Below are 275,419 nucleotides of genomic sequence, written 5' to 3'. Positions count from 1 at the left end.
CATTGCAAAAATTATAGAGTATCACTTCCAAAGGAAGATCATAAAAAGCATCTTGGAAATAAACTCTCTAGACTCAGTCAAGCTTTAGATGACTGCAGTCCTGGTCAACAACATCTTTTCTGCAACATCATGACTCCCTGATCCAGAAGAAATTAAGCTGCTCCCAGATTTTGGACTTACAAAAGTTGTTTTAAGCTTCTAAATTTTGGGCTATTTAACAGAGTAACAGCTAATGTACCAAGTACCTAGAACTATATATGTGGCACATAGTAAGCATTTAATAAATATTAGAGGAGGGAAGCAATAAAACTGCCAGACATAATCCAACTTTCATCAATAATAGCTAGGATTATTGTCACTTAGCAGAAAGTGACATAGGCTTTGAGACAAGCAGATATGCAGTATGTAAATTTTAGGAAGAGAATCTGAGTTTGAGATGGGGCATGAAGTACCATTTGGTGAGAGGAATGTTATTCTTCCCCCAAATTCCCGCCCGTCTTTTATTGCCAATCATGTCTTACACCTAAGAGTTCATTCATTTTGAGCATGAATAAAGTTAATTTTAAAAGTTAATTAAAGTTAATAAAGTCAGAGTCACCATCTCTGCCACTTTGCCTGTGTAAATTATAAATAAAATATGGTGGGACTCCCTTGGTGGTCCAGTTGCTAAGACTCTGTGCTCCCAATGCTGGGGCCCCAGGTTTGATCCCTGTCAGAGAACTAGATCCCACATGCCACAACTGAGACCAGCCAATAAAATAAATAAGTATTTTTTAAAAATGAATAATGTATGGTATTATAAGCACATAACATTATTTCTTAAGAAGTTAGAGATAAATGTATGCTTCTAACCAAGATAGAATCTAATAGCTAAGTGTTTCATGCCCTGGAAGGAAATTTGATCAGATTGTTTCTTATTAAATTATCAGGTCTTAACACTGTGGATTCTCCTTTTAAAAACACTACAAGGGGTCTAATTGCTTCTAAGTAACTGCATCTCAGAACAAAACTCAAAACATGCTGTCATCCAGCACAACATTACCAGGCATGCAAAGAAGAAGGAAAATACAACCATGCTGAGGAGAAAAATCTATCAAAATGAACCCAGAAGTAATTCACATGATGGAATTTTGAAGACATAGCAATAGAAACTATCCAAAATGAAACACAACCAAAAAAGACTAGGAAAAAAGAGATAGCCTCAGTGATCCACAGGACAACTTTCAAGAGGTCAAATGTACATGTATTTGGAGTTCCTGAAGGGCAAAGATATTTGAAGGGAGATGGGCTGTAACTAAAATCTCATAGTTCCAAGAATTTTAATAATCCCAAACACAGGAAACATGAAGAAACAATAAATTGCATAGAATCTGATTTTTAAAAAAGGAACTTAAAAACAGCCAAGGGGAGAAAAAAGAGATACATGGCCTACAGAGGAACAAAGATAAAGATAAAGATAGGAGCAGATATGTTGTCAGTGCAAGCTGGAAGATGGTGGAGCAACGTTTCCGAAAGATTGAAAGGAAAAATTCTAAACTGAAAATTCTCCACACAGAGAAAATATCTTTCAAAAACCAAATAAAATAAAGACCCTTTCCAGACATACAGCATTATTAATCATTAGGAAAATGCAAACTAAAAATCACAATGAGTTATCAGTTGCTGCTGTGGTTCAGTTGGTAAGTCGTGTCTGACTCTTTGCAACACCATGGACTGCAGCATGCCAGGCTCCCCTGTCCTTCACTATCTCTCAGAGTTTGCTCAAACTCATGTCCACTGAGTTGGTGATGCTGTCAGTACACACCCATAAGAATGGCCTCAATTTAAAAGGCTAAAATTCACCCCAACATCCATAAACTGAAGAGTGGGTTTGTAGTATAACCATACCATGGAATAAACAGGAATGAATTATAGACACATGCTGCAAAATGGATGTACCTTGAAAACACTGTAATATGTGTAAGATGCCCATCACAAAAGTCCACATATTGTACGATTCCATATGTAAAATGTCCAGAATAGGCAAATCCACAGAGACAGAAAGTAGATTACCTGTTGCATAGGACTGGTGTAGAGGGTTGGGGAGAGTATTCATTGGAAGGACTGATGCTGAAGCTGAAACTCCAATACTTTGGTCACCTGACACAAAGAACTGACTCATTTGAAAAAAACCCTGGGAAAGATTGAAGGCGGGAGGAGAGGGGATGACAGAGGATGAGATGGTTGGATGGCATCAGTGACTCAATGGACATGAGTTTGAGTAAACTCCAGAGGTTGGTGATGGACAGGGAGGCCTAGCATGCTGCAGTCCAAGGGGTCACAAAGAGTCAGACACGACTGAGCAACTGAACTGAACTGAAGGAGTGACCTCATTGTGATACAGAGGTTTCTTTTGGGGGTGATGAAAATGTTCTAAAATTGACTATGTTGTTAGATGCACATCTCTGTAAATACAGTAAAGACAATGTAATTGTATACTTTAAATAAATGAGTGAATTATATGGTATGTAAATTAGTATCTCCAAACTGATTTTTATAAAAGGCTGGAGTGTTGGAAAGAATGTGTAGCCACTAGAACTCCCATACATTGCTAGTGGATACAACTACTTTGGAAAAGTTTGTCAGTTACTTAAAAAGTTGAGAATATATCGACCATATGAATCAGCCATTCCATTCTTATATATTTACACAAGAGAAGTGAAAGGATATGTTCATACAAAGACTTGTACATGAATGTTTATAGTAGCTTTATTCATAATAGTCAAAATTTGGAAACAACCCAAACGTCCAGCAATAGGTAAATGAACAAATTCAAAAAATGGAATACTACTCAGCAATGAAAAAAACCGACATAAAGGTCATGGGTGGGAAGTTGGTTAGGTTATAGGAAGGCAAAATGAGAACCTTGTAATGATGAAACCACTCTGTATTTTAAGGTGGGTGGTGGCTACATGAACCCACTTGTGATAAAACTGTATAGAACTGGGGGGATTGGAGTGTGGGATTAACATATACACACTACTACATATAAAATAGATAATCAGCAGGGACAAACTGTATAACACAGGGACTCTACTCAGTATTCTGTAATAACCTATAAGGGAAAATAATTTGAAAAAAAGAATGTATATATGTATAACTAAATCACTTTGCTGTGCATCTGAAACTAACACAACATTGTGAATTCTCCAGGCAAGAATACTGGAGTGGGTAGCCATTCCTTTCTCTGTAGGAGATTCCCAACCCCGGGATCGAACCCAGATCTCCTGCATTGCAGGCGGATTCTTTACCGTCTGAGCCACCAGAGAAGCCCAAGAATACTAGGGTGGGTAGCCTATCCCTTCTCCAGGGGATCTTCCAGGAATTGAACTGGGGTCTCCTGCATTGCAGGTGGATTCTTTACCACCTACTGAACAACTAGGGAAGCCCAATCTAATCATGACTTCACCAAATTAGGCCATCCTACTTCTGTGAAAGACAAAAGGGTTTCATGATCCAAACTGTTTGGGACTGAGTAGATCAATCCAGATTTAAAGCCTAGTCCTGTCATGTCAGGGTTAGTTCTACAAGAAAGCACAAACCCCCTGAAGCCTATGGGTGGAGGCTAGCCACCAGTTGAACCTGTTTCAACAGTGTGTTTGTTGTATCAAGTGAAACTGCCTCAGGCGTTTTTTTAAAACTTATCAAGAGAATTTTGATAGCTGAGAAGTTTTTTGCACATTAGCCAAAGGCCCAAATATTTCAGTTCCCTTATTTTCACAAATGCCAATGTTTTTGCTGGTTCACCTGCACCCAATGTGCACACACACACTTTTTCTTTGAATGCTAAGTTTGGTAAAGTTACAACTTGGAGAAAGCACAATAGTATAGAAAACATGTTTAAAATTTGTGTGACCTTTGTGTATAAAACCTCTCTTCCTAGGTTTCTGCTTACCATTTTTTAAAACTCAATTTTTAAACTAATACTTGTATATGCATAATATATTCAATATCTGAATCATAAAAATGCAAATGATACCAAAGTGTAGAGTGAAAAGCCACCCTAACTACTGTTCCCCACCTGCCCAATTCCCCTCCCCAGGAGCATCCAGTTTAGCTAGTTCTTCCTATGAAATGCCAGAAAGTATATGCACACACGGGCGAATACACAAACACAGACACACACATACACATATATGTCTTATTCCAGTTTTTAAAAAATAATCACAACTTTTGAGTCAGTAACACGTGATGTGTTGTAAAAATCCAGTAAGTATAACACTGGTGTCTCTTCTACTCAGGCCCCTGCATCCATTTTGTTCCTCTCCTGAAAACCAGTGTCATCAGTTCATTGTGATCCTTCTAGTCTATACATACATAGCTGTTTTATATATATATTATTTACTAATAACACAGTCTTGCTTCATAAATGCAGGGACTTCAAGTATTTGAGTCATTCTTCCCGCGCCAGCATGTAAGTTTCTGGCACGTAGTAAGTGCTCAAGAAATACTTTTGGATTGAAATCATACAGATAGACAACAAACATCTTTACCGTCCTAATAGCTCTCTTCTGCATATTCAAGTATATCTACCAAGTCTGATTGGATCTCTCTTTTAAAAAAATTTTTAACTTTATTTTTTTGGTCACACCACACAACATATGGATTCTTAGTTTCCTAACCAGGGATGGAACCCACATACCTTACATTGGAAGTGCTGAGTCTTAACCACTAGATCGGCAGGAAAGTTCCCCTGATTGATTCTCCAATGGGAATTTTTCTCAGTTTCATCCCTTTCTCACTTTTTCTGTGATCATAGCCCACACTCAGTCTAGTCACTATATGCCTCGGACCATTACAACCTCCTTAGGAGTCTCCAACTCTCTGTCAAGTATGTAAAGAGCTCTATGGAAAGAGAGGCCACATCACATAGTGGATGGCAACACCACTTTTACAGTTAGACAGCCCAAGTTCATATTCTAAATCTGCTACTCAGGAGCACTTTCACAGATCTTTGCCTCAGTTTCCTTGTCTGTACAATAGAAATGTCAGTGTCTCCTTCATAGGGATGCTGTAAGATAAAACGGGCAAGTATATAAAGTGCTTACACATATGCATCTGGCATATAAGCGTTCAATAAACGTTAGCTATTATTATAACACAATTCACCTTCCTCAAGCACTGCTTTGAATACATCATAAATCTGCAAATCATAGACACATAGACACCATAAATCATAGGCACTGTCCACTATTTACACTGAGCCTCCGCCCCTTTTCAGTTGACCTCTTCTCTTGCTACCAGTCTTTTAACCTGCTTTGGAGTGGGAAAGCCACTCCAGTGACCTGGTCAGCTAAATAGACTACACAGACGTCATCCCACTTACCCAAAAGCCTCACATAGCACCATCCCTCATTCCTGGGACCTGTTCTCATGTCGCCTTTTCTTCCTTCCTTCCGTCCTCCCTTCCTGCCTCCCTCCCTTCCTTCCTCTGCCCTCTTTCTGCCTCTCTCCTTCCATCAGACCTTCTTCTTATTTTGGCTGCGTTGGGTCATCGTTGTGGTGCACAGGCTCTCTAGATGTGGCATGGGGGCTTGGTTGCCCAGCAATATATGGGATCTTAGTTCCCTGACCAGGTATCAAACTTGCGTCCCCCACATTGGGAGGTGGATTCAGGGAAGTCCCCATCAGGCCTTCTTTGACTACTTTTGGCTCTGAGTATAGAGATACAATTGTTCATACATGATGCATTATATTTGCATTTATATATTATACATTCTTACATATTTTCAACTGTGTGTATCCAGAGCACCCTATTAGATAATAACAACCTGCAGTGTCTATAATGTCTATTCTTTTGTTACCCTTTGTACAGTATGTTCAAAATTAACTCATGGAAATATATTTTGACTTTCATTTTTTTTTCAAACATTTGATCTTCCTTCAAATCCCTTGGCTTCCAGAAAAACTAAGACAATAAGATCTAGAGGAGGCTACTGTTGGGTGCAAGCTGAGCCAGGCTGCAGAGGTCTGGAAAGAAGGCCTGTATGGAGCAACACAGAAGCAAAGTTTTCACTCTCAAAGCACTGGCCTCCTAGAAAACATGTAAGTGAAGTATTTGGAGTTTGCTATAAGACACTGATCTGAACCCTTAAGAGTAAACTACTTATTATTGATCATTATGTTCACCAAGATCATCATCAAATGTTTATTTAGTATCTACTGTGAAGGCACCAAGTTTATAGGATACAAGGAAACACTGAACTCTTGTTCCCTGTGATAAACTCAAAATTTAATGTGATAGAGACCTAATATGTTTGGCCACCTGAGAGGGACAAAAAAATAAAGCTCACATGCAACTTACGAAGCCCATGTGCCTAAAGCCTGTGCTGTGCAACAAGAGAAGCCAGCGCAATGAGAAGCCCGTGCACCACAGCAAAGAGTAGTTCCCACTCGCCGCAACTAGACAAAGCCTGTGAACAGCAATGAAGGCCCAGCATAGACAAAGATAAATAAAATTCTATATATATAAAAGAAGCCATCGTCAAAGGCTGTAACAACCAGTTAGTGGCTTCATGGAGAAAGCTGAACCTGATCTGACTCCGAAGAAAGGGTCACATGTTTCATGAACGCAAGAAAAAGCAAATATTTTAGGTGGTAGATACCATATGAATATTCTTTAATGTGAACTGTCATTTAAGAGTTCAGTTTCATTATTATTCCCTAGACAAAGAGATCATTCCAATGGCATTTACTGAGTAGCTACTATCTGCAAAGCACTGGGCAAGGTAGAATGGGATACAGACTTGCATGGGCTGTGGCCCCTGCCCTGCGAGAGGTTACAGTATAATGGATGGCACCAACACAGAAACGCTGGACAAACAGCTTGCAGAACAGAGGAAGCTCAGAAGGCTGGAACTCCACACTGAAGCAAAAAGCTCCCAACTGCCACATTGCTGGACAGTCCATTTCCAGAACATAGTAAACCCCTGTAAGGGCAAACTCTCGCAGAAATGCTCTATTGTGGCTGACAGCAGGTGAGTCACAGTGTCTGGTACAGAGCTTTAGGAGCCCACGCATTTGCATCACTGAATGGTGACACTATGTATTTTTCTATCTCACCATTATTTTCATAGGAACTGATTTTTGTCCATTCCTTGTCTCAGTCAAGAGGCCTTTCTATTGCTGAAAAAGCATTAAGCAAGCTGTGTGGAAAGGATCTTAGTATTATCTGATGCATTTTTCTCATTTTATAAATAAGACAGCTGATGTCTGCTACAGAACTTCCTTAAAAGTCATGGCTTTTCCTTTCATTCATTTCTTTAATGATAATGGCACTTATAGTTAAGTGTTGTTATAATTTGCCATTTTTAGACATTTCTTAAACTCTCTGTCTCATGACTAACCCAGGATGTGACACTGGTGACAGAAAGTTAGACTACTATAATTAAGTGCTCTGGGAAGTTTTGCTTGCCCATCCCCATATCCCCATTAGTGGTGTGCCATTTCTTTCACTGACAGTTAAAAAAGAACTTTTGTTACTTCTCCAAAGTAACACAATAGTAATACATAAGAAATTTAAAATTATTTTTTATTAGTACATATTTTTCCAAACTTCAACTTTAAACAACACCCCCAAAATAAAAAAGAGTGGAGATACATATGTATATGTATAACGGATTCACTTTGCTGTACACAGGAATCTAACACAACTTTGCAAATCGGCTATACTCCAATAAAAATTTTTTTAATAAATAAATGAATTTGGTCATATACTTTTGAATAGATATATGTGTTCATATATATATATTAATTTTCTACAGTGTGTACTGTTTTTTGCTTGACACCGAAGGACACAGTAATAAGTAACACATAGTCCTCTACTATCCAATTGCTTATCAGATACTGGGCAATGTTTCATGGAACACAAGTTCATGAGAGATAAATAGATGCTGTTAATTTTAAGCATAATGTGAGTAAAATATTATCTGAAGTTACCAGAGGTTTATGAAAAGCCCTCAGTGATGCCCATTTGTGTTCTCAACCTACTAGACTTCCATACAGAAAACTATGCAATGAATTGTGAGAGAAGTTCTGTGAGGCTGAAGCAAGCACCTCTCTCCTTAAAATAAAATTAAAACCTCTCCCTGAAAAAAAGCAGGTGTTTGAATTAATACCTGAGAAAATAAATATAAACTAAAAAACAAAACATGGGAGCATCCAGTCTAGATGATACTTAGTAGTGTTCATTGCTTACAGTCAACATGTCATTTTAAACAAAGAATGAGGCGAAATAAAATAAGAGGAAGATCCCAATGACAACTACTTAGTCATGTTCCTTTTTTAAAACACTGGAAAATTTTTGTTTAATGTTGGAAGCTCTTATCCTTAACTAGTTGCTATCCTGTATCATTCAAAGTATGAAAAGAAACATTATCTTTGTAGAAAAATCACAGCCTCATAAGTCACAGTGCAGACTAATCAAATTGCATCAACTTTTAAACTTATTTCCACATTCATGAATATGTAAAAGAGTATCACATAGCAAAGGAGCTTGATAAATATTCACTGACACTACATTTCTACAAAAGGCAGTAAGTTTACCTGGGATTTTTCTTTTTTAGTAATAGTCTTTGGACTATCAACACAATAAAAATAAAGTACATTTTACTTGTGTTTGTATTATATTTTTCTTCAGTTCAGTCGCTCAGTCGTGTCCGACTCTTTGCGACCCATGAATCGCAGCACACCAGGCCTCCCTGTCCATCACCAACTCCCGGAGTTCACCCAGACTCGCGCCCATCGAGTCAGTAATGCCATCCAGCCATCTCATCCTCTGTCATCCCCTTCTCCTCCTGCCCCCAATCCCTCCCAGCATCAGAGTCTTTTCCAATGACTCAACTCTTCACATGAGGTGGCCAAAGTACTGGAGTTTCAGCTTCAGCATCATTCCTTCCAAAGAACACCCAGGACTGATCTCCTTCAGAATGGACTGGTTGGATCTCCTTGCAGTCCAGGGACTCTCAAGAGTCTTCTCCAACACCACAGTTCAAAAGCATCAATTCTTCGGCGCTCAGCCTTCTTCACAGTCCAACTCTCACATCCATACATGACCACAGGAAAAACCATAGCCTTGACTAGACGAACCTTTGTTGGCAAAGTAATGTCTCTGCTTTTCAATGTGCTCTCTAGGTTGGTCATAACTTTCCTTCCAAGGAGTAAGCATCTTTTAATTTCATTGCTGCAGTCACCATCTGCAGATATTTTGGAGCCCAGAAAAATAAAGTCTGACACTGTTTCCACTGTTTCCCCATCTATTTCCCATGAAGTGATGGGACCATATGCCATGATCTTTGTTTTCTGAATGTTGAGCTTTAAGCCAACTTTTTCACTCTCCACCTTCACTTTCATCAAGAGGCTTTTGAGTTCCTCTTCACTTTCTGCCATAAGGGTGGTGTCATCTGCATAGCTGAGGTTATTGATATTTCTCCCGGAAATCTTGATTCCAGCTTGTGTTTCTTCCAGTCCAGCTTTTCTCATGATGTACTCTACATAGAAGTTAAATAAGCAGGGTGACAATATACAGCCTTGACGTACTCCTTTTCCTATTTGGAACCAGTCTGTTGTTCCATGTCCAGTTCTAACTGTTGCTTCCTGACCTGCATACAAATTTCTCAAGAGGCAGATCATGTGGTCTGGTATTCCCATCTCTTTCAGAATTTTCCACAGTTTATTGTGATCCACACAGTCAAAGGCTTTGGCATAGTCAATAACACAGAAATAGATGTTTTTCTGGAAACATCTCTTGCTTTTTCCATGATCCAGCGGATGTTGGCAATTTGATCTCTAGTTCCTCTGCCTTTTCTAAAACCAGCTTGAACATCAGGAAGTTCACGGTTCACATATTGCTGGAGCCTGGCTTGGAGAATTTTGAGCATTACTTTACTAGCGTGTGAGATGAGTGCAATCGTGTGGTAGTTTGAGCATTCTTTTGCATTGCCTTTCTTTGGGATTGGAATGAAAATGGACCTTTTCCAGTCCTGTGGCCACTGCTGAGTTTTCCAAATTTGCTGGCATATTGAGTGCAGCACTTTCACAGCATCATCTTTCAGGATTTGAAAGAGCTCAACTGGAATGCCATCACCTCCACTAGCTTTGTTCGTAGTGATGCTTTCTAAGGCCCACTTGACTTCACATTCCAGGATGTCTGGCTCTAGGTCAGTGATCACACCATCGTGATTATCTGGGTCGTGAAGATCTTTTTTGTACAGTTCTTCTGTGTATTCTTGCCATCTCTTCTTAACATCTTCTGCTTCTGTTAGGTCCATACCATTTCTGTCCTTTATCGAGCCCATCTTTGCATGAAATGTTCCCTTGGTATCTCTAATTTTCTTGAAGAGATCTCTAGTCTTTCCCATTCTGTTGTTTTCTTCTATTTCTTTGCATTGATCGCTGAGGAAGGCTTTCTTATCTCTTCTTGCTATTCTTTGGAACTCTGCATTCAGATGCTTATATCTTTCCTTTGCTTTTTGCTTCTCTTCTTTTCACAGCTATTTGTAAGGCCTCCCCAATTGTTAGGGTGTTACAGATGCTTTCATCTGTTATAACAGTTTGGCTTGTATCAGAACGTACCATACCTTATCAAACCTCACACTCTACTTTTTCACCCACTAACGTTTTTGTTCCAACCAAGCCAAACTGTTGAAACTCTATATCCTGCTTTATTTTTTTCGCTGTTTGCCACTGGGTCTTTGCTTATGTCATTTGTTCTGGTAGGCTAACCTTTGCTCCTTAGTCTCTGCCTATTATTTCTCTTACTCCAGGAAATTTGTCCTGACTAGCCTACTCTATATTCATGCATTCAACTCACATTTACTGAACATTTAATATGTACGAGGCCCTCCTTCCACTTTTCTTATCAATTTCTCTATGCAGCTCTTAAGTTAACTAAACAAAAAGGACATTAACCTGAGGTGCTTCTAATTCTGTGGCAGCCTAAGTAAACAATCAGAGATCTAAGCCTGGTGCCGTGCCTCAAGGTTATGAAATTGAAACCTAAGGACAACCAATCACAAACGACCAGCAAGGCTTTAAGCTATAGCCAGCCAGTGAATGCCGTCCTTTGCTCCGTCTTCTGTGGAGAGAGCACTCCTGACCAATTCCAGTTTAGCACTGCCTAATTGGAATCGATTTTTCAAATAAACTCTTAACATTTTTAATATGCCTCACTCTATCTTTTAAGACAATTTAAAATCATATTGCTCACATCTGCTTTGTATTTGTTAGTTCATGTATGTGTGTGTGTGTGTTTTCTCAACTTGATTTTAAGTGCCTTGAGTTAATTTTTTGACTTCTTTGCACAGTGTTGTGGCATTAAGGTTGTTGAATGGATGGATGGATGGATGGATGAATTAAATAATGTGAAAACTTGTTTAATTCAGAGGAATTTGAAGGAAACAACTAGAATTTAAAAGTCTTAACTAGATAAAAGTCATTCTAAACGCAAACAGCTTTGAGGGTTATGTTGTAGGTGATTCGACCGAGTGACCTGTCTTTATACTGGGAGTCCTCCATAAACATATGCAGTACTCCATAAACATTTTTAACTGAAATCACTCAGTTCTGACCCTTACTCATTCACTGTTAACTATTTCTTCTCTAAGGAAGTGACTTGACTCAGTGACTGACACATGTTCTGTTCAGAAAATATTTCTGTATTATTAAAAGGAATTAATATGCATTGTGTTTAGTGTTTGCTCATATAAGGGTACAAGTTCTTTCATTGCAGGGACCCAGTATTTGAAGTAATTTCACACATACATAGAGTTTATAATTAATACAATTCTAATTTTATAGTGGATACTTAATACTTGTTTCTGGAGTGGATGAATAAATCGCCAAAAAAAAAAAAAAGTTTTATCCTTTGAAAAAAAGAGTCTTCTTTTCCTAAGTCTGTGTTTCTCAATATGATACTGGACCACCTATTTTAGAATAACTTGGGATTCTTGTTAAAACCAGAAATTCTTGTGATTTCCCTGGTATTCCAGTGGCTAAGACTCTGTACTCCCAATGCATGGGGCCCGTGTTTGATCCCTGATCAGGGACCTAGATCCCACCTGCTGCAAAGAAGATCAAAGATCCCAGTGCAGCCAAATAACTAAATAAATGAATAACTTTAAAAGTAGAAATTCTTCAGCCACAGACCTAACAGAATCTTGTAGGGGTGAGGTTGGGTGGGTAGACGGAACAACCAGAAATACACACTTTGAACAGGTGCCTCACATAATTCTGATGCTCCCGTAAGTCTGAGCACCATTGCTCTAAGTATTGGGGTGGCCAAAAAGTTCGTTTGGATTTTTCTGTTAAGATGTTACTGAAAAACCTAAATAAACTTTATGGTCAGCCCAATAAAAGGTAGACCCATGAAGACCCATGAAGATACCTGCTCAGTAGTCAAGAGCATAAACCTTGACGCCAGATTGCCTGAGCTTATCACTAAATGTATGTTCTATGCATACTATTTAACCTCCCCGTATCTCAGTTTCCTCATCTACAAAATGGGAAGAACAGTATAATTATTGCTGAAAGTTATCGTGAGGGTTAAATGAGTCAATATAGGTAAGGTGCTTGGAACAGAGCCTGGCTGTATAAACACTGTTTATCGCTTTCCAACAAAGTGGTACATTTCTGTATATAGCCTGTCTTATTGTAAGAAGACCTTACCCTCAGAGTCTGTCCTTTCTATCCCCTCTCCTTTTCTGTTTCCGAGAAGTAGACACTTCAGGCTAGGATATTGCCTTGTGCTGTGCTGTGCTTAGTTGCTCAGTCATGTCCGACTCTTTGTGACCCCAAGGACTGTAGCCTGCCAGCCTCCTCTGTCCATGGCGATTCTTCAGGCAAGAAAACTTGAGTGGGTTGCCATGGCCCTCCTCCAGGGGATCTTCCCAATTCAGGGATCGAACCCAGGTCTCCCACACTGCAGGCAGATTCTTTACCCTCTGAGCCACCAGGGATGTTCAAGAATACTGGAGTGGGTAGCCTATCCCTTCTCCAGAGGGTCTTCTCGACCCAGGAATCAAACCAGGGTCTCCTGCACTTCAGGCGGATTCTTTACCAGCTGAGCTAGCAGGGAAGCCCGGATATCACCTTGTTGCAGGGCAGACTTGCACAAAGAAAGCTTAGATCTTTTACCACATGCTGCTGAGCCAGAGATCAGTATTTAGTCTTTTGTACAGCTTACCTATAATTAAAATCAAATAAAAAGGGCAGAGATTCAAATGACTCTAACATGTTTTCTCACCAGAAAATGTTTGGGTAGCTGCAAAGGTTAACAAAACAGCCTATTGTAGCCACAGTCCTACAGCCAAGTCATCTCCTATCCCAAGTCTCCGTGGAGAGCACCGTAATGGTGGGGTCTCTTCTGCCTTCCTACACTTGTCTCAAAGACATTTGCCAGTCTCTGGTGGGTGGGAAAGCATTCCCAAGACCAAACCAGAGTTTATAACTCTCACTCAGAGGGTAAGATGAGCTTTGGCAACTGATCCCTTGAGGATGAGTCCTTGACAGTAGCTGTGCCTGGGAAGTTTAGGACGGTTTTTCAACAATGGGCTTTTTGTTAGCCTGTGACTCCAGACTGGATATGATTAATGAACTCTTTTATTTATTTAATTTTTAATTTTTGGCTGCAAGGCACGTGGGAGTCTCGTTCCCCCAGCCAGGGATGGAACCCACATACCCTGCACTGGAACTGCAGAGTCCCAACCTCTGTACTGCCAGGGAAATCCCTGGACTCAAAATTTTCTCCTATCACGTGACTTCTAGAAAGTTACTTACAATTTCTATTTCCCCAATTTGTAAACAGGAACTTAGAATGTTAATGCTTAGAAGAAACATCTAAGAATTGGATACAACTCATTAAATTTTTATAGAGAGGCTAACTCCACAGAGGTCGAGGGACTTACTTAAGCATATAAGTGATTGGGTCAGGAATAAACGTGAAGTTTAGTTAATTTTGCTCTTAAGAAAGGGATAAAATTGAGGAAATAATGAAATTTTTGCTTGAAGTCCAAACATTTTAATGTATTGATATTTTACCTTTTTGATGTTATTTCTGACAATCTAGCTCATGAATAAAAGATTATTTTCTAGTATCTCATCTAATGAGACTATAATAGAAGCTTTGCTGTTAAACATAATATATAGAATTTTATGGTTTCTTTGAATATATGTTTTTCTTAATAATTTGGGATCATAATTTAATTGGGGTTTTTTTTGGAGTATTTTTTTCCTTTTAATTTATTTATTTTGGGCTACACTGGGTCTTCATCGTTGTACTTGAGCTTTCTCTAATTGTGGAGAGCAGGGGTTACTCTTTGTTGCAGTGAAGAGTCTTCTCTTTGCAGAGGCTTCTCTTGTGGAACATGGCTCTAGGGCATGCAGGCTTCAGTAACTGTGGCACAAGGGCTCAGTAGTTGTGGCTCATGGGTTCTAGAGTACAGGCTCAGTAGTTGTGGCACACAGGCTTAGCTGCCCTGCAACATGTGGCATCTTCCAGGACCAGGGATTGAATCAGTGTCCCCTGCTTTGCAAGGTGGATTCAACCACTGCACCACCAGGGAAGCACTTAATTGATGATTTAATGAATCAATTCTTTTAGAAAATTATTTCATTACAGTGTGTGATTATATCTCAATTAAAAATTATTCTAAATTTCCATCACTCATCAAAAGTATATTTCACTTCCATGAACTTCAATTATACTTTTAAATATAATTTCAGATATGTAGAAAAGTTGCAAGAAAAGTTGCAGGAATCATATGAAGAATCTCCAGGATAGTCTTCACTATAAAATATTGCATATATATAGTATATTTCTTTATTTCTATTTATATATACACTTTTTTTTCCTAAGACGTTTGAGAGTGAGTTGCAGGCATGATGCCCTTCTAACCTTAATTCTTAACTGGAAATAGTGTACCGCACCCAGCAACTCTAGAGTAATCCAGTATCGGTCTTTTCAGCAACACCCACTCAGGCAGATAATAATCATTGTTGATAGCATCATTTTCAAATTGTAGCATCTTCTGACTTGAACAATGGTAGATAAAAATCTAGCAATAAGAATAATTAATATAGCTTTTTCCCTCAACAGATATTTACTAAAGAGTATGTTGGTGCCCTAATGAGTGAAAGAATAAAACGTGTCTATATTTTGCTCATTTGAAAATTGCTGAGCTCAACTAAGATTTCTCTTCCTCCTCCATTTCTCCCTAACACAGTGAAGCATTTTCTTTCAGAGTGAGAAGAGAATTGAAAATAAAATTGCATTTGCTTATGGATGAAGGAGAATCAAAGGATCAAATCAGACATCTAAAAAGACTAATTCTGAACTCTCTAAGGATGTAGTTTTGCTTTCTGCAGTTTGATTATTGTGTCAGCTGTTTCTTTTTTTGCTGAAGTTGGAGTGAAATTGCAGAGTGTCAAAGAGATCTTTAAGAAGTTTCTCTTTCTTGCTTCTATTTCACTGCCTTCCCACTTATGTAAACTACAGTGGATGCTTGCAGTACTTAAGGAAAACCCTTTCCCTTGTCACCTTGAAGGGCTCATTCAGCCCAGATCTCCAGTTGAATACTGATTGCCTTGGCATCAATAGCAACAGAATTTGTGAGATCCTATAAGGATATAGTGGACCTTAGGTTAAAACAACCACAGGAGCTCTGAGTGGCCAAAGAGGACAGAGGGTCAGCAATAATATATGGCATTTATTTAAGCATTTAAATTTCCAGTGTTGCCTTTTCCAAACAAAGCACCTTTGGGTAGAAAATTAGTCATCATGACTATATAGTTCAGTATACATAATCAGAGAGCAAAGTGGCCTGTTGTAAGCCCAACTCATCCCTATAAAAAGAGGGTTTTGTAGTAACAAATTGTTGGCAACAATTAGACCCTTATTCCTGGTTTTAAGCAAAACCTTTAGACATAATTGTTTCTTATGTTTAAGAGGACAAATTGTGAAATGTGTCTAAACCTTAATTATAACCTTATCCTTCTCTGTTCCCTGATGTGAAACTGGCCTCTTACCAGATGAATAGAACATGATCTGCTGTTTTAGTAGCATCAGATATAGTGAGGGTACTACCATCTTTTCAGTGCCAATGTGTCTTTGTTTAATAAAGGTCTGAAGAAAAATGGAGAAGCTCTATACAGTCAGCAAAAACAAGTCGAGGAGCTGACTGTGGCTCAATCATGAACTCCTTATTGCCAAATTCAGACTGAAATTGAAGAAAGTAGGGAAAACCATTAGACCATTCAGGTATGACCTAAATCAAATCCCTTATGATTATTCAGTGGAAGTGAGAAATAGATTTAAGGGCCTAGATCTGATAGATAGAGTGCCTGATGAACTATGGAATGAGATTCGTGACATTGTACAGGAGACAGGGATCAAGACCATCCCCATGGAAAAGAAATGCAAAAAAGCAAAATGGCTGCCTGGGGAGGGCTTACAAATAGCTGTGAAAAGAAGAGAAACGAAAAGCAAAGGAGAAAAGGAAAGATATAAACATCTGAATGCAGAGTTCCAAAGAATAGCAAGAAGAGATAAGAAAGCCTTCCTCAGCGATCAATGCAAAGAAATAGAAGAAAACAACAGAATGGGAAAGACTAGAGATCTCTTCAAGAAAATTAGAGATACCAAGGGAACATTTCATGCAAAGATGGGCTCGATAAAGGACAGAAATGGTATGGACCTAACAGAAGCAGAAGATGTTAAGAAGAGATGGCAAGAATACACAGAAGAACTGTACAAAAAAGATCTTCACGACCCAGATAATCACGATGGTGTGATCACTGACCTAGAGCCAGACATCCTGGAATGTGAAGTCAAGTGGGCCTTAGAAAGCATCACTACGAACAAAGCTAGTGGAGGTGATGGCATTCCAGTTGAGCTCTTTCAAATCCTGAAAGATGATGCTGTGAAAGTGCTGCACTCAATATGCCAGCAAATTTGGAAAACTCAGCAGTGGCCACAGGACTGGAAAAGGTCCATTTTCATTCCAATCCCAAAGAAAGGCAATGCAAAAGAATGCTCAAACTACCACACGATTGCACTCATCTCACACGCTAGTAAAGTAATGCTCAAAATTCTCCAAGCCAGGCTCCAGCAATATGTGAACCGTGAACTTCCTGATGTTCAAGCTGGTTTTAGAAAAGGCAGAGGAACTAGAGATCAAATTGCCAACATCCGCTGGATCATGGAAAAAGCAAGGGATGTTTCCAGAAAAACATCTATTTCTGTGTTATTGACTATGCCAAAGCCTTTGACTGTGTGGATCACAATAAACTGTGGAAAATTCTGAAAGAGATGGGAATACCAGACCACATGATCTGCCTCTTGAGAAATTTGTATGCAGGTCAGGAAGCAACAGTTAGAACTGGACATGGAACAACAGACTGGTTCCAAATAGGAAAAGGAGTACGTCAAGGCTGTATATTGTCACCCTGCTTATTTAACTTCTATGTAGAGTACATCATGAGAAAAGCTGGACTGGAAGAAACACAAGCTGGAATCAAGATTTCCGGGAGAAATATCAATAACCTCAGCTATGCAGATGACACCACCCTTATGGCAGAAAGTGAAGAGGAACTCAAAAGCCTCTTGATGAAAGTGAAGGTGGAGAGTGAAAAAGTTGGCTTAAAGCTCAACATTCAGAAAACAAAGATCATGGCATATGGTCCCATCACTTCATGGGAAATAGATGGGGAAACAGTGGAAACAGTGTCAGACTTTATTTTTCTGGGCTCCAAAATATCTGCAGATGGTGACTGCAGCAATGAAATTAAAAGATGCTTACTCCTTGGAAGGAAAGTTATGACCAACCTAGAGAGCACATTGAAAAGCAGAGACATTACTTTGCCAACAAAGGTTCGTCTAGTCAAGGCTATGGTTTTTCCTGTGGTCATGTATGGATGTGAGAGTTGGACTGTGAAGAAGGCTGAGCGCCGAAGAATTGATGCTTTTGAACTGTGGTGTTGGAGAAGACTCTTGAGAGTCCCTGGACTGCAAGGAGATCCAACCAGTCCATTCTGAAGGAGATCAGCCCTGGGATTTCTTTGGAAGGAATGATGCTGAAGCTGAAACTCCAGTACTTTGGCCATCTCATGTGAAGAGTTGACTCATTGGAAAAGACTCTGATGCTGGGAGGGATTGGGGGCAGGAGGAGAAGGGGACGACAGAGGATGAGATGGCTGGATGGCATTACTGACTCGATGGGCACGAGTCTGGGTGAACTCCGGGAGTTGGTGATGGACAGGGAGGCCTGGTATGCTGCAATTCATGGGTCGCAAAGAGTCGGACACGACTGAGCGACTGAACTGAACTGAACAATTTTGTTCTTAGCACTTTGACTTCCTTTTTGAAATATATTGATAATAAAATGCTAATTCTGTAAGACCAAGCTCTTTAAATAAGTAATATTCTGTAAATAGACTAAATGCCATCAAGATGGTAAAGAAAAATATAAATGGTCTAGGCAATGTCATGGATGGAGAAAATTTAGAGATTGTCTCTTCTAATTCAACCTATCTTTTACAATCTGAGGGGGCAAGGATCCAGGCAAATTAGGGTCCTGAGGTATTGACAGTGCCAGTTTGGCTGCTGCCCTATTTACCAACAGTTGATAGAACCTTTAACGTTTAGAACTCTATTTGAATTTCATTACTGTTATTATTTGAAGATCAATATGGAAAATGTGAAGCACATAAACAATTAGAAACAGAAAAGATAAATACATCGTAATGAATGTGGGAAATTTAGATCTGGATTAAGTAGCTGAGGGAAATGAGGAGAGATCAAGAGATATTCCTACTAAAGGTACTAAAAGTAATAGCATTTTTTTCTGAGTGACTGCCTGAATAAAGATGCCAATAAGAGAAGTAAAAACAAACAAACCAAAAATTGCAAATATGACCCTGAGCATCAGACTTGATGGTTAAGTTGGGAAGTGCTTCAGGTGGAAAGGGGAGAGCATTAAAATAGATTTCATAAAAAAAAAATTAGTTCTTTATTTAAAAAAATAATTATTTACTTGGCTGTGCTGGGTCTTAATTTTAGCATTCGAACTCTTAGCTGTGGCATGTGGGATCTAGTTCCCTGACCAGGGGTCAAACCTGGGCCCTCTGCACTGGGAGCATGAAGTCTTAGCCACTGAACCATCAGGAAGTCCCCCAAATTAGTTCTTTAAAAAGCAATTCTTCGCAAAACGAAAAAGTTCTGGGAGTTCCCTGGTGGTCCAGTGGTTAGGATTTGGTACTTTCACTGCTGTGGTCCGGGTTCGATCTGTAGTCAGGGAACTAAGATCCCACAAGCCACGTAGCAAGTCCAAAAATAAAAGAATTAAAAAATAAGGAAAGAAAAAGTTCTAGAGATTGGTTGCACAACAGTGTGAATATACTTAACCACTGGACATATATGCATAACAATAGTTAAGCATATAGAAAGAAAAGAAATAAAATAAATGCATAAGTTTTATTAATGGAACTATTTCTATTAAACTTATTCTCCATCTGTTTTGGAGCTGCATCAGCTTTTTATGTTTTAGGAGTACAGACTCACTCAGGAAATCTCAAGTAATGGGAAGCCCATCTATTTTAAGGATGCACATGACAATAAAAAGAGATAAGAATATCATGGGTACCTAAGAATAGCATTATGATTGGGCTTCAATTGGGAACTGAAATGAACATGAAACTGGACAAATTCCATGCGTGCCTAGAGACTGGGTTAACTTGTCACTCTTGGCTGCAGCAGGAATGCAGTATTCCCCAACCAGAGGGTGTCACCATTCCTCTGTCTCGATGACTACCAGCCTACCACCTCATTTAGCTAGTTATAGCTCTGCTTACTCATAATTCCAGCTTACTCATAGTCTCTAAGACCAACTTTCAGCTTCTCTCCCACAACCAACAGACTGATCCTCTCTGTAGACCCCATTTCAAATTCTTAAAAGGAAGAAAACTCTGACCTAGCTCAATTTTCACCATAATTATGCATCAGAATCACCTGGAGAGGGTGTTAAACTACTAATTGTCGGGCTTCATTCCCAAGCCTTTCTGATTTAGTAGTCTAGGGTACGTCTGAGAATTTGCATTTGAATCCGGAGTAAAGCTCACCACATGGGTCTGGGGACTACATTTAAGAACCATTGGTCTGGTTAGTCACGGTTTTATCTGTCTGGACAGAGCAAATGGGGCTATACCTCATGTTGTAAATACCATACTTCTGAACTGACTCTCAGGCTCATAATTGGAGAGTTTTTTTAAAACTTCCTTCTCTTAACGGCCTCTTCATTTCCACAGGACTGGAAAAGGTCAGTTTTCATTCCAATCCCAAAAAAGGGCAATGCCAAAGAATGTTCAAACTACCATACAATTACACTCATTTCACATGCTACCAAGTCCATGCTCAAAATCCTTCAAGTTAGGCTTCAGCAGTGCATGAACTGAGAAATTTCAGATGAATAAGCTGGATTTAGAAAAGGCAGAGGAGCCAGAGATCAAATTGCCAACATCTGTTGGATCATAGAGAAAGCAAGGGAATTCCAGAAAAACATCCACTTCTGCTTCATTGACTACACTAAAGCCTTTGACTGTGTGGATCACAACAAACTGTGGAAAATTTTTAGAGACAGGAATACCAGACCACTTTACCTGTCTCCTGAGAAACCTGTAAGCAGGTCAGGAAGCAACAGTTAGAACCAGACATGGAACAACAGACTGGTTCAAAATTAGGAAAGGAGTATGATAAGGCTATATATTGTCACCCTGCTTATTTCACTTCTATGCAGAGTACATTATGCGAAATGCCAGGCTGCAGGGAGTGCTGCAGTCCATGGGTTCGAAAAGAGACACGACTTAGCGACTGAATAAAAGGATCAGATTTTAGGAAAAAGCTTCAACTTCCTTTTTTTTTTATAAAGATGACTAGAATTTAATTCTTAAACCTTCTCAAGTTCCATGACCACAATTCAACTACTGACCACTAGCTCCACCTAACTGTACTCTAAGAAAGTTAAACTTGGTATCCAAAGCCAATCTCAACATTTATCTCCTCATACAAGTTCCTCCTTAGGTTTTTCTTCTTTTAAAAACAAAACAAAATAAACAGGTAAAATACACACATTCCCATTTTACCAGTCATCCAGGCTCTTAATCATAGTAGTTTCAATTTTTCTATCTGCTCCCGTTCTTTCTCTTCCCCTCACCCTGCATGCATGTGCACAAGTTGCTTCATTCATGTCCGACTCTTTGGGACCCTATGGGCTGTAACCTGCCAGGTTCCTCTCTCCATGGGATTCTCCAGGCAAGAATACTGGATTAGGTTTCCATACCCACCCAGGAATCGAACCCATGTCTTCTGCAGCTACTGCATTGCAGGCAGATTCTTTACCACTGAGCCATCAGGGAAGCCCACCCCTCACCCTACTCTATCTAATTAGAAACCAAGTTCTACAGATTCTACCACATATCACAGTTCAGTTGCTCAGTCGTGTCCAACTCGTTGTGACCCCATGGACTGCAGCACGCCAGGCTTCCCTGTCCATCACCAACTCCCAGAGCTTACGAAAACTCATGTCCATCAAGTCCGTGATGCCACATATCATAGGCTTTGCTGAAATCTGACACTTCTCCCACTACGAATGTCATCATGATGGTCTAAGCCATCAACCACTTCTGATCTACACCAGTATTTCTCAAATGTTTCTACAAAATACCTCTAACAGCAAAAAAATATATAAGTGGTGGGGAGGAGGGTACCCTTAGGGAACGTAACTCTTAGCAGCTTTTAAATCTTTCTCTACCCACTTTGGAGAAATTTATTGGTAGACTCCTATTATTTTGGTTTGTTTTAAAACTTTTGGCTGCAATTCATAGCATGTGGAACCCTAGTTCTCCAACCAGGGATCAAACCCATGCCTCCTGCATTGGAAGGTGGAGTCTTAACCACTGGACTTCCACGGAAGTACCCTGTTATCTTGAAAAAATTAGGCAGATTTTGCAAAATCCATCTATTTTTTGCTTTAACATTATAGGAAGCTTCTAGTTAGTTGCCAGTGAGCCATATTGATGCCTTGAGTACATTCTCTACATTTAATGGGGACTTTATATACGGTACCTGTTTCCTGGTTTGAAAAGAATCCCTATGGACCCCACCTAGTCTCTCTGGCCTCTGTCTGTCCACGGGCATGCACCATTTTACTTCATCACTGCCTAAAACGCATTCCAATAGCTTCTAGTAGTGCCATATGGCTACCAAATTAAGTATATATGGCTTTTTTGATTCAAAACCCTCCAAAAATGATCATTCCAATCTTATTTCTGATACTAAGTTACTTTTTTTTGCAAGCTGAAATGCTTTGATTACTGTATTCTCAATATTTAACTGAATCTGGTTACTGGGAAGTCGCTTACTTTCCAGTCATCTAGCTAGCACTGCTGCTGTTGTTGCTAAGTCGCTTCAGTTGAGTCCGACTCTGCGAGACCCCAAAGACGGCAGCCCACCAGGCTCCTCCATCCATGGGATTCTCCAGGCAAGAACACTGCAGTGGGTTGCCATTTCCTTCTCCAATGCATGAAAGTGAAAAGTGAAAGTGAAGTCACTCAGTCGTGTCTGACTCTTCTCGACCCCATGGACTGCAGCCTACCAGGCTCCTCCACCCATGGGATTTTCCAGGCAACAGTACTGGAGTGGGTTGCCATTGCCTTCTCCGCTAGCTAGCACAGTAGTTCTCAAAATGTGTTCACTAGACCAACAGTATCAGTATCACCTGGGAACTTGCTAGAAATGCATATTTTATGTCCTGTGTTATTTCTCAGACCTGCTGAACCAAAAACTCTGGCTGAGCAATCTGTACCCTAACAAGTCCTCTGCTGTGATTCTGATGCAGCTGAAGTTTGAGGGGCACTGGTCTAGGGTTTAGTTTTTTAATTTAAGACAGAGTAAGACGATGTCCTTGGTGGCCCAATGGATAAGAATCTGCCTGCCAATGCAGGGAACACTAGTTCGATCCCTGGTCCAGGAAGATTCCACATGCTGCTGAGCAACTAAACCTGTGCACCACAGCTACTGAGCCTGTGTCCTAGAGCCTGTGAGGCTCAGCTACTGTGCCTGCATGCTGCAACCACTGAGGCCTATGTGCCTAGAGTTTGTGTTCCGCAACAAGAGAAGCCATCACAATGAGAAGCCCATGCACCTCAACTAGAGAGCCCTTGCACAGCAATGAAGCCTCAGTGCAACCAAAAATAAATACATTGACTTATTAATTTAAAAATTCTTTCAAATATCTTTTTAAAAAAGAGTAAGAGATGCATTTTAAAGAAGGAATCTAATGGAATGTAAACTATTATTTAAGTAAAATGTTCATTTTTAAGACAAAATGTTACTACTCACTAAAGACTTTCACTAGAATTCTGCTGCTGCTGCTGCTAAGTCACTTCAGTCGTGTCTGACTCTGTGCAACCCCATAGATGGCAGCCCACTAGGCTCCTCTGTCCCTGGGATTCTCCAGGCAAGAATATGGAGTGGTTTGCCATTTCCTTCTCCAATGCATGCGAGTGAAACGTGAAAGTGAAGTCGCTCAGTCGTGCCTGACTCTTAGCAACCCCATGGACTGCAGCCTACCAGGCTCCTCCATCCATGGGATTTTCCAGGCAAGAGTACTGGAGTGGGGTGCCATTGCCTTCTCCGAGAATTCTGCTACTAAATATAATTTTCATACAAGCTCTTAATTTAGAAAATGTGTTCTAAGGGAAGAAGAGCAGAGTAACAATTTTTAGTTCATTTGTCTCCTCCTAGTGGCAGGCTCCTGGAGAAGGCAATGGCAACCCACTCCAGAACTGTTGCCTGGAAAATCCCATGGGCGGAGGAGCCTGGGGTCGCTAAGAGTCAGACATGACTGAGTGACTTCACTTTCACTTTTCACTGTCATGCATTGGAGAAGGAAATGGCAACCCACTCCAGTATTCCTGCCTGGAGAATCCCAGGGATGGTGGAGCCTGGTGGGCTGCCGTCTATGGGGTCACACAGAGTCAGACACTTAGCAGCAGCAGTGGCAGGCTTTTAAATACTGACCATGATACCTCATGTATGTTTCTCAGAAATTATATTTGTAAACTTTTTTCGTAAGGTTCCTCTTACTAACTACAATTAAAGTCAACTGATCCTGGGGACTCCTCTGGGTGTCCAGTGATTAAGAGTATGCCTTGCAATGCAGGGGATGCAGGTTTGATCCGTGTTAAGGAAACTACGATCCCACGCGCTATGGAGCAACTAAGCCTGCACACCGCAACTGGAGTCCATGCATGATACATACACATTTTTTAAAGATCAATTTGCCCTCCTCCCAAATTACATAGCTTTTTCTCTATTAGCTCCAACTGTAGTTATAGAAAACCATGTAATTTGTCTCTTCTGTGGCTCTTTTTAATATAACTTGTAAATCTTCCCTCATTTTGTTATCCGTAACTGCTTAGCAGCAGAACTTCATTTCTTAGAACACTTTGAGCTTTCTTCCTTTATAGAACGTCAACAACATCCAGGTGTTTACCTTTATTTCTCTCACTACCTCGCACTTTCTGGAGATGCCCCAGAAACCACACGACCTCCAGGGTACTGGGATTGCCACAGCCGCCAAATCCTTATTCAATGAGCACTTTGAGCCCCCAAGCTCCTAGGCTATATTAACTTAGGGTGTGAACAGACTCCTTTGACTCTTAAAATCAACAAGACAAGGTTTGACTTCTTCCAAAAGGTTTTATTAATATGGCAGGATAACTTATGGAGATCCTAGTACACTGCATTTTTCCACTTGGTCCCTTCCAAGCGGCAGCCGGGCCATTTGTATTCCTTTGTCTTGGATGTCTAAAGGAAAGAAAGCTGAAGCTAGTTGAAGACTGAGGCTTTTCCCATCTATTGTTAGAGTCTGAGCTCACTGAAGAAATTATGCTAGATGTCTGAGAGGAAAAAGGGAAGAGATGCCTTTATTTTAAACTGGAGGAAATAAATGGAGATTTCTTTAAGCTGGGAAGGAGTGTGAACTGGAGGGTCCTCATTCCCTTAGCAGCACCCTGGAGAGGTGCTAAGGCCAATGGGTTGCTTAGAAAGGCTAAACCACTAAGCATCCAAATCACAGCAGCAGTGCGCTCTGTGGAAACAGAGTCCCTGCATTTTAAGGATCTGTGAGGTTGCAACTTCGGGTAGCTCAGAGTAACCAATGTGGGCTGAAGGCTGGGGCAATCTCTTCAAATACTATGTATGATCTAGGAATGAGAGGGAAGGGGGTGTAAAAGGGAAGAAACTGATGGAGATTAAGATTTCCTGCCATCCTGTTGTGACAGGGGTTTAGTTAAGTTCAATTTGATTTAAAGAAAATAAAGAAACATCTTTTGTTTGGTTTTTTAAATATATCCAAGTTTGCAACTGAAACTCACATACAAGGAAATATTCAATATAAGAAAGAACAAAGCAGAAAGAGCTGGCGAACACAGTAAAGGGCAAGCTCACAGAACAAGGGCCGCTGATGGCACTCAAACCTTGCTGAACAGATGCCAGGGCATGATTAGGTGTGACGCCCTGAGCTCTTTGTCCCCCTTTTCAACTCTGTAAGGTTTGATACTCCATGTCATTCCTCCACCCCAGCTGTCCTGAGTCAAGGGCTGACATTTCTACCAGGTCTGTTACGCTTCCCAGTTTCTCAGAAAAGATAACAGACTACAGAGGACTGAGTTAGACAAGTAAAGTTTCCTGATTTTCTAACACTCAGCTTCCTAATGTATAACATGGACGTTACACTGCTGAGGGCTGATATTTAGCTTGTGTGCACTGGTAAACCATGTATATGTGTGTGTTCAGTCGTGTTCAACCCCATGGACTGTAGCCCACCAGGCTCCTCTGTCCATGGGATTTTATACTAGAGTATAAAAGTATATAGGCAAGAATACTAGAGTAGGTTGCCATTTCCTTCTCCAGGAGATCTTCCCGACCCAGGGTTGGAACCCACATCTCCTGCATTGCAGGTGCATTCTTTTACTGCTGAGCCATTGGGGAGTGAGTGAGTGAAAGTTGCTCAGTTGTGTCCGACTCTTTGCAACCCCATGGACTGTATAGATCATGGAATTTTCTAGGCCAGAATACTGGAGCAGGTAGCCTTTCCCTTCTCCAGGGAATCTTCCCAACCCAGGGATTGAACCCAGGTCTCCTGCATTGCAGGCGGATTCTTTACCAGCTGAGCCACAAGGGAAGCTGCTGGTAAACCATATCCAATGTTAAATTATTGAAACTCTTCCATATTAGTCAGTAAAAAGCAATTACCACAAGCAATTTTTGCTTCCCTGTTCAGTTTTAAACTAGTGCTTCTATTATTGTTGTCTTAAAAAAAAACAGCTTTATTAAAATATAATTCACATACCATAAAGTTTGTTCATTTGTATACAATTCAGTGCTGTTTAGTACACGCAGCAACACGCAACAATCGCCACTGATTCCTGAACATTTTCATCATCCCCAAAAGAAGGCATTTCCAATTCCTCTTCCCCTCAGGCCCTGGCAACCACTGATCTATTTCCTCTATCTATAGGTTTGCCAATACTGGACATCTCATATAAATGGAATCATCCAGTATGTGGCCTTCTGGATTCTTAGAGTACTTTTCAAGTTTATCCATGTTGTAGCACGTATCTGTACTTCATTTTTATTGCTAAATAAGATTACATTCTATACATGTAACATGTATTGTTTATTAATTCTATTTTCTGGTGTTGTTCAGTTGCTGTCTTGTCCGATTCTTTGTGACCCCATGGACTGCAGCAAGCCAGGCTTCCCTGTCCTTCACGATCTCCCTGAGTTTGCTCAGATTAATGTTCACTGAGTTGGTGAAGCTATCTAACCATCTCATCCTCTGCAGCTCTCTTCTCTTTTTGCCTATTTTTAAGCAAAGGTAATTTAGTTTCTTAAAGTTGGCACCTGGGTCTTATGATCTCTTTGGACTGAGAGGAGGTGTTAAGAATGGACTCTAGTTGCAAGTCACGGAAATTCCAGTCACCAAAAGGCTTCTTTCAAAGCTGACACTGATAGGTTATTCTGCTCAATAAGGTTTTTTTCTGTCTGAGAGCTGTTTCAATCTTTAAGCTAATTTTCAAAGCTTTAGGCAATGGAGACAATACTAAAAGGTCTTGTTTCCTCCCAAGGGAATGGTTTTTTCATCTATGTGCTACGTTATAATATTAAAATTTATAGATTTTTGTATACAGATGTGTTTTTGAAAATACATAGAGTATTTCTGAAAGGATACATAAGAAACTGGTAAAAAATTTAAAAAAAGCAACAACAACAACAAAAAACCCCAGCTACCTATGGAAAGGTGATCCCTTCATGGATCACAGCCTCGTCATGGCGAAGGGGCTTGTATAACTCAGTGAAGCTATGAGCCATGCTGTGCAGGGCAGCCCAAGACAGACAGGTTGTAATGGAGAGTTCTGACAAAACGTGGTCCACTGGAGGTATATTCTTGCCATGAGAACCCCATGGACAGAATGAAAAGACAAAATATGAGACCAGATGATGAGCCCCCAGGTCAAAAGGCGTCCAATAAGGTACTGGGGAAGAGCAGAGGGCAATTACTAATAGCTCCAAAAAGAAAAAGCAGCTGGGCCAAAGCGGAAACAATGCTCAGTTGTGGATGTGTCTGGTGGTAAAAGTCTGATGCTGTAGAGAACAATATTGTATAGGAACCTGGAATGTTAGGTCCGTGAATCAAAGTAAATTAGACGTGGTCAAGAAGGAGATGGCAAGAGTGAACATTTTAGGAATCAGTGAACAAAAACATATGGGAATGGGTGAATTTAATTCAGATGACCCTTATATCTACTACTGTGGACAAGAATCCCTTAGAAGAAATGGAGTAGCCCTCGTAGTCAACAAAAGATTTCAAAATGCAGTAAGTACACGGGTGCAGCTTCAAAAATGACAGAATGATTTTGGTTTGTTTCCAAGGCAACCATTCAACATCACAGTAATCCAAGTCTATGCCCCAACCACTAATGCCAAAGAAACTGAAGTTCAACAGTTCTATGAAGACCTACAACACCTTCTAGAACTAACACCAAAAAATATGTCCTTTTCCTTATAGGGGACTGCAGTGCAAAAGTAGTAAGTCAAGAGATACCTGGAGTAACAGGTAAGTTTGGACTTGGAGTACAAAATAAAGTTTTGTCAAGAGAAATACTAGTCAGAGCAAACATCCTATTCCAACAACATAAGAGACACTCTATACACGGATCACCAGATGGTCCATACCGAAATCAGATTGATTATATTCTTTGCCACCGAAGATGGAGAAGCTCTATACAGTCAGTAAAAACAAGACCTGGAGCTGACTGTAGCTCAGATCATCAGCTCCTTATCACAAAATTCAGGCTCTAATTGAAGAAAGTAGGGAAAACCACTAGGCCATTCAGGTATGACCTAAATCAAATCCTTTATGATTATAATGTGGAGGTGATAAATAGATTCAAGGGATTAGATCTGGTAGACAGAGCACCTGAAGAACTATGGATGGGGGTTCATAACATTGTACAGGAGGCAGTAACCAAAACCAGCCCAAAGAAAAAGAAATGCAAGAAGGCAAAGTGGTTGTCTGAAGAGGCTTTACAAATAGCTGAGAACAGAAGAGAAGTGAAAGGCAAGGGAGAAAGGGAAAGATATAACCATCTGAATGCAGAGTTCCAGAGAATAGCAAGCAGAAATAAGAAAGCCTTCTTACATGAACAATGCAAAGAAATTGAGGAAAACAATAGAATAGGAAAGACTAGAAATCTCTTCAAGAAAATTGGAGATATCAAGGGACTATTTCTTGAAAGGATGGGCACAATAAAGGACAGAGACAGTAAGGACCTAACAGAAGCAGAGATTAAGAGGTGGCAAGAATATACAGAAGCCAGAAGAAATATACAAAAAGTTTTAATGACCTGGATAACCATGATGGTGTGGTCACTCACATAGAGTCAGACATCCTGGAGTGTGAAATCAAGTGGGCCTTAGGAAGCATTACTACAAACAAAGCTAGTGGAGGTGATGGAATTCCAGTTGAGCTGTTTAAAATCCTGAAAGATGATGCTGTTAAAGTGCTGCACTCAATGTGTCAGCAAATTTGGAAAACTCAGCAGTGGCCATAGGACTAGAAAATGTTAGTTTTCACTTCAATCCCAAAGAAGGGCAATGCCAAAGAATGTTCAACCTGCCATACAATTGCCCTCATTTCACATGCTAGCAAGGTTTTGCTCACAATCCTTCAAGCTAGGCTTTAGCACTACATGAATCAAGAACTTTCAGATGTACAACTTGAGTTTAGAAAAGGCAGAGGAACCAGAGATCAAATTGCCAACATCTGTGGATCACAGAGAAAGCAAGGGAATTCCAAAAAAATTCAACTTTTGCTTCATTGACTACCTGAAAGCCTTTGACTGTGTGGATCACAAAAACTGTGGACAATTCTTAAAGAAATGGGAATACCAGACCACTTTTTATGTCTCCTGAGAAACTTTCATGAAGGTCAAGAAGCAACAGTTAGAACCAGACATGGAAATACTGATTGGTTCAAAATTGGGAAAGGAGTATGACAAGGTTGTATATTGTCACCCTGCGTATTTAACTTATGTACAGAGTATATCATGTAAAATGTCAGGCTGAATGAATCACAAGCTGGAATCAAGATTGCCGGGAGAAATATCAGCAACCTCAGATATGCAGATAATACCACTCTTGTGGCAGAAACTGAAGAGTAACTAAAGAGCCTCTTGATGAGAGTGAAAGAGGAGAGTGAAAAAGCTAGCATAAACTCAAGATTAAAAAACTAAGATGAAGACTACCCTGGTGTTCCAGTGCATAAAACTCTGAGCTCCCAGTGCAGGGGGCCTGGGTATGATCCCTGATCAGGGAACTAAATCCCACATGCCACAACTAAGAGTCTGCATGCTTCTTGGAAGAAAAGCTATGACAAACCTAGACAGCATATTAAAAAGCAGAGATGTTACTTTGCCGACAAAGGTCTGTATAGCCAAAGCTAAGGCTTTTCCGGTAGTTATGTATGGATGTGAGAGCTGAGCCATAAAGAAAGCTGAGCACCAAAGAATTGATGTTTTTGAACTGTGGTGTTAGAAAGGACTCTTGAGAAAATCACTTGGACTGCAAGGAGATCAAAGCAATCAATCCTAAAAGAAATCAACCCTGAGCGTTCATTGAAAGGACTGAGGCTAAAGCTGAAGCTCCACTACTTTGGCCATCTGATGGGAAGATCTGACTCATTTGAAAAGACCCTGATGCTGGAAAAGATTGAAGGCAGGAGGAGAAGGGGACAACAGAGGAGGAGATGGTTGGATAGCATCACTGACTCAATGAACATGAGTTTGAGCAAGCTCCCAGAGTTGGTGATGGACAGGGAAGCCTGGCGTGCTGCAGTCCATGGGGTTGCAAAGAGTCAGACACGAGTGAGTGACTGAACTGAACTGAATGCCGCAAGTAAATATCTGGCATGCTACAATGAAGACCAAAGATCCCCCGCATGTAGCAACTAAGACATAGCCCAGCCTAAATAAATAAATATTAAAAAAACAAAAAGCCAAGATCATGGCATCTAGTCCCATCACTTCATGGCAAATAGAAAGGGAAAAAGTGGAAACAGTGATGTATTTTCTTTTCTTGGGCTCCAAAATCACTGCAGACAGTGACTACAGCCATGAAAATAAAAGACTCATACTCCTTGAAAGGGAAGCTATCACAAATCTAGCCAGCGTATTCAAAAGCAGACATATCATTTTGCCAATAAAGGTCCACAGTCAAACCTAAGGTTTTTTCAATAGTCACGTACAGGTGTGTGAGTTGTACCATAAAAAAGGCTGAGCGCCAAAAAATTGATGCTTTTGAACTGTGGTTCTGGAGAAGACTTGAGAATCCCTTGGACTGCAAGAAGATCAAATCAGTCAGTCCTAAAGGAAAAGTGAAATTAACTCAGTTGTTTCCGATTCTTTGGGACCCCATGGACTGTAGCCCACCCGGCTCCTCTGACCATGGAATTCTCCAGGCAAGAATACTGGAGTGAGTAGCCCTTCTCTTGTCCAGCGGGTCTTCCTGAATGTGAGTCTCCTGCATTGGAGGTGAATTCTTTATCATTTGAGCCAACAGGGAGCCCTCCTAAAGGAAATCAACCGTGAATATTCATTGGAAGGACTGATGTTGAAGTTGAAGCTCCAATACTTTGGCCACCTGATGCGAAAAGCCGATTCCTTGTAAAAGACCTTGATGCTGAGAAAGATTGAGGGCAGGAGAAGAGGGTGACAGAGGATGAAATAGTTGGATGGCATCAACAACTCAACAGACATGAATTTCAGCAAACTCTGGGAGATAGGGAAGGACAGGGAAGCATGGCGTGCTGCAGTCCATGGGGTCACAAAGAGTCAGACATGACTGATCAACAGTAATGGAAAGGGGAGCTGGCAGACAGGGATGGAAGGCTTCCTTCTCTGTCTGTATCATTTCATAAACCATTCAAATAAATAAACTTAACAATTATGTCTTAAATAGTAAACAGTAATAACCTTGACTAGAAGTATGAGCCTTATTTATTTGAAAGGGACATCCTAAGGCATTACAGTGACCTCATAAAATGTATTTTCGACCCTCAGACTTTCACTTCTGCTACTCCCTCAGCTTGGATTGTTCTCCTTTTTATTCTCCCCGAACCCCAATAATATCTGACAATTTAATTTCTCAACTTATAGAACACTGTTTGAGACACAATCTAATCTTCAAACAAAAAATATACAGTAAGGATGAATAATTTTATCTTCATTTAATAAATAAGAACACAGGGGATGAGAAAGCACAGCAGCTTGTGCCAGATCACAATTACTATATTTCAGATCTAGAACTTCTAAGTTCTATAACTTCTAAAAAGTCCAGTACTTCTCCCACTTTTTTAAAGCTATGAAATGCATTCATTTAATGAAGGAATGCGTAAAAATGCACAAAACTGTTTACTAAAGTGTTGTGCAATATCAATAAATAGCATCACATAGATCTATATTTACCGTGGAAAACATCCATGATACTAAATATAGTGAGAAAAGCAAGTTTGAAACAGATGTATAGTTTGAACACATTTTTGTAATAAAAATTGTGTTTGTGTATGTAGAAAGAAGCTGGAAAGCTAAACTGTGTAGGAAGATGTTTTTGTTTTTCATTTTCTTCAGCCACACAGCATGGCCTGTGGGATCATATTTCCCCCATCAAGGCCACCGCAGACAAAGCATAGTCCTAACCACTGGACCACCAGAAAATTCCCCAAAAATGTTTTTTTAAAGTTATAATACTCTAAATTTGTAAATATTATTACTATGACTAGACTAAATGCATATTAAGTGCTTAATATGTGCCAGACAATGGTCTAAATCTGTTTTACATGGATTATCTCTTTTAATCCTCACAAAAACCAACTTGCCTAAAGCCTTGCAGTTAATAATGCAGCAAAATCAGACAAGTATCAGACCCTAACTCTCATGCTCTATGGAGGTAGATCATCCTGTCTCTCTACAACCATCATTTATTTTATAATCAGAGAAACCCGTGAAGTTAGTTTTAGAAAAATCCTGTTTGAAACTTCACTTTACTTAGTCTCTACTAATTACTACTACTAAGTCGCTTCAGTCCTGTCCAACTCTGTGCGACCCCATAGACGGCAGCCCACCAGGCTCCCCCATCCCTGGGATTCTCCAGGCAAGAATACTGGAATGGGTTGCCATTTCCTTCTCCAATGCATGAAAGTGAAAAGTGGAAGTGAAGTCGCTCAATTGTGTCCGACTCTTAGCGACCCCATGGACTGCAGCTCACCAGGCTCCTCCGCCCATGGGATTTTCCAGGCAAGAGTACTGGAGTGGGGTACCATTGGCTTCTCAGTTACTTAGTCTTTCAGTTCAGTTCAGTCTCTCAGTCGTGTCGGACTCTTTGCGACCCCATGAAGCCCAGCACACCAGGCCTCCCTGTCCATCACCAACTCCCGGAGTTCACTCAGACTCACGTCCATTGAGTCAGTGATGCCATCCAGCCATCTCATCCTCTGTCATCCCCTTCTCCTCCTGCCCCCAATCCCTCCCAGCATCAGAGTCTTTTCCAATGAGTCAACTCTTCACATGAGGTGGCCAAAGTACTGGAGTTTCAGCTTCAGCATCATTCCTTCCAAAGAAATCCCAGGGCTGATCTCCTTCAGAATAGACTGGTTGGATCTCCTTGCAGTCCAAGAGACTCTCAAGAGTCTTCTCCAACACCACAGTTCAAAAGCATCAATTCTTCGGCGCTCAGCTTTCTTCACAGTCCAACTCTCACATCCACACATGACTACTGGAAAAACCATAGCCTTGACTAGACGGACCTTTGTTGGCAAAGTAATGTCTCTGCTTTTGAATATGCTCTCTAGGTTGGTCATAACTTTCCTTCCAAGGAGTAAGCGTCTTTTAATTTCATTGCTGCAATCACCATCTGCAGTGATTTTGGAGCCCAGAAAAATAAAGTCTGACACTGTTTTCACTGTTTCCCCATCTATTTGCCATGAAGTGATTGGGACCCGATGCCATGATCTTCGTTTTCTGAATGTTGAGCTTTAAGTCAATTTTTTCACTCTCCTCTTTGACTTTCATCAAGAGGCTTTTGAGTTCCTCTTCACTTTCTGCCATAAGGGTGGTGTCATCTGCATAGCTGAGGTTATAGTACTCCCCAATGTCTGTCTCTTACAGCGCTTAGGGCAATCAGATCTCCATCTGCCATTCCTACATCTTTTTTTTTTTTTTTTTTTTTGCGTGCTAAGTCGCTTCAATCGTGTCCCTCTCTATGGGACCCTATGGACTGCAGCCGCCAGGCTCCTCAGTCCACGAATGGGTTGCCATGCCCGCCTCCAACCCAGGGATCGACCGCCCGTCTCCTGCATTGGCAGGCGGGATCTTTACCACTAGCGCCACCTGCGAAGCCTGCAGCTTTTGCAGGGTCCTGAAACCCAAGCTCACTTCCTAGCGCAGTGAAGTGTGCCCTAAGCTTGGCTCGGGGAGAACTTGAATTGAGGATGAGTGTTTACACAACATTAAGAATTTCTTTCAAAGCAATGTAGGATGGGGATACTCTAGGCCTCTCCATTTCCCTTGCGCACGGTGGCCTCTTTGCCTGCACCTTCTTGATCTCCTCTGCCTCGCTCGCCAGTGGGCTCGTCCCACCAGCGACGGGACTCCGAGGGTTCCCTAGGTCGCCGAAGCTGCCCGACCGAAGCCAGGGTCCTGGCTCCAGCTCTCGGAGAGGAACAAGGAGCTCCACGTAGGCCCGAGAGCCGCCATCTCGCGTGCTGGCAGGAGCGGCGGGCCGCAGCCGGAGCCGCTGCGGGGCGGGAGCTGCTGCCCTTACTCAAGATGGCGGCCCCGGCGGGCGGGGCCCACGGTTCGCTGGCGGCGCAGAGGAGCGGCGGCATGGCGGCAGCTGCCAAGGAGCCGAGTTGGGTGGACTGGGACGAAGAGGAGGAAGAGGAGGAGGAGGAGGAAACAGTGAGTGCCACGGCAGAAGCCCGCGCGGTGGTGGCGGGGGTGGAAGTGGCTGTGTGCGGGGCAGGGAGTCGGCGCGCGGCCTCGAGGCGCCTGGCGGGATTGTGCCCCTGAGCGCGCGGGGCGGCAGGCAGCTGCCCATAGCCTTACGGGCCACACGGAAGTTCTAGGTGGAAGGAGGGAGGTTACCTTCGTTAACGGAGCGCGCTTCCTCTCCTTGAAAGCAGGACCTAGTTTTCACAAAAGTGGAGTCGTTTCACTGCGGGTGTGTGTTTGGCTTTTCTCCTTAGCCTGCCTCTTCCTGCACTCTCACAGGCTAACGCGTTAACCCTTCTTTCTTCCACCAGGAGCAGCTGGTTATGGTGGAATTATCAGGAATTCTTGATTCAGACTTGCTCTCAAAATGTGAAAATAAATGCAAGATTTTGGTGAGTCTTGTAGAATTGGTGGGTTGTTGTAGGTTTTCTTAAATCTAAAACAAGAATGAATGGTGACATACCCATCCCCTTTAGTTCAGTTAAGTCGCTCAGTCGTGTTTTTTGCGACCCCATGGACTGCAGCACGCCAGGCTTCCCTGTCCATCGCCAGCTCCCAAAGCTTACTCAAACTCATGTCCATTGCGGTGATGCCATCCAACCATCTCATCCTCTGTCGTCCCTTTCTCCGCCTGCCTTCAGTCTTTCCCAGCATCAGGGTTTTTTCAAATGAGTCAGTTCTTCGCATCAGGTGGCCAAAGTATTGGAGTTTCAGCTTCAGCATCAGTCTTTCCAATGAATATTCAGGACTGAGTTCCTTTAGGATGGACTGGTTGGATCTTCTTGCTGTCTGAGGGACTCTCCAGAGTCTTCTCCAACACCACAGTTCAAAAGCATCCCCTTAAAATAGATTAATTCCAGGTGTACAAAGTAGTGAACTGTTGGAGACAGTCACAGTACAGGGAGCTATGGGAGCAGCCAGGAGAAAACTAATCCCCAACTTCTACAGCATTGTCGACTAAAAAAAGATGCACAGCTTGAGAGTTAAGTTTTATTTGGGGCAAACTGAGAACTGCAGCCAGGGAGGCAGCACCTCTGATAGTTCTGAGAGACTGCTCCAAAGAGACAGTGGGGAAGGGTCCATATATAAGATTTTGGTGAAGGGGGAGTTCAGTACCATTAAGCACTCATATTACAAAAGGTTTTCTACTAGTCACAAGGATTTGATGTCCCCATGAAGGGATTTAGTGCTTTTCTAGGTATGAGGAGATGCAAGGGTTAAGATCATAAAATCAGTTCCTGAAAAGATCTATCTAAAGATCTGTCCCCCCAGATTCTCTGGAGCACACAGTGGCTCACTCCACCCTGAACTCTCAGGGGGTGCTGAAGGCCAGCAGCTGCAGCAGCACAGGGTTCCGTTTCCACAGGGGCAGGTGGCAGATGCCCTTGTTGTTCAGTCATTGGCAGTGCTCTTGGCAAGTGCCAGTTTGTAGTTGACAGCATCAACAACTATGCCTGATGTCTGCGTGTGTGGCTGGAGAGAGTAAAGATTGGGGCGGGGGGTGCATTTTGAAATAGAAGATTAAATTTTGAAAAAAAAAATACACTGTTTTTGGACCTCCCTGGTTAAGAATCTGCCTTGCGATGCAGGGGTCAGGGGTACAATTCTTGGTGAGGGGAACTAAGATCCCACATGCCCTGGGGCAGCTAAGTCTCAGTGCCACGACCACTGAAGCCCACAGGACACAATTAAAGAGCCTCTGGGCTGCAACTACTGTGCCCACTCCAGGCAGGTGGGATCTTCGTTTCCAGACCAGGGATCTAACCTGTGCCCCCTGCAGTGAGTTTTAACCACTGGACCACCAGGGAAATCCTTTTCTTTTTTAAATTGAGGAATAATTGACATATAATATTATACTAGATTTCCCTGGTGGCTCAGTAGTGAAGAATCCACCTGCCAATGTAGGAGACCAGAGTTTGATCCTTGATCCAGGAAGATCCCACATGCCCCAGAGCAACTAAGCCCCCTGCGCCACAACTACTGAGCCCAGTGCTTAGAGCCCTCCAGCCACAGCTCCTGAAGCCCGAGTGCCATAGAGCCCATGCTGTGCAACAAGAGAAGCCACTGCAGTGAGAGGCCGGAGCACTGTGATTAGAGAGTAGCCCCAGCTCACTGCAATAGAGAAAAGCCCACACAGCACCGAAGACCCAGCACAGCCAAACATAAATAATTATGTTTTTATAATAATAATTTTTATAAAAAATATTTTTTATGAAACTGACCTGGAAAAGGTCAGCTTTCATTCCAATCCCAAAGAAATACAGTGCCAAAGAATGTGCAAATTACCACACAGTTTTACTCATTTCATATGCTAGCAAAGTAATGCTCAAAATCCTTCAAGCTAGGCTTCAACAGTATGTGAACCGCAAACTTCCAGATGTACAAGCTGGATTTAGAAAAGGAAGAGGAACCAAAGATCAAATTGCCAACATCCGTTGGATCATAGGAAAAGTGAGAGAATTCCAGAAAAGCATCTACTTCTGCTTCATTGACTACGCTAAAGCCTTTGATTGTGTGGATCACAACAAGCTATGGAAAATTCTTCAAGAGATGGGAATACCAGACCACCTTACCTGCGTCCTTAGAAACCTGTATGCAGGTCAAGAAGCAACAGTTTGCAACCAAATTGGGAAAGGAGTACGTCAAGGTTGTATATTGTCACCCTGCTTATTTAACTTATATGCAAAGTATATCATGTGAAATGCTGGGCTGGATAGAGCAGAAGCTGGAATCAAGATTGCTGGGAGAAATATCAATACCCTCAGATACACAGATGACACCACCCTTATGGCAGAAAGCGAAGAAGAACTAAAAAGCTTCTTGATGAAAGTAAAAGAGGAGAGTGAAAAGGCAGGCTTAAAACTCAACATTCAAAAAACTAAGATCATGGCATCTGGTCCCATCACTTCATGGCAAATAGATGGGAAAACAGTGAAAACAGTGACAGACTTTATTTCCTTGGGCTCCAAAATCACTGCAGCTGGTGACTGCAGCCGCAAAATTAAAAGACGCTTGCTCCTTGGAAGAAAAGCTATGACCAACCTAGGCAGCATATTAAAAAGCAGAGACATTACTTTGCCTTCCAAGGTCCATCTAGTCAAAGCTACGGTTTTTCCAGTAGTCATGTACAGATGTGAGAGATGGACAGTAAAAAAGGCTGAGTGCTGAAGAATTGAGCCTTCAAACTGTGGTGCTGGAGAAGACTCTTCAAAGTCTCTTGGACAGCAATGAGATCAAACCAGTTGATCCTAAAGGAAATCAACCCTGAATATTCACTGGAAGGACTGATGCTGAAGCTCCAATACTTTGTCCACTTGATGTGAAGAGCTGACTTTTTCTGATGCTGGAAAAGATTGAAGGCAGGAGGAGAAGGAGATTACAGAGGACGAGATAGTTGGATGGCATCACCGACTCAATGGACATGAGTTTGAATAAACTCAGGGAGATGCTGAAAGACAGGGAAGCCTGGCGTGCTGCACTCCATGGGGTCACAAAGAGTCAGACATGACTGAAGGATTGAACAACAACAATTTTTAAAAAAAATTCTATTAGTTTTAGCTGTACAACATTTTCAGTATTTGTCTGTATTGTGAATTAATCACCGCAATGTCTGATTAACCCCCATCACTACACATATAATTACAAATTTTTTTTTTCTTCTGGCAATGACTTTGAAGATTTACTGTCTTAGCAACTTTCAGATATAAAGTACAGTATTATCTGTAGTCACCGTGATGTTCTTAAACATCCCAGGACTTATTTATGACTGGAAGTCGGTATCATTTGAGCCCCTCTTCACCCATTTCCCCCACTCCCAAGGCTGTTTTTACTAATGATTTTTTTAGTAGTCCTATTCTGGGAGTTGGTGATGGACAGGGAGGCCTGGCGTGCTGCGATTCATGGGGTCGCAAAGAGTCGGACACGACTGAGCGACTGATTTGATCTGATACTCTGTTGTAGGGAATTGATACTGAAAGACCCATTCTGCAGGTGGACAGCTATGTCTTTGCTGGAGAGTATGAAGGTAGGAGGATGTCAGAGAGATGAAATTCCCTTTTTTATATGCCTTTTGGAGAAAGTAGCTATTTCAACAAGTTGCCTTAATGTTTTTCTGCAGACACTGTTGGGACCTGTGTTATATTTGAAGAAAATGTTGAATATGGTAAGTGATTGCTATGCTGACTCAACTCTTTTTGTTATGAAATATTTCAAACATACTTGTATATGATGGATATTAAAGTTAAACATCTCATGTACCCACTGTCTACCTGTGTCAAATTCTCCCTTTTGGCTAGGTAGGTAAAAACATTCCAGATGCATTTGAAGCCCCTTGTGTATCCCTCTCCAAAATTACTCCCTTCTGTCTTCAGAGGTAATCACTTGTCTTCAGAGGTGATCACTCTCTTGAATTTGGTGTTTCTTTCTTACACTTGATTTTATATTACATATGTATGTATCAGCAGACAATAAATAGCACTTTCTGGATACTTTCACACTTAATATATAAATTGTAGCATATGATAAATGTATCATTCTATATCTTTTTTCAATTAGAGATATGTTTTGAAGTTTTTTACATGCTTATATATATATATAAATGTTTTCCCTGTTGCTATTTGTGAATGTACCGCAGTTTTTTCTCCAATTAATGGACATGTTGGTTGCTTCCATTTTTATTAATAACTACTAAAATTTATTGAGTGCTTTCTGTATGTCAGGCACTGTTCTAAGTGTTCCATGTATAAATGTACTGAATCCTCACCACAAGTCTATGAGGTAGAGGGCATTGTTATCTTCATTTTATATTTGAAGAAACTGAAGCACAGAGAGAGAAAGACATTCTCAGGGTCATAGACCTAGAAGCAGAGCCAGGATAGAAGCAGAACCAGTACTGGAACTAAGATGGTCTGCTCCAGAGCCTGTTTTCTTAATTATGCTTATTTACTCACCACAAAAATGTCTTGTGCATATATGTAAAAATGTCTCTTGGGTATACACTTGGAAATGGAACTGTTAGATTGATGAGTGTGTGTACTAGATTCAACCATATGAAATTAACATTTGGGCTGAATAGTGCCAGTTTCACATGGGTCAACTTAATAGATACCACTGTGTTGCTTTCTGAAGTGTAGTATCAGTCAGTCACACAGTGGCAGGCTCTGCAGGATTTCAGTGTGCTTCACATCCTTAGCATAGAGTCTCATCCGTCATTCCCACCTACACCCACAGTTTTTATAAAGCTGTGACCCCAAGCAGCAGGTGGACAGTAATTTTTTTTCTCAGCTTTCTCTCCTGATTGGGTATGTTCTCACTCCAGTCTGGCTTCAAGTAGTGTCTGACTTTGGTGCTTCATTTTGAGCGACAGAATTTTAGATCTCATTACCCAATGAACCCAAATTCCTGGCCCCGCTTTCCCACTTCAGGGCTGGCACCTAATAGACCTGTAGCGTTACTCTAACTTTGGGACAGAAACCCAAAGACAAATTAGTGTTGTCTTTGAGTTCACTTGTATCTTCAGTTCTTACGTGTTTAATCTGTTACTTCTCTGTGGCTGGAGCAGGAGGAATGAGTTAAATCTTGAACTGAACTGCATTATCTTGATAGGAAGTAGTTTAGCTCTCTAAACTGGAACCATCGAGGCTTACTTAACATGATTATTTGAAGGCATCAAGCAGTATAATAGTGTTCATTTTGTATTTTAGTGGATGCAGAAGGCAGTAATAAAACTGTGCTAAAATATAAATGCCACACAATGAAGAAGCTCAGCATGACAAGGACTCTTCTGACAGAAAAAAAGGAAGGAGAAGAAAACATAGGTTAGTTCACTTATTTCTCTGAAAATAGATGATTCAGTATTGGCTTTATGACACATTGTTGCCAGGATGTTCTTTGTACTTCAGAATAATGACTATGTGTCATAGGTTAAGTATGTGAAAATTGAGAGCGCTCCATAAAAAGTACCAAAGATAGATTTTAAAATTTAGTTGAATTCTCATATAGCTGGGGGCACTGGAGACATATGACAAATTTTTATCTGGTTTGCGCTGGAAACGATTGTGAGGAGTTTGTCAAGCAATGTGACATGATTTCAACCCCAAGGAATTCAGCAGCCACTCCTCTCCCCACCATTAAAACTTCTTTGTAAGTGCAGAAGATATGATGGTAGCAGTTCTTGACCCCCACAGCATCTCCTGAGCTTTGGGGAGATGCAGTAACCTTCCCCAAGATGCTCACGCCTGGAGGAAGCTGGCTTTGTATGTGAGGGAGGGACTCTAAGACCACAGTTGTTAATCTGAAGTCTAGTTCTTAATAAACACCCAGTTAGCCTTCTCCAGTTGCTAGTCATCCAACACTAGAGACTTTATGGGTGTTTCTTGCACCCGTAGCGGGCACATGTTTGTGGAGATGGACAGATAACCACTTGATGGCTTAAAAGCCCCATTACTCACCACACCAACCTCTTTCTGTTGCCCTAGGGAATGTGGGACACGGTCAAAATAAATGTGTTTGTCCACCAAAAACAAGGCTTATTGCTCAAAGACATATTTGAAACACTAGTAAATAAGACACTAATGATGAATATTCATGGCTTGATTTATTTTATTTTAAAGAATAAATATTTGAAGGTACATTCATCATCTAGAAATTTATACCAGCTACACGTAACTATATAACAAATCTTTGTTCTTACATATTCCACAACTATCCTTTCTTTTAGACACTTTGAAAATAATAGGAAGGAGGCACTTGAAGTTCTAGAATGAACTTGAAAGGCAGATACATATCAAATTGCTTAACTATCATTTAAATATTCTTCTTAAAGGAAGTTACAGAATTTGCTCTAGTCTTAATAATCTAATAGATCTTTGGGAGAATCTGGATGCATCTTTTTATTTATTCATTAGCTTTGTATGGGTTTTCTGTAGTTGCAGCAAGCAGGGCTACTCTTTTTTGCAATACACAGGCTTTTCATCACTGTGGCTTCTCTTGTGGAGCACAGGCTCTAGGCACATGGGCTTTAGGAGTTGCAGCAGACTCAGTAGTTGTGGCTTATGGGCTTAGTTGCTCCCACAGCATATGGAATCTTCCCAAACCAGGGATAGAACCTGTGTCCCCTGCATTGGCAGGCAGATTCTTATCCACTGTGCCACCAGGGAAGTGCAAAATTTGGGTGTATTTTAATCAAATAAATTAGCAACCAACTATTCAAGGCTGTACTGGTTATCTATTGCTGCATAAAAAGTGGCCCCTAAACTTAATGGCTTAAAACAACGGCAACAGAAGCACTGTCTCCCATGGTTTCTATGAATCAGGAATTGGGAAACAGCTTATTAGCTAGGTAGTCTGGCTTGGGTCTCTCATGAGGTTGCAGTCATTTTGTTGACTGGGCTATAGTCATCTGGAGACTTGAGTAGGGCTGGCAAAATCTAGCTGTAGGATGGCTCACTCACATGGCTGGTGCATTTGTGCTGGAGGCGTCACTGCCTTGCCCTCCTCACACTACTATTTTGAGTGCCCTTTTGACACAGCAGCTGGCTTTCCCAGACCAAGTGATTTTTAAGAACAAAGTAGAAGCCACAATGTCTTTTATGAACTAGCCTTAGAAGTCACATTCTGTCATTTCTTTTATATCCTATTCTGTGTGGGAGGGGACGACACAGGGGCATGCGTGTCAGGTAGGTGAGGATCATTGGGGACCATCTTGGATGTCAGCAGAACACGGTGTGGTCCTTATTTTCTAGGAGCTTGTACTCTAAAGTAAATCACATTTAGACAGACATGGATGTCTACGATTCGACACCCATTTCACTCAACTTATTTTAAGTATCTGTTATGTGCCAAGTATTATGCTAAATAACAGAGTAGGCTTTAGGGTGGCTTTAAGGTTTTGAACTCGGTGACTAAAAAAATTTTTTTTTTAAGAATAATGTTATTCTTTTTTTTTTTTATTTTTAAACTTTACATAAATGTATTAGTTTTGCCAAATATCAAAATGAATCCATCACAGGTATACATGTGCTCCCCGTCCTGAACCCTCCTCCCTCCTCCCTCCCCATACCATCCCTCTGGGTCGTCCCAGTGCACTAGCCCCAAGCATCCAGTATTGTGCATTGAACCTGGACTGGCATCTCGTTTCATACATGATATTTTACATGTTTCAATGCCATTCTCCCAAATCTTCCCACCCTAGAATAATGTTATTCTATATGTTTAGAATAATGTTATTGCAAGCAAAAAATACAGGTTTTTTTAAAAATAGAAGTCAATAGTTGAAGCTGAGCTGGAGGGAAAGGACTAATCGAGTTTTGAAAGAGGGAGACTTTATAGAGAAAAAATAGGGGATCAACAGTAAGGATGTTTCAGCAAACAGCTGCAGAAGAGTTAGTTTATGGTGGGGTACAGGACAGATGGATGCTCAAACAGGGTGACAAGATAGGTTGGGATATCTTCAGTTCCGTTCAGTTCAGTCGCTCAGTCGTGTCCAACTCTTTTCGACCCCATGAATCGCAGTATGCCAGGCTTCCCTGTCCATCACCAACTCCCAGAGTTCACTGAGACTCACGTCCATCGAGTCAGTGATGCCATCCAGCCATCTCATCCTCTGTCGTCCCCTTCTCCTCCTGCCCCCAATCCCTCCCAGCATCAGAGTGTTTTCCAATGAGTCATCTCTTCACATGAGGTGGCCAAAGTACTGGAGTTTCAGCTTTAGCATCATTCCTTCCAATGGAATCCCAGGGCTGATCTCCTTCAGAATAGACTGGTTGGATCTCCTTGCAGTCCAAGGGACTCTCAAGAGTCTTCTCCAACACCACAGTTCAAAAGCATCAGTTCTTCAGCACTCAGCTTTCTTCACTGTCCAACTCTCACGTCCATACATGACCACTGGAAAAACCATAGCCTTGACTAGATGGACCTTTGTTGGCAAAGTAATGTCTCTGCTTTTTAATATGCTACCTAGGTTGGTCATAACTTTCCTTCCAAGGAGTAAGCATCTTACAGATACCTAATGGATCTTTGACAATGACAGTAAACACCTTGGGGTTATAGGAATTAAATATCTATGAAAATACTTGGCTTTCTGAAAGGGTCAAAAGGATAAGAGAAAAAAATGGCTAGCATTATTGAAGCAATTCTTGATTATGGGCGTTCATTGAGGGATTGGTGATGGACAGGGAGGCCTGGAGTGCTGCGATTCATGGGGTCGCAAAGAGTCGGACACGACTGAGCGACTGATCTGATCTGATCTGATGAAAAGGAACAAAAATTTTTTTCAAGGATTTTTTTTGGAGAGGTGTCTTATTTCACAGTTGGATTCTTGAATTTAAAATGACACATAAATGTTGACTTGGAAGATGATAGAGTGGTATCATCCACCGTATTTGAAAGCTGACTGAATAAGAAGAAAATTGTAGGGAAGTGACAATTTTCTTCTAGACAAGAGATGGCAGTGGAAGATCAGTTATCTCTCAGAATGAGCTGGGAACTGGACTCTGGAGAAAGGGCTTAGAATAGTAGTGATTTTGATAATGCATACCTTACAGGCTTTCCAAGGTCTTCATGTAAGATGAAAATTACACATTTGTTATCAGTTGGTTCAGGCACCATGTTCCTTTCTTTAAGTTGGAGTTTTATTTTGACAAATATTCATAAGAACATTTAAATTAAAAATATTTGTAAGTAACTAAAATTCCTTTTTCATATTTCTTGGTTTCTCACCCCACCTACACCCTCCCCTATTAGGTGGTGTGGAATGGCTGCAAATTAAGGAGAATGATTTCTCCTATAGACCCAACATGATTTGTAATTTTCTGCATCAACATGAAGAGGATGAAGCTGTAGCTCCAGACCCAGATAAATCTTTGGAGTTGGAAGAGCATGAGACTCAAATGAAAGACAATTCAAACCTGAGTTTTGAACAGGAGAAACCACCGAACTTGGAAATAGAGGATTCTGGTCCTCTTATTGATATCCCTTCTTTTGAGACAGAAGGGTCTGTTTTTATGGATACTCAAGAAACTGCCATAGAAATCACTCCTAGATGAAATGTTTCTCATAATAACTAGTCATGAACTTTTTATAGAATTTTTATATAAAATAATTGACTTTGTAGTTCACAGTTTTTACTTTTGTTAGCTATATATGCATTTCCAGTTATAATGTAGTTTAATATACTAGAATCATTAAGGACTGAATATGAGTTTTAAAAAATATGGTTTCAAGGACTATAGGGACCATTCTGTGATGAGTCCTTTAAAATGGAGGTTTTACTAAGGTAAGTTAAGTTTCTGTTGCAGCCATTGCAAATTACCACATTTAATGGCTTATGTGTATTAAGCTACAGAAGTGTATTGTCTTTCACAGTTTTGTAGGTCAGCTGTTTGAGATGGGTCTCACCTGGGCTAAAATCAAGGTATTTGTAGAACTTCTCTTCTGGAGGTGGGATGGGGGACTCCATTTCATTGCTCATTCAGTTGTTTACAGAATTCAGTTCTTTGCAATTGAAGGATCATGGTCCCATTCATTTCCTTGCTGTTGGCCAAGAGCCATTCCCATATTCCAGAGGCTGCCTGCATTCCTTGACTCATAGCTCCTTCTCTTCAAAGCCAACCATGGTCAAGTTCCTCTCAGTCCTTGACTCTCTCCTGCTACTTCTGTCATCCTATGGATGTTAGACCCTTCTGTCTTTATTTGATTACATTGGGCACATCTGGCTGACTTCCCTATTTTAAGGTCTGTAACTTTAATTCCATCTGCAAAGTCCATTTTGCCATGTAATTTAAACAGGCATAACTGAAAATTATGGCATGAAAATACTTGGGTGGGGGGACATCTTCCAGTCTACCAACATTGATATTACAATTCTGAGAACAGAAGAATTCAGAAGTGCTTAAGGGCGAAGGTACAATTCCTGATATTCCAGCTGTAATTTCACTCCTTTCACTGAAGAAAGATGATTGGAATTCAGCTGTAACAGTCATTTTACTACAGTGATACAACATTGTAAAGCCATTATCCTCCAATTAAAAATTAAGTATTATGGTGATAAGCTACATCTGCTTTAACTAATATTTTTTAAAGTAAGTTATTCCCAAACTTTGATACAGGTTGATCTATATGAAATTGCCAATATTTGTTTCTGACTATAAAACCCAGCCATTTTATATGGTTTATGCTGGTATAAACACACCTCACATTAATTATATCTCATAGTGCTCTGTGATGCCCTAGAGATGTGGGATGGGAGAGTGGGAGGGAGGCTCAAGATGGAGGGGATCGTGTATGCCAATGGCTGGTTCACGTTGTGTGGCAGAAACCAGCACACTGTTGTAAAGCAAGTATCCTCCAATTAAAAATTTTAAAAAATTACACCTCTCAACTGTTGGAGGTATAACTTTGTTTTGACAGATTAGAAAATTAATGTTCTAGGATGAGAAAATTTTTCCTTCCATAAGTTTTGTAACTTTTTCCTATTTAATTGGAAAACAACGTACCCCGATTAAAAGCATTTCCAAACCATAAGCATGTATATCCTCCCAATTTTTATATGACTTTAGTCTCAGCTTTCCTTTAATCAGAAACATTTTTTTCTACCATATGTATGTGGAGAGACTGCTAATTACTTGACCCAATATCTGGTCTTCCTTTTTCTCTTTGTAACAGAATCCCAGAATTTATTCAGGCAGGAGAAGGCAATGGCAACCCACTCCAGTACTCTTGCCTGGAAAATCCCATGGGAGGAGCTTCGTAGGCTGCAGTCCATGGGGTCGCTAAGAGTCGGACATGACTGAGTGGCTTCACTTTCACTTTCATGCATTGGAGAAGGAAATGGCAACCCACTCCAGTGTTCCTGCCTGGAGAATCCCAGAGATGGCGGAGCCTGGTGGGCTGCTGTCTCTGGGGTTGCACAGAGTTGGACACAACTGAAGTGACTTAGCAGCAGCAGCAGCAGCAGTGTGCACAGCTTTCCTTGTGTGTATAAAAGTGGCCCTATTTTCTAGATACTAGTTCTTCCAAGCTTGATCTATAGATTCAATGCAGTCCCGACAAAACTACAGCAAGTTTTCTATGGATATTGTCAAACTGACTCTAAAGTTTATATGGAGAGGCCAACCCTCAGAATAGCCAATACGATGTTAAAGAATATACTTACTGTAAAAACTAGTAATAGAGACAGTGGGAATTGCTGAAAGAATAGACAGATAGGTCAATGGAACAGAATAGAGAGGCCAGAAGTAGACATAGTCAACTGATCTTAGATCAAGGAACAAAGGCAATACAATGAAGCAAAGAGAATCTTTTCAATAAACGGTGCTGGGACAACTGGATATCCACATGCAAAAGAATGAAGTGGGGCCCCTCCCCAGTCTCATATTATATACAAAGACTTACTCAAAATGGACCAACAGGGACTTCCCTAGTCATCCAGTTGTTGAGACTCCCTGCTCCCAATGCAGGGGGCCCAGGTTTGATCCCAGATCAGGGGACTAGATCCCACATGCCATGGATCCCACATGCTGCAACTAAAGATCCCAAGTGTGTCAGCTAAGACCTGGTGCAGCCAAACATATAAAAATAAATTTTTTAATATATAATTGTTTTTTTAAAATGGATTAATGGCTTAAATAAATGTAAGGGCTAAAGTTATAAAACTCTTTGGAGAAAATACAGGTATAAATCTTTTATTATGTTGGGTTAGGAAATGGCCTTTTAGATAAAACATGAAAAGTAGAAGCAACAAAAGAAAAAGATGACACATTGGACTTCATCAAAATTGAACTTTTTCGATTCAAATGACACTAGAAAAAAAGACCTCTATTCAATTGGAGAAAATATTTGCAAATTATCCATCAGATAAGGGACTTGTATTAGAATATATGAGAAACTACTGCAACTCAATAAAAAGACAAAGGATCTGAGCATTATTCTGGAAGAAGATATGGTTAATCAACCTATGAAAAGATAATCAAAATCACTTGTCATCAGGGTAATACAAATGAAAACCACAATGAGCTACCACTTTATACCCACTAGGTAGGATGGCTTGATGAAAAAAGATGAACAATAGCAAATTTTGGACATAAGTGGAGAAGTTGGAACCTGTGGTTAATAGAATAATGCTCTCCTCAAAACATGTCCACACTCTACACACAGGGATCTGTGAATATGTTACTGTACTTGGCCAAAGGGAATTTGCTATATGATTAGGTTAAGGATTTTGAGATGGGGGATATAATTGTGGATTATCTATTTGGGTCACATGTAATTGCAAGAGTTTTATAAGAGGGAGTCAAACAAGTAACAGAGAAAAATAAGTTATGCCAGTAGAAACAGAAGTTCAGGTAATGCCTTTTTAAGATACAGGAATACCAAGAAATGCAACAGCTTATATAACCTGAAGACGTAAAGATTCTCCCTCCAGTTTTTAGGGGAAATGGAGCCCCACTGACAATTTTAGACCTGTAAAATTAGGCTTCTGGTTTCCAGAGGTCTCAGTTCAGTCACTCAGCAGTGTCTGACTCTTTGCCACCCCATGGACTGCAGCATGCCAGGCTTCCCTGTCCATCACCATTCCCGGAACTTGCTCAAACTCAAAGTGCATCAAGTTGGTGATGCCATCCAACCACCCCATCTTCTGTTGTCCCCTTCTCTTCCCACCTTCAATCTTTCCCAGCATCAGGGTCTTTTCCAGTGATTCAGTTCTTTGCATCAGGTGGCCAAAGCACTGAGTGCATCAGCTTCAGCATCAGTCCTTCCAATGAATATTCAGGACTGATGTCCTTTAGGATTGACTGGTTTGATCTTGCTGTTCAAGGGACTCTCAAGAGTCTTCTCCAACACCACAGTTCAAAAGCATCATTTTTGGGTGCTCAGCTTTCTTTATAGTCCACTTCTCACATTCATACATGACTACTGGAAAAACCATAGCTTTTGACTAGATGGACCTTTGTTGGCAAAGTAATTTCTCTGCTTTTTAATATGCTGTCTAGGTTTGTCACAGTTTTTCTTCCAAGGAGCAACCATCTCTAGAAGTCTAACATAATACATTTGTGTTATGATAGTAAATTTGTGGTAATTTGTTACAGCAGCAATAGAAAAACCAATTCCAGGCCCTCTTACATGGTTAATAGAAATGTAAAACGGTGCAGGCAGAAAAGTTTAACAGTTCCTCCAAACGTCAAACAGGGTGGTCATGTGCAATTCTACTTCTAGAGAATTAAAAACAAAAGTCTACACAATAACTTGAACATGGTATAATCTTTATAAAAGTGGAAACAAATGTACATAAATTTTTGAGTGGATAAGCAAACATGGTATATCCACAGAATGGACCATTACTCAGTTCTAAATAAATTAATGTACGGAGAATGAAGTACTGATACATGTTACAACACATGTGAACCATAAACATGAGCACATGGGAACACAGTAAGTGAAATAAGCCAGACAAAAAAGGCCACATATTGTATGAATCCATTTATGTGGTGTTTTCTCCATAGGCAGATCTATGGAGACATAGATTAGAGGTTACCAGGCATTGGCAAGAGTGAAAAGTGGGGAGTGCTACTGGGTTATGAGAAGGGTGATAAAAATGTTTTGGAATTAGTGGTGGTGGATGTACATCTTTGCAGATACACTAAAAACCACAGAAATTGTACACTTTACAGGACTAACATGGTACCTGAAATATACAATTGAAACACTGGGGGAAAGTAAGGATCTTAGTGTTATTTCCTCCTCACGTTTTATGTGCCGGGCACCATGGCAGTTATAAACTCTACCTCACTGATCTCACTGTTTTGTCAAGGGTGCATATTGCACATTGATCATTTTAGTGACTATGTGAGTACCTACCATTCCATCAACCTTTCTAGCATCCTGGGGGATTCCCAGATGAATAACACCTGTTCCTTGGATATCTGGTTCCAGATACACACATGAAACAGGCTCAGGCCTGGGACCTTTTCCTGCAGTGCTGCAATGCTTGCACCTGGACAAAAGTCTCTTCTCCTCCAGTAATAAAATACAAAGAAACCATAAGAGACTAAAAAAACTATGTGCATGGGCAGTTGGAGCAACTTATGGACAAGATTAAACACACACACACACACCCAACCCAACTGCCACTTATCTTAGCGCTGGAAGCAAAACTATGCTAGTGCACTCAACACCACCTAAGAGGTGAGCCACCCCTCCAGACCACCCCTGTACAGACCGTGTCCTCACGCCATATAAGGAACCAGCTCACCTGCCCCGCCCCCTTCTCAGCAAGCAAGGGAACCTGTCACTTGGTTTTAGTCGCTCCTGCAGGCGCAGTAGCCCCCCAAAAACTTTGCTTTAATTTCTTCGCTGGCCTCTCCAATTTCTATTGATTGAGGGAAGGCCAAGAACCCTGACCAGTATCATACATAGGTGTGTACATCAAGCTCCTAGAAGCGACCGTTAACTTTCTGAAAAGAACCCAGGCAAAAACCTGTCACCAAGGGAACATAGTCCCTCCTCCACAGCCGATAGCATCTCCAGGAGTCCACTTCGGCCCCAGGAAGTGGCGTCACGCGCAACTTCCGTTTCCGGAAGCTCGGTTCGGCTTCCGCCAACACACAGCCCTATCGCGTAAGCCGGCGGTACACGTGCGTTCACCGGGTCCCCTGAGGTAGAGATGGACGCTTTGGATAGAGTTGTGTAAGTGCGCTGGGTTCTTTCCCCGGGTAACGTTGGCGCAAAAGGGCTCCTGTAGCTGGACGGAGTGTCAGCGCTTCTGCCGCCCATGCTCCTTTCTCACACCCGTTGCCAGTCCGGGTGGATGGAGCAGCTGGTTTGGGTCTCTGTTCGTGCCGCCTGAGGAGAGACGGAGAGCGGGAAAGTCCGCGTGTGGGAGCCCCGAGGTGGAGGTGGCACCAAGGCTTTGGCAGCTTTTATCCTAGACAATTGGGAATGTCTTCGTTTCCGCAAATGTATGAGAAAGGTGTTAGTGAGGCCCTCTGAGCACAGCCCTCGAATCTGACAGATTTAGGTGACAGACCACTTAGAGCTTTGTGGTTGGGTCATTTAGCCTCCCTGAATTTCAGTTTGCTGTGTAAAGTAGCGTTTGTAATAGTTATTCTTCATTGAACTGTGAGGATTATTTGCGAGAATGTAGGTAAAGGCTTTGTTGCAGCGCAGAGAGATGCTCTTTTCCTCTTTTTCCCCGACTTGTACATGTTTCTTGAGTTATCCTTGGGTAATCGCTGCTTTAAATTCGTCCAGAAAGTGTTTCTCGACCTCCTAAATAGTTATGTGATTTGCTGTGCGTTTTTTTGTTTTTTTGTTTTTTTTTTGCGGTTTACCTGGGTTAACGTATAATCAAAAGGACAAATTATTCGTTTGGTCATTAATTCAGGGGTGTTTGCACATTTGGTATACACTCTGCAGGTCTGCGGAGAACGCAATGGCACCCCACTCCAGTACTCTTGCCTGGAAAATCCCATGGATGGAGGAGCCTGGTAGGCTGCAGTCCATGGGGTCGCTAAGAGTCGAACACGACTGAGCGACTTCACTTTCACTTTTCACTTTCATGCATTGGAGAAGGAAATGGCAACCCACTCCAGTGTTCTTGCCTGGAGAATCCCAGGGACGGGGGAGCCTTAGTGGGCTGCCGTCTCTGGGGTCGCACAGAGTCGGACACGACTGAAGCGACTTAGCAGCAGCAGCAGCAGCTGCAGGTCTGGGGGCTGCGAAGGTGAGTAAGACTAGTTTATTGTCTCATTGGGGGACAAACAGCTAATAAAACGTACAAGGTGTTTGCATTAGTTGCTGGTTCATACAGTTCAGTCGCTCAGTCGTGTCCTCCTCTTTGCTGCTGCTGCTGAGTCGTGTCTGACTCTTCGCGTCCGACTCTTTACGACCCCCTTTACGAACCACAGCACACCAGGCCTCCCTGTCTATCACCAATTCCCGGAGTTTACCCAAACTCATGTCCATTGAGTCGGTGGTCCCATCCAACCATCTCATCCTCTGTGGTCCTCTTCTCCTGCCTTCAATCTTTCCCAACATCGGGGTCTTTTCAAATGAGTCAGTTCTTCCCATCAAGTGGCCAAAGTATTGGAGTTTCAGCTTCAACATCAGTCCTTCCAGTGAACACTCAGGACTGATCTCCTTTAGGATGGACTGGTTGGATCTCCTCACAGTCCAAGGGACTCTCAAGAGTCTTCTCCAACACCACAGTTCAAAAACATCAGTTCTTTGGTGCTCAGCTTTTTTTATGGTCCAACTCTCACATCCGTACATGACTACTGGAAAAACCATAGCCTTGACTAGATGGACCTTTGTTGGCAAAGTAATGTCTCTGCTTTTTAATATGCTGTCTAGGTTGGTCATAACTTTCCTTCCAGGGAGTAAGCGCCCTTTAATTTCATGGCTGCAATCACCATCTGCAGTGATTTTGGAGCCCTCAAAAATAAAGTCAGCCACTGTTTCCACTATTTCCCCATCTATTTGCCATGAAGTTGCTAGTTAATCAGAAGTAATAAACCACATGGAGTACGCAACATACAGCACTTAATTGGGTTATGGACGCACTGAATCTCTCTTGGTTTGACTTAAAAAATAATGTGTATCTTTATCAACCAGTAAATGGTTAGAAGCTTTATATGTGCTTGATATTTTATCTAGAGGAGAGTTTTTAAAAGTCTGTATGGTAAAGTATGTGTGTGTGTATTCTGTTTTTCTTTTCCTTCCCAAAGTGTACATGGAACCGGAAGGGAGGATCATAGTTATTTAAGAGAAGAGAAATTATTTCTGTAGGTGGCAAATGGAAAATCAAGATTCTCACTGTAGTGTAAGTGGAGGTGAACAACGTACTGTATAAAAGCCTTCTACTCGATGTGACAGAATACAATCAGAATAATGAATTTGTTTCCCATATATAGTATAAATGTGTGTGTGCGTGTGTATATTTGGCTGTGCCAGGTCTTTGTTGCTGCGAGGGCTGCTCTCTAGTTGTGGTGCTCCGGTACCTCATTGTATCGGTTTCTCTTGCTGCGGAGTCCAGGCTCTAGGGCACACGAACTTCAGTAGTTGCAGTTCCTGGGCTCAACAGTTGTGGTGCCAAGGCTTAGTGTCTCTGCAGGATGTGGGATCTGCCTGAATCAGGGATCGAACCTGGGTCTCCTGCATTGCAGGCAGATTCTTTACCTCTGAGCCACCAGGGAAACCCCTGTTTTCCTTTCATATTTTGCAGGATGATTGGTCTAGGTGAGTTTTTAAATGTAGCTCATTTTGAAGATTGGCCTACATGCCAAGCTGTGTGGCGTTGGACAGATTACATCAGCTGACTCATCTGTAAAAGATTAGGCCTTCATAGACTAACTATAATGAAGTGTCAGTTGTTATTATTTTCAGTTGGTGGCAGTAGTATTTGACTTTATCAGCAATGATATTGGAGTGGGACATTGGATACTTCCTGGCAGGCATTGTGGTCTTATACCTGGAGGAAAGATAAGCAGTAATTAGCCTCCCTGTGCCCACAAGTTGACTGGCATTTGGTGTGCTGTTCATTGTGTTAGGGTGCAGAGTACTGATTTGATTGCTTTAAGATTAAAGAAAAAATAATTGGGTAAAAATAGCAACAGTATTCACTTGAGTCCTTGTTTTTTTTTAATAAAAGATTTAGAAAACAGTAATAGAATGCTGGGAATATAAAAATGGAAGTCTTTTTAAAGACCAAATGTAATTAATGCATTTAATAGTAATAACTGAATATATTTTATTAATATTTCCCCAAAAATGAGATTTTGTGGAATCCTAACTAATAAATGTTATGTAATATCTTTTTGATATTTAAGAATTTGCATTTAAGTCTTGGTTTTGTAATATGAGGAAAATGTCTTAAGTTGTTACAAATTGTGATTTTTCGCAACAGAAAACCCAAAACAAAAAGAGCCAAGAGATTCCTTGAGAAGAGAGAACCGAAACTCAGTGAAAATATTAAAAATGCTATGTTGATTAAAGGGGGAAATGCAAGTTCAACAGTAACACAAGTGCTTAGAGATGTGGTACGTATATTTATGTATATACACACTTTTTAAATGGCGTTGAAATCATTTTAGAAAGTTTTTAGCATACTAATTGGGCTGCTGAGAAATATATAGCAAACTTTGCCTTGCCTTAAGAAATGCTAACCTTAGAAAAAAGCTAAAGTTGGAGGTTGTTTACCTTGCCAAGGTACTGACTACTGGTTTTCCTTACAGCACCCTTAGTAAATTTCACCTGATTTCAATGACTGGAATTTGATTTCCTCACATTTCAAGAACATATCTAAAATGCGCTAACTGCATATTACATCCATTTATTTTTTCCAACAATACCAACTACTGTGCTGGATATTGGGGATTAATACTTATATAAGACACAATCTCTCCCTTCAGTGAGCTTAGTGAGAGAGACAGACAAGTAAAAGTTACAGCATTGTGAATGCTGTGCTGTGCTGGAGGTATGCACGGAGTAGGATGGGAGTCAGTCAGATAGTCAGTTCAGTCGCTCAGTCGTGTCAGACTCTTTGCAATCCCATGGACTGCAGCACACCAGGCTTCCTTGTCCATCACCAACTCCTGGAGCTTACTCAAACTCATGTCCATCGAGTCGGTGACGCCATCCAACCCTCTCATCCTCTGTCATGGAGTAGGATGGGAGGCTGAGTTAAAATTCCATGAAGGCTGCCACACAGGGTGGGCTTCCTAGAGATGATGGTTAAGCTTCATTTTGAAGGAGTTGAAATGAGAAGAGGAAAAGGAAGAGGAAGGGAAGGGCTCCCAAGGCTGAGGCAAAAGCTCATGCACAAAGGGAGTGTGAAGGAGCATGATACATCTGGGGAATTGCAAATAATCGGGGGTGGTTAAAGGAGAGCAGGCTAAATGAAGCTAGAATTTAAGGAAGTGAAGGGAATCATTTAAATTGGATGGAATATTGAAAAGGCATAGACATTTTTAATTAGGAAAGTCCTGTCTAAGAATATTAAGCTTGTGTTGCAAGTTATATGTGATCAAAGGGGAGCCATGCAGAAGATATCAGAATAGGATTCAGGAGCTAGGATAACCTTGCATAATGACTGTTACAGTGCTTCACTTTTATCTCTGCTTTTCACAATATGTTTTGTTTTGAAAGCTATAAATTATGTTTTACAGTATGCACTGAAGAAACCTTATGGCATTCTGTATAAAAAGTAAGTGTGATTCCTTTTATTTATTTAATTATATTGTTTCATTATAAAAGTAACAACCAATCACTTTATGGGAGACTTAGAAAAATATTTTATTTAAAAAATATTACATTTCCTTATATACATAGCTATGAGTATTTCAAAACTTGTTTCTTTCCCATCTGTGTATTCATTTGTACTGAACATTCTTACAGAGTTGTAATCATAGCATGTATGTATTACTTTGAAATAGTAATAGACTTACAGAAAAGTTGCAAAAATAGTATAGTTCCCTTATCCTTCTCCCACATCTCTTAATGTTATAACTTCTGTAACCATAGCACAGTTATCACAAGTAAGAAATGAACATGGGGACAGTAATTTATACACACTTACCTTTTAATCACAGGCTTGATTTGGTTCGTGCCAGTTTTTTCATTGATATCATTTTCCTCTTCTAGGATCCCACATTGTGTTTAGTTGTCATGTCTTCTTAGTCTCCTCCAATTTATGACAATTCCTCAACCTTTCCTCATCTTTGATGACCTTGACACTTTTGATGAGCACTTGTCAGTTATTTTGTAAAACATCCTTCAGTTTGGATTTGTCTTATGAGTAGATTGAGATTGTGCATTTTTGGCAGTAATATCACAAAAGTGATGTGCCTTTTCAGTATATCTTACCAAGGAATACTTGATATCTTCTTACTGCTGGTGTTAAATTTGATTAAAGTGGTGTCTGCTAGATTTCCCCACTATAAAGTTTCTATTGATATTTTCCCCTTTGTAATTAACAGACGTTTAGAGGAGATACTTGCAAGTTTTCAAGTAATCCTAGTTCTCCTCAAACTTTTGCTTATTCATTTTAGCATCCATCAGTGAATCCTGTCTACAATAGTGATTACTGTGGTGGTATAGTGGTTTTCGGAGAAGGCAATGGCACCCCACTCCAGTACTCTTGCCTGGAAAATCCCATGGATGGAGGAGCCTGGTAGGCTGCAGTCCATGGGGTCGCTGAGGGTCGGACATGACTGAGCGACTTCACTTTCACTTTTCACTTTCATGCATTGGAGAAGGAAATGGCAACCCACTCCAGTGTTCTTGCCTGGAGGATCCCAGGGACGGCAGAGGCTGGTGGGCTGCCGTCTATGGGGTCGCACAGAGTCGGACACGACTGAAGTGACTTAGCAGTAGCATAGTGGTTTTCTATTTCCCTTCATTCCCTCTACATTATTAATTGAGATTCTGTAAGGAAAATCAGTCCCTTCTTCTTCATTTGTTTAAATAACTTATTTATGTCGGTGTGGACTATGTATTTATTATGTTCTTTGGGGTTCAGTGCTGTCATGATTTATTTTGTTGATAAATTGTTCTCCCTTTGGCCATTGGAATCTCTCTCAGGTTGGCCTGTGTGCCCTTTGAAAGTGCCCCTGTGTTTGAGCACTTCCTTTCTGGCATCACAAGATGCTCTAGGCTCATCTTGCAGTTTTCATTGCCAGAGCCATGGAATCAGTCCTGGTTCCATATATTAGAGAAAGATAACTAAGAAACAGAGATATGGGCATTAAGTATGCTCAGTTGCTACTGGAGTGTCATCAGTCCTCTAGCAGACAAGAGCTTGTACATAGGTACATTAACCTATGCATGTATGCACGTCTGTATTTGTTTATATTTTATATTTATTTATATATTTAAAAAGCCCTGAGTTGATACTGATATGTCCTAAAAATTCATGAGTTCATACTACTAATTTCAATTCCACTCCAATACCAGAGACTTCATTTGAGCCTTTCTCCTTTTCTTCTTTGTAATTTCTGTCTTCTATTTACTTGTGAATTGCTTTTAGCTATTAATCATAAATGCTGCAGTAATTTTTCCTGATTTATTTGGCATCATTTTTCTAAATACTTTTTTTATTGATTATAAAAGTAATATATATTTATCTTAAATAATTGGGATAAGAGTAAATAATCACTCATAGATAAACACTGTGTATATTTTCTCCTCATGTAGTTTTGTGTCTATACATCTGTTTTTTCCTTTAAACAAAATTGAGATCATGTTGTATATATGATTTTATTTCTCTTTAAATTGGTAAAAATTATGAACTGTATTATATTTACGTGACTAAAAATTCAAAAATATACAGTGAAAATATAAATATACACACACTTTCCTTCGAACAACCAGCACCATTAGATTTTTGTGTACCTTAGCAGCATTTCTTCATGCATGTTTGAACAAACCTTTTGCATGGGAAGGTAGCTCTACACTTCTCTGTGCACTCTTGGTGCACTCTGTGCACTCCACTGCTGCCACCGCTGGTCCAGCCCACCGTTTTCCTTCTCTCCTGGATTACTTGATAGCTGCTTACTGACCTCTTCACCCTTGCTGTGCTACATTCCATCCTCACATAGTAGACAGAGCAGCCCTTTAAAAAGAACATTTGAATCCAGTCATATCACTCTCTTGTCTAAAATCCCCCTTTGCTTCCTGTTACTCTTTGAATAACTTACATTCCTTACCTGAACCAGCAAGGCCCTACATTTTCTGGACCGTGTCTTCATCTTTGACCTCATATCCCACCATTAACTCTTTGTTCATTAAGCTCCAGGGATGTTTGTTGCTTTCTCTTTCTTGAATAGTCTAAACTTGTTTCCATCTCAGAATCTTTTCTTTCTTGGTTCCCTCTTCCTAGAGTACTCTTAACCTCAAAACTCTTCCATGGCTAGCTCCTTATTTATTAGGTCTCAGGTCAAATAATCGTTTTCCATTCTTCATACTAACATGGTGCCCTGTTTTACTTTTGTCACAACAGTTAGAACTTTTTGAAATTGTTTACTTTTCCTCTAGAATGTACCATGAAAGCAGGGATCTTATTTGACATGGTATTATGGTATCCCTAGCTCCTAGAACAGTGCCTGGCACTAAATAAATATTTGAATGAATACATATCTTCCAGCTTCTTTTTTTGATCATTTGAATATATAATTATCTTTATTTAATATTATTACCTTATTGTTATGGGTGAATTGCTTATTAAAATTACAGTCACTTTTTTTTAACATTAGGAAAAATATTACAAGGCCATTTGAGGATCAGACATCATTGGTAAGTATAAGAATCTCTGATTTAAGAGGGCATACAAGTGATTATTCAGCCTAATTCATTTAATTTAATAGTAGTCCTAACTTATGACTTTGAATTAGAAATCATCCTGCGTTACAAAATTTTGATGCAGTGTACAGGGGGAATAAGACTTTTATTTCCAAAAATATTACTATAGATCTTATGCTTCACTATGGATAGTATGTATTCATTGCCTGCATGTATATTGATAGAATTTTAAAGAGTTAATTATACTTTAAGTGTATAATTAATGGATTGTCCAAAGGAAGTTTGTTATGGATGTTTTTATAATGCAAATTCGATTTAAAAAAATTTTACTCTTCTTTTTTCAAATATTTTTAAAACAGGGAACACTACCTGATTTATTGCTAAACATGAGAACATGATTATGTTCTCTTGACAGGAATACTATCGCTTGTCTTATTTGTTTGTTTGCTGCATGGCTTGTGGAATCTTAGTTTCCCTGACCAGGGGCTGAACCCACTGTGCCCTCTCTGGTTTGGAAGTTCAGAGTCTTAACCCCTGAACTGCCAAGGAAGTCCCATCATTTGTTCTTTTAGTTAGTGAATTTAATAGGAAAAGTTTTTGAATAGAATCTCAATGATTACTTAAAAAACTGAAATTGAGCATCTTATCCTAACGTGGCATCTAACTGCAGTGAAAATTATAATATATTAAGAAAAATATTGCCAAAATAAATGTTGTTTTTTAATTAAGTTTCTTTTATCACAGTCTTGAATTTTTCACAGTCATTTGTTGAAGAGATCGTGAAAGTAATATAGAGTCTAGCCCAGAATCCTATCTCTTCCATACATGACTTATCCAGGGCTGGTTTTATTTTGTAATACCATGGTGCTTTTAGTTGAGTGACCACTGTGTAGAAATATTATGTTGTAGAATCTGTAGCATTTTGTATTTTTTTTTCAATCTAATGTTGATAAGACATTTTTTCTTACACTTGAAATTATGGCTTTTACCCTCTTTGATCGTCTGCTTCCAGAAACAGGAGATATTTCATTGGCTGTAATAAATTTCATACTGCTAGAGCTCCAAGTGGTTGTGGAAACAGTGGTCATGTTAGAAATTTGGTTGATTTCCTCCTGACTGCCCATCCCCCAGTAGCACACTTCTTATACTGCAGTCTTGGAAGTGTGCCCAGGTGCTGGGGAATATACTTCCTGTGGGCTGAATCCCTGTTTCTGTGAGGCTCACGAGCTAAGATGGTTTTTACATTTTTAAAGCTTTTTTTTTTAAAGTATATAAAAAGTCTAAAACATTGGGGTACACATGTTTCTTTCAATTCTGGTATACCCCAGTATTCATCGCAGCACTGTTTATAATAGCCAGGACACGGAAGCAACCTAGATGTCCATCAGCCGATGAATGGATAAGAAAGCTGTGGTACATATACACAATGGAGTATTACTCAGCCATTAAAAAGAATACATTTGAATCAGTTCTAATGAGGTGGGTGAAACTGGAGCCTATTATACAGAGTGAAGTAAGCCAGAAAGAAAAACACCAATACAGTATACTAATGCATATATATGGAATTTAGGAAGATGATAATGATAACCCTATATGAGAGACAGCAAAAGAGACACAGATGTATAGAACAGTCTTTCGGACTCTGTGGGAGAGGGAGAGGGTGGGATGATTTGGGAGAATGGCATTGAAACATGTATAATATCATTAAAAAAAAAAGTCTAAAACATTTATTATCTGGCCTTTTGGAGATAATTTGACTTCTCTTGCTCTAGAATTTTAATAAAAAGTTAAGTTTATGGAGAAGATGACAGATAAGTACTATATATAGGCTTCCCTGGTAGCTCAGACAGTAAAGAATCTGCCTGCAAAAAAAAAAAAAAGAATCTGCCTGCAATGTGGGAGACCTGGGTTGGGAAGATGCCCTGGAGGAGGGCACGGCAACCTGGAGAATCCCAATGAACAGAGGAGCCTGAGGGGCTACAGTCCATGGGATCTCAAAGAATCGGACACAACTGACTGACTTAGCACACACACCACATATATACATATATGTGAAAGATAGTTTATGGAAACCTTTGGGATGTTAACATGAGAATGTAAAAACAAAAATCTTTTTTTTTTTTTGAACAAGCGTATTTTGAACACCTGTTTGGTGCCAGACCCAGTGTAAATTGCTTTCACATATAACATCTCATGTGGTTCTTGCAGATTTTTGCAGGAGGTGTTACTGCCTTTGATTTACATGATAAAACTGATTCTCAGAAAGGTTGACCAATCCCATAGTAAATGGCAAAGCCAGAATTCTTAGACTTTCTGACTCTGTCCTCTACACAGGGAGTAGAAAGACAAGTAGGTAGTTGTTTGTCCCATTTACTTCTTTCAACCCTGGAATGAATGATAACCAAACTAGGGGCCCATACCTCAGGTCTTGGACTCAATAAAGAAGTTGAGGATTATTGTTGGTTCACATGTTCTTTAATTATTTGCCATTAATTTAGGAAGCTTGGACTTCCGTGATGATCTGGTGGCTAAGAATCTACCTTCAGATGCAGGGGATGTGGGTTCCATTCCTGGTCAGAGAACTAAGGTCCCATGTGCTGTGGGGCAACTAAGTCCAAGTGCCGCAACAAGGACCTGATGAAGCCAAAAATAAATGAATAAATAAATTTAGGAAACGTTTCCAACTGTGCTGGAACTAAACTGGAACACATTCAATCTAATTTTTGCGCTGAGATTGGGAATCTCTGTAAACTGAATCAAAGTATCAATATGTGGGATGTAAAGTATAGGTAATAATGTAGAAGAAACTGTCTAGGATACACCATAACTATATTTCCACCTCTCTCGAATCTGTAATGGAAGTCAATACTTTTGAGAGCCAAATGGCAGAAAATCTCTCACTGGTAGGAACATCACAGATCTGTCAGTTAGTCCTTGCTTGGTACACAAAGTGGAACTAGTCACAGCTGGGATGGTGTGGAGAAACTAGGGCAAGATTCCTGCATGGATGAAGTTTGCAGTGAAAAGTAGTTAAATGTCTTGTAAACACATGAGTACATTCATAAATATCCAAAAACACCATATTGATTAATTCACATAAGTCTGTAGTATATTCATGTGTGTCCTGTAATGGAATACTTCATGTGCTATTCCAAAATAACTGCATAACTGAAAATAAACGGCCTTTTAAAATTTATTAACCTAGTAGTTTTCATTTCGGAGAAGGCAATGGCACCCCACTCCAGTACTCTTGCCTGGAAAATCCCATGGATGGAGGAGCCTGGTTGGCTGCAGTCCATGGGGTCGCTAAGAGTCGGACATGACTTCACTTTCACTTTTCACTTTCATGCACTGGAGAAGGAAAAGGCAACCCACTCCAGTACTCTTGCCTGGAAAACACCATGGATGGAGGAGCCTGGCAGACTGCAGTCCATGGGGTCACGAAGAGTCGGACACTTAACTGAGCGACTTCACTTTCACTTTTCACTTTCATGCATTGGAGAAGGAAATGTCAACCCACTTCAGTGTTCTTGCCTGGAGAATCCCAGGGACGGGGAGCCTGGTGGGCTGCCGTTTATGGGGTCGCACAGAGTCAGACACAACTGAAGCGACTCAGCAGCAGCAGCAGTTTTCATTTTGGTCTTAAACTTAACATCTTTTCCCTAAGTACCTCAAATAAAAAAAAAATTAAGTAAAAAGCTGCAAATAAAGACCTTTTCTTTTGTTTATTCCTATCTAGTTTATTATGTCTTCTTTAATTTCCACTGAAAAGACTCACGGACATTTTGTTTTTAGTTTAGAGGTACAATTCTTTTTTTCTTTTTAATTGAAGTATAGTTGATTTACAATGTTGAGTTAATTTCTGGTATACCTCAAAGTGATTCACTTATACATATATATGTTCTTCATATTCTTTTCCATTATGGTTTGTTACAGGATATCAAATATAGTTCCCTGTGCCATATAGTAGGACTTTGTTGTTTATGTATGGTAGTTTGAATCTGCTAATCCAAACTCCTAAATTATCCTTTCCCCACCCTCTTTCCCATTTGGTTAATGGTAAGTTTGTTTTCTGTGTGTGTGAGTCTGTTTTGTAAATAAGTTCATTTGTGTCATATTTTAGGCTATACATACAAGTTATATGCTGTTGTCTCTGTCTTCAGTTATTATGATCACCTCTAGGTTAATCAGTATTGCTGCAAATGACATTTCATTCTTTATTGCTGAGTAGTATTGCACTGTGTGTGTGTGTGTGTGTGTGTGTGTACGCCACATCTTTATCCATTCATCTGTCAATGGACATTTAGGTTGCTCCCATGTCTTGGTTGTTGTAAATAGTGCTGCTATGAATTTTGGGGTGCATGTATCTTTTCATATTAGAGTTTTCTCCAGATATGTGCCCAGCAGTGGGATTGCTGGATTATATGGTAGCTCGGTTTTTAGTTATTGCTGGTGGTTTTTTTTAAATTAATTTATTGTTGACTGTGCTAGGTCTTTGTTGCTACGCAAGCTTTTCTCTAATTGTGGTGAGCAGGGGCTACTCTGGTTGCAGTGCTTGGGCTTCTGTTTGCAGTGGCTTCTCTTGTGGAGCACAGACTTCAGGCATGTGGGCTCAGTAGTTGCAGTTCCCAGGCTCTAGAGCACAGGCTCAATAGTTGTGGTATACGGGCTTAGTTGCTCCGTGGTATGTGGGATCTTCCTAGACCAGGGATTGAACTCTGTCTCCTACATTGGCAGGTGGATTCCTTACCACTGAGCCACCACCAAGGAAGCCTTTGGTTTTAGTTTTTGAAGGAGTCTTCATGCTATTTTGCATAGTAGCTGCACCCAACTTACATTCCTAATGGTGTACACTCTCTCCAGCATTTGTTATTCATAGACTTTTTATTTTTGCAGGTCACATCATGTGCCATGTGGAATCTTAGTGCCCCAGCCAGGGATGGAACCCATGCCTGGAACCCATGCAATGGAACCCATTGCAGTGGAGGCACAGTCTAAACCACCAGACTACCAGGCAGGTCCCCTGGACTTTTTTTTTTTTATAATAGTCATTTTGCCCGGTGGCTCAGTTGGTAAAGAATCCGCCTATAATGCAGGAGACTAAAGTTCAATCCCTGGGTTGGGAAGATCCCCTGGAGAAGGAAATGGCAACCCACTCCAGGATTCATGCCTGGAGAATTCCTTGGATAGAGGAGCCTGGTGGGCTACAGTCCATGGGGTTGCAAGAGTCTGACATGACTTGCGACTAAACCACCACCAACACCGCCACCATTCTGACTTACGTGAGGTGGTACCTTACTGTAGTTTTGATTTGCATTTCTTTAATAATTAGCTATGTTGAGCATCTTTTCACGTGCTTATTGGCCATCTGTATGTCTTCTTTGGAGAAATGAATATTTAGGTCTTCTGTCCATTGTTTGGGTTTTTTGTTGTTGTTATTGAGTAGTATGAACTGTTTGTATATTTTGGAAATTAAGCCCTTATTGGCCTCATTGTTTGCAGATATTTTCTCCCATTCTATAGGTTGTCTTTTTTCATTTTGTTTATGGTTTCCTTTGTTGTGCAGAAGCTTGTAAGTTTGATTAGATCTTATTTATTTTTGCTTTTATTTGAGTCTTTAAGCCATTTTGAGTTTATTTTTATGTGTGATGTGAGGTGTGTTCTAACTTCATTGATTTACATCAGCTGTCTGGCTTTCCCAGCACCACTTGCTAAAGAGACTGTCTTGTCTCCCTTGTATATTTTTGCCTCCTTTGTTGAAGATTATTGACTGTGGGTGTGTGGCTTTATTTCTGGACTCTGTCTTCTGTTCCATTGATGCAGTCTGCTTTTGTGCCAATACCATGCTGTTTTGATTACTGTAGCTTTGTAGTATTGTCTGGAATGTGGGAGGGTTATGCCTCCTGCTTTATTTATTCTTTTTCTTCAGGATTGCTTTGGCAGTTTTAGATTTTTAGTTCCATATAGGGACCTAAATTTTATAAATAGGTCCCATATAAATTTTAGGATTATTTGTTTTGGTTCTGTGAAAAATATCGTGGATAATTTGATAGGGATCACATTAAATCTGTAGATTGCTTTGATAGTATGGCCATTTTAACAATATTAATTCCTCAATCCAGAGTGTGGGATGTCTTTTCATTTCTTTAAATCATCTTCAGTTTCCCTTGTCACTGTCTTAATGGTTCTCAGCATTTAAGTCTTTCACTTGCTTGGGCAGGTTTGTTCCTAAGTTGTTTTTTTTTTTTTTTGGATGCGATAAAAAAGGGATTATTTTTTTTTTTCTTTTACTTTCCGTTTCTGGTATTTCCTTGTTAGTAAAAAGAAATGCAGCATGTTTCTGTATGTTAATCTTGTATCCTGCTACTTTGCTGAATTCATCGATCAATTCTAATAGTTTTTATGTGGACTCTAGGATTCTCTGTATTTAGTATCATGTCTTCTGTATATAATGACAGTTTTACCCCTTCCCTTCCAGTTTGAGTACCTTTTATTTCAGAGAAGTGCAGTTCTTAAAGTTCTTATATTTATGCATTGATTTAATGGAATTTCTTTGGTTTTACAGGAATTTTTTTCAAAGAAGTCAGATTGTTCTTTATTCATGTTTGGCTCCCATAATAAGAAGCGGCCAAATAATCTAGTAATAGGTAAATGTCATTTACTTTTTAAAACTTTTATAGAGTCAGTTCTGTGGCTCAGATTGATGGTATTCAGGAGTAACCAGTAAACAATAAGCTAGTTTTTTATTTATCTACCAGTCTGCAGGTAAAGGATGGGCATGTTAATATCACATTCGATCAAGTTGTAGAGGTTTTTTGCTATAAAACATATATCCTAAAATCAATATTAGAGTTAGAAAAAAAAGTGTCATACTTATTCACATAAAGTGACCCTTTCCTAATAAATACCTGTGTAATAAACATATTTGAAAGTAAACCCTTGCTCTGCATTGAGACTTGGATTGGCACAGTCAGTGACTCAATGGCAAGCTCATTACCCTCCATGGACTTTTATTTGCTCTTCTGTAAAATAAGGAAGTTTGGCTAAGTGATCTTTTAAGATCCTTTATAGGACCAAGGTTGTAACAGTTCATTCTAGGTGGAGTTGAAAATTTAAGAAAGAAGGAACATGTCTGGGAGATTAAAGGACAAAAAAAAGAGGCAGATAAATAGGTGAATATAAGGCAGCTCTTTTGGAAAAATAAAAGAGAATGTGTTTTTTTTCTAGGTCGTATGTATGACTACCATGTGCTGGATATGATTGAATTAGGTATTGAGAAATTTGTCTCCCTTAAAGATATTAAGGTAAGATAATTGATTTTTTTAAAATAAGCATTTTATGTTGCTCTTGGGAAATAGTGACATCTTGTGGTGAAGAGTAAGAATACAGTTTTGTAGCTTAAATGAGAAAGAACTTGGTTTTTATGCTGCTGCTGCTGCTGCTGCTAAGTCGCTTCAGTCGTGTCCGACTGTGCGGCCCCATAGCTGGCAGCCCACCAGGCTCCCCCGTCCCTGGGATCCTCCAGGCAAGAACACTGGAGTGGGTTGCCGTTTCTTTCTCCAATGCATGAAAGTGAAAAGGGAAAGGGAAGTCGCTGTGTAGCTTCTAAACTGGACCACAAAATCATTACTGTTTGGCAGGCTTGTTCTTAACAAGAACCGTTTAAATTGAGTACTAAATTTTCACTCATGGAACATATCCGTAACTATAAAATTCATTAACTGATGAGAATGTGCTTACATTGGCAATCCTTACATAGGCCATTAACCAGTCCCCTTCACTATGACCTGTTATTTGGTTATTATACAAGCTTATATTTCTAGTTTGTTTTGAAGTTGCATGGCTTGTTGCACTTTCTCTCCAGATTTATTTCCTCTTTATTTCTACCTCCTCATTTTAAAGACATCTTTACCAGGCATTTTTTTTCTGACTCGCCCACTTTTACTGCCAAGCTTCATGCTTTTGTTAACACTTAAGCAACAAGTGATTAGACACTACCAGGAAATAGAGTGATTATTCTAGAAACTTGTTTTCTAAGATGATCAAAATTGTAGGGATGGTTATTCTGCATAGAATAAGTCTAAGGAATGAGATGATTTAAAATTTAAGGTTAGTTAGGGCTTCCGCGGTGGCTCAGAAGTTAAAGCGTCTGCCTGCAATGCAGGAGACCTGGGTTCGATCCCTGGGTTGGGAAGATCCCTTGGAGAAGGAAATGGCAACCCACTCCAGTATTCTTGCCTGGAGAATCCCATGGACGGAGAAACCTGGTGGGCTACAGTCCACAGGGTTGCAAAGAGTCAGACATGACAGAGCGATTTAACTTTGACTAACTTTTCAGACACATGAACATGGAAGAGTCAGTGGGCCTGGAAGGTCTATTCAGGCCCTCAATCAGACTTAGCCCATCTCCTAAGTAGACAGTTCAGGTTCAGGTTGAAAGCAGAGAATGTCAACAAGAGTGGCCATAGTGAACTTGGAAGCAACAAATGACCTCTGGTCCAATGGCAGAGGACATTTGTTTGTTTGTTGTCTTATCACCTCCTCATCCCCCAATTTGGAAAATCCTTGATTAGTGTCAGAGTAGAGATATTAGGATCAATGAAGCTCAGACCAACAATCATTTTTCTTCCCTAAATTAATCCTTTAGTTAAAGAATTTTTTTTCTTTGGTTTTTGTTTTTTTTTCACTTTGGTAAAACAAAAATTCACAATTCCTTTTGGTATTGAAAATCTCGAATTAGATCCCTGGAGGTCCAATTAGGACTCTGAGCTTTCACTGCCAAGGGCCCCGGGTTCAATCCCAGGTTTAGGAACTAAGATCCCACAAACCATGCAGTGCAACCAAAAAAAAAAAAAAGAAAAAGAAAAGCCAGAACTAGACAAAACACTTTATAGTAAGAGCTTTGATTCTGTTGAGTGAGGACTGCCCATATTTTCTGTAGCTTGTATAACATATTGCTTCCCATGTGAATGTTTAGCTGGTAGTTTATTTAATTTTCATTTTAAAATACAACAAATGACATTTTAAAATACTACAAATGACACAGTAGGAAAAGCATATTGTTACAAATAATTCAAAGAAATTAAATTTATTTCAGCTCTGAAATGTTGGCTGTTAGAGGGATGTGTTTGTTTTCCAGCTTAGCTTTTTATTTTATTCTTTGCATAGAAAGTAGCTTACCTCATTCTTTAATCACTTATTAATTTGATACTAAGAAAGTAGAATGAAAAAAATATTTTTTAGTATTAAAAAAATGTGTAAATGAAAAAATCCTCACTCTAGTTTTAAGTCTAAAATCAGTATTCATAGGGACTTCCTGGCATTCTGGTAGTTAAGACTGTGCTTCCAGTGCAGGGGTCACAGGTTCAATTCTTGGTTGGGGAACTAAGATCCCACATGCCTTGCAGTGGGGCCAAGAACAGTAAGTAAAATCAGTATTCATAGATATAGTTTTAGGACAGTTAAGAAAATATGAAAATGGGTTGCTCTCAATATTGACTACTTGAAAATCAGCATATAAACAGTTTAGACTTGATAATTATATAATTACATTTTTTTATTTCCTAGAATAGTAAATGTCCTGAGGGAACAAAACCCATGTTAATATTTGCAGGTGATGATTTTGATGTAACAGAAGACTACAGAAGACTAAAAAGTCTTCTTATTGGTAAGTATTTTAATTCTTACTTGCAGGTTAGCTCAAGTAGGCATTCTAAGACTTTTCATTGGTGGTGGCAGTTGCAGCTTCACTCTGGATAAACAGCTTTTTTCTTTTGATCTCTCTTTTTCTTTTTCATTATTTTGTTTATTCCCCACTAGACAGAGAGAGTTAAAGGGATAATATACTCTATAGATCATTATTTCTTTCTGATAGTGTGGTAACTTTGGTACCAACCTATTTATATGGCATTTTGCACTTTACTACATTCTTGCACCCATCTCCTATCATTATTGGCATTATTAAATTTACAGAATTGAAAAGTTCTATTTTAAAGATTATTATACATCATCTACTCCCAATTCAAAAACCTCTGTTAGTTTCTCTTAGTCTGATACACAAGGCGTTTCACACTATAACCCCATATAATTTGCTTTCTTGACCTCCACCAATTTCCTTCTTCCCTTTTCCATTTAAAAACAAAAACAAAAAACCTCCTAAGGTTGTTTTATAGGTGACTGATTCTTAGTGAACAATACTCATTCCTAATGTTTTATCTAATGACAACATCCCTTTCTATGTGTTCACAGGTCACTTTCTTAAATTCCAGTATACAGTGTAGTTATTGCCTGAGACTGCTGTTAGATTTACCAATTTTAAACCACTTTTTCTCTTCTTTGTTGAAAAGCTAGCATTATTGTTCTCTATGATTTCTTTTTTTTTTTTAAGAAGGTATTAAATCTTTTATTGATTACACATGATAATGGATAATACACAAGCTTCATTCCCATCTATAACTTTATCTGGTACCATAATTCAATTTAGATATATTGCATAGGATGTGCCAACAATGATTAATAACCAAAAAAATAAAACAAACTCCATGACTTTGCATGGGTGACCCTTTTAATGGTGAACTCCAGGTCACAACACAGTAACTGTCAGTTCAACTACACCAAGGTTCTGAAGACAACAGCTTCTCCACCAAGCAGGTTGTAAATAAATTTCAAATGGAACCTAGCATCACCCTGAAGGAATTCTAACTTCACACTGTTGGGGTACTTTACCAAAATGGCTTCAGAGTAGACTAACTTTACACAACACATTAAAAAAAAAAAAAAGACATTTATTCAGCGTCATGATCAGACTGTTACATTTAGCAATCAACAGCATGGGTACAAAAAAAAAATCTACATTAAAACCCTTTGTTGGAATGCTTTACACTTTCCAAAGAACAGAAACTAAAATAACCTGTTATACAATTAGTCACAAGTACAGTCCTTGAGTTTTTTGCCCATACACATGAGTATTGTCTAAAACATGTCTTCTTTGTAGCAGCTAGGCCCTGCCACCACTGTGCTTGGCTGAATTCACGAATCTGTTGTAACCTGTAGCTTCCCTGTCACTTTTCTGGCTCTCCTCTCCTGCTAAGCTTTGTTTCCTGGCAGTAATTAAAACCTTCCGCCACTGCCATAGCTACTGCTGCTGCTGGAGCCACCATAGCCACCTTGGTTTCGTGGTTTGGCCAAGTATTGGCCTCCACCACCATAGGTGGAGAGAGCTTCTGTCTTCAAAGTTTCCTCCTTTCATGGGTCCAAAATTTGAAGATTGATTGTTGTAATTGCCAAAATCATTGTAGCTTCCGCCACCTCCAAAATTACTTCCATCATTACCAGATCCATTATATCCATCCCCTCTGCTACCATATCCGCCACCACCACGGCTGCCACCAAGGCTACCTTGACCACTGAAGTTTCCTCCACGACCAAAGTTGTCATTCCCACCAAAACCACCTCCACGACCGCCACCAAAGTTTCCAGAACCACTTCGACCTCTCTGGCTGGATGAAGCACTAGCCATCTCTTGGTTAGACAGTGCTTTTCTCACTTCACAGTTGTGGCCATTCACAGTGTGGTATTTCTGAATGACAATCTTGTCTGCAGAGTCAAGGTCATCAAAGAGTACGAAAGCAAAGCCTCTCTTTTTGCCACTGCCTTGGTCAGTCATGATTTCAATCACTTCAATTTTCCCATACTGTTCAAAATAATCTCTCAGGTGATGTTCTTCAGTGTCTTCTTTAATGCCACCAACAAAAATCTTTTTCACAGTTAAGTGGGCACCAGGTCTGTGAGAATCTTCTCTTGAGACGGCCCTCTTTGGTTCCACAACTCTTCATCCACCTTGTGTGGCCTTGCATTCATGGCCGCATCCACCTCCTCCACCGTGGTGTATGTGACAAACCCGAAGCCTCTGGAGCGCTCGGTGTTTGGATCCCTCATTACCACACAGTCTGTGAGCGTTCCCCATTGCTCAAAATGGCTCCTCAGACTCTCGGTTGTTTCAAAGCTCAATCCTCTGATGAAGAGCTTCCGCAGCTGTTCGGGTTCTTTGGGAGACTCTGATTTAGACATGATGGCAGTGGAGGCGGGGAAGACTTCAACGAAAGCTCTCTATGATTTCTTAAAGGTTACTAATACTTAATACTCTGTGATCACATCTGCACAGCTGTATTCTTACTCTGAAAAGTAATTTAGTTTATTCCTAGAGATACTCTTTTGATACTCATTGGAATTTCTTTAAGTTTAAATAATGTGTTCAATTTGAGCTTTTCTTATATCATTCTTACAAGCTATGCCTTAACTTTTTTGGTTGCCCTTCTTTTGGGTTTTTACATTAATTTGCCCTAGATCACTTTGAAAAGTTGCTTGGATATATTTTATAAATAAATTAAATATATGCTCTTTACAAGTCTGAGCCAACTGAAGAAGGTTTGTGGGCGGACACATTGCTTTCATGTTACTTTATTGGAATTACTTATGGTCCTGTCGGGAATACAATTTTCAGGACTTCTCATTTCTCTTATTAATAATGGCTATTTTTGAAAAACTAAGTATTTCTATTACCTCCTTAATCCTTACTAAAGCTCTTGAGTTTGGTAATATTTCAATATACAGGTGGGAAGATGGAGGCTCAGAGAGGTTAAGTGTTATTAAGTAGGCGAGACAGAATCAAAACCCAAAGCCTGTGCTTTCTGCTTCTGCTCTTCATACTGCCCATGGTAAATAATTCCTTTGCAGAGTCTTTACTTTAGGTTCTTACCTCTGTTTTCCATGGATTTAAAAAAAAACCATACATGGAAGACAAGGACCAATATTTCTTTGAATATTACATATTTGGGAACATCAGGGGACTTTTTTTTTTTAGCCAAGATTGCTAGTACTTGTATTGCATTCACCCAGATTTCCAGCTTTTCTCTCCTTGTTCTTACGTTTAATTACTATTAATGAGGGAAGTACTTATAATTTGTTAGAAACAGAGGTTTGTTGCTTTTGTTTAAATGGTTATCTTCTTATTTTGTGCTTCCACTAGATGGCAGGAATAACCAAATAATGCAGTGATGAGCAGTAGGGAGTAAAAACCACAAAGGCATAGGGAAAGAAGAAATACAGGTAGAGGGATAGTAAGATTGTCCGGCACTTAGAGTTGAGTTTTTAATATAAATAAGAAATAAGAAAGTTGCAGATTTGCAACCTGGTTAGTGTTGTGTGTTCAAATGTAGAGCAGTAGGTAAAGAGAATTTATCAGGGGCTTTTCTCCTGTTAGGAAGTTGTGTTTTTGTTTGTAATTGGCCAGAAAGAAAAGTTAACTTCAGTATTTTCATGCCAGGTATCTATTTTGCTCATTCTGAATTTTGCTTCTCTTTTGCTTCCTTAAATATTTTATAAGTGTGAGTGAGTGAAAGTTGCTCAGTCGTGTTCGACTCTTTGTGACCCCATGGACTATCCAGTCCATGGAATTCTCCAGGCCAGAATATTGAAGTGGGGAGCCTTTCCCTTCTCCAGGGGACCTTCCCAACCCAGGGATCAAACCCAGGTCTCCCACATTGTAGGCGGATTCTTTACCAGCTGAGCCACAAGGGAAGCCCTAAATATTATATAGATTTGTAGTTAATCTTAGTGGGTCCTGCTTTTCTATTCAGTCCATCCTGTTTTTTTTTTTTTAAATTTTGGTTACACTGTGTGGCCTGTGGGATCTTAGTTTCCCAACCAGAATGAGGGATTGAACCCAGGCCACGGCAGTTAAAGTGCCTAATCCTGACCACTAGACTATCAGGGAACTCCCAGTCCATCCTTATTTTTATGGTTACTTTTAAGTGTGACTACTCCTTATGGGACTTCCCAGGTGGCTCAATGGTAAAGAATCCACCTGCCAAGCAGGAGATGTGGGTTCCATTCCTGGGTGCAGAGATCCCTTGGAGAAGGGAATGGCAACCCACTCCAGTATTCTTGCCTGGGAAATCCCATGGACAGAGGAGCCTGGTGGGCTATAGTCCCTGGAGTCGCGAAAGAGTCAGATATGACTTAGTGACTAAAACAACAAAGTAAACAACTTCTTGTATATAAAGATGATAATGAATCAAGTAATAGGTTAGTTTTAATTAGTGTTCCTTTAAAGTCTATCATAAATTAAATTACCTCAGTTACTTTTTTTCTTCTTTGCCTTTGTCTGTGTTAGTGGCCATATCTACATCTATGGTCGTTGTTTATTTATTTTAACCTCATTTCCTAATTCTTATTCTACTTTAATGTATATATCAGATAGATCAGATCAGTCGCTCAGTCGTGTCTGACTCTTTGCGACCCCATGAATCGCAGCACGCCAGACCTCCTTGTCCATCACCAACTCCCGGAGTTCACTGAGACTCACGTCCATCGAGTTGGTGATGCCATCCAGCCATCTCATCCTCTGTCGGCCCCTTCTCCTCCTGCCCCCAATCCCTCCCAGCATCAGAGTCTTTTCCAATGAGTCAACTCTTCTCATGAGGTGGCCAAAGTACTGGAGTTTCAGCTTTAGCATCATTCCTTCCAAAGAAATCCCAGGGCTGATCTCCTACAGAATGGACTGGTTGGATCTCCTTGCAGTCCAAGGGACTCTCAAGAGTCTTCTCCAACACCACAGTTCAAAAGCATCAATTCTTCGGCGCTCAGCCTTCTTCACAGTCCAACTCTCACATCCATACATGACCACAGGAAAAACCATAGCCTTGACTAGACGAACCTTTGTTGGCAAAGTAATGTCTCTGCTTTTCAATATGCTCTCTAGGTTGGTCATAACTTTCCTTCCAAGGAGTAAGCATCTTTTAATTTCATGGCTGCAGTCACCATCTGCAGTGATTTTGGAGCCCAGAAAAATAAAGTCTGACACGGTTTCCACTGTTTCCCCATCTATTTCCCATGAAGTGGTGGGACCGGATGCCATGATCTTCGTTTTCTGAATGTTGAGCTTTAAGCCAACTTTTTCACTCTCCATTTTCACTTTCATCAAGAGGCTTTTTAGTTCCTCTTCACTTTCTGCCATAAGGGTGGTGTCATCTGCATAGCTGAGGTGATTGATATTTCTCCCGGCAATCTTGATTCCAGCTTGTGTTTCTTCCAGTCCAGTGTTTCTCATGATGTACTCTGCATAGAAGTTAAATAAGCAGGGTGACAATATACAGCCTTGACGAACTCCTTTTCCTATTTGGAACCAGTCTGTTGTTCCATGTCCAGTTCTAACTGTTGCTTCCTGACCTGCATACAAATTTCTCAAGAGGCAGGTCAGGTGGTCTGGTATTCCCATATCTTTCAGAATTTTCCACAGTTTATTGTGATCCACACAGTCAAAGGCTTTGGCATAGTCAGTAAAGCAGAAATAGATGTTTTTCTGGAACTCTTTTGCTTTTTCTATGATCCAGCGGATGTTGGCAATTTGATCTCTGGTTCCTCTGCCTTTTCTAAAACCAGCTTGAACATCAGGAAGTTCACGGTTCACGTATTGCTGAAGCCTGGCTTGGAGAATTTTGAGCATTACTTTACTAGCTTGTGAGATGAGTGCAATTGTGTGGTAGTTTGAGCATATAATAATGAAAATAACTACCATAGATTAGGTCAGATAGTTTATTAAATGTAATCCTTTCTACACCTTTTACAAAGGTAATTCTATGAGTCTGCTCAGGCTGCCATAACAAAATACCATAGACTGACTGGGTAGCTTATAAACAATAGAAATTTATTTTCTCACAGTTCTAAGAGTCCAGGTTTCTGCTGAGGACTCTCTTGCTGGCTTTTTGCTATGTGCTCACAAGGCTTTTCCTTGGGGAGGAAGGGAAGGAGGGAGAAGAGGAAAGAAAGGTTGAAGTTTTCTAGTGTCTCCTCTTCAAAACACTAACCCTGTGGGATCAGACCCCATCCTTATGACATACCTCATTTCACCTGAACTGTTTCCATAGAGGCCTCATTTCCAAATGTAACCACACTAGAAATTAAGCAAATACTTGATTCATTATGGTAATATTATTCCCATGTTGTGGATGAAGAAATTGAGACCAGTTTACTTTTGTGCAGAGTGAAGAGGTAATAAGTGGCAGAATCAGGATCTGATCTGATCTCTGACTGCAAATCTCCTGGTATTTCTCATCAACACTGTGGTCAACCTACTGTGCCCTTTTCCAGTGTTTTTACTCATGGACACAGTCACACTTAAGGTGTTACTTTTGCTTAGAATTGATCCATTGAAAAAATTTTCAAACTGGGGCTTTCCTTCTGACTCTTAACTGATTTGTCTCCAACCCCCTTACTTCTGTTTAAGCAAGTTTTTATCCTGGTTAAACAGAACTAAGGTGTTAGAAGACACATTGGTGGCTCGGACGGTAAAGAATTTGCCTGCAATGCAGGAGACCTGGGTTTGATCCCTGGAGAAGGAAGTGACAACCCATTCCAGTAATCTTTACTGGGGGATTCCATGGACAAAGGAGCCTGGTGGGCTACTGTGCGTGTGGTCACAAAGAGTCGGACACGACTGAGTGAGTAACACCTTCTTTCACTTTAGGAAACTCAGCAGGGGCCACGGGACTGGAAAAGGTCAGCTTTCATTCCACTCTCAGATTTTTCAAACTACCGTACAGTTGTGCTCATTTCACATCCTAGCAAGGTTATGCTCAAAATCCTTCAAGCTAGGTAGGCTTCAGCAGTACATAAACTGAGAACTTCCAGATGTACATGCTGGGTTTAGAAAAGGCAAAGATCAAATTGCCAACATTTGTTGGACCATAGAGAAAGCAAGGGAATTCCAGAAAAACATCTACTTCTGCTTCGTTGACTATGGTGAAAGCCTTTGACTGTGTGGATCACAACACACTGTGGAAATTCTTAAAAGAAATGGGACTACCAAACCACCTTATTGGTCTGAGAAACCTGTATGCATGTCAAGAAGCAACAGTTAGAACCGGACATGAAACAACTGTTTGACTATTTGGGTCTTTTGCGTTTCCATACACATTTAAAAATTGTTTGTTTTAGTTCTCTGCCGTTGGTAATTTGATAGGAATCCAATTGCATTGGAATCTATAGGGCATTATGGTCGTCTTAACGTGATCTTCCAGCTCGTGAACACAGTGTGTCTGTCCATGTGTTTGTGTCATCTTCAGTTTCTTTCATCCATTGTCTTACAGTTTTCCAAGTCTAGGTCTTTTACCTTCCTAAGTAGGTTTTTTCCTAGGTATTTTATTCTTTTTGACATGATTGTTAATGGGGTTGTTTCCTTAATTTCTCTGCTAGTGTGCTGTTAAGTGTATAGAAATGCAACAGATTTCTGTGTATATTCATTGATAAGCTCTAGTAGATATTTGGTGGCATCTTTATGATTTTCTTTGTATAGTATCCTGTCATCTGCAAACAGTGATTTCTTTTAAAGAGCAGAAGTTTTAAATTTTTGTAAAATCTACTTTATCCATTTTTTCCTTTAATGGTATGTTTATGCAGTGTTTTAAGAAACCTTTGCTTATCTCAAGGTTGCAAAGACTTTTTTCATATATATATGCATATATATAATTTGTTATAATTTATATTATATATATTGTTGAAGTCATATCTTACATTTAGAGTTATGATCCATTTTGAGTTAATTTTTGTGTATGATGTGAGCTAAGGGTAATGTTCTTAAAACTTGCTACCTCATTTCATTTTTTCTTTCTTTCTTAAAATCTTATGGATGAACACATGCCTGTATGGTTTGCATTGCAAAAGCTGTTTCAGGGGAGACTGGAATTTACATATGTTGTTCTCCAGAATGACTCTGACTTCAGTAATGCTGCCACAACAGTGAGTGGGGCTTTATTAACTTGGCCACTGAAAGAGTCAGGGTTTGGTAAAATTATGAGAAAGTTTGTCATTATTCTGATCAAATTTTAGATCAGAATTTAAAAAGTATATTTGGTTTATAAAAGTATCCCTGAGGAATATTTGTTTGGGGTAGTAAGGAAAGGTGTTATGTACATGTGTTGGCATGCTTATGTCTGTTTTATATACATTAGCAATGTGATTTTCTCTTAGTTATCCATAAGAAGGAAAAGGCAAACTATAAAAGATATGTATGTCCATGCACATGGAGATTATTCCCATCGTATGAGCTAATGGGAAGACGGAAGAAAAGTGCTGGGTAGCTGCAATTGGGACAGAATATGAGATATTTCCTGTTCATGACATCATCTGTCTTGTGGCAGCTCTTCCTAAGTAATTAAGTTGGATGACTTTTTATGCATAACCTTGCCTCAGCTGAATGTTATTCGTATATTTCCATTTAGCTTCCTTCAGGTTCGGTCTTCTTAAGTGTAGAATGAGGTGACCAAACTTCACTAATGTATTTTCCAAACTTTTTTCATTCATGTGTCATCTTTGTAACTTTAGTCATGTCCATGTAGTATCCATAGTGTTGTTCACTGGAGATTTTTCTTTATATTGATTTCTCTTTTTAAAAAGAAATTGTATGTTCCTACTCTATATGTTAAATGGTATATAATAACATAAATAATGCATTATAGATTATATCTGCCTGTATATCATTTAAAATTGTCTCGTGCCACTTGGGTGTTACTACCACTCTGAGAAAACAACCTACTCTCTTATCTTGGTGGTTCTTTTCTGTCTTGAACACTTTAGGTTGCTTTTCTTTGCTCATATAGTTGAGATTCTTTGTTGACGTTTTCTTGGTGGCCTCCACCATATAAAAAACACTAGTTCAACTTAATAGTCAAAGTTTGAACAGCCATATTTATAGACCTTTGCTATATTAACCTATCTATCTTAGTAGATTAAAATTTTATATCTTGTTTTACATTTTCTAAAAAATTAATAATCATAGTAAACATGATATACTCTTGTGCTGAGCATTGGTTTAGAAGAACTTCAAAACTGAAAAATTATTAGGTTGGTACAAAATTGTGGTTTCAGACGGTGAATTTTAAATCATCATAAGTAGCTCAAACACATCTGTGTTAATCAAAATAAGAACCATTAAAATCAATACATTTTTGCTATCAAAAAATAAGTTTGTTTATTTTTGTAGCATAAAAATCTGTGCTTCGGGAGTCAACTTCTTGGAAAGCATTTTTTGCATTGTTCTGCTGGTTGTGGAAGCATTTTCCCTGCAAAAAGTTGTCAAGATGCTTGAAGAAGTAGTATTCGGTTGGCGAGAGGTCATGAATATGCTGGATGAGGCAGAACTTTGTAGTGCAGTGTGTGCAACTTTTGAAACATTGATTGGCGACGTGTAGTTAGGTGTTGTCTGCAGAAGAATTGGGCCCTTTCTGTTGACCCATGCCAGCTGCAGGCATTGCAGTTTTCAGTGTACCTCATTGATTTGCTGACATACTTCTCAGATGTAATGGTTTCACCAGAACTCAGAAAAGCTGTAGTGGAGCAGACAGGCAGCACCAAACAGTGACCATGACCTTTTTTGGTGCCAGTTTGGCTTTGGGAAGTGCTTTAGAGTTTCTTGTCCAACCGTTGAGCTGGTTGTCACCAATTGTCATGTAAAATCCACTTTTTTTGCAGGTCACAATCCGATTGAGAAATGTTTCAGTTGTTGCATAGAGTAAGAGAAAATGACACTTCAAAATGACAATTTTTTTGATTTCCGGTCAGTTCACAAGGCACACACCTACAGAGCTTTTTCACCTTTCCAATTTGCTCCAAATGCTGAATGACCATAGAATGGTTGATGTTGAGTTTTTTGGCAACTTCTCGTATAGTTGTAAGAGGATCAGCTTCGATGATGCTCTCAACTGGTCATTGTCAGCTTCCAATGGCCAACCACTATGCTCCTCACCTTCAAGGTTATTGTCTCCTTTGCAAAACTTCTTGAACCACCACTGCACTGTACGTTGGTTAGCAGTTCCTGGGCCAAATACATTGTTGATGTTGTGAGCTGTCTCCGCTGCTTTATGAACTCGGATAAGAAAGTCCCTCAAATTTGCTTTTTGTCTAACATCATCTCCATAGTCTAGGATAAATATAAAATAAACAGCAATAGTAAATAATAAGCAGAAAACCATAAAGCAGGAAATTCACATTAAAATTATATATAGTATAACCACATTTATTTAGAATGTATTCCAATATCAAACACCAAGTTTCAACAATGCAAAAACTGCGGTTATTTTGGCACCAACCTAATACATGGCTCAGTGAACTAAACACAGAAATATAGTCATGAGATTAAATGATAGAAGGATGGGACCATCACATTTTTCAGGGATCAGTTTTGTGCTACTTACCTTTTTTAGATAAGACATTAAAGAGTTCCATTTATTTAGAATGCAGCTAATTTGTAACTGAATTTTAAAGGTATGTTGGTCTTTAAAAAAATTTTTTTTAACGACCTAATGTGTGCTTCTAGATTTCTTCAGAGGCCCCACGGTATCAAATATCCGCCTGGCTGGTTTAGAGTATGTTCTACACTTCACTGCACTGAATGGGAAGATTTACTTTCGAAGCTATAAGTAAGTGCATTTACATGTTGTTATTAATCATCAAGGTTAGCATTTTAGTGTGACTATTTAATAGAGCTCAAACTGAGAATTGGTGTCTGACCAGAAGTTTGGAGAGTTTGCAAATTTGGAGAGTTTGCAAAATAGCAGTGACAAATTCTGTGCTGGTCCTCAGGTCTGTCACTCCCCTGCTAACTTCTGCCTCTCGGAAACCCTGCTTTTCCAGGACTCTGGAGCCTCGGACACTTTGTCTGAGCTCAAAACATGTATTCAGTCTTGACTTGCCCTACTTTTGTGCAGTATTTCCTTATTTTTCTTGACTGGACTTAGAGCACCAAGCTACAGGTCTTAAGCCGGCTAAAGCAAATCTCAAAACCCTGAGTCTAAAAAATGGAGTCTGATGGGAATAAGAACATTTAATGACTAGATTCATTTTACCTTCATTCTCCAGCCCAGGCCTTCTACCTTACCCCCAACACAATATAAATATAAATCCGAACAAGCTGATTTTGTTTTCATTAAAAATCTAATGACATATTACAACTGAGCCTTTTGAGATAAGCATGACCTTTTCCCCCCCGTATTTAAAATAAAGTTCTAGTGCTGATGATGGAGCCCACACTTTCCTAAAGAATACATTGACTCCCACAGACTGCCTGTACACTGACATCAGAGTGTTGTCTGTTTTACACTGTGCCGTGGCAGTGCAGCCTGAGTGCTAACAGCCCAGGGTTGGCGGTGTCTTCTGTGCAAATGTGCTATTTGTGCAACTATCTGTGGACTTCAGCATTTCATCCATGGTTTTAATTTTGTTTTTGTCATAATGAAATACCTGATTGACCAGCTTGTGTCCAGTGAACATCTAAATGAACTAAATGTTCACCTGGTTTTGTTTTTGGTCAGTAATTTCCATCTTTTTTTCAAGTGTGTATGGAGTCAGAGATATTCAGTTCTTTTCACCCCATGAATGGTACCCCTATTTCTGGTTTTCTTTCTTTTTTTTTTCTTATAATTAGTTGAGATTGAAAACCCTTGTAGTCTGTTGTTTGAACTTCCAAACTTGGTTTTGGGACTTTTAAGAACTAAAAGCCTAACTAAACTATTTATGATATTTTGACTCCACTTATTCTAGTGTAAATAGAATGCTAGATTTTAAGTAAAAAGAATAGATATGCAACAAGCAATGAAGGTTTACTGTATAGCACAGAAAACTATAGTCAATATCTTGTGATAACCTATAATAGAAAATAATTTCAAAGATAATATATGTGTGTATGTATAACTGAATCACCTTGCTGTGTACCTGAAACATTGTAAGTCAACTGTACTTCAATAAAATCTCTATATATATATTTCCCTGGTGGCTCAGATGGTAAAACGTCTGCCTACAATGTGGGAGACCCGGGTTCAATCCCTGGGTCGGGAAGATCTCCTGGAGAAGGAAATGGCAACCCACTCCAGTATTCTTGCCTGGAAAATCCCATGGACAGAGGAGCCTGTAGGCTACAGTCCATGGGGTCGCAAAGAGCTGGACACGACTGAGCAACTTCACTTTCATATATTAAGAAAAAAATGTATATAAAATAGATGACTCCTATTTATAGAGCAAGAAATAAAAGATGAAAAATCACTAACATAAAATCTTTTTGAAAACTTATGTTAAACAAGGAGACCCTGGGAATACAGTGGAACTAAAATGTAAAGATGAAAATCTTTGAGAAAGAGAAATGGATAGTAACAATAATCTAAAACTCTTTCATGGTGAACAGTTTCGAAGAAAGTATTCTCTTATATCAGAACTTACATTTAGTGAGATTTTCCTGGTGGTTCAGTGGTTAAGACTCTGGGGTATGTAGGTTCAAGCCCTGGTTGGGGAAATAAGATCTCACACGCTGCATGGCACAACCAAAAGTCTTTGGTTTTTTATTTTAAATTGTGTTTAGTGAAAGGAAAGATTAATTTGTTTAAAAAAAAAAAAAAGAAATATAAAGAAAACAAAGCAAAATGGACAGAAAATTAGCAAATCAGACTTAAGAACAAGAATAAATTGACAGTGTAACTGTAAATAACCATCCATCCACTTACTTTAAGAAGTAATTTATTATTGTTGAAATCACTGTTAGTATGACATCTCCCATTAAAATAAAAAAAAATTTGAATTTTAAAAATTAGAAACCCTGCTGTAAAATTTTAATCCCAGGTTTTCATATCTATATCCCCTAATACCTGTTAGCTATTGACTTGAAATAGAAAATGGACAGTGTGATTGAGAGCAAGCTGCTAGTGGGAGAATCCCTCGATGTGGATTAGCTTAGCTTCCTAGGGCTGTGCTCTGCTTAGGAGAGGAAGAGGTGGTCCCTGGAATGAGCATCAACTCTGAGCCTAGTGACCTAGCTCTGTGCCAGCCTTCACCACAGAACATGGTCAGGTCACCTCTCAGGGCTTCTGTTTTTTCTTTGCAAAGTGTAGTGATTCCATTTAGGTAATTCTGAGGTACCTCTGGGATGGATAATTCTTTTTTTCAGAAAGAGAGAGGTGCAGACAGAGGTAGGAATGTGCCAGAAAAGAGTTTCTATCCTCGTGTGGCTTCTCAGGATTCTCACAGGCTGCTCTTGGGTGTCCTGCCCTCTTGCAGCCAGCCCTTAGGCAGAGTTAAGGTGATAGTTAATGTGTGTACGCAGTCACTCGGTCGTATCCCACTCTGGGACCCCATTGACTGTAGCTCACCAGGCTCCTCTGCCCATGGAATTTTCCAGATAGGAATACTTCAGTGGGTTGCCATTTCCTACCCCAGGGGACTTCCTGACCCTGGGATCAAACCTGAGTCTCCTGTGTTAGCAGGCGGATTTTTTACCACTGCACCATGGGGGGAGCCCCAATAGTTAATATTGACACTTATTAATTTGTGAAGATGAGTAAGGATTATAAAATGGTTTTGTGCTTTTTGGATGAAAAGAACTGTGAGTATGAAATTACATTAATAGACATTTTGACCTGACCTTTTGGGGAAATAAATCATAGTGTTACTGGCATCTTCCTGTATATCCTATAATAATTAATTCCTTGGAGAATTTTGTTCACTATAGGGCCAGAACTGTTAGTATGAAACAGAAGATCTTTAATAACTGCCATGTATGCCTTTGCCATGGCATCGGGTAGGTTTTATGGGGAGAAATATGCAGAACAGGAAGTATTAGCATACCTTAAAAAGCAAACAACATTCTGGGCAGGGAGTTTAAGTACTGAAAACAGAATGTCAACAGAAGAGAGGGATGTGAAAGGGAGGAAAATAAGGAAATTACAATTTAAACAAGAGGGTAATGCCAGTCTTTCTCAAGAAATAGGCACATCATGCATAAATATATATAGAAATCACCGATTCACATGTCTAATAGCCTAAACCCATCCGAGAGGGAAGGAACTGGGTTCTGTTTGTCTTTGTGTCCCTGCTTCGTGTACCATGTAGTCTCCCAGAACTGAATGTCATGTTTGATTTAGAGCTTATAGGGAAACAAAAAGCAGAGCTTGAGGTTAGGATCTGAGATGGAGATTTACATGGGGTGTAAATATTCTGGGCAGTAGTAGGTATTTGACTGGAGATACAAAAGCCTGGAATCAAAATGTCTGCTTTAAAAACAAGTGCATTGTTTATGATGGCATTGAGGGTAAAGGAAATGGTTTTAATTTTATTTTTTAAGAGTTGATATTTAATAGAGTCTTCATGTATTTTCTTTAGTATGATCACAAAAATCCTTTATAAATCTCTTAATACATTTCCTCTGAGAAAGTGTAAATAGATGGTTGTTTGTTTTTTTTTAAAGATTAACATTTAATGATTTTAGATTCTAGATTTCATGATTAAATTCTGTTAATAAAAAGAAAAGATGATAGCTCTATCACGAGAAACCATATGCAGAGAACTGAAAGCTGGAGTAAGTTTCCTTCTATTTCTATCAAGTAGAAATAGAATAATAAGCATACTCAATGAAGTGATTAAGATCATCCACACATACTGTCTTGTATGGCACTATAATTAATTCATCAGTAAGTAGCAACATATATAGTTATATGTAGTTACATGGAAACAATCTTATTAACTTTCTATACTGCTCAAAAGATTACTCTGTTGGGAGGACACTTGCATAAATAAAAAGGTCCTTGGGTAATCTGACTCCATCAGGCATGCCATGAACTGTTCTGGATTGACAGGTTTTCCATTTACCTGAAATTAGCATTTTAAATGGAGAAGGAAATGGCAACCCACTCCAGTATTCTTGCCTGGAAAATCCCGTGGACAGAAGAGCCTAGTGGGCTGCTGTCCATAGGGTCGCACAGAGTCAGACACGACTGAAGCGACTTAGCATGCATGCATGCACTGGAGAAAGAAATGGCAATCCACTTCAGTATTCTTGCCTGGAGAATCCCAGGGACAGAGGAGCCTGGTGGGCTGCCGTCTATGGGGTCGCACAGAATCGGACACGACTGAAGCGACTTAGCAGCAGCAGCAGCGTTTTAAGTGGCAGAAATTTTTTTCATTTAAATTTTATGTATGTGACTTCCTTGATTTCTTAGGTTAATCTACTGAACACAAAATATTAATCAAGATTTAGTCTTTTTTTTTTTTTCATGTCTTTTGTTGTTGGCTGCTCTGCTTGGCGTGCAGGGATCTTAGTTCCCCATCCAGAGGAGTGCTAACCACTGGTCCACCAGGGAATTCCCAAGATTTAGTCTTGATATGAGTTCAGCCTGATAAATACAGTTTATTTGAGGTATGAAAGATGTAGAGGCGATTGCAGAATAAAAAATCAAAACCTGTGATATAAAGAGTCACATGGTCACTGCCCCTGTATGCTTTGAGTGAAATATTAAGGACAATGGCATGATGTCAGCCATCTTCAGCTCCTAAAAATGTTTTCCCCTACGCAGGCCAGAGACAGGCCTTCTCTCAGGTCTCTTCTCCCAGAGCCCCCGTGAGGAGAGTGGCTTAAGGGCCCTTGTTTAAGCTCTTTTTTTCCCTGTGCTTGCTCCCTTCAAACCCCATACTAACATTTCTTTTATCTTTTAATGTTTGTATGTTTTTGTTTGTTTAACATTTCTGCTCTTTACATATCCTAGGCTCTGGGGTTTTTTGTTTCGTTTTTCCTTTTTGCCTTGTTTAATTGAGTGTGAACTACCGTGTCTGATATAGCGTACCTATCACTGTGACTCTTCCAGAAGCCAGTAAAAGCACTTCCTGTAAGTGGACTGTATTGGTTGGTTGTCTTCATGTGACGCAGGAATTTTAATAAGGTTTTACCCATTTCACTCCTGCTTCCTGATATTTGCTTGTTCCTGGGTATTACTTACTCTGCTTTCCTCTTCTGTTCTTTCTTTTCTCTGTGTCACTTGTTACTTCTTTCTCATTCTGGCTTTTATGTGAAAAGGCTCACCTTTTCTGAACATTATTATTTAGTCCTTTTCTGTGTGGAGATCTGGTCACCGTAACGAATTTGAGTCTTTCAGCACAAATAACCTTCAAGTCTTTGAGCAGTTCTTACGATGTCACTCCCCAAAAAAAGGATTAAATGAATCTCCCTTCTTCCCCCCACTGTATTCCTCTTATGCTTTCGGATCCAAGGTTATTTATACATGTGGTATCCAGAAAGTCATGGTTTTGTTACGTTCATCCCAACCTATAGAGATCAGTGTCTGTGCTTTGGAGAAAAGTTGATTCTGAATGGGTCTTAGAGAAATAAGAATTTGTTAATTATGTAAATATAATGTCTTAAAGATCCACTTAAAATTTTTTATATAATTATATAAACCTTAAATAAAGAAATCAAATAAAAGATTCCACTTCTTAGGAGGACTATCTGTATATAAAGTATTAAAATTAGACTTTCCAAACATTTTGTTATTTTATGGAACCATAATTCTCTAGAACAAAAATATTTGGAGGAGTGGGACTTTGATTATCAAAGTCAAAGCAACATTTCTTTTTGCTATTTCATCAAGGTTGCTGTTAAAGAAATCTGGCTGTAGAACACCACGGATTGAATTGGAAGAGATGGGACCCTCGTTGGATTTGGTTCTGAGGCGGACACACCTGGCATCAGATGACCTTTATAAATTATCTATGAAAATGCCCAAAGCCCTGAAGGTACATGACTTGCAGATTGGTGCCATGTTTAATTGTATATTCCTCTCTTCTTTCCAAAAAGGGTTTGTAGCATATTATATTAAAGGACATATATAAACAGATCAATATAATAGATAAAATTAGACTTTCAGAGCCAAAGAAAAGAAGGAAGAAGCAAATAAGCCAATCATAAAGGATAATAAAATTGTAGAAACCAAGCATCAAGTGTTGCCAAGCGCTTGCTGGTAGCCAAGACTGCCAGTTTTCAGCAAAAATAGGTCTCATTTTGGGCATTGTGAAAATGTAATTTCAAGCATAGATGTATAACCCATACTTCCATAAAATGTGTTTTGACTTTTGAATGGTTTTAAAAAGCAAGTAGAAATGGCATCTCTGGAATTCCAGTAAAGATTTGAAATGATAGTCACAATCCTTAAGCTAAACGAAACAACTTCTCTCTGTGCATGACAATGATTATTAGAATAGTCTCTTAGGTTGCTTCTCAGTGTGACCTGATAATTTACGGGGGAATTGTAGAAATGCAGAATCTCAGATTCTACCCTAGTCCTACTGAATTATAATTTGCATTTTTAACAAGATCTCCAAGTGATCTGCATATACCTAAGTTTGAGAAGAAAGGACCTATAGGACTATAGATTCCATATCATTGAAAGGTGCTCACTAATGGAAGTTGTTAAATGATAGTTGTTATACACTAGATTTTTATCAGTTCATAATAGTAGACTCAACTGTTTTTTCATATATTACTGTTTCTTAGCCAAAGAAGAAGAAAAATATCTCTCATGATACTTTTGGTACAACTTATGGAAGAATTCATATGCAAAAGCAAGACCTAAGCAAACTACAAACCAGGAAAATGAAGGGGCTGAAGAAGCGACCTGCAGAAAGGAAAGCAGAAGATGAGGAGAACAAATCAAAGAGAATTAAAAAGAATTGATGGAATTTAGCCAATAACTGCATTTTTATTGTAGTCTTAAGAGAATTATGAAGCATCCATTGTTTCAGAGTTTCTTATAAGATTTTATTGTATATTTTTGTAACTTGATAATTTACCTAAACTATATATATTATATACATTATGAACAGTAATATACTAGTATTAGGTTGAAAGTTACAATCTTACTGTAGATATTATACCCAGGTATGCCTTTTTCTTTCGATGATGTGACATTACCCTCTGCCCACCCCCTACAATGTCCCATGTCTCATTGGGTAGATAAGTGAGGAAGGATCTCTAGAACAACCAGTGGTATTTTAGAGAATTTTGAGTTAAGCCCTAGATAAAGGGAGGAAGTCATGGAAAGTATAAATGTTCCAAAGTAACTGTATACATGCTCAGTGTGAGCTGCCTGGAAACTTTGACCCCATCTCCCAGCATATACCTACAACCTGACTTTCCTGTTCTGCCTCAAATTCTACCAGAGATTCATTTTGAGATTTTAAGTTTTATGTCTTAGAACATAAATCTCTGAGATGTCCACTACCTGACATATTACCTTATTTTGATTATTTTAATTTCAAGAGATTCTGCTACTAAATGGAGCCTTATCCATCTTCTCAGAGAGAAAAGAAGTTTTGCTAAGGGTCGAAGTGAGAAAAGAGGGAATGGTAAGTTAAGGCACAGGACATTTGAGGGTACCAGGTAGCCCTAGGTAAAGGGCACACGGAGGCCCTGGGTGTTTACATACTGAGTAGGAGTAAGTCAAAGCCAAACAACTTGTTTTGAAATTTTCTTGAAGACTGGCCCTGTGCCTAGAAAAATGGCAAAAGGCTTTCTACTTCCTATTCTTAGTATTGCAAACTTGTTTTCCCTAAATGTAAATTTTAGTTTCCTTGTTGAGTCCCTGGCAAAGAGGCTCCTTTACACAACCCAATTATGCTGTACAAGAAGAAACGTACATAAACCATGGTGTGTTATATGAAGTAGAAATGCTTTTGTTTTCAATTCCATGTCAAGGAGCTCCTCCATGTCTTTATGTGTGCATGCATTTATGTGAGTTTGCTGACACTAAGCAAAAGCTGGAATCTCAATTTTACTTTCTTTATCCTTTCTCTTTTGTAAACCCATTCCTTAGCCTTCTCTCTCCCCATCGCTTTCCAGATGGCTGATACTCTCCTCTTAAAAAGGAGGGCGTTAGTATCACTTAGGTGCACTTGTTGCTTGATTATACATTGTTTTTCTTTTTTTTTGGCTTCTCGTTGCAGAACACAGGTTCTAGGCACACAGGCTTCAGTAGTTGCAGCACTCAGGCTTAATAGTTGTGGCACATGAGCTTGGTTGCTCCAAAGCACGTGGAATCTTCCCAGACCAGGGATCAAACCTGTGTCCCCTACATTGGCAGGTGGATTCTTAGCCACTGCGCCATCAGGGAAGTCCTTGATTATAAATTTAACCAAGACTACATAATTTTAGACCTGAAAAAAGTGAAAGTGAAAGTCACTCAGTTGTGTCCGACTTTGCGACCCCATGGACTGTACAGTCCATGGAATTCTCCAGGTCAGAATACTGGAGTGAGTAGCCTTTCCCTTCTCCAGGAGATCTAGACCTGAGGTAGGCAGATTATGTCTAAATGGAGAGAGAGGGTTAAATTAAAACGATTCATGTCCTGCCATCTGCAGGTAGATGGACAATAGTTGGGGAGAAAGGGAGTCATGAAAGGAGCATCAGTAATGATAGGCATATAGTCCTTGCCCAGCGCTTGACCCCTGCCTGACAGGTCCAACTAACACTGATGAAGATAGTGATTCAGGAGGCAAAGCAATGGGCCCTTTTCACCAGTCACTTACAAGAAGGACCCTCTGCCATATTGAATGGCTGTTAGTATAACTGATGCCATCAGCGCCTCCTGTCCTTCAACTGACCCTACCTAGGGCTGTACTGTGTAGTAAATCTCTGTTGTCAAGGGCTTTGTAGTGAATAGATACTGTTTAGTGATCATTAGGTCCAGGTGGCCTCTGCACTCTTTATTATTGTTAGGCTCCAAACAATAATGAAGACCTTGGCTGACGTATTCCCAGTACCCAAGAGACTAGTTACCCGTTCATAAATCTTGACTTTGGAACGCACTTCCTGTTTTCCAAGCACGTACCCTCGTACCCTAGGTTAACTATAAAAATCTCCAGTGGCAGCTGCAAATGTTTCCGGATGTCATCCATCCCATCCTACCCTCTAAGTAAACTACCCTATAATCTGATCGCTTGGTTGTATGAAGTGTCCTGCCTCATTTTTTCGTCTCAAGATATTTTCTCAGTTTGGTGGGCATGTTTTGTTCCTTCTGTCCAATAACACCTTGACCCCTCTCCATCAGGAAGACCTACCTCAGCATTTCAACCAATCAGTGTAAAGATCACCACATTTTCTGCAGATGTGACGTCTTTAAGTGTTTTGTTGTTTTAATCAGTAACCTTCAGAGGTAGTGAAGGACAGGGAAGCCTGTCATGCTGCAGTCCATGGGGTTGTAAAGAGTTGGATACAATTTAGCTACTGAACAGCAACAAACTACAAGCTTCTGTTTCCTGTGCAGTTTTTTAGTCTTTGAATCTTCTTCATAAGAGAATATTACGTAGTATTACTGAAATCTAATTCAAAGACTTTTTGTTGTAGTTGTCAACTATCTGAAACTCTTGATTCACCATTTATATGGTTTTTGTGGGAAGTGCATTTTAATTTCCATTTGTCCTTGAACTTTAGAACACAATATACACTAATTGGAGAAAATGTATCCATTTCAGTAAAGGTGGTAAGTTGCCTGTCCTAAGTTTTACTTAAATTTGGTTTTTGATAGATGAGGAAAGCAGAATATTATTATTTTTTTAATACAAAACTTGTATATTTTCTAGGATATTAATATTAATACCAAGGTATATACAATTTCATGAAGTTTGATTCCTTTTTATAACTTAAATGCTATTTATTTTCTTGGTATTGAACATGATCCAAAGTAGAGGTGTTATTACCCAAATCAATAAAGGAAGCGGGTGGAGGCTAACTTAGCCCAAGTCAGTTTTCAGTTATCTAGCTTCTTCTGATCTCTTCTTCCTTTCATTTATATTTTTACCCATTTCTCCTCTCCCCCACCCAAAGGTGAGGCCAGGAAAGGATTCACAAAAGTTTTAAAACGGAAGAAGTTAAAATCACAAACCACTGCTAAATTTGACCAAGAAGAGAAGGTTTGTTTTTTAATGAAATTTCAATATCAGTACTTTGTCCATTATGAAATTAAGAGCCTACAAAAATACACAGTATTTATTATTATCCTAATGAACTTTTAATGGATCATAGAAATCATCAAAACATCTCATAACTGCAAGAAAGGCAGATATATTCTAGTGTGTGTATATATATATATATATTCTAGTGTGTGTATATATATATATACTAGAAATTATGAAATTGTATAGAATACACAATTTCATTATGAAATTACACATTACATTCATTACACATTATGAAATTGTGTAGAATATTATTCACATCCATTTAAATATGCTTCTGTTGGGTCTTCCTTGGTAATCCAGAGGCTGAGACTCTGCGTTCCCAGTGCAGGGGACCTGTCTTTGATCCCTGGTTGGGGAACTGGTTCCCACATGCTGCAACAAAGATCTGGCACAGCCAAATATTTACAAAAATACATAACCTACTAAAAAAAAATAAGCTTTGAACAAAAAGTTAAATTGGATTTGTTGGCTCAAGGTTTATGCCAGCTGTGAGAAGAAAGTCAACTTGCTTTTATATGTATATTGTTTTCCTCTCATACCAACAACTTGAATGGTTCAAGTTTAATAACAGCAAAGATAACACTTTTTTCTATACCACCCAGAGTGGACCATATTATGCCATGTTTGAAAATTTTGACTACCTTTCTTGAATTGAAGTCATTTTGCGCCTTTTCCAGTTCAAAATTCTTAGGGAAAAAGTTTTAGAATAAGGCATAAACATAAGGTAAGCCTTTCAGCATATTTAATTTTCTTGATTTGGTGCTTCCTTGAAACAACTTCTGTTCCTCCCCCAATCCATTCTCACCTCCCACCCTGACTTGTCACACTCTGAGCACCAGAAAGTAGGTTCTAAACACAGGAAGAAAGGTCTGAGACCACAGGCCCCTGCTGGTTAGTGGGGCTGGAGTCTGTATTAAAGAAGATTAAAACAAAAAAGGGGTGGTGGTGATGGGAAAGCTTCTAGAACTCAACAGTTAAGGCTTTTGCCAAGCAAGGAGCAAGGCCCCTGAGCTTTAAGTCTTTTACTGGATTGGAAGTGATTCCTCAAGCTCAGACAGGCTCACAGAAGCAGAGTGGCAAGTGTTGGCTCTATGAGGCATGCCTTCCCATTAAGCTGGAACCCAGGGCTGCAGAGGCCCTGTCTCTGGATGCCAGATCAGGGGAAAGGACCTGCAACCAGAGCCAGAGTTGAGCTTAAGCAGAGGCTATGTTCAGGGATCCCCTCTGTCCCTCTGAAACACTACAGGCAAGCTCAGAAAGAGGTTTCTGGAGGGCAAAGCACTACCTGTTTAGTGTTAGCAGGTGCATTTAAAATGGACTTGGAAGATTCACATACATCAACTTGAGAAATTTATTTTCCCAACCCCTTAGCTAGAAGCTAGTTCCTCAGAGTCAGCTGACAAAGCAGGTGGCAAAGAGACCTGAATTGAGACATCACTTTAGAAAACAATCTGATTGACTCTGGCTCGGAGCTAAGAGGCAATCCTAGGGTTTATGGCACTGAAGGAAAGAGCATGAGAATCCATTGCTGTCCCCTTAGGCCTCTTTCCATCCATTTGACTCATAGTCGAGTCACAAGTTTGAGTTTTATGCCCAGCACCTTCCTCTGCATAGGGAGACCTTGGGGAAAGATTAAGCTGAATTTTGAAAAATCAGTCATGGACTTCCCTGGTGGTACAGGGGGTAAGAACTGCCTGCTAAGGTGGGGGACCTGAATCCAATCGCTGGTCCGGGAGGATCCCATATACTGCAGAGCAATTAAGCCCATGCACCACGGCTTCTGAGCCTGCTTTCTAGAGCCTACAAGCCACAACTACTGAATCCACGTGCCTAGAGCCCCTGCTCCGCAACAGAGAAGCCAACGAAATGAGAAGCCTGAGCACCCTGACGAAGAGTAGCTGCTACTCACTGCAACTAGAGAAAGCGTATGTGCACCAGTGAAGACCCAGTGCAACCAAAAATTAAATAAGTAAAAGATGAAAAAATCAATAAAAAGAATACTAACATGGCAAGGAGCTCCTCAAGAGTGGAATATGTGGGAGGCAGTGCCTAACACTGCAGGCAGAGCAGTGTTAGGGACAAGAGTTGTGGCCTTAAAAGAAAGTGACATCATCTCCTGATGCTCTCTGAGCCCTCAGCTAAGATTTAAAAAGACAAGGACCCAATTAAAGACAGTCAAAACCGTTGGCAATACCAATTATTGGTATGGTTCCCTAAGTAATGTTAGAAGTGTTAGTTCTTCAAGAAATGCAAATAAATGAGGCTTTGTTTTGTGCTCATAGCAGTAGAAAGACAAGTAATATTTTTAAAGAAGCCCCCATAAGGCAAGTGGTACAGTACTAGCTGGCAGAATTCTTAAGTGATTTCCATGCTTAGGAAGTGAGAGGAACAGAGCCATCATGGTTGCAAAGTGGGGCTCCATAGTCCTCACCTCAAGGTAGATGAGATGTAATATGGAAAGCACCAGGCTGATCGAAAGAACCTGGAGTCTTGATCCCAGAAAAGGACCATTAGCTAATGTTGAAGGAATTATGAGGAAGCAGAGTGAGGCAGATTTGGTCCTGGCAACATTTTGGGAAGAATTATTACACAGGTGGCTTGTGAGCTCTTACTCAGACAAGAAGGTAGTCATTGCTAGAAGCCAGCATGAATTCCCTGGGAGCTGAGAGTGTTAACTGATCACATTGCTTTTTTGAAAGGAGTCCTTGCCTGGTAGATAGAGAAGTGGTCATTCACTCATTTATCAAGCATTATTATGTTGCAGGGGCTTCTCTGGTGGCTCAGTGGTAAAGAACTCGCCTGCCAATACAGGAGACAAGGGTTTGATCCCTGGGTCCAAAAGATTCCCTGGAGAAGGAAATGGCAGCCCATTCTAGTATTCTTGTCTGGGAAATGCCATGGACAGAGGAACCTGGCAGGCTGCAGTCCGTGGGGTAGCAAAAGAGTTGAACATAACTTACTAAACAGCAACGTTATGTTCCAGGCATCATGCTAGAACAATACCTTACACTATATGTTTTCAATTTAGAAAGCATTTTCTTTAAAATACAATTTTGGGAATTCCCTGGTGGTCCAGTGGTTAGGATTCTAAGTTTCCACTGCGGGGGTCTGGGTTTGATCCTTGGTTGAAGAACTAGGCTCCCATAAGCCCAGAAATCAATCAATAATAATAAAATAAAACTTTTTTTCTTGATTATAAGAAACATCATTTTTCTGATTATTGAAGAGAAACTTGCAGAGAAGAAAAGAAAAGTCATGTAATCTCACCACCCAGAATACTATTAACATTTTGCTGCATCTTATCACTTTTAAAATGTAGATTCTTAAAATAAGAACATGATCTTACTATATTATTTGGAGTTCTGCTTTAAAAAAAAAACAAACTTTTTAAAGTTAAAATTTTTAAATTAATACCACATTAATTTCCCATTGATACCACAAATGGAAATGGGGCATTATTCAGATAAGTAAATGCAATGAATTTTTACAAAATGAATGTACTGTTATAACCATTATCCAGATAAAGAAATAGAAATATTGTCAAGCCCTTTAGAAGCCCTTTATAGCCACTTCAGTCATGAGCCAGTAGTAGTAAGGTTAACTACTGGTACCTTGCTCTTAAAATCAGTATCAGTGCTCGCTTCGGCAGCACATATACTAAAATTGGAACGATACAGAGAAGATTAGCATGGCCCCTGCACAAGGATGACACGCAAATTCGTGAAGCGTTCCATATTTTTAAAAAGAAAAAAAAAATCAATATCAAATTGTGTTTTCCTGTCATTAATTTTTTTTGAAATGTGATATAACTGAAAAAGCATTTAGGCTGATTCAAAGCAATTTGAAGGACTAGTACCCAAAGACTATTGATGAATGATGAATAATCTGTGGTATCTACAAAGGAAATCTTTGTCGGCAAGTCTCGGGGCTCTGTTGTTGACTTTTGCTCCTTAAACAAGTTTATCTTCCACTTGAATGAAGATAGGGCACATTTGTGGATGACAAAGCAGTGGGACTATTAGAAGACATAAATGTAAAATATCTTGGCAGGCTTGGAATATGGCCTGAAGCCAAAAAGACAAATTTAGTTTGATAAATGAAAAGTTCAGTACCTAGAGGGAAAATATATATGAACATTTTTAGGATAAGAGAGATGGGGTTCGACAGTTGGGAAATGACCCAGGGGACAAATCCTATGTCAGTCGTCAGTGTGAGCAGACTTCCAGAAAGATCCACAGAAATTTAAGCTGCACTGACAGAAGTACAACATTCAGGTTGACTGAAATAGAATACCTGAAATAGACAAGAAAGTCTGAAAACAGCAAAGCCTGATATGAGTATACAGTAATAAAAAGTAGAAGAACAGAGACCCATTGTACTCTAATCTGCTCAAACCACATTTGCAGCATTGGTTCCAATTCTGGGCACACCCTTGGAGGAACTTGAGCTACCTGGACTGTGTTCAGAAGATGGTGACAAGAGCGATGAAAAATCTCCAAACCTTGCCAGATCAGGTGGAGATTTGCCAGGGAGAAAAAAAGGTAGTCACTAAACAAATTTTTTCTTATCAACTTAATTGGAATATAATTTTTGTACAATAAAGTATATCCCTTTAAAGTGTATGATTTGGTGAGTTTTGGTAATTGTATAAACCCATGAAAACACTAGCACAATAAAGATGGGAACATTTTCATTACTCCAAAAAATTCCTTATGCTTTTCTGCAGTCCATTCTCCTTCTACCTTAAGCCCAGGCAACCATTGATCTGCTTTCTGTCAGTCCACTTCAGTCGCTCAGTTGTGTCCTACTCTGCGACCCCAGAGACTGCAGTACCCAGGCTTCCTTGTCCATCCCCAGCTCCTGAAGCTTGCTTGAACTCATGTCCATCGATGTCCAACTCAGTGATGCCATCCAACCATCTCATCGTCTGTCATCCCTTTCTCCTGCCTTCATTCTTTCCCAGTATCAGGGTCTTTTCAAATTAGTCAGTTCTTCACATCGGATTTCCCTGGTGGCTCAGACGGTAAAGTGTCTGTCTGCAATGCAGGAGACCCGGGTTCGATCCCTGGGTTGGGAAAATCCACTGGAGAAGGAAATGGCAGCCCACTGTAGTATTCTTGCCTGGAAAATCCCATGGATGTAGGAATCTGGTAGGCTGCAGTCCATGGGGTCACTAAGAGTCGGATACGACTGAGCGACTTCACTTTCACTTTCATGCATTGGAGAAGGAAATGGCAACCCACTCCAGTGTTCTTGCCTGGAGAATCCCAGGGACAGGGGAGCCTGGTGAGCTGCCGTCTGTGGGGTCGCACAGAGTCAGACACGACTGAAGTGACTTAGCAGCAGCAGCAGCAGTGCCAACTTAAGAACAATAAAGGAACAGGAAAAAGGAGGAGAAAGAAGGGAAAGAAAGAAGAGGAAGACAGGGAGCAAGAGAAAACCATCTCACCATAAGAAACTTGCTGCTTCCATCCTTCCACCACATCCTGAGTCCTTGTCTAGATGTTTCTATAATAATCAGGTAAGAGTGAGGCACGTTTTTAGTGCTATATGGCTTTGTGTCATATCAATTCAATAAAGCATATCATCAATTATCAATTCCTTATTGAATGAGCAGTATATTTAGGGTCATCAGCAGAATTCCTTGGCAGTTTCTTTGCTGTGGGAAGAGTGCATAAAGAATAGAAGTAAGATAAAATTCTCCAAGCAGGCTCCTCAAGCTGTGGTCCTATCACTTTTAGGGAATGTGGTATAGCCTACTTTTCCAACCCTGGTCATCCTCAGGGTCCTCAATTTGTGCAAGAAGGCAACTCATTTACCAGTAGCAGAGGACAGCTGTTCTCCAAGAACTTGCCAGAGAGTATAATCTTTTGGGGGATATATTCATGTATTGAATGGAGAAAGAAATGGCCACGCACTCCAGTACTCTTGCCTGGAAAATCTCATGGACAGAGAAGCCTGGTAGGCTACAGCCCATGGGGTTGTGAAGAGTCAGACACAACTGAGTGACTTCACTTTCGTTTTTCACTCTCATGCGTTGGAGAAGGAAATGGTAACCTACTCCAGTATTCTTGCCTGGAGAATCCCAGGGACAGAGGATCCTGATGGACTGCTGTCTATGGGGTCACACAGGGTCGGACACGACTGAAGCGACTTAGCAGCAGCAGCAGCAGCAGCATGTATTATAAGATTCGCCCTTTTAAAATGTACACATCAGTAGTTTTAGGATATTCACAGAGTTGTACAACAATCACTACTAACTTCAGAACATTTTTATCACCTCAAGAAGTCCCGTATCCATTAGCAGTCACTCTTCATTCTTCCCTCCTCTGAGTAATCCACTTTCTATCTCCACGGATTTGCCTATTCTGGACATTTCATGTAAATGGAATGGTACAATATGTGTTTTTTTGTGATTAACTTTCACTTAGCATAATGTTTTCAAAGTTCACCCGTGTTGTAGCATGTATAAATACTCCAGTCCATTTGTGACTGAATAGGGTTCCATTGCATGATATACTAGCTTGAACTCACTGTCACTCAGTATTCAACAGTTAGGCCGTTGGAAAAATGAGTAAAGTCCTCAAATATATATATGAACAGCAATGCTCTGTATGGAATTGTGCTGTAAATGTCAAATGATGAAATGAAGATTGTCTAATCGTTACTAAACAAATATGTTCATAAAATTACACATCTCCAAAATGGAAATTTGATTCACTCATACTTGCAGAAGCAATATAAATTGCATAAATCTTTATCAGCTTTTGGGTTTTTTTTTTTAAGATAATATTCTTATCAGACCTTTTCTTCCCCATCCCACACACGATTTACTATGAAATGTCTCTTGTTTTAAATGAATTTCTTTTAAACAACTATTTTCCAATACCGGTTATCTCCAACTTCAAAAGCTAACAGTGATCATTTCTAGGTGGTAAACTTATGGGTGATTTTTATTTTCTCTTTTCACTTGTCTCTAGTTTTCTCAGTGAGCATCATTATATTTGTAAATATTGATAATATGGGAAAGAAGGGGGAAAAAAGGCTGAAAAAAATAGTTATAGAAGTTCTCCTGAAAGATGCACAGGCTGTTTGTTTTTCCAGAGTATATCATTGGATTATTAAGCCCGAGAGCATTGAATTGCATTTTCTTTAGTGCCCTATCCTGTATTAAAGAGGATTCTAAGAACATCCTTATGTTGTTGCATTGAAAGATATCGCCGGGACTGTCATTTACCACATCTTGTAGGACATTCTCTGAACACCTGTCTTAGTCTCTTCAGTCTTAGTACTAGAAATAGTAATGCTTCTTCCAAGGAAGTAGTTTGCTTTTTCAAAAAAGTTCTTAGTGTTAATTTTTCAAATAGATACATGGAGATACAACTCATAGGCTGTACAATTCATCCATTTAAAATGTATGATTCAAATGTATGATTCAGTCATAAAATGTATGATTCAATGGCTTTTAAACTATTTGGAGAGTGGCATAACTATCACTACAGTTAATTTTATAACATTTTCATTATCTCAAAAGAAACCTTCTACTCCTTAGCCTCCATTTCCTCTCTTCTTCCCCAGGCCAAGATAACTACTAATCTATTTGCTCTATGGATTTACCTAATTTGGGCATTTCATTTAATTGGAACCATATGAAATGGGATCCTTTGTGACTGCCTTTTTCCCTGAGCATGATGTTTTCAAGGCTCGTCCATTTTGTACATTGTATCAGTACTTCATCGATTTTTTATTGTCAAGTAGTATTTCACTGTATGGATGTGCCCCTTTCTATTTATTCATTCTTCTGTTGATGGCCATTTGGATCATTTTCACCATTTAGCTATTGTAAACAATGCTGCTGTGAATGTTTGTGTACATGTATTTGCATGAATACCTGTTTTTAATTCTTTTAGATATATTACTAGGGATGATATAAGTGAATTATGTGTTAATCCTATGTTCTAATTTCTCCACATTCTTACCAAAACTTGTAGTTTTTGTTTTTCTAATGGACACTAAATGTTGTCTCATTTAGTCTTTTGCATTTCTGATTTTTCCGTGCTATTTAATTTATTTAATTTGTCCACAAAAGGAGATACTTCTTTGCCAGTAAATAACAGGTTACCATAAGCTGTTTTCAGACAGTTACTTTGCATTGTGGTTTTGATTTGCATTACCCTGATGACCAGTGATGTTAAATATCTTTTTATGTACTTATTGGCTGTTGGTAAATCTTCCTTGGAGAAATGTCTGTTAGATCCTTTCCTCATATAACAATAGGGTTATTTGTCTTTGGGGGCTTCCCTGGTGGCTCAGATGGTAAGGAATCTGCTTGTAATGTGGGAGATCTGGGTTGGATCCCTGGGTCGGGAAGATCCCCTGGAGAAGGGACTGGCTACCCACTCCAGTATTCTTGCCTGGAGAACTCCATGAACAGAGGAGCCTGGCAGGCTACAGTCCATGGGGTCACACAGAGTCAGATGCAACTAAGAGCGACTAACGCTTCCGCTTTCTGTTTGTCTTTTAATTACTAAGTTGTATGGGCTCTTTGTCATCATTTTCCTGCCAAGAGCAATCCTCATTTGATTTCATGGCTGCAGTCACTGTCCACAGTGATTCCGGAGCCTAAGAAAAGGAAATCTGTCCTTACTTCCACCTTTTCTCCTTCTATTTGCCCTGCAGTAATGGGGCCAGATGCCATGATCTTAGTTGTTTTTTTCAATATTTAGTCTTAAGCTGGCTCTTTCACTCTCCTCCTTCACCCCATCAAGAGGCTCTTTAGTTCCTCTTCGCTTTCTGCCATTAGAGTGGCATCATCCAGGTATCTGAGGTTGTTGATGTTTCTCCCGTGTATCTTGATTCCAGCTTGTAACTCATCCAGCTCAGCATTTCTCATGAGGTGCTCAGAATATAGGTTAAACAGCAGGGTGACAGCAGACAGCCCTGTCCTACTCCTTTCTTCATCTTGAACCAGTCAGTTATTCCATACAGGGTTCTAACTGTTGCTTCTTGACCCACAGACATTAAAATGATGACAAAACTGGACAGTGTGTTGAAAGCAGAGATATGAACTCTGCCGACAAAGGTCTGTATAATCAAGGCTATAGTCTTCTCAGTGGTTACTTACGGTTGTGAGAGCTGGACCATAAAGAAAGCAGAATGCCAAAGAATTGATGCCTTCGAACTGTGGTGCTAGAGAAGACTCCTGAAAGTCCCTTGGACTGCAAGATCAAACCAGTCAATCTTAAGGGAGATGAACCCTGAATATTCACTGGAAAGACTGATACTGAAGCTGAAGTTTCAGTATTTTGGTCATCTGATGTGAGCAGACAACTCATTGGAAAAGTCTGATGCTGGGAAAGATTGAGGGCAGAAGGAGAAGTGGGCGTCAGAGGATGAGATGGCTGGACAGCATCACCGATGCAATGAGCATGAACTTGGGTAAACTCCAGGAGATGGTGAGGGACAGGGAGGTCTTGTGTGTTGCAGTTTGTGGGGCTGCAAAGAGTGGGACATGACTGGGTGACTGAACAACAACAGCAGTGAGCTCTTTATGGGCTTCCCCAGTGGCTCAGCAGTAAAGAATCTGCCTGCAATGCAGGAGCTGCAGGGGCTGTGGGTTTAATCACTGGGTCGGGAAGATCCCCTGGAGGAGGGCATGGCAACCCACTCCAATATTCTTTCCTGGAGAATTGCATGGACAGAGGAGCCTGGCAGGCTACAGTCCATAGGGTCACAAAGAGATATGACTGAAGCAACTTAGCATGCATACATGCATGGGCTCTTCATACATTCTAGAATCAAGTCCCCTGTTAGATACATGACTTATAAATATTTTCTCCTATCCTGTGAGTTTTCTTTTTGTTTTCTTGATGATGTCCTTTGAAGCATGAAAATTTTGAATTTTGATTAAGTCCCATTTATTAATTTTTTCTTTTGTTGATTGTGTTTTGGTGTCATATCTGAGAAACCATTGCCTATTCCAATGTCACAAAGATTCCTATGTTTTCTCTGAAGGGTTTTAGAGTTTTGGCTCTTACTACATTTAGGTCTTTGATTTTGAGTTAATTTTTGTATTGTGTGAGATAGGGAACTCAAATTCATTCTTTGACATATGGATATCCGGCGGCCTTGCACCATTTGTTGAAAAGACTGTTCTTTCCCAACTGAATAGTTTTGCATCCTAGTCAAAGATCAGTTTGCAGTAAATATAAGAGTTTATTTCTGGACTCTCAGTTTTATTCTGTTGACCCATATGCTTGTCATAATGCCAGTCCATGCTGTCTTGAACACTGTTGCCTTGTAGTGAGTTTTGAAATGGAGAAATGTGTCTTCAAACTTTGTTCTTTTTCAAGATTGTTTTGGCTTTTCTGGTCTCTTAAATTTTCACATGAATTTTAGAATCAGTTGTTAATTTCTGCAAAGAAGTCAGCTGTGATTTTGACAGGGATTTTTGCAAACCATGAACATGAGATATCTTTCCATTTATGTAGGTCTTTAATTTCTTTCAATGCTGCTTTGTAGTTTCTTTATTTCTTTCTTTCTTTTTTAGTGTAAAAGCCTTTTACTTTTTTATTAAAATTAGTACCAAGTATTTATTCTTTCTGACACTATTATAAATGGAATTCTTTTCTTTATTTCATTTTCTGTGTTCCAATCTGAATGCCTTCTATTTCTTATTGTTGTCTAATTGCCTGGCTAGAATGTCCTGCTCAATGTTAAATAGAAATGAGGACACCAGACATCTTCGTCCTGCTTCTCATCTTAGGGGGAAATAGCCAGTCTTTCACCACTGATTTGATGTTAACTGTGGGTTTTGTTTTGTTTTTTAATAAATGTTTTATATCAGGTTGAAGACATTTCCTTCTATTCCTAGTTTGTTGAGTGTTTTTATCAAGTGGTCTTGAATTTTGTTAAATGCTTTTTCTGCATCTGTTATGATGATCCTGTAGTGTTTGGCCTTTATTCTATTAATGTGACATATTACATTAATTGACTTTTGAAGGTTAAGCCAATCTTGCATTCCTAGGATAAATCCTATTTGATCATAGTATATAATCCTATTTTTACTCTACAAGACATACCAATATGAGCCTCTAAAATCTGCTTTTACAAAGATGGAAGAATTAGAAAGTGAGTATTTTCATTACAAACACATTTACTAATTTTTTTAAAAAATTCAGAATAAGGAGCCCTAAAAATAATTGGAATCTTTAGATATTATATGGTTCTAGTTCCAAAAATATTGTTTGCATACATTCTTCCAGGAGCACAATGTATTTTAAAATAAGGTTCACCTGTGTTTATATAATGAGAAAAGGGGAAAGCTAATGTTGGATTTCTTTTAAAGGTAAAATGTTAGTTGCTCAGTCATGTCTGACTCTCTGTGATCGCATGGACTATAACCTGCCAGGCTCCTCTGTCCATGGAATTCTCCAGACAGGAATACTGGAGTGAGTTTCCATTCTTTTTGACCAGCAGGTCATCCTGACCCAGGAATCAAACCCAAGTCTCCTGCATTGCAGTCAGATTCTTTACTATCTGTGCCACCAGGGAAGTCCTTTAGAGGTAAAGTCCTGATCTAATTATTGAGAGGATTAGCCAACTCTAATGTGGATTAGTCCACATTTTATTCATTTAGCAAAAACATGCAAGCATAATATTTTTGCTCCTTTTCAGCATGTTCAGAGGCCCAGAAACCTTTGGTACAGAATAACTTTTGAGGTAAATTTTATTAATGGAACTCCAGGAACTCTTATTATATCTTTGTTTTTGATTAGCTAGTCTCACTGCTTTTGCATAACCTTGGATGTTTTGAAATAATATTGCATTGTTCCAACAATCTTTTAGGTATGAATTTTTCAGACAAGGAGATTTATGTCCAGGTGTGTCAAGGTAATTGCTGCTCTGCATCTTAAGATTTCACCTTAGATGCAGAGACTGTAACAGACTCTTTTTACTTCTGGCCCAGTTTTAGAGACTTGGAGTAGGTTCCAATTTCCATTTGACAGTCCTTTGTGATGTTCAGCCTTTGTGATATGGGATGATTGGAATAACCTTCCCTTCTACAAAGCTTTTAAAATAGCTTGGGTTTTGTTTTTTGTTGCTCAATTGTTTGAAAGGGAACACGCTTGTATGTCTTCATTTAATGAACTAGATTGAGTTTGACACAGAGTTGAAAGAGGGTGCACTGCTGTTGATGAGATTCTTACCAATTTAGGCCATGGAATTACCTCTAACTTCCTTTACCAAGCTGTTACTAGAACCACTAACAAACAACCTGCTTGGAAGATCATCTTCATTCCATGCCAGCAAAAGGTCAGTGAAAGGTGTTAAATGACTTAAAGGAAGCAGGAGAGTGCCACTCCCTTCAAAACCCCAAGAGCATATTTGTGGGTGGTGATTGTATACAACTGCTACCCATCCTCCATCCAGGAAGTCCAGGCTTGCTCTTCATGGTTAAAAATAAATTTAACCAACCAGATAATTTCAGATAACTTACATCCTATTCACTCTTCCAGAAATTATTTATGGAAGATATAGGATGTACTAGGCCATAGGAACACAAGTAGGAACTAGACATCTTCCCACCCCGATGGAGCTTGAGATCCTCTACTTAAAGAACATGCAAAACTAAACCAAAAAAATTATTATAAATCGTAATAATACTTTTCATAAGATTTATGAAACACATCATGGCCTGGGATGGAGAACATCAGGAAGCCACCTCTGTCACCTGGGTTGTTCAGGGAAGTGAAATGTTAGCAGAGACCTGTGGGACAAGAGGTTGGTCATGTAAAAAGCAGGGGAACAGAGGTCTAGGGAGAAGGACCAGTGCGTGCAAAGGTCCAGAGCCTGGAGCAGGGCTCACCTGTTCTAGTAACTACAGAAAGCCAGCTCGTCTGGAAGGTAGACAGTAAGGGAGCCCAAGGTTAGTGGGGATCCAGATCATGCTCAGCCTTTTAAGCAACTATATTAGTTTGTTAGGGCCTAGGATTTGTGAGTTTTGCTTTGTTTTTTTCTGCTGTTGTTGTTTAGTCGCTAACTCATGTCCGACTCAGCCTGACAGGCTCCTCTGTCCGTGGGATTTCCCAGGCAGGAATACTGGAGTGGGTTGCCATTCCCTTCTCTAAAGATTTGTGGGTTTTGTTTTGTTTTGTTTTCTGTACCGTGAAACAATTAGCTCAATGCTGACACCATCTGCCTGGAGATAGGCTCAGATCCCACAGGTTAAGAGCTTAGTCCTACAAGGTGCAACCCCCCATACACACCACTCTTGGGTTTGATTAATTTGCTAGAATCAATCACAAAACACTGAGAAATATTTTACTTACTAGATTACTGGCTTACTATGAAAGGATGTGGAGAAGGCAATGGCAACCCATTCCAGTACTCTTGCCTGGAAAATCCCATGGATGGAGGAGCCTGGAAGGCTGCAGTCCATGGGGTCGCTGAGGGTCGGACACAACTGAGCGATTTCACTTTCACTTTTCACTTTCACGCATTGAAGAAGGAAATGGCAACCCACTCCAGTGTTCTTGCCTGGAGAATCCCAGGGACGGGGGAGCCTGGTGGGCTGCCGTCTATGGGGTTACACAGAGTCAGACACGACTGAAGCGACTTAGCAGCAGCAGCAGCATGAAAGGATATAACTCAAGAACACTCAGATGGAAGAGATGCTTAGATCAAGGTGTGTGGGAAGGGGTGAGGAGCTTCCAAGCTCTGTGAGAGAAACAGTCACTGCATCTCCACATGTTGACCAATTTAGAAGCTCTCTGAACTCGGTTCTTTTGGGTTTTAATGGAGGCTTCATTACAAAGGCAAGATTGATTAAATCATCGGCCTTTGGTGATGGAGCTCAATCTCCAACCCCTCTCTCCTCTTTAGAGGGCTGAAGTTTCCAATCCTCTAATCCCTTGATTGGTTCCCCTGGCAACTAGCCCAGATCCTTAGGTTACCTAGGAGCCTTCCCCAAATCACCTAATTAACATAACAAAAGACACCTTTATTGCACTCATCACTTTGAAAATTCCAAGGGTTTTAGGAGCTCTGTGCCATTAAGGGGAGGAAAACCAAATATATATTTCTTATTATAAATCACAACATCACAGGCTACCATAACAAAATAGCACAAACTAGGTGGCTTAAACAGCAGGAATTTATTTTGTCACAGTGGAGAAATGGAAGCTGGAACACCTCCAAGATCGAGTTGTTGGCAGTTTGGTTTCTCCTGCAGCCTCTCTCCTTGGTTTGCAGGTGGCTGCCTTCTCACTGTGTCCTCACGTGGCTTTTCCTCTGTGTCCATGCATCCCTGGTGTCTCTGTATGTATTAATCTCTTCTACTAAGGACACTGTTGTTGTTCAATCACTAAGTTGTGTCCAACTCTTTGAAACCCTATGGACTGTAACCCACCAGGCTCCTCTGTCCATGGGAGTTTCCAGACGAGAATACTGGAGTGAGTTGCCATCCCTTCTCCAGGGGATCTTCCCGACCCAGGGATTGAACCCAAGTCTCCTTTGTCTCCTGCATTGGCAGGTGGATTTTTTGCCACTGAGCCACCTGGGAAGCCCCTGTCTACTGGGATATTAAAAAATAACAGGCCCCAAGTGGAGTTGCTTGTACTAAACCCCATGTCGTCAAACTGAGACTTAATTACAGTTTCATCTCTCCTAGAAATGGAATCTTAAACCAGTCAGAAATTGCCTGATCAGCACTAGTTAGATAGTCTACATGAGAGACCCCTGTCATCCCCTAAAGTAAAGTAACCTTAAATAACCAACACACTTTTTTGCCTAGTATAATTTCCTTGGTCCTACTCCCTTCGGGCTATAAAAGTCTCTCATTTTGTACAGCTTCTTAGAGCTCCTTTGGGTCTGCTAGATTGGCTGCTGCCCAATTCGAACTGAGTTTTACTCAAATAAACGCTTAAAATTTTTAATATGCCTTAGTTTATCTTTTAGTCATATGAGCACATGAATTTGGGGGCTTGGTGGGACATGATCAGTCCATAACAGCAATATTAAGGCTTTCAGATTTGCTCTTTAGAGCAGTGGAAAACCATTGAAAGATTAGAAGCAAGGATTATGTTAAAAAGGATGTAGCTGATGATTTTAGACATCATTTTTATTTTTTTACTAACAAAACCCTGTATTTTCTTTGAAGGCTTCAATGTATTCAGTCAAAAACACAAACTCACTGGTTCCCTTGGCACAGAGAAGCCCATGGGAGGATATGTTACAGTATAAGTGGTTATAATGAGATATAATTTGGAAGTCTACTGAGTGGACATCAGTAGTCTCAGGGAAGGCTGTTGTTTTACTGATGAAAAGGTATGTTTCTTTATTCTACATTTTTTTTTTCTATCTGGGAAAAGGATATAATGCCAGGAGGTACAGCAGACATCTTGCAACCATGAGGATGAAGGTTTCACGCTAAAGATATATAGAGCAGGCGGATAGAAGGAGCTTGGTTTTCAGATCACACCCTTGAGCTACTATTTATATAAGCTCTAGTTAGTCTATATCCAGACTTTTTGTTACATGTGAATAATAAATCCCTACTTGTTTAAACCACTGAGGTAGGGATTCCTGTTAGAGCTGAATACACTACTGTCTGGCACAGAGGGCTGGGGGAGAAGGAACACCAGTTTAGAGCCTTTGCCAGAGTCTAGCCCAGAGATGATGAGGACTTGCATTAGAATGGCAGCAATGGTCTTGGAACAAATTGGAAGGATCCCAGATGTAAGAAATAAGAAATATTGCCTGAGTAGCCCCTACATTCGGAGAAGGCAATGGCATCCCACTCCAGTACTCTTGCCTGGAAAATCCCATGGATGGAGGAGCCTAGTGGGCTGCAGTCCATGGGGTCGCTAGAGTTGGACACGACTGAGCCACTTCACTTTCACTTTTCGATTTCATGCATTGGAGAAGGAAATGGCAACCCACTCCAGTGTTCTTGCCTGGAGAATCCCAGGGGCGGGGAAGCCTGGGGGGCTGTGGTCTATGGGGTCGCACAGAGTTGGACATGACTGACGTGACTTAGCAGCAGCAGCAGCAGCAGCCCCTACATTTGATCCCAAGGATTAGGGTCATTGAGCCCACTCTGCTTTATTTGGCCTTCCCTTAAAGTCCTGTAGCATGCACAGCTTCAATAAACATTTTTGAGCACATACTCAGTGCTGGGTCCTGTACTTTTGAGGTATTTTCCCCTGGCTACTCACAAGTACATAAATCATTCTTTCCTGTGAAGTTAGTTGTTTCCAACTTTATGCCCATAATCCACAGTAATAAATACATTTTTAAGGATGACTGAAACACGTGTAACTTGATATGCAACTGGAAAAGAAAAGTTTCACAAAGTGGAGTTCAAAGTATGTACCTCAAGCTTTAGGATTTTTCATTCTATTCTACTATTTTTTAAAAAAGATCCTGGGGGACTTACCTGGTGGTCCAGGTAGCTGAGACTCCATGCTCCCAATGCAGGAGGCCTAGGTTCAATCCCTTATCAGACAACTAGATCCCACATGCAGCAACTAAAAATCCTGCATGTCTCAACAAAGACATGCTCAGCCAAAAAAAAAAAAAAAGATACTGATCACATCCATCGTTTGCTAAGTTTGCTTTCATGATCCACCAATGAGTCAAGGACCACAGTTTGAAAACTCAAACTCTATCATTCTTTGGGCCTCCACTCTTCACTCACTAGTGATATCTGTTAGACTGATATCTGTCTTACCATCTGGACCATGAACCCCTCCTCACCTCACTGTATCTATTCATAGTGCTGGCACTGTGCCTGGCACACAGTGGATTATAGGTTCCTTGAGATCAAGAGCTGCACAGTGTGACCCTTTGGGTCCCCTCGGCACTATGAACATGAGAAATCCACCCTTCCTGTTTATCTGGGGCTGAGTAGGGGGAGGTCTTAGAAGTTCAGGAAAACAGGAAAATCTTGTTTCCAACAAATACTTTAGCTCACTGTCCATATTTCTCTTCAATAATCTCCCTCTTTTTTAGGACCTTTAACATTATTATTTTATCAAACCTCTCAGATTTTTGGTTATCTTTCTGAATATTAAATGCATGAACTAATTGAGTTAGTAAAGTAAGACTCCTTAAAATACTAGCAGGATAGATCTAGTGCTGAAGGCTGGCCCTCTAACTGGGAAATTTCAAGAAAACTATGAGAAAAGAGCCGTGGCCAGGAGATGGAGGGAAGTCTGTGGCAAGGTTGTCACGCCATCCCTGGAGATCTTCTGGAGAGATCTGCCTTTGATCTACTGGAGAGACTGTTGGCTAGAGAGGCCCGGGGAGGTTTCCTGGAGCATGTGGGCTTTCACAAGCCAATGAACATGAAATAGAAAACAGCCTCATTTCTGGAGCAAGGTTCAGTCTTCCAGTCAGCCTCCATTCATTAACGAGAAACATTCCTGCCTCCTGGCTTCTGGGTCACCCTATCCTGTGGATTGGAGATGGAAATATCAGACTTGACATTCCTGGCTCGTAGGAGCAGACCTGGCTGACAGGCACCTTGGCCCAAGGGAGGGTCCCGCTGCTCCTAGGAGAGCCACCCTTTGTTGCCTACTAAGAAATTGCTTTTCTAATAAAAAGAACAAGGCAGCTTTAATTTGGCAATTTGGAACAGACTCCAAGATACACTGATAAGTGAAAAAAGCAAATTGCAGACATTGTATATAATATGCTGCCATTAGGGAGAGAAGAAAGAAGAATATTATTTACATTTATTTATAAATGCATATTTGGATATATGTAGAATATCCCTGGAAGAACACACAACAGAGTGGAGCTAGTTTTATGTTTAAGGAGAACTGAAGGGCTGGGAGATAGGGATGGGAGAGACTTATTTTTCATGTATACCTTTACTGCATTTTGAATTTTTACTATGTATATATTATAAGACTCAAATAGATTATTGTTTCAATCAAAGGAATTTATGCAATCATTAAAAGTGGTATTTATGAAATATGTGCTAAACATAGCTTATACTATTTTAAATGAACTATTATATATGTATGCTAACACTAAATTAAATCTAACAACCTTATCTGCTGCTGCTGCTGCTGCTGCTGCTGCTGCTGCTAAGTCGCTTCAGTCGTGTCCGACTCTGTGTGACGCCATAGATGGCAGTCCACCAGGCTCCCCCGTCCCTGGGATTTTCCAGGCAAGAACACTGGAGTGGGTTGCCATTTCCTTCTCCAATGCATGAAAGTGAAAAGTGAAAGTGAAGTCATTCAGTCATGTCCGACTCTTAGCGACCCCATGGACTGCAGCCTACCAGGCTCCTCCATCCATGGGATTTTCCAGGCAAGAGTACATATGCTGGCAATAACCAAAAAATAAGCAAAACTCTTCAGTTCAGTTCAGTTACTCGGTCGTGTCCAACTCTTTGTGACCCCATGGACTGCAGCACGCCAGGCCTCCCCGTCCATCACCATCTCCCAGAGTTTACCCAAACTCATGTCCATTGAGTTGGTGATGCCATCCAACCATTTCATCCTCTGTCATCCCCTTCTCCTCCTGCCTTCAATCTTTCCCAGCATCAGGGTCTTTTCAAATGAGTCCCATTTTCTCTTCCCATCAGGTGGCCAAAGTATTGGAGTTTTAGCTTTAACATCTGTCCTTCCAATGAACACTCAGGACTGATCTCCTTTAGGATGGACTGGTTGGATCTCCTTGCAGTCCAAGGGACTCTCAAGAGTCTTCTCCAACACCACAGTTCAAAAGCATCAATTCTTCGGCACTCAGCTTTCTTCAGTCCAACTCTCACATCCATACATGCTACTGGAAAAACCATAGCCTTGACTGGATGGACCTTTTTGGCAAAGTAACGTCTCTGCTTTTTAATATGCTATCTAGGTTGGTCAGAACTTTTCTTCCAAGGAGTAAGAGTCTTTTAATTTCATGGCTGCAATCACCATCTGCAGTGATTTTGGAGCCCCCCAAAATTAAGTCTGACACTGTTTCCACTGTTTCCCTGTCTATTTGCCATGAAGTGATGGGACCAGATGCCATGATCTTAGTTTTCTGAATGTTGAGCTTTAAGCCAACTTTTTCGCTCTCCTCTTTCACTTTCATCAAGAGGCTCTTTAGTTCTTCTTCACTTTATGTATATAGAAAAAGATTGGAAGGAAACGTTCCACAAGGGTAATGGTGATTTCTGAAACTAAGTATTCTCTCCTTTTTTCCCCCATTATTTCCAAATTTTCCTTTATTATATCTTTTATTGCATAATAGTAAAAAAAAATCTTTTAACAAAGAGAGTAAATTGCTGTCCCTTTCCATGTTGCAACTGAGCTATCCAGGAAAGGACTCACCTGTCCATTCCCCATGACTTGTGGTCTTGATGCCCTTTCTGGCTACAAAGGTAAATTTGAACCAGAGATGAGCCCCGAGGGGCACTGGGCAGAGTCAGAAAGAAAGACAAAGGAAGGATGTCAGGTGCCTTCTACCTGGTGGATTTTCTTCACTTCATCACAGCCTTGAGTGGGCGTGTGGGAGTCAGGTGTTCCTGGCTGGATATCGCTGCTCCCTAAAGCGGTTTCCATCTACTGTGCTCCAGCCTCCTGGATCACCAACTGTTCTAGGTTCTTTCTAGTTTGTAGCTCAGGATGTCATACTTAATTCCTATATTGTGCCCATGTTTGTTGGTTTGATTGCTTTTTTCCTCGCTGTGTGGCATGCAGGGATCTCAGTTCCCTGACCAGGGATTGAACCGATGCCTCCTGCACTGCAAGGGCAGAATCCTTACCACCGGACCACCCCGGAAGTCCCCAGTAGTGCCTGTCTTGATTCTCAACTTGCGGGTGGACCTCCTCTTTGTAGGTGTATCCTTGCCTGCACTGCAAGTCCCAACCTCCCACTCTGTAGTCTTGTACTGTCCACTCCCTCTGAGTTTTTGCAGAATGCTCCAAGGTGCATTAAACAGGTTTGGAGTGAACGTGATGATTCCCTGCCAAACCTGCTGGCTGTCTTGTACTCCCCGGCTCTGTTAATATCATTACCACCTACCCAGCTGCCCAGCCAGGAATCTTGGCAGTTTGACTTGACTCTTTTCTTTCCCTTTGTTTTGCCAGTTCTTCTTTTCCCTCCATACCCTCACCCGTCACCCTTCATCTTTAGCCTTCCAGTGTTTAGTCCAATCTATCACCAAGCAGCTCTCCGACTTAAAAGACTCCCAGCAGAGCTCCCTTCATAGGATAAAATCCAAATTTCTTGTTTGGTAGAAGGCCTGCCCGTCTCTGGCCACATCCCCTATCACTACCTAAATTATTACAGCTTTCAACTTAATGTTCCGTGAACAACAGATGTTCTTTACAGCTCTGTACTTTAGTGCATGCTATTTCTAATACTTAGCAGTCTCCTATTCATCTTGCAGAATTACCTGAATTATCACCTCCTCCCCGAAGCCTTCCCAACTTCCCCAGACAGTAACTGTAGCTCCCTCCTATGTGCTTTGTATAGACGTTAATCCCTACCACAAGACAGAGATTGTGTTCTTTTTTATAGTCCCAACGTTCTCCTTGCTCAATGCCCAGTGCACAATAGATGCTCAAAATATTGAATGAATTAATACAAAGTTTGCACTTCTTCAGTATTCCTCCTGTATTATGTTGTTGCTGTTGTTTAATTGCCGAGTTATGTTGGAGTCCTTGTGACCCCATTGACTGTAGCCCTCCAGGCTCCTCTGTCCATGGGATTTCCCAGGCAAGAATACTGGAGTGAGTTGACATTTCATTCTCCAGGGGATTTTCCCAACCTGGAGATCAAACCCGCATCTCCTGCATTGCAGACGGGTTCTTTACTGCTGAACCACCAGGGAATTCCTCCTGTGTTATACTGGCCTTCAAATGTTGTGAAATTTACTAGGCAACACAGAGCTGTTGACAACAGGAGCAAAGGAAACTTCCCTTTCATTGGTTTACCTGGTTCTTCCCTCCAGCCTTTTCTGCTTTATCTCTTGATCAGCAGACCTGGGCTCTGTGGGTGGCGGTATGCATAATAAAACACCTAAGCTTTGATTTGCTTCTGTGCTTAATTTTCATCCTACTTAACTATTCTTTGTGAAGGTTTGATAAATAAGCATAAATCCTTTCTTGGCATCAGGCTGCAAGTGGAGTAAGAGGATTCTATTACATCTAAGAACCGTCTAGGCAAACAGAGGCAAGGAGAGCATCAAGATTGTGCTGGAAGGAAAATGGCTTTCAGGCTCTTGGAAGAGTTGCCTACACTGATCCTCTGAGTTTGCTCTCCAGGTTCCATTAGAACAAGGTATTAGCTTTAACCAGTTCTTTGTTTCTATGCCAGGAATGTAGACCAAGGGGTAGTACTTAGAAATAATGAAGATGAACAACAAATTGCTGCTAGAGTAAGACAAAACACAACATTAGGGATGAGTCCTTATCCAGCAGAGACAAGAAGCGGGCGCAGCCTTGGCCATGATCTACAACACAGGGGAGGAGGTGATCCCCTCCAAGGGAACTTGAGCCCCTGCTAAGAGGCGACCCAGACCCAGGACTTCCTGGGTGCTATGGCCACTCCTCCAGAGAGAGAGGTCATCATGTGGGCAGAGTCGGGGCAGATAGAGGTGGGAGCCACCCTCCCAGAAATCAGCCACACTGGTGTACCAAAAGACATTGTTGGGATGAGACACTCAGTTTCTAAGTACTTCCTGTCTCCTCACCACACACCACATGCATACATGCGTGTGCACGCACACACATGGGCACAGCCATGTGCTCTTTCCTTTGAGCTTTCTTCCAATTCTGTTTCACTGTGACCAACTCAGGTAGGAGGTTAGAATAGCCAGGATTATGATGCAGAGACGTGGTTCAATTTAATATTTATGTAATATACATATATGGGGTGGGAGAGAAAAAAATGACAGGGATACTGTCATTTTTCTTGAGTCCAAGGTAACCCTTTAGTAGACAAACCACACTGATGTCCAAAGAGCACAGCTTTTCTACCTGACCTTCCTCTCGTTCATTCCTCAGCTGTGGATGACGTCCTCTCTTCTGATTATCTCCACTTCCTCGCCACAAACTCACTCGTCACCTGGCAGCACGGCCCCTTCTCCACTTCTTTCCTAAGCCTCCACCCAGCCTCCTGAATCTTCTCAGATCACATGCTCTCCTTCCAGGGGAGAAGGGCTGTTCCAGTCACAGGACACAGAGGTTGGTGGTCACTCATTTACTGGCTGTGACACCTTCAAGTCCTCTTTGCCCCTTTTGCCCATGTCTCCTTCCCCTCCCCAGCCATCACCTAATGAGTTCCCGGGTCCCACCGAGTCCACCTCACTGGCTCTCTCTAATGTCTGCCAGCCCTTTTTCTCCTCACTGTCATGGCAAAGCACAGAAGTGGGAGAGGGGATGTCGCCACCGTGAACCCCAACTCTATAGCCATGACCTTCTTCCTCTTTGTAGTCTTTTCCTAGGGCTACTGTGACAAATATCACAACAAAAATTTTTATTCTCTCATAGTTCTGGAGAATAAGTAAGTCCAAAATCAAGGTGTGGCAGATGGGTTCCTTCCAGCGGCCCTGAAGGAGAATCTGTTTCATGTCTCTCCTCGATTCTGGTAGTTGCTGACGATCCTTGCCATTCCTTGAGTCCTAGACCCGCGTCACTTCAGCCTCTGCCTCTGTCTTTATAAGACTTTCTCCTCTCTCTGTGTGTATTACTGTGACTCTGTTTTCTTATGAAGACACCAGTCGTTGAATTTAGGATCCATCCTAATGCGTTACGACTTCATCTTGACTAATTATGTCTGCAAAGACCCTCATGTCCAAGTTAGGTGGCATTCTGAAGTTCTGGGTGGGCATGGACTTTTGGAGGACACTATTCAAACCAGCACAGAGTTCCTCCGACTCCTGTTTTCAGCACAGTCCTTCCCCTCCCATTATTTCTTCTTTCCCCTTAGGGGGCCCTCCAGTCGCACTGGCTCCTGGCTTTGTCTGAGTGTGCCAGTCTTCGGATGTCCTCCAACTTTCCCGTCCCGCCTTGACACACAGTGGATGACCTGAAACTTACCACCCCTTACCATCTTACTGTATGGTCTGCCTCTCTCTATGGGATGCAGAGACTGTCATTTGCTAAAAGAAACTTCACACCCCTGAGGTCTAGAACCCTAACAAAACCTCTGCTTCCAATGCAGCAGCTGGGTCCTCCATCCCAGGCAACAGTCTTCAGGGATTCTTGCATAGCTTCACCTCTCTCTCCAGGCCCCAGCCAACGGACCCTCCTTCATTCAGTCTCAGGAGTTGACTCCCTGCTTCACTGAGAAAATTAAGCCAAGAACCTTCAAAAGTATGAAAAACCTGCTCCCCCTCCATTTTAGCTACATTTACAGCTGACCTCACCTCCTCTCCCCATCTCGGGCGCACTGCTCCTCTGCTGAGTCCCACCCAGCTCCCCCACAGTGCCCAGGAGAACTTACTAGTTCAGCCACTTCTGCTCTGTCTCTTAGTCCATACCCATGCCCAAGTCACTCTGGTGTTAAAACACACCTATCTCTGACCCTGTTTTCTTCTGGCTAATTCTCAGTCTCTCTCAGTAAGAGCTGCTTGACAAAACAGACCCTGTGGTAAACACACCTTCCCTTTCCATTGACTCAGAAGTCACTTGCTCCACGCAGCCTACCCATGGGATGTGGTCACTTCTCTCCGCCGCCCCTTTCTCTAATCACCAATGCTCCTTCTTACATGTCCTGTTAGGTGTCGTTGTATCTTCCAAATGTTCACTTGCAGACATTTGATAACTGTGGTGCACGTAAAGACTGCAAAGTCAGCAGGTTCTGGGCCACACTGTTCCTCTGGCCCACTTAAGGTGTCTGTTTTCCTCGGTGCGACTGGATGAATGAAGTGGGCCACAACTGCTGAAGGAGACAAGACAGCAACTTAACAGGACAAGTGAACAGATCCGTCTCCCAGGGTCTCCTCCCTGTGGAAGCTGTGCCGCCACCGCCTTCAGTGAGCAGCAGCTAGTGGCAGTGTGGGCAGGAAGAGGTGGGACGGGACAGGAAGGGTGGCTTCTCCCTGGTGCCAATGCCCTGCTTACCTCCCTTCTGACCTGAGGCTTTACATGTGCACAGGATGGCAGAGGAAGCCTGAATTTTCAGTTCATGCGCACCGTGGCTGGCCCACTCTTTGCCAGCCCACTCCCTTTCCCACACCTCCAGGGTAACCACCTCTTCCTGCCTCCACATCCAGGTCTCCTCTCTTATTCCCCGGGGGGAGAAAAGCCACCAATTATTAAACATTGTAGTCAGGCTTCGAGACAGATGCTTTACATACCACTGCTTTACAGCAGTCCAGTAAGGAAGGTACTATTTTCCCCATTTTAAGATGAAACATTAAGACTTAAAAGAGGGTGAGTACTTTGCCCGGAGTCACACTGTGGGCCAGTGGAGACCCTGGCCGGGGTGATGCCAGAGCCCACGCTTGTAGCCACTGTCCCGGCCTGCCGTCTCATCTCCATAGGTCAACCTGGATGTCAATTTGCACCTGATTTCATGCACAATGGTGCTGGGGTGTGTTTACGAGGCGTGAGCAATTCTCCCCCTTCCCTGTGTCCCAGCTCTCTCTTCCATTCTCTATCATAGAAATGCATAAAGGTTGTGGATGGAGATGAGGGATTAAATAGGGGGCAGCAGATATGAACTGGAATCTGATATATTAGATCCCCTCCCGTGTGACTAAGCACAAGGACTGGGACTGCATTCTACTAGTTTTCACATCTCTAATGCCCGTAAATACATGCTGAGAGAAGGAATACGTGGTTCCTCCTGACCGAAATCTACAGGCACATTTGTTTGCCTCGTGGTGGAATCTATTGTGGAAGACTCTCAACCTGACCCTCTTCCTGACCCATTATGGGAGTGTCAGCTCAACAAGACACAATCCTGTAGATGAGCTGAGGGAGGCAGGCCTTTGAAGTCTTGCAGATGGTTCAGTTTTCACCATGATTTAATGTGGTAATTTAGGGAAAACCTGGCACAATCTTTACCAACAGGAAAGTGGCTGCTGCTGCTGCTGCTGCTAAGTTGCTTCAGTCGTGTCCAACTCTGTGCGACCCCATAGACAGCAGTCCACCAGGCTCCCCCGTCCTGGGATTCTCCAGGCTAAGAATACTGGAGTGGGTTGCCACGTCCTTCTCCAATGTATTAAAATGAAAAGTGAAAGTGAAGTCCCTCAGTCGTGCCCGACTCTTAGCGACCCCGTGGACTGCAGCCTACCAGGCTCCTCTGTCCATGGGATTTTCCAGGCAAGAGTACTGGAGTGGGGTGCCATTGCTTTCTGCAGGAAAGTGGCTAGTAAAGTATTAATAACAAAACATGAGATGACAAAGCTAATCCTCTACAGTAGTGTCTAGATAAATGAGGCAAAGGGGGTGGCTAGTAACTCCAGTGCCTCTTGAGATGGCTGTTTCACCTTAGCTTTGTTCCAGTCCTGGTATGTGGCATGCCTGCCATTGCACTGCTCTTATGGCTCTCCTTCATCCTTAGGATAAACCCCACTGCCTCCTCTGACTTTGGGCCCTTCTCTCTCTTCTTCCTGCTTCTGGGATCTCACCTCACACCCTCTCCCTCTCCGGTCTCTTGGCTGGGGGAGCAATTAAAGTGCATCTCCTTCCCTGATTGCCCTGTTGTGTCTTTGTCTTTCTGAGCAAAGACAGAGGAAGAGTGTTCTAGGTAGAGAAGATAGCAGAAGTTAAGGGGAAGCAGGGTATGCTTGAGGAGCAGGGAACAAAAATCAAGCATAATATGTCTTAAGGATGGGATTAGAATGGTAAACAAAAGAATAGTCACACAAGTGCACAAAAATGAATGTACAAGGATGTTATTCCAGCACTATTGGAAATAAAAAGTGGAAGCAAAAACATGCATCTGTACTACATAACTACTAAAAGTTTTGAAATTCACCTCTGTTGACTTTGAAAGTTATAACATTTTATTGAGCAAAGAAAGCACATACACACACACACACACACACAAAGGTATGGGTTATAGCACAAAATATAAATATCCATGATCTATATTGATATAAATAAATGATTAAGCACATAAGTAAAAGGGGGAATAAAGACCTCCATGGACCTTTGCAGGCAAAGTAATGTCTCTGCTTTTTAATATGCTGTCTAGGTTTGACATAGCTTTTCTTCTGAGGAGCAAGCGTCTTTTAATTTCATGACTGCAGTCACCATCTGGAATGATTTTGGAGCCCAAGAAAATAAAGTCTTTCACTGTTTCCATTGTTTCCCCATCTATTTCCCATAAAGTGATGGGACCAGATGCCATGATCTTCATTTTTCGGATGTTGGATTTTAGGCCAACTTTTTCACTCTCCTCTTTCATCTTCATCAAGAGACTTTTTAGTTCCTCTTTGAATTTTGCCATAAAGGTGGTATCATCTGCATATCTGAGATTATAGATATTTCTCCCAGCAATCTTGACTCCAGCTTGTGCTTCATCCAGCCCGGCATTTCACATGATGTACTCTGCATGTAAGTTAAATAAACTTGAGTGACAATATACAGCCTTGACATACTCCTTTCCCAATTTGGAACCAGTCCGTTGTTACATGTCCAGTTTTAACCATTGTTTCTTGACCTGCATACAGGTTTCTCAGGAGGCAGGTAAGGTGGATATAAAAGGTACTTAAACACACATACACACCCCCTTCTGTTTGTGAGGCTAGTAGCTAACTGCTTAAAGTATTTTTAGCTATCTCTAAACACCATCTATTTCCTGATTTTGCCTGTTGCCCTCACCCTGAGTGCTAAATGTACATGAGCTTAGCTTATGGTTTCCACCACAGTTTTCTAAATTTCTTACATGTTACTATCTTGATTTCTAATCTAACAAGGAAAATCTATACAGATTTTTATCCCAACTAAAATTATTCTACAACAGTAATAAGAATACAAAATTTGCGTCTTAGTCCAATTGCCAAACCTTCATAAAGAGTTGGTTGGTTCTGGGAACTCCCCTGACAGTCCAGTGGTTAGGACTCAGAACTTTCACTGCCAGGGCCTGGGTTTAATCCCTGGTCAGAGAACTAAGGTCTCGCAAGTCACATGGTGCAGCATCCCCCACACAAGAAGAGGTGATCTGTTTCAAAAAGAGGCCAGAGTGGGACTGACCCACAGGGTCCTCTCACCCAGGGCTTGTTAGGATAACAAAGATCCCAGCCAAGGGACAGAAGGTTGAAGGATTTCTGGGGAGTTGAGGTGTTGCTTCTGAGCACCATTAGGAGATGCTGTACAAGGGAGAAGGGAATGAGAAGGACCAGAAAACGTTTCCAAGGGAAAAAAGAGTTAAGGAGAGAAGTGAATGAATGCTTGATAGCCAATGAAAAAAATGCATAAACCAGGATTATAAGGGTTTATATATTCACTCCTCATCCTTGTGTACATTTATGCATCCATTAAACAAACATTAGGTGTACTGAGCAGGCACCAAACTAAGTCTGAGATGATGTAAGATGACTGAGTCTCGGCACACATTGTGAATAGCTCACATTAAGTGGCCAAATGATACAATGATGGTAAAAGGGGCTTGTGAATGGCCCCCACAGCAATGTGTTGGTTATTCTTCCAACATTTAATACAGTGACTGGCATGGGCAGGTGCTCAAAAACGGCTGTGGAATGAAAAAATAAGGAGGGGGGCTGAACAACAAGTGGGAATAGGAGACTGTCGGGGCTGAAAACTAAAGAGGAGATCTGTGTGTTTCAGTCAAATAGGGCCTCTTGATTATTTCAGATACTGGGAACTTCTTGTTCTCAAGTGTCCTTTTCTTATAACCATGTGATTTCGAGTGACGTGATCTCTTTGGGATTGAGTAAAGGAGTACAACCCTATCCTCAAACTACTACCTTTGATATGCTTTGTGAATTGGGCTTATCCTCAAGTTTGTTCAAGAAAGTAGCTGAAGTTAAAATAATACATTGTAAATTCCTTCAAATCCCATGAAAGAAAACAGATAAAACTGTTGAACAAACATTTCCTTTTCTGTGTAAGAATGCAGTCATCTCAAATGGGAACCACTGGTTAAATTATAACCTTACGCGGGTGCTTACGTTAGTTCTGTCTTTCCTGGTTGACCTTCAGGAAGCTGCAGCGAGGATTTAGTATCTAATTTGGGAATCAATTAGTTTGTCAGGTTTTGTAACTTGCTAGTTTCAAGAGATTTACAATAATTGCCCCAAATTAAGTCCCTCAATTTTTTTACATATCATAAAGTGACCATTAGTAGATATAAATGCAATAAATAGAAAGTTTTCAAAGGCTATTTGACCATCAAAGCTCATATGCCTCTTAATTTGTGCCAGGTCAGGGAAAAAAAAATCCCAGAGTGAAATGTGGCCAGAAACCACAGTACAGAGAAGTTTAACAATTCCCCAAGTTCCAGATTGAGCTGGAGAGAAGTCAAAACTTAATCTTACAATCTCATAAATGCTTTGTGACTGTAATTATTACTCAAAGCTATCAAATTGTACAGACATGTACTACCACTGTGAACACCAAATAATATACCTCCAAGTTTTCCAACAGAAAAATTACATTGAAGGTCAATGTATCACAAGTGGCCAGGATCTATTTATTTTGCATCAAAACAGTTTGACATATTTCCTTATATGATAAATAAATGCTTATTATTGAAAATTTAGAAAATGTAGATACTCGAAAAAGAGAAAAAACACAAAATCCCATCTTATGAGGGAAAATCACACATATACTTTTAAAATTAAAAGTAAGATTATACTATTTATAACAGAAAACATACTCAGAACCTAAGATAAAAATTTCTACTTTTATATTGCTTTACTAGAAAAAGCAGCAGCTGGAAAGGCAGAGGGGTAGAGGCTGACACTTCTTTTAGAAATTATAAATACAAAGGAAAATGAAAACTCAAAAAAAAAAGCAACCTGATCTTAAGGCATGTTCATATGTATTATATTTATATGGTATTACTTCAGGTCAGAGCACTTGAGTTCTTATTTCCTGTGTTTAGTTCTCACAGACATTATTGAATGGTTTGCTGACTGGTAATGTTCAAGTGTTCCACTTAATCTATTAGGTAGAATAGTCTTTATTATACTCAAGAACTGAGTTGGCTAGGAATCAGCCTAGTACAGTGCTTTACACCTGGTAGGTTCTCCATGAATGTTCGTTGAATAAATGAATATATGTATTTAGGTCATAGTTTTAGATATTATATGAGAGCACAAGCCCAGGATGTTGTATTCGCATGAGTTCAGAGGTCTTATCTTAACAAACTTCAGAACATTGTTTTCTTAAGAGACTCGACTGACATGCACAAGGTGTAGACTGATACTATCACAAAGACTAGGTGACATGACATGCTTCGCAAAGTGCCCCAGAGTTAGTCTGGAAACCTTACCACTCGGCTACTAAGAGAAAGGTTTGCTTCCTAGCAACAGTGAATGAACTATTAACTTTTAGGGAAGATGTATGCCCTTTATCACAAGGAAGAAAGAATGGGCCAAGGACATTGGTTCAGCAATTTCCCACTGGAGAATGATAGAGTTTATTTCATAGACAAGGAGAATTCCAGAGACGAGGTAGTGACTTGTTCAAGGTCATACAACTAAGCTAATGGCAGTGATAGAACTAGGACCCCGTCTTCTGGAATCCTAATTATTGCTTTTTCTACCACCAGGCTCCCTAATAATAACATGCCCTAAAAATGCCGGATCAGGGGTCTCAGTTTCAGAAGCTCACATGACGTTTCTAACTGTGAAAACCAGATGCTTACCATCCTTATGGTAGACAATGGATTCCCAGAGAAGTCCTCATGAATACGTTATCATAAATAGTACAACGGACTTTGAAAATGTGAGATTATCCTGGGTTACCTGAATGGGCCCAAAATAATCACAAGGGTCCTTATGAGAGGAATCTGTAATGTTTTGTATTTCTCCAGAAAAGGAGAGATGATTATACAAGCCAAAAATTGAAGTGATGAAGTGATGAAGTGTTCGAACACGAACACGACTGAGCAATTTCCCTTTCCCTTTTCACTTTCATGCATTGGAGAAGGCCATGGCAACCCATTCCAGTGATCTTGCCTGGAGAATCCCAGGGATGGGGGAGCCTGGTGGGCTGCCGTCTATGGGGTCACACAGAGTCGGCACGACTGAAGCAACTTAGCAGTAGTAGCTGTGACCCAAGGAATGCCAGCAGTTTCTAGAAGCTGAAAGAGACAGAGAACGCATTTTCCCTTGGAGCCTCCAGAAGGAATCAGTTCTGACATCATCTTGCTTTTAGCCCAGAAGACTCCTTTCAGACCTTCAACCTCCAAAATTGTATGAGAACTACTGTGTTGTTTTAGATCAGTAAATTTGTGGTAACTTGTTAAAGCAGCTAAGAGGAGAATAATACAATCTTTATTTCAAAATAGTTCTGTTATTTTTGTTAGACTATTGAAGGGTGGAGGTTGAATAGGTGATAGAAGAAGAAACACTTTTTGCTCTGTGGGTGGTCAAATAGTTCCTGCTTTGCTCTTTCAAAAGTTTTGTAATAAAGGATGGAAGGGATGGGGAGGAAGGTTCAAAAGGGAGGGGATATATGTATACCTATGGCTGATTCATGTTGAGGTTTGACAGAAAACAAAATTCTGTAAAGCAATTATCCTTCAATTAAAAAATAAATTAATTTAAAAAACTTTGTAATGTTTTGTATTCATCACATTCATCTGTTTTTGTCTCTCCTTTTATCAAGCTCCTAGTTACATACCCAATTTCCATTTTTCTACTCCTATTTAAGCAGACTTGTCTTAAAAAGTGCTTATTAGGTCATTCGTTGAGTTAGGGAGAATAAAAATTGAGGCTTCTATTTGTACCTTTTATCACAAAGCTCCCATGTATATATCATTTTTTCTCCCCAAACCAATTCTTTCTTCTCTTTGACTTTCTTTTTCTTAAGATTCCCCTTTCCTCCTGCACCTTTTTCCCCTGTGCCTCTGCTCCATTAAATTCCAGTTAAATTGCTTAATCATCCACTTGCTTCCTCATTTTTTCCCTGGAGCAGTCTCTCACCATGTCACTTCATGAGTTCCCACCTGATCTTGCTCAAAATAGTACACTTTCCCTATTCCCCATACTCTTCTGAATTTCTCACCCAGTGGCTGAAAACCAATCCGAGGAGTTAGAGATTCTTCAAATTTCAAGGGGTTTCAAAGATCATCATGTCTAACAGCTCATTCATATTTGAATTCATACCTCCTTCCTGATATATTTGACAAATAACCTCCTTTCTTTCACAATAAGAATCCTCCTTTCTTCCTCTTTCTTTTGCTTTTTAATGTCTGTGTTTAAGGCATGTGCTCAGCCTTTGTTTGAACACCCACCAGATGGACAGCTCATTCTTTAATGAGTCAGTCCATTCCGCCTCTGGATAGCTCTGAGGGAGAAGTTTTTCCTTCTCTTGAGCTAGAATCTTTTCTAACTCATGGGCTTAATTCTATCCCTTAAGTCACATGGTACAATATGACAGTTCTTCAATATTTGAAGATAATTTTCTTATTTACTCTGGGTTTTCCTCTTCTCTGTAGTCAATATCTCTAGTTCTTTGAACTATTCCCCAGCTTAGGCTGAGCCAATCCATTGTCATTGGTCAAATAAGTACACTTGCCATATAATGGGAGAAATTCATTTTATGTTAACAGGGAAGCCTGCTCTTTGCCATTCTTGATTCTGACTCGTGACTATAAATTTCGAGTCTAGCTCAGTCTTCTCTGCTGATTGTACTTCCTGGTCTCCTGACTGCATTCCTGGAGTCTGGAATCCAGTTTCCGAGCTGATCTTCCTTAGACCTTCTGCTTGTTCTCATACAGTTCAGTTCAGTCGAGTGGCTCAGTCGTGTCCAACTCTTTGCGACCCCATGAATCGCAGCACGCCAGGCCTCCCTGTCCATCACCAGCCCCCGGAGTTCACTCAGACTCACGTCCATCAAGTCAGTGATGCCATCCAGCCATCTCATCCTCTGTCGTCCCCTTCTCCTCCTGCCCCCAATCCCTCCCAGCATCAGAGTCTTTTCTACTGAGTCAACTCTTCGCATGAGGTGACGAAAGTACTGGAGTTTCAGCTTTGGCATCACTCCTTCCAAAGAAATCCCAGGACTGATCTCCTTCAGAATGGACTGGTTGGATCTCCTTGCAGTCCAGGGGCTCTCAAGAGTCTTCTCCAACACCACAGTTCAAAAGCATCAATCCTTCGGCGCTCAGCCTTCTTCACAGTCCAAGTCTCACATCCATACATGACCACAGGAAAAACCATAGCCTTGACTAGACGAACCTTTGTTGGCAAAGTAATGTCTCTGCTTTTCAATATGCTATCAAGGTTGGTCATAACTTTCCTTCCAAGGAGTAAACATCTTTTAATTTCATGGCTGCAGTCACCATCTGCAGTGATTTTAGAACCCCCCAAAATAAAGTCTGACACTGTTTCCACTGTTTCCCCATCTATTTCCCAAGAAGTGATGGGACCGGATGCCATGATCTTCGTTTTCTGAATGTTGAGCTTTAAGCCAACTTTTTCACTCTCCACTTTCACTTTCATCAAGAGGCTTTTGAGTTCCTCTTCACTTTCTGCCATAAGGGTGGTGTCATCTGCATATCTGAGATTATTGATATTTCTCCCACCAATCTTGATTCCAGCTTGTGCTTCTTCCAGTACAGCGTTTCTCATGATGTACTCTGCATAGAAGTTAAATAAGCAGGGTGACAATATACAGCCTTGACGTATTCCTTTTCCTATCTGGAACCAATCTGTTGTTCCATGTCCAGTTCTAACTGTTGCTTCCTGACCTGCATACAGATTTCTCAAGAGGCAGGTCAGGTGGTCTGGTATTCCCATCTCTTTCAGAATTTTCCACAGTTTATTGTGATCCACACAGTCAAAGGCTTTGGTATAGTCTATAAAGCAGAAATAGATGTTTTTCTCATACAGTATGTGTTAATTAGTTGTTCTATCAGCATGTACGAAACACCTACGGAGAGCCAGGCAGGAGCTGCATTGGTTCTGTGCAGCAAGAGACAGTACTTTCTACAGCATTAACTGGTCTCCAGCTCTGATCTGCCAAGTCTGCAGTTTGCTTTCTGTCGCTGACTTCTTATCTCAAACTGTATCTTGTTATTATTGTTTGAAAGTGGGATGGAGATGGGCTGGGATGATGGTTGGGGAGAAGAAAGAACTAAGAGAAGTGTTTTGAAACTCTAGGGGGGAAAAAAAACAAACACAAAACCACATCAAAAAGAGTTTGCACAATCTTTTGCTAGGAAAAGATAAGTAAAAACCTCCCAATCATAAACTTTTCATGGACTTCCCTGGTGGTCCAGTGGTTAAGACTTTACCCTTCCACTACAGGGGTTTGATCCCTGCTTGGGGAAGATTCCACATGCCATGGGGCTTGGCCAAAAAAAAGCTTTTCATGACCAGTAGTCAATTTGTCTGTCTTTAACCATCTCCTCCCTCTTTATATCTCCACAGTCTTCTTCCTCATGTTCAAAAGTATTGCCTATGGAAAATCCAATATAACAGAAAGAGGCTCTGGATTTTGTTTCTGTTTTCTTGATTCCTTTAAATAGTCATATTTAAGATAGTGTTCAGGCTTCCCTGGTGGCTCACATGGTAAAGAATCTGCCTGCAATGTGGGAGACCTGGGTTTGATCCCTGGGTCGGGGAGATTTCCCCCTGGAGAAGGAAATGGCAACCCACTCCAGTATTCTTGCCTGGGAAATCCCATGGACAGAGGAGCCTGGTGGTCTATAGTCCATGGGGTTGCAAAGAGTCGGACACGACTGAGCAACTAACACACACAGGGACAAGATAGTGTGCATCTTATCAGGAATTACTGGTTGAAAAATATATCCCCTTTAAAGGCGGCTCTGGCAGGTTAGGCAAAGGGGAGTAGAGAAGAAGACAGAATGGCTTTAAGGCAAGAGGGCAGAGGAAGCTATTGCTCAAGGGCAAATCAGTGCAGTCTTTCTTCTCGAAGTGCTTTGGGGTATGGATTCTCCATAAACAGTGCCAAATTGCCCCAAACAACTTTTGATCAATCAGAGTTAGTTACGGACCGGTTCTCTGAAGGATTCTCCCCACATTCCATCTTTTCCCAAGGAAAGGAACTATCCTTTATTTTAACTTTCTAAGGACAGGCTCTCAGATGACTCTTTCCAGGTGTTAGCTAACTAATTCAAAGAAAAAGTCCCCACAAGCATAAGACTAGAGGGACACAGAGACCTTGGAAGGATCTCTCTTCTGGGCCACTGGTGTGTTAGGTCTTTGGGAAAAGAGCTTGCAGGGGCCCCTGCTGCAGCCAAAACACTGGGGGACATCCAGGGCAGATGGGAGGGAAAGGAGGACCCTTCATCCCTTGTCTGATAGAGGACTATTTTCTTGTTTCTAAAATAGAGTTAGGTGACATTATATCTCTATCCATGAAGCCAGGAGCAGTAATAGGAGGTTCTGAGGGAAGACCACGATCAGGAGACCTGGTGCCTTGTCACTGTCATGTTGGAAACGTATGTCTTTCTGGAATAGTCAGTCATTTCCTTTTTCTGAGACTCAGATTTCTTCATTTGTAAGATGGGAGCATTGGACAGGATCAGTGTTTTTCAAACCTCAAATCAAAAGTCATTAGTGGGTTGTAAAATCAGTTTAGAGTTTTTGTCAGTAGATTGTCAGTAGATTATTTCAATGAAACAAAATAGATCAGAATGAAGGGCTGTACTTACTATTGTAAGAAACTGCTTTGTTAAATTTTTGTTCCAATGTGTGTGTGTGTGTGTCTGTGAGTGTATGTATTGGGTTATGACATCGAATGTGTTTCTAACTATGGATTACGGTTAGAAAATATCATGATTCCTGCGGTTCCTTCTGCCTGGTGTTTTAGGTTTCCCTGTGTCTGCAGAAGGCACTCCATAGGGATTTACCTCCATGGTGATTTCGGAGGACCAGTTTCCATGACACCATCCTACACCCTCAACCCAAGCAGCCAGTCTTTGTACTGAGCCCATGCTGAGCACAGCCACTGAGAGTGAGAGGAGGGGCTGAGGTGTGACCGTGAGCCCCGTTGTTACACAGCGGACTCCATGACATCATGTGGGCTTTTCTATATGTGGACACAGTGTCTCACAGGCCGTATACTCTTTGTTCCTGCTATGATGCTTCAGAAGAGAGTCTTGCTTTAAGCAGACAGTTAAACAAAAGAATAAGATCCCTTCTCTAGAAGAAATATCGTATAATTCCAAGAATACAAAATTTCAAGAAACATTTACAACTAAGGACATTCTTTCAGCAACAAGAATGCCACAGCCCCTTCACAGGGAGGCACAGGTCACAGACAGCTCCTGGTCATTTTCCCACTTCATCTCAACAGTCTTGGGACCATGGGTTGGCAGTTTGTGAAGGGTGGAGTCAGGGCTGGATTTCAAATCTCCTTCCTCAGAAACCTTCTTAAATTCCATTGTACCACAGGGAGAAGAACTACCGTTACCAAATTTAAATTATCAATATGTTTTTCCTTCTCATGACAGTAAATTTCATTTTTAGTATGCTTCAACATCAGCAGGGTGTGAATGGCGGGATGCTGAAGTCAACAGATCTGTGTTGGGCAGTCATGCTTTGGGGACACTTGGTGTAGATGGACAAAGCATGCAGAACCAGAGGCCACCAAGAGGACACACTCCTACAATTTGGGGTAGAGTTGGACAATGTTATCCTCTGCGAAAGAAGCTGATTAAGTATCAAATCCACAATTCTCATTCCAAAATATTTGCAAAGACATTGCTGCTAAAGAATGGGTTTCCCCAAACCTCTTTAGTGATACTAAAACATATTTGAGATGAACTGCGGTATGACTAAGGTAGTGCTGTCATGATGGAAAAATGGAGTGTGGGGTGGGTGGATTGGGTTAGACCCTGAGGAATTGTGTTTAAGTCTCAAACATTGACCTGCAGATAGGCAAGTGACTGGGCCAAGGTCACACTGATGGTGAAGTGACAGAAATTCATCTTCTGATTCCAAGATATTCCAAGATAGCCTGTGTCTTCTGTTGGAGGAGATCAGCATAGAGTAGTTTAGAGACATCTTCTCTGAAGATTATTCAGCCTTCTTAACCTGGTTTTGGATTCCCTAATAGGGGCTTGAGAAGGCTTATGGAACAATCAACAGCATAAACACTGATGCACAGTGTTTTGTTTTTAAAGACATTTTATATAAAAATAAAATACTTGAAGAAAGAAGTCATTGCATTAGAAAAAAGGAAATGAAGTTACTTTCAATTAGGAATCTAAAGTGGGTAAATGTGTACACACAATTAAAGTGTGTCCATTTAAGATGTAGGACTGCATCTACATTAGCTATAAAATGATAAGGATGTTTTTTAATTAGGCTGGTATGCATTATCTTAATCCAGTAGATAATGCTTTGTTGTCAAATTTAGATCAGAGTGAAAATAAAAACTTAATCGCTTTTTACTGTATTAGCAATTGGTGATGGACAGGGAACCTAGTGTGCTGCAGTCCATGGGGTCACAAAGAGTCAGACACAACTGAGTGACTGAACTGAACTGAAGTGAACTGTATTAGCAACAACCAGTTAGAAGTTCTCATGAAAAAAGTCCATTCACAAAATCAGTGACAACAACATCACCAGCAACAAAAACATGAACGTGAAATGCCCGAAAATAATCCTAATGAGACAGGCATGGGACCTATATAAGAAACATTAGTAAACATGAATAAGGAAAAACATCAATCTTCCTGTTGGAAAATGTGGAGATTGACTATCAAGACAGTATTTATAAAAAAGGATATACAGATGATTAGTAAATATGATATTTGTCACTTATAACCAAAGATTTGAAAAATAAACTAATAAAGAGATTTCATTTTAATTTTAAATGGGCAGGTTTTAAAAATAATTATAAAAAGCTAAAAAAATGGAAATAATCCTATTATTCCCCGTTTCCTGAGGGGCACTAATATGGCATTCTTATACAGTGCTCATGAGAGTATAAATTGACAACGTTGCTTTCAAATTTATCAACATGTTTAGTGTCTTAAAATATTCATATGCTTCTTACATCTAGAAATGTATTCTAAAAAATGATCACAGATGCTGGTAAAGATTTGTGTGTAAGGATGTTTATTGCAGTGCTATTTTTAATGATGAAAAACCTGAAATACATTGTATATGTATAGGTATGATAGGAAATGATTAAATAAATTATGGTCCATTTCTATAGTTGAATCCTATTTAGCCACTAAATATATTTTTGAAGAATATGTAATGACACAGGGAGTTATTTATGATATGATGGTTTAAGTAAAAAATTGCAGGTTACAAAATTGTTCTTAGTTATGTCTCTTAGTTGGGGCTTCCCTGGGGTCCCAGGTAAAGAATCTGCCTGCCAAAGCAGAACACATGGGTTCCATCCCTTGTGTTGCTCCCCTGAACAAGGAAATGACAACCTACTTCAGTGTTCTTGCCTGGGAAATCCTGGGGACATAAGGGCCTGGAAGGCTGTAGTCCATGGGGTTGCAAAGAGCTAGGCATGCCTTAGTAACTAGATCAGCAAAAACAATGTATGTTAGTTTACTGGGGCTGCCATAACAAAATATTTCAGACTGGGTGGCTCAAATAATAGAAATTTATCTCTCACGGTTCTGGAGGCTAGAAGTCTAAGGTCACGGTGTCAGCAGCGCTTTTTTATGTGTTTGTTTCTTCTGAGGCCTCTCTCCTTGACTTGCAGATGGCTGTCTTCCTCCTGTGACCTCACATGGCCGTTCACTGGTGTCTTTCTGTGTCCTAATCTCTTCTTCTTATAAGGACATCAGTCAGATTGGTTTAGGGTCCACTCAAATGGCCTCATTCTAACTTAATTACCTTTATTATAGGCCACATCTCCAAATATAGTCATGTTCCCAGGTACTGGGGATTAGGGCTTCAATATGATTTTTTTTGGCAGGGAGGTAAAGAGTCAGTCCACAACATTGTAATTCTGATTTTATTTAAAAGTACAGGACACTTCCCTGGTGGTAAAGTTGGATAAGAACCCGTTGGACATGGGTTCCATTCCTGTCCTGGAAGATCCCATATGACTCGGAGCAACTAAGCCTGTGAACCACAACTACTGAGCCTGCGCTATAGAGCTCTTGAGCCAAAACTACTGAAGCCCAAGTGCTCTGGGGCCTGGGAGCCATAACTCGAGTCTGTGCTCTGCAATAAGGGAAGCCACTACAATGAGAAGCCTATGCACCTCTATGAAGAGTAGCCCCTGCTTGCTGAGACTAGAGAAAGCCCCCGTGCAGCAACCAAGACCTATGCATCCAAAAAGAAAGTAAAAAAATAATTTGTAAAAATGAAAACAACAACAAAAAGACTATAAGGAAACAGTAGATTCGTGGCTTTGTGAGAAAATCCTGAAGATTCATAATATGTAGTAACTGGTAAATTACTTTGCAGATGTACAAATCTAAGTCGAATGGACCTTGGAAGATGGCCTATGGCAAAGTCTCATCTCGTTGGGCTTCTTTATGTTTTGTTCATTATCTTGGATGAAGCAATTTTCATTAAGGGCAAAAAGACTCATAATTTTTTGGATGAGCTATACCATATTTTATAGGGGAAATATGTGATAATGGTAGTTATAAAATGGATGCTCTATCTTCCATAAATATGTAAAGAATTAAAAACTATTAAATGTTAAAGAGGTTATTTGAGTGATACAATAATACATTTTAAAAATTTTATTATTTTTTATGGTAACTGCTAAAGCCAGCATGTTTACTTTTACAACTGGAAAACAAATTCATATTGTTTAAAAAATATTGAAAATATTCCACCTGAAAATATGGGACCAAGTTGGTGTGCTCAACTGAATGCTTTGTGATTCTTTAATTTTTTAAAAAAATTCAATTCAATTTGGTTCAACAATTATTTGTTGTGCCCCAACACTGTGCGTTGTGCTCTGGTCAAAGCTCCATGCGACATCATCTGACCTGTCTGAAAATTCTTACTCTAGTTAAGGAGACTGAAAACCACTCTGCAGCTGATTGCAAAAACTGTTTAAATAAAATATGGAAGTCTGGAGGAAGAACTGATAAAGGTAACTTCATTTTAGAGTTAAGCCTTGAAGATAGAGTGAGAATTCATCATTCCAAAAAGGTGAAAGACAATCAGGCATGGAGGTATTTATTCCCCCTTTTACTTATGTACTTAATCATTCACTTGTATCAATATAGATCATGGATATTTATATTTTGTGCTATAACCCATACCTTTGTGTGTGTGTGTGTGTGTGTGTGGATGTGCTTTCTTTGCTCAATAAAATGTTATAACTTTCAAAGTCAACAGAGGTGAATTTTAAAAACTTTTAGTAGTTATGTAGTACAGATGCATGTTTTTGCTTCCACTTTTTATTTCCAATAGTGTGGAATAACATCCTTGTACATTCATTTTTGTGCACTTGTGTGACTATTCTTTCGTTTACCATTCTAATCCCATCCTTAAGACATATTATGCTTGATTTTTGTTCCCTGCTCCTCAAGCATACCCTGCTTCCCCTTAGCTTCTGCTATCTTCTCTACCTAGAACACTCTTCCTCTATCTTTGCCCAGGAAAGCTCCTAGTATGATTCAGGGCTCAGCTCAAAGGCTGTATGCTGTAGAAGCTTTTCTCTAATGTTTTGAAGATAATTTAATGGCTCCATTCCACTTCTCTTTGTTGTATATGTATTGTAACACTTATTATGTGACACTCCTGTTCTATCCTAGGACTTCTTCCTACTAGTTTTTGAACCCGTAGGGGCAGAAATGTGATCAATCACACTCATTTAGGGACTCCATCATCAAGTAATTAGCATATTTTGACTTTGAAGTTAAGAATTTGAGTGACTGAGAAATTAAGAATTGTGCCCAATATTATACAACTAGTTAATCTTCATTTCTTTTACATACATGGTTGTTCCTTGCTTTAAGGAGACAAGAGAAGTTGAATATAGGTACTAGTTTTTGTCTGAAGTGCAAACAACTGTGCTGTAGTTTAAAAGTAATGTTTTCTAGATGTCTGTCAAAAACGTTTGTTTCTTGAAGACTTTGATATGAGTCTGTGTCTTCCAAAATGAGCCTGTTCAATATGCAAAGTATTCATAGGAAATCACATGTGAATGTAGGAGAAATTAAATAGGGCCTCTGATCTTCCTGACTCCCTTTTTAAGTCCGCAGTTGGCATAACATATCTTATGTATTATAATTAGTAATTAGAGGTGAACGCCAGAAAACAACAACAAAAAGAAAACAAAGGGACAATGTTTGCTGGTCAGGCTGTCAGCGGACTGAGACTAAAGAAGGTCCCATTCTGTGGTCCCGATGACCCAATGCAGCCTGCACCTAGGAGGAGACGTGCCCCTTCCGTTAACACTTTCTGGCGGGGTGACCTACACATCTGTGACCCCCGCTGGAGAGGAGGAGGCCCGGCGGCAGGCGCGCGCGCAGATATAGCCACCCGCAGGCACCTGGGTCGCGCGCCGCGGGAGGGGGTGGGCCCCCCGCGTTCTCCCGAAGCCCAATCATCAGGAGATTCCGGGGCAGGTCCCGCCGTCGACCACGCCCCCAGGGGGGTGGGGCGGGGGGGCGTCTTTAAGAGCTGGCGGTCCGGCCTCCTGCTGAGTCCGGGCGTGGGGCTGTGGACCCGGAGGTTCCAGTGTAAGCCCGCCGCCGCCCGCCCACGGTGGGCTCCACCGCCTTCGCCTCGGCCTCGCTAGCCCGCCAGCCCAACTCGGCGGCTCCTCCGCGAGCCCGCCGGGAACTCGCGCCCCTCGCGCTCCCCGGCGCCCGAGGGGGCCGCCCCCGGCCATGGTGCCCTCCCAGGAGGAGCCCGCCGCCGCGCGGGGGACAAGCGAGGCGCAGCCGCCCGGCTCCGCGCCTCCGGGGGCCGCTCCGCTGCCCGGCGCGGGACCCTTAGACGGCCCGGAGGCGGCGGCGGCCGAGAAGGTGGAAGTAGAGCTGGGTGGGTCGGTGGGCGCCGAGCCCCTTGAGCCCCCTGAGGGCGGCTGGGGTTGGCTGGTGATGCTAGCAGCCATGTGGTGCAACGGGTCGGTGTTCGGCATCCAGAACGCCTGCGGGGTGCTCTTCGTGTCCATGCTGAAGACCTTCGGGTCCAAGGACGATGACAAGATGGTCTTCAAGACAGGTGAGGCACAGCGCCCGCCGCGGCCAGCCCCGGGGGATGGGCGCGGGATGCATCCCGCATGTGGAGCGAGCTTCTGCGCCTCCTGGTGCGCCCCTGCGGGTCCGTGTGTGTAAAGGGTGTGAGGGGTGGGTCTGTCCAATTGCAAAAGCAGCCCTGCCGCTCCCGGGGCCTCCGTGCGCCTCTCTTTGTGTTGAATCCAGATGTAGAGACTTCATTTGGATACAAGTCACAAAACTTATTTGCTTAGATCTTCCTGCTTCCCCTTTCTGCAGGATAGAGGCTGAGTCTCTGGTAGACTTTCTCTTAATTTTTGAAAACAAACAGACCCTTCCAAAGCCAGTTAGTTACACCGCTCCGTTATTTTTACAATCTCTTTCGTGACCGTGACGGTTGGGTTTTTGTTCTGCTGCCCCCGGCGCTGCAGAGGACTGTGTGTGGTGGGGGGAGGCGGAGTTGGCGAGATGAAAGATCTGTATTGCAAGGACTCGGGAGTTCTGAAGGAAACACGGTTTCGTGCTGGGTTTTTTTTTGGGGGGGGTGGGGGAAGGGGGGTGTCACTCTGCTAAATATAGAAAGCATAGGAGGCAGCCAGATCAGGGACTGGGAAGAGGAAGGTGAAGGGTTGCCCTTTTCCTGTTGTGTTCTTTGTCATTTTTAATCATATACCAAATTAAATGAAAAAGGTGCAGACTCAACATTTTTTCCCTTTAAATGATTATTACCTGATCTACCAAGTCTTTTACATGCATTATTTCATGTCATCCTGCGAGGCAGGCGTTATCAACTCCTTTTAGGGGAGAAAAGTGAAGCTTGTTGAAATAAAGTGTTTTAATGAGTCCAGAATGGTGATGAAACATATCTTATTTAAAGGGCCAGGCGATTTTCATTACTAAAACATGCTCCCTCCTTGCCATTTGGGCAACTCTCTGTGGTTAATGAGGGCTTCCCAGGTGGCTTAGTGGTAAAGAACCCACATGCCAATGCAGGAGACCCACCCGGGTTCCATCCCTGGGTTGGGAAGATCCGCTGGAGAAGGAATCGCAACCCACTCCAGTATTCTTGCCTGGGAAATCCTGTGGGCAGAGAAGCCTGGTGGGCTACAGTCCACAGGAGTCAAACATGACTTAGTGACTAAACAACAGTGACATATGGTCCTTTTTTTTTTTAACTTTAATTTTCAATTATTTTTAGTGTGTTTTCCTTAGCTCTTTAGTGTGCATACAAAAAAATATGCTAGTCTGTTATAACAAATTCTAAAGGAGCGGTAATGTTGGGAGTTTTAAAGACTTGTATTAAAGAGTATTATACTGTGGTTCTGCATCTTTTCTTCTACTTTGCGTTGTGTTTGCAGTTTATCCCCATAACAGTATGAGCTGGTAGCTTAAATTCTTTACATTTTAATGCCTAGTTTTCCATTGTATGAATATATTATACTTTATATGCATTCTTTCTTTAATAAACATTTAGGTTACTTTCAAAATTACCATAGACAGTGCTGCCATGCATATTCTTGTACATTGTCTCCTTGCACATGTGAATCAGGTACCATATTTAACCTGGAATTTCTGTTCCTTAAATAGCTTTTAAAGCTGTTGTGTTCTTCAGGTCACAGAGCTAGGTACAAAAGTGTTCAAAATATAATATCATGTACTTGCTTGGCAGGATAGATATGCATATGCAGTAGTAAACAAAAATAACTTTGTGTATTTTCTCTCTGAGTAGCCAGCATCTGGGAGAGAAAAGGGCACTGAGGCAGAATTCAGAGTCCACATTTTAAGACTAGTTCTTTCAGCATTTAGTAAATTCTTGCCTGGGATTACACTTTTATTGCAGTCAGAACACCAAAACAAAATACTCATTTGTCTACCACAGGTTTTGCAAACTCAGGTGAGTAGATCCATTGTTGTTTGTGGAAAGTCTTATTTTTTTTCTCCTTCCTAACTCATTTTTTTGAGAGAGAGCGAGTGAGCAAGCAAGCAGTTGCTGGAGAGACCGTAGCTTCATCAGGAATCAAGAGTTTTGTGATGTCGAAGCCTCTCTCTCTTTGGTCCCAAAGATTCCCAGTGACAACGATAGCCCAATTCTGGGTAGCTGAAGGGTAGGGAGGCCACAGGGACCCATTCTCTTCAACTTTTTGAAACTCTGTATTTTCAGTTTTGATGAATATCTTCATTTACTCAGCCTTGATGGCTTTTCAGTCTTGTCTGTATGTGTGGGTGTGTACTACACAAACAGGTATGCAGGTGTGCACGTTAAATAGTGAAGACTTGGTCTTCCTGACTGCCGTAGGTGGTTGGTTGTGCCCTTGCACACAGGTGCGCGGCTCAGGGTCAGTGCTGACTGAGAACCAGCCTGTGCTCTGGGTGCTGTTGATCTAACTCCTGCAGAGGGGCCCGTGGCCTTGTAGTGGCCCTGTGTAACACCCCAGCCAGATGGCACAACAGCCTGTACTTGTACTTGGTTGATGCGTGAAACATGTACAGCAGATAAACTTTAAGGTCTGAGGTCACCTCATTGGTGAAAAAATGGAGACTGGATAGCCTTTACGCCAATTAATGTTTAAATTCCTGCCCCCCCACCTTTCTGTCTTTCCCTCCATTTTTCCCTCCCTTCTGCCAGCTCTCCCTCCTTTCTCTTTCTCTTTCTCCCCCCACTTTCTGCCTCGCCTTCCCTTCTTCCCTTTCTCTGTCTCGTCCCTCATTTAGTGTCTCTCTTGCTTCCCTCCTCCCTCCCTTCTTCCCCCGTCCATCTCCATCTCCCTCTGCTCATGCACTCTCTTGCAGACACATACGTACAGGTGTTGCATATAAAGTCTATCAACAACAGGTACTGAAGGGTTTGAGAATGCTTGCTTTGAAGTTTGACTCTTCAGGTTTTTTATTTTGATATTCTAATGCTGAATCATCTGTGATCAAATGTGTGCTAGCTTCAGGTACAACATAAAACAGATGTGGAATTATTTAAGACTTAATTTTTCAAAGTTTTGGTCCATTTTCTATTACCTTGTTCATGATTGATAATTCCAGCATTAGAGGTCAGTTTATTCTGTCTCCACGTGCTCATTAGCTTCTTCATAGTTAGAAGCTCAAGGCTACACAGGGAGGTGCACAGGGTGGTGGAATGGGAACCTAGGTTTCCAAACGATGGTTCGTAACCATCAACAATGCTTGAGAACCTCCCATGTGTCAGGCCCAGTGCTAAGCACGTTCCATGCTTTCCTATTTTAAACCTTAGTGTGACTGCATGAGATAGGCTCGATTTAATCTTTCTTTTCAGATGTGGAAACTTAGGCTTATGGAGATTAAGAAAGCAGTAGACACCAGGGTTCAACCTCAGGTTTATCTGACTCCAGAAGCTAGGTTTTTAACGACTGATCATATTACATGGGTTGGATAACATTCTGGTAATGCATCATTCTTTATGCTTGATTAATTCAAGCTTTAGAAATGGATAACTATATAGGAATTCTGGAGTTAGAAAAGAAGTGTGAAAGATCAGGATCTCTGTTTCTTGATCTCACTTGGCTGTCAGTAAGCAATTGCCAGTTGTTAATGTCTCATTGAAATAGATTTTTGGGAGTTCCCTGGTGATCTAGTGATTAGGATTCAGCACTTTCACTGTGGTGGCTCCAAGTTCAATCCCTGGTTGGGGAACTGAGATCCTGCAAGCCGAGTGGTGCAGCCAAAATTTAAAAAAAAAAGATTTTTGAAGTATAGGGAGATGTTCATTGGAAAGCAAGATAATTTCTTATGGCATTCAAGCCAGACTCTGGAGTTTGCTTTGAAGAACCAGACTCCTTTAGACTGATCCATAGCAGAACAGTATTTCCAGATGTTAAGTGAAGAAGAGACTTCCTCAGGCTTTACTTTTTCTCTTCAAGGCTCTCTTATCTCTTTCTGCGCCACTGATGATCCTCCCACAATTTCTCAGGAACAGGCATGGAGAAATTCATTCACACTAAGATATAAGTGAGTTTACACATCTTAATGTTACTTCTCATTCATACTACAAATGTTTACCCAGTATTTGACACCCTCTGTGCTGGGCATAGAAGGAGGTAATTGAGAGAGACAAGATCAGCTGTCCCCAAGGAGCTTTTGATCTGCTGTGGGATACAAAAGTAAATAGAATATTTCTCTTTGCAATATACCAGGACACAGGCTTGGGGAGATTAAGAGGCTGAAAGTCTAAGGAAATTCCCACGAATGGTGGAGGCTGGGAAAAACGTTTGATGGCCTCTTTCCCTGTGGCAGTAGATCTCATTTTGTGAAATTAAGACTTTGGAAAGGGGGAGAAAGCTGAACTCCGGTGGAGTGCATCACAGCCCCATCATGTTATCCTGGCTGCTGATGACATGGCATTCAGAGATATGCCTTGCACTTACTGCTGTGTTAGAAAGGTCCATCAGAGGGAGCAAGATGAGCTTGAGTTGTCTCTGTTCATCTAAGATTTATCTGTTCATATGTGCCTGCTTCTTGCCCAGGTGGGGGGAGATCAGACACTTTTGGGAAAACTAAAACAGGTAACTACAGTTAACTGGAATATTGTTTTCCCTTAGAAATTACAACTTACAATTATAATTTAGAAATTATAATTATTGGAAAACCTATTTTTAGTTTTTTCATGAAACTGAAAAAGATTCTAGGGTTCTTTTAGTGCTCTAAAAGAACACTCTCTGGGATCTTACTACGGTATTAGTCTAGTTTACTTATCTGCTTTCTTGGAAAAAGTAAAAATACTTTAGTGGTATGTTGATATTTAGAAACATCTATTTAAAACAAGTATGTTTTCAGAATCAGTATTTAAGGTCACTAATGATATTCTTTTGAAGAAATTATTCACTCTGGTACAGAGGCTGAGTCAAGAAGACCCCTACTATTTCCAGTAATTCCGAGAATGTGTTCTTTAATAGCCTTTCTTTAACATAGAGTCTTGTGGTTAAATAAGTTTGGGAAACAGTGCACATTATCATCTTCTTTTGGATATTCCAAGTACAAATCAAGGTATTAAAAATATTCAGTAGTTTTAAAGGAAAATGGGCTATCAAAAAGGTCTTTGGTTATCATCTTTAATACAACTCTACCTTTCCCATATGGAAGGAGATTGCTCTTTAGATAGTTATAATCACAAAGTAGGATTTTTAGTAGCATTGAGGGATGGATGCATCTTGCAGCACCTCTCAACATAGCCTTTTTTTTTGGTCTTTATTCATTTATTTGCTTTTGACTGCCCTGGGTCTCTGTTGCTTTGGTGCGGCTCTGGTGTAGGCTTTTTCTAGTTGCGGCAGGCGGGGGCTACTCTTTGTTGCGGTTCGAGGTCTTCTCATTGTGGTGGCTTCTTTTGCTACAGAGCACAGGCTCTAGGGCTCACGGGCTTCAAGAGTTGCAGCACACGGGCTCTTTACTTGTGGCTCTAGAGCGCGGGCTCAGTAGTTGTGGCGATTGGGCTTAGTTGTTCCGCAGCATGGGGAATCCTCCTGGACAAGGGATCACACCTGTGTGCCCTGCATTGGCAGGCAGATTTTAATCCACTGTGCCACCAGGGAAGTCCTCAACATACTCTTTCTGGCACCTCTGAAATTTTTAAGTCAGTCAGTTTTTCCTAAAGGTTTCTTTTTCTTTTTTTTTAAAGTTTTTGCATTTACATACTGATATTACGCTGATACTTAAATACATACTGCAGTTGTGTGCTACACCTGAACTTACAGGAGGTTTTGGCTATGGTTCAGAACTGAACTTCTATGTCTGGTTTTTACGCTAAAGGATTTTGTTTTTGGTGGAAAAACCAGTCTGCATAACTAACCATTTCTGTGTTACAGGAAAGTTTTTTAGTAGTGGTGCTTTGTTAAGATGGTTACAGTGAACAAATTGTCTGATTCGTGGTCCCATACTGTACACATTTTCCACTATAAGGAAAATGCCTGACTCTTATTTGCACTCAAAGAGAGGTTGAAAAGCCAAGAAAACTCTCTTATGGCAGATGTTATGAGGCTTTTATTTGCTTCATTCTTTTCCATCTTAAAACATTCAACTTTATATTCCGTGAATTAATCTAAACTGCCTGTTAAAATAAGTTGTTAGACCACAAAAATAGTTCAGAATTTTGGAAAGAAATGAGCATGGTATGAGCATTTCGTACTCCCATTTCCAGAATGTTTCTGAATTTAGAAACTTTCTTATAACACAGAAATGGTTAGTTATGCAAACAGGTTTTTCCACCAAAATAAAGCCCTTAGCATAAAAGTGTAAAACATGAAAAGTATAAAGAGTGTATAGTCAATTCTGCTTAAGTACAACAATATGAGTATTCCTGTGGTGTTTTATCATTGGATTTTTATCAGTAGAATTAACTGCCAAAAGAACCAACTCAACCAGAAATAGTGTAGGGATTATTTCGGGAGAGGTTTTGAGGTGTCTTTTATAAGGAATTGTATCCTGTACTCTTGATGTGGTTTGTTGTATCGGTTCTTATTGCATCCATGTGGCAGTTCCTTGAGACTTAGTCCCAGGCCATGTGCCTGCTTCACTCTTCCTGCCTCCCCTGGGTGTCTCGTATGACCTGTGGCTCAAACCACTATCTTGGGGTTGTTATTTCCAAATTTCTTTGTGTTCAGGACCCATGTTACCTATTTCTAGAAAATTCTATTTGGATGCACAGGTATATTGTTGTTTAGTTGCTAAGTTGTGACCAACTGTTTTGCAGCCCTGTGGACTGCAGCCTTCCAGGCTCTCTGTCCATGGGATTTCCCAGGCAAGAATACAGGAGTGAGTTGCCATTTCCTTCTCCAGGGGATCTTCCTGACCCAGGAATTGAATCTGAGTGTCCCCTGTTGGCAGGCAGATTCCTTACCACTGAACCACCTGAGAAGCCCACTCTCATATTACTACAGCCCTGTATAACCATATACAAATATACTCACAGTCTTTAATCATAAGTTCCCCAAGTCTCTTGCCTTGGCAGGTGGATTCTTTACCACTGAGCCACCAGGAAGCCCCAAGTGTATCATACTCAACTAAAATGAACTCATTTTTTAGCCACCCCACATAGTGTTTTCACGTACCATCAAAAACCTCAGGTCACCTGTGGGTAGATGTAGCCTTCCTTCTGAATTCTCTTAGTGTATAACACCTCTGGTTGCTCATGTCAAAAACATGGACTCCATCCTAATTTCTTATTTCTTCTCTTTCCTATTTTGTTAAATCAGACAAGGTCCTTTTGTGTTTACCTCCTTAATGCCTCATAAGTCAATCCCCATCTTATCCTTTAGTGCCGTGCATTAATTTGTGCCTTTATTACTTTTGGCCTCAATTACTGTCAAAACCCATTAACGGGTCTGCTGGTCCTCAGTTTAGACACATGAGTGATTTTTCTAGAACATTAGACCATATCATTTTTCTGTTTAAAAGCCATCAGTGATACCCATTAATTCTGGGAAAACCAGAGTCGTTTGAGCACTGGCCCTTGCCTGACCCTGTAACCTTGCTCACCGCTCTCCCTTCTTGCACAGCATGTGGCATCTTAGTTCCCTGACTAGGGATCGATCCCAGACCCCCTGCAATGGGAGCACTGAGTCCTAACCACTGGACCACCAGTGGAAGGAAGGAAGACACTCCCCGTTCTTGGACTTCACACTCCAGCGTAGGCGGAGGAGGTTTTGCACTTTACCGAATCTGCCTTGCTTCTTTGCCTCTGTGTGTGCCACTTCCTCTCTCTAGTGTGGTTGTTGGTCCTTATAAGATTCTGGTGAAATGGCCTGGCTGTTTTATTTTTTTGATCACCGCTGTGGGATAAAAAATGCTTTTTTACAACTGTTGTTATGTTTTTGATGCACATAGGATGTTTTGGGGGTAGCATGAATTCAAATGAATTATGAATTCAGCTCAGAGTGGAAGACAGAGAACCTAATTCCAACCCATCCTGATCTAGCATTCTGTTTAAGATAACCCATATTTGTTCAAGTGATAATTTGTGTAGACCATAAAGGAAGGGTTTTCATATACATTACTTGATTTTATTTTTTAGAGTAGCCTTGTAGTGTGTCGTTACCTCATTTATAGATAATAAAGTCGCAACTTGCACAGTTTAAGGTTGGGCCACGTGATATCAGTATTTACATTCATTAATTTGAATGTTGGACAGAAATCTGTCCTTCTGTTAAAGTTGTCTCTAGATGTGGAGTCCTGGCCTTTTATCCCCTTGAAACTATTTTCTGTGTGTTTACCTAAATGTTCTCTAGAACCTATGTAGTTTTTCCTACCCAGGCTACCAGAAATCCTGTGAAGTCGTCCAATCCATCCCATTTAGAGTTATCATAACCCAGCTAGAGATCTGGTCTCATTTTGAAGTGAAATAAATAAACCTTAACAAAAACAAGCTGAACCCCAGACCTTGCTCCTACAATTGGCTCAGCCCACCTCTGAGCACCCACCTAGCCTGTTGGCACCCAGGCAGGAACTGTGGGTGTTTTTATTGGCAGTGTTTTAGAAGGAGCAACTCCAAGCCTTCTGGGAACTGGGTAGCAGCACCACCCAGGACTGGGTTAATGGAGGAGAGCAGTGCTGTTAGTCATCTCTGTACCACCTGCGTATGAGCAAACCTTTTCAGCTAAGCCATCTTCATTAACAGCAAAATGCCTGGATCCCACCTTGCCTGTAGGCACTAGAACCAGGGAACTGAGGAGGTGGCTTGCCTTATTCCCAGCTGGAAGTCTTTTTTTTTCATTTCACTAATTAAAAATAAATGGAAGTATAGTTGATTTACAGTGTTGTTAATTGCTGCTGTATAACAAAGTGATTCCATTATATATTTATTCTTTTTCATTATGGTTTCTCATAGGATATTGAATGTAGTTTGCTGTGTTGCATAGGACTTTGTTGTTTATTCATTCTGTATATGAAAGCGTCCATCTGCTAACCTCAACCTTTCACTCCACTGCTCCTTCAGCCCCTTCCCCCTTGGCAACCAGCAGTCTGTTCTTTATGTCCCTGTGTCTGTTTCATGTTGTTTTCGTTCAGTCGCTCAGTCATGTCCGACTCTTTGCGACCCCATGGACTGCAGCACGCCAGACCTCCCTGTCCTTCACTGTCTGCTGGAGCCTGCTCAAACTCATGTCCGTTGAGTTGGTGATGCCATCAGCCGTCTCATCATCTATCGTCCCCTTCTCCTGCCTTCAACCTTTCCTAGCATCAGGGTCTTTTCTAATGAGTCAGACCTTCACATCAGGTGGCCAAAGTATTGGAGCTTCAGCATAGATAGGTTCATTTGTGTCATAGTTTAGATTCCACATATGAGTGATATCACATGGTATTTGTCTTTCTCATTCTGACTTATGTCTCTTGGTATGATAATCTCTAGTTGTGTCCATGTTGCTGCAAGTGGCATTATTTCATTCTTTTTAATGGTTGAGTTCAGTTTAGTCGCTCAGTTGTGTCTGACTCTTTGCAACCCCATGAATCGCAGCACACCAGGCCTCCCTGTTCATCACCAACTCCCCGAGTTCACTCAGACTCACGTCCATCAAGTCAGTGATGCCATCCAGCCATCTCATCTTCTGTCATCCCCTTCTCCTCCTGCCCCCAATCCCCCCAGCATCAGAGTCTTTTCTAATGAGTCAGCTCTTCCCATGAGGTGGCCAAAGTACTGGAGTTTCAGCTTCAGCATCATTCTGTAGTATTCCATTGTATATATGTACCACATCTCCTTTATGCATTTATCTGTCAATGGGTATTTATTGATAGATTGTTTCCATTTCTTGGCTATTGCATTTCACTAATTTTTAATTATGGGGAAACGCATGAAATAAATATTTGAAATTATGTGGACTAAAGCAGTGTTTCTAACCCTTTTGTTCCCAAACATAAAAGTCTTCTCATAGCCCTTGAAAATTCTGATACTCCCCTCCAAGGGTAATTTACCTTTTGAGATTCCCTAATACTCTGAAGGGAGAAGGCAATGGCAACCCACTCCAGTACTCTTGCCTGGAAAATCCCATGGTCGGAGGAGCCTGGTAGGCTGCAGCCCATGGGGTCGCTAAGAGTCGGGCACCACTGAGCGACTTCACTTTCACTTTTCACTTTCATGCATTGGAGAAGGAAATGGCAACCCACTCCAGTGTTCTTGCCTGGAGAATCCCAGGGACGGGGGAGCCTGGTGGCCTGCCGTCTATGGGGTCGCACAGATTCGGACACAACTGAAGCGACTTAGCAGCAATACCCAGAAGATAAAGCCATTCTCTGTGTTTTTCCACCAGCTAAGATTTTGTCACGTTACTTTTACTGGCATTATTATAATTAGGATTCTTTTTTTTTTTTTTTAGTTGCACCTCGAGGCATACAGGCTCTTAGTTCCTGGGCCAGCTCTGTGAAAGCTCCCAGTCCTAACCACTGGACTCCCAGGGAATTCCCTAGGACTCTTTTTTGTTTGTTTGTTTTTAAAGACAGTTATAATAGTGAATGTGCTTTCCAAAACTAAGTGTGCCTCTTAGATCTGCTCTTATTAGTAAGGGGGAACCAGCCTGCCTTCCTCCTACAGCCACCCAACTTGAGAATCGGTAACTGGAGTTTTGAATTGAGTTCAAGGCATGCTTTTCTATCATTAGTTAAATCCAAATGAAAGGTCAGCGGTTAAATTAGTGTATAAAACTCAGGGAAAGGTGCATTGATCTGTGGTTCAGCTGTTACCCATTTTTTTTGGCTGAGGAGTAAATTGCATCAACAGTGCTCTGCATGTGTTCAGAAAGTAAAAACTTTATTTAGTCTTGTGACCAACTTAGACGCGATCCAAAAACCAATTCTGAAATACGTTTCATGAGAGTAGAAAACCACTACTCATTAAACAGATGTATTTATTGACTTTTCTGGGTAGATAGGTATTAATGCCAGAATCAAGTGGGTTAGTCTGGTGACTGGTTTTAATAGTGAAAACCTTTTCATCTTGTTTAATTATCCTTTTTATTAGTTTTGAGTTTACGTTCCAATTTCAAATGGCAGCATGTCAGAGGATTCACATTTGTCAATGGTTGTTTAAACAAGGGCATTCCACAAAGTTAATTGATGTTTTAGTGCAGATAGGGGCAGAAAGTTGCCCTTGTTGTTGCATAGCACTGTAACACTTGAACTTGGCAACAATTCCTCAACTCCGAAGTTATCTCCCGCTGCCAGGCTTTTAGGTTTCTTTCTGTTTTATCTGTAGCTCTTAGTTTCGCTTTGTTGAACAGTGTTGCTTTTATAATAGTAAAAATATTAATATTAAAAATAACTATTAGCATTAGAATATTAACTTTAATGACTGTAATAGTAAACTTGCCCTAAGATTAAGTGGTTTTATAGGAATAAATGATAGATATATGGAGTTTTCATTGTAATTGTTAGGTTTTGTCTCTTTTTTCTCAAGATAAAAATGTTAATTATGAAATAGTCTAGAACTGATAAATGAAACTGATTTTATTTTTATAATGAAAATCTTTTGTTAATCATATATGAACAGATTAGGAAGAAAGGTGTTTTTTTTTTTTTTTTTGGCCACACCCTGCAGCCTGGGGTATCTCAGTTCCCTGACCAGGAATCAAACCCATGCCGCCTGCATTGGAAGCTCAGAGTCTTAACCACTGGACCACCAGATAAGTCCCAGAGAACTGATTTTAAATCACATCAAGGAAATGGCAATCCACTCCAGTTTTTCTTGCCTGGAAAATCCCATGGACAGAGGAGCCTGGCGGGCTACAGTCCATGGGGTTGCAAGGAGTCGGACACGACTGAGTGACTCAACAACAACAACAACATTATTTGACCACGTTTTGTTTTGGATCAAAATGGAGATATTTAATGTCAGATGGACAGTTGCTAAGACTAGTGCTAATCACACCTAAGCCCCACACAGATATGGCACATGGAATTCTTATTAATGTATGTCTTTTTGGGGGGGGGTGTGTGTAGAGGGACTTAAGGAGGGTCAGAAGAAATAATAGATGAATGTTTGTGTTTATATGCATAATTGTATCCAGAATATTATATAATTACTAATCTAAAATCATGACTGAAGTGACTTAGCAGCAGCAGCAGCAGCAAACGTGGTATTGGATTTTAGGGGAAGGCAAAATGGCTTCTGACTGAGATGATCAGGGAAGGCATTTGGGAGGTAGCTTTTGAGTTAAGAGTTCAAAAGATTGGTAATTTTCTTCAGCAGATTTAGCAGAATAGGCATCCCTGGGATGGGTACACACTAATAGTAAATGTCTTACTGTATGTTTTTTATTGCTTTATTGATCCTGTGGGATAATTGCTGTTATGAGCCTCATGTTTCAGATGGGCAACTGAGGGTGGATTTGAATTCAGTCTCTGGGGTCAGGATCCAGGTTCATTATACTCAGCAACACACTGGGCTCTTTAAATAAATGACAAAGAATTTGGTTTGGCTGGAGCCCAGGATTTGTAGAGGAAAGCCCCCAGAAGATCAGGCCTGGAAAGAATAGGGATGGGAAGATTTAACTGCCAAGTTAAGAAGTTTGGATGTGATTTAATAGGCAATGGGGAGATTCTAAGGATTTCTGAAAAGTATGCCTTGAGAATCATGACTGGGTTTCTGAGGGAAAGAAAGAGGAACATCAGTTTTAGAGCTCTTGGCTGAGAGCCAGCGCAGTGATGGAAGTGGGCAGGGAGGGGTGGATGCGAGACACTTGGAAAGACAGATCAAGTAGTCTGGCAAGTGATGGGTGTGGACAGCGTCATGGAAACTGGGATGATGCCTTCGCTTGGGGACTGTGTCTTAATTTTGAACTAGGAGCCCCATGTTTTTGTTTTGTACTTGGCCCTACAAATGCTGCAGACAGTGCTGGATGGTGCCACTGACAGGACCAGGAACGTGTGGAGGAGGAGTTGATAGGGAAAGGCTGACTCAAGCTGTTAGACATGATTGTGAAATACCAGAGGACATCAGGCGATGATGTCAAGCAGGTAACTGGAAATGTGAACCTGGAGCGTCAGAGCAAAGCTGAGGCCAGAGGTAGAGCTTTGGAAAGAGCCTGTGTCTTTAAGAGGAATGTGATATAATAATAGAAACTTAGAAATTCTGTCTCAAAAAGCCTTAGAGGCTGCCCCTAGGTAGCTTAGTTGGTTTCCATTGAAATCATCTTATTTAAAAGTAACAAAACTTCATCCTTAAAATCTTTTCAGCATTTAGATTTCTCTAAGACTTGCAACTTTTGAAAGTTTAGATTGTATTTTTTATTATCATTATCTTAAGTATTTTCAAAACTTAGTCCCAAGACTTAGTTTCTGCCCCGCATTCAGTTTTCCATGACTTCTGAGACTATTGGCATTTGCTGTTCTACATTAACGATACAGTAAATTAAGCTGGTCCCTAAGTCTTACTTTCCAGATGTTCTAGACCCAAGAGCCTGTGGTGAGAGTAGCTTAGAATCATTTCCATTAGTTTATATAATTCTAATTGTAAAGTATTGATAGTGGTGGAAAACTTGTTCAACAGAAAGGTGTTATCTTGTAGATCAGCCTTCTGAGCCTAGGAACTGAGTCAGCTACCTCTCTTACAGTTCATAATGAAAACAGTGTAGGCTCACTCTTTAAAAAATTCATCTAGGAAAACTAGAAAAGCAGTATAAATGAAATTAAGTTTTCTGTTGACTAGGACTAGGGTGGAATATATTATACAGTTTCTTAAGAAATAGGACTTGTCTGTGGCATGTTAACACCAGACATCTGAGGTTTGATTGCAAGGAGGATATGTCTTGTGGTGCTTGCTGCCCAGAAATGGCGTTAGTTCGCTTTTAGGGAAAAGAGCGCCTGGCTGCACGCCGGTTTCTTTTTACGTTGGTTTCCTGTCGCGCAGCCTAGCAGTGAGTCTCACGTAAGATAATGTCAAAGTGCTTTGGATGGACAACACACTGAGATGGGTCAGACACTCTGGTTACTGAGTAGGTTGGTCCAGTCCCTGTGTGTGGGCGTGTTGTGGATTCACGTGCTGCGCTCTAATCTCTCAGAATTCAGGTCCTGAATTGCTCTCTTGTGATGGAAGCCCAGCTGAAGGTGCTGGAAGTACAGTGACCCTGGAGGAAGAGCCAATAAAAGCAGGGAGTGGGTGAAAGGGAATTTAATTGATGGTTGTGCAAGAAGATGGTATCTGCCTGTTTTATAAGCCAAGACACCCCTATCCCCTCTCCTTCCTTCCAGTAACTGTTTCATCTTTAGTACCTTTTGACTTCACTTACAAGGTCTGTGTTAAAGCACGTGTCAGCATTTAAGGCAGTATTTTGACCTTGCTTGCCTGCTGTTGTGCTTACTGGCGTGAACTGAAGTGTACTGGTCTGCTGACAAGTCAGTTTGACATCCAGTAATTGTGGGGAGGGTAGGTAAAAGGGAGGCCAACTCAAGTATTTTTTTTAAAGATTAATTATTTGTTTTGGTTGTGCTGGCTCTTCGTTGCTGCATGTGGGCTTTCTCTTCTTTGCTGTGTGTGGACTTCTCATTGCAGTGGTTTCTCTCATTGTGAGCACAGGCTCTAGGAGCATGGGCTTCAGTAGTCACAGCTCTTGGGCCCTAGAGCGAAGGCTCCAGTAGTTATAGTGCAGAGGTTTTAGTTGCTTGTGGCACGTAGAATCTGCCTGGATCAGGGATTGAACCCATGACCTCTGCATTGGCAACTGGATTCTTACTGACTGTACCACCAGGGAAGTCCCAGGTCAAGTGTTTTTTCCTCAGAGTTTGAGAAACAGAAGCCATATAGTCTTTTAAATCTCATGCCAACACACCAGAGAGATTTGCTAATAGCAAAGGTTAGGAATAGCAAAAGAACAGTGTGTGTTTTTTGGTATTGACTTCAAAATACACTGGTTTCTATAACTTAGTGTTCATTTGTTATGTGTATGCTAACAAAATTATAATGAGTTGGTATATAATTAGTGGTAGTTATTTTTTGTAGTTTTGATTAGGAAACAAATATTGAGACACTTAAAGCAAAAGGCAGACTGTTACTCTTTTTGGGGAAAAAAAAACCGGATGAAAGTAATGCTTAATCCAATTAATTTGTCTTCTTCCTCCAATTCATCATGATGACTATGGGTGTCTGGTGGCAACTGAGAATGGGTTATGGAAAATGTCAAGGCAAAGTAATCCCTATTATTTATGGTCACTTAAGAAGATAAATTAATCACTGGCCACTAATCTTTGGATAATTACTGTATTTAGCTGGAAATATCCTTAATTTTTTGGAAAGCAAGTCAGTGAGTTAGTAGAATTGTCATAGTTGATCAGCTTTTCTAAGACTAATAATAAGTGAATGGAAATTAGTTGCCTTCAGCCTTTTCTCGCTTGCATTATAGCATGATCTTTTTGAAACTCAGGAAACTGTGTGGAACCAGGGAACATAATACACTGTCTTGTGGTTTTCAAGTAGACGTTCATAGGTTTACCCCAGCTAAGGATTAATAGGGTTGCCTTAACAGGTTAAGGCTTGCAACTTGTGTATATATTTCTGGTTACTAGGATTAGGGAAATTGTGATAACATCATAAAATTGGTTTGAATATAGATTGTTTAGGAAGTGAGTCTTTCGGTGACAGTAATTCCATTTATGCACTAAATACTTTTTGAAGGAGTCAACATAAAAGTATCATATATGTTAGGTACTCAGGTTGGGGTGGGCATAAAGAAAAGTAGATATTTCAATCCCAAAGGAGTAAGGTTAAGGAGGAAGTCTTTGTTTTGTGTTTTCCACATGGGTACAGTGTCTGAACGGAGAAGGCGATGGCACCCCACTCCAGTACTCTTGCCTGGAAAACCCCATGGATGGAGGAGCCTGGTAGGCTGCGGTCCATGGGGTCGCTGAGAGTCAGACACGACTGAGTGACTTCACTTTCACTTTTCACTTTCATGCATTGGAGAAGGAAATGGCAGCCCACTCCAGTGTTCTTGCCTGGAGAATCCCAGGGACGGGGGAGCCTGGTGGGCTGCCATCTATGGGGTCACACAGAGTCGGACACGACTGAAGTGACTTACCATAGCATAGCATACAGTGTCTAAAAGGCAGGCCAGTATTTACCTTTTGGAGTTTGCGGTCTTCATTTAAGAGGTTCCCAAAGAACCTTTTTATCTGAGTACATGAAATTGCTATTCCAGTGGAATCAGAGACATACTACATATTTACTGTGATCAAGATACTACCATTTTAATAATAACAAAGTTCACACACATTGTAACAAATTGTTGCCTTAATAAGGTTTCTGGAAATAAAACAATTCTGTGTATGTTTCCAGTCAGAGGATTTGTATTATTATAAGAAACACATTATTATAAGTACTCTATATAGGACTGAATTACTATAGAACTGAAAATATTAATTAGGACTATGGAAAATAAATGTAGACACAGAGATTTTAACTAGGGTGTATTTTAGAAGACTCACTTTAATTTTTAGAAGGCAGCTCTATTTTACATGTGGTAAAATTCACCAGTGTTAAGTCTACAGTTTGAGTTCTGACAGTAAGGTGACCATCATTGCAGTCATGATACAGAGCCTTCCATCACCCCACGATGTTCCTGCAGGCCTCTTTTCTGTCAGTCTTCCCCTGCACCTCTGCCCTTGACGACCATTGATCTGCTTTCTGTCACTGTAGTTCTGCTTTTTCTAAAATTTTCTATAAATGGAATCCCACAGTGTTTTCTTTTGTGCCTAGCTTTCCCTCAGCTTGATGCTCTTGAGATTCAACCATATTGTTGCGTGTGCAGTTGGCCCTCCATACCCCTGGTTTTAGTATCCTGGGTTCAACCAACCACATGTAAAAAATATTCAGAAAAAAAAATTTCAGAAAGCTCCAAAAAACAAAACTGGAATTTACCCCATGCCAGCAATTATTTTCATAGCATGTACATTAGGTATTATAAATAACCTGTTACTGGACCAAATTGGGTCTGCCCGCCTCAGGCCATGAAGCCAATCTACTGATACTAGGCTATAGTGAAGGGAAGTGGGGCATTTATTGCTGAGCAAGTAGTCCAGGAGAGCTAGTGCTCAAAGCACCTGAACTCCCTGTGGGTTTCAGCAAAGCATTCTTAAAGGCTAGGTGAAAGGGGGACGGTCCAGGGTGTGTGATCAGCTCTCTGATTGGGTGATGGTGAGGTTAACAGGGTGGGGTCATAGGGGTTGATATTTTCATTCCTCAGGCTCCAGTTAGATCTGGAGGCTTTGTGCTTATGGTCATCCAGTAGTTAACTCCTTCCATTTGGTAGTGGTTTTAGGTCTGTAAAACAACTCAGGAGATGTGCATCAGATGCTGTTATCAATGCACTGCAGAGAGGAGCTAAGCAGAGGATGTGCAGGAGGAGTCTGTCCCAGGAAGGCCCATAAAGTCCTGCAGGGCCATAGCCTAGAGATGGTTTAATGCCTGTATATTGGACGACGTACATAGGTTATATGTATATGCTTTTTTATTTATATAAGGGACTTGAGCATCTGTAGATTTTGGTATCTGCTGGGGTCCTGGAGTCAACTCTCACATACTGAGAGATGACTGTACTAGCAGGTCAGTCCTTTTTATTGCTGAATAGTATTCCATTGTTTGCCTGTATCCATTCACGTATTGGTGGACATTTGGGTTGTTTCCACGTTATGCCTGCTCTGAATAGTTACTATGAACATTTGTGTGCAAGTCTTTGTATGGACATACGTTTTTGCCTCTTGTGCACCTTATTTTATTTAATTTTATTTTATATGCTTATCTGTATTTTTAAATTTAACAGGAAGATAATACTATGTATTTGTGTGTTTATATGTATTTGCATGTGACTGAATGAGAAGGTGAAATAGCATGCAGGGACTTTGGAAAGGCAGGTTTTTCACTTGGGTGATTTTGGGTGAGTGGGTTTACTGCCAATCAAGTGAGTCAAATATGGCTGAGATTTTCTTTCCCTTTTTAAAGGAGGTCCTTTGAAATGAGTCAGTGGGAAATGACTGATGACTTCAGCTAGCAGACACTCCTTGGCCTGGGTGTGCAGGAAGCAGGGATTGACTGTAGTTTGTGGAGCAGTGAATGGGAGGCAGGGGTGAGGTTCAGGCTAAGAAAGGAGGGAGGGGAGAAATAGGGTGGTGGCTGGAAGAGAATTAGGGTTGGGAGTTGCAGGGATAACAATTTTTTAAACATGGAATAGCTTGAGGAGAAAGAACCTGTAGAGAGGGAGAAGGTCAAGTTACCAAGTGGCTAACTGATGGAATAAGTTCACGAGCAGGACTCAGATGGGGGAATCCAGAGCACAGCTGGTGTGGGGCTGCGCCGTGCATTTGCCAGAGGTGCCATCTCTTCAGGACCTGGAGAGCCTGGAGAGAGGAAAGTCAGAACGGAAGCAGATGGAGGTAGGGCTGGTGAGAATCACTGACCTGTGCTTCCTCTGAGGAGAAGTCGTGTGTTAACTATGGCCTGTGGGATCGAGCAGCAGATTTAAGAGTGAAAAAGATTGGGGAGCTGATTACTGATAAGGAAAAGGATTGAGAACAGTTCTGAGAACTGAACCAAAATTAGAAATTGTGAATTTGTAGTGAAACCTGTATCTAAGGTTCTGGCTCCCCGCCGCCCCACCCCTCAGCTGTGTTCTCCAGGCGGGGTGAGGAGAGCAGGTGAACTGAGCAGTTCAGTAAAGTTGGAACAGAATCGAAGCCAAACAGTTTCACATTTTCTGTCGGCTTTCAGCTGTGTGCAGTATGGCTTCCTCTTCTCTCTACCTGTTATGCACCGTTCTGAGAGGCCAGAGTACTCGTGTGTTCTGAGTCTTTGTTAAATGTTGAATCAGCTTCACCTGATTAATCAGTCTAATACGATTTTAAAGTGCTGTTTTTTTTATTGTAGTAAAATATATATAGCATAAAAGCTACCATTTTATTCATTAAAATTTTTTTTTAATTTTATTTTTGGCTGTGCTGGGTCTTTGTTGCTGCCCATGCCTTTCTCTAGTTGCAGTGAGGGGGGCTGCTCTCTAGTTGTGATGTGCAGGCTTCTTCTTGAGGTGGCTTCTCTTGTTACGGAGCATGAGCTCTAGAGCTCACGGACTCAGTAGTTGCGGTACACGGGCTTAGTTGTTCCGCAGCCTGTGGAATCTTCCTGGACCAGGGATCAAACCCATGTCCCGAGCATTGGCAGGCGGATTCTTAACCACTTGTCCACCAGGGAAGTCCTTTATCCGTTTTTAAGTGTACACATCATGGCATTAAGTACACTCATAGTGCTCTGTACCACAGTTTTAATCTGAAGCAGGACTTTGTCATCTCTCTCCTTCACTTGGGTGTATGAACTTAACACAGGGAAACTTCACTGGGTAGACTGTAATTGAGGTGTTGATAACAGCATGTACTGAGCTTGACCCTGGCAGGTACTATGCAAGACACTAGTTGAGACAGTAGCTTTCTCACTATTTGACTGTAATTGTTTAATGTTTGTGTTCTTTACTAGAGCTGGAGCTATCTGTGTCTGCCTTGTTTACGCTTATATCTGTGCTGCCCAGCACAGTTCTTAGCACATACTAGGCGTTCAGTGAAGTTTTTGAACAAATGAGAGGCCTTCTTCACTGAGACAGTTTGTTTAATAAGTTCTTTCTGAATGCTTCATATGAAGTAGGCAAAACTTGTATTCACACATTAATACAGATTACACGGCATGGCACATTCCAATGTCTAGTTAATGAGTAAAAATTAAAAAGGGTTTATATTTGCAGTTTCACCTTGGAGGGTATTGGAACAGACCATGCATTAAACAAATGGTTGTACAGAATTGGCAGCAGTAATCCCAAAACTTGAAGACTGTAGGTTAATTAGGATAACTTGACAGAAAATGAGTTAATCAAAGTTGAAAGAATGTTCTGATAATTTATGTTCAAACACACTTCAAATATGTCAGCAAGTAGCAGGAACTTTAGTTGCAGAATGCTCTAAAATACCAGAATACATGTGGATTTTATGGCTGATAGAATGTATTGGAGAAAGAAATAAAGTGGTTGGGGACTGTTTGGTTCTATTACCTTATATGAAATAAAATGCACTAGAGTTTAATGGGTAAACCTATGGCTGATTCATGTTGATGTTTGGTAGAAACCAACATGATACTGTAAAGCAATTGTCCTTTAATTAAAAATAAATAAAGTAAAATATTCCAATTAAAAAAAAAGTTACTATGAGGACCCTACTGCTGGTCCAGTGGTTAAGAATCCGAGGGCCATTGCAGAGGACACAGGTTCGATCCCTGACCTGGGAAGATTCCACATGCTGAGGGGCCACAGAGCCCATGTGCCCACAACTTAGAAAGCTGAGCCTGAGCTCCAGAGCTCTGTGACAAGGGGAACCGCCTCAACAAGAAGCCTGTGCCCCTCAACCAGAGAGCAGGCCCTGCTCGTCACAGCCAGAGAAAGCCTGAGTGCAGCAATGAAGACCCAGCACAGCCAAAGATAAATTAATAAAAAAGGAAGTTATCTTGAGGACTGTTTTGGTGCCCCTTTAAATTTTGTGCTCAGAGAAAATGCCTTGCTTGCCTCACCCTCATTCTGGCTCTGTTGCTCCTGCATGATTGGCCTTCAACAAGTATTTATTTTTTGAACTTTTAATTTTTTGGGGGGTATAGGCGATTAACAATGTTGTGATAGTTTCAGGTGAACACAGAAGAGACTCAGCCAAACATACACAGGTATCCATTCTCCCTAAAACCCCGTCCCCTGCAGGCTGCCATATGACATTGAGCAGACTTGCCTGTGCTATACAGTAGGTCTTTGTTGGTTATCCATTTTAAATACAACAGTGTGTACATGATCACCCCAAACTCCTTGACTATCCCTTGCCCCCTGGCCACCATAAGTTTGTTCTCTAAGTCTGTCTCTCTCTTCAACAAGTATTTACTGAGAGAATAAAGCTCCCACATGTGAGGCAGATAGTCATATCTCTGTTTTTAAGATGAGGAAGGGGAGGCTCACGAAGGTGAAGCCCCTTGCTCAAGACCCAGAAAGAAGCTGGGATTTCTTCATGGATTGTCTTTCTCCAAAGCCTGGGCTTTGATCCATTGCATCCAGCTGTCCCCTCATCCTCCCTGCTTCTGAGTCTCCTATCCCGAGGTGGACCCTCCTGGGGTCTACTGAGGGGACAGATCTTGGGGAAGGGAAGCCAGTAGTGAGGAGAGAAAGGTCGAGAGTCTGGAGAAGGCATAACACACACGTTCACAGTGTCCGGATGGAGACGTATGATGGCCGCCTTCCACTTGAGACAAACCGCTTGCCTCTGTTGCTCACTGTAAACTGTCCCCCAGTCAGTGGGCTGACAGAGATGGACTCCCAACAAAGATGGACTCACGGCAAAATGAAGCTTTCTCAGGCATCTCATGGGGGGAAGGAAGCAGTTGGTTTGCTTGTGAAGGCTTGGGGTAATCGTCTAATGTCCCTTCTGTCATTACAGAGGCTTGGCTCCATTCTCTTATCATGTAATTCCCAATGATTTCTCTGTTATGTCTTACTTTATTAAAGCATGATTGAACTGAAAAAAGAATACACTAGAGTTTAAAATATAACCTTTGTTAAAGATAAAAAATATATTTTATTTTTCATTAAAAGCTCCATTTATTAATGAATTCAGTAATACTTTTATTTAAGAAATATGTGTAAATACGGGCTTTGTTAGCTCCTGTTAGATCAGGTAGTGTCATAAGCTCATGGCTAAATGGAAATAAAGGGGCAAAACACACATGTAAGTGTTAATTTGCAGTATAATACATCTGTATAAGAATCATGGCAGTGTGTCTTCTGATAAGGGTAAGGGCTCTGTATGTGTATTTGGCCATTGAGGCTCTTCTTAGGAATAAAATCTGCCTCCATCAAGGTATTTTTATGTCATACGGAAAGAGAAAAGAAAAAGTTATTAGGAACTCTAGGTTTATTATTTCCTTACCTTTTAAAACTCAGAATAAGTTAAAACTGGAGTTTGGCTTTAGGACCTAGTAATGGAAATTTTCTTATGTCCCATCAGCAAGATTTAGTCCTGATTGATTATTATGACATTTCACTGAGTGATTGTGTGTGTGTGTGTATGTATGTATGTGGGAGAGCAGACAGTCAGTGGACATAGGTCTTCAAGTGCACTTCCTCAAGTAAGTAATTGAAAGGAGGAGCACAAATGAGCTGGGGAGGGAAGTTGGGCGGAGGAGGTGGGATGGAGGGGCAGGGAGGAGCAGAAGCAGAGGAAATAGACTAAGGCTGCAGTCCCTGTTGTGTAAGTGCCACTTGTTCGTCTCTGTCCCTGTGGCCTGGCCTGTCCTGATGCTGGAGTGAGAAGAGTTTGCTGTGTACAGGCAGGGTCTGGGGTCTTCGTGCTGCCTGGCTGACACGAGCAGGCTGCTTCTCCATCTGGGCTCTGAAGTAGCAACAGCACAGGTTTCCCGGGAATAGTTCCTCCTGTCATCATTTTTATTTCTGAATCATTATGTTTGATTATGTAGTCGTCGGCTGTCCCCAGCTACTTACGCATCGAGCAAGCCCCTTCTGTTTATCTTTTTTCCTTCCCTTTTTTTTTTCTTATTTTCATCTTGTCACTCCCTGATTTTTAGCCAAGCACACACATTTGACGATAACGGTTGCCATTTCCACTAGCTACCATTCTTACCTAAAGGACTCCTAATTTTGTGTTGTGTAACAATGAATTAAGAACATTTAAAGATGCTGCATATATGTTGCAACATTAGGAAATCTTTGTAGTACTGGATGAAAATAGGAAGTTGTAGAATGTTTCATTTGATATAATTTATGTTTCATTAACGGAGAAGGCAGTGGCACCCCACTCCAGTACTCTTGCCTGGAAAATCCCTTGGACGGGGGAGCCTGGTAGGCTGCAGTCCATGGGGTCACTAGGAGTCGGAATTGACTGAGCGACTTCACTTTCACTTTTCACTTTCATGCATTGGAGAAGGAAATGGCAACCCACTCCAGTGTTCTTGCCAGGAGAATCCCAGGGACGGGGAAACCTGGTGGGCTGCCGTCTATGGGGTCGCACAGAGTTGGACAAGACTGAAGCGACTTAGCAGCAGCAGCATGTTTCATTAAAATGGGAAAAAAATACTACCGCATTTCATAGAGTCTAAAACCCTATTGATGCTGAGACATACCCCTATTGTAGGTATACTGACAAAAAGGGAAATCTGCAGATTAAATTGTGATGTAATGCTTTGTTATGGATTGTAAGACACATTCCAATTTTAGGGATGTTATAGTATGAAAAGGCTTTCATTTTGGAATTAAATAAGGTAAATGTATTTTACTGAAACATACTTACAATAAAAATATAAAAGAAATAATACATAGCCGATTCAGCATGCAGTTTATCTCTGTGAAGGGGGGGGGAGGAGAATGGAAGGCTACACAGGGGGCTTCAGTTCTGTTTTTAAAAATCTAAAGCAAATATTGCAAAACATTAAGATTAGATAAAGCTGGTTGGTGAGTTCCTATAGTTTTCTGTATGCTGTATATATTTCATAATGAAAAGTGTATATATAGAAGCTACATAAAAAGCAAGTTGCAAAAGCCTATGTATAGTGGGTTCTGTTTTACTTTCTAGTATAGTGTAGTTGGCCCTCCACGTCAACGGTTCTGCATTCTCCAGTTCAACCAACTGTGGATCGAAAATACTCAGAAAAAAAAACTCCATAATTTCTAAAAAAGCAAAACTTGAATCTACCACATGCCTGAAACTCCTTATATAGTATTTACAGCTATTTACATATTAATCATGTAAAAAGTTATTTACATGTATTAAACTATGACTGTGATTGTGGTTTTCAGTCTGTCTGCCCTCTGATGGAGAATCATAAGAGGCTTATGATAAGGATCGGTCATGGTGAGGAGTTCTGACAAAATGTGGTCCACTGGAGAAGGGAATGGCGAACCACTTCAGTATTCTTGCCTTGAGAACCCCATGAACAGTATGAAAAGGCAAAAAGATAGGACACTGAAAGATGAACTCCCCAGGTAGGTAGGTGCCTAATATGCTACTAGAGATCAGTGGAGAAATAACTCCAGAAAGAATGAAGAAAGGGAGCCAAAGCAAAAACAACACCCAGTTGTGGATGTGACTGGTGATGGAAGCAAGGTCCAATGCTGTAAAGAGCAGTATTGCATAGGAACCTGGAATGAATGAATCAAGGCAAATTGGAAGTGATCAAACAGGAGATGGCAAGAGTGAACATCAACATTTTAGGAATCAGTGAACTATAATGGACTGGAATGGGTGAATTTAACTCAGATGACCATTATATCTACTACTGTGGGCAGGAATCCCTTAGAAAAAATGGAGTAGCCATCATAGAAGAGTCTGAAATTCAGTACTTGGATGCAGTCTCAAAAACAACAGAATGATCTCTGTTCATTTTGAGATATTGAATGGTATCAATATACCATGGTATATCATGGTAATCCAAGTATATGCCCTGACCAGTAATGCTGAAGAAGCAGAAGTTGAATGGTTCTTTAAAGACCTACAAGACCTTCTAGAATTAACACCCCAAAAAGATGTCCTTTTCATTATAGGAGACTGGAATGCAAAAGTAGGAAGTCAAGAGACACCTGGAGTAACAGGCAGATTTGGCCTTGGAGTACAGAATGAAACAGGGCAAAGGCTAGTAGAGTTCTGCCAAGAGAACACACTGGTCATAGCAAACACTCTCTTCCAACAACTCTACACATGGACATCACCAGATGGCCAACACTGAAATCCAATTGATTATATTCTCATACAGTCAGCAAAAACAAGATTTGGAGCTGACTGTGACTCAGATCATGAATTCCTTATTGCCAAATTCAGACTTAAATTGAGGAAAGTAGGGAAAACCACTAGACCATTCAGGTGTGACCTAAATCAAATCTCTAACAATTATACAGTGTAAGTGAGAAATATATTTAAGGGCCTAGATCTGATAGAGTGCCTGATGAACTATGGATGGAGTTTCGTGACATTGTTGTACAGGAGACAGAGAGCAAGATCATCCCAAGAAAAAGAAATGCAAAAAGGACAAATGGCTGTTTGAGGAGGCCTTACAAATAGCTGTGAAAAGAAGAGAAGCGAAAAGCAAAGGAGAAAAGGAAAGATATACCCAATTGAATGCAGAATTCCAAAGAATAGCAAGGAGAGATAAGAAAACCTTCTTCAGTGATCAGTGCAAAGACATAGAGGAAAATAATAGAATGGGAAAGACTAGAGGTCTCTTCAAGAAAATTAGAGATACCAAGGGAACGTTTCATGCAAAGCTGGGCTCAATAAAGGACAGAAATGGTATGGACCTAACAGAAGCAGAAGATATTGAGAAGAGGTGGCAAGAATACACAGAACTGTACAAAAAAGATCTTCACGACCCAGATAATGAAGATGGTGTAATCACTGACCTAGAGCCAGACATCCTGGAATGTGAAGTCAAGTGGGTCTTAGGAAGCATCAGTATGAACAAAGCTTAGTGGAGGTGATGGAATTCCAGCTGAGCTATTTCAAATCCTGAAAGATGATGCTGTGAAAGTGCTGCACTCAATATGCCAGCAAATTTGGAAAACTCAGCAGTGGCCACAGGACTGGAAAAGGTCAGTTTTCATTCCAACCCCAAAGAAAGGCAATGCTAAAGAATGCTCAAACTACCACACGGTTGCACTCATCTCACATGCTAGTAAAGTTATGCTCAAAATTCTCCAAGGCAGACTTCAACAATATGTGAACCGTGAACTTCCAGATGTTCAAGCTGGTTTTAGAAAAGGCAGAGGAACCAGAGATCAAATTGCCATCATCTGCTGGATTATTGAAAAAGCAAAAGAGTTCCAGAAAAACATCTATTTCTGCTTTATTGACTATGCCAAAGCCTTTGACTGTGTGGACCACAATAAACTGTGGAAAATTCTGAAAGAGATGGGAATACCAGACCACCTGACCTGCCTCTTGAGAAACCTATATGCAGGTCAGGAAGCAACAGTTCGAACTGGACATGGAACAACAGACTGGTTCCAAATAGGAAAAGGAGTTCGTCAAGGCTGTATATTGTCACCCTGCATATTTAACTTCTATGCAGAGTACATCATGAGAAACGCTGGACTGGAAGAAGTACAAGCTGAAATCAAGATTGCCAGGAGAAATATCAATAACCTCAGCTATGCAGATGACACCACCCTTATGGCAGAAAGTGAAGAAGAACTAAAGAGCCTCTTGACGGAAGTGAAAGAGGAGAATGAAACAATTGGCTTAAAGTTCAACATTCAGAAAACTAAGATCATGGTCTCTGGTCCTATCACTTCATGCAAATAGATGGAGAAGCAGTGGAAACAGTGGCAGACTCTATTTTTTTGGGCTCCCAAATCACTGCAAATGGTAACTGCAGGCATGAAATAAAAAGATGCTTACTCCTTGGAAGAAAAAGTTATGACCATCCTAGAGAGCATATTCAAAAGCAGAGACATTACTTTACCAACAAAGGTCTGTCTAGTCAAGGCTGTGGTTTTTCCAGTAGTCATGTATGGATGTGAGAGTTGGACTGTGAACAAAGCTGAGTGCCGAAGAATGGATGCTTTTGAACTGTGGTGTTGGAGAAGACTTTTGAGAGTCCCTTGGACTGCAAGGAGATCCAACCAGTCCATTCTGAAGGAGATCAGTCCTGGGTGTTCATTGGAAGGACTGATGCTGAAGCTGCAACTCCAGTACTTTGGCCACCTCATGCAAAGAGTTGACTCATTGGAAAAGACTCTAATGCTGGGAGGGATTGGGGGCAGGAGGAGAAGGGGATGACAGAGGATGAGATGGCTGGATGGCATTACCGACTCGATGGACATGAGTTTGAGTAAACTCCGGGAGTTGGTGATGGACAGGGAGGCCTGGCGTGCTGCGATTCATGGGGTCACAAAGAGTCGGACACGACTGAGCGACTGAACTGACTGAAGCATTGAGGAATCAAGAGCTGAAGGAGTGTAGTGTGTTTTATCATACTACCTTTAGTGATCATTGCTTCCCACACCCATGAAAAGGTAATATTTTTCATATCCTGTAACATTTTTGTTTTATTTATTTATTTTGGCTGTACCACACTGCATGTGGGATCTTACATTCCCCAACTGGGGATCAAAACCTGTCCCCTCATGCTGTGGAAGTGTGGAGTCTTAACCATTGAACCACCAGGGAAGTCCTCATATTTTTAGCATCATTCTTATATGTTTAATAATCCTTACTGTTTGACTGAAAAAACGATTTGGCAGGGTCTATTAAAAAATGCCAAATATAGTCACATCACTTGACCCAGAATCTCATTCCTTTGGATCTTTTCTAATGACTCCTAAGTAAGAAAAAAGCATTATGCATGAAAATCTTCATCATACCATTACTGTAAAAAAGTAAAACTTTGGAATCAAATGTCCTCAAATATAGAAGTGGTTAAATAAGTGATGTTGATCTACTTTATGAGTTATGTTGCAGCTAACTGATAATGATAGTGATGTCTGTATAGCAACATGGAAAATTTTTGGTGAGAACAGAATGTATCACATGATGTGACTCTAAAAAGTTGCATGAATGTGAATAAAGATGTAGGAAATATGGGAAAAGCAAGCAGTAGTTGTATTAGAATGTAGGGACTTCCCTCGTGGTCCAGTGGTTAAGACTGCTTCCATTGTTGGGAGAAGGTACGTGTTCGTTCCCCGGTCAGGGAACTAGGATCTGGCATGCCACACAGGATGACCAAAAAAAAAAAAAAAAAAAGAATAGTAGAATTTTGAGTGGATTTCTCCCCTCACTGTTGGTTAAAAAAAAGTGTACTGTTTTGTTTTTGGTTGGGGAGCCAGATCTTTTAAAGAAAAATTTGAATTTCTAAGAAAATGGCAGATGTTAGGATAGGGGATATTAGAAAATGCAGAGTAGAGGCCCTTTTGATGATAAAACTAAAACCTAAACCAAGAGTGCTTTAGCAAGGCACAAATTGATTATTTAAATTTTGTCTTTTAGAATTAAGTTGGCTGAGGGCAATTGTGTGGAAATCAGATTATTGAGGATTGGTACAAGAAGTGGGAGGATCAGAGCTAATGTGACTAGCTTATTCTTCTGCACTACCAAATAAACCAAAATTCTGGACTGTGTTCTGGTTAGTCAATATTTGGTTATTTGCTCTGAAGCTATTTGTTTGCAATAATGCCATTAACATCCTGAACAGAACCAAAGTCTGACCCTGAGATGGTAGAATCTTAACTAATTTTATCATTTATACAGACACTGAAACTTCTGAGGGCATGAAAGACCATTTCTTTTTTCTCTATACTTCTTGTTTTTGATTTTTACTTCACTGCTGATTGATTTATGGCTACCAAAGAAAGAGTCCTATAATTAACTCACAGTTAAATCATCTTGTCATCATAGGTAGATTGAGGCTGGTGATAACCGGGGAAGGATTAGAAATAGAGTGAAAGAATTTTAGATATCTAAGGCCTACTGACCAGTTAATCCAGTTCCTTTACTTTATATGTCAGTAGATAAGACCCAAGGACTTGGCGATGAACCTCCGTCTTAGGGCTCTAAGTCTAGTGTCTTTTATGCTGTTCCCCAAGGAGAGAAGGAGGAAAAGGGAGAGAGAACAGAGCCAAATGATTGACATTTTAGGGGCCACTCTTTCAGGATGGACAGAACATTGGGTATGATGTCATTCTCATCTTAAGTTAGTTTTTACAAACACTACCACCTCAAAACAGATATCAGCAAACATCAGCAAAACGACATCAGCAGACAATTTTCCAAAGAAAAAATACAGTAATGTGAAAAAAAATGCAATGTTGTTGAAGAAATGTAAATAATAAATGCATCTTGTTGCCTCAGGGTGAAACATTTACAGATGAACTTTATTATTCAGACCATTGACATTGTAGGGGTTCTTGCTAACAGTTTGCTCTCTTTTTAGGAAATGTAATTATAATTGAAAGAACTGATGCTAATAGTAAAAGGCAAAATACAGTGTGGAATGTGAATTTCATAAAAGTTCCAGTAGCTTTACACCTCTTTTTATTCATTCACTTAGTCCTATCTGGCACCTATGGGTGATTTATCTCAGGTGGTGTTTGCTGACTGTGGACGACTAGGAAGAAAGCTGTGAAGCGCTCAAAGCAGTTGAGAATAGGAGTGTGTGTGTGTGCTAAGTCGCATCTGACTCTGTGTGACGCTATGGACTATAGCCTGCTAGGCTCTTCTGTCCCTGGGATTCTCCAGGCAAGAATACTGGAGTGGGTTGCCCTGCCCTTCTCCAGGGGGATCTTCCCAACCCAGGGATCGAACCTGCATCTCTTACCTCTCCTGCAGATGGGTTCTTTGCCACTAGTGCCACCTGGGAAGCCCCTGAGAATAGGTATCCGCACCTAATTTTATGTTCCTCCCCTGCTCCACACAGTTAGAGAAGCTGGTTCAGATCTGAGTAAGGCAGTGTCCTTGTGCCCATCCAGAAGATACTACAGGGCCCCAGGAAGATGAAACCAGGGAATAAAACTCATCAAAACAGGAGTGAGACCGAAGGCAAGCCCAGGAACTGGAGGGTGTCCTGCTGATAAAGATGGGGGCGGGACATTGCTGTGACTCTGAGGCCAATTGAAGCCAAGATTAAGGGGCATGAGTGGGCTGTCTGTCCTTGGTAACCAAGGCCCACATCTGCACAGACCTTATCTGGGCCCAGGAGTTCTGATAAGAGGGCTGAACTTAATACTACGGACCCGCAAACAGGTCCCTTTAGATTCTAATTGGAAGTATACAGGGTAAAAGTGTTGCTTTTGACCACATAGAGATGCTTCACTCTGTTTCATCATTTGTAGCAAGAGTCGGCAAATGAGTTTTTCACAACTACTCAGCTCTGCTGTTGTGTACAAGCAGCCATATACAACATGTAAGTGATGGGTATCGCTGTGTTTCAGTAAAATTTTATTGGCCACTGACATTTCAGTTTTATATAATTTTCATTTGTTATGACATACTTGACTGAATAACAAACAACAACTCTGCTTTTGATTTTTTTTTGTTTTTTAGGTATTTAAAAATGTAAAAGGCCGTAGCTTGTGGACTGTACAAGAACAGTGGGCAGATTTGGCCTTCAGGCAATAGTTTGTTGATGGCTGCTCTGTAGCAGCACCGCCAATAGAAATATAACACAGCCATGTATGTAAATCAAGAACTTCTACTAGCTGTATTTTACACAGTAGACAGAAACAGGTAAAACTAATTTTAATGCCTTTTTTTTTTTAAGCTGCACTGTGTGGCATGCGGCATCTTAGTTCCCCAACCAGGGATTGAACCTACATCCTTGCATCGGGAGTGTGGAGTCTCAGCCACTCGACTGCCAGGAGAGGTCCTAATACTTTATTTCAATTATGTAATCAGTGTAAAAAGATTACCATTTTGCACTCCTTTTTTTCCTATATGAAGTCTTTGAAATTTGTGTGTTGAACATTTTATAGCACATTTCAATTTGAATGCTTGATGCTGATCTTGTATTTAGAGCTCTTAAAATGTACAGTTGGAAAAAGTAGACTCACATCAATAAAAATTTTCAGACATGCCTAAAGGTTTTCCAGTAAGTGAACTGCGTATCAGGTGTACGTTTAATTTTCCAGTGTTCAGTAGCCACATGTGGCTAGTGGCCACTCTGTTATGCAGTTCATCTCAGCGGCAGTCTGCTGTATGGATGCCCATAATTAACTGGGCCCCTCTGCTGGGCCATAGGTGGTTTCCATCTTTTTCTTTTCCAAACAATGTTATAATAAACATTTTTGTATATGTAAATTATTAACACATGTTGGTAAACTTGTAGATACATCCTAAAAGGGAAAGTTCTGGGTCAAAGGGTTTTTCATTTTTTCACACAGTTAAAAATTTTATATTTAGCAATAAAGTTATAAGAATAATATAAAGAACAGTTGTAAACCCTTTATCGTCTCCTGACATTTTATTCCATTTGCTTTATCATTTGCTCTCTTCTGTCTCTTGCTCTGTGTTTGCATGCATGTGCATATAGATATAAGTACATTTTTCTGAACTGTTTTAAGTCTAAGTTGAATATATTATTGCCCCTTTCCTTTAAATACTTAAATGTGTGTTTTCTCAAAATAAGGATATCCTCTTATATAACCATAAGTTACCAACTTCAGTAAATTGAACATGGATACCTTTCTCTAATTTCCAAATTGATTCTCATCATTGACCCAATAATAGGCCTTCTGGCATGTATTTCTAATTTTAATAAAAATTACCATATTGTCTTCATAGAGGTGGTGCCACTTTACATTCCCAAAAGTAGTGCATGAGAATGCGTGTACAATTTACCTTTAACTGCACCAGCACTGTTAGTTAACAGTAAGTTAGTGAAATAATGGTATTCCACTATCACATGTTTTCCTTATTCTGGATAAAATTATATCATGGACAATTTAGGTAATCATTATGGTATCTTATGTGGGTAATTTTAATAATAATTATAGGTAAGGTTGAGGATCTTCTTCTGTATATGGAGAGTCACATATTTATATTTCCATTTTGAGAGCTGCCTATTATATCCTTTGTCTATTTTTCTACTGAGACGTTGGCTTTTTTGTTTTTTTTTTTATTTTATTTTTTTAGGAAGTGAAAGTGTTAATCGTTTAGTTGTGTCCAACTCTTTGTGACCCCATGGACTATAGCCCGCCAGGCTCCTCTGTCCATGGGATTCTCCAGGCAAGAATACTGGAGTGGGTTGCCATTTCCTTCTCCAGGGGATCTTCCTAACTCAGGGATCGAACTCTGGGTCTCCTGCATTGCAGGCAGATTCTTTACCACCTGAGCCACCAGGGAAGCCAATTTTTTTAGGAATTTCTGCTTTCTTGAAAATCTCAGCCATTTGTCAGTGATATGAGTTGCAAACTATTTTTCCCAGTTTGTTATTTGCTTTTTGTCTTTATGGTGTTTTTAAAATTGTTGTTACTGTTTGTTTGCATTTGGGACATTTTGAAACCATGATGTACTGGCAGGACAAATTTTGAATATTTTGTGTAGGATTTTATAATCAAATACATAAATGTGCTTAGGCTATCAGTAGATACCCTAATATAAGAAAAAAAAAGGCAGAGCTTCACCTCTTAGTGTAATTGAGTAAGCTAAATAAAGTAAGATGCCTTTATTTTGTATTTAAATAATTTCCATGAACCACACTGTGCCATGGGTTGTTGCTGATAACTCTGGCTCTCAGGAAGAAAACAAAGCAAAACAGTTATGGTGAATATATGTAATGCTGTGGGAAAATTAATCATATGCAGGCCTTATCTAGGACTTGGAATTTTGGAAACTAAAAAACACTGCAAAAAGAATGCTGTAACCTTACTAGTTTGGAAACCCTGGTACTGGTCGGACTTCTGGTCTCTATTTTTATCATTTTGCATGTCTTCCTTCAAATATTTTATGCATCCACATTCATAGTTTCCATAATGAAGGAATTTCTTTTAAAGCTTATTGGGGCAGTTTTTAAATATGTAGTTGGTTTAAACCATTAAGTAGTATTAATGGGAACATCCATCATAAAAACTAACAAAATATTTAGAAATATTAAAAATGTGGTCATAATGGTATTGTTTGCATCTCTTTCTGTAAGAGGTGATTAGTACATGTCTTCATATTGCAGAATCACACTGATATTCAGAGAAACACACTGACATTATTCTTCCAATGGCTCCAGTTTGGGTTTCATGAAGCATTTTTTTCATTTCTCCTTTTCTTCTGTGTAATACTTTCTCACTTTCTTGGAAAAATAATCAAGAGGTTTTCCTCTGGGTCTACTTATAATCATTGGCGTAACACCAGCATGAGAAATGGTCATTCACATTGTTTTAAAATAAACACAAGTACACAAACATGGACCCCTACACCAGAGGTTAGAGTTGAGAAATGTCAGTTTTCCAACATGTCACTACTGTAGAGATTTAACTTGGGCTGTGGACTTACTTAGGGCCAGATAACTCTGGCAGTCTTTGCATTTTCCATATGTTTTTCTATAGTTGAATTTCGACACAGTGTAAATTTCATACCTTAAATGGAAGTAGAGTGAAATGCCAACAGGAATCTATTACTGTGTGTGTATCTCCAGTCCAAAATTACTAAAAAAAGGAAAAGCAGACATACAATGTTGGATTTGTATTTTATATTATAAATCTATCAGACATAAAATTCCCCATTCAAACTGTTATAAACAATTATAAATACTTTGTTTCCTCAGTTGTCTCGTTATGAGTTTCTAATAAATAGTTGATGGACCAGTACTCACCCATGGACCATTTTAAGCACTGGTTGTGGTGAATTTAACTTATGCTATGTACCAACAGGGACTGTAGGTTACTTGACATCCTTTTGAAAAGAGGATGACCATCATGTCATAGTGATGATTATCAGTATTTATTTGAACAGGATATTAGAGTTGTTGCAATCCCTGCAGAATGGTTAATTTTTTTTTTTAAGTAAAAATTTGATTTGATGGGGCTTCCTTGGCCATCCAATGGTTAAGACTCCATGCTTCCAATGGAGGGGGCATGGGTTAGATCCCTGGTCAGGGGATCTAACGTGTTGTGTAATGTGGCCAAAAAAAAAAAGACTTTTATCAAATCAATTTTCTATCTTTAGGTGTCAGGGTTATTTTTACTCTTCAGAACTTCTGATATAATCTGACCCTCTCTGAAATAAAGCTTATTTTGTGGGGAATAACTTTTTAAATTATGTGTGTGTGAGTGTGTGTGTGGATATGAAGCAAGTAGGAATTTTATTTCCCTAATGGAAAAAAATATAAAGTGTTTAGTCAAATATTTCTGTTCATTTATTTATTCAAAATATATTTGGAATGTTTATTCAGTTCAGTTCAGTTCAGTCGCTCAGTTGTGTCCGACTCTTTGCGACCCCATGAATCATAGCACGCCAGGCCTCCCTGTCCATCACCAACTCCCGGAGTTCACTCAGACTCAACGTCCATCGAGTCAGTGATGCCATCCAGCCATCTCATCCTCTGTCGTCCCCTTCTCCTCCTGCCCCCAATCCCTCCCAGCATCAGAGTCTTTTCCAATGAGTCAACTCTTCACATGAGGTGGCCAAAGTAATTTTGTGTATGCATTACAACTGTCTTCTTAAAGCTCCAGTTTAAATGACTCATGTGTCAAATAATGACCTGTAAGATATAATGACAAAGATCAAATTGCCAACATTCATTGGATCATCAAGACAGTGACTGCATCCATGAAATTAAAAGACACTTGCACCTTGGAAGGAAAGCCATGACAAACCTAGACAGTGTAATAAAAAGCTGAGACATCGCTTTGCCAACAAAGTTCGGTATAATCAAAGCTATGGTTTTTCCAGTAGTCATGTACGGATGCGAGAATTGGACCATAAAGAAGGCTGAGTGCTGAAGAATTAATGCTTTCAAATTGTGGTCTCAGAGAAGACTCTTGAGAGTCCTTTGGACAGCAAGGAGATCAAACCAGTCAATCATAAAGGAAACCAACCCTGAATATTCTCTTGAAGGACTGATGCTGAAGCTGAAGCTCCCGTACTTTGGGCCAGAGCTGACTCATTGGAAAAGAAACTGAAAGCCAAAGGAGAATGGGACAACAGAGAATAAGATGGTTAGATAGCATCACTGACTCAGTGGACATGAATCTGAGCAAACTCTGGGAGATAGTGAAGGACAGGGAAGCCTGGAGTGCTGCAGACCATGGGGTTACAAAGAGTCAGATAGGACTGAGCAACTGAACAGCAACAACAAGATATAATTACACACATGCTTCCCTCATTCGGTTGGAGGGCTTGAAGCAGCCTAGTTACCCTCCAGGCCTTTTTTAGTTTAGTTCTTTGGCAGCATTATCAAGATTTCATTGTGTTTGGAGGAACATAGTTTTTAGAGAAATTCTATGTTATTCTTCCATTTCCATTTAAAGCATAGTTTAAGGGAACTTCATGGAAAGCTACAGACTAATGGCCTTTAGAGTTTTTTCTTCATGTTACAGCAGAGAATCAGGCAGGGTTGGCTTCCTGGGCATGTGACCTGTGCAGTCACACAGGGCTCTGTGCTCAGAAGGGTTCCACGCTTCATTTAATGCTTTGCTGCCAGCATGTCGAATTCTTAATAATTTTATATTTGCTCTTGTTTTGTAAATGAGGTCCAGTGGGACAGTGGAACCCGTGCTGGGGGTCTGGGGCCTTGGCTCATGAGTAACCACCTCTCCGCCTCCTCAGGCCCTGCCCTGCTCCCCCTTCCCAGCTACCAGCCATGTCCACTGACACCTTCCCCTGGGGCTGGTGCCTGGGTCAAGTTGGGGAGGAGGAGGCCTACGTTCTGCTGTCACCCTGCACCTCCTGCTGTGGCCTGGGTACTGTTTCAGGGAGGGTTGGGGTCAGGTGCCTACGTCTTGCAGTGTCGTGGGGAGTGGTGGGAGCCAACCCTGCCCCAGGCTGGAAGCACACTGGTGCATTTGGGGGGTCAGCCTCTAGCCCATCCCCAATCCAGGTGCCTACTGTGCCCAGGTGTGGAGGTTTAAACAACCCTTGGGCATCCCTTAGCACAGTTTGCAGGGGCTGGGCAGAGGGCAGGGAAGATGCCTGGCTCTGCTTCCTCAGAGCCTTGGTCTGGTCAGTGATAAGAAGGGAAAACCCAGCAACCATCAGACCTGAACATATACTTAGAGCACCACCCCCTTCCCCACCCGCCCCTTAGGAGTCCCACTTTTCTGTGAGTATCCTTGTGCCCAGAGGAATGCTTCTGGTGGTTTGGCTACATGCCCAAGGCATCCTCTCTTCCTCCTACCAACCAGCCTTCCTGAATCTGGCTTGAATTTCTCTCTTCTAGCTAGCTCCAGGTTCCTTCTGGGGATGGGCTGTGAAGTGTGAATTGTGTAACTTCGTGATTCTGTGTATGAGTTAAACATTCTTAGACTTGCATTTAAGACTGGCATCGCACAGCATAAAGAGAGTGATAAAATTCATGCTACTAATTAAACATTTTTATTTTTCTTTTCTTGTAACTGCATGGTTTCAGTGGCCTCTGTTGATTTGTTTCAGATAGCCACCAGGGAAGCCACCCGGGAAGCTCTCTCTTCAAGCTGGATCATAAAAATATGCATGAAATCTGATGTGCAATAAAACGGACCTGTGAAGCTCTTTGGTCAGAAGAATAATTCTCCTGAATTTACTGTATTCCTACCATACACAGTAAATTCTGTAGGAACACGTCTTCACTATAGTAAGCAGGTGGCTATACCACGAGCACGTAATGCCAGGAATGATTTCTGCTCCAAAATGAATTTTTTTCTTGTCCCTGTGCCTGCAGTGTCATAGTTTCTGACTTTTGGAGCCCCTGAGCTTTTTGACCATGTCTTGTCCTTACTGTTGCTTTTGAGTCTCTTGGTCTTGATAGATTTGGCCCTTCATTCATGCACTCCTCTCACTGACAGCCTCCTGTGTCTTATTCTTATATGTCCTGAACTTGGGCCTGACTCTGCCCCTTTAGTCTGCTTCTTGGCATTCCCTAGAAACCCACCTCAGTTGCATAGAAAAAGGAGATGATTTGGGATTTTAAAGATGGAACCCAGTATGCTGACTGTCAGAAAGGAGTTACAATTCTGGCTGGACTCAGTCACTGATTTTCCAAGCGAGAGAAACTTTAATGCTCATTGGACTGCACACCAGGGAGAACTCCCCTCCCCACAGTGGCTTGCTAGGGAGGAAATCTGGCCCTTTTATCTCACTGTGCTCTTGAAAGCTTCCAGGAAACGATTGCCATCCTTCAGGTACAGCTCTTCTACGCAGACTTAACATCTGGTTTAGGTGAGCGCTCTCGTTGCCGGGTTCTTATCACGTCCTTAGCACACTCAGCATTGCTTCTGCTTCCTGCTTCCCGGGGAGAACTGGAGGGTTCTTTATTGGCTGTTGGCTGGGTTGGAGTTCACCCTCAGTTGCCGACTGTTGGCCGTCTCCTGGGAGAGGGATGCTGAGCATAATGACTAGATCCTGCTGCTGGTATTTTATTTGCTACCAGTTCATCATTGCTGAGAACCATTCCATTCGGAAAATAAACATCGCCTCACCTGTTCATAGCATAGTATTTTCACATTTGCCTTTTACTCACATGTTGCATATTAACTTTCCTTCTGAAAAGATCAGCATGATCTTGGAGCCAGTTGGAGCGGGATCTTATTACTCCCGCTGTGTGTGTGTTTATCATCAGGCATTTGTTCAGACTCTTGCCTGTTCCTCCCACCTGTCATCCTAACAGGCAGATCTCTGCCTGGTTTCCACAGTGACTTCACTTTTGGATTTTCATTTCTTCTTCATCGGAGAAGTCTCTTCAGATTACTACAGCATAAAAGAATGCTTTCTCTTTCGGCCTGTGGATCAGTTATTTATTCACTTGTGTAATTCATGTCCATGCTCAGGTGTGGCTCCCGCTGGAGAAGGGTCTGTGTCTGACCTTAGCCTCCTCCCTCCGTGTCTAGTGAGGACTAAATTGGGGAGACCTACTGGCTGAGACTTACTGCCCTGTCAGTTACTTGGTTCACTATTTGAGCCCCAGAATTACAGCTGGTAGTAACCTCATCTGATTCTACTGTATTCCAGTAGACCAACAACCAGAAGTTCCTAAATGTTCTGCTGTTAGGTCTAAGAGGCAAATAGGAGTCTGAATCGGAGTCCTGTATCAGAGGTGGTTTCCCTGGGGTGCTGGATTTGTTTTTGTCCTACTTTATACAAACTTCTGTGACCCCAGTTCAAAAAGTACTTTCTCACGTCAATGCCTTCCTGAAGAAGGCAGCGGTATTCATTTATCAGAAAAAGAGCAGTACAATTTCCATTGTGTTATCGACGGAGATTCTGGCTTAAACCCCGCCTCCCCACTCCCCTTTTCCTTTATTAAATCTCCAAAAAGGCCCAGAGCTTGGGGTCAGGGCTGGATGAGAAGCCAGCAGGAAAGTTATCCAGTTGGAGGTGGGAAAGGATAACTTTGGGCTGGAGGATAACTTGGGCTCAAAGTCTGGAGCCCATGGGCTCCAGGGCTCTGCTCCAGGACACAGTGAGAGGAAGCATTAGGGCAAACCACACACTCTGAAGTCCTAAGAGAAAATCAGAGCTCTATGTCCAGGGTTATCTCAGCCCCAGGTATAGGTGGAGGGGTTCTTGATTAGCAGTGGGCTTCCTAGTTGCCACGAAGTAAGTAAGCTTTGAAAGTGAATGAAAGTGAAAGTCACTCAGTCGTGTCTGACTCTTTGCAACCCCATGGACTATACAGTCCATGGAATTCTCCAGGCCAGAATACTGGAGTGGGTAACCTTTCCTTTCTCCAGAGGATTTACCCAACCCAGGGATAGAACCCAGGTCTCCCGCATTGCAGGCGGATTCTTTACCAGCTGAGCCACGAGGGAAGCCCGAATAAACTTTGGGTGATGGGATTGGCCATAGAAATATACAGGATTCTATGCTTTCAACTCTTAAGTTTATCTGCTTTTATCTGCTTATTCTGAACCTATTTATTCAGGATTGGTTGATGGCTGAGAAACTGACTTTTCTACTTATTGCTTGAAAAAAAGATTTTTGTTTTTCCCAATAGAGTGCTTTTCCTTTGTTGTATCCCTAAAACTTTATTCTGGCTTAAGTTATTGAGTGGGAGTAGCAGAGGGTGGTAATTTTTAGGTTGATCTTTAGTAAGATGTAAAAATAAGTCTCTGAAGACATGTAGTAGAAAATGTTCTTACAGACTAGCTATAGGAAAAATAAATGTTTATAAATTCTGCTTATCAGTTGTTTGTTTTTCCTACCTCTGCAATTTCATCCATTAATAACTGTCAGAGTTAGTTCATTGTGCACTATCTGGAAATTTCCCCCTCTGTTGATTAGTAAGATTTTGAATCAAAAGTGTGCTTGTGTGCCCATGGCACTGAAAGCCAAACTCCACAGAAGTCATTTGCAGCGAAGTCAGGGGCTGCACTGGTGGCTCAGCGGTAAAGAATCCACCTGCAGTGCAGGAGAGGCAGATTCGATCCCTGGGTTGGGAAAATCCCTTGGAGAAGAAAATGGCAACCCACTCCAGTATTCTTGCTGGAGAAATCCTGTGGTCAGAGGGACCTGGCGGGCTACAGTCCATGGTGTCACAAAAGAGTCGGACACAATTTAGCAACTGAGACGGCAAACAACAAAAGCGCTTAGTGCAGGGCCCCAAGCATGGGGGTGGGAGACAAGCCTCAGATCCACTCCAGCTCGGTCTTTGAGTTGGAGATGTTTTAAAAGGGAAGAACAAAGCATCTGGGGTTAGTCATCGTCTTCTGACATTTCTGTAACATTTCTTAATTGTGATTTCAGGAGACAGGATGTCTCAGTTTACAGTTCTCTGCCCAGGTGGTCCATGGTTCTGGACATTTTGAGCTCATCTGGACCTGGAGAGATAATCTGAGTTTGTACCTTAATGATAACATCTACACAACAGCAATTTTAGTACATTAACGATGTTATCAACGACAGCAGTCTTAGTCATCAAACTCTGGTTGATTAATGTTCTGTTAGCACAGGATTGAGGTCAGACGGGGCACCAAAGGGAATAAAATTTTGAATAGTGAAAGTGTTGGTCACTCAGTCATTTCCGATTCTTTGTGACACCATAGACTGTAGCCCACCAGGCTCCTCTGTCCATGGAGTTTTCCAGGCAAGAATACTGGAGTGGGTTGCCATTCCCTTCTCAAGGGGATCTTCCTGACCCAGGGATCGAACCTGAGTCTCATGCATTGCAAGCAAATTCTTTACTGGTCTGAGCCAGCTGGGAATAGATTAATCATAAACTTGGTAAGGCAAATCAGTTTTAGGGGTGCTTGGCTTCATAAGTGCTAATGGCTAAATAGTGCAATTCATTAAAGATAGTCATACTTCTTTAACCTTAGAACTGCTGTGTGGAGAAGATGAAATATAGTTAGAAAAGTATCTTTTAAAAAAATTTTTTTTATTTGGCCACACCAGTTTTTAGTTGCAGCATGCAAGATCTTTCAGCTGTGGCATGTGGGATCTAGTTCCCTAACCACGGATAGAATTCAGGCTCCCTGTGTTGGGAGCATGGAGTCTTAGCCACTGGACCACCAGGGAAGTCCCTAGAGAAGTATCTTATTACAGTATCTTAAATTTTTATTAATGAAGTTAATTTTAACCCTGAATGAGTCTTTACTTTTGTATCTAAATTCCTCAACTAGATCTAAATAGATCATGAAATCTGCAGAGACATTTTAATTTGAAGATCTTTCTGTTTCTATAACTGCACTAAAGCTCACATTATCAACCTTAAAAACAGTGTTATTAAATTACAGAGTATTGGTTCATCTCCAGGGCTAATGGAAGTACTTTGGGGCAAGCCTTTGTAGGATTGGTAATGCTGTTCTGTGCTGTGAATAGTTGCTCAGTTGTGTCCAACTCTTTGCGACTCCATGGACTGTAGCCCGCCAGACTCCTCTGTCCATGGGGATTCTCCAGGCAAGAATACTGAATTATGTTTTGATAAATGTGTATGGGCATGGAGTGGTTCTCTCTTGCCTTCCTTGAAATTGCTAGAAAGGTATGTTCTGGATAACCAGAATACATTTACAAGAAGATATTAGGATTAAGACTCATTGAAAAACTGTCTGACTTGAGTTCACTAAAAAACTACTCTATGTCTCATCAAATTGTACTTGAGATCTTTTTGCCTCTATTAAGTTTTTCTAGACAGCCTGAATAAGGGAGTGTAATTCTTTGGATATTTCTATGGTTAAATAAGTATGTCCTGCAACTCTCTTCATTCCTGAGTATCAATAAAAGTTTTTATCTTTACTGGATATTTGCTGTTAGAATTGCCAACTACTATACAAAAAGTGTAAAGTGTGTTCACTGCTTTAGGTTTTCTGGTGTATTTTTGCATAAATAACACCCTCAATCCTAACTTGATCAACACGTAGGATGGTGGTGGTATTGTTACTATTATTATCATCAGTATCCTCATCCTCACTGTACAGTTGAGGAAACTGAGGTTCAGATTGACTACCTCAAAAAGGAGGTACCCGGAGAACCTAGGCCATAAACCTGCATTTTTGGACTCCAAACTCCTTGTTCCTTTTTTTGCTCCATATAGATTGACTTACATCATACATTCTTAGTGAAGACACGCGTGGCAATTATGACTTGACTCTGACACAGGTACATGCACATTTTATGGCATGTGCTTATCAGATCAGATCAGTCGCTCAGTCATGTCCGACTCTTTGCCACCCCACGAATCGCAGCACGCCAGGCCTCCCTGTCCATCACCAACTCACGGAGTTCACCCAGACTCGAGCCCATCGAGTCAGTGATGCCATCCAGCCATCTCATCCTCTGTCATCCCCTTCTCCTCCTGCCCCCAATCCCTCCCAGCATCAGAGTCTTTTCCAATGAGTCAATTCTTCACGTGAGGTGGCCAAAGTACTGGAGTTTCAGCTTCAGCATCAGTCCTTCCAAAGAAATCACAGGGCTGATCTCCTTCAGAATGGACTGGTTGGATCTCCTTGCAGTCCAAGGGACTCTCAAGAGTCTTCTCCAACACCACAGTTCAAAAGCATCAATTCTTCAGCGCTCAGCCTTCTTCACAGTCCAACTCTCACATCCATACATGACCACAGGAAAAACCATAGCCTTGACTAGACGAACCTTTGTTGGCAAAGTAATGTCTCTGCTTTTGAATATGCTCTCTAGGTTGGTCATAACTTTCCTTCCAAGGAGTAAGCGTCTTTTAATTTCATGGCTGCAGTCACCATCTGCAGTGATTTTGGAGCACAGAAAAATAAAGTTTGACACTGTTTCCACTGTTTCCCCATCTATTTCCCATGAAGTGGTGGGACCGGATGCCATGGTCTTCGTTTTCTGAATGTTGAGCCTTAAGCCAACTTTTTCACTCTCCACTTTCACTTTCATCAAGAGGCTTTTGAGTTCCTCTTCACTTTCTGCCATAAGTGTGGTGTCATCTGCATAGCTGAGGTTATTGATGTTTCTCCCGGCAATCTTGATTCCAGTTTGTGTTTCTTCCAGTACAGTGTTTCTCATGATGTACTCTGCATATAAGTTAAATAAACAGGGTGACAGTATACAGCCTTGACGAACTCCTTTTCCTATTTGGAACCAGTCTGTTGTTCCTTGTCCAGTTTGAACTGTTGCTTCCTGACCTGCATACAAATTTCTCAAGAGGCAGGTCAGGTGGTCTGGTATTCTCATCTCTTTCAGAATTTTCCACAGTTTATTGTGATCCACACAGTCAAAGGCTTTGGCATAGTCAATAAAGCAGAAATAGATGTTTTTCTGGAATTCTCTTGCTTTTTCCATGATCCAGTGGATGTTGGCAATTTGATCTCTGGTTCCTCTGCCTTTTCTAAAACCAGCTTGAACATCAGGAAGTTCACGGTTCACGTATTGCTGAAGCCTGGCTTGGAGAATTTTGAGCATTACTTTACTAGCGTGTGAGGTGAGTGCAATTGTGCGGTAGTTTGAGCATTCTTTTGCATTGCCTTTCTTTGGGATTGGAATGAAGACCTTTTCCAGTCCTGTGGCCACTGCTGAGTTTTCCAAATTTGCTGGCATATTGAGTGCAGCACTTTCACAGCATCATCATTCAGGATTTGGAATAGCTCAACTGGAATTCCATCACTTCCACTAGCTTTGTTCGTAGTGATGCTTTCTAAGGCCCACTTGACTTCACATTCCAGGATGTCTGGCTCTAGGTCAGTGATCACACCATCGTGATTATCTGGGTCGTGAAGATCTTTTTTGTACAGTTCTGTGTATTCTTGCCATCTCTTCTTAATATCTTCTGCTTCTGTTAGGTCCATACCATTTCTGTCCTTTATTGAGCTCATCCTTGCATGAAATGTTCCTTTGGTATCTCTGATTTTCTTGAAGAGATCCCTAGTCTTTCCCATTCTGTTGTTTTCCTCTATTTCTTTGCATTGATGGCTGAAGAAGGCTTTCTTATCTCGTCTTGCTATTCTTTGGAACTCTGCATTCAGATGTTTATATCTTTCCTTTTCTCCTTTGCTTTTCGCTTCTCTTCTTTTCACAGTTATTTGTAAGCTATTTTCCGAACAGTATGAAAAGGCATGTGTTTATATGTATATACTATTTGTTGTAAATGTTAAGAGTTGTAATCAGTAGTGCCTTAGTTTTAGATTTACAGATGAGAACCACTTACTGTTTTAGTGAAAATTATCTTAGAGTCCTAGAATCAGAGATACTAAGATTTTGAAGACTGCTTCAATTATTCCATTTACTCCACATGATGAATGAGGAACCAATGTGTTGGTATTTGGTTATGGTTATAAAGGTGAAGCTGACTTTGCCAGGAGTATTTTCTTGGTATTTATAGGTCTTTTTTTGGACACTAATCCTTTGGTTGGCTCCTTCCCTGTATTTCATAATTATGCAGTTGCAGCTGAAGGGTAGGTGGAGAGAACATGCATTGATTTATGCTAAAATGTGTCTTGGAGTGTCAGATTCATGCTGCTGCTGACAGCTGTGCCAGAGATGAAGTGTGAGATTAAATAATTTTATTGCTTATTGAGTTTCTTTTTGACCTATTAGATGTATCCTATGCAGTTTGTGACTATTTTACGATATGGTAATATATCTGCATAGCCACTTTATGTTTTCCAACCTGTTTTTTTATATTTGTTCCTCATAATAAACATGTTAAGTCATGTGAGATGACATGGTTATTATCATATTACAGACAAAGAACTCTGACTTGGAAATAGTGCAGCACCATGGCTAAGAATATGTTCTTACATTTACGGATTGGACCAGAATCCTGGCTCTTAATCTGAGCTTCATATTCTTATATGTAAAATGGGGGACCTTATAAGATTGTTGAAATGTTTAAATGAGATAATGAGTACAAAGTGTTTAGAATGGTGGAGGCAAGCAGTAGACAGTCAGTAAATATTAGGTAGCATTATCCTCTTCAGAGGTTGTCACTCATTTATTTGTTAACTCCACAAAAATGTGGGAGTCTTGAAGTGTGGGGTCTTGAGCAGGGAAGGGATGTGTACACGTTGGGGCAAGTCCAAACCAGGTGCTGTGAAAGAGACAAAGGTGTGGACGAAACATTTCTTTCTTCCTATAACTGGCAGTCTTCTGTGTGGTAAGACCAGTATGTAGCAGATAAGCAGTTAGAGCACTGCGCAGTGTTCGGTTGGTCGGCACCTCATCTGATAATGGATGCTGTTTATCATGTGTTCTCACAGAGTCAGCTCTCCAGCGCCACGGTTTCCTGTTACCTGTTTCTCTAACAAGCTGTCCAAGGGGAATGGAAGACATTCCTTCCAGGTGGAGAGTGGAGGGAAAGGGTAAAGAGACTGTTTCTGAACACTGGATAGAAAGTAGAGATTGGAGAGTACAGGAGTGAAGGGAAAAGCAAGATTCTGTTGTGCACAGAGCTGAGGGATGCATTTTATTTTATTTTTTTTGAGGGATGCATTTTAAACTGTGGCTTCTTGAGGTGACCTGAGGGAGCCTGCATGGACCGCTTCTCTCCCAGGTTCCCTGTGAATTCAGGCAGCGCAACCCCGATGCAGCCTCCTTGGCTCTGTGGTCTGAAGCTCCGTCAGTATATTTTCTCATCTTGGCCGAGGCCAGAAACAGGCGTACTTCTGTGTTTTCTTTTCAGAACAGGGTTCTAGTCCCTCAGAAGTTAGTTTCTTTGAATTATTCCATCTGTTTAGCTATGATAATTATCAATAAATGTTTCAATCATATATAATTATTATAGTTGCTAACATTTACTGAGTGCATATGGAGAAGGAAATGGCACCCCACTCCAGTACTCTTGCCTGGAAAATCCCATGGACGGAGGAGCTTGGTAGGCTGCAGTCCATGGGGTCGCTACGAGTCAGACATGACTGAGCGACTTCACTTCACTTATGGAAAGCTAGTTATACACTTTTCTACCTACATTATTCTGCTAATTCTTGAACCATCCAGGGTAGGTGCTGGTCTTTCCACTTTTGAGAAAAATGAGGCAGAGAGAGTTTAATTAATCTGCTTATGGTCCCAGAGCAGGTCAGTGAAGCCAGGGCTCAAACTCATGCTTAACTCTAGAGTAGAGATTATGCTGTTAATCGCTTCTTCACACTTTTATATATTTGCTGCTGCTGCTGCTAAGTCGCTTCAGTCGTGTCCGACTCTGTGCGACCCCATAGATGGCAGCCTACCAGGCTCCCCCGTCCCTGGGATTCTCCAGGCAAGAATACTGGAGTGGGTTGCCATTTCCTTCTCTAATGCATGAAAGTGAAAAGTGAAAGTGAAGTCGCTCAGTCGTGCCCGACTCTAGCGACCCCATGGACTGCAGGGGGTCCCATCCTCCATCCATGGGATTTTCCAGGCAAGAGTACTGAAGTGGGGTGCCATTGCCTTCTCTGCTTTTATATATTTATCGGTTACTAATTGGTTATTTAGTGGTCTGATAAGAAGTGGGGGGAGTGGCACTAGCTAAGAGAATACCAGTTAGTTTTAAAAAGGAATATAGAAGTTCATTCCATGGACCATATAATAAGCGTCTCTATTCTGAAGAGTTCTGTCTGTATGCATATGAAGTGCAGTCCATTAAGAAAGGCTATTTATTGGTACTTCCCTGGTGGTCTACTGGTTAGGAAATCACCTGCCAATGCAGGGGACACGAGTTCGATCCCTGGTCCGGGAAGATCCCACATGCCATGGAGCAACTAGGCTTGCAAGCTGAGTGCCTAGAGCCTGTGCTCTGCAACAAGAGAAGCCCACACACTGCAACAAAGAGTAACCCCTGATCGCCACAGCTAGAGAAGGGCCATGTGCCACAGCAAAGACCCAGCACAGCCAAAAATAAATAAATAAATAAATAAAAAATTAAAAAAAAAAAACCACTTTATTGAGAAAATCAGAATCTCTGTTTCTTCAAAAGAGTATGTTATCCCTTACAGAAGGAGGCTTAACTAATGACAGATTGTGATTATTACCTCTTTAGTGGTTTTATTGCAGAAACAATATAATAATAGTAATTTATAAATCAAGAAAAATCTTTATCCTAGCAAATTAGCTGTTCTTATTTTTTCACATTCACTTCCAGTTCTTGTGTTTATTTGTGTATAATTTGTACATAGTTATAACATATTCATTTTTCATTTAACATTATGTTATCAGGGTTTTTAAGTTAAGTAATAAGCCTCTCCAGTGAGGAGAGTGGAATGTGAAACGGCTACAGGGCATTAATAATTGATTGGGGTGATGCCTACCAGGCAGCCACGTCAGTTTTAGAGCTGGCCTTGGAAGGAGCAGCTGTGTGTTTGGACCTTGGAAAGTCTTCATCTTTCCATGCAATCTGTCAGGCTTCCAAGAGAGCCAAGGGGAAGTGGAAAAATACAGTGATTTGGAGCCATGTGAAACTAGCAATATGGTTAAGTTCAGTGTTGGAAAAGAGGAAAAATAATCCCTACCTAATATGGTACTTTAACTGAGGGTAAAGCTTTAGTGAGCAGGCAGTGTATCAGGGTTTGTCAGAATTATCAATGTTTTGCTTTTTGTGGTGGCTTTAATAGTTACTTATTGTTTATAAAACCAGTTTTATCAGAGTGGAAGAACAAAGTACATACTTGACAAATACTATTTTAGTGATAAAGCTGTTACTCTGTATTTAAATTCAGTTTAATTCAAAGTGATTTTTCAGTTTCAAATTTGTATAACTACAGACTAGCCACTTGGGCCTCAAGTCTTCCATGATGTAAAGCCAAGCACCCTGAGGATGGAATCCCATATTCAGGAGGTTTACTGATAATTCCTCCATCCAAATTACCCTTTTCCTCTTGGGTTTTTGGATGTGACAAGAGGTAAATGAAAGGCAATGGGACAAAGTAATCAGTAGAAATCCTGTTAAACCTGTTTGGAGAAGGTCTGAGACAATTGATAGATTATTTCTTCATTTCTCCATCATTACTTTGAAATTTTACTTTTTTGGAGGGGAGGGAGGTAGAGAGAGGGACCTTGGCACAGTGGATTCCATCTGCTTGAGGGAAAATAATTTACTTAACGAGAATTTCAAAATCAGGTTTGATGTTAATTTCAGACCATCACACTTTAAATTATGGAAGCCTACATTTGAGTTATGAACTGCAGTACTTAATTATGAGACACATCACAGTATCAGAATATCTAGTTTGCTTTAAAGCACCTCTTTGTATAGAGTATACAAAAGCGCTCTACTTTTGTCACAACAAAAACGTGAGTGCATGTTGGTGCTGGAGCATGTGTGTGTGTGTATAAGTCAGGGAGAATGCATTCTAGATGAATTGCAGTGCAGTGCAGTCAGCACACTGAGATTTCTGGGGGGCAGAACTTCCTGTTAAATTCACGTAGAGGTTTTCTTTTATAGTATGGAAGCTTGTGTGACAGTCTTCAGTGAACCTGTTGCTGAAATGTGGCCATTTCCTTTGTGTTTACATGCGAATAGTGCGTGGAAAAAGGCACTGTTCCCCGAGACGCTGCCTTTTCTCGGGTGCCTCAGTTGGTTGGCTCTCAGCACCAGGCATCCTGTTGAGTGTGTTGAGCTGCCCTGTGGTCTGGTAGGGCAGCCCACTCCCATACTCTTGCCTGGAGGATCCCATGGACCGAGGAGCCTGGTGGACTGCAATCCAGGGGATTGTAAAGAGTCAGACATGACTGATGCGACTCAGCATGTGTGCACACATACACACACACACACACACACACACACACACACATACACACACACACAGGCATTACATCCGCCTTTGGGGAGGTTGCAGTCTTACTGGGCAGAGAGTCCACTCTTGTTTGCTGCTATTGTTGACCTCTCTTTCTGCCAGTGCACCCTTATCCACCAACTCCAGACTTGAGTTCCATTTGGCCATCATCCAGGCTGCCACCTGCCCATCTCTGTTTTGAGTCCTCTAAGATAATAGAGTATCTTTTTCCCACCAGGATAATCTGGTACAAAAATCTTGTTTTTGTTTTGTTTTTCAGGATAATCTATTTTTTAATAGGTAGCAATGTATAGTGGTTAAGAGCATGATCCAACTGCTTGTGTTTGAATCCTGACTAGGTTACTTACTAGCTGTGTAATCTTAGGGCTTCCCTAGTAGCTCAGCTGGTAAAGAATCTGCCTGCAATGCAGGAGACCCCAGTTCCATTCCTGAGTCGGGAAGATGCCCTGGAGAAGGGATAGGCTATCCATTCCAGTATTCTTGGGCTTCCCTGGTGGGTCAGATGGTAAAGAATCCGCTTACAGTGTGGGAGACCTGGATTCGATCCCTGAGTTGGGAAAATCTCCTGGAGAAGGGAACGCCTACCCACTCCAGTATTCTGGCCTAGAGAATTCCATGGACTGTATAGTTATTGGGTCACAAAGAGTTGGACACGACTGAGTGACTTTCACACACACACAATCTGAGGCAAATTAATTTCTCTGTTCCTTAGGTAAAAGGGGGATCCTAATGGTGCCTTCCTTATAGGGTTGTTACGAGGATTAAATGGATTAATAGTTAAAAATAAACACTTAGAACTACCTGGCATACAGTACACATCGTGTGCTTAGTTGCTCAGTCATGTCTAACTTTTTGTGAGCCCCATGGCCTGTAGCCTGCTGGGCTCCTCTGTCCATGGGGATTCTCCAGGCAAGAATACTGGAGTGGGTTGCCATGCCTTCCTCCAGGGGATCCTCCCAACTCAGGAATCGAACTGCGGTCTCCTGCATTGCAGGCGGATACTTTACCAGCTGAGTACACATTATATAAGCATAAAGTGAAACAAATGCTTTTTTAAAAAAAAATAATTATTACCTAGTAAGAGTTGGAATAAATAAATAAATGGGGTACAGAATGGCAGGAGTGTATTTCAGACAGGGAGGTGTGTGATGTCAAGGAGCTGAAACTAGAATCTGGTCTTCGAACCCCTTCGTTGGTCATCTTATTCATCTTGATGGTTTGCTTGTTTTTCCAATTCCTAGATCTTTCTTCTGTCATTGATGGGTCAGTCAATTTGGTGTATTTGGTGAATGAATCCTCAGCAAGCTGGCCCTGAGCCAGCACTGTACTAACCAGCTCTGTGGCTTTTTGGAGAAGTAATCTTTGTGAGCTTTAGCTTTCCTCCCAGTGAAATGGAGCCCATAATCCTTGTCTGCCAGAGCTGTTGCAAGGCTTAAATGACATATGTATGCGGAAAGCCCTTGGCTGTGTGCCTGGCCCACCATGGTGCTGCTTGGATGTTCTTTCCCTTGGTTTCCCTCCCAGCCCTTCTGATAGTATTGGAGTTGGTCTGTGTAGAAGGTCCCTCCCCTCCCTGGTTGCCTCAGGCAGTGACATCCTGGAGAGCTGTAGGTTTGGTTCAATTCCTCCAAAAGCTGAATTCATATGTAAACAGTAGTGACTCCACCCATTCTTCCCCTCTTCGCCACACCCCACCCCCCCACCCCCCCATTGGCTGGGCTGCACAGTATACGGGTCTTAGTTCCCTGATCAGGGATCGAACCCTTGCGCCCTGCAGTGGAAGCACCGAATCTTAACCACTGGACTGTCCAGGGAAGTTCACCAGGATGTAGAGTGTTTATCAGTGGTGTGACCTTCTGAGATGCTTTTTCCTTTTCCTTTCCTCTTTCTTTTACTGTGAAATGTAATCTATGTATAAGTGAAAGTTGCTCGGTTGTATCCAACTCTTTGCGACCCCATTCACTGTACAGTCCATGGAATTCTCCAGGCCAGAATAACCGGAGTGGGTAGCCTTTCCCTTCTCCAGGGGATCTTCCCAACCCAGGGATCGAACCCAGATCTCCTGCATTGCAGGTAGATTCTTTACCAGCTGAGCCACAAAGGAACCTGTGTATAGAAAAGAGCAAAAGCTTGCCTGTATATTTTGAAAGATAATTATAAACACTCTTTTGAAGAAACAGAATGTTGCCAACCCAGCCTGCTTCTAAAGTACAAATGGAGTCCTACGTACCATATGTCTGAAAATGGTTAAGATATGCTCTGTATCTTGACAACCTTCATAGCAACAAAACTAGGAAATATATAAAGTTGTGGCTTTAGATAACTGAAAGCAAAATATCAAAGATAATTGAATGCAATCAATTCAGTTATCAATTCAGTTATTATTTAAAGTGTTTTCTTTTGATAGACCTGTAATGTTTGGAGGAGTAGTAAAGTAAAATAAAGACATATTCAAAACTTACTATGTAATTATTCTATAGAATTATTTACCCTACTTCAGCAAAACCACTGTTTTCAAGATATTTTGAAAAAAAAAAAAAGATATTTTGGTGTACTAGTAACAAGACCCAGTCTATGATGATTTAAGGATTAAAAAATAATGTATTCCAACTGTAATCTTTGAATAATTTTCTACAAAGATGTAAATTGAAGTAAATGTAGGGGTGGTAGACTGGTTGGGAGTCTGCCTGCTGATTCAGGGGACATGGGTTCCATCCCTGGTTCGGGAAGGTTCCACATTGCTGAGGAGCAGCTAAGCCCTTGTTGTGGAACAACAACTGTGTTCAACAACTACTGAACTCAGGTGCCGCAGCTATTGAAGGCCGAGTGCCTGGAGCCCGTGCTCTACAACAGGAGGGGCTGCCGCAGTGAGAAGCCCACACGCAGCAATGAAGAGTAGCCCCTGCTCACTGCAACTAGAGAAAGCCCTTGTGCAGCAACAAAGACCCAAGTGCAACCAAAGAGAAAAGTAAATGTGGGAATTCTCTGGTTGTCCAGTGGTCAGGACTCAGCACTTTTACTGCAGGGAGCACGGGTTGTATCCCTGGCTGCAGAACTAAGATCCCACATCCCTAACAGCGTGGCCAAAAAAATAAATGTAAAAGTATAAACCAAAGTAGATATTGTATGATTCTAGTCATGTAAATAAGTCTAAAAACTAATCTACAGTGACAGAAAATGAATCGGTGTTGTATGGGAAGTGACAGGAGGGAAGAATTACAGAGGGGCATGAAGAAACTTTTTGAGTGATAGAAATATTCATTGTCTTGATTGTAGAAGTGGTCGCATGAGCATATACATGTCAGAGCTTCTCACTGAATACTTTATGTGCAATTTATTGTGTAACAGTTATGTATGTAAAACTAAAAAATAAATTTTTTTAAATGATATGATTTTTTTTTGTCCTAAATATTAAAAATTATTAAGACAAAGGAAGCCAAAACAATTCAGTGGGGGATAGGATAGACTTAACTAATGGTGTTGGAACAACTGGACAGCCACATTAAGAATGAATATGGACTCTCTATCTCATACCATGTACACAAATTAATTAAAAATGGATTAAAGACTTAAAAAACTGAAACTGTAAAACTATCAGAAGAGCACATAAGGCATAAATCTTCATGACCTTGGGTAAGGCAGTGATTTCCTAGCTATGACATCAGAAGCACAGGCAGCAAAGGAAAAAATAAAATATATGTGCCCATAGAAAATATATGTGCCTGTAGAACTTTGTACACAAATATTCACAGTAGTGTGGTTCATAATAACTGAAAAGAGGAGACAATCTAGGTGTCAATCAATGAATGGATAAATGACATGTGGTATATTCATAAATGAAATATTAGTTACAAAAAGGAACAAAGTACTAACATATCCTACAAATTGGATGAACTTTGAAGACATTATACTAAATGAAAGAAGCTAGACAAAAATGGAAGCATGAATGGAGAAACGGACGTAGAGAATAGACTTATGGACATGGGGAGAGGGGAGGAGAGGGTGAGATGTATGTTGAGAGTAACATGGAAACTTACATTACCATATGTAAAATAGATCACCAATGGGAATTTGCTGTATGGCTCAGGAAACTCAAACAGGGGCTCTGTATCAACCTAGAGGGTGGGATGCGGAGGGAGATGGGAGGGAGGTTCAGAAGGGAGGGGATATATGTATACCCAGAGCCTTTGACTGTGTGGATCACAATAAACTGTGGAAAATTCTTCAAGAGATGGGAATATCAGACCACCTGACCTGCCTCTTGAGAAACCTATATGCAGGTCAGGAAGCAACAGTTAGAACTGGACATGGAACAACAGACTGGTTCCAAATAGGAAAAGGAGTACGTCAAGGCTGTATATTGTCACCCTGCTTATTTAACTTCTATGCAGAGTAAACCATGAGAAACGCTGGGCTGGATGAAGCACAAGGTGGAATCAAGATTGCCAGGAGAAATATCAATAACCTCAGCTATGCAGATGACACCACCCTTATGGCAGAAAGTGAAGAGGAACTAAAAAGCCTCTTGATGAAAGTGAAGGTGGAGAGTGAAAAAGTTGGCTTAAAGCTCAACATTCAGAAAACTAAGATCATGGCATCTGGTCCCATCACTTCATGGGAAATAGATGGGAAAACAGTGGAAACCATGTCAGACTTTATTTTTCTGGGCTCCAAAATCACTGCAAGATGGTGATTGCGGCCATGAAATTAAAAGACGCTTACTCCTTGGAAGGAAAGTTATGACCAACCTAGAGAGCATATTCAAAAGCAGAGACATTACTTTGCCAACAAAGGTTCGTCTAGTCAAGGCTATGGTTTTTCCTGTGGTCATGTATGGATGTGAGAGTTGGACTGTGAAGAAGGCTGAGCGCCGAAGAATTGATGCTTTTTAACTGTGGTGATGGAGAAGACTCTTGAGAGTCCCTTGGACTGCAAGGAGATCCAACCAGTCTATCCTAAAGGAGATCAGTCCTGGGTGTTCATTGGAAGGACTGATGCTGAGGCTGAAACTCCAGTACTTCGGCCACCTCATGCGAAGAGTTGACTCAGTGGAAAAGACTGATGCTGGGAGGGATTGGGGGCAGGAGGAGAAGGGGACGACAGAGGATGAGATGGCTGGATGGCATCACCGACTTGATGCACATGACTTTGGGTGAACTCCGGAAGTTGGTGATAGACAGGGAGGCCTGACGTTCTGCGATTCATGGGGTCACAAAGAGTCGGACATGACTGAGCAACTGAACTGAACTGAATGGCTGGTTCAGGTTGAGGTTTGACAGAAAACAAGAAAATTCTGTAAAGCAATTATCCTTCAATTAAAATTTTTTTTAAAAAAGGTAACATGTTTTATATCCAGAATGTGTGTGTGCCAAGTTGCTTGAGTCGTGTCCGACTCTGCGACCCTATGGACCATAGCCTGCCAGGATCCTCTGTCCGTGGAATTCTCCGGGCAAGAATACTGGAGTGGATTGCCATGCCCTCCTCCAGGGTATCTTCCTGGCCCAGGGATCCAACCTGCATTTCTTGTCTCCTGCATTGCAGGCAGATCCTTTACCACTAGCGCCACCTGGTAATCCCTTATGTCCAGAATGATGAAAAATTTCTCAGTCGTGTCTGACTCTTTGCAACTCCATGGACTGTGGCCCTTCAGGCTCCTCTGTCCGTGGAATTCTCCAGGCAAGAATAATGGCATAGGCAATTCTATAAAGACAGAAAGCAGATTAGTGGTCACCAGGGGCTCTGGGGAAGAAGGAATGGGAGTAACTATTAGTTGGTACTGGGTTTCTGTTTGGGGTGAGGAAAATGGTCTGTAATTGGATGATGATGGTTGCATAACTTTGTGAATGTACTGAACACCACTGACTTTTATAAGAGATCTAATTTTATGGTGTGTGAATTATATCTCTTTTAAATTGTTACATGAGAGAAAAAAATCAAAAGGCAAAATACAGAATATCAAGAATTTTAATTTTGAAATACAAACTGTTAATAGCTGAATTTGATTTATTTTTGAAAATTTTAAAAATCTTATTAAGTAGTTTAATAAAATCAGAAATGTTCTAGTGTTCCGTGTCTGTTAGTTCCTGCATAAGCAGTGTCATGTGTCATTCATATTACAGGTTCACCAACATGTGTATGTATTCACCAGGAGTTAAGACAACCGTGCTGCTTAGCGCACCAGAACCATGAATGGCACAGAAAGTGAATACTCAGCACTGCTTTGAAGTAATCTTCATTATGAAAGAATCGATTGTGTTGGGGCTAAGAGGAAGGATTTGCTTTTCTCTTACCTCTTAGCTGAGTGCTTCTCCTGCTCCTACTCTGCAGGCATCTGAGGCCGCTCTGGTGCCAGTCTGAGTTTGGCAGTGGCACAGCCACAGCTTACTTCATGACGTTTAGGTGAAATCTCCTTTCGCTTCCTGGACATAAGACAAAGGCTGTGGAGATGTGCTTCTCTGAAGCCTGAACAAGGAAGACAGTTCAGGGTTATGAGTCTGACCGTATCAGTGCTGTTTGATGTGGGGACCAGGGCAGGGGTCCCTCTCATGGAGCTCTAGCTCATCTCGTTGCACCCATGTTAGGCCTTACTTGGTTACCTGTCTACTTTTTCGCTGTTGTCCTTTCAAGAGGGAGAGGGTGGGAAGATTTGGGAGAATGGCATTGAAACATGTAAAATATCATGTATGAAACGAGATGCCAGTCCAGGTTCGATGCACGATACTGGATGCTTGGGGCTGGTGCACTGGGACGACCCACAGGGATGGTATGGGGAGGGAGGAGGGAGGAGGGTTCAGGATGGGGAACACATGTATACCTGTGGCGGATTCATTTTGATATTTGGCAAAACTAATACAATTATGTAAAGTTTAAAAATAAAATTAAACAAAAATAAAAATAAACAGAATGGCAGAGATAGTTTTGATTTGGCTAAGACAGTTCTTTCCTTTAGTGCTGTGAGATATCACTTCACACCAGTCAGAATGGCCATCATCAAAAGGTCTACAAAGAGTAATTGCTGGAAAGGGTGTGGAGAAAAGAGAACCCTCCTACACTGTTGCTGGGAATGTAAATTAGTACAGCAACTAGGCAGAACAGTGTGGCTGTTCCTTCAAAAACTAAAAATAGAGCTACCATATGACCCTGAAGTCCTACTCCTGGTCATATATCTGGAGAAAACCATAATGTAATTCAGTTAGATTGTGAGCTTCTCCAAAGTGGGATAAGTTTTTATCAGCATCAAGTATGGTACCTGGTGGGTTGGTTTTTTTTTTGAGGGTGCAGTGTGTTTATTTTATATACATACATAGTGTGAATGATCACCACAAATAGCTTAACACATCTATCACCTCACATGGTTGCAACTTTTATTTTTTGTGGTAAGCATTTTAGGATTTATGCTCATAGCAACTTCCAAGTGTACAATATAGTACTGTTAACTGATAGTTACCATGCTGTGCATATACATTTACAGTATTACTCGTTTGAGTCCTTTTTTTTTGGTTAGTCTAGCTAAAGTTTTGTCAATTGTGTTTATCTTTCCAAAGAACCAGCTTTTAGTTTTGTTAATCTTTTATATTGCTTTCATATTCTTTCATTTCTTTGCTATTTAATTAATTGTTTTAAAAATCAAACTATACAAGGTGTTAGTTTCTGGTGTACAGTGAAGTGATTCAGATATATACATATATATATTCAAGCATATAGATTTCATATTGTTTTTCATTATGGTTTATTGTAGGATATTGAATAAAGTTCCCTGGGTTGTATAGTAGGACCTTATTGTTTATTTTATATAGAGTAGTTTTTATCTGATAATCCCAAACTCCTAATTTATCCCTCCCCTACCTCATCTCCCTTTTTATAACCATGTTTGTTTTCTATGTCTGTGAGTGTTTCTGTTTTGTAAATAAATTTGTATCATATTTTAGACTGCACACATAAGTGATATAGTATTTAATATTTGTCTTTCTTTTTCTGACTTACTTCACTTAGTATGATAATCTCTGGGTCTAACCGTGTTGCTGCAAATGGCATTATTTCCATTTTTATGGCTGAATAGTATTCCATTGTATATATAGACACCACATCTTTTTAATTACCCATCTGTCAGTGGATTCTTAGGTTGCTTCCATGTCTTGGCTGTTGTAAATAGTGCTATAGTGAACATTAGGGTGCATTTTCTAATTAGAGTTTTTGTTTTTCCAGATATATGCCAGAGTGAGATTGCTGGATTATATGGCAACTCTGTTTTTCATTTGTTAAGGAACCTCCATAATGTTCTGGTTGAGGGCAGGAGGACAACGGGGCGACAGAGGATGAGATGGTTGGATGGCATCATCACCGCAATGGACATGAGTTGGAGCAAACTCTGGGAGAGAATGAAGGACAGGGAAGCCTGGTGTGCTTCAGTCCATGGGGTTGCAGAGAGTCGGATACGACTTAGCGACTAAACAGCAACAATACTGTTCTCCATCATGGCTGCACCAGTTCATATTCCCACCAACAGTGTAGGAGGGTTCCTTTTTCTCTGGGGGATTTTTTTTTTTTTAATATTTATTTTGGATGCACTGGGTCTTTGTTACTGTGCACCACGGGCTTTCTCTAGTTGTGGGGGCTGCGCTTTGGTGTGGTGGGTGGGCTTCTCATTGTGGTGCCTTCTCTTGCGGAGCTCAGGCTTCAGTGGCTGCAGCACGCAGGTTCCGTAGTTGGGTTTGCTGGCTCTGCAGCAGGTGGGCTTCCGTAGTTGCAGCATAGGGGCTCATTAGTTGTGGCTCCTGGCGCCAGAGCATGCAGGCTTCAGTAGTTGCTTACAGGCTCTACAGCGTGGGCTCAGAAGTTGTGGTGCGTGAGCTTCGTTGTTCCACGGCAGGTGGAACCGTCCCAGACCAGGGATCGAACCCGTGTCCCCTGCACTGGCAGGCGGATTCTTCCCCACTGCGCACCAGGGAAGTCTGGTGGATGTTTTTTAATGAAGGACTTTGGGCATGTTTTCTTATTCCTTTTTCCACCTGGAATCTTACCAGAGTTGCATAAATAACCTTGGCAAGTTGCTAAATACCTCTAATCTGTTTTTTCCCCATCTATAAAATGAACATAATGCCTCACCGTGTTGCCTGAGAATCTGATGACAGTTTTATGGAGGCACTGCGCATGGATTAAGTGGCATTTTGCATGTGTTAGTTCTCCTTCCATCTTTCCCCACCCAACTCTACCCTCATCAGTGATTAAAAATTTCGCTGGCAGAGCAAACAGCTTTCTGCAGTTGGTGTTGGATATAGTGTTCTGTAAATGTCAGTTATGCTGCTTGATGCTGTCATCCAGACATTTATATTTTGGTATTCCTGTTCTATTAATTACTGAGAGTGATGTGGTTAAATATACAGCTGTGACTGTGGATTTGTCTAGTTCTCCCTTTAGTTCTCTCAGTTTTGTGTGTTTGTTTTTTATGACATCTATTTTTTTGTTATTGTTGAAAACCTCCATATAGTTTCTATTTTTTCCTTCCAGTTTATCCTGAAATGATGATTACAATTGAGTTTAGTGAACATCTACCATGTCATATAAATACAGGGTTTCTCTTATTTTTTTTAAAAGCAACATTATTGTGTAATTGACATGAAATAAGCTGTATGACATGAAATAAAGTAGGTAATTTGATGAGTTTTGTCATATGTATACACCAGTGAGACACAACCACCACAGTCCAGATAATGAACGTGTCCATCACATTCAGGTTTCTTGGTGTCTTTGACAGTCCCCCTCCCTCTGTATCCCTCTCCACAACGAGGTGAACACTGATACGCTTCCTGTCCTGTATATTGGCTTATATTTTTAGGAAATTTTTAATAATTGGAGTCATGTTTTATATATTCCTTTTGTGCCTTTTTTCCACTGTGTATGAGTATTTTGGTATTCATCCATGTTGTATTTATCAATAGTTCACTCCTGGTATTTTGCTGGGTAGTATTCCATTATGTGGGCTTCTCAGGTGATAATAGTGGCAAAGAACCGCCTGCCAATGCAGGAGACATAAGAGATGAGGGTTCGATCCCTGGGTGGGGAAGATCCCCTGGAGGAGGGCGTGGCAACCCACTCCAGTATTCTTGCCTGGAGAATCTCCAGGGACAGAGGAGCCTGGTGGGCTACAGTCCATGGGGTTGCAAAGAGTCGGACGCCACTCAAGCGACTGAGCACGCATGCACGCATGTTCCATTATATGAACATACCATAATTGGTTTATCCAGTCACTTTATTTCTGGATATTTGGGCTCTTTGCAGTTTTTGACTGTTAGAAATAAGACGATCAAAACCATCTGTAGATAAGTTTTGTATGGACATATGCTCTTGTTTCTCTTAGGTAAATACCTGGGAGCGGAATGGCTGGATCATATAATAGGGATGTATTTAGCTGAAAAAAAAATCCCTACTCAGTTTTCCAAAATGATTGTCCAATTTTAAATTCCCAGTAGCAGTGTATGACAGACATCCTTACATCCTAACATCCTTACCAACATTTGGTATGATTAGCTATTTTAGCCATTTGAATAGGTGTGTGTGGTTTTTTTCATTGTTCTAATTTATATTTTCCTTATGGCTAATGATGTTGAGCATCTTTTCAAAAATGAATATTTTCCATTTGTATATCTTTTGTGAAGAGATTGTTCAAATCTTTTTAACCTATTTTTACAGTAGGTTGCTTGGTTTTTATTGAGTTTTGAGAGTTCTTTTTATAATCTGGGTGCAGGGTTTTTTTTTTTTTTTTTGGTAAGATATATAACTTGCTAGTCTTTCCTCCCAGTTTATGGCTTGCCTTTTCATTTTCTTAAAAATGTCTTTCAAATAGTAATTCTTAATTTTGCTGAAGTGAAGTTTTATCTATGGATTATGTTTTTGATGTTGTGTCTAAGAAATCTTTGCCTAACCCAAGGTAACAACGATTTTCTCCTATGTTTTTTCCTAGAAGTTTTATACTTTTCAGTTTCAAATTTCATTTTTATGATTCATTTTGAGGTAAGTAAAAATATGGTGTAAAGTAGAGATCAAATTTCCTTCTTGTGTTTCTGGAGCTCTGTTATATTAGGTGTATATAGGTTTGTCATTGTTGTATCTTCCTGATGTGTTGAGACTTTTATCATTAGAATCCCTCTTTATTTCTAGTAAAACTACTTGCCTTGAAGTCTGTTTTGTCTGGTATTAGTACAGCCATTCCAGTCTTCTTAGGGTTATTAATTCATGGCATATCTTTTCCCATCTTTTTTATTTCCAAGTTATTTGTGTATTTGTATTTAAACTGCATCTCTTTAAACAGGATATAAGTGATTTTTGATTTTTTTTAATCCAGTTAGATAGTCTTTGCCATTTGCTTGGAGTCTTTCTTTTTCTGTAATATCATTACTGATATGGTCATATTTAGGTCTGACATTTTGCTATTTGGTTTTATTTGTCTCATCTGCCTCTTGTTCTTCTGTTCTTTCTCTTCTGCCTTCCTTTACATTAATCAAGTAATTTTTAGTAATCAATTTTAATTTCTCTATTGGCTTTCAAGCTGTATTTCTACATTTTTTAAAAAGTGCTACCTTTAGGGATTACAACGTATATCTCAATGTATTTTAAGTTGATATGGAATTGCTTCAGATAAAATATAGGAATCTTATGGTAGTGTATTTTCATTTACTTCCATCTTTAGTGCTGTTATCATATTATGTATCATATATGTATCATATGTGTATTATAGATGTATTATAATACATCTATCCCAGGTGGCTCAGCGGTAAAGAATCTGCCTGCCAATGCAGAAGCCACTGGAGGTGTGGGTTCCATCCCTATGTCAGGATGATCCCCTGGAGGAGGAAATGGCAACCCATAGTATTCTTGCCTGGAAAATTCTGTGGACAGAGGAGCCTGGTGGGCTGCAGTCTGTGGAGTCACAGAGGCAGATACCTGAAGCAACTAAGCACTCCTGCACATACATTGTTATAATTTTTGCTTTAAATAGTCATATATCTTATAAAGAAATATGAGAAAGCAGCGTGTTGTGTGTGTTTGTATGTTTCAGTCCTTCCTTTGGACTTAAGTTGTGGAACTTTCTTTAAGATTTCTTGTAGTGGAAATCTCCTAGATTTCCATTCCAAGATCTCTGAGACTTTGTTCATTCTCCTTCAGTATTATTTTTCTCTTTTCTTATATTAGGTAATTTTTGTCTTCAAATTCCCAGATTCTTTCTTACGTATGAGCCTATCATAATGCATTTTTTTCAGCTATTGTACTTTTCGCCGCTAAAATTTCCATTTTCTTGTAGTTTACATTTCACTGTTGAGATTCTCTATCTCTTCACTCAGTAATTCCATATTTTACTTTTAAAGTATTATCCATTAATATCAATACTTCTAACATAATTATAATAGATATTTTGTAGTTTTTGTTTCTGAATTCAACATCTAAGTTCATTCAGAGTCCATTTATATTTAGTATCTGTTTCTTTGCATGTCTGGTAATTTTAGGTTGAATACTTGAACATTGTAGATAATATTTAAAACAACTCTTAACTCCATTTTGTTTTTCCAAGTATTATTGAGTTTTTGTTCCTAGGAGGCAGTTATTTTGCCTGGACTCAAACTGCAAAGTCTGTCTGTCTGTGGTACGTAGCAGCTGGTATCTCTGTTTTCAGTTCATATAGTTTCCAACTGTTGCTTTTTTTTTTTCCCTCTCCAGCTGTTGCTTTTTAGTCTGGCCCCTTACTAGTCCACCCAGCATCTGCATAGTTTGTTGATCTTCAAGAAGGCCCACAAACTGGTAATTTTTATTTCTTGCAGATTCAGCTTCTCCAGGTATAAAAGGGAAAAGGAAGTGTTAGTTGCTCGTCTCTCAGACTCTCTGCGACGCCATGGACTGTAGTCTGCCAGGCTTCTCTGTCCATGCGGATTTTCCAGGCAAGGATACTGGAGTGGGTTGTCATTTCCTTCTCTAGGGAATCTTCCCAATCCAAGGATTGAACCTGGTCTCCCACATTTCAGGCAGGTTCTTTTCGGTCTGAGCCACCAGGGAAGAAAACTCTGCTACTTCTGTCTGTTTTAAAACATTTACCACTGTGTTTAAATAAGTTTTTTTCCCCCAACACAGTTATTATCTGTAAGAGGACTTACTTGACCACTTCACTCTGCTGCTACTAACAGAAGTTGATAGTAAATAACTTCAGAACCACTCCTAAGTGAAATATAGCTACCAAATAACCTTTCGATTGGCAATAAAATGGTCAAATCAAGTACAGTTTACTCGTTTCTGAATTTTTATGTAGTTGCCAGACAATACCACACTCCAAAAGTCATTGAAACTTTGTTAAATAATATTTAAATGTTTATTTGAGGCTATTAGACCAATGTTCTATTACAGAGCAAAGATGTTGTGAAAAAGGCCAAGATCAAGTGGAAATGGGGGTTGGAGCTCTCAAAACAGGGCGAAAGAGTATTTATCAGCCTTCAACTAACCACAGTAAGTCTTCCCTTTGGGTGTTTTCAATTGTAAACATTTTGTCCTTGTAGTCATTTACATCCATGTAGTTATAACATTTTTGTTTTACTTAATATGCAGGAAACTCTTTTTAAATATTAAACCTAACCACTTCTTCCGAGTGATTTGCATTTTCCTTTGGCCATGCTGAGAAATGAGGATTTGTTCTTAGTATGGAGTAGTAAACAAAGAGGGTCTGGATGGGGAAACTGGAAAGCTGATTGTTACTTTTAGATATATATGTAGTTTATAATTTATTGTTTTTTAAAATTTGTATTTAATTTGTACTTTTATGGTCGCCTTACTATAACTGCTAACGGTTACACAGGATTTGAATTGAATTTGTATTTATGCTAACCACTTTGATTGTTACTTTATAAAAAAGATTTTCCTACCTGGTCTTTTTTTTTGGATGTTTCTCTCTGTTAACATCAAACACACACATTCGAATACGAGTGTACAAACGCACTCTAAAGTCTTTCTTTCTTTCTTGTTTTTTTTAAGGGAAAATGGACTTTATGTAATAGCTAACTTGAATCCTATAGAAGTGCCAACAACCTCAAAATCAATTCATTACATACATAGGTATGCCACTCTACAACAACAGTAAATATAGAAAAGTACAGTTCATTGAGAAATACTGTTAATGCCATAGAGGTCCACTATGAAGTCATTAGCATTTTAAAATATCTGAATTTTATTACTAACATCTACATACATTTTAAAAACAGTATTGCAAATGAGAAGAAGATACAGCAGTATGTCACACGCTTTGCTGATTAGGGATTCTAAGCTGGTGCATTTTCGGGAGATATTTAATCCCTTCTTTATTATACATTTTTGAAATCTATATCTCTTAAGACATTTAGCACATTGTATTGGAGAAGGAAATGGCAACCCACTCCAGTGTTCTTGCCTGGAGAATCCCAGGGACGGGGGAGCCTGGTGGGCTGCCATCTATGGGGTCACACAGAGTTGGACACGACTGAAGTGACTTAGCAGCATGTCTTCTTTGGAGAAATGTCTATTTAGATCTTCTGCCCATTTTTTAATTGGGTTGTTTTTTTGATATTCAGCTACATGAGCTGTTTGCATATTTTGGAAATTAATCCCTTGTCAGTTGCTTTATTTGAAATATTTTCTCCCATTCTGAGGGCTGTCTTATTGTTTTGTTTATGGTTTCCTTTGCTATGCAAAAGCTTTTAAGTTTAATTAGATCCCACTTGTTTATTTTTACTTTTATTTTCATTATGCTGGGAGGTAGATCAAAAAAGATCTTGTCAAAGAGTGTTCTATGTTCTTCTCTAAGAGTTCTATAGTGTCCGATCTTACATTTAGGTCTTTAATCCATTTTGAGATTATTTTTGTGTGTGGTATTAGGAAGTGTTTTAATTTCATTATTTTACATGTAGCTGTCCTGTTTTCCCAGCAGCACGTACTGAAGAGACTGTCTTTTTTCCATTGTATATTCCTTCCTCTGTCATAGATTATGTGACCAAAAATATTAATTCTTGAATGAATCTATTACTTGGCACTGTTTTTGTAAAATTTTAACATGGCATAACGAAGAATCCAAGGTTTTATGGATTATACTATACACCATAAAAATAAAAGGGCCTGTTGTTCTCTTCTGACCCTTCCAAGTCTATGATTACTATTAATAATAGAAACTGAGAAACTGAAAGACACCGTCACTATATCCAGCATGGTAAAACTTTGTTTAAAAATTGCAAACTAGGGACTTCCCTGCTGGTCCAGTGGTTAACTCTCTCAGCTCCCAATGCAGGGGGCCCAGGTTTGATCCCTGGTCAGGGAACTAGATCCCACATGCTGCAACTAAGACCTGGTGCAGCCAAATAAATGAATAAATAGTAAAAAAAAAAAAAATGAAAACTACCCCTAATCCTCCCATATAATTTGACTAAACATCTACACAGGGTTTCCTAATTCTGTTGAAGAGCAAATATTTTCCAATGGAAGAGATACTATCTAAAATATGGAATAACAACATTCTCTCCATTCCAAGTAAGTGTTTATTATGTATGTTCTTGGCACTATCATAGGCTCCTGAGAATATTAAAACAACTAAAATATTTTTCTATCTTCCAATAATTTCCATCTAGTAATATACATACGGAAATAGAGGTCCAACCAGAACACCATATGCTGCTGCTGCTAAGTTGCTTCAGTCGTGTCCAACTCTGTGCGACCCCATAGATGGCAGCCCACCAGGCTCCCCCGTCCCTGGGATTCTCCAGGCAAGAACACTGGAGTGGGTTGCCATTTCCTTCTCCAATACAATGTGCTAAATGTCTTAAGAGATATAGATTTCAAAAAATGTATAATAAAGAAGGGATTAAATATCTCCCGAAAATGCACCAGCTTAGAATCCCTAATCAGCAAAGCGTGTTACATACTGCTGTATCTTCTTCTCATTTGCAATACTGTTTTTAAAATGTATGTAGATGTTAGTAATAAAATTCAGATATTTTAAAATGCTAATGACTACATAGTGGACCTCTTTGGCATTAACAGTATTTCTCAATGAACTGTACTTTTCTATATTTACTGTTGTTGTAGAGTGGCATACCTATGTATGTAATGAATTGATTTTGAGGTTGTTGGCACTTCTATAGGATTCAAGTTAGCTATTACATAAAGTCCATTTTCCCTTAAAAAAAACAAGAAAGAAAGAAAGACTTTAGAGTGCGTTTGTACACTCTTATTTGAATGTGTGTGTTTGATGTTAACAGAGAGAAACATCCAAAAAAAAGACCAGGTAGGAAAATCTTTTTTATAAAGTAACAATCAAAGTGGTTAGCATAAATACAAATTCAATTCAAATCCTGTGTAACCGTTAGCAGTTATAGTAAGGCGACCATAAAAGTACAAATTAAATACAAATTTTAAAAAACAATAAATTATAAACTACATATATATCTAAAAGTAACAATCAGCTTTCCAGTTTCCCCATCCAGACCCTCTTTGTTTACCACTCCATACTAAGAACAAATCCTCATTTCTCAGCATGGCCAAAGGAAAATGCAAATCACTCGGAAGAAGTGGTTAGGTTTAATATTTAAAAAGAGTTTCCTGCATATTAAGTAAAACAAAAATGTTATAACTACATGGATGTAAATGACTACAAGGACAAAATGTTTACAATTGAAAACACCCAAAGGGAAGACTTACTGTGGTTAGTTGAAGGCTGATAAATACTCTTTTGCCCTGTTTTGAGAGCTCCAACCCCCATTTCCACTTGATCTTGGCCTTTTTCACAACATCTTTGCTCTGTAATAGAACATTGGTCTAATAGCCTCAAATAAACATTTAAATATTATTTAACAAAGTTTCAATGACTTTTGGAGTGTGGTATTGTCTGGCAACTACATAAAAATTCAGAAATGAGTAAACTGTACTTGATTTGACCATTTTATTGCCAATCGAAAGGTTATTTGGTAGCTATATTTCACGGATAGCCAAAAAGTACATGAAAAGATGCTCAACATCACTATTAGGGAAATGCAAATCAGAACTACAATGAGGTATCACCTCACACCAGTCAGAATGGCCATCATCAAAAATCTACAAACAGTAAATGCTGGAGAGCATGTGTAGAAAAGGCAGTTCTCCTGCACTGTTGGTGGGAAGGTGAATTGGTACAACCACTATGGAAACAGTATGTTGTATGGGAGTTCCTTAAAATAGAACTACCATATGACCCAACAATCTCACTCCTGGGCATATACCCAGAGAAGACCATAATTTGAAAAGATACATGCACCCCAGTGTTCATTGCAGCACTATTTACAATAGCCAGGGCATGGAAGCACCTAAATGTCCATCAACAGAGAAATGGTTAAAGAAGATATGGTACATATATACAATGCAGTGTTACTCAGCCATAAAAAGAATGAAATAATGTCATTTGCAGTGACGTGGCTTTACCTAGAGATTATTATCCTGAATGAAGTAAGTCAGACACAGAGAGACAAATACCATATGATATCACTTATATGTGGAGTATAAAATAAGAGTATAAATGAACTTATTTATGAAACAGAAATAGTCATGGATGTAGAAAACAAACTTGCGATTATCAGGGGATGGAGGGATAAATTGGAAGATTGAGACTGACATATATACACTGCTGTATATAAAACAGATAACTAAGAAGAACCTGCTGTATAGCACAGAGACCTCTCAGTATTCTCTAATGGCCTATATGGGAAAAGAATCTTAAAAAAAAAAAAGTGAATATATGTATAACTGATTGACTTTGCTGTTTGTCCAAAACTAACACAACATTATAAGTCAACTATACTCCAATAAAAAATTTCTAAAAAGAGAATTTCTTGAATTCTCTGGTAGTCCAGTGGTTAGAATCCCCCTGCTTCCATTGCCGGGGGAACTAAGATCCCTCAAGCTGTGTGGTGCAGCCAAAAAAAAAAAAAAAGATGTTTGGAATTTAGCTGAGGCATCAAGGTACAGAAGCATGAAATTCAAAAGTGGGATAGTTCATGTTCAAGGATCAGTTAGAGGCTCTAAAACCCAGAAGAAGGATATTTATGGGTCAAGGAAGAGCATTTTGTGAAGATTTTTTAATGAAATTATGCTATGGCTTCCTTCCACCCAAGCCCTCATGGGAAAAGTTTGGGTACACACTCTCTCACTTGATAACCTAGTGAGAGGAGCTTTAGAGGGACTACTTAGAGGTTTAAAAAATTCTCTTCAGTTAGGGGATACAGAGGACTGAGGTCTGAATCCCGTGAGAAATCCAACAAGCAGAGAACTGCATCTGGCCAGCTGCTCCCACAGCAAGAGGAGGGCTCTGTGGAACTTGCCCACACTCCAGTGTTTGTCAGGGCAGAGGAAACATGAACATTTCCTGCAGAGCAGAGGAGGCTGAGTGGAGGAGAGAGGAGCTGTTTTGATCCCTGCCCAAATAAACCGTCTAGAAGGGCAACGAGGCTCCAACAGTGAGTCTTTTAAGTGACAGCCAGAAAGCCAGGAGGAGAGTGAACTGTCCTTGTCTGTGGAGCTGTAGCCAGAAGGAGCTCTGAGGTGAGACTTGGAAGAACCCATGGAAGTGCACCTGAGGGAAAGCGTCCGCTTCGGACACGCCGTTCAGGCCTTTTGGCAGGACCTGTTAAGTAGGAGTCTCCTTACCTTGTCTCCGAGCAGCCCTCTCTCATGCCCGCCCACTTTGGAGAGAGCAATAGCTAGGGAGGGGAAGAAGGGCCACGGAAAAGAGACAAAGCTGATCTTCCTCTCCTCCCGAGGAAAAAAGATTCTGATTACCTAGTGAAGGTTAGTTTGTAACCTAAAGCACCTGAGGCCTTCCTGCTGCTCAGCACTGGCTGCAGGGGTCAGGTGGGCCTGCTGAAGTGCTCATGCAGTGGCAGGGAACATCTTCTCCATGCGTGCATTTTAAGGCGATAGTCGAGACAAAAGTAAAGTTGTGTTTGATTATATCCTGCACTTAGTGCTTGTTCAGTGGACATAAGATTCTGTAAAAACTTTCACATTTGGTGTTAAAGGTAGACCAACACCTAGATAATGCATAAAGACTTGTTGTTCTTGAAACATGCCTTGACTTCTTTGAATGTTAGCGCAATATAAATATTTGCTCTTGAATTTCTTAATGTGATTTCCTGTTTAGTGTTGGCGTTTCACTTAATTGTCAAGTACCTTCATCCAAAAATAAAGTTTAGGATGCTGTTCTTCTGGTCTGACTAGACTGGTTTAGATTGTTTCATCAACATGATAGATGACTAAAATTTTTTTGAATGAGATTAAATGATTAAAAATCAGTAACATTTTTATATAACGTGGACTGAAAAAGTCATACTTCTCCTTGAGTGGGTACATTCGGGGCTGTGGTGTGGTAATATCTGGCCCATCACCTCTCCCCCAGAGCCTGTCCACTTCTGATCCCTCCCACCAACACCTAAGCTAAGCCTGCATTGTTTGTACAGTCTCTTCATTGTGTTTTGTCTCCTTTCTGGTAAGGGAAGAAAGGAAAGAAATTATGGCTCATAAAATATACATAATTTTAAAATAACTTAAAATGTAAGAAGGCAAAGAATTAAATGAAATTGTTAGTCTGGTAAAGCTCCATTTGAATACCATTATTAGCAAATAGTCATTTGTACAGGGTCTGTCTGGACTTAACTTCCTTTGCTAAGGAAATAGAGTGGTTTACTAGTAGACTGTCAGAGCTGGGTGGAATGCTGGAGATCATTTCATTTTTTAAGACAATTTGTTGCTGTTAAAACTCTGCATTATTAAGCACTCTGTGCTATATGTGGAGGTTTAGACACATTTTCTCTAATCTTTAATAATTCTGGAAAGATCTGTGTTCAATCCCCTCTCAAGGTGAGAAAACAGACTCCGAGGAAATGATTTGCCCAAGAATTTGTTGCATAGTTCAGAGCTGGGGACTTGAGGGATTTGTTTGTTTTATAGCTCATGTTCACTTAGGGCTCACTAGTTCATTATACTTTTTAAGAATTCACAGACTCAGTGTCTTACAAGATCACTCATTTCTTTGGCACAAATTTATGATCATTTGTGCTCAGTATGTCTCTCTTTTGCTTTCCTTTTGTTTTTGTCTTTACAGCATCAGAACAGGAAATTATGACCTGATTCTTAAATCTTTTCTATTGTGAATGATAACAGACTTTCAAAAAAGAAGATAAACTGTGTGTATGGCTTTATGAATAAAGTGAATATACAGTAACTATTATCTAGGTCAACAAATTGCCTGTGTGGATTTGATTCCTTTAACAAAAGCACAAAGCCCAGACTCTAGGCAGATGTTTGATTCTTAACTACTGTGTCCATATAACTCCTTTTCTTCAAGTTTCACCACTGTTGAGTTCGGTGGTTATTTCTTTGCAGTTTGATCACCTGGGCATGGGTTCCTAAATATATTTCAATTTTTTCAGACAGATTTCTTTCCGCAGATTAGAAGTTGCTTAAAACCATAGTTACCAGGATAGAGATTAGGTCCCAGGAGAATGTTTGGTTTATTTAAGGATACAGACTTTTTTCAGAAGTTCCACTGAACACAAATAATTGCTTTGCTAATTATAATGAGTCCTTGCCAATGCTTTGATCTATGATTCAGATTTGTTACTTATTCTAACTTTCCCCCATTCATCAGTCTGAGTAATATCTTTCCTGCACTGGTACTTTTCTCAATACGTCTTGCATTTTATGAGATAAGAACAACTAGAATTCCCCGTGTCATAATGTCCCCCATCTCCCCCTCTCTTGCAGCATGGGTTAGTTCTCTCTCCATGGGGATGATTTTCTTCTGCTGCCCGATTGTCAGTGTCTTCACAGACATATTTGGTTGTCGGAAAACAGCTGTCGTGGGCGCTGCTGTTGGATTTGTTGGACTCTTATCAAGTTCTTTTGTAAGGTAAGGACTTGGTTTCTTCATGTTGCTTTTCAAAATCTGTGAGCTATCTTCCAGATTTCCTTTCAGAAACTTTGCTGTTTACAAGGAAAAAAAGTCCTCCTTTTCAAGTGCTTAAAACTTGAAGCGTGTCACTTACGCACTGTCCACAGCAGCAAATCAGAGCTTGTAAATTTGAATGCTTTTGCTTGCAGTGCCTCAGAGTGAGATGCCAAGTCAGGGTACATGTGTTCCCTGGAGCCAAGAAAAAATATTTCTCCTTTGTTTTTTTCCATTCACAGAAAAATCCCAAAGAACTCAGATTCTAGCAGTAAAGTTGTCTAAAGCAATGGCCTTAATTTAAGATCAACTCATTCTGAGTTCCAAAGCGTACAAGAACATATATTTTGAAATGGTTGTTCATAGGCTTGATGTGAAATATTTTTATTAATGAGATCTAGACTTTGCTGTTTATTTTAATCCAGGTAGAGAATTCCTACCTGCACTTTTTTGGGGGGTGGGGGTGGGGAGGGGGAAAGAACAGTGCTGAAATTTAAAAAGAGCATGACAAAATGTAGTGATCAAATGCAGCTTAAAATAAAAATTCCTATCAAAACATTGTTCCCTGTGTCTGTTAGAAGCCCTGCAGAGGCGCTAACTGCTGAGAGCTGGTGGGCACCCTTACCGTGGAAGCACCTCTCCCTCCAGCTCCTGTTTTACCTGCAAATCCTCTTTCATTATCAGGATAATCCCCAGATAGGGAAGCCCTGGTTTAATGGGTAGCTCTGGCTAACAGGCAGCACTTAACAGGAAAACCCTTAGATGATTTCCACCCTCTGTCTCCTTTTGTGGTTTATCTTCATTTCCTGTCCCTTTCTCTTCCCTAGCTATCTTCGAGCTCTAGTTGAAAAGCATTATTGTAGTTACTAGGAAAAAAAAAATCAAACTTACATTGCTTGCCCTGTTGATTTTTTTCTATTTTTTTAAAATTTAAATTAAAAGGGTTTTTTTTTGCAATGTTGTGTTGGTTTCTGTTACACAACAGTGCAGAACAGCCATAATTATCCTTAGACCCCCTCCCTGTCTAGCCTCCCTACCCCCCACCCCCATCCCATCCCTCCAGGTCATCACAGAGCACAAGCCTGGGTTCCCTGTGGTGCACAGCAACTTCTCAACGGCTGTCCATCTTTCACCTAAGAGTTTCTGTCTGTTGCTGCTACTTTCTCCATTCATCCCGCCGTCTCCCTCCCCACTGTGCCCACAAGTCCATTCTCTACATTTGTGTCTCCATTCCTTCCCTGAAAATAGCTGCATCAATATCATTTTTCTAGATTCCATATATATGGTTAATATACTTTATTTGTTTTTCTCTTTCTGACTTATTTCACTCTGTATAACTATAGGTTCATCTACCTTACTCACTCAGTTCAGTCGCTCAGTCGTGTCTGACTCTTTGCAACCCCATGAACCGCAGCACGCCAGGCCTCCTTGTCCATCACCAACTCCCGGGGTCCACCCAAACCCATGTCCATTGAGTCAGTGTTGCCATCCAGCCATCTCATCCTCTGTCGTCCCCTTCTCCTCCTGTCCTCAACCTTTCCGCACTAGAACTGACTTAAATCCGTTCCTTTTTATGGCTGAGTAACGTTGCATTGTGTGTATGCACCGCGTCTTCCTTATCCACTCCTCTGTCGGTGGACGTCTGGGTTGCTTCCCTGTCCTGGCTACTGTAAACAGTGCTGCTGTCAACACTGGGGAACACGTGTCATTTTTTATTGTGATTTTCTCAGGGTATATGCCCAGTAGTGGAGTTGCTAGGTCATATGGTAGATTTATTCCTAGTTTTTTCATATTGTTCTCACTAATGGCTGTGTAAGTTCACATTCCCGCTAACAGTATAGGAGGGTTCCCTTTCCTCCACATCGTCTCCAGCATTTATTGTTGGTAGATTTTCTGATGCTGGCCATCCTGACTGCTGTGAGGGAGATACCTCATAGTAGTTTTAATTTGCATTTCTCTGTTAATTAATGATCTTGAACATCTTTTCATGTGTTCATTGGCCATTGCCCTGTTTATTTATTTCTTCGATCTTTATTTTGGCCACACCACAGCACGAGGAAGCTTAGCTTCCAACCAGGGATTGAACCAGGCCCCTGTGTGAAAACTTGGAGTCCTTAATCTCTGGATCACCAGGGGAGTCCCACCCTGCTTATTTTTAAGTATTCAGAATCAACAGAATCCGTGGTTTACTGATTTTACCCTCACTCTCCCCACACATACCCCTTCCTCAACTCTAAAGTGAGCCTTTCTTTCACCTTAGACATTTTATTTGGATTCTAAACAATTATTTTTATTTCTCTTTAGAAAATAAATATTCCACCTTTAAAGTTGCCTTTGTTCTTGTCTTCTAAAGTTGTTTTTTAAAGAAATAAAGAACCAGTTTTGTTTGGGATAAGATTCTACTTAGGTAATTCTGTGAGATCATTTACTTTTAGTTCTTCTTTATCTCTAATACAGTATTGTGCTCTTACTGCCTCATCAGACCCCTGCATGGCCCGGAAGCCTCCAGATACCCATTGTCAGTGACCTTAGCATTTGCTGAAGTATTAACACTCAGGCTTTGGTGGAGAGAGAAACGAAGAGATAAAAAACTCATGTAACTTATTACCTAGTTTGGTAGACAAAATTCATATACACAGACCAACTAACAGCAAGCAATGTTTCTCAAACTTCTTTGACCACTGAGAAAAAAAATTATAAAATGTATTTTATGTGGTGACCTAGTTCTTTTTCTCTCTCTTCCTCCCCCATCCCCACCCCTTGAAGGGATCTTTACCTTACCACATGTGTTGAACAGTGGACTGACCTTCTTTTCCTCTAGTTCAAATTCTGCCTTCTTAAGAAAGCCTTCTGTAGCAATTCCAGGGTGCTGCGTCAGTGTCTCTTCTTTGAATACTTTTCCCACACATACTTGCTATCTTACTGATTTACACGGCACTTACTCAGTTGTCAAACTTCAACAATTTGAACCATCTGTTACTAAAGTGAAAAGTAGAAGTGAAGAAGGTTCCAGCAGCAGTGAAAATGCCATCACAAAGCTGATGTATTTTACCCTGTAGGAGAGATTCCAAGGCTAATCTTTACCCAGCACTCTGTATTTAAATGGTGTGCAAAAGAATGTCTCGATTTATATCCAGGGCTCTCTGGTTTTCCAACTGACAGCTTTACAATAATGTAGTGTAACTATAGATATTGTCATTGTTTATGACAATACTGTGCTGTCAATACTATTTTTAACATACACTTTGAAGAAGGCAGAGAAAAACGTATTTAGATTTTTCCTTTAAAATTATTAAATAAAAGTAAATTGGCACCTTAAGAAATTTGTTGCAGTTATCTGGAAAAATACTGAATGTGAAAAGACTGATGCAGAATGAGTGAAATATTATTTATATTTTGTTTTACATTCTTGTTATTTCAGGTAGGTGTCTTGTTTCACTAAGCAGACTAGAAGTAGGGCATAACCACACTTAAAATGTTTTTTTCACCAACTATCTGGAACATAGTAGCTGTTAAATATGTTTATTGAATAAGAGTGAGATTTTAGTAAAGAGTGATCAGAGTTAGGTAAGATTAATTTGGGAGAATTAGGGACTGGCTCTTGAACCTGATTTGAAGATGGTTTTTACGTAGATTAATAGACGGGGAAGGGGCATCTCAGGGTGAGAGGACTGCAAGCCTGCCTTAATTTTATCAGATTCTAGAGTTCCTTGTGATTACCTCAGCATATTGCTAGCTATAATTATTGTTCAAAATTTAATTATTAACCAACTTTATCTACCTTAGTTTCTAATAAAGAGCTTGCCTTTACTACTGATACACAGCCTTCTGAATTTTCAAAAGAAAAAACACTTCAGCATTCTTTTACTCCTTGTTTCAAAGAATGTAATGCTGTGTTCCTTTACTTTCTTTTTTTAAAACATTTCCTCCACTTTGCAGCCTCCTCTTGCTTCAGCCCTCTCTTTTCTTTTGTTCATTTTCTTTTTTTGTTGTTGTTGCACTGTGCAGCTTGTGGGATCTTAGTTCCCTGACTGGGGATTGAACCCAGGGTCTTGGCAGTGAGAGTGCTGAGTCCTAACCACTGGACTGCCAGGGAATTCCCTATGTTCCTTGACTTTCATCAGAAGTGTGTAATTAAGTATTTGGTTAAATATAGAATTCTTAACCTTTGATTATTTTTGCTGAGACTTGCCTGGCCCTGAAGCTTACAGACTGGGATCAGTAGTGAATGCACTTCATTTAGCAGTCCTGCGATCAGAATATGATTTCTCATTATCTTGCACAACACTGAGAACAGTGCAGCACAGGGCGAAGGTTGGTCTGCAGCCCTTAGGCCAGCAAAATGCAGCAGACGCACAACTGCCTGTCCGTGCGAACGTTCCTCGCATAAGCCTGGGGAGAAAATATCAAACGTGGCCTTCTCTTTGAGTACATTGCTGATTAATAAGTCCCTGGGAAAAAATTCCATTAAGGAAAAGAGTTTTCATAATTCAATTCTCCTTTTTAAAAGCTTTTATTGAGACTAGGTGTTTCTTAGGTAGTTTAATGATTGTCAGTGTCACTGGGGCCCCTCCTGGCACCGCTGTTTATTTCTAAGTTGGGAGCATCACAGTTTTTATCCAGTGCTGCGTGGTTCGCCTGAAAGTCAATAGAAAGAGGAGCAGGGATCAAATCACTGAGGACCTTATTGATCATTTTTCACATATTAAGGCGTTTTTTATTATCTGTTCAGATGAAATTAAAATATTGTAATGTATTCTTATTAAGATTTTAACCTCTTTTTGGTTAATTTTTATTTGTAGAAAATATGTTGATTAACTGAAACCCCCTTTGACCGTAATGCTTTATTCTTCCAAGCACATGATGAAAATAATGAAAGCTGCTCTACATCTTTTTCATCTTCGCACAGCTCCATTGAGCCTCTGTACCTGACCTATGGGATCATATTTGCCTGTGGCTGCTCCTTCGCCTACCAGCCTTCCTTGGTCATTTTGGGACACTATTTCAAGAAGCGCCTTGGACTGGTGAACGGCATCGTCACCGCTGGCAGCAGCATCTTCACAATTTTGCTGCCTTTCCTTTTGAGGGTTCTGACTGACAGCGTGGGCCTCTTCCATACCCTCAGGGTCCTCTGCATCTTCGTGTTTGTCCTCTTTCTGGCTGGCTTCACTTACCGACCTTTTGTTTCCAGTGCCAAAGATAAAGACGGTACAACCAAAGGAGGCAACAGACTCTCCCTCTTTTCCAGGAGAAAGTTCAGTCCTCCAAAAAAAATCTTCAATTTTGCCATCTTCAAGGTGACAGCATACGCGGTGTGGGCCGTTGGAATCCCACTTGCACTTTTTGGGTACTTTGTGCCTTATGTTCACTTGGTGAGTACGCCGCTCTGGCTTTGCTGGTAACGGGTATTATTATTTCATACAGAAAAGCTTCTCAGAAGAGCAAGAGAGCTCAGATTGAAGTTGGCCTTAAATGCTTTCCTGGTTGTAATTCAGGGACTCTTGAAAGTCAAGGTCTCCTAAGACAAGGTCAGCACAGTCATCCGATCATTACACAGAGAATATGTTTCATGGTATGCTTTGGTATTTAACAGATCACCAAACCTACACAAATAAAACCAACTTTGTTTTTTTTTTTTTAAGAACACTAAAATGTTGGAACAAATGTCATCTATACAAAAAAGCTGACAGGTCCCTTTTTGTTCAAATGGCTTATTAATCATAATCAGGGACAAAGATGGTGCAATGATTTTGTCAACACCAATAAATTATTTTTCAACAAAGGGGTGAAAAAATTAGGTAAATAGTAAAAGCCAGTGACTTTGACACAAAGAAGAACTTTGTCTACTTGTGAGATACTTCTGAAAAAATGGGAATTCCATTTGGAGGATTATTTGAGAGATGTTAGCAAGTTCCAAATAACAAGAGAGAGCAAGGGTTTCATAGGAAATTAGGATTTCACGTCCTCGAGCACTTTATATTGCTTATTTATATTGCAAAGGCAAATTTCAACCTCTTCATAATAAGAGTAAGCAGTGTCTAAAGTATTTGCCCCTGGCAAAATTTGCTCAGAAGTGCTTATTATTATGTTTCTTCCTTTATTCTTGTTGTTATGACTGAAAATGTATTTATAGTTCAACATAGTTGATAAATGATAAACAAAAATGGTACTAGGATAAGTTTTTCTTTTATGTGTATACTGTGTGATTTGGAGTTTTTCTAGCTTTCAGTCTACTTTTGGATGCTTGTGCAATTTTCTTTAGTTAAAATTCTGGCGCAATTTGGCAGTGTAGTTCAGAGAATTACTGGGGTCAAGGGGTCAGCTACTAAATGACATCATCAATCCTTTGTGGATCTAAGACAACTTGAATTCTTAATTCTCCTATTCTCTTTTTGCCAGAGGTTTTAAGGAGGCAGCTGGGGTGATCAATGGGGAGACAAGGAGAGGACTAGCTTTTAGGACTCTGAACCATGAGGCATTTTGCAGAGCCTGAGTTACTAGGTAAAATGACCTGGTATGTCACACCTATCACATATGAAGTCTGTGGCTAAGAAAACATTTGTCGTGTCCTTTTCAAAGATGAGTAGATTTTTTAAAAAAAATTCCGTTTGTTATTACAACGTGAAAACCCTTAGAGAAATCAATATCTCAACTTTGCTGCTGCTGCTGCTAAGTCGCTAGTACCTGACGTTTACCAAAGGGCAAGTGGTAGTTGATTATCTAGTTATTTCTGGTAACTTCTAGTAATGTAATTTGTAAATTAATTTACATATATTATTTCATTTGACCTTTCACAGTAAACTTGTGAGGTAGGCAGAATAAATAATATTAGCTCATGATTTACAGGCTGGAAAGCAGATCCATCATTAACAAAGATTTTGAGCAGCTTCCCCAGAATCATGGCAGAGCAGGGGCTGGTTGCCTCCTGCTGTGTTTACCTGGAGAACACACCTGGCATGGTCTTCCTCTGGTGCACACCAGCTCCCGTCCCCAGATATACCACTGGAAACCTGCATTGTATTGAAGAGGGAGTGAGTGTTCCCTAAGAACTTCCATAAATATGTTATTGGTCTTTTTCTTAAAGTAGATGAAATTTCATAATGAGTAATGAGTTAGACAGTGTTACAGTTACTACTGTCATCAGGAAGCTGTAAATCAGATTGTACACAGAACAACAAGGTCTCTGTTAACTCAGATAACAAACCAGGCCTTATTCTGCTGTCCCTCCTTCCAGGCATGTTTTCTTACAAAATGTGATACTTTTTCATTTGGGATTTTTCTCCCTTTCAAACTCTTATGGCACTAAGGCCATGGTGGAGAGGAAATACCAGTTACATGCTGGGCAGGTGGTTTAAATCTCCTGTTTGATGAGCACGCTGAGTTTGTCACTGTGTTGTAGTTTAAGGTTAGGATTAGGGATATTCGATACTCAATCCAGACTTCATGCAATGGGATACCACCTCCCTCCTTAGAGGGGGGAAAAGGTGTCTGAAGTCGTTACAAGGACTGGTAAGATGGTGTTCAATTCATGTTGAATGTTGAAGGGAAAATGCCTGTAAGGCATAAGAACCTGTGCTGAAGGAACATAAAATCTACTCTGAGTAGTAATACCGACCATTGTAGTTTATAAAGGAATTTTACAGGCATTACCTTATATAATCTTCACCACAGTGCAGCACCTGTAGAGTATCATCCGCATTTCATGAATGAGGCACTGAGAGGTATAAAAACTCGTCCAGGGTCACAAGGCACAGCGACTGGCAATTATTAGTGTCATACTTGCATGCAAGAGGCAGTACTGCATAGTTAGTAAAACAGATGCTGGTTTTGTCCCTTTATACTTGGGTAACCTTAGGTAACAGACTCTAACCATCAGTTTCAACATCTATAAAATAGGGATAAATCCTTGTTGTAAGGATGACAAAAAAATGTATGTAAAGCATCTCTCCAGTTCTGGTATAAAAATGAGAGTTATTCAAATTTAAGATGACATGATGGTGAATTGTCTGATTTTAGTGGACAAGTCAAAGGAGAAAAATGGTATCTTTTTGGAAAAGTGGTTAGTAAAAGCTTCATAGGATTGGAATTGGTCCTTAATCATGAGCTTTGCTGTTAAAACTACATCTTTAATTAGGGAACTAATTTCTCTATCTAGGTCTCTTTTGAAGGATTCAGAAATACAATGAGTGCTTTCATGGTTATGTTAAAAATTCTAAGGTCACTTGCTTGTTAGACTATGTGTGATGATTTGAGAGAAAATATGTATGCTTTGTGGCATTCTTCAAAGTTTTCTTTTAGTAGTTGACTTTTAAAAATGAAGAATCATGTTGCTTCCTAGAAGGGGTCAAATGATTCTTTTAAGCCTTCCCAGTTGTAATCTCTATTGGGAGGGTATGAATCTTTTTTCTTCTAGTTTTATTGAGATATGATTGTCCTACAGCATGTCTTAAGTTTAAGGTATACAGCATAATCATTTGAATCGTATACATCTTGAAATGAATATCATAACAAGTTTAGTAAACATCCCATATCTCATAGATAGAAAATTACAGAAATAGAGTAAGGGTACAAATCTTATATATTAATTTTGATGAGCTATAACTTTCCAAATAACCATTCCCATTAACAGCTGCTTTAGTTTTTCTGAATTGCCCTTTTTTTCCTGAGAGTTGTTTTGTTCTGTTTTCTAGGTTAAGGTTTTTTTTTTTTTAACTTTTTATTTTGTATTGGAGTATAGTTGATTATCAATGTTGTGTTGGTTTTTTAGGTGTACAGCAAAGTGGTTCAGTTATACATGTATCTATTCTTTTTCAAATTCTTTTCCCATTTAGATTGTTACATAATATTGAGCAGAGGTCCCTGTGTCACTGTTGGTTATCCATTTTGTCTTGTTTTTTATTTTTTTTTAGCTTTTTATTTTGTCTTGGAGTACTGCCGATTAACCATGTCACAGTGGTTTCAGGTGAACAGCAGAGGGACTCAGCCACACATACACTGTATCCATTCTCCCCCGAGCTCCTCTCCCACCCAGCCCGCCACTGACATTGAGCAGAGTTCCGTGTTGCTAGTTAGCAGGTCCTCCTTGGTTGTCCATTTTAATTATGGCAGTGTGTGCATGTCAGTCCCCCACTCCCTTGCTACCCCTTCCCTGCTGTGTTTCCTGTGTTTCCTCTCTGGTAACTATAAGTTCATTCTTTAAGTCTGTGAGTCCATTTTTGTCTTGTAAATAAGTTTATTTGTGTAATTTTCTTTAGATTCTGTGACATGATATCTGTCTTTCTTTGTCTGACTTACTTCAGTCATTATGACACTCTGGGTCCACCCATGTTGCTGCCAGTGGCATTATTTCATTCTTTTTCATGACTGAGTAATATTCCATTGTGTGTAAGTCCCACATCTTCTTTATCCACTCCTCTGTCGATGGACATTGGGGTTGCTTCCATGTCCTGGCTATTGTAAACAATGCTGCTAAGAACATTGAGGTGCAGTATCCTTTTGGAGGATGTTTTTCTCTGGTTACATGCCCAGGAGTGGGATTGCTGGATCATATGGTAATTCTATTTTAGTTTCTTAAGGAGCCTCCATACTGTTCTCCATAGTGGCTGTACAAATTTACATTCCCACAAACAGTGCCAGAGGGTTCCCTTTTCCACAGCCTCTCCAGCATTTATTGTTTGTAGCTTTTTGATAATGGCCATTCTGACTGGTGTGATGTGACACGTCATTATAGTCTTGGTCTGCATTTCTCTGATAATTAATGATGTTGAGCATTTTTCGTGTGCCTCTTGGCCATTTGTATATTAATATTTCTTTGGAGAAATGTCTGTTTGGATCTTCTGCCAATTTTTAGATTGGGTTATTTGCTCTTTTTATTTGAGCTGCATGAGCTGTTTGTGTATTTTTGAGATTAATCCTTTGTAGGTCACTTGGATTAAGTTTTTATGGCTTCTTTGTCTTCAGTTTTTCTTCACTAGCTTCCAGAAACATGCTTTTAGTTTTCCTCCTACCTCTCCATCATTCCTCTTATTAATAGTTTCTTCTGGTTCCTTCTTTTTCACCCTGACTCTGAATATCAAGGGACTTGCCTCTTGATCTTTTCCTGTATTAATTCCAAATGATGATTTCATCTAATTTCCTGAGTTCAGATATCATGTATATGCCAGTGGCTCAAAATTTATATTAATTTAGTCTAAACCCCTTTATTGAATTCTTTACCAAACTTTTATAGCCAACTGCTTACTTAATATCTCCACTTGGAGGACTGCTGGATGTTTCAGATTTAACATGAAGAGCCCTGAAGGTTATCCCCTGTCCTCCAAACCTGTTCTGCCCTCAGCGTTCCTTATCTCAGGAAATGGCAATTCCATCAGGCCCCAAACCTTGGAGGCATCCTTGGCGCCTCTTTCTTTCACACCATACTCCTGATCCAGACCAGAAATCTTGGTGGTTCTCCTTTCAAGATATATTTAGAATCTGTCCACTTCTCAACATCATCATTACTATTCCTCTGACTGGGCCAGCATCACCCCTAGCCTGGATCACTATGTAATAGACTCCTATCTGATCTCCCCACTTCCTTCCTTGCCCTGCTGCAGTCTGTATGCAGAAACCTCAGGTGTTCTTTCAACATAAGTCTCTCAAAATCTTTTAGTGGCTCCCCATTGCTCTGAGAGTAAAAACTAATGTCCTTCTGGTGGCTCTCAATGTAGGGTAAGGAAATTAGAGAAAGCAAGGTTCGGAGAAAGAACGAGACTGGCACTTTACAAGAACAAATCACTTTTAATGAGGCAAGAAGGGGCAGCAGTCAGATTAGTGAGTTGCTGCACTAACCCAAGAAAAGAGTTAAGTATATATAGGCATATATGTGGAAATCTACTGTCTTAAGGGGGCCTCTTCTTCTCCAAGGTTGTTCAGATTAGTTATGTCTTAAACGGCTGGGGCAAGGAATTCTGGAGATCGGCCAGAGGCTGGGACCAGCCGGGATCTGGGCATAATCAATCTTAATGTCCATTTTTTTCTTCGGGTGAGAGAGTTCTTTGTTTTGTAGAGAATGGTGGGGAGGACCCAGAGGGGAGTTTTAACTCCAGGCTATTTTGAGCGCCTAACTTCCCTTCACTCAGAGTCCTCCGTGGCCTGTCCCCTCCTGTCTCCATCTCATCTGGCCCATCCCCTCACACACTCTGCTCTCAACACTCCGCTGTCTTTCCTGTTCACTTTTAAGGAGGCTTGCCCTGACCACCTGGTTAAACTCCCTTCATCCATTTCCCCTCCACACACTCCCAGACTCTCACACTGCTATTTCTTTGTCATACCTTCTAATGTGTTATATAACTTCATTGTGATGCTGATTGTTTGTTCTCTGTGTGTATACCTCTGTTAGAATGTAAATGTCAAGGCCAACCAAGAGTCCTTCTATGCCTTGTTCAATGAATGAACCCGAGCACCTAGCACAGTGCCTAACATAGCAGTGGGTGCTCAAATATTTGTTGAATGACTAAATGTCTTATGGATTAATCAAAAGGGACACTATATAAGCACTGTTCATCTTCTCTTCATTTTGATCTTTAAAATTCTCTGCTATGATACTAAAATGATGTTTCACATGTTATACCTATATGACATGATGGTATTCATACCCACTCCACAGTTAATCAATAAGCTCAAACTCAGCAGACCTCAGACTTAAAAGTACCACTAATGCCATCTGTTGATGGAGAAAAGAGTTGATGCGTTTTGCTTTTGACCTATAGCCATATATACATGTTGAAATTGAAAATTTATAAATGGAAGAAATTTGTGTGTCTCTGTCACTGTTGTGAGTGTGTGGAGGGATGGAATGGCCGTCCCCATTAACAAGGAAAGCTAGACAGTTGGTGTCTGCTCTCCTGCATAGCAACTGAAAATCTTGCAGAGCCTGGGTGGTGTGAGTGAGAACAGAATGGGGATACAGGCCCAGAGCACTGACCACAGGGCTGCATCAGTCAGATGCCTGGTAAACGCCTGCAACTGGCAACAGCAATGCAGCTCTTCTCAGTGGCATAGAACGTCCCATCCGCAGTATGAGAGTGATGGCTTAGTTTTATTGCTTTTACATCTCTCCACCACTACTCGCCTTGAAAAGCAGCACTTGTGTTCTTGGACTCCAGAACATACGGCAGTGAAGTTTTAGGTTTTAAGCTTTGACCCACATAGTTTCTGTATCAGAGAGATGACTGACTCGTGTGTTGAAATTTGTGTTTATTAGCTCATTTTCAAAAAACTCCATAAGATGTGTCAGTTTTGTGGCAGATAGTAATTGTCCTCAAAAGAAATTCTGATCTGGTACGAATATCCCACTTATCTGAGACTATGATTAAAGGCCCCATTATTTGCCTGCCGACAGGGCAATTCAGTGGATACCAAGTCCAATTGTAATTGGGAACAAACAAGTTGTGTTTTTAAATTAGAATGAAATCTGTAGGCAAACAAGCCAATCAATGGGGCATGTAAAACCTCAGGAGATATTTTATGGCTTTGATTAATGCCAGGTGCTCCATGGCTCAGTAGTGGAATGCACCTGTTAGACTTCACTGGCCAGGTTACCACTGGCCACGTTGTAGTCACAGCAGGAATATCGCCCCAGGGTAGAGCTCAGGGTGCTGAGCCGTGTAAATAGGAACAGCAGACATGTTCTTGTCTCTTTGTGGCTTCCTCAAACGGAGATTCAGGTGACATTTGTCAAGAATCTGTCATGTGCCAAGCATCTCCACAAAATCTCACATAACCATCACAAGGGTGAGGGTAACAAATGTCATAAACAATTATATACTTGGAGCCAAGGAAGCGACTTTGCTAAATAAGCTATGCTTAGTCAGGGTCAAGCACTGAGTTTGCTCAGAGCTGGGATTTGAACGTGGGTCTCAGACTCTGAGTCTCGTGTTCTTTTCGTAGAGTTGTCTGTTCTCTCTTCGGATCACCTGAGAGGTGGGGTGCTGCCTGCCATCAGCCGCACTGGGCCGGGACCAGGATTTTCTTTGGTTTTTGCATGTTTCCCCCCTGTTCTATCAGAACTAAGCACAGAAGCAGGGCTGGACCATTCAGGCACTCAGAGCACGCTGCACAGCCGTGGAGAGGACTCTGAGCAAATGGGCTGATGTGAATGACAGGGTGTCATGGAACTGCTCTCTCAGCCCCTGTGTCTCCTCTTTTGGTCTCTAGGACGTTGTGAATATGAGAAAATCAAGTGGAACATGAAATATGCATAGTTTCTTGCTCAGTTTGGTTTTATACAGTAAACATTAAGCATAGCCGAAGAAAAAAATGGACAAATGTACAAATCTATAGTAAAATGTACAAATGTATTTGATTGATAACAGAGTACTATTATAGGAAAATGCGAAGAAACAAATTGCTTGAATTTTAGAGTTACATATAAACTCTGAAGACCCTGATAGATCTTTATGTGTCCCGTGTGTGTGTGTGCTAAGTCACTCCAGTCTTGTCCAACTCTTTGCGACCCTATGGACCGTAGCTCCCCAGGCTCCTCTGTCCATGTGATTCTCCAGGCAAGAATGCTGGAGTGGGTTGCCATGCCCTCCTCCAGGGGATCTTCCTAACCCAGGGGTCAAACCTGGGTCTCTCATGTCTCCTGCATTGGCAGGCAGGTTTTTTTTCCTACTAGTGCCACTTGGGAAGCCCGCTGAAGTGTCCTAAGACACTGAAGTTTCCTGAGAAGGCCCTAAAAGCATTGGAGAAACTGTTCCTTCTCTTGTCCCCTCGCCATATCTATAATGTTTTTTCTTGTTTTTTTTTAATTGAAGTATAGTTGATTTACAATATTATATTAGTTTCAGGTATACAACATAGTGATTCAATATTTTTATAGATTTAAAAAATTATATAAATTTATTATAAATCTATATAAATTCATTTATAAATCTATAATAAAATTTATTGTAAGATATTTAAAGTTGTTATAAGATACTGGCTTTAGTCCCCATGCTGTACAGTATGTCCTTGTAGCTTACTTAAGCATAATAGCGCGTACCTCTTCATACCCTATTCCCTGTTTTGCCCCTCGCCCCTTTCCTCTTCCCAGTGATAACCACTAGTTTATCCTCTGTATCTGTTTTTCTGTCTTGTTAATTTGTAAATTTCGCCAGGTCTTTGTGTTTAATTGTCTCATGTTTTATTTGTCAAAATATAATATTCTCTAGAAAAATGTCAAAATTTAACTGTAATAGGGATATTTGCTTTATCCGTCAACTCGTCAGATTAATATCAAAATTTTTTCAAGTTTGAGGAACCTAAATTTAGCTGATAAGGGGTCCTCTCCTGATTTTTCTGTCAACTAGAAAATAAATTGTTATGATAGAGAATTAACACAATAGAAATATTAATTTGAAGACTCTTAAAGGTATGAGGGTAAACCTGGACGTTGCCTTTCGCCCTGCATTTACCAGGTGGCTCTGGTGGGTGGAGAGAATTGTCTGATCAATTGAGAGTACCTTCTGCTAGTTTAACCTTCTCTCTAGGTTCTGGGACATCACTTTGGAAAAGCCCTCACACACACTAACTCCAGTGATTACAGAGTATTGAGGGAGAAGGTAACTTACGTATTCATGATGTAGGGAAGCGTCTCTAGATCCAAAGAAAGTTTGAGGGGTGCCCGTCTCTTACGTATCCGCCCCCAGATGCCACTGTCCCTTTTCCCCTTTGCTTTCCAGCCCCATTATCTGTATCTAGTTTTTTCACTCCTCTACCTTTTGGCAACTCACTTATCATCAGAAAGTTTATATTGCCTCATAACAAATTGGAGAAAAGTTCATTTAACTGTAGTTAGTGTGGAGGCAGAATTGCAAACATGGACAGCTGACGTGCAGTTATGTAACCCAGCTGTGTCTGCATCCATGTCAAGTTGAACTGATGTATTGTCAGAGTAAAAGGCCAGAACAACTGCAGCGTTCAATCTTCAGAGCATGGTTTAGCATCCTGTATGCCCAGTCATCACAGCCACACGAGGGTTTATTTTAACTCCTAAGTTTCTTTTAAACATAGTATTTTTATATCCCACACTTTTATTAACATTTACTTTCTAAGACTATCCCACAAGTATTATCTCTTGCTGGAGCCTCAGAGCCACCCTACAAGATGGGCAGGATCAGATTCCATTTAGCAGGAGAGGAACTGGACTTGGGGTTATTAAGACAACTTGCTCAGGGTTGTAAGGCTGGTGCCTGGTGCAGCCTTGAGCTTGAGGCTTGAGCCTGGTCTTCTTAAATGTGTGGCTTTGAAGTAAAATATAAATATTTAGATGCCTTTAAAAAAAAAGTATGATAGTAAATTAGGAGTTGAATGGAGTGTACAGGTCATTTAATGGTACTTAAAAAAAAAACTGGTAAAGTAGTTAAGACACAGAAAGGTTAAGTTGCTTGCCAAAAGTCACATAGTTACAAAAATGGTAGAACCTGGCACCATTACATGCAAGAATATCCATGGAAAATGAATGGAAGCTTATCCTAGCCTGAAATGTGTATGTAGTGGAAACTGAATCATTAGAGGAATGAAGTTGGCTTATCTAACACAACCCTCGTCAGTTTATGGGGTTCCTTTCCCAGTCTGGAGGTCACCTCACCATTTTGACACAGTCCAGGTATTCAGAGTTGCCAGCAGCGATTGTACTGGTTTTGTCATCTTTCTCTCATGGATATATTTAGAGCTCAAAGTTACAGTTATTGAGTGGCTAAGCCCCGAGAATGCAGGGTTCATAGCAGAATTCATCTAAACCAGAGGTTACTGTATATGGGGCCAGGTCTGGGCAGCTGAGCTGACCTCACCTGCCTTGTTTATCTGTTTCTTGTAAGGTTCTGACAGGAGAAAGGCCTGGAGGCCCATTACATGTCCTCAGCCCTGGGATCGTGATTGCAGAGTTTTGGAAACATTTTAAAAATGATTTCCATTGGGATTATATAACCTGAAGAGTTGCCCTATCTCAGTCTTCTGGCACTATAACCAGATAAAAGAGGCAGAGTTGACATTTTAATTTTGTTTTTAGCCTGGATGCTAAACAATAAAGTTTAAATACTAGGGGTTAAATTTCATTTTTTCCTTTCCTCCCTCCCTCCTTTTTGTTCTTGATTTGGGTTTATTATTCTGATTATCTTTATTGTTACTTTGACATTTATTAGCTATGCAGAATGTTTTGGTACTTTGCAGAATAAAAAATAATCAAGATTTTTCACCAAGATTTTCTAATTTAAGTAATTTTTGTTTTTTCATTCAAAAGCATGCTTACAAGATTTCCTTGACGACAAGAATATTTCTTTTTATAGTGTATTGATTTAAATAACAGAATTTACTGTGTGCTGATCTACACACACACACACATATACACCTGCTAAATTCTTTCCCTGTTATGTGGTCTGGAAATGTTTTGTTGTTCATTTATTTCCATTTCATTTCATTCATTCATTCCCATCCCAGTGGACTTCCCTAAAGAATATGAAGGAATTCACTTCATAGATATATTTTCTGATTCAACTCTCACAGCAGCCTTTTATGAGGAAAGCAGCATTGATACTGGTCTCTCCTACTAATAGATAAGAACCTGGACCAAAAGAGAGGTTTTCTTTTGTGCAGAGTTTCACAGTAAGTGGCAGGGATGTTACTAGGGTAGAGTTAGGGTGAGTTATTCCTTTGTCACTGCTGTATTTTCTCGCATGTGTAATTCCCTCTCAGGAATTACGACTCAGTTTGCAGATTCAAATTGAGCGGATTCAAGTGCGTACCTGATAGATACTTACTGGGCACCTGCGGGTGCCTTCAGATGTGGGATTGCAGTGCTGAGAAGGGCTGTAGTCTCTACTCTTAGGGAGCTCAGTAAACAGTAACCTCGTGAATAAACAAGGTAGTTTTCAAATAGTGATATTTTCTTTGAAGGCAGTAAAATGAGATGGAAGGTGGCGGTGGGACGTGACCTCAGTGTGTAAATCAGCGACAACCCCTTTGAGGAGGTGCTGGTAGGTGCATTCTTCTGGGTGAAGGGCAGCAGTAGGTATTTAGAAGACAGAAAAACGAGATGGCTTCCTGTTGCCCGCAGGAAGCCTATGGCATGGAAATTCTCTAGTTTCTGTCTTTAAGGCCAGCCAACAGTCAATGAATTTTTTCATTCAACTTATTTTTATCTGATGTATTATATTAAAATCTGTATGTTAGAAATGAAAAATTCTTGCACAGGACCCAAGCATTGCTTTTTCTGCAGATACCTCATTCACTACTTACATCTTCTAACTGCAGTCCTCAGTTCTCCTGGGGTTATTACATGAGTGAGTAGATATCCTCTCACCATCACTTTATCCCCACTTTTTTCAGATTTTTTTCAGTGGTGTCTGTGCTTTTCTTGCTTTTCTAACCTTGCATTTATTTCCCTGCAGATCTCACCATCTGCTGCAATTTGACTACTCAGGTTAGTGAAAATTTGCCCATTTACCAGTTTTGTGCCTTAGGCAGTATTCACCAGCATTCTCCTACTTGAGATGAATAAGGATCTTTACTTCTCTGGCCACTTGTGACTCATTAATGGTGAAGTTCCATATCTTTAGAACAGTTTCATCCAAAAAAAGCTAGCTGGTTTTTTGAGTATTTTTTTCTTCTGAATTGTAGTACACTAGTATAGGAACCGGAGAAGGCAATGGCACCCCACTCCAGTACTCTTGCCTGGAGAATCCCATGGGCCGAGGAGCCTGGTAGGCTGCAGTCCATGGGGTCTCAAAGAGTCGGACACGACTGAGCGACTTCACTTTCACTTTTCACTTTCATGCATTGGAGAAGGAAATGGCAACCCACTCCGGTGTTCTTGCCTGGAGAATCCCAGGGACGGGGGAGCCTGGTGGGCTGCTGTCTATGGGGTCACATAGAGTCAGACACGACTGAAGTGACTTAGCAGCAGCAGCAGCAGTATAGGAACATGATAGGAAGACAATATATAATACATAAGAAATCTAGAAATGAATCATTTACAGATAAATGAAAACAGAGCTGCTGCTTTTAGTAAGGTAGAGTAAGCTTGTCATGTCTTCCAAATTATATTTCAGTTCAGTCGCTCAGTCGTGTCTGACTCTTTGCGACCACAGTACACCAGGCCTCCCTGTCCATCACCAACTCCTGGAGTTTTTAATTAGCCAAAAATAATATGTACTTACAAGCAATAGTATTTACACATAATTCAACGCTAGTTTTTAGAAGTGATGGATGGTTTATTCAGGCATGAAAATTATCCCTAGAATGTGGGCCCTATACAGCTGAAAGATTTAAGATTTGTGGTGAAGAAAGAAATCCTCAAACATTTAAGAGTATCTGATTTTATGTTAAGTCGGAATGCAGCAGTAGTGTGTTTTGGTTAGGCCCTTCTACTGTATGAAGTGTTCAGTGTAAGTATGGGAAAGGCTGGTGAAGACTGTGGATTTATCTACAACATATACTGGGGCGTTTTGTGTGGGGAGGGTCCTAACACCTCATGAAATGATGAAGAAGAACCAGGTAAGGCAGACGGGACAAGGGTAGGGACAGAGCCTCCTCTTCACTGCTGCATCTCAGCCCCCAGCACGCAAATCGTTTTGACCAGTTTGAGGCTGAGCTTATAGGTTGGTTGAGTTGCTGGAGTATGAGGTCTAGTAATTTCCCTACTCCTGACAGTTTTTCCGTTCTAATTGTGCTTTATGTTCTTCAACTCTTGTGGAGAGGAGTTAATTGGTTTTGAGACTTTCTCTGATCACACATGTGTAATTAGTGACAAGGTGGAAATAAAAGTATGTTTATCTAGACTAGTGTCGAGTAATTTAAAGATACAGAAATGAGCGGCTACAGGTACATAGTCAGTATATAGTTGGCCCTGCTAAGGTGGAATATCCTCTCTCATACCTGGTACCATGTACTTCCAGGAGAATGGGATGTCTGAGTGGACCTCCACCACATAGACTAGCAGATTCTGCTGCAGCCTCGTGACCCCTGCACACATTTGTAGAATGTAAAGTGCTCCCATATGTTGATTATTTAATTTATGAAGCATGGTAAAAACCTCAACATAAACCGGGTATCCCTGGGTTTGCTCCTGTGAACACACAGCTTCCTTTTACATGTCTGACTCCTCGGGAGCTGTCCTAGGGACTTCTCACAGCTCCCTGCCGATGTCTTCTGTCTCCTGGTCTCCAGCTTTCGGGGCCGCCCTGAGTCCTGAAGTCGGGATGCCCGGTCCTGGGGTCCCCGTCCCACATCTCCCCGTGAGGTGCTAAGTTAGTGTCACATTCGCCTTCACAGCTGCCCGGTTACACATCTAGAGTAGTGTGTCAGACCTGGAGCCTCCTTTTCTCTCCTGAAACCAAATTCCTAGGTCATAAAACCTACCTGTACACATAATTTTAAAAAAAAGTCAGTAATGCCCCACTTGTAACATAAAAAGAAATAAAAAGTAGTTTTTGGATAAAATAAAAGGTAATGTTTGAGATATATGTGACAACACAGAGGAACCTTGAAGACATTATGCTAAATGAAATAAACCAGATACAAAGTGTATGATTTCACTTAGATGAGGCACCTAGGGGAGTCAGATTCAGAGAGATGGAAGTACAGTGAGGGCTCCCAGGGACTTTGAGAAGGGGGAAGAGGGGAGAGATTATTTAATGGGTTTGGAGTTTCAGTTTGAGAAAGTGAAGAAGTTCTGGAGATGGATGGTGGTGATAGTTACGTAAGAACGTGAATGTACTTAATGCCACTGACTGTATACACTTTAAAATGGCTTAAATGGTAAATGTTATGTGATAAAAAAAATTTATTAAAATAAAAAATTAATTGGAAAAAAAGCAATGTTTGGGCACAACTATATCAGATAAAAATAGCCTTTGTAGATTTCCAGAACATCCCTCCAAGGGAGTGAAGCAGTGTGCATTGCCGACTTGAAACCAAGGAAGTGATGTCCAAGATCTTAGACTCTGTAAGGAACAGAGCTCACAATTTCAAAGACTTTTTTACCTGCTCTGCTTAGGCCTTCCAACTCTCAGTATATAAAAGACTGAGAGTCATGCCAGCTGCCTTAATCCAGACCACTCAGGCTTTCTACTTTCTTATCTATCCTGCAGAGGTGTGGTCCTTTTCTTCCTGAACGCTTTAAAATCACAAGACAGGACCGAACATGTCTAAAGTAATGTTAGTCACCACCACCTCACCCCGACTCTGAAGTAGTCTTATTCTTTAAAGAGGGGGTAAAAAACTGGGGTAGACGGTTTCAGAAGTATGTGAAAGGGGCAGCAGTGGAAGGGAGACTGATCTGCACTTACTCCTATTTTTTTCCTTTTTGGCCATCCCGTGAAGCATATGCTGCTGTGAAGTCGCTTCAGTCGTGTCCGACTCTATGCGACCCCATAGACAGCAGCCCACCAGGCCCTGCCGTCCCTGGGATTCTCCTGGCAAGAACACTGGAGTGGGTTGCCGTTTCCTTCTCCTTTGTGTGAAAGTGAAAAGTGAAAGTGAAGTCGCTCAGTTGCGACCGACTCGTGGCGACCCCATGGACTGTAGCCCACCAGGCTCCTCCATCCATGGGATTTTCTAGGCAAGAGTACTGGAGTGGCTTGCCAAGCATATATAGGATCTTAATTCCCTGACCAGGGATCAAACTGATCTCACTGTAGTGGAAGTATGGAGTCCTAACCATTGGGCTGCCAAAGAATTAATTCCCTAATCCTAACGGTTTTTGATCTTTATTCAGATAATTTTTTTAAAATGTGATGTGATTCTAGGGAGAGAATTTAAGAGATAACTCTTAGAATTAGTAAAAAAGACAAGCTCTATGGTGTGCCTTAGAAAGACTGAAGGAGAAAGGCGGCCAGAAGGCTTTTGGTAAAAGGGTTCTCTAGCCAGCATCACTAGCCTGAAAGAATCTTAGTGAGGAGAGGTTAGAAGAAGGTAGAATTTTTGTGGAAGGATCAGTCTTTTATCACTTTAAAATTAAGGGCAAAATCAAGAGGCTAAGTAAGAACTAATAATGCTCCAGGGTCATTATCAAATTACCCAGAATCCTAGTGATTTAAATAATACTTTCTGAAGTTATCCCTTCCTATTTTAAGATGAAGTCTATCTTAAAAAATTCAGCCTTAATTGAACTAGCCTTTTGCTGGGTGCATTTGTTCATTTTGGACTATTTTTCTAAATTCATGCAGTTCAGCTGCTGACTAGAAACTCCATAACCCACACCTGTCTATCTGCATGTACATTTAGCTGATGGGTGATTTTATCACCAGATGAATCCAAGAGTAAGTTTAGAAGAGCATGTATCACCTCCTCCCTTAAAAAAAAAAATAAATGAAAACATGGAAACTCAGTGATGCCTCAGAAAAGCATTAACCACAACCAGGGGTCTGCATCTGTGGAGACCTTGCTACCACTTTATGCCTTCAAAGTGCTGTCCTGAAGCGTTGGCAGTCATGCAGGCATGCTAGGGACCACAGCGGGGCCTTCCCGAGCCATCCCGACCAGATTAGAGGCAGTCTGCCTCCTTCACAGAGGGGCCCGGTCTCCACAGTTCACAGTCCACTGTGTTCATCCAGCCTAGCCAGGACCCACGGGTCTGAGGGAGTGGTGACCTTGGTGTGCCAAGAATGAGCCTCCAAGAAAGCTGGTCAGAATCATATTTGGATTTGGGTGGAATGAATAAAAATTAAGTCAACCAACAGATTAAACATCTTTCATAGTTCAAGAAGGATGAGAATAATTTTTGATAATTTGAGAACTGTCTGGCATGGATATTATTGTCAGGGTCACTAATAACTTCAAGTTATGTAAAAACCCTAGTGATTTATTTTTTAAGATTAAGTTCATTTTAACTTCTATAATTTAGGATTATTTGAAAAAAAGTGAAGTCGCTCAGTCGTGTCCAACTCTTTGCTACCCCGTGGAGTATAGCCCACCAGGCTCCTCTGTCCATGGATTTTCCAGGCAAGAATACTGGAGTGGGTTGCCATTTCCTTCATCCAGGGGATCTTCCCAACCCAGGGATCAAACCCAGCTCTCCTGCACTGCAGGCAGACACTCCAACCTCTGAGCTACCAGGGAAGCTTCTAAATCCAGATTGGTTTTGACAGATAATTCCTCTGAAACATTTTGCCAAATCTCATCTAAACAATACTGTGTCAAGGATGAACTTTGTTTTAATCAAAGGAAAATTATTTTTGGGAAAGAAAAAAAAAAAAAAATCAGGTCTTAAGAATTTTTAGAGTTAGAAAATGTTTTCCAAATCAGGGATTTCCAAACCATCAGCTACCTTCCTTCCTTTAGAACTCGTCTTTTTCTACCCCTTGGTGGCTGTTAAATAAGTTCCTGGAAACTCTTCCCTTTTTTAGTCTTGACTTTTATGTGTCTTAGTAGTGCCGTGTGTGATTACCGGCACCATGGAAACCCATCTCAATGAAATGGGAAGACTGGCCGTTTAAAAAAACAAACAGAGCCAACTGCCCATGCCTCCTAGAGTCCTGCCAGGGCAAAGGTCTGCCCTCCACTGGGTTAGTTCCTGGGGAGGCAGGCAGTACCCATGCCACGGCTTTAATCGCAACAGGTACCTTATTAGTAAAGAGACAGTGGGCTGCCTAAGATATTAGCCCTTAAAAATGTTGGCAGCCGAGGAGATTCTGTGTTTTCACTTCAAGTACATCTTAGAGCTGTTTTACTTCAAAGCACAGTTGATCAGATTTAACATGTTAAAATGATATTTTGAGGCTGCTCTAATCAGCACTTGTCTTAGTGGCCATAACGTCCTATTTCAGTATTAAATGGTGTAAAGGGATTAATTTTATGTACCCAAATCCATGGGCTTAGTTTTCTGCTATCTATAGTCACCTCACTGGCCTTGCTGGTGTACTGTACTCGTGTAAAACTTTCTCAGGGAATGCCCTGTAGTGCTGACTTACTTTCTTAGCAAAAACAAAGATGGAAAAAAACACAATTGTTGTAAAAAAGAAAGAAAAAAACAAACCAAACCCTCCATCCATTCAGATTTCTGTTCATCGTTCTTTGAAGTCAAAGGGTAGTATAAAGTTTTGATTTGCAACAAAATCTGAGATTATCCATTAACTACTCTAGCAGCCTTCTACTGCCTTTCAAATGTACATGTAATTTTTAAAGGAACCAGGCTCTTTTCTTTGTGATTGCCTTAAAAAAAAAAGTATATTTAAGTAGAATACACTTAAATACTCCACTTAAAGAGTTATGGAGTAGCTTTCTGGGTGTTGAAAGGATGTGTTCTTAGAAATTAAATTGCATGCAAGGAAGAGGCAACAAGCGGAACCTGCTAATCTCAGGTTAGGAGAGATTAACTTGCTCAGGAAGAGCGAGAGAGCAGAAGTGCTCGGAACTCAGCATCCCTGTGGGGAAGTAGGAAGCTGGAGAAATTCTGAATTCCACAGCCCTGAAAATACGGTGCAGCATTTATTATCCCGTTTTTGAAGGTACTGTGTAAATGTAAATGATACAGGTCCCTTGTCCCCACCGAAAGGAGTGCAACAGGACTACCTGTTGTCTGCCTCCTTCTCAGCTTGATGGTGTGGATCTGATGAGGAGGGCAGAGGATCAGGGAGTGAGATGCCACAGACAAGGACAGGTAGTGGCTGCTGCCTGGAATCAGTTCTCTCCCAAAGGGCACAGTAACTGCAGCAACAGTGGGTGATAAATAGGGTTTGGTTTCCCCCCTCAGTTCTGCAGAGGCAGTTGTCCCATTAGCCCCATAGCCTGCAGTGCTCTACTGCGCCTGTTTTTACCCTGCTTTCCTGGCCTTCCTGAAATACCGCCTTTGTTAGCACTTGCTACTTGAGTCAGTCAGCTGTTACTACAAGTCTGCTGTCAGAAATAAAGTTGTTTTTGTTCTACATCTTCAGTAGTTTTCCTCCTTTAACTGCTATCCCCTAGTGATACATAATTTAACTTGTATGTACCAAAGTTTTATCATTTTTTTGTAATAAATTATATAAAAGGTATTAAATGAAGACCACCCATCCCCTTAAAATGGTGCTGGTGGAGGGGAGGACAGTGAGGCTAATAACTATTGCACGGCCAGATAACACTCAATCTCAGAAAGCAGTACTGTAGGTGATTATTGGACTTTTTCTTCTTTTCCCCACACTGCCAGCCATGTGGGATCTTACCCAACCATATGTCGAACCTAGGCGCTCAGCACCAAGTCCTAATCACTGGACTGCCAGGGAGTTCTCTAGTTATTGCATCTTTTGGACCAGTGAGCTCCTTGTTTTGCAGCTGCGTAGTGTCAGAGAAGGCAATGGCACCCCACTCCAGTACTCTTGCCTGGAAAATCCCATGGACAGAGGAGCCTGGTAGGCTGCAGTCCATGGGGTCGCTAGGAGTTGGACACGACTGAGCGACTTTAACTTTTCACTTTCATGCATTGGAGAGGGACATGGCAACCCACTTCAGTGTTCTTGCCTGGAGAATCCCAGGGATGGGGGAGCCTGGTGGGCTGCCGTCTGTGGGGTCGCACAGGGTCGGACACGACTGAAGCGACTTAGCAGCAGCAGCAGGGTCACTGGATTTCAGGGGCTTCCGTAGATAAAGTGAGTTGAGGTTCCCTTCTGCTGGGCCATCTTCTGTCGTGAAACCACCCGTCAAGGAGAAGCTTGAGTTTCTAGTGCACTGCGTCAGCTGTACTGGAGCTGGTTTCATACGATGGCTGTCTGCTGGGCTTCCTTCACAGTTGGCTCTCGGAGCCAGAAGACTCAGCCTGGCTTCTCAGCTGAAGAGCACTACCTGATGTCTCAGTGTCTGCAGCTGTGCCTCACGTTGGGAAGAGGTGAGAGGGGGAGAAGCCAGGCTGAGGCCAGCGCCGTGAGAGGGTCACTTTCTTAGGCACTGGCTCTAGGCTCCAGTGAGTGGGGAGGAGCTTCTCCCTTCACTTGGCTGATCAGAATCGTGTCCTCCATGGAGAGAGGCTGAATCACCCTTTACTTGAAGTGGGGATGGTTAGGAGGGAAGGGTGTAAACCCTGAGCTCATGTGTCTTGTTCCCTTCTTTCACCCATGGATAAGGAGTGAGAAGCTATGATGGGTTTTAAGTTCTTGGTTATCTTTGGATAACAAAACAAAAAGAGGGTTTCACCCAGTCCAAAAATGGCTTCTGTGACTGATGAAGTTCAGTTGTTGTTGGAATGATGGAAAATGTTTCAAGAGCAGGCAGTACCCAGGCTCTGGTCATCACTGAGAGGTGTGCAGCCCTGGAGTAAACACATGTTTAGAATAGAAACAAAAGAGTAGTCCCTGCCCTAAAGGCACTTCCACATTTGGATAAAGTCGGTTTTAAAACCACTGTTCTAAAAATGATGTTTTCCCCTGTTGAAGTGAAGTGTTAGTCACTCAGTTGTGTCCGACTCTTTGCGACCCCACGGACTATAGCCTGCCAGGCTTCTCTGTCCATGAAATTCTCCAGGCTGGAATACTGGAGTGGGTTGCCATGCCCTCCTCCAGGAGATCTTCCTGACCCAGGGATCAAACCCAGGTCTCTAGCATTGCAGCCAGATTCTTTACCGACGAAGCCACTGGCGAAGCCTATCCCCTGGGTAGGTAATGGCTTCTAATAAGAGCTCTCTATTGGTTTAAATAAGTTAGGTTAAACATGGGAACATCTGGTCAACATCTTCATGTCCCTGCCCATGGGACTGTTATTGGAAATACCAGTTTTGCCAGTACTCGTGCCTTCTGCTAAACTAAACTGTGTGCCAGTCTCCAGAGGATGAAGGATGGGTGGGGATTCCGGGAATAGTTGTAGCAGTAGTGGGGGGCCCAGGCTGGTGGAATACACCAGCTCTCCCGCGGGCTGTTTCCTCAGTGAGGAAGGTCTGCTGGACCAGTAGATGCCGCCTCCCCAGATGCTGTTCTCCAGTTCCCTTATTTCCTGCCCAAACAAAACCAAAAGACAAACAAAATAAACCACAGCTTAACTTTGAAAATTTTGGCTGAGGGTAGGAAAGGAGGTATTAGAAGCTGAAGTTCTTGCTTTGTTTCAACAACAATAACAAAATTCAATGAAATAAGGCCCGTTATAGCTGAAGAAGTAAGTTTCCACTTAAGCATAATTTGAATTTACCAAATTTACCATTATTTCACAAGACCCCCAAACATTTATCCTCATTATTCCTTTTAAGGATTACAAAGTGTAGAGCGGGGGGAAGAAAAATAAACCACTAATAAAGGATAATAGTGCGGCAGGCATGTGTTCTTAGTTTCATCAAAAGAATGACTAGCATATTCAGTCTGGTTTGAATACTAAAGAATGTCTCTTAAAAAATTACACTAGATCCTTTGAGTGATTCCTAAAGTGGATTAATACATGAGAGTCAGAATTCAAATTCCAAATAAAGCTGATGAATTCCCGTAATTATATCTCACCTGCCTCAGATCAGGTTATTCATTTTCTTCAGAATTGAGCTGTATTCCATCTCTGATAAGGACCTGGAGGAATTTGCCAGTTTGAAGTCACTTTTATCAACAGCTGTTTTATCTTTGTGTCCACAAGTGAATTTCTTAGACCAGCACTCTTCAATAGAAATATAATGCAAGACACATGTCATTTAAAATTTTCTTGTCATATTTTTAAAAGTTAAAAAAACAACAACAAAAAAAACAGAAAAAAGACCTCAGAAATGTTTTCATAATATATTTTATTTAGCCAATATAGCCAAAGTATTATTCCAACAAAGAATTGGTATTTTTAAATTATTGAGATATTTTACGTTTTTTCCCACTAAGGTTTCTAAATTTTCTGTGTGTTTTACACTTACACATCTCAGTTCAAATTAGCCACATTTCAAGTGCTGGACAGCCCAGCCCACCGTGGCCAGCACCCACTGACGTGGGTGCATGAGGAGGCAGCTGGAGGTGAGGCTTCATCTGACAAACCAGGAGTCTGAGCTTTACCCTGAAGGCTGCAAGGCCACAGTGGTGAAGCAGTGTTATTTAAAATTTGAACTTCATCTGGTGGTCTCAGGGGATGCAGGTTAGGGGTTTAGGAGTGAGGGCTCTGGCCTGAGGCACGTTCAAGCGGGTGTAGGGATCCAGGGGAGGAGTGATCCCCCAAAGTAGAAACTGTGGGGAGCATGGACCAAGGGAGGGTGTCTGAAAGGTTTGGGAGGACAGGTCATCAGAACTGGATGGCGGCTACTGGATTTGAAGGGAGGGGGGTGGCCTAGGATGGTTGTCCAGTGTTTACCTGGGTGGTTGGGTCAACAGCAGTGGTGGTGACTGAAATGGAAGAAGGAAGGTTGTGAGCCCGCCAGGCCCCTCTGTCCATGGGATTCTCCAAGCAAGAATACTGAGGTGGGTTGCCGTGCTCTCCTCCAGGGGATCTTTCTGACCCAGGGGTCGAACCCATGTCTCTTCTTATCTCTTGCATTGGCAGGCAGGTTCTTTACCACTAGCGCCACCTATGATGCCAGAAGGGCTGGGGAGGGCGCTCAGTACTTAAGATGCCCATGAAGGCTAGGCAGAAACCCAAAGGGGATGTAAGGGTCAGGTAATCAAGGACAGCTTTATAGAAAAGGCGGGACTTGGGCAGAGTCAGAGAACCAGGAGAAGTGGCAGCAGAAATGTAGACAGATGAGAAGGTGTTGGACGTGTCTAAGTGACACCGTGATTAAACCTTCCTGCTGGGCCAGATGAGATCAAAGCTGTAGACATGTCGTGTTTGGCACACATGGGGTTGGATCACGCAGTGTTCTAAATTTAAGATAGATGCCAACATTTCCACACAAAAATCCAGATTTCTGACTTTTCTTTAAAATAAAAGGCAGCCAGGAGGTTGACTTGGCAGCACAGGAGGTCCTATACGGTAATGATGGGACTCAGTGAACGCAGTCCCTCTCCAGCAAGTCTCTTTTATTCCTTTCTGCTGTTTACCCGAATCCTGTAGACATCTGAGTTTTCTGAGTCAAGGATTGGTAGGTAATAAAGTTACAGAGATAGATCAGTGACAGATTATGGAGGGCTTTTAATACCAAAGTAAGGGGTATAAATGTAGTCAGCTGATGTATAAGGATCGATGAAGATTGAAGCCGTATTTAGGAGAGTTATTCTGTTCTGGTTGTTGGATATTTATTTATTTGGCTGGGCCAGGTCTTAATTGTGGCATGCTACCGCATGTGGGATAGATCCCTGTATAGCATGTGGGATCTAGTTCCCTGACCAGGGATCAAACCTGGGCCCCCTGAACCTGGGAACACAGCGTCTTAGCCACTGGACCATCTCCTTGGAGAGTTATCCTGGAGCACTGTGAAAATACAAGAGGAAGAATAGTTAACCAGTTTTGAAAGGGAAAAGAGAGATGTGATGGTGTTGGTTACCCAAGTAGGCCTAAAACTGCAAAATGGAGGTCTTCTAAGGCAGTGTTGTCCAGAAAGGCTGCAGGTGCCACAAGCAGATCATCTGGGCCAGCATGCTTTCTGGGAAACTGGCTTTGCAGACTTTCAGAATTCAGGCCAGTGTTTGGTGTAGGGGACAGTGAGTCTGACTGTTTGAAACAACTGTTTGATATAATAACTCTGTGATTGCAGAGAAAGCAGTGGAAGTACAGTTCAGTTCAGTCGCTTAGTCATGTCTGACTCTTTGCGACCCCATGAATTGCAGCATGCCAGGCCTCCCTGTCCATCACCAACTCTCGGAGTTCACTCAGACTCACTTCCATAGAGTCAGTGATGCCATCCAGCCAGCTCATCCTCTGTCGTGCCCTTCTCCTCCTGCCCCCAATCCCTCCCAACATCAGAGTCTTTTCCAGTGAGTTAACTCTTCGCTTGAGGTGGCCAGAGTACTGGAGTTTCAGCTTTAGCATCATTCCTTCCAAAGAAATCCCAGGGCTGATCTCCTTTAGAATGGACTGGTTGGATCTCCTTGCAGTCCAAGGGACTCTCAAGAGTCTTCTCCAACACCACAGTTCAAAAGCATCAATTCTTCGGTGCTCAGCTTTCTTCACAGTCCAACTCTCACATCCATACATGACCACTGGAAAAACCATAGCCTTGACTAGACAGACCTTTGTTGGCAAAGTAATGTCTCTGCTTTTGAATATGCTGTCTAGGTTGGTCATAAGTTTTCTTCCAAGGAGTAAGTGTCTTTTAATTTCATGGCTGCAGTCACCATCTGCAGTGATTTTGGAGCCCCAAAAAGAAAGTCTGACACTGTTTCCACTGTTTCCCCATCTATTTCCCATCGCAAAGAGTCAGACACGACTGAGCAACTGAACTGAACTGAACTGAAAGGGTGTGTTGGTTACCTTTTATTAAAAATGTTTTTAAAGCCCTCTTATAAAAATTATTTATACAGGCTAAACCATGTTGTTTTTTCTTCATGTGTTCCTATGAAAAATTATCATAGACAAATTTTTATAAAAATTTGACTTTGGAAGGAGAGTCTATTACATGTACAAAAAAAGGCATTTGTACCAAGCCTCAAAACTTGTCAAGTTTTCCTACCACATTTAGTGTGGCTTCTTTCTCTTTGGCCTACAGATGAAATATGTGAATGAAAGGTTTCAAGATGAGAAAAATAAAGAGGTGGTTCTCATGTGCATCGGCATCACTTCAGGAGTCGGACGGCTGCTCTTCGGCCGGATCGCGGATTATGTGCCTGGTGTGAAGAAAATTTATCTCCAGGTACTTTCTTTTTTTTAAAAAACATCTTGTACTATGTAAAGTTTTAAACCTCATTGATGAACCTCCCTTGTACCCATCCTACAGTGTCAGGCATTATTGCATGGATTTCCAAGGGAACTAAGAAGTACAGGGAGATGCTTTCAGGTCAGCCTATGGAGTGGAGATGGGCTTGAGGTGTTGCTTTGATTCTTTATTATTTTTTTTTTCTATTTTTGCTGTGCTGGGTCTTCTTGGTTGTGTGGGGTCTGCTCTTTGTTGAGGTGCGCAGGCCTCTCATTGCGGCGATGTCTCTTGTCGCGGAGCACAGGCTCTGGGGTGTGGGGCTTCCATGGTTGAAGCATGTGGGCTCAGTGGTGGTGGTTCCCAGGCTCTCGAGCGCGGGCTCAATAGAAGTTGCTCTGCGGCATGTGGGATCTTCCTGGACCAGGGATTGAACCTGTCCTCTCTGCGTTGGCAAGTGGATTCTTTACCACTGAGCCAGCAGGGAAGCCCTTACAGGTACTTCCTTAATAAGCCTTTATTCCTCTAGCAGATTTATCCTTGTCACCTAATGGCTCATACATGTACTTATTTACTTAAATTCTTCCGTAAACATGAGAACTATTTTCTAGACCTCAACAAGCAGCTTTTAAAGGGCAAAATCAGTTATGAGGTCTGGGTTTTTTCTTTGGCTGTGCTGCATGGCATGTGGGATCTTAGTTCCCTAACCTCCAGTTTGCAGAGGGAGCTCAGAGTCTTGACTGCCAGGGTAGTTCGGAGTTCGGGGTTTTCAACATAAGAAATTGGTGAGCAAACAATATTCTTTGTTCTGTCATGGAACTGCACCAAACCAGAATGGTTTTCTATCTTTTGCGTTTTTCTAAGAATGCTTTATTTTTGATGTAGTTCTCATGGTCATGTGCCTTTGGCAATCCCTGTGAAATTCAGGGGTGTGCATGTCTTTTGAATTTTCTCACTGCAGATTGCCTTCTGGGTGTTGTGGGCTGTGCTGTCCCGAGACCATACTGTTGTTCACTTCACAAGTATTTAAGTGACTCCTCCATGCCCAGTACTGTGCTAAATGCTACAGATGAAACACCATCTGTGTGCTCTGTGACGAATGGTCTCTGGGCAAGACAGATAAAGCCGTGTTCCAGCACAGTGAAATAACGGGGCTAGGTGGGGCCACAGAAACACAGGCCCAAAGCAGCTAAATCACTAGAGGAGGTCTGAGCAGGCTCCCTTGGCTGGCGGACTGTTGAGAGGTAATAGTTAAATAGATAAGGACGACAGAGAAGAGTGCTGCAAGCAGAAGCAGCTGCATGGGCAGAGATGGAGATGTGACATTGTGTGCTGTGTCTGGGAACAGTGTTTGAGTGGACTACAGAGAATAGTAGATTGGCTGGCTGGCGAATAGGCAGGAGTCAGGTTGGGAAGGGCCTTGTGAGCACAGAAGAGGCTGAGCTCGATCCTGAATCTACCAGGAGCCATTAAGGATTTTTTTATACAAGGGCGTGACAAGAGTTGTATTTTATAAAGCTTAACCTAGTAGCTGTGAAGGGTGAATACAGAGGAGGAGGGGCCAGGGTTCATACAGTCACAAAAGGCCACATATTATGTGGTTCCCTGTATACCTAGTGTCCAGAATTGGCTGATCCAGGGACAGAAAGTGTAGATCAGTGGTTGCTGGTGGCTGAGCGAAGGAGGGTCTGGGGAGTAACTCCTACCGGCAGTGGGGTTTCTTTTGGGGTGATGTAAATATTCTAAAACTACACAGTACTGGTGGTCAATGAACCGAGTGCGCCTTCCCTCCTTGCCCAGCCCTTCAAGATGCGTGCCATCACACTTACAGATGTGAACTCGGAGGGACAGAGGCTGCCTCACTGTGGGTGTCTCTAGATCTAGGCGGTCAGCGCAGTAAGGAGTCTGGTCACATAGCTGGAAGGCTGGGAGAACACTACCTTTGCAAGTATTTCTGTGTTAACGACCATTCCCCCTTTTATTAACACCTTAACTGTGGGTATCTCTGTCAAATGTTTAACAGAAGTCTTGTTCTCAAGTGTCAAGGGAGCCCTCTAGTGGACATTTGTTGCCTTACAGACTTTTGGCTTCCTTTCATTTATTAAAAGAGTGTCTGCTGTGCCCAAGCACCAGCCCCGACCCTGGTGGGTGATACAAACATGATACAGACATGGTCCTTGAGTTCCCAGAGCAAGACCTGAGGCAGGGAAAAGCTGGGCATGATTGGGAACTCAAGAAGGCAGAGTGGCCTGGGAAGAGGTTGGAAAGAGCAGGGCATGGGGAGAGGAGGGGCCTCTCCCCATGATTAAGCAGAACCTTGGAATACACGGAGGAGACATTTTACTTTAAGCATAGTAGGTCCTTGTTGGAGAATAATGTGATCTTGCATTTTGAAGTCGGCGTGGTTGCTCCGTGTGTGGAGGATTGAAGACTGTGAGGGAAGCGGGAGTGCAAGAGGGAGGGAGACCAGGGAGGAGATGATACAGCATCCAGGTTAGAGAGGATGGAGGCCAGACTGTGGTGACACGATGGACGAAGTCATGGCGTGTTTTATACATCAACACTTTACTCCAAAACAACTTTTGACTTTAGAAAGGTTTCCCCCCAGAGGAGGGTCATTTACAACATAACAGGGGGCAGATACGTTAGTAGTTCATGTAACTGAGGAAAGAAAACAGCCTTTCCTGACTTGGCCCACGTGTGGCCGACAGTTACACGGAAGTGACTGAAGAATGAGTAATTTCATTTTGGATGAAAGGTTAGCCACAGTGTGGCACAGCGAGTGTCACAGCGAGGTGAGGTGACTGCAGTCCAGGGAGGCCCGTGGAGCAGAAGGGGTGTCCTGTGCTGCTGGGAGCCACCAACAGCCCTCCCCGCTCTGTCTCTCCCCTGCCCCAACTCCCAAAAATTGTGTGGTTTTTGATCCTTGGCTCTTCTCTGCTGTGATCAAGTCCAGCTCTGTGGGTCGGCTTATTCCTCCTCCCCTCCCTGTCTCCCTGCCTGGCTGTTTGCCCTCTGGCCCCGCTGTTAAGGGCTGGAATGCTTCTGCAGCCTACCTTCCTCTCCTTCCTTTCCTGGCTGCTGGGTTTTCTCAGACACGCCTGCTTCTTGCTGCTGTTACAGCTCAGCCTTGTCAGGGCAGTCCTCCTCCCTCCCTGTCCCTGTGACACCAGTTCTGAGTGGCTTCCAGGCCTGGGACACAGTTCGCAGCATCCCATGTGGTCTGCTTTGGGGGCACAGTCATCTTGGGTTTGGGGAGGCTGCAGAGCAGAAAAGCACAGACTCTAAAGTGAGATACAGCTTGTCTCCCCCAGATCCTGCAGAGGGTTGTGTGAGGATTCATGGTGACAGCTTACGTAAACTGCCTGCCCAGGGGGATCACTAATAAATCCTTGCTTTTGTGAGATTTTAATATTCTATTAAATACTGAGGCAGATCCTGATTTGGAACAGGTCTCAAGAAAGGAGACCTTGGTTTTTCTGATGTGGGGATCTTTGCTTATAGGTAACAGAGTTTAGGAATATATCTTACACTTTTGCTAAAGAGTTCTGAATTTAAACTTCCAGCAAGGTCTTGGGTAACCAAGTATTTTCAGCCTAACAATTCTGAATACTGAGCGAAGAGATGATTGAAATGTATTATATAGAATGATAAGAGAATCTCTGCAGAGGTTCCCAGAGTACTCCATTAGGAGAGGGAAGACTGCGTCCTGGCACCTTCCCAGCCATCCTTCTTAACTTCACAGGCCTGTCTTTCTAGTCACCAGTACAGTATTGCGGATTTCTGTCTTTACTGTGTACCTGTTTCAACAGTGTGAGTGTTTAAAGGTTTGGAAGTTGTAACTGTAATGAAAGAATGGAAAGCTTTGGATTAAGATCACTCTCCCATTGTGTCAGATTGCTCTGTGCCATGGATGTAAACCAAAGTGTGGACATCATATCCATGTACGTAAGCAGACAAACCCCGATGGGTGCGCACAGGAAGGGTCTGGGAGGACCATCCCATTAGTGACTGGTTATTCCTGACCAGGACAGTGTGGGTTGAGGGTGGAGGGGGTTGAAGGAAGACTTTCATTTATTACTGTATACATTTTTCTACAGTTTGAATTTTGTCAGGAATATATTCATGAGTTACTTTTGAAATGCAGAATTGTTTTTTTGTAATTTAGAAAAATGAATCACTTTTAGATCCATCTTCCTCTGGAAGTCACTTCTGCTTGTAAAACAAACTGAGCCTCATTGCCCAGTTTTGTTGTTGCTGCTGCTGTTTTTTGTTCCCTTTTAGTATTTTATGTTTTCTGAAAGATACCTTGGGATAAAAGGTATATGCTTTACCAAACATAAGCTACTTCTACAATGGTATCCAGATATTGAGCAGTTCCCCTGCCTGAACAAGGAACCAGACTATGATTCTCTCTTCTCACCTGGGCTGTGGCATTGGGGCTGGTTCCTCCTCCAGGCAGCACTGGTGGTGTTTATGTGTAGTAGGAAAGCTGGACAGACTTCTGGGTGAAGCGCTGCCACAGGACTGCGTGCTTTAGAAGAAGCCGGATGCCCGGCTATGCCCTGAACACTTCCCTTTGGTATGATGGACCCGAAGACCACTGCTGCCAACTAGTGGACTCCTAGCCAGAGGCTCTGAGAGTCTGCAAACTTTATATTGAATAAATTCATAGGAGCAACACTTGTTTCTAACTGTGGCCAAGAGAATATAAATTAATGTAATTTGCATCTGCCTCTGAAAGTGCCTTCTGCTTATTCAGGTGCAGCTCATTTTTCCCTCTTCCGTCATTATGCTTAGATTTCTGAGCAAAACTGCCACTGACATTTCCTCCAAAAATGTTCTTTGTGACAGAAATGGGAACTATAATAGCAAGGACTTTGCTTGTTGTTGTTCTTAGGTACATAAACTAACTGAAGCAGGGGGTTATTCTTCTAGAGACTGTAATATTATGACAGAAGATATTTCCTGTACAGTTTTAAGAAGCAGAAGCAAGAAAGAAATCTCAAAAGTCAATGTCTCATTAAATGGCAGTGCTAGACCCTAGAAAAGGGTTAGGAACCTTTGAATCTCTTTTTTAAATCTAACCAGAGCTACTGTGTTTGGGGTGGAAAAAAAGACTGTAATACTAACTTACTCACCCTACACACTGGGGCTTGTATCTACAGATCAGTAGATACTGGGGGAAGTGATGAACTTCCTACACGCACAGTGTACTATGCTACTTGTGGGTGGAGTGTTCCTGAGTGTGGGGAACAGGTATGTCCTTGTCAGCTTGGTCTGCTACCTCTGAACTTTAGCTACATTTAGGGTAGTTACACCTGCTGAGAAACAGCAGCATTTCTCACTACTATTTAGCTGCAAATAAGGCAGAAGTAACCAGGTATTTTCTGAGAGCTACTAGAGAATGTGTGTAAATTTCTATCAGTTCAATTCTTAAAGAAAAACCAACAAATTTTACTTTAAATAACTAATAATTTTTATTTAACAATTATTGTTAAAATTTAAGTTTTAAATACTGTCAAATAGTTGAAAAAGAATATAAATTAATATAATTTCAATTGAGAAAAGGAGAGCTTGTAGTCAGGTAAAGAATTAAGAAGTAATAATGTGCTCAAAATATATAATAATAAACTTGAAACTCTTATATGAATGATTTCTTAGAAAACTGAACAAAGAATAAAAATTTGAAGGGGCCAAAAATGAATAGAAAAATCAGGATAAGCACTGTAAGTGCCTGGGTCTCGTGTTAAATGTATTGGGTCCAAGAAAACATTTGTTTATTCAGCAAAACTGACTTCGTGCTATAAGCTTTCAACTTTCATTCTGGTTGTCTTATCTTGCAGGAGATTTGTACTGAACAAAATATGAAAAGAACAGGAAGCGCATTCTAAGCTAACCTAGTAGAAGTACAGTGGTGTGGTTGGGCATTAAACCCATTGAATCTGGCCCCGTGATGTCCTAACATTTTATTCCAGGTTCGCTGGAATTTTATCTCCTTTGTGTTTGTAGATAGAGTAAAACTGTATCTAATAAATAATATTAGGATTGGTCTAATTAGTTTTTCAGTAACAGTAACTCCTTAACTCTAGATGGTAGATGGGAAGCATCGGGTCTTTCTGCCAGGATCACAGCGGTCTGGACCCGGCCTGTCCTCTGGGCCTTAGCTCTTTCCAGCCTTAAGGCTGCAAGCCCAGTGCCTAGCCAGTCTGTGTCTGTTAGTCACCCAGTCGTGTCCGACTCTGCAAGCCCATGGAATGTAGCCCGCCAGGCTCCTGTCCATGGAATTCTCCAGGCAAGAATACTAGAATGAGTTGCCATTTCCTCCTCCAGGGGATCTTCCCAACTCAGAGATCAAACCCAGGTCTCCTGAATTGCAGGCATATGCTGTATCATCTGAGCCACCAGGGAAGCCCAAAGCACTAAGCAGCACTAAGGAATTACGCTTCCACCCTAATGGACATGGGATCTGAGGAAAAGATGTTTCAGTAGAGTATAAACAATCAGAATGTGGAGATCATGTTCTTTAGGAAAAAAATGTGAAGTGCCAGACTTCTTTTTCAAATAGCCAACTCTGAGTCTTAAACTAATTCTACCATAAAGCCATATTTACTCAGCTATATAATACAGTGGTGTCAGAAGAGAGACCAACTTGGATTTTTTTTTTCTCCCTGGCCTCCCTGAGTGGCATGTGGGATCTTAATCCCCTGACCAGGAATCAAACCTGTGCCCCCTGTATTGGAGAAGGCAATGGCACCCCACTCCAGTACTCTTGCCTGGAAAATCCCATGGGCAAAGGAGCCTGGTAGGCTGCAGTCCATGGGGTCGCAAAGAGTCGGACACGACTGAGCGACTTCACTTTCACTTTTCACGTTCATGCATTGGAGAAGGGAATGGCAACCCACTCCAGTGTTCTTGCCTGGAGAATCCCAGGGACGGGGGAGCCTGGTGGGCTGCCGTCTCAGGGGTCACACAGAGTTGGACATGACTGAAGTGACTTAGCATCAGCAGCAGCAGCCCCCAGTATTGGGAGCACAGAGCCTTAACCACTAGACCGCCAGAGAAGTCCCCAACTTGGAGTTTAAAATCTTTTTCAAGAATGCTTTTGATTGTGAGGTCAGTGGATGACATGTGCCAAAGTCACCTGGGGAGCTTGTGAAAACCACTGTTGGGGGTCCCTGTCCTCAGGTGATCCTGTTGTGCACTGAGGTGGTGGGGGCTGCCCCGAGGCCCTGCCAAGCTTGGTGTCCCCCATTAAGCCCTGGCCAAACAGAGCAGATGAAGGTGGAGATCTGGAGCGCTGCTCTCTGTGGCTTCTCCCTCCCGTCCCTGCCCCACTGTCATCAGAGGGGGCCCTCTAGGAATGGTTCCACTGCCCCTGCTACTTACTTCCCAGGCAGGCCCGGCTTCCAGCCTGGCTCCACCTGGGGTTACTAAACCTCCCAGCATCACTCGCTTCATCTGTAAAATGGGGAAAATATTAGGGCTCACCTCATAAAGTCACCACCTAAAGTCCTTGGAACAATGCCTGCATTTCATAAGCATTAAATAAACGACAGTTTCTGTTATATGCATACTTTTAAAAAAGCTGATTCTTTTTAAACATCTATTCCACCTAATGAGTGAATGATACAATTTTAGTTATTTGCCTAAAAAACTGAATTGTCCACTCCTTCCTTTTTTGTACCCACCATGCTTTGAATATACAACTAGAACATCTAGAGTACTTCATGTGCACTTATTTACACAGTCATCTCTTCATAACCCAAGGGTACTAACCAGGTTTTATTCACATAGCACAGTGCATAGAACAGAGCACAGGAGCTGCCCAATGGCAGGGAAAATCCAGTGTTTGATTCTGTTACTTTAGCAAACTGGAAGCTCTTTGAGGTGAAGGATAGATCTGGCTGGCGTATTTTCATTATGCAGAGGACTGACACCAGTAAAGTGCAAATAATTTCAAAGGTAAAATTTCTAAATCATATGTTGGATGAGTGAATTTGAGCTGATATTCAAAGAACAAATACGTAATGAGCACTGACCAGGTACAAGATCCTTAAACCTTATTATATGTAGGGCCAAAGATGACTTTTGTACAGATTCTGATCTCAAAGAGCTTACCGCTGGGAAAGGAAAGTAAGTATACAAAAACCCTTACTTTTTTCTTGTCCCTTAATGGAAATACTGAGAAAGGGTGAGGGGAATTCAGGGAAGATGATTGTGGGAGTTGATTATGTATATAAAATCAAGGCAAAGTGGGCTGGGGAGGTGACTAACCGGTAACCACTTAAAAGCCCTACGCATGTCGCTCAGTAATTGTGATGCTCCCTGTTCCGAGAGCGGCGCTGACACTGTGTGCCTGTCCCAGGTCCTGTCCTTTCTCTTCATCGGTCTGATGTCCATGATGATCCCCCTGTGCAGCGTCTTTGGGGGCCTCATTGCTGTCTGCCTCATCATGGGTCTCTTCGATGGATGCTTCATTTCCATTATGGCCCCCATTGCCTTTGAGTTGGTTGGTGCCCAGGACGTCTCCCAAGCAATTGGATTTCTGCTCGGATTCATGTCTATACCCATGACTGTGGGCCCACCGATCGCAGGTAAATAACATTGTCCTAGCACTGTCTACAGTAGGTCCTGAGTCTCACATGTTAAATATATTATGATTTATTGCTTTCTGCTGTCTTGCTGTTGTATGTGGCTTATCTATAACATTTTTACTAAGACCAGCAGATGGCATGTTGGAAAAATTTGCTGATGAGCCCTCTTACTGATATCTTAAACGCCCGCTGAAATGTATAGCAGTTAGCTTCTGGACTTGAAGACTTAAGAGTTCCTGTGCTAGTAAGTGTTTTGGAGGAATAGGAAATGTGACTTCTTTCTTTCAAGAGGTGAAGATTCTGAAAGATTTCTAAATATGTATGAATTGTGTAAGAGATCACAGTCCTCCCTGAGAAATAGTTAAATGAAAAGTAACACTTAACAGGAGAACCCAAATGTCCGTCAGTAGATGAATGGGTAAACAGAATGTACTACATCCGTACAATGGGGTTCTTCGGCCATAGAAAGGAATGAAGCATCGTACCGGCACACACCACCAGGTAGGTGAGCCTCAGACATCATGCTAAGTGTGAAAGAAGCCAAATACAAAAGGTCACATACTATTCCATTTATGTGAAATAGCCAGAATAAATTCAGAGACAGAACAGATGTGAGGGGATGGAGGGAAGGGGGATTAGGAAGTCACTGCGTATTGGGTGTGGACTTTTCTTCTGGTGTGATGAAAATATTTTGGAACTAGAGAGAGAGTGGTGGTTGTACAACACTGTAAATATACCAGATGCCACTAAAATGGTTAATTTTATGTTACACGAATTTTACCTTTAGAAATCTTCTGAATGATAGTATAAAGTTGTCTCACATTCAGTATTAACTGGGTACTACTATAAATTATAAGATTTGATATAAATATTATGAAATTTAAATGTATGTACTAGCATCTGTCTTGTATGTGAGTGACTCAGTGAAACTTCAGTTCAGTTTATTCTCATATTCAGAACCACACATGTCAGCAAATTTGCCAGTTAGGAACCTAGTCATGAATCAAGCAAGCAGAACCACTACTGAGCACACCAAGTGAAATATAAGTTCTAAACATCACAGTCTCCTTGCAGGAGAACCCTCCAGTCCTTCCCCTCTCTCCCAGTTAACAACCTGTTTTTACTTCTTACATGCTTTGTTAGGGTTTCCAAGTCCACAGCAAGTTATAGGAAGTACTTTACTAGAAGAGGTGTTTCTTTTTGCCACTGGAGGTGACTATAACAGATCAAGAATGAAGGGGGTAACAGGAAATTCCCAAAGTGGGCAGAAAAACGCCAGGAGGTTCTAGGGATTACAGTATTACAACCAAACATAACTTGTGTTCATGAAGATGCAAGGTTCAGTTACATATGCAATATTTGATTCAGATAGGAAAAGCATGTATTTAGATATACTGTATGTTTTAGGTTTCTATTTGGAATGACTGTACACTTTTTTCCCCCCAATGTGTTGGTATTTACCTGAACAAATCCTCAGCTGTTTATTTAGCAGAGTCAGATACCCATTATAATGTGTTCCTGGAACATTTCTGGTCACTTAGGTTGTACAGCAAAAGTCTGAAACACTAAGATAACTTTTAAAATCTGGATTTTGTTAGCAAAATAGAAATAAGGAGTACTCTGACAGTTTTCAGAAGCACAGCCGTAGGCTCTATTAGAATACCATATCTATACTCTTACATTTTCCCCTCAGGTGCTGACAAACCTTAGTATCTTTCCAAAATGTATTTAACAATGTAACTTTTTCATCCTCTTAGATTTATAATTTTTCATGATTTTGGATTATCATTTTAAGTAGTTTCATGTTATTTCATAAACAGGCACACGAAAGGTCTGAAAATGTAAACATTTTGAAGCCTGTGTGTATGACAGGTTTCAGCTTGGTGGACCGTCCACTTTCAGCCCGAACAGGACCTTAACACCATGTGTCAGAATACCCAAAGGGCCTCTGAAGGGTTTTGAGAAAGCCAAAGCTTGACTGCAAGTGTTCTGTCCACGTGATATCTTGGTAGGAAAACTCAGAAGCCTGTCACAGATTTGCAACAAGATTAAAGAAATGACATCTTTTCTTTCCTATCAGAAAAGGTTTATCTTTCAGAACCATTTCCTTAAAAACGTCTGCTCTCTGAGGTGTCTGCACTGGCCTGCTGGGATGAAGGTCCTAGGTTGGTTGGCAGTGGGCCACCAGGGCGACTCCTCTGGGCCCCAACAGTCATGCTTTTCTCTCCTGCTGACAGTGTTTTCCCTTCCCAGGGCTACTCCGGGACAAGCTGGGCTCCTATGATGTGGCCTTCTACCTCGCTGGAATCCCTCCCCTTATTGGAGGTGCTGTTCTTTGTTTTATCCCATGGGTCCACAGTAAGAAGCAAAGAGAGGTCACTAAAACCACTGGAGGAGAAAAGATGGAGAAAATGCTGGCGAACCAGAACTCTCTGTCAAGCTCATCTGCAATCTTTAAGAAGGAATCTGACTCTGTTATTTAATGTCTTATATACCTCCACCAGACTGGACTTGCTTTCAGAAACTGAAGCAAGTATTCCTTTTATATATGAATTGCAAATTTGTTATTTTTTTAATCACATCCTAGGAGTAGCACAATAATTGGGAAATAGAACCCTCATTACTACAAGAACCATTTGCTGCCAGTGAACAGCTAGCTGTCCGATATTTCCGTGAGTCTGAGGGCAGAGACTCAGACTCAGTTTTCATGTACAAGAAAACCTGTCTGAAAGTCAACTATCATGAGAATATGAGGCTATCTCAGTAAAAAAGCAGCTTCGGAAACTGTGAATGCTATTTAGCTTGTACAAATACTTAAAAATACCTCAAGCTATACTGAAAGGGTTGTGGTTTGATTAGGACTGGAAATATTATTTGTTGTCTCACATTGGTGTTTTTAGTATCTCTGTTTTAATTTCTTCTGCTATTTGGAAACTTCTTACAAAATTTAAGCCTGGATTCTAGATAATATCAGATCGACTTAGATTTCAAGCCAGTGTAAAAATTGTTCGCCTGCTGTTAAATAAGCTATGAAAGTAAGTTATTCTGACTTGCTCCAGTGTCAAGGGACCTTCTTGGAGCAGGTGCTGACAAGGTATTCAGAATCAATATGTGAGATGAACAGGATACTGTTCATAAGGGCAAAACAGTTCAGAAATCAGACATTTCTTCCATTTACATGTTCTCCCTTTGGATTTGCAGTGTGTTTTACTCAAGTTGCCAGAAACACCCCAGATTTCTGAATTGTTTAAGTTGTAACAGTAAAATAGAATGAAAGATATTCTAGCAATTTTAGCTTAGAATTTTTCTGACTTCTCAATTTGTTGCACTAGGACCCGATATTTAAACAAGCATATTATCAAGTTGCAGTTTTAGGCATAAATGGGGGAAAAAAAAAACTCTTTGTGAAGAAAATATCTATTTCTGCTAGAAAGAATTGCTCAAATTGGTAAAACTTTCTGGCAAAAATTTGCATTCATATATATTTATCCTAGTGTGTTCCCCTTTAACACTGCCTGTATTTTTTCTATTTATATATAAATATAAGAAAGCAATTAAAATTTTAAAGATTTAAAGTTAAAACCAAGGTCATGACATGACCTAAACTCCACTAAAAGAAAAAAACAGGAATGGGTCCCTCATCTTGAAATTATATTTTAGTACGTTTGTTTCTAGGATGCCCAAGGATCTTCCATTTGTTTATTATTATTGCGTTAATAATACACAAACTCATAATTAAATCCCCAATGCATATGTATATTAGATCCTCCTCAAATGTGGCTTGTTCACCTGGGAAGATGCCATCTTTTTTATAAAGCCCCTTCAGGATCCGCCTGTTCTTAAATTCTTTGTGCTGAGAGAAATGCAATCTCCTTAACTTTTCTTTTCAGCTTGGATCGTTTGTGAAGGGCAAAGTCCTTCCATTCCTGTCTCAAGCTGAGGATGGAGATGTCGGTAAAACATATGGATTTGTAGTTGTTGGGGGAGGAGGGCACTCAGGAGGAAAGGCAAAGTGAGGCTGATAAGTAAACTAGAAAACCCAGTAACTTTTTCAATATCAGCTTTCTCAATCTGCAACCTTGAAGGTTCAGTATAAACACTAAATATGTAATTTATTTATAATAGAGCTTTAAACAATTTTGATCTTAGAGACATTCAGCAACTTACTACACCATACACACAGCTGCAACTTACTACTGGAAGTTGTATTTCATATACAAACAGCTATGAACAATCATCAAACCTGCCGCTATAAAATACTTATTTTTTTCTATAGTTTCAGCACAAACTCCTGACTACCCTGTGATTTTTCAGAAAGAGTAGATCTGAGAAAACTTATTCTGTAAAGACCTTCAGAATGTTTTTCCTTTTATTATTTGGCTGATATTGGGGGGGGGGGAAGTAATTATCTGAAACTCAGACTTGATCTTGTTTATCTTACATAGTAAAAGAGCAACACGACAAGTATAATATAACTTAGATCTCAGACTATTGTGTTTGTGTATAATATTACACATATGTAGTTTCAGTCTAATGGAATGAATCAAACAGGATCTATAACACTGCGAAGGCTCCACTAAAATAGACTCTTAGGGAGAGTGCTGTGCTGCAATAATATAAAGTTAAAAGTATAGAAGATAAGATGCTAAATTACATAAAATGCATATTTAGTAATATGTTGTTTGGTACAAAAAGTTCTCAAAGTCTAAAATATACAACCTAAGAAAAAATACCAGTATTCACAAAGATTTGTTTTAGACCAAGGAATGTTACTTTAATCTTTCAAACTAAGGCCTAATTTCTAAAGACTGTTACTTAATTGCAGTAAAGTGACCTGATGGACATACATTTTGTTGTTGTTGTTGTTTAATCCAAGACACTTTTTTAAAAGAACAGATAAAATCTTTAAAGAACTCAGCAAATTCTCAAACGTAAAAGGTTCTGGCGTTTGAGGCCAACACTGTAAAAGAAGGGAGCGATCATTCCTCTTCACACACAGTCCGGATGGGATGTTACTGTAACAGGATGCCCAGGGATCTTCCAGAAACATTCTGGTTAGGGTTTACTGCAGTGCCTGTGGCTGGGATGCATCCATTTCAGTAACAATAAGCCACCCAGATTACTGATACTATTTTCAGAATTCATCTCTTTGATCACAGTTGCAATGCTTAAGTCTATAGCCCTACCCCAAGACCTGTAATTTCTCCTGAAAACTGCACAGTGCTTGCACTGAGCTTCAAATTCTATTCATAAATAGAAATAAGACTTCATTTGCATTTCATGATCAGACATTATCTGTTTAGACATGTTTGCAGATGATCCCATGGACTCTGCCCAAGTATGGGGGAAAAAAAAATTAATGCCATTAGCTTCAACTTCCCACACTTTTAAAGTAAATGTACACTTGATTGTAAAGTAAACATATGTTTACTTCTGGTAATTATACTCCTTTAACTGCACTTAACATTTAAATACGTGCCACTGTTATTTGTAAGCTGTCCCATGTTCTGATAACCTGATGATATATCCAATAAGGCTGAATAGAAAATGTGCTATGAGATCAGAGGTAGGCACCTGTAGCATGGGTGGGACTGAAGACTTCCTGGTGGCGAACTTTCATGCCCTTGCATACCTCTTTTTATACTGTCTTTATCATTCTGTTGCCCTTTCTTCCCTACATCCTTCAAAAGCCTGCTGAAGAGTCAATGACTATCCTTGCTTAGTTCCACTGGTTGCTTAGTTGCAGTACTTACTGGTCCCGGTGATTTCAGAGGATGGAACCCCATCCAATTTTGTGTAACCTAGAGAATGGCTTGGTCTCAGCTTTCCACTTAGAGTTCTAATGGTACAAAGGAAAAAAAATTATAATGGGTGGGGGGATAAGAAGTTTCATATAATTGTCAACTTTTGTGTTAACATATAAAACTTTAAATATTTAAGGTAAATGCTTTGAGAGGAAAGTATGTCAAGTTCTTAACATATTTTCAGAGCATACTTTCATATTCCATTAAAGTTTTGCTAAATTGTAGTCCTGAGAACAGACCCTGGAGGCTGCCTGGGAATCTAGTAGGCCTCTGGGATGCAGTGTCTCGTGAATCTGCTTTAGGCCTGGGTTACAATTTATGGTGAATGGTATTAAGAGTAAGTTCCCGGCGTCTAGAAATATGGGTGGAAAGTATGAGCAAATTAGCTCCAAAATTTAAAAATATGTGAATAAATACATATTTAAAACTATTCAGGAGTTTTCAAACTGAGAACTTCATTGTTGCTGCAAGGAGGGAGCAAATAATAAGGCAGACAACAGCAGCACACAGCTCCCAGGCTCACTGAGAGGATGACAGTCACAGCCACACTGGGTCACTTTACTTGTGGACAGAGACTCATGCTTTGTTTCAGATACACACTGCAAGTGATAGGCTACAATTTTCAAGAATAAAGGGCCAAATCCCCATAGCTAAATGTGAAGCCTGCACACAACACAGACTCATTACCACCAAACTACCATAAATAGGGATTTTTATCAGATGACTGCTTAGGACCCATGAAACAATTCATTGCCACATCTTTGAATCACTCAAACCTTGATATTTGGGATACAGTAGCCTACTTTAGCTTTAAAAATTAATAATTTTAAAAAGTAAACATTAATTACCTTGGCCTCTCTACATTCAAAGAAATTTCCCATGGTACAATTTTTTTTTTTTGACAGATATAAAATAGGAGGCTACCTCATTTATGAAACAAGGTTTTTGTTTTTTATTAGTATGCTGGAAATACCGTGAGAATGAAATAAAACCTTGTCAAGTACTTGATCATGACACTCAGCTTTGTCATGGCAGCCCACCTACCTCAGCTTCCGGGGTCTACCTAAAGCCCCAGCGTAATCAATTCCTGCATAATCAACGAGTGAATGGTGATTCTGGAGACTAAAAGGCAAGGGAGTGTAGGCTGTTAAAGGGGGTCGAAATACCAGTAAAACAAAACGTGTTTAGTTCCGATAAGTAGTATTTAAAAGGAAACAAAAATGGAATATTAACTAATATGGCCTGTGGATAATCTGAAAAAGGAAAAAAAAAAAGACGAACCTTATAACCTATATACAATAATGAACAGTTGCTAAAATGCATCGTGAGTGGCTTGTACAAATTACACCGGCAGCTTGACGATGAGGTCTTGGCTTCATGTTTTCTTTGGCAGGAAGATGGATGATCGCTGACAACAGATTATATGCTTGTGCCTTAGCCTTACAGCTTCCATGTTAAACTCCTGTAAGAAGCACTCCTTTCCAAGTGGATCAGGGACTGTGGTGATGAGTTTTCGTCTTACTGGAGTTTTGGAAAATGCTACCAGTGAGTGTGGCGATAGAGTAGGGGTTAATGCACAAGTTCCCAATCTAATGACAGAGGTTTCTCGCCTTTCAGTATGGTGGCCTATAAGAAGAGCATTTTGGAGTTCAGTGTCAATAAGCATGCATGTGATATCACTATCTACACAAAACAACATTTAGAAGTCAATATCAGATAATATTTTCAGCATCCGTTAGTTATTAAGAGTGAATCTGTTAAATATGTGTGTAAACACATAAACCTTTTTCTACTGTTATCTTCACCGAATGTAATCATCTATAGTAGGTTCTACAATGCAAGACAGTGATAGGTCAACGTATCTGTCGTAATTTAGCCTATACTGGAATATTATTTCAGGGACCCAGGGTTTGTTATCCAGACTGCTGTATTCTCACCCCAGCCTAGGAGACCCAGGGTTTCTTACTGAGTGCTGTGTTCTCACCCCAGCCTAGGAGACCCAGGGTTTCTTATTGAGTGCTGTGTTCTCACCCCAGCCTAGGAGACCCAGGGTTTGTTATCAAGTGCTGTATTTTCACCCCAGCCTATGAACTGACTGTATATGGTGCCTTTTTTTTCCTAGCAGAGAAAGATTAGATCAGGATTGGTGCTAAACTTCATGTTCTTTGCAAAATTATTTTTTTCTTTTTAAATATATATAATTCAATAGGAAGTCTATATGTCTGGCAGTTATTATGCATGTTACATTTTGTATATATATATATGAGGGAAAACCCCTCCTATAGAGGAATTATTGAGTTCAGATCTACTAAAAAATATGTAATTTTTGTTAATACAGAAGGTGTTAGGGTACAAAACTCAAAAAAATGGTCACCAAATGAAAACTTAATGATGAACACAGCCCCCAAAGGTAATGACTAAAGAAAAGTCCCTGGTCAATGTTGCTAGCATGAAGCTATTCAAAGTATTCTGTAACTCTTATGTGAAAAAAGTCATGTTTTATTATATATATAATTATATATGTGTGTGTATGTGTGTGTGTATATGTATTATATACACACATAAACACAAAGTAGCTTTCTGTTGGGCTTAAGGATATAACTTAAGCTATTTTTCGGGCTTAGAGTTTTGGGAGCCATCAATCTTAAAATATCATTGTCCATCTTTCAGATTTAACATAAAGAAATTAGATTAGAAACAACTGTGTCTGGGGCAGAGTCAGCAAATCTCAGACCTATGATTGGCTCTGAGCATCATGGTTGTGGCTGACTGTGTGACTCGCACCAGAACTCTACCCCAGATTCCATGCAGGTCTCTTGAGTCCCTAACGTACCTGCGAGTAGGATTCAGAGGAAGTGGGGACCACAGATTTGTATTTAACCTTGCTGTCTTTATAGATGTTGCCTTAACTCTATTTTTGTGAAGATATTAAAAATGTAAGTTAGAAAAATACTATCATTTTTCTAATTAGGAAAACCAAACATTTAGAATCTACTAGAATATACTGGATTCACTGTTAACTAATGATAATTCCATTCTACTGTTAACATGATTTGTATGTAAGAGAATGGGGGCCTGTTAATCAGAAGTTATAGAGGGAGGAGATTGGGATTGACATACATAACACCATATATAACACAGGTAACTAATATAGCACAGGGAACTCTACTCAATACTGTAATGACCTATATGGGAAAAGTCTACAAAAGAATGTATTTATGTATATGTATAACTGATTCACTGTGCTGTAGAGCAGAAACCAACACAACACTGTAAACCAACGATACTCAAAAAAAAAGTTACAGTGGAGTGAGATGAAATATCCCCTTAGTAATAACTTCTCATGTAATTGTTATAATATTGTAGTTTGAGAACTATAACATTATTAAGGCATTGCCCAATGCTTGATAAATTTGAATTTTGTCATTCTGTTCTCCTACAAATTTACTTTAGCTTGAAAGTTACAGCTATGACAGACTGAACCCTGCAGTATTACTGAGAGAGAGCTTGGATATTTTAAGTATCTCCTAATAGACACTTTTTTTGTCAACTTGTTTTAATGTTTAACTGAAAACTAATTTTTAAATTATTTTGCATATTTTCGAAGTTAGGAAAACATGTTTGACCTTAGACATCAAAACCAGATTATTCCGAGTGCATACTGCAGAGTGACTCTGCTCTGTCTACACAGGGTGCCATTTTTGGCATAGGAGTTGTCTAAATATAGGTCACTTATGTGAAATGATTATGCTGGGTTTGATCAGTGTGCAGTGTTTTAGTACTTGCCTTTTAAAAAACTTTATGTTTCTTTTTAAAGAGTATAATTTATAATTGATTTTTTATAATGTTCAATTTAATATAGATAACCAAAATGTTTTTAATGAAAAAGAGCTTTGTAATCATTTGGAGGGTAAAATCATTTTACTGTGAAACAATATGATATTCTCAGTTAATAAAAATTTTTTAGCAAATGTCTATAAGGCTCTGTGCTTATATTTATGAAATTCCCTGGGGAGGTGGAGGCGGGGAGGAAAAATGACTAAAGGGAAGGAAATAGTGTGTACGGAATAAAAGAAATAAGCTGTACGCTTTTAAAGCTTCATATATGTATTTCAGGTGTGTTTGGGTATTGTTATTTCTCTAGGGGATGAAGACATAAACCACAAGCACTGGATAGTCCAAAAACTATTTCTATTTGACATTTTTTTTTTTTGCAGTTAACTTAAAATTATTGCTTCTTTTACTTACACTGAATAAACTTATTAAATTCAGCTGGTACTAAGTGATCTATTTCTCACTGACAATTTCAGGGGGTGATCAAGACCAGGCTAGAGGGTTTTTAAAAAATTTCCTACTATTATGGATTACCCACTTGGAGAAAAACTGATTGCAGTCAGAGGATGTTTATTATTTGATAAGACCTAACTACAAAGCAAGTCACTATTGATGTTTAATGGTGCTAAATATATTTTACATATCAATGTGAAATTCGCAGTATGTCATTGAATCTATTATTTATTTATATGCCTGCAAATAAGTACCAGATGTGCAGGCGATCCTAAGCAGGGTAAACTTCACTCTCTCGATAAAATAATTTTTATAGGGAAAAAATAGATCTAATGTATACAGAAAACAAATTTTCTAGAGGTATAACTCAAAGAATTATCATAGTATCATACTTCCAGGGTTTAAAATTCTCTTGTTGTTCAGTTGCTAAGTCATGTCCAACTCTTTTGTGACCCCCGTGGACTGCAGCCTGCCAGCTCCTTTCCCCATGGGACAGTCTCCTACAAATGAACCTAAATTCAAAAGTTCTTTTTTAAAACCCTCCAGAGTCACCAGTGTTTTCTTAAAACTTACAGAAACAGGAAACTCACTACCCTAGAGGATGGTCTACAATACAAGAGGGCCCCCTTGCCTTCCACGCTCACCATCCAGCCCTACCGCCCATCACTGTCTCAGTCACCTGCCAGCCGTGCTGGTCACTCCTACACACCCATCACGCTAGCACATGGCTTTTGGTTCAATGTTCAGTATTCATATGGAGCAACTTTATTTCACTCAGACTTAACAGAGACACTTGGAACCTTGTCTTCTCTGGAAGTTGCTTCATCTTTGGAACCTTCAGCACCAATATCCTGGTCTCTTATCACAGCTGATCACTTCATTCCCCCCCGCTGACTTCCCTAGGTCTGCTCCTCAACTTTGAGATCTTCTTCCCATTAACTTCTCCCTCTCTTGACCAATCAGATCTCTTCAGTCTTTACTTCATTTTTCTAACCCTTAACCCTGGGTCTGGCAAAACTCCAATAAGCTCCCTGAATATTCAGTTCATTAGCTGCCCCGTATCTCCCCCACACACAGAACACAGAAGTCGCTCAGTCGTGTCTGACTCTTTGCCACCCCATTGATTGTAGCCCACCAGGCTCCTAGGTCCATGGGATTTTCCAGGCGTGAATACTGGAGTGGGTTGCCGTTTCCTTCTCCACATATCTCCCCCAACCCCAAATTAAACACTTCCAGCTTCCTTCCTCAAACTATTTCTTCCCTCTTTTCTAACATCAGTTTTTCCCCTCTACAGGATTATTCCCATGGGCATATGCATATATATGCTCTTCTGTCTTGCATTTTGGTGGTGGTGGTGGGGGTGTAGAGCGGGAAAGATTTCTTTTAAATTCACATGCCCCTTGCAGCTATTGCCTCATGTCTTTCCATCCATTTATAATAGAAAAAAAAAAAATTCTTGAAACAATTCCTACTCTCTCCAATTTTATCTCTACTATTCTCTTTTGAATCTGCTCCATCAGGATTTTGCCCCTACTACTCCACTGAAACTGCCCTTCTCAAAGTTACAACTGACATCCACACTCCAAAATCAAATAGTCATTTTTCAGCCCTGGTTTTATTCAAATGATCAGCAGCATGTGTTACAGGGAGTCCGTTCCTGATGCTGGGAATCCATCACGGTTTAGTTTCTGAACCTTGTCCTACTCTATCTCCGCTCACTCCCTGGGTGGACTCATCCTTTCTCATGACTTGAATTACCATCTAAATGCAGATGGAGCACGCATCTCTCTCTTAGACTACAGACCCTTATACAACTGCCAACCTAACACCTCTAGAAGGATGACTACAAAGAACCTCCCAACTTAACATCCAAAACTGAGCTCCTGATATGCTGCTCTCCTGTACTTGCATCTTTTTGCAACTCTCTTCATTTCCGTTAACGACAACTTCATTTTGCTAGTTGTTCAGAGAAAAAACTTTGGAGTTATCCTTAAGTCCTCGTCTCTCACCCAGTTCCAGCCTACTATCAAACCCTACTGCTTCTACTTCCAAACTACATCCAGAATTTCTCCCCCCACTTCTACTATCCCCACCTGCTGAAAAAAAAAAAAATGCCTGGCATACAGTAAGTACTCAACAATTATTTGTTGAATAAATGAATTGTTTCCAAATGTGTCAGCATTAGCATATCGACTTCCTCTGCCTAGGAATATTTCACTAGAGGACTCAGCCAGTGCAGCTGGAGTGAGGCAGCAAAACCAGGATCAGGACGGGGGAGAGCCTGGCTGGCCCCAAGTAGAGGAGAGGGCCCATAGAGTTGGGAGCTTTGATTCTATATGTGGGGCTTTTGAAGAAGGAAATGGCAACCTCACTCCAGTATTCTTGCCTGGGAAATCTTGTGGACAGAGGAGCTGGTGGTCTACAGTCCATGGGGTCGCAAAAGAGTCGGACACAACTTAGTGATTAAACAATAACAACGGGGCTTGAACAGGTTAAGTAAATAAATTGCAAATAAAAAGAACCAGGTTTCTACCACAGGAGAAGGGAGGTACATATCTGGAGAGGTGGAAGGCTGGAATAAACGCTGTGGTGATGGACGAGGACTGGCAAATTCTAGTGTATATACATAACACATGTACATAGGTGTGTGTGGATGTTGTGTTCATATGTTTCCCACCTCCATCCATCCACTGAGGACATCCCAGAAGCCATGCGTGTGTCCCCTTGTAACAGCAGAGACTCAGATGATAGATATTTGGCTAAAGATAGGCCCCTGTATATATTTTAAATCTAAATTATAATGCTGACGTGATGGAGTCAAAGATGACACTCATGGAAAGCCTTCTAATTTTACAGAGAGAGAAAAGCTTGTCTTCAGACACTAAACAAGAATAAAATGCATGGACAATCCCCTGATCCACAGATAATTGCCTTTATCATTACAGAATGTGTCCCTTAAGACTCTTATCTGTGAAAATGTTTTGTGAAAGTGAGGAAATATACAATTTTCCAACATACTTTTCTAACTTCCTGACTTTTTATTGATGTTGTCAGGTTAAAAAAAAAATTAAACTGGCTTAAGTCAAAGGGTGAAAAGTTCAGGTGCAGTCTGAAATCAGACGGCTAGGATCTAGGGTCGAATGACGTCATGGGAGCTATAGCCTTGCCATCTCTCGACTGTTTATTTTTCTATAGGCTTAATTCGGGTAAAAACATAATTCTTCCCAACAACTCTAAGCTATCCTTTTCATCAACTCTGGCAGAAAAAAAAAAAAAGAGCTTCTCTTGTCCAATATTTTGGACAAATTCCTGGGACTGAAACATACTGGTCCAACACAGGTCAGGAGCCCAGCTCTAAACCCATCATTGAGGTTGGAAGACAGAATATGCTGATTCTACCAGGCCTCAGCCTCAGGCTACCTGAAGCTGGCTAGTGCTCAACCCACTTCATGGAACAAGAGAAGTAGGCTCCCTTCTAAGAAAACTGGGGTTCTCTTGTCTGAAAAAGGGATGAATGGATTCTGGGAAGGCATAATAACAGAAGTTTACCACACATATCAGTTAATAAACTTCTACGCCTTTTTTTTGTTTTTTGATGGATGCACAATTATCTCATAAGACAGATGAACAATTAATTTGATGCAACTCTATTAGTGGCTATCTGGAGTAGCATCATTGTTCCACACTAATAAACACTCCCGCTATGAACAAACTAATAGCTGAATTTTCATGCTCATCTTTATTTCCTTTAGGCTGGATTCCTAGTAGTGGGATTTCTAGGTGGAAGGACAAGTACTTTTGATTTTTACTGTTTTTACCGAATTGCATTACCACATGTTTTCTCTGTACCTTTGTAACACTGCTGCTGCTGCTGCTGCTGCCGCCGCTACTAAGTTGCTTCAGTCATGTCGGACTCTGTGTGACCCCGTAGACGGCAGCCCACCAGGCTCCCCCGTCCCTGGGATTCTCCAGGCAAGAACACTGGAGCGGGTTGCCATTTCCTTCTCCAATGCATGAAAGTGAAAAGTGAAAGTGAAGTCGCTCAGTCGTGTCGGACTCTTCACGACCCCATGGGCTGCAGCCTACCAGGGTCCTCTGTCCACGGGATTTTCCAGGCAAGAGTACTGGAGTGAGGTGCCATTGCCTTCTCCCTAGGTCGGATTATTTTATAACACTAGGTATGATTATTATTTTTAGGATTATTTTTAAAAATCCTAAAACATGAAAAATTTATAGGTTAAAAAAAAACCCTCATTGTAAATTTGCATTTTTGTTTGTTTTCCAACTACAATAAAATCTACTTAACATAAAATGTACCATTTGAACCATTTTAAAGTGTGTTGTGGCATTAAGTACATTCACACTGTTGGGTAACCGTCACTAGCCATCTCCTGAATGCTTCAATCATCCTAAATTGAAACTCTGCACCCATTCAACACTAACTCCCCGTCCCTCTCTCCCCTCGGTCCCTGTCAACCACCATTCTATTTCTGTCTCTATGAATTTGGTCATGCTGTGCTGTGTGGTGCTGTGCTGAGTCGCTCAGTTATATCCGACTCTTTGTGACCTCATGGACTGTAGCCCGCCAGGCTCCTCTGTCCAGGGCAATCTCCAGGCAAGAATACTAGAGTGGGTCGCCATGCCCTCCCTCCAGGGGATCTTCCCACCCCGGGGATCAAACCCAGGTCTCCCGCACTGCAGGCAGACTCTTTACTGTTGATCATGCTAGGTGCTTCATATAGTGGACACATACGGTATTTGTCCATGCTTGCATTTTTATGACTACTTAGTGTAAATATTTTTTCATAAGCTTCTCAGCTATGGCATTGCTTCTTTGGTGTATTATGTTACTATCTGTTGTCTATTTTTCAATTGAGGGGTTCCTCTTTTTCTTACTGGTTTGTGAGTGAAAGTGAAAGTCGCTCAGTCACGTCCAACTCTTTGCAACTCCATGGACTGTACAGTGGATATACAATACTGTATATTGGAGTGGATAGCCTTTCCCTTCTCCAGGGGATCTTACCAACCCAGGGGTCAAACCCAGATCTCCTGCATTGCAGGCAGATTCTTTAGCAACTGAGCTATCAGGGAAGCCTATTGGTTTATGAGCACTCTTCATATATTATGTGAGACTCTAATAAGCACTGGTAAAAGTTTCCCCAGTTTGTCTTTTTACTTTTTTTTTTCAAATTAAAGTTTTCACTTTTATAGACTCTCTTATTGCTTATATGTTTAGTAAGGCCTACCCTTATTATGTAACTATATTTTTTAAATCCCTTTTAATATCTTTACGGCTTCATTTTTTACATTAAATCTGTAAACTCTGATTTATTTTTGAAGTATGAGGGAATAGCAACCCACCCACTGCAATTATTTTGATGTGCAAGCTAGGTCCTCCTGGATCACAGTGGGTAACTGTTCCTGTGAATCATGTTGAGACTTGATCTTTGTTATGGACCTACTGGCAACAGAGGATGGTTGTCATGGATCTTAAGGAGAAGGAAACTTCTTTTTCAAGGCACCTGTCCCAGGTGACATTATCACAGTTTTTAAACAGACTAATCTCTTTAGATACTAGACAGCAAGCAGCTTTCATTGGTAAGGGAAGTTCTGCCACCTAGCAATGACCATCCTTTATCACTGTATGTCTATAAATGTTTTGAAGCTTAAGAACAAAGATAGTTCATATGTGAATTTCTTACCATGTATGAACTTTTAACATGAAGCATCTTGTAAAAGAATACCGTATCTAGAATCCTGATAGTGTACGATAGAAATGTTACTGTCTTCTCTTGCCCCTATGAGAGAACACTATTTGCCAAGCTTTGAGGCTGACATTTGACATGAGTAGTTTTCAACTGAAGCCTTATTGTATCCAGAAGGTACTCTGGAAATCTGGGAGGGTGTCATTTAGTGGTCAGGTGTCAGAGATGCTAGACACCCTATAGTGTATATGGTTGGATACAATGTTGCATGGTCCCACACCCTGTCAACTTTTGAATGTCCTGCTAAGTATTCATTGAGTGAAAAAAGCTTGTTTTTAAGTGTCTGAGCTTATATTCTAACTCTCTTGTACATGTAAACACAAAATTTTTTGCATGGTTTCATTAAACACCAAATTTGCCAAGAACATAAACTATTATGTAACTCAAGGGATCACTACGTTTTGTTTTTGTTAGAACTTTACCAAGAGTGGGTCTTCATTTTGGAAAATCATCAAAGGAATGGCACTCGTGGTATTTAATGTGGCATTCATAGCAATTTGTCTATAAGAATATACTTATTTAGTCTTTATTTCATTAATTATAGAGAAGTATCAATATTCAATTGAATATTTCAAGTAGGCTTTTATATCTTTGCCCACAAATGAACAGTTATTGTATGTTCATTTTGTTAACATGTTTTTCTCTAATGAAGCAATGAAACCATCAAAATTAAGTGACCACTTTACAGGGAAGCATGATGAAAAGTTGGCAGAGATAATAGCATCCTTCTGACATAAGGCACTCTGAAAAGTTTGAAAACTGTCTTACTATTTATTGGAAGGTATAACAGATTCTTCCTAATCAGAAAGACAGTTTCATTATTTCTTTCAGAATAACACAAATGCTTGAAAAATGCAAGCTTCATGGCATTGGTCTTGGTAATGTCCATGAAGTCCATGAATTCAGTGATCCCATGAATAGGACACCAAAAGCACAGGCAACAAGAACAAAAATAAACAAGTGCAGCGATATCAAAGTAAAAGCTTCTGCGCAGCAAAGAAGACAGTCAGGGTGAAGAGGTAACCTACGGAATGGGAGAAAACATTTGCAAACCATCTATGTGATAAAAGGTTAATCTCCAAAATATATGAGAACTCCTACCACTCCTATGCTACCTGCCGTTAACAGTAATGCACTGTGCACTTAAGCGTTTGTTAAAAGGAGGAAGAAAGCAACCCTATAGGAACCTGAAATCATCTACAGGCAGAACCTGAAATTTTAACAAGTCTTACAAATGACAATACTGTTTGATATTCTGTGTTAGTGGTTGGACAAAATAGTTAAGCCTTTTAAATGGTTTTAGTTTCCTTATTTGTAAACTGGGACTAGTAATAACTACTTTCCCGCTGAGAATTATATGGAAAGTGCTTCAAGGTTTTATACTCTCCAAGAAGTAGTAGCTTAATTGGTTTGTGTACATGTGTATGTGTGTGAGTATGTGCTTTTTCCTAAATGTTTAACAGTAAAATCACCTTTAAAAAGGAAATATAGGTCTATAATCCCTTCTCTGGCAGCCTTGGTTGCACATGTTTCAGAATCCAGTTTTGTTTTTATTATGAGAAGGTACTATAGAAATATATTGTTGATTACATCATACTCCCAATGGGATACATAATCAAACATTAATATCACATTCCCACCAAATAAATAAAAAATCATAAACAGCCTCATATCAGCTTGGGTTAGGTTTTACTGCCAATTAATTTTTTTTTTTTTTTTTTTTTTACTAAGTTTTAAGATTCCGTGGTACTGGGTCTTTGTTGCTGTGTGCGGGCTTTCTCTGACTGTGGTGAGTGCGGGCTACACTCCAGCTGTGGGGCGCCAGCTTCTCCTGTTTAGGAGCATGGGCTTCGACAGTTGTGTCACGGGGGCTTAGCAGGTGCGGCTCTCTCTAGAGTGGGGGCTCTGTAGTTGTGGTGCATATGTTAGCCTGTTTTTCTCTGCAGAGTCTACAGTAGCCATACTCTCACTTTTGGTTGCTTTGTTTTTATTTTCCTGGTATATTGATTTTGGCTAATAATAGTACAGTACAGCAAAGATTTTATCTGATCCGTACAGTCTAGGAGACCATTATGACAGTAGATTCAGAGAGTCCTGCAGCCCTGTTACAATGCATCCAGCTAAAGAAAATTTTAAGTTTATATTTTTAAAAAGAAATTAAGAATCAGTAACTTTTGATTTTTAATAAGATAAGTTAATTCCATCAAACAGATACCAATGTTAGGTCCTTTCAATGCTATTTCTAACTTTTCAAAATACATAGCACAAACATGAAAGTTATCTTACTGAAATTAAATCTTTGAGTTGGTTTTAACAGGCTGGGCTTTTAGTGATGAGGTTAAAGAATGATCGTTTAGTGTACTGATAAAAATAGTTATGACGACACCTACTTTTTCATGATGCACTTCAAGCACTGATGAAACTTATCTGATAAGTAAAAAGGATGGTCCTTCCAGAGAATACGCTTACTCCTTGGAAGAAAAGTTATGACCAACTTAGAGAGCATATTCAAAAGCAGAGACATTACTTTGCCAACAAAGGTCTGTCTAGTCAAGGCTATGGTTTTTCCAGTGGTCATGTGTGGATGTGAGAGTTGGACTGTGAAGAAGGCTGAGCGCTGAAGAATTGATGCTTTTGAACTGTGGTGTTGGAGAAGACTCTTGAGAGTCCCTTGGACTGCAAGGAGATCCGACCAGTCCATTCTAAAGGAGATCAGCCCTGGGTGTTCTTTGGAAGGAATGATGCTAAAGCTGAAACTCCAGTACTTTGGCCACCTCATGCGAAGAGTTGACTCATTGGAAAAGACTCTGATGCTGGGAGGGATTGGGGGCAGGAGGAGAAGGGGACGACAGAGGATGAGATGGCTGGATGGCATCACCGACTCGATGGACGTGAGTTTGAGTGAACTCCGGGAGTTGGTGATGGACAGGGAGGCCTGGCGTGCTGCAATTCATGGGGTCTCGAAGAGTCGGACACAACTGAGCGACTGAACTGAGCTGAACTGAATAGTGATATATAGTCCCTAAACATAATCCAACTTCTCATTCTTGTCCAAAGTAAAATTTTAAGTTGTAAGATGAAAAATCTGCCTCCCTGTTGCCATTTCACAAATATGCCAAGGTAGTATCCTACTAGCCACTACTGCTGCTAAGTCGCTTCAGTCGTGTCCGACTCTGTGCGACCCCATAGACAGCAGCCCACCAGGCTCCCCTGTCCCTGGGATTCTCCAGGCAAGATCACTGGAGTGGGTTGCCATTTCCTTCTCCAATGCATGAAAATGGAAAGTGAAAGTAGGAAGTCACTTGGTCGTGTCCGACTCTCATCGACCCCATGGACTGCAGCCCACGAGGCTCCTCTGTCCATGGGATTTTCCAGGCAAGAGTACTGGAGTGGGTTGCCATTGACTAGCCACTAAGACCCAGATATTTATTTTCTTCATAAATTGTCATAGATGTTGTAAAATATCCATTTCCCCCCCCAAGGGAATCAAAACTATATTTATTTAAAGAAAAGCCCATTCTCATGAACAAAAAAAATTATCCTCAGTAATAGTCTAAAGAGAAGCCTGCATGAAGCAATGTCCTATTTTAATCACCTCTTTTTAAAAAAAAGGTGGTGAGTGGCCTCGAGGAGGAAAGTGGAAAAAGTATCCTGCTGCTTTCTGGAGTGAAGTGGGTAGAATGAGAAAGCAGATCTTTCCCTTGGAGAAAAAAAAATTATTTTGATGTTTAATCAGGGTGAATTAAAACATTTAACTTTAAAATTAGTGTACTGAACCTCAATGCAGGGAAGCCTGGAGTGATGCAGTCCATGGGGTCTCAAAGAGTCAGACACAACTTAGTGACTGAACAACAAAAACCTCAATTCAATTATATAATATTTATAAAGTATATAATACAATGCCACAAGGGAGAGAGAGACGTAAGGTCCATAGTTTCTATCTCACTGAGCTTACGATCTCCTAGGGAAGTAAAAACAAGTGTTGCAACAACCCTAACACAAGCCAGAATGTTGAGCACATTTAGGGGCAGCATGGCTACACAGGAATTCGGTTTTGGTTAGGGTGTTCAGAAAAAGTCTACATTCAACAAACATTTACTGAAGACACAATGCGTCCCAGGCACTATGCTAAAGACTAAATAAGACATAGTCGCCTTCCTTTGAGCATTCCTGGTATAAAAGGGAAGTTGACACATAAATAGGAAAATTCTGTATTTATGAACTTATGCATAATTCTAATAGACCACTGGCTACTTCACACAGAATTTTCCTATTTATGTGTCAAAGGGAAACTAAAACAGACCAGAGACTAAGAGGAGGGTCAGAAGAGGATTCCTAGAGGAAGTAACACACCTCAGCTGACTCTTCAAAGACAGGGAGGGAGAGTGCTGGTCCAGCGCTGGCGCCGTAAGCCTGCTCCAGCCCATCTCCACTCACGATGAAATACAAAGAGAAAGTACTCGAGGACTGTGAAAAGTCAACAAAGGAGCGGGGAATCAAGACTTAGAGAAAAGAAACCTGCAAGGCAGTGAACTGTCTGGCCTTCCCTGCCTCTTTCTTCTTGTAGCTGTGTTCTGAGTAGCTAAAACTCTGATGGAAACCCCATCTTTCTGGTCCAACGAACTGAGAAATGGAGACTCTGTGGACTGGAAAGTGAGTGAGGAGGGGAAGAAGGGAGAGCTAGAAAAGGTGACCCCTAAAATTTTGTGTATGAACCATCTAAGCCCTTTGGGTTTGCCCGAAGCAGCACAGCAACAGCTCTGACGACTGGTCTGAGAGGTAAAGCACTGCCCAAGTCTCAGATGAACCCAGGAGTGCTGCATGTTCAGGACTGGCCCAGAGCAGCACAGCGCGGGCTTTGACAACTGAACTGAGACTGGCACCTTCACCCACAGAAGGCTAGAGGAAACTTGCAGCCTGAACTTAACCAGGTTGACGGCCTGCTTAAATAAACATTCTCCAGAGGATTTTAACAGGACCCAGAGTCTGCACAGTGTAACTGACATAATGTCCAGGATACAGTAGAAAATGACCTGTCATACAAAAAAACTAGGAAGATGTGTCCAAATTCCAAGGGGAAAATGATAAGAAATAGACATAAACTCTGAGATAACACAGTTGCTGGAATTTTCAAACACTCTAAAGCAGCTATTATATGCTCCAGGAGGTAAAGATGAATGTAAAGATAGGCATCTTTAGCAGAGAAAAAGAAACTATGAAAAAGAACCAGGTGGAAATTTTAAACTGAAAAGTATATCTGAAATAAATTCACTGGATGGGTGCAATATACTTGAAGATAGAGAAATCAACAGTGCTTATCTAAACTCAAGAGCAGAGGTGGAAAAAAACGGCTAGGGGGAAAAAAAGGAACATGAGCAGCATGGACCTTTGTGACTATATCAAAAGGTCTAATGGACAAGTCATTAAGGGTCTCAGAAGGAGAAGACAAAGAAATGGAGGCAATCTGGATTTGCCCTTAGCAATTTGGACCTAACCTACCTCTCCCATATCATATCTTATTCTCTTTAATATATGTATATGCCTTTTGTTTCAACCCCATTAAACTTAGAGACATATTCCCTGACTCTGAAATCTAAAACAGGTTCTCTTAAGTCATAGAACCTGTACTTTCTGATGTACATGGAGAAAGTGCTTAATGACCAAATAGATGGGGCTGGGCTGCAAGGGAAATGATGACACTCAGGTGTGGTATAATTGGGAGCCTACCGTGGATGAGCTAAGGATTAATTAGGTGGAAAAGAATACTCCAGATAGACGACAAAGAGAAATACACATTTGGTCTGTCTGGTCAAGGAGCAAAAGGAAACAAAAAGCTAAAGTAGGATACAGAATGTAAGGTTTTTCCTTTTCCGCTGGTATAATCTTATCCAGTTCAGCGCTTCACGCTCAGTCGTCTCCGTATCATCATGCTCTATGATATGGTCGACTCCCTGCGACCCCATGGAGTGCAGCCGGCCAGGCTTCTCTGTCCAGGGAACTTTCCAGGCAAGAATACTGGAGTGGCTTGCCAATTCCTACTCCAGGGGATCTACTCAACCCAGGGATGGAACCTGCGTCTTCTACGTCCCTGCATTGGCAGGCGGATTCTTTACCACTAGCACCACCTGGGAAGTTACTCTTAATTCGGGGATTCTGCAAATCGATGCCCTGCTCCACTTCCTAACAACAATGGAAATATTTGTAGAGATTGGGGCGAGTGTGTGCTAGAAACCGCAGCTTTGGCTCCAGATTTCTTTTTTGAGCTAGTATTACACTGTTTATGAAGAGCCACGGATTCGCTCACTGACCTTGGGCAAGTTGTTAGTTTCTATGACTTCACTCTCCTATCTGTAAAACCAGTATAATATGGAATTTAGAGTGTTGTTAAGAGGATCAATTGAGATCATACACGTGAAAGTTTACATAGTGGCTCAACAAATGTGGAGTGACTGGCGAACCTCAGATCAATAGTCGACAGAACCCAAAGGAACTAGGGCAGAACTTTTGTGAACTTGTATAAGAGAGGGATCTTGTGGTTCCCTTTGCCCCACCCGCCCGCCCCACGAAGAGACCCGGGGAGCGGGCGCGAAGCCATACCTTGCGTTTCTCGGCCAGCAATTCCTCGTGACGGCTTGGCTGCGTCTTACCTCCTAACTCGTCCCAAGCTGCAGCTTCAGCTCGCTCCGCCACGGGGCGCCCGCCTGCAGGGCCTCGGTGGGCTCAGCTAAGTGTGATGCTGAGGCCTGAGAGAGACGTCGGGTCTCCTGGGCAACCACATCAACTTCCGGTTTGGGGAGAGGCCGCGGTTGGCGAGAGGCCACATTTCCGCCACGTGATCTGCGCAGGCGCCTGCGTGAGGGAGGGCGTGCGGCCGCAGCCTGCGACGGCCGGCGCGTCCCAAAGTTCGACTCCTCCGCCCGGACTAGGGCCACCCCCGGGGAGGTGGCGCCAGCCGGGACCGCAGGCTCTGGAGGCACGAGGCCCGGGCAGGGTGCCGAGTTCCCGAGGCTCCGCTGAGAAGCCGAGGGGTAGCGAGACCGCTGCTCGGGAGCCGCCACGATGGAGCTGGAACTGGAACCCTGTGGGGCCGGGGCCCCGGCTGCCGGGCAGAGGCTTCTCCAGGCCGAGGCCCCGGCGGAGAATGAGCCGGAGGCAGTGGTGGGCTCCCGGAGGAGCGGCCGGGCAGACAGCATGCTGCGCTGGTTCATCACCGTCCTCCTGTGTGCCGCCTTCTTGGGGCTGGTGAGAGCCGGGGCTGGAACCCTCCCAAACCGAGACGAGGGCAGACGTTCTACAGAGAACGCGGCCTTCTGAGCTCTTGTCTCCGCCGCTTGCAGACTCTGTGACCTTGGGCTCATCCATCTGCCCGAGCCTCAGTTTTGCAGTCTGTAAAATGGGCCCAATTACGATTTTTCGAGAAATATTGTCAAGTGTAAAATAGATTTTCGTAATATATAATGTTATCCAGTTCCAGCAAACCTTTCTACCTCTCCTCTGTGGGGTCAGGGGAATGCAAGAGGGGTCGCCAGGTCTACAGCCGCTCACCCAACCCCCAAATTATTGCACAAAGCTGCTTTATTGGGTTCTCGTCTTCGTTTGACTGAATTGACCCCTTATTCTTGCAAATGGGAAAATAGACCCACGCAGGAAGAGTGACTTTTTCGGACCACACAGCCGGTTAAGTGGTTGAGCCAGGAATACTGTTTCCTAGTCTGCCTACAATCGTATGTAAAGCAAATTTTCTGATTCTTGAATGTTTTTCCTAGAACAAAGTGTAAGGCTAGTTTAGCCTTTTGCCAAACTTCTTGGCCGTCGTTTTCTGGAATAAGGCGGTTACTTTATTCCAGAAAACTTCCCTTAGTAGCTTGTCTTAAATATTGGGGTCTTGGGGAGTTGGGAGGGTGAGTTCTCTGAGCTGTCACTTCTGGCCACTTAATATCTTTCCCTGAGGCACAGGTGATTCTTAGAGTATTTGTATTTGAAGAAAAGTCAATGCAAACGCCGTTCCTCGTCCTGTTAAATGCGTTGCAGGTGGGACTAATTTGGTTACAGCTGGGGCACTGCCTTCCCTTCATGTATTAGTCGATAGCTCTGTGCCTGTGCCCGCGTCTGGGGAGGGGCTACATCCAAGCGTTTAGGGCAGAGTCATGCAATTAGAATCACTTATTCTTGAAATGTAGACCGATTGGAAACATTTTTTTGAGTGTCCAACGAATTTCCTGTGAAAGCCAAATGCAGCCCCTAGTTTTTGCTAAAGTTACATGTCTTTGAATAAAATTTTATTTTTAAATCTGTTGCATGCAGGTGTATGTAATATTGTCTAAGAAAGCCTTACAGACTATACCCGTGAGGCTTTGGTTTTCTTGAAGAAAAATGTAGATTGGGAAACGTTCAAATTGTTTCTCTCTTGCATGTTTTATACGTATAATTTTAAAGAAGGACCCTATGTACATCCAGAAGTTCTGCTGTTTTAACAGCATCAAAAATGCGATACTACTTTGATGGCTTGAAAACAAATTTTTAGCATCACAATTCTTGTGTTATTTGTGCATGCAGTGTGTTTCAGACTACTTAAAACTTTCAAAAACGTTTTTTAATGTTACATTTTACTGTTAATAGAAATACTGTAGTCTTTTCTGGTATTGTTCAAAACAGAAACATAATTGCACCAAAAAGCTAAAAGAATTAATTTTTTTAAAGTTCAATTTGAGAGTTGTCAGGATGAGAAAAACCATAGGATTTGACACACCAGAAATAGTCTGTAGCTCTAGTAGTACTATTAGTCGGTTCATTATGAATTTAACTTTGGGACTTAATCTCCTAACGTCCGTTGAAGTTCCCTCCCTTTTTATAGTGAAAAAAGCTACCACATACATAGACATTATTTTAATGATTGTAAATAAAAACTTCTGTCTTTTTGAATTTTAGGGGATGAGTGTTGCTATACTGGGACCCACGTTTCAAGACTTGGCAACGAATGTGAACCGCAACATCAGCCGTCTTTCTCTGATTTTTGTGGGCCGTGCCTTTGGATACCTGGGTGGCTCTGTGATTGGTGGAGTTCTTTTCGACAGTATGAATCACTTCCTCCTTTTGGGTGAGTAAACGACAGTTTCAGCTTCTTTGAGACTTGCAAGGAATTTACAGCTTGCTTTTAAATATGAAACATACTGGCTTGCAGAATGGTTGACAGCTTAAAAGTAGTGTTTAGGCATCCTCACTGGAAGCCAGGCTCCTCTGCTGCTTGCTCTCTTCTTGGCAGTTGCTTGGAATCTGGGCTGGATGCCTCTGGAAACTTAGATGAGTCCTAGTGTGTTAGCAATCCTTAGCCCTCCTGACCTTCACTGTGGTCTAGATACCACTGCTGCATCACATGCCAGTTGTTTAAAGAGCTCTGTTTGTCAGTGTTTAGGGCAGATTTTCTGGGGCCATAGATGAGAATAAACTCCTCAGACCTGCCCAGACTAGACACTGGGCTGAGAACAAAGGTGGGAAGGGATGGTGGGTGAAATGATGAATGCTAAATTTTTGTCCCAGCTGCTCCTTGTGAGTGATCAACCCAGGCCTCTCCACCTCACTCTCAAAATAGATAGCAAAGCTTTTAACTTACTCTTTTTTGGATAAATTGACATGTTTAGAGAAAATCTGGATTAATGTGACAAAACTGCTTTGGAAGGAGATAATTACTCTTGTTGATGAATGAGTCAATAATCCCTCTGATTTCCATAGTGGGTTGAAAGAATGTATTTCTTACATTTCCCTCCCTAGTCTTCAAACAGATCTGTTTGTGCTGTGTGCTCAGTTGATCAGTTGTGTCTGACTCTCTGTGCTTACCATGGATTGTAGCCTGCCAGGCTCCTCTCTCCTTGGAATTTTCTTGGCAAGAATACTGGAGTGGGGTGCCATTTCCTACTCCAGGGGATCTTCCTGATCCATGGATTGAACCCATGTCTCTTGTGTCTCCTGCATTGGCAGGCAGATTCTTTATCACTAGTGCCACCGTTTAATACATTTCTACTACAGACTACTATGGTAATTGCACTTAATTTTTTACCTTTATCTAAAAATCTGTTTAGGTTGTTAAAAATCAATAATTTTTGAGCTGTCTGGCTATAAAATTTTGCCTTGTGGTATAATGTATGTTTTGATTATTAGCAGTACTAGAAGTGTACTAGTTACACTTCTAGTTATACTAATATTAGAATAGCTTAAACTTTATAGTTCATAAGGATGATAGAAGCTTTTAAATGAAATAACTTCATAGAAGCAGAACCTTTCCTCTGCTCGTTACTCAATTTTAATTTGACCTGTTCTGCATTTTTGAGAGTTTTTATGATGTTGACTTCATCCATGACCCTTTGCCATAAATAGTATTTTTCATAGCTGACTTTGACCTTTTTTCTCAGGGTTGTCAATGTTCGCTACCACAGTTGGTCTTTATCTCGTTCCATTTTGTAAGACTGCAGTGTTACTGATCGTCATGATGTCCACCTTCGGTGTTTCAATTGGCATTCTGGATACAGGTTAGTGAGCCCTTCATTATCGTCTCTGGGACTAATGTCTTTCTACTAGAAAAAGAGCAGCTGATATTAAATTGTCACTTGCACTGTCCCCTAAAATGACTCTGACCTGCTGTGTTTTCCATGGGGTCTCCCAGTCAGTACCACCCTTCTTGCCAGGTAGAGTGCCTGTTTTTGAGCAGCCAACCACAGAGTGAATTCAGGGGGTTTTGTTCTTTGAGAGTTTGTTGATTTACAATATCCAAAGAGGAGAGGGGCCCCCGGTGTGGGTGATTACAATGCAGATGAGCAGGCTTTCAGTTGGGCTAGGTCTTTATCATTGTAATGTGGGAAGAATTGATGAATTAACAGATGAAACCAAGTTTGGAACCATTATATGGCTGAGGAAACATAGAAGCAGCTCTCCAATTTAAAATGCACTCTGCCTTTCAAACTAAGAAACCTGTGTTGTGTATTATTTCCCTTTTCCTTTTCTCTCAAAAGTTGCTGCCCTCATGTATCTTTATTTTTTAAAATGTACTAAATAATGTATGTGACATTCGTTCCCGCCAGAGCCAACTTTCTCCACCTCTTCCTTGGTATTTGATAGGTTGGGGAAATATTTTTTACTTTGGGTTTAATTTGGTTGTGAAATTACAGGATAGAATTGTATGTGTGCAAATCTATTAAAAAGAAAGAAAAAAAATATTATATTTGATGCTTCTCGTCTTCACCCTGTAGATACCTACAGTATGACCGCAGATGTTAGAAGGCATCCTTGTTACTTATTCTTGTAACGGGCAGAATCCTGTCATGGTCAGGGTTCTGAATATGTGTTTTGCACCTGCTGTATACATAAGTAGTTTTCCTCAAGTGGCTATTGACTTCCAGTATAGAAAAATTTGGTCATTTGGCTACTATGTGATAATATATATTTATTATATATTTATATAGAAATATATATTTATATATATTATATATTTATATATTTAAAACATTTAGAAGTAAGTAACTATAAATATCCTTCCCTACCCCCACCCCTCCTGTGCCTGGTATTATTGTTGTTCAGTTTCTGAGTTGTGTCCACCTTTTTGTGACCCCGTGGACTGCAGTACACCAGGCTCCTCTGACCTCCACTATCTCCTGGAGTTTGCTCAAATTCATGTCCGTTGAGTTGGTGATGCTATCTAACCATCTCATCCTCTGCCACACTTTTCTCCTTTTGCCTTCAGTCTTTCCCAGCATCACAGTCTTTTCTGATGAGTTGGCTGTTCACATCAGGTGGCCAAAGTATTCAGAGCTGCTATTGGAACTGTATTGTGAAAAGCCTTGGGCTAATGTACTTAGCTCTCGGAGATAGTGCTTTACTAGATTATAGAATTCCATTTGTGAGTGTGGGAGGTTCTAGTGCTGAAAGTTTCTTGGTAGTGTTGGTGAGTTAGAATTGACTTAGTCATAAGGACTAATCGTAGAATTGACTTAGTTGCCACAGTTGATAACTTAGAATATTATAATTCTTGTGCCACGTGAAATATTTCTTTCTGATAGTAATGAACTTTTTTCTCTTTTGCCAAGTTACTATAATTAAACCATTCTCCATCTTTCATTGATAGGTGGTAACGTCCTAATCTTGGCTATTTGGGGGGACAAAGGAGCCCCGCACATGCAGGCCTTACACTTCAGCTTTGCCCTAGGTGCCTTTTTGGCTCCACTGCTGGCTAAATTGGCATTGGGCACGACGGTGTCTGCTGAAAACCGCACAGAGGCTGACTTTAACCAATCTGCCTTCAACCAGTCATCTGAAGCTGACTCAGAATCTCTATTTGGAATACCTGATGATATGAATTTGCTGTGGGCTTACGCTGTTATCGGTACTTATATTTTTGTAGTTGCTCTCTTTTTTTTCGCTCTGTTTTTAAAGAAAAGCTCAAAGCAAGAAAAAGCAAGAGTATCTGCTCAAAGGTTTCGAAGAGCCAAATACCACAATGCCCTTCTCTGTCTCCTTTTCCTGTTCTTCTTTTTTTATGTTGGAGCTGAGGTGACATATGGCTCTTACGTTTTCTCATTTGCAACCACCCATGCTGGCATGAAAGAAAGGGAAGCGGCCGGGTTGAACTCCATCTTCTGGGGGACCTTTGCAGCCTGCAGGGGCATGGCAATCTTTTTTGCTACATGTTTACAACCTGGAACCATGATTGTGCTGAGCAACATTGGCAGCCTGACTTCATCTTTATTTCTGGTGCTTTTCAACAAGAGCCCAGTTTGTCTTTGGATAGCGACTTCAGTGTATGGGGCCTCAATGGCAACCACGTTCCCCAGTGGAGTGTCTTGGATTGAGCAGTACACGACCATCCATGGGAAAGCTGCAGCATTTTTTGTAGTCGGTGCCGCCCTGGGAGAAATGGCTATTCCTGCAGTAATTGGAATTCTTCAAGGCAAATACCCTGATTTGCCTGTAGTTTTGTACACCTCTTTGGGGTCATCAATAGCCACTGCTATTTTATTTCCTGTACTGTACAAATTAGCCACCTTGCCGCTTGATCGTCTGCGAAAAGAACACAGGAAAAGTGAGGACCAGAAAGCTCTGCTTTCTAGCTCTGGGCTCAATGACTATGAGGAAGAAAATGAAGAAGATGATGCAGAAAAATGGAATGAAATGGACTTTGAAGTGATTGAAATGAATGATACAATGAGGAATTCTGTAATAGAGACATCTAGAAATATTTTGATGGAGCCTACAGCTGAAGTCCCCAACCATTCCTACTCAAATGTGTTAATGTTTGAATCCTCTCCAGTTAATACTGGCAACTCCTCTGTGAATTACCTTGCAAGAAACCAGGACAAAAGGGACTAATGCTTTGAGAGGATGGATTATTTACTGACTGTTCAAATAATCACCAGTTCTAAGGAGGCCAGTCAGAGCAAAGCATAATATATTTGTAACAAGCTTTGAGGATCACAATTTCTAGGTCCGAGTATAGCAAATGCTAAAAAGTTTTGAAATGTTCTGTAATCCCCAGAGCCTTTCATAAAGAACCAGTGATCTCATACAGCAGGATCCTGTTGTGAGGCTAGTGTTTGGTGGCATGTGGCTGAGTAGGTGATATTTTATGGCCTTCACCCCTCCTCAGAGCATGCAGAGAAGGCATTTGTTTTTGAGAAGTTGGGTGTGCCATTCAGATAAAGCAAAACTGTTTAGTAGTTGAATCGGTTAGCCAGACAAATTCTCTGTCATCAGTATTCTGCCAGGGAAGTTGAGAATCGTTTCATAAAGAGACATCTTTGAAAATGGACAGAGATTTCTGTTAATTGTTTTACTCTGTAGTGTTGAATCAAAACACGGTAATTACTGATGTTTTCAGATTTTTATGAAGAGAGCAGAGAACAGGTGCTGGAGACCTGGCTTCAACCTCCACTGCTGCTTCCTAGTCTGGCCCTGTACTCAGTCATCTGCCTTATGTAGGCCTTGTTTATCTCATCTCCTGGTCTGGGTCTCTAATGAAAGTGAGATGACTTTCAAATGGGAATCCCTCATTTTTACATTTTGTGCAAAGTGTCTGTCAGAAATGAACATAAGTGCCACTCCATTCGTCATTTCAAATGAGAAGTGGAAAAAAAAATGAATAGCTTTAAGAATGTGCTACTGATTATGAATAACGTCAATGTAAGAGACTCAGTATTTAATACTTTATTTGAATAATTATGAGGAATACATTTTTAGCACTGTATGTCATTGATGCTGAGATGCACCTTTTTTTTTTTTTTTCACATTTTTAACATCTCTGAAATCAAAGTATGTGTTAAAATCAGTGATCATTTAATGTGACAAAATTGAGTTTTTTCCCATATACTTCTATAAAGTAATGTTGCATTTTACAATCAGTGTCTTAGTTTCAGTGAATACAGTGGTTCGTTCAATGATGGAGATTGTACTATTTTTACAGACATTTTAAGAAGAAGTTATTTTTATATGCTCATTTTCTCTGTGTTCACACAGGATTTGGAGATGCCTTGTTGCAGTTTTTAAAGCTGTTTCAGAGTTACTATGTTAGTAGTAGGGCTGTGAACGGGGTCTCTTGTGGTCCTTTGGTTACCTCAGTGACAATCTGGGAATGAGTCTGCTGTTCCAGGAGTTGCTCCTTATTGAGTCTAGTTGGTAGTCACGTTGTAAGCACTGTAAATTAGACTGCTAATTTAATTAACCGTGAGACACAGTCTTTTCCAGCGATTGGAATACCTGTGTTAGGCCTCTGGACCTCCTTCTCCCTGAGTTTGAAATATCTCGGAAATCAAAGTAATGATTTGAAAGTGGCTTGGGGGCTTAAGAGGGATCGTGAGCATGGCAAATCTGGTGTGGGGTATCCTTTGATAAATGACTGGCATTGATGACAGATTTTGTTCTCTTCTTCTTAGCACATTTTGTGCTGAATAATACCTAATTTCTACTTGGTTGCGGTATGTCTACTTTTTAACTAATTTCTGTAAATTTGCCTTTGTTTTTTCATAAGTGGAAAATAGTACCTTTCTTGACCACTGTCCGTTATTGGTCATTTTAACAATCTGACAGTTTTGGAGAGAGCTGGTGGAGAAGTTAACAGTGAAAAGCCTATTCTTCTTGCTTTCTTTATTCTATCCTTTTCTCTTAGCTGGAACTTGGAGATTAGGTCCACTCCACTTACTGCCCTTTCTCAGGTTGTTGGAATGTAGGCAGTAGCAACTATTTGGCATCCGGGCGGCTTGCCAGAATAGGGATTCAACCTGTGGCATCGACATTTAAAGGATAAAAGTGCAACTCAGAGAAAGAAGGGAATAAGAACATGATAGAAAACTTGGAAATCCATGAAAAATGCATTAGAATTCCACAAACCAAAATGTGAATGGCCATATGAGATTATAGGGATTGTTAAAGTTTGATAATGTATTTCCATATTGGAAAGATAAGACAGTACAATTCCAGGAATTAGCCTTCATCCTAATAATCAGTTCTTAGTTAAATAAGTGTCTGCCGATACTCAAGTAACCAATACTGAAGTTTTCTATTTCTGAGTAACAAATTATTGTATCACAAATTTAACAGCTTAGAACAACAGACCTTGTATTTCTTTAACTTCACAGTTTTCTTGAGTCAAGAATTTGGGCGTGACTTCACTGGGTTGGTTCTCTGCTCAGGATCTCATGGGCTGCAGTCAGGCTGTTGAAAGAGCTGTGCTTTGTAGAGTTTAGACTTCCCTTCTACGCTGTGTGGTTTTTGACAGTAATTCAGTTCCTTGAGGTAGTAGACTGAGATCTCCATTTTTTTTTTTCCTGGCTGTCAGCAGGCACCTGTCTCGATTGCTAGGCCCTCTCATAGATCCTTTCGAAGCATGGCAGCTTGTTTCTTCAAAGCCAGCAGGAGAATCTCACTGGAGCCAACTGAGATGGGGTTTTTAATGATACCGTGTAATCATGGGAGTGACATCCTGTCCCTTTTGCCAGATTTTGTAGACTAGAAGGAAGTCTCAGAGTCTGTCCAAACTCTAGGGAAGAGGATAGTATATGGATGTATCTGATTACTGGGGGTCACCTTAGGGTGTGTCTGCTATACTCAAGTGTCTGCAACACTCAAGGGAGCCAGAAAACTTTAGCTGGGGAAAAATCCTTCAGTAGTCACCAAAAGTGATAATAGATACAACCTACTGAATGTTCTAGTGCAGGAATGGAAAACTCCCTATAGACCAGGCCAATAAACCTAACTCAGAATTAGGCTTTTTCCCTTGAGATTTTAGGTTGTGCTCTTTTCCACTGTACTTTTAACCAGTTCAAATGCAGCTTAATATGAGGGAAATTCGTAAGTTTCGGTCTAATAGTATTTTCATAGTAAAGTCCAAGAAGACTTTGAGAGCATTTTTCAATCCCTGTTATTTTTTAAAGAAAAATCTTTAAAAAAATAATTTTTTATTATATATGAAGGTATAAAAAAGGTCATGGTAGAAGATTAGGGAAGTACCTAAAATTTTTAAGGGGCAAATGTAATCATAATCCTAAATACCTAGAAAGTTCTTACATTTCTAGTCAGCTTAGTTTCCCAAGACAAGGGTAAAGGGGTAAAAAAAATTTCCTTCTTCCAGATAAAGGATCAGAAACAACTTGAATTTTATGTCTAGAATGTATTGATACTACATTTGGTGGACTGGTTTTTAGTTTGAATAGTTGTAATTTATTAAGAACAAAAAGAGAGTATCAACACACCCCTGAAAAATGTGAGACCCAGACTCCATGTAAAATGATTTTGTTTCAAGTAGATTTATTGAATAATCAGGATAGTTTTCTCATAACCAGAACTTTTGTATTATTATAGCAATGTAGCATTCAATCCTGCCACTTAAAAATTATTACTAAAATAGAGCTTAAAATTCTTAGTGAAAATAGATACAGTCTTCTGGGGTCCCTTGTGTTTGTTGGGTGCCCTGGTTCATAATATGTATTCGTAATGTTTTGTTGTGAATGTGTGCGTGTGTATATGTCTGTATGTGGAGCCCACAGATGCTGTGTGTGTCTGATATTTTCTTACAGTGTGGGGATGTAGCGCAGGGGTAGAGGTGATAGGGAAGGGATACAGAAAAGCTTACTGTGTGATTTCAAAGTTTGTTACAATTGTTCTTTTAAGTTGAAATTTTTATGAAGGTTATTGTCGATTTACATGTAGTTGTGTGCAGTGTGTTTTTCAAACTTGCTGAGTGAAGAATACTTGCTCAGTCTGGAAAAATAGAGAAATAGATGGGTGCTTCTCATACTTTAATGTGCATTAGAATTGCGTCTTAAAATGCAGATTCTGATTTAGTTGGACTGGGTTAGGGACTGAGATTCTTCATTTCTAACAAGCTCCTAGGTGCTGTTGGCCCACGGGTCGACCACACTTTGGGTAGCAAGGTCCACTTTTTGGGAATGTTAAATTCTTTGCTGCTACTGTTGGGAATTTCATTTGTTTTCTTTTAGGTTTTCTAAATAAATCTAAATCTCTGGGAGTCTATAGTCCCCATGAACCCCCTCCATTTGTATACACTATTCTAAGACTGAGTTCTCTTCAGTCCTCTCCATTTGCTGCATTAGCTGTTGAATATTTATTTCACATGTTATCGAATGCCTCTTGTTTGGTAGTTTCTGTGGGAGATGTACACTGGTGAAAAATCAGAAATTTCCTGCCTTCATGGAACTTACCTCTAATGCAGTACTGTCCAGTATCTGCATTGGCCGGTGGCTGCCATATGTAGATAACACAGGTCCAGTGGGAGAAACAAAGCGTCAAACAAGTCATCACACAAGATATTTCCAGGAAGGCTTTATTTCCTGTTGTTCTAGAGATTGATTAACTACTATCTGGGGTCAGAAGGTTGTGATAGATACCTTGTCAAATGGCGTAATATAAATTATGGCATTTAAGAAAGACCTGGTGATCTAAAAGAGAAGGTGTTGGTTTTCTTGGGTATAAAAGAAGCAATCCAAAGCTGGTGATTTGGTTGTCAGAAGGAACATTAAAGCTCTCTCCTCTAATGCACTTTGGCCAGTTGGCACTTGAGCTAGGTTGAGCCTGAGTTGGATTTTTATTTAGGTTTAAATAGTCTCATATTTAATGATTTAAAACTGTATAGCACTGAATTTTTACAATCAAAGAGAATTGTTCTTTATTTTCCAACATTTTCCTGTGGTAATTGTAATTATGTCTTCTCTTGTCCTGTATTTCTGCCCTTTTTATTTCTTTTAATTCTTCAACAACAACAAGGAGGATCCCTTAGGTTCTTGCACTGTGACTATTGATTCTTATTATTGTCTCCTGTCTTCCTTTTGACTTATATTTTTAATTGCAGAATGCCTCAGTTTCTGATCTCTAAATTCTTGCAGCTTGCCTTTGATGCATTTGGTAATGTTAGTAAATGGATGGCCTGGAGAAATGTTCTGAAGTTGTAAGATGACATGAGTAGCTTAAGGGGTTGGGCTTTCTAGCTTCTGAACAATTTATTGTGATTAATAAGGTGCTTTCTTTTTTTTTTTTAATCCTTTTTAGTTGTGATAAAATACACATAACAAAATTTATCGTTTTAACCATTTTTAAGTGTACAGTTCAGTGGCATTAAGGGCATTATCATTATTGTGCTATAGTCATTGCCATCATCTGCAGAACATTTTTTATCTTGCAAAACTGAAACTCTCAAGCCATTGAACAGTAACTCGCCAATTCCACCCTCCTTCCAGCCCCTGACAACCATCATTCTACTTTCTGTCTCTGAGTGTTTGACTGCTCTTAAGTACCTCATATAAGTGGATACAAACAGTATTTGTCCTTTTGTGACCAGGTTATTTTATTTAGTGTAACATCCTCAAGGTCCATCTTATTGCAAAATGTGTCAGAATTTCCTTTGTAAAAATAAACAATACTCTGTTGTATGCATATTTTGTTTACCTATTTATATGTTGATGGCTACATGCTTTGCTTTCACCTTTTGGCAGTTGTGAATAATGCTGCTATGAACATTGATGTACAAATACCTGCTTTTTTAATTTTTAAATATTGAAGTATAGTTGATTTTACAATGTTGTTTGAAGTGTACGGCATAGTGATTCAGTTGTATGTGTATTATATAAATATGATATATATAAATATATACATGTGTCTGTGTTCTTTTTAGACTTTTTCCCTTATAGATTATTATGAAATATTGAGTATAGTTCCCTGTGTGATACAGTAAGTCCTCTAGTCTCTACTTTTCATTCTTTTAGGTATATCCCCATAAGTGAAATTGATGAATCATATGATGATTCTGGTTTTAATTTTGAGGGGTGCTTTATTTTTATTATTCTGCTTAGATATTATTCTAATCCACTAGGAAGAGGGAAACACTATCGCTTCAAACTCTAGGCAGGCTTTTGGTGCATTATAATTAGCTTAATACCACCCACACCCTGAGTAAATGAACTTAAATGTCAGGTATCTACCTCACAGTTTTGTTATTTCTGCTTCCAATCTTTGTTCGGTCACTAAGCTTACACTGAGAGCTTACTTTGTGCTAGGCACTGTAGACTAAGTATTAATGAAACTTCCTCTCCTGTCCTTGGAGTACCAAGTATCATTATCATGTATTTAGGGATTTTTGATCCCTGTTTTCTGCTAAATGGCTAGTCTCGAGTCATGTTCTCCTTTGTTTGGAAACATAGAGACTCCCCCTGGCCACCTTGGAAGAGATAGTGTGTGGTCAGGGAACCATGGGCTGCAATGGGCCTGGTGCTGGGGCCAGGCTGCTCTCTGCTTGTTTCTCAAAGCAGTTCTGCCTGTCGGTGGAACTTCTCCCTGTTCCTCCTCCCTTAGGCCCATCCTCTGTATATCTCTAGTCCAAATTCCAGAGGAAACCTGTCTGACTGACTTGAGTATCTGCTCTTGTCCTTACTGGGCAGAGCCTGGCCTCAGGAGTTGTTGACCAGCCCGTTACTTGGCCTCTCTTGGGTCGGTGCCTGTTGCCTCCATCCAGAGAGTGGCCATCTTGACACTTCTCTCCCTGCTGCTCTGATATGGGCACTGTCAAAACCAAAAAGGAAGTTCCCCTGTCTGCTCTGTACCTGGGGTAGTACTGGGTTTATTGGATATTTGCTAGCAGATGCCTGAATGGGATACAAATTGTCAGGCTCTAGGGAGATGGTCTGGTTCATGTTTTGAATCAAAATTGGAAAAACAGTCACATCCAGTGGTAGATCTTTTTTGAGGAGCTCATTAGACAAAGTTGGTAGTGAACTGTACGATTTCCGTCAAGGACAAAAGCTCTCTCTTAATAGGGTAGTATGTGTACTTAAGAGAGAGAAAAGAGGATTCCCAGTTTGCAAGAGATCTTATTAAAGCTCTAATCTCTGTGAGCCAGAAAAATTTCCAAGTCTAAACATTTTAGTTATTTAGCAGGTATCTACTGAGCATTTGGGCTCCCAGGTGGCGCTAGTGATGATAAGCCTGCCTGCCAATGCAGGAGATGTAAGAGATGCAGGTCAGATCCCTGGGTTGGGAAGATCCCCTGGAGGAGGGCACAGCAACCCATTCTAGTATTCTTGCCTGGAGAATCCCTTGGATAGAGGAGCCTGGTGGGCTGCGGTCCATAGGGTCACAGAGTCGGACATGACTGAAGCGACCAAGCACATGCGCTGAGCATTTACTGTGCTCGGTAATCTGCTGCAGGAACATAGCAGAGGACAAGGCAGGTGGGATCCTTGCTGGCATCGAGCTTATGCTTTACTATTTCAAGTAAGATTTGCCATGACAGTCTTTGTTAGCTGAAGCATCAGTAAAGCCTGTTGTAAAGGGTTTTACCAGTTCCGGAAAAGTCAGTATTGACAAGAGCCAGGCTCTTGTTTCCTTGGTGTATGTCTGTGTCTGTTCATTTCCAGTATTTCTACATGTAATCTCTGGAGTGATTCTTGATTTAGAGCTTTATACAAATGATTTAGCACAGTGCAGTTGAGGTGAATACAGTGAAAACCTGCTGCAGAAAGCGGCAGCAGGGGCCTCTGACACCTCGGGAATTGTTCACAGGAGCCAAAGGACACATTTCTGGTTGAACTGGAATCTTGGGTCACACCTTCAAACACCTATGGGTTAACTGAGCTGGTTCTCATTCACTTGAGAAGTTTTTTTCCTTAGGTGGGGATTATCGAGTTCTGGGTCCACATACTCTTTGGGCCTTTACTCTTAGTGAAGATAAGCTCAGAGACAGAAGCATTTAGGACAGGAAAAGTTTACCTCAAAGAGAAGGACTGGCTTGCTAAGTAGAAACACAATTATTTAAGGAGAAAAGCAACATGTACCAAAGTTTCCAAGTTTGCGTTAGTCTGTTCATAATGGAAAAGCAGTACCTCTCCCACATATTTATCATATTCATAGACAGTGAAGTGAAAGTTGCTCAGTCGCGTCGTCCGAGTGTTTGTGACCCCATGGACTATACAGTCCGTGGAATTCTCCAGGCCAGAATACTGGAGTAGGTAACCTTTCCCTTCTCCAGGGGATCTTCCCAACCCAGGAATTGAACCGGTGTCTCCTCCATTGCAGGCAGATTCTTTACCAACTGAGCTATCAGGAAAGCCCCCACATATTCATAAGAGGTCGTGACATATTCATATTCATAGAGATTGTGACAAGTCTTCAGATGCCAGTGCAGCAAAAGCCAGGGATAGAATTGCTTTGTTAGGGAGTCCAGGCTTATGGGAAATGTTCGTGATTTTATTGTTTCTGAGATCAGAGCCAGTTAGGTGACCCTGTTACTTTGGTTTTATCTTGGTGAGGGGCAGAGGGAGTGTCTGCAGACTGTGATAAGGATACAGAAGCAGGGCAAAGTGACATTTTGCTTTTACACCCTCTGAAACCCATAAACTCCAGGAGGAAAAACAGCCTGAAGGAGAAACGTTAATTGCAGCATGTATTCTTGTTCCCCTGGCCAAGAGATCAGCCATTTTGCTCCAGTGTTTTTTTTCAACCCTAACTGCTGTTAGAATCAGCTAATAGTGTTCAAAATCTACTGATGCCAGCCTTTTCACTTAAATAAGAATTTAATTGGTGTGAAGTGGGGCCTGAATGTTGATATTTTTGAAAGTACCCCCTAAAGTAATGTGCAGTAGAGGTTGAGAACTGCTGCTTTTATCAATGCAGAGAACTGAAACTTCTAAACTTGTTGCAATGGTTTTTAAAGGGTGATTTACAGCTTGGTTACATCATGTTTCTTTTATGGATGCTTGAAATCCTGTGTACTTTCTCGGAAGGAGAAATGGAAAGGGAGAGCTCTCATATTTCGTGTTATTGCTGCTGCTGCTTGGTCAGTTAAAGGGGGTAATCAGTACTGGTTGAAATTCTGTCCCCCCAAAAACCAAACCCGGCTCTTTTGGAAGTTGCTGTTCTAGACAGGTTTTTGCTAGTCACTTTTGTTTTGGGGGGCTTAATGGAGGAGGAGCGGTAAACTTGTAGATTTATTACATTTGGATTTAAGCCTGCTCACTGTTTATATGACTTTGTACAATGTAAAAGCTTGTTTTAGTAAAATATTGATGTAAATAAACACTGATA

At 40.7% G+C, this 275,419-nt stretch overlaps 4 protein-coding genes, 2 long non-coding RNA genes, 2 other non-coding genes and 1 pseudogene across 9 annotated transcripts; 6 read left to right on the top strand and 3 right to left on the bottom strand.

The window, feature by feature from the left end:
• Positions 1-34,452: 34,452 nt before the first annotated feature.
• GTF3C6 (general transcription factor IIIC subunit 6) lies at positions 34,453-46,158 on the top strand. Its single transcript, XM_061427569.1, has 6 exons — positions 34,453-34,605; positions 34,950-35,030; positions 38,599-38,662; positions 38,756-38,800; positions 40,341-40,454; positions 44,380-46,158. The coding sequence occupies exons 1-6, from the start codon at positions 34,474-34,476 to the stop codon at positions 44,679-44,681; spliced, it is 738 nt and encodes a 245-aa protein (XP_061283553.1). The 5' UTR covers positions 34,453-34,473; the 3' UTR covers positions 44,682-46,158.
• A 4,040-nt stretch (positions 46,159-50,198) lies between these two features.
• On the top strand, positions 50,199-87,722 carry RPF2 (ribosome production factor 2 homolog). 2 transcript variants are annotated; one of them, XM_061427566.1, is made up of 10 exons: positions 50,199-50,319; positions 53,537-53,669; positions 54,798-54,835; positions 57,882-57,921; positions 64,493-64,574; positions 65,155-65,231; positions 67,495-67,594; positions 78,299-78,401; positions 84,384-84,528; positions 85,286-87,722. In XM_061427566.1, the coding sequence occupies exons 1-10, from the start codon at positions 50,297-50,299 to the stop codon at positions 85,463-85,465; spliced, it is 921 nt and encodes a 306-aa protein (XP_061283550.1). In that variant the 5' UTR covers positions 50,199-50,296; the 3' UTR covers positions 85,466-87,722. The 2 variants fall into 2 exon arrangements, with proteins under 2 accessions (XP_061283550.1, XP_061283551.1); XM_061427567.1 differs by lacking the exons at positions 50,199-50,319; positions 54,798-54,835 and having other exon boundaries at positions 53,590-53,669.
• Positions 68,643-70,022, bottom strand: LOC133253836 (heterogeneous nuclear ribonucleoprotein A1-like; annotated as a pseudogene).
• A 4,657-nt stretch (positions 87,723-92,379) lies between the features above and the next one.
• Positions 92,380-92,486, top strand: LOC133254530 (U6 spliceosomal RNA). The gene has a single exon (XR_009738701.1). It is a non-coding gene; the product is annotated as a U6 spliceosomal RNA (small nuclear RNA).
• Positions 92,487-129,445: 36,959 nt separating this feature from the next.
• Positions 129,446-246,772, top strand: SLC16A10 (solute carrier family 16 member 10). Its single transcript, XM_061428673.1, has 6 exons — positions 129,446-129,979; positions 198,555-198,699; positions 203,645-204,107; positions 228,257-228,400; positions 236,769-236,997; positions 239,251-246,772. The coding sequence occupies exons 1-6, from the start codon at positions 129,643-129,645 to the stop codon at positions 239,478-239,480; spliced, it is 1,548 nt and encodes a 515-aa protein (XP_061284657.1). The 5' UTR covers positions 129,446-129,642; the 3' UTR covers positions 239,481-246,772.
• On the top strand, positions 174,469-193,163 carry LOC133254395 (uncharacterized). Its single transcript, XR_009738661.1, has 2 exons — positions 174,469-176,870; positions 183,884-193,163. It is a non-coding gene; the product is annotated as an uncharacterized LOC133254395 (long non-coding RNA).
• On the bottom strand, positions 202,759-202,831 carry TRNAE-CUC (transfer RNA glutamic acid (anticodon CUC)). The gene has a single exon. It is a non-coding gene; the product is annotated as a tRNA-Glu (tRNA).
• LOC133254392 (uncharacterized) lies at positions 217,740-259,628 on the bottom strand. The gene is made up of 3 exons (XR_009738658.1): positions 259,451-259,628; positions 225,147-227,022; positions 217,740-224,652 (listed from the first exon to the last, which is right to left on the bottom strand). It is a non-coding gene; the product is annotated as an uncharacterized LOC133254392 (long non-coding RNA).
• Positions 259,629-259,714: 86 nt separating this feature from the next.
• MFSD4B (major facilitator superfamily domain containing 4B) lies at positions 259,715-271,991 on the top strand. The gene is given in 5 exon segments (XM_061428662.1): positions 259,715-260,095; positions 261,782-261,950; positions 263,260-263,376; positions 264,966-266,176; positions 266,178-271,991. Coding segments are annotated over 5 exon segments (1,737 nt in total). The 5' UTR covers positions 259,715-259,912; the 3' UTR covers positions 266,235-271,991.
• The last annotated feature ends 3,428 nt before the right edge of the window (positions 271,992-275,419 follow it).

Source organism: Bos javanicus, chromosome 9 (assembly GCF_032452875.1).
Source record: "Bos javanicus breed banteng chromosome 9, ARS-OSU_banteng_1.0, whole genome shotgun sequence".
In the NCBI taxonomy this organism is placed as follows: Eukaryota; Metazoa; Chordata; class Mammalia; order Artiodactyla; family Bovidae; genus Bos; species Bos javanicus.
The sequence above is the reverse complement of the archived record's forward strand: the minus strand, read 5'-3'. Positions and strand labels throughout refer to the sequence as shown.

Excerpts from the sequence above, each read along its gene's own strand:
- GTF3C6 (XM_061427569.1), top strand. The coding sequence starts at position 34,474 with ATGGCGGCCCCGGCGGGCGGGGCCCACGGTTCGCTGGCGGCGCAGAGG. Across the intron at positions 35,031-38,598 it reads AAAATAAATGCAAGATTTTG|GGAATTGATACTGAAAGACC; the intron begins GTGAGTCTTGTA and ends ACTCTGTTGTAG. Across the intron at positions 38,663-38,755 it reads CTTTGCTGGAGAGTATGAAG|ACACTGTTGGGACCTGTGTT; the intron begins GTAGGAGGATGT and ends GTTTTTCTGCAG.
- SLC16A10 (XM_061428673.1), top strand. The coding sequence starts at position 129,643 with ATGGTGCCCTCCCAGGAGGAGCCCGCCGCCGCGCGGGGGACAAGCGAG. Across the intron at positions 129,980-198,554 it reads CAAGATGGTCTTCAAGACAG|CATGGGTTAGTTCTCTCTCC; the intron begins GTGAGGCACAGC and ends CCTCTCTTGCAG. Across the intron at positions 236,998-239,250 it reads TGTGGGCCCACCGATCGCAG|GGCTACTCCGGGACAAGCTG; the intron begins GTAAATAACATT and ends TTCCCTTCCCAG.
- RPF2 (XM_061427566.1), top strand. The coding sequence starts at position 50,297 with ATGGACGCTTTGGATAGAGTTGT. Across the intron at positions 50,320-53,536 it reads GACGCTTTGGATAGAGTTGT|AAAACCCAAAACAAAAAGAG; the intron begins GTAAGTGCGCTG and ends TTTTCGCAACAG. Across the intron at positions 78,402-84,383 it reads ATTTACTTTCGAAGCTATAA|GTTGCTGTTAAAGAAATCTG; the intron begins GTAAGTGCATTT and ends TATTTCATCAAG.